The sequence below is a fragment of the Ictidomys tridecemlineatus genome, chromosome 6 (assembly GCF_052094955.1).
Source record: "Ictidomys tridecemlineatus isolate mIctTri1 chromosome 6, mIctTri1.hap1, whole genome shotgun sequence".
Classification (NCBI taxonomy): domain Eukaryota; kingdom Metazoa; phylum Chordata; class Mammalia; order Rodentia; family Sciuridae; genus Ictidomys; species Ictidomys tridecemlineatus.
In genome coordinates, this window is record NC_135482.1 from 63090227 (window position 1) to 63358514 (window position 268288).

Consider the following 268288-nt stretch of genomic DNA (forward strand, 5'->3'; position numbering starts at 1 on the left):
ATACCACAGTGAATTTCACCTTTACATATATTCATGATGCATTAATAAAAAAAATTTTAAAAAAAACACCTCTAAGTAAATAGAAGAAAGATCAGTAGAGAGGGGCAAGGGAACAGGGGGAAGGAGGAGGGAAGGGAAAGGGGAAGTCATGGGGACAGAATTGGAGCAAATTATATTCCATGCTTTTGTAATTATATCAAAATGAACCCTAATGTTATGTATAACTCTAATGAACTAATAAAAAGCATTAAGTAGAAAAAATAAAATAAAAAATAATCCCAGAGGAAGAGGCTGAGGGAGAGGGAAAATAAAAAGCTTCTACCCCTCAAGCCACCTCAGTAAAATGTGGTGAATGCACACTATGGGCCTCTACGCAGAAGTCAGATGGTATGTAGTAGATGATGTCAAACATCTCCCAATTCCCCTTCTTTCTAGTCACCTTTTAGTTAGGTGTGAACATGTAATACAATTTTGACCAATGAAATGCTAGCAGCTTTCTACTACCATGACAAAATACCTGCGAAAATCAACTTATAGGAAAAAAAATGATTTATTTGGCTCATGGCTTCAGAGATTTCAGTCCATTGTCAGTTGGCTCCATTGTTTCTGGGCCTGTGGTGAGGCCGGGCATAACGGTGGAGGGCCATGGTGGGGCAAAACCGATCACCTTAGCTGCTGGGGAGGAGGGGGCAGGGGCAGAGTAAGAGAGACTACTAATGTGTACAGGGCAAAATATGGTTTTGAAAAGTATGCCCACAAGGCCCGCTATCTTCAGCTAGGTCTTACCTCCTATAGTTTTCACCAATTCCCAATAACACCCCCATCTAAGGACCAAGCCTTCAATATGTGAGCCTACAGTTGGATTCCAGATCCAAACTGTAATAGTGGTGTTCCTAGGAAAATCTTTGCACCTTAGGCGGGGCATGATGCACACGCCTATAATCCCAATGCCTTGGGAGGCTGAGGCAGGAGAATTGCAAGTTCAAAGCCAGCTTCAGTGACTTAGCAGGACCCTGAGCAACTCAGTGAGATCCTATTTCTAAATAATATACAGAAAAGAGCTGGAGATGTGGCCCAGTGGTTAAGCACCCCTGAGTTCAATCCCTGTTACCCCCCCCAAAAAAAAGAAAATCTTTGTTCTCTTGATCTTTGTTTCTCTTCTTCTGCTGCATAGAATTCCATGGTTTGCATCCACCACATTTTATTTATCCATTCTTCCAGTGACGGACACCTAGGTTGCCTCCAACTTCCTACCACTACAAATAATGCTTCAGGACTTATCCTTGTACGTAGGTAGTTGTGGAACCAGGCAAGAACATCTCTGAGATTGCTGGGTCTTAGGGCCCCACATGCTTATTGACCACATACTGTCAGGATGCTCTGTTTTGCAGTGTGCCCCTAGCAGTGCATAAGTTCATCTACATCTTTGCTAACACTTGTCATTTATTCAGCCCTAGAAAACTTCAATTTTGACATGGTTAAATTTATAAAATTCTTCCTAGCCAAGCACAGTGGCTCATGCCTGTAATCCCAGTGTCTCATGAGGCTGAGACAGGAGGATCACAAGTTTGACAGCATCTAAACATCGGCTTCACAGTGTAATTGCTTAAGGACTTTTTAGAAATAGTGCTGCCTGGAATTAATATTGTTAAAATGGTCATCCTACCAAAAGCAATATACATATTCAATGGGATTCCCCTTAAAATATGACATTATTCAAGGAACTAGAAAAAACAGTCTTAAGATTGATTTGGAAGACCAAGAATACCCCAAGCAATATACGCCAAAAGAGCGATGCTGGAGGCATCTCAGTACCTGACTTCAAATCATTCTACAGCGCTACAGAAACAAAAACTGCACGGTACTGGCCTAAAAACCATAGACCAATGGTACAGAATAGAAGACACAGAGACAAAGCCACACATCTACATTCATCTGATCTTTGACAAAGGAGCCAAAAACATACAATGGAGAAGAGACAGCCTTTTTAACAAATGGTGCTGGGACAACTGGTTATCAATATGTAGAAGAATGAAACTAAACCTTTATCTCTCAGCCTGCACATCAATCAATTCAAAATGGATCAAAGACCTAGGAATTAGACCAGAAACTACGCAACTCCTAGAAGAAAACGTAAGGTCAACGCTCCAGCTTTTAGGAACGAGCAGGACTTTCTCACTGACACCTAAAGCTCAGGAAATAATGCCAAGAGTTAATAAATAGGACAGCCTCAAATTGAAAAACTTCTCAGCCAAGAAAACAATTAGGAATGTGAAGACAGAACCCACAGAATGGGAGAAAATCTTTTCTAGCCACTCTTTAGACATAGGATTAATATCTAGAATGTACAAAGAGCTCAAAAAACACCCCCCAAAATCAAATAACCCAATTAATAAATGGATACATTAATTAAACAGACACTTCTCAAAAGAAGAAATATAAATGGCCAACAAATACATGAAAAATGTTCAACATCACTAGCAATTAGGGAAATGAAAATCAGAACTATACTGAGATTTCATCTCACACCAGTCAGAATGGCAGTCACCAAGAATACAAACAAGGGGCTGGGAATACCGCTCAGTTGGTAAAGTGCTTGCTTTGCATGGGTTTTCCCAGCACCATTAAAAAAAAGAAGAAGAAGAAGAAAGAAAGAATACAAACAATAATAAAGGAGCTGGAGAGGATGTGGAGAAAAAGGAGTACTTCCACACTGTTGGTGGAACTGTAAATTAGTACAACCTCCATGGAAATCAGGGTGAAGGTTCCTCAAAACTCTAGTCATGCAACCACTGTATTACCCAGCTATACCACTTCTCAGTATTTACCCTGAAGAATTAAAGGCATCTTACTACAGTGATACCTGCATATCCATGTTTACAGCAGCACAATTCACAATAGCCAAACCATAGAACCAGCCTAGGTGTCCATCAATGGATGAATGGATAAAAAAAAATTGGCATGTATACACAATAGAGTTTTATCCAGCCATAAAGAAAAATGAAATTATGGCATTTGCAGGAAAACGAATGGAACTAGAGACCATCATGTTAAGTGAAATAAGTCAGACTCAGGTGGTCCAGGGTCCTTTTTTTCTCTCATATGTGGAAGCTAGAGAGGAAAAAGGAAAAACAAAGGTGGGGGTGGATCTCATGAAAATCAAAGAGAGATCAGTAGAGGAAAGGGACCAAGGGTTAAGAGGGAAGGAGGAGAAAAGTGCTGGGTAATGATTGGCCAAATTAGATGATTATATGATGTGTATGTATGAAAATGTAACAACAAATTCCATCATTATGTAAAAATATAAAAATATGAAAAAAATAGTGTGGAAAGAGAGAAAGAAAAGAAATGGAGCTGCCTGGAACCCATTCCAGAGATTTTGGGACACAACCTGGACAACAGAATTTTTAAAATCTCCCTGTGTGACTCCAAAGTACAAGGTTGAGAAACCTTCCCAAGATGATGCTCATTAAAATACAGTTAATTGTGGGTAACCGATGTGATTCTGCAATTTGTATTTGGGGTAAAAATGGGAGTTCATAACCCACTTGAGTCAAATATATGAAAGATGATATATCATGAGCTTTGTAATGTTTTGAACAACCAATAAAAAATAAATAAACAAATAACAACAACAAAAAGATACAGTTAATTTTTAAAGGTGGAGTAAGGCAATAAGCTGACACTCATCTGTAACCCTAACTGCTTTGGGAGATGAAGGAGAAGGATCACACGTTCCGGGCCAGCCTGGGCAACTTAGCAAGACCCTTTCTCAACATAAGAATTTTAAAAGAGGGGTGCTGGAGATGTAGCTTAGTGCTCCTGGGTTAAACCCTCAACATTAAAAAAAAGAGAAGAGGAAGAAGAGGAAGAGAAAGAAGAACAAAATGAGATCACTTGGTAACTAATGATAAAAAAGAAAAATCAGAAAGATCCCCCGGGCCTGCTTCTTCCTGTTCTCTTCAACCTCTCCTGTACACACAGTTCACCATTCCTTCCCGCTATCTTTAATCCATTCATTTTCTAACTTTTTAATTAATTAATTTATTTATTTTTTGGCGTTGGGAATGGAACCCAGGGCCTGCTAAGCATGTGCTCTCCCACTGAGCTATATACCCCTCCAGCCCATTCAATAACTATTAATTGGAAATTTGAACTCTGACAGGCATATATTTCGGTTCTTGTGAGTTTTCCACTGGTTATCTTTAACCTCATTCTTGGCTGTTATTCTCACCTTGGCACCTCTGTCTCCTGCATCCAGTTCAGTGTGTCTATTTGGTGAATGCGAGTTCCCTGACAGTCTTTCCTTGGCCTGAGAAGTCCCACAGCACCATGCAGGAATAATGGGATGAGGGATAGGGACATTTTAGCCTATGCTGACAGGCCTCAAAGACACCTAGCTAGATGAAAGGGGAGTTTACATCTTGTTTTTCCAATTCTTTCCCCCAAGCCTAGAGAAACTACTTCTGGTTCAGTGGAGAGCAATCCCCTGCCCTCACAAGGGTCCTGTTTCTGCAAGACCACTCTAAACCAGCAGGTGGCAGCCGTGGGTAGGAATTGGGAGACGTCCCCACCCACAGCCAGGCTACGGCAGAGGGTTCCAGGGTCAGAGACAGGGGCAAGGGCTTGTCAGGGCTTGGCTGAAAGTGCAAAGAATAGGAGAGTCACTTCTCTAGATCATCTTTAGCCAAACTGGCTGGATATCCAGGAAGTCTGTGATGTTTCTTTAAACTTCTGCCTCCCTCATGGATACCCTGTGCCAAGGTGCCTGTCCAGGCTTCCTTCCCCAGGAAAACTCCAGGGATGCCGCCCCAGCCCCTGCCTAGTCCCCAGGCTGAGGCCGGCCCTCCCTAAGTATGTATCTGCTGATGGAGGTAAAAGTGGTGCTGAATTGAGGTTGCCATTTAATGTGTAAAATGATGAATAAGATCCTGGGTGATACAGGTAAATATCGGTCAGGGCCTTCTGGGGTATCTCTACGGTAACTTTTTTTTTCTTTTGGTGGTGGTACTAGGGATTGAACCCAGGGGTGCTTTGCCACTGAGTTACAGCCCCAGACCTTTATATATATATTTTAATTTTTGAGACAGGGTCTCATTAAGCTGCAGAGGCTGTTCTCAAACTTGCAATCCTCCTGCCTCAGCCTCCTAAGTAGTTGGGATTATAGACAAGTGTATGCTGCTGTTTCTAGCTGTATGGTACCCTTAAGGATCAAAAATAAAGGAATATGGGGCTGGGATTGTGGCTCAGTAGTAGAGCACTCGCCTAGCATGTGTGGGGCTTTGGGTTCGATCCTCAGCACCACGTAAAAATAAATGAATGGAATAAAGATATTGTGTCCAACGATAACAAAAAAAAAATTTTAAAAAGTAAAATGGGTAATCCTCCTTTGGTTCTCTTAGCTGATGGGATCTGAGGGGAACTATCTTTGCTTGCTACTCCGATTTCTCTTCAACGACACTCTCCAAATGTCTTCTTTTGATACTCTTTGACTTTGAAAGTCTTTGACTTTCCTCCAACTCCTAACCTTTCTCACTGACTGGCTCTTCCCATCTCTATTCCTCCAATTCTCCCTCTTAAGCCCTGATAACATATATTGTCTGGAGGGAGGCTTGACTCTCATCTTGACTTGTGGAATTCAGTCAGGAGGGAATCAGAAGGGAAAGGGCTGTTTGGGGAGAGTATAGTGACAAATCCACAGAGAAGGAACTCAGGAAACAGGATAGTCTGATTTGAACATGAACCAGTTATCTTTGGGGAGCCAATATCTCATCCTCTTCCTTTCTTCTGGGCTCTTTCTTCATGAGAAGCCCTACTTCCATCTTACAGGCTTGGGGGCAGGTACTGCCAGAGACATGGCCAGACCCAGCATAAAGGCAAAGACTAGGCACAGGACGGGACTTTAGCTTAGCCGGATGGGGCAGGGAATGGAGGAGGTGGCCTCTGATCCCAGCTCAGCCCCTTCTGGGGGTCCTGTGTGACCTGCCACAGGTCATGCCCTCTACTCCCCAACCCTGATCTACATCACAAAGCCGGCAGCTCGTAACTCAGGGCCAGCCAGGAAAGTCTGGGATTGATTTAGGGCCTGCTCTGACCAGCTCACTGGACGATGGCCCCTTGGATGTGGGCAGGGACAAGGGTCATGGGTGAAGTTCAGGAAGGAGGGTTCTGACCACCACTACATCGTACCTGTAGCAGATCCTTCTGCAATCCTAATGAATTGTGTTGTGTGGGGATGGGGTGGGGTGGGGGTGGGGTAGGAGGTTGCAGTTTCCAGGCAAAGGAGTTCAAAGCTCTCTCTGACCAGCCCATTCTCTCTGGCTCAGCTGGGGCCATGCTAAGAAAGTTGTATTCATGGCCCAGAGGGCATTCAGAGACCACATCCTCAGGATACAGGCTCAAGGAATCCTACAAAGGAAAGAGAGTTTCACTGCCCACCAAGGACAGTTGGCAAATTCCTCAGTCAGGCCCTTCTATCCATCACCACCAACCTCAGTTACAAAGAGCTGCTCACAACCTGGTCTCCCTGGCCTGGGCGGCCACAGTCCAGTGCTCTTTTCATTTAGCCTGCTACATTTCACGATGATACTTTCCATCTATCCACCATTGTGTCCTGGAGCTGTCACTGAAGAATTTCCTCTAATCTGTTTCAAACTTTTTTGATCATCAACCAGAGAAACATTTATATCAATCAGGACCCAGGAAACGTGGAAATATGTTTGACTAAAAACAAAGTTTTATAAAATTTTGTGATATACTGTGGTGTTCTCTATTTTTTCGTAAAAAGGAGAAGTTTTAAAAATAATCTTATGAGCGGGGGTGGTGGTGCACACCTGTAATCCCAGTGGCTCTGAAGGCTGAGGCAGGAGAATTGCAAGTTCAAAGCCAGCTTCAGCAACTTAGCGAGGCCCTAAGCAATTCAGCAAGACCCTGTCTCAAAATAAAAAATAAAAAGGGCTGGGGATGTGTCTGAGTGGTAAAGTGGCCCTGGGTTCAATTCCTGGTACCAAAATAATAGTAGTAGTAGTAGTAGTAATAATAAAGAACAATCCTGTGCTGGCCTGTGCAGTTTATAAAAAGTAACCTCTTACATTTTTACACCTTCACAAGTTTTAAAGACCAATTTACAAATACAAATATCCACATTATCTTCATGAAGCCAGTGAGAACGGGAAGATAGGTTTTTTCATAGCTCCATTTTATAGATGAGGAAACAAAGGTTCAGTGGTTGAGAGACTTGCTTGAGAACACCTGGCCAGGAAGTGGCCGGGATGGAATCCAAGTCAGGCCCACCTGTGCTTGTTCAGGGTCCCCTATCCCCTGTAGCTTCTATTTCTGTCTTCTCTGCAGTCCTCTTACTGGAGTTCATTGTCATTTCCCAGTAGGAAGGGCACCTCCTCCCATGGGAAAGATGGAGGGACAAGCAGCACAGTAATTCTGTTTTTCTGTTAACACTGCACCATCTGTCAGTCCTAGCCTCAGCCTCCACCCTCTACTCAAGAGGCCAGAGATGGGAAAGGAGGCCATTTTCCAGGGAGTCTGGGCCTGGAGGACCCCCTCCCCCACCCAGGGTCTCAGCACACCCACAGAAAGCTGTGAACTAGAATTATTGGGGACTCAGGGGAGCAAGATGGGAGGAAGAACCTGCTGAGGCAGAGGGGTAACAGGAGGGGAGCCACCCCTCCCCCCATCCCCCACCTCCGGGAGGCACCAGAGCCAGCGGCGGGCAGGGCGAGCTGGTGGCAGCACCGGGAGCCCCCCCAAGCCACTACGGGTGAGGACAAGTCAGTCCATCTCACAGGGGCCGGGGCAGATTTATGGGGCCGCGGGTGTGGCTGGCTGTTACTCAGCCTCTGACTTTTTAATTCCCCAGTCTCCTCACCCACCCCGCCCCCTCCCCAAGAAGGCCTTTGTGCAGGACAATGAGGAATCTATAAATTCCGGGGGACAGGGGTGTGGGGGAGGGGAACACCGGCTCCTTCAGCGCCCCCTACCTGCCCTGGAGGCCCTGCTTAAATAACTAGAGGTGGCTTCCACGACCTGTCCCACCTCCGCTGATCCACCCTGGAGCCAGAAAGGTGGCTAAATCTCACCACCATCTTTTACAGATGAAGAAGCCTGGGCTCAGAGGCTAACCTCCCTGTCTCTAATCCCTGCTGCAGTCGCTGGGCTTTCACTCCTTTTTTCTCGTCCTCTTGCTGGTCCTCTGGTCGGCTCCTCAGTCAGGCATTCACTCAACAAACACCTAGGGAGTTCCAGCTCTTCTTGCAAGGCCAAAAACTTGCTAAGGGTGAGACTCAGGCCCTTGCACTGAGCACCACACTGCACTGACCTGTGGATCCAGCGGCGCCAAAGAGTAGCTGTAAGCCAGCTTTCCCCTTAGTGGCCTGTACCAGTGCCCTTATTCTTTCATGGGCAAGGCCTCTGTGGCTGATGAAGCACCCTCCTGAGCATTTTTATTTTTTATTTTTTTATTTTTAAAATTTTTTAGTTGTAGTTGGACACAATACCTTTATTTTATTTATTTTATGTGGTGCTGAGGATCAGACTCAGTGCTTCGCATGTGCTAGGCGAGCGCTCTACCAGTGAACCACAACCCCAATGGGGATTGAACTCAGGGGCACTGGATCACTGAGCCACATCCCCAGCCCTATTCTGTATTTTACTCAGATACGGGGTCTCACTGAGTTGCTTAGCACCTCACTGTTGCTGAAGCTGGCTTTGAACTCTCAGTTCTCCTGCGCAGGACCCTCTGGAGGGTGGCAGAACGGAACTAGGAACTAGACCCTTTCTTCCACACCACTGTGGATGTTATGGGCACCCAGAGTAAGGGCATAGCTGTGACTAAACTGCCCCCTGCCCCCTTGACCAAACTAGCCCCACGCCAGCCCCTACTGTGCTGACCCTTCCCACATGTTCTGTTGGACTTCTGTTTGTTTCCACCTCCCTGTAATAGTAATGACTCCCCCTTCTCTCCTTTATATTTATTTATCACACCTATATGTATATTATATAGTAAAAATTAAGCATCATCAATGCTTATGATGCACATTCATGTTTGTTGAATGACTATGCACTTTTTCTTTTTTTTTTTTTTTGGCAATACTAGGACTGAACCTAGGGGTACTTTAACACTGAATTACACCCCCCTGCCCTATTTTTCCATTTTTATTTTGAAGGAGGGTCTTGCTAAGTTGCCCATGCTGGCCTCCAACATATTTTTAAAGTTTTTTATTTAAAATTTTTTTTAGTTATTGATGAATACGTTTATTTTATTTGTTTATTTATTTACTTTTATGTGGTGCTGAGGATTAAACCTAGTGCCTCACATGTGCTAGACAAGTGCTCTAACACTGAGCTACAACCCCAGTCCCTGTCCCCAAGTGTTTGATCCTCCTGCCTCAGCCTTCCAATCACTGGAATCCTAGGCATGTGACATTGATCCTGGCATGACCAAACACTCTTCTGTGAATTCTGTTGTAGAGCTGTTGTGCATGCTGTATCTGCTTGTTACTGAGGGGGTGAGTATCTACTTCACAGAGGAGTTGTTGTAAAATTAAACTAGGTGAGCCATGTGAAGTGCTTAGAATAATGCCCAGCACATAGTGAGCACTCTGGACCACCAAGATTATTGTCCTCATAAACTACAACCCCACCTGTGTGTGCAAGGCATCTGGGTGAACATAGGTGCATACAGGTGTTTGCAGTTGGCTTCTCCTAGGTGACTGAATGGACCAGTGTTCCGTTTCAGGAGCTCCTTCATTCTGTAAATGTGTGCGGTACATATTGCGTACCTCCAAGGTTTGTTTCAGGCATTGCACTAGCAGAGAGCCTGAAAGACAAGGTCCCAAGCTCATGAAGCTGACATTCTGGCAAATAAAGCCAACCACAAACCAGTTGAATAAGGAAGAGAAATACAGCATGTGGTGAGTCCTGCAAAGAAATACATAAGGTTAAGTTTCAGAGTGGGTAGGGCAGAAGAGGTTGCTTTGGTGTTGTGGTCGTGATGGTAGGAAGAAACCTGTGAAGGAGCCGCGTAGAGCCATCTAAGCAAAGGGACCAGCAAGGCCAAGCCAGAGGTTGAGAAAGCCTGCCAAGCTCAAGGATCAGAAAGGCAATGGGTGTGAACAGAGTTAGGTAGAGGAGAGAGTGGGAAGAGGAGAGATCAGCACAGGCCAGGGAGGAAAGTTGGGAAACCTTGGCTGTTTGTGAAGCTGGGAGTGATGTGCTGTATGGTTTTGTTTTTCTGATTGGTATTTTTAAAGGTATCTCAGGCTGCCTGTGAATTGACTGTTGGAAAGCAAACAGGAGCCTCTGTTTGTGCAAGGAAATGATAGGGGCTTAGTGAGGGTGGGGGTTTTGCTGACTTAAGATCCTAGAGAAACACCGACAAAATTCAGGGTTGGAACAGGAGAGAAATTTGGGGAGGAAGAAAGGACTAGGGAGCCAAACTGGCCCAGTTGTTTCTATTCCAGGTCGGGAGAATCCTCTTGCCCCTAACCCACAGAAGCCAACCTTAACCATGTGCTTCTCCTTCTCTCTACAGTCAACACCCCTAAATCAGAGCATTCCAGGCTGGCTCTTGATGGTCCTTTGTGCCCTCTGCTTTCCTCTATAATGAGTCAGCACCTGCCAAGGCCCACTGCTTAGATGTCTAACCCTCACCCTATCCATCCTGAGGTCACTTAGGTGCACTACATACATCTCCCCTCTCCCCACCCTGGGCCACTCAACCTGGAAATAAATCTTCAGGCCTGGAGCAGGATGGGGCACTGGCCTCAAACAACTCTAGGGGTAGGGGAGATGGTGGCCTTTCCCAAGGGACTCTCTGGCCCAGTCCCTGAAAAAGGAAGTGTCCCCACCTGACACTCAAGCCCTTTTCCCTGGAAGCCTGGACGTCCATGCGATGGCCACCGGAGTGTTCCTCGCCGCCCCGCCGGGTTTGAGGACTGGGGACACCGCCCCTCGGCCAGCGCAAGCCAGAGGCTGACCTTCCGGCCTCGGACTGCGGGCGGGGGAGGGTCGGAGCGTAATTGCTGCCATCTGCTCCCTTCTCCCTCCCCTTCCCCCACGGCCAGGACGCGGGCCGAGGCGCAAGCCAGCGGGGCCCCGCGGGCCGGGAACCGGGACGATCGGAGAATCCCTGCAATCTCCCGCGGTGGCGGCGGGCTGGGGCTGGAGTTGCGCGGCGACATTCAGGCTCTACCCCTCGGGAGGCGGCCCTGGGGAGGACCCGGGGCTTACCCTCGGCAGCTCCCAGCGCTGGCGCGCCGGGCTGGGCAGTTAGCCCTTGCCTTGGGATGTGGACGCATCGATCTGGGAACCCTACGGATGTGGGGGGGGGGGGCGAGGGCGAGGGGCGGCGGAAGCCGAGGCCGGAGCCCCCAGCGCACGGAGAGGAGGCAGAAGTTGGCTCTGGAGGCGGAACAAACTGGCAGAAAGGTCACGCAGCACCTACTTTTTTGGGTACGCCCTGGGATTTGATCTCAGAGTCTGAGAAGCCATAACCTGCTGTGGGCAAGTTGCAAGTCCGGCTGGTCTCAGGCGTCTCCATAGCCTTGCTGTAGTCTTGGGAAGCCCCACCCACCCCGTCCCTGGGCAGGGGAGAATTGGTGACAGGGTTAAGTTACTGTGATAGAGCTGGGAACCCTGAGGAAATAGGGACTCGCTGGGGAAGAGGGAGTGTGGGCTACAAGGTAGTGTCAAGGCCATCTCCTGAGTTCTCTGCACCCTCAGCTGCAGGGTTAAAGGTGGGTCTTACTACAGCTCCGGGGCACGTCAGTGAATGTTTGGGAGTTGCTTTTAGTGTCTTCATGGCTTTAAATAATCTGCCTTATTTTTCTCCTAAGAAAGAACACTCTGCCCAGCACTCTGAGTCTTGATTGATCTTGGCTTTTCTCCACCCTCCTTTTTTCTTTGAGTTGCTGGTAATAGAACCTGGGACCTTGCACAGGCTGGTAAGCCCTCTACTACATACAACATTTTTTTTTTTTTTAATTCTATTCACTGGAATACTCACAGGGCAGAGGAAGTCCAGGAAGCCACTCACCCAGGTCACCTGGACACACAGTTGTCCTTCCTGCCCAGGACCCAGTACCTCATTTGGCAGCACAGAATGCCTGCAGACTTTCCCTTCTGTTAGACAAAGCTGCCTGATTCCTTAGCACAGTGAGTCTTGGAGATGTCAAGCAGGCCTCTGGTCAGCCCTGATGGCCCTTTCCCTACAAGGAGAGGAAGCACTGTGAGATGTTCTGGAATCACAGAGACCAATGACAACCTGAGGGTACTTGTCTTCTGCTGAGGCATCTGGAGCTGGGGTTGGAAGGAGTGGATGTTGTAGCTGCAAAAGAGAAAAGGTATCCCAGGCAGAAGAAACAGCGTGTGCAAAGATTCAGGAGTTTGAAAGCAGATCTGTGCTGGGAAAGAGTGAGAGCTTGATGAGTCTGGGGCAAATGCTGGAGAAGAGGCATGGACTGTGGTAAGGAGGAAACAGGTGTGTAACAGGCAACCAAGTGGACATATACACCAGGACAAGGGAGTTAGACTTGAGTTTGCTGTAGCAAATTGAATATCCTCACTGGAGTGAAGCTCACAGGAAGTGAGATAAAAAGGTCAGGGCTAGCCCTGTGATAAAAGGCCATTCAAGGAAAGGGCTGTAGCTCAGTGGTAGGGCACTTGCTTAGAACCTCTGAGGCCCAGCACCACACACACACACACACATACACACACACACACACACACACACACACAGAGTCTATTCACTCATCTGGGCTACAGACCTGGGAGATGGCAGGTACTGGTGGGGGACTTTAGAGCATGAGGAAGCCCCAAGGATTCCTTCTGAGGGCCGCAGTTGTCAGGAGGCTTAGCCATTTATTGCCATATGGGAATGCAAGCCTAAGTGTTGCCAGATGTTTTCCAGAAAATTAGAAATGGGGCTGGGGATGTGGCTCAAGCGGTATCGCGCTCCCCTGGCATGCGTGCGGCCCGGGTTCAAGCCTCAGCACCACAAACAAAGATGTTGTGTCCGCCGAAAACTGAAAAATAAATATTAAAAAAATCTCTCTCTCTCTCTAAAAAAAAAAAAAAGAAAAATTAGAAATGTAGACTTTCATGTGTTGCCTACTGGTTTTTAAGTGCTGATGACTATTTTTTAAGACTAGCACTCAAAATACCATGACACAAACATATCTGGGGACCAAGTTGGACCCACTGGCATCACTCTTCTGCAGTTGCAGAGTTGTTGGAAAGTTGTGAGAAGTCTTGTGAGGAGGGAAAAGACCTGAGTGGCAGGCCGAGGTCTCAGGGTGCCCTCTTGGGCAGTGTGGCGAATGGCCTGGAAGCTGGTCACTAGAGGCAGTTTTAGTTACCCATGCTTGACTGTAGCCTGAATAAAAGCAGCTGACCAAGAGAGGAGGGAGGACTACCCAGGCACAGTGTAGGGGTCCTCAGGGATTAGCTTTCCTGGACTGTTAAAGATTTAAAGACTGCTATCCCTTTATCCCCTTTAAGGGACTGAAAAAGAAAAAAAAAAGTCATCTAGTGGGTAGAGAGGCCTATTTTGAGATGGATGCCTCTGAAAATTTCCAAGGTTGGGTGGCCACCCATGGAGCTGGATAAAATATTCCAGAAAGCTTGACGAAGTGGGGCCATGCTGGGGGAAGGGCTCAGGAATCTGTCCTGGCCTTCAGGAAGACCCCAGCTAGCCCTAATGGGAACCACACGTGGGGTGAGCTTGGAATTCTGGATTGCCTGTGACGTTTGGCTTTGGAATCAGACCCTTGGCTGGGGTCACTCCTGACCCACTGAAGTCTGAGGCCTCCCAGGCCTGCTCCCTTTGTAATGGCTGCCAGACATATTCTGCCCCGCACCAGCCCTGAGGCCTGCCTGGTTCCTAAAGAAGGGACCCATTTTCTGCTTGGAGAGCACCTAATCCTTGGGGGAGTAGGGATTCTCAGATCAGAATCCTAGACTTTCTGCTGGGCCAAGGGTAGATGCCATCAGAGATAGAAGTTCCTTCCAGTGTCTGCTAAAGCAGAGTTTCCTGAACTTTAGCAGCCCTTCTGGATCCCTAAGCTGTGTCTGGACTTGTAGAGGCTGGTATCCTCAACCTCCCTCCTCCATCTTGGGCTCTGTGGCTCTGGCAGTCAGGCCCCTGCCATGGCCCATAGGGTTAATTTCTTGCCCAACTTCAGGCCCCAGGAGCAGGGAGTAGTCAAGGTAGAACCCTGAGAGCAGGTGTTTTGCTCCCAAAACTTGACTGTAAAAACTGGGAGGTGTGGTGGCACATGCCTGTAAACCCAGTGGTTCAGGAGGCTGAGGCCGGAGGATCTTGAGTTCAAGGTCAGCCCTAGCAACTTAGGCCCTGAGCAATTCAGTGAGATCCCCATCTCTAGACAAAATATAATAAAGGGCTGGGGATTTGGCTCAGTGGTTAAATGTCCCTGGGTTCAAAAACAAAAAACAAAAACAAAAGCAACAACAACAACAACACACACACACACACACAAAAAAAAAAAAAAAAAAAAAACAGGGGAGGGGAATGGGTCTCTCCTTGCATACTTTCTTCTCCCCTAACTCCCAAACCTTCTGGTCAAGGGACTGCAGCTGTGTGAAAAGGAGTCTAGCAGAGGGCTAGAAAAACTTCTGGTCTTCGAGTGGCTCACCCAGGGTTTAGGCACTGTCATCACATCCTCTAAACCCTCTTCATCACCCTCTGCCTGTAGGGTGTCTATGTGGATGGATGCACTTTCTGCTTCAATGCCTGACACTTCCAGTGCCCACCTCTGGCCCAGCCTCCTCCCCCTTGGTACCCCTCATGAGAACTTCCAGGCAGCCTGCTCAGCATCAGGCCAGGGGCCCAGGAGCTGGGACAGGCTGCATTCCTGGGGGAAGGGGAGAGGAGAGAAAGACTGCAGTGCTCTCTCCTCCCTTCCAGCACAGATATATGCTGCCAGACTGGTGCTCTCTAGCTATGGTGAAGATGGCCAGCCGCTGGCAAAGGCAGCAGAGCCAGGGACCTATGGGCCTCTCCTGACCTCTGCTCAGGAGGAAGTCTTCTGTGCCTGCAGCTGTTCCACTCCTGGTGGAACCCAAGGCTGAGGCCCACAGAAGTCACTAGGTAGTGGTCCAGAGTTTAAGTGATCAGGCATGCACCCAAGACAGGGCAGGCAATTAGGGCCTCCCCTTGACAGGACTTATCACACAGTCCTGTTGCAGGGTAGCCTAGTCTCCCAGTGGTCTTCAAAGAGGAAGTTCAGAGGCTTCCAGAGAGAAACAGGGCCCAGCAGAACGGAAATCCAGTCGCAGTTGTAAGCGATGAGAGAGCGCTGGGCCTAAGAGCTGGGGACACGGGTAGTCCCTCCAACCCCATCCCCCAGCGCGGTTTCGGGAAGCGTTCCCAATGAATATTTAATAGCTCAGCGCTGGGCCTGATTGAATTTTAATGTGGGTGACTCCAGCCCTGGAGCCCGAGTCCAGGCAATTAGTCAGGAGCCATTAACGCTGACGGAGTTGATTTATGGGCGGGGCCCGGCTCCGGCTGGGGGGAGCCCAGGCTGTCCGCCGCACGTGATTGGGCAGCAAAGTCTCCATGCCAGCCAATCCCCCCGGCTGTCTTCCGCCTGCTTTGCGTCTCATTTGCATAGCACTGCCTGTGGGCAAACTTGGGCGGTGTGTGCAGAGACCCCGATAGGTGGAGGAGGGCGGAGGACTGGGAGCTGGACCGGCTTGGTTCTGCTGTGGGGTCTGGCTAGCGTTTAAAGCGATGCCAGGAAAACCTCTCCGTTTTGCTTGGGGGATTCCATCCACAATCCCGCCACTTCAGGAGCCTCCCGGTTCTAGGGTAAAATTCCAAAGGAGAAGAAGAAGTAGTGTCCAGGGCCCATCTGGAAAATGGACTTGAGTTTTTGGCCTCGAGACCAAACAAAATGCTCAGCTATTACTGACAGGAACCTTACTGAGCTATTACTGTATTCCTTTGCCCTGCGCTGCGCTAGCCAGTCCACCTAGCTGCTCGGCCTCCTTGCTGTCTTGCCCCCCACCTCCAGCTTCTGCACAGATCAGGATGGGATTGTGGGTTTTGGGGGTTCTGAGTTATGCTGCAGAGGACCAGGGTTGAGAGCAAGGGGCTGTTGGAGGGGACGGCCCTCCTCCACTCCAGTCCTTCATCCCCCTGACCTGTGTGAATGAGCTGGGACTCAAGCCTGGAGTGCTCTATTGAACTATGCCCGACCCCTTAAATCATAGGTCAAGGATTTAGCTGGCCTGTCTGCTGCCACTCTGGCAGGTGGCCTCCTTCTCACCCCCGCCCCCCTTTTCCCAGCCTTCATCCAGCAGACTGTGGGGAAGTGGCCAGGGCAGGCATCCTCCCCTTAACCAGGCAGGCATCCCTGTGTCTGAACTTAATCAACGCTGGAATGGAGAAAGCCTGTGGTCTGTATTGGAGGCATGGGTAATGGAGGCAGGTTGAATAGAGGCCCAAGCTGGAAGGTTAGACCCTACTGGGAGGCCATAGAGAACTTGGCAGAATGGGGAGACATTAGTCAAGGAAGACTTCCTGGAAGGTGGGGCAGAATAGAGAGGGGAAGGAAGGGAGGGACAGAGTCAAAGAAAAGGATAAGGAGTGGAAATCCTCTGTAGGGGAACATCCTGTTTGAGGCACTAGAGAGTAAGTGAACACTCAAAGGGTCCCACATGTCAGCTGTGGTTAGTACTCTGGTGGCAGTAGCTGGGCATGCATATCACTTCATAATGAGTAATCTAAAGAGCTGTGGATTCTTTTGGAATTCCCATTTTATAGCTTGGCATGGTGGTAGCTTTCCTGAAGAACATGGCAGCCTGGTGTCCCCAGCAAGATCAAGGTTTTGTTAGCAAGTAACGAGGGCAATGGTCGCTAGTAAATTATCTATAGCTGTTGTTTTATGCCTGCTTCTTCCTCATTTCTAGAATTTAGATTTTGTGCAAGGATCCCACCTCGATCCCACATCAATGAATGAAACCTATGTGCAACTCAGGAATAGATCATGATACATTGATACAGTCTTAGTACTCCTACCCTCTAACCAGGGATTGGTTTAAGCATGAAAACAACGAAAGACACTACCTGTGGCCACCTAACATGTATTCTCCTCTCTTCTTCCTTAAAGAACCAGATTTTATTTAAGGTGGCCAAATGCCTAGCTAAAAAATATTTCTGTCATCTCTTACAGCTAGGTCTGGCCATGTGATCAAGTTCTGATCAATGAGATATAAACAGATATGTTCTGTGGGACATATGAGGTGGTCATTTAAGGAAGCTGATTCTGCTGAGGACCAACATTTGTCCTTCCTTTTTTTTTTTTTTAAGAGAGAGAGAGAATTTTAATATTTATTTTTTTAGTTTTTGGTGGACACATCTTTGTTTGTATATGGTGCTGAGGATCGAACCTGGGCCGCACGCATGCCAAGCGAGCGAGCTACGGCTTGAGCCACATCCCTAGCCCCTGTCCTTCCTCTTTTGCTCACTTTGGTCTCCAACATAGATCTGGTGGCTGGAACTCCAGCAGCCATTTCTGGAGTGAGAGATGAATTTGAGAATGAAATGATGTGAAATGGGTAGCATCTGGGTCCTTGGTGGTACTGACATTATGGAGCCCCTACACTAGCACTGCCTGCCTTTTAAAAGTCACATGTGACTTTTATGTGAGAAAAAACATTCTTCAGTCTTATGTAAATCACACTGAGTTTAGCTAACATATGTAACTAAACTTAATTCTAATTAGAAGAGGCAGAGTATGGTTTCTGGTCAACTATACAGGAGGGAAAAATCTGGATGTATCTGGGCAAGATTTTGTTGCTCTTCAAAGAAGGCACCTGGGAGGAATTGTTGGATGCACACAAACTGCTTTGAACCTCATCAAGCATTTTGTAAGCATGAGGGAAACCATCCAGGGACACAGAAAATGTGCTGAGGGTGTTAGGATATAGAGACAGAAGGAACCTGGGTCCTTAGAGATGGAATTGAGTCTCTGAATTAGCTCAGAAACCACCACTTCTTAGGATTTCTTATGTGACATCCTGTTTAGTCCATTCTAAGAAGCATATTTAACATTTTTGAAATCAGTAAACATCATAGAATCAACAGCATCTTAGTCTCTGTCAGCTAAATAGCCTCTGTGACTTGGCTGTCCTTGAATGTGAGAATCTGATGGTATTCCCGGTATCATGACAGGATGATGTCTGTGTGGCTCCAAAGGAAATCCTGGAAATAGTAGTGGTAGTGGTGGGCAGCTTGCAAAATGGCCCCAGATGATCCTCACCTCTGCTCTTTATTATAGCTTTGTGCAGCCTTCTCCCACATTATTCTGGAGTTGGACTGTCTGATACCATAAGGCAGAAATCATGATGCGTCACTTAGGTTATCAAAAGGCTGTGGTTTCTGTCTTGAATGCTCATTCATACTCTTGGATTATTTTGCTGTGTAGGAGGTCAGCTGTCATGTTGTGAAGATAGTCAGGAGGTATACAGAGAGGCCCTCATAGTGTGGACCTGAAGTATCCAGCCAATGACCAACTAGGAACTGAGGTCTGCCAACAGCCATGTCAGTGAACTTAGGAGTGGATTCTCCATGCCCATGGTACACAGCTTGAGTACAACCTCCTAAGAGACCATGATAAGCTAGAACCATGCTGCTAAGACATTCCCAGATTCCTGACTCTTACAGAGTAAAGAGAAATAATGCTTTGTGGCTTAAAACTGCCAATATTTGTGATAGTTTTTTTTTTTTAATGCAGCAATAGATAATAAATTCAACAGAGCATTCTTAAGCAATGTTCTCTCAGGCTGGGGTTGTGGCTCAGTGGTAGAACACTTGCCTGGCGTGTGTGAGGCACTGGTTCAATTCTCAGCACTGTGTACCAATAAAGAAAAGTCTATCAACAACTAAAAAATAAAAATAAATAAATAAAATAAAGTTATTGTGTCCATCTAAACAATTAAAAAAAAGAGTTCTATCACCAATACTGATGATATTCCAGATGATGATTGTGTGGAAAAACAGACATTGATGGTTGAGAATTGAAAGGTGATTCCAAGGGCTGGGGATGTGGCTCAAGTGGTAGCATGCTTGCCTGGCATGCGTGTGGCAGGGTTCGATCCTCAGCACCACATACAAACAAAGATGTTGTGTCCACTGAAAAACAAATATTAAAAATTCTCTCTCTCTCTCTCACTCTGTCTTTAAAAAAAAAAAGAAAAAAAAAAAGGTGATTCCAAGAATTAGACGCTGACAGTTTTAAGAACACCTTAAGTGATTTATTTCACCTATATTTTCTTTGTTAAATATGTACAAGAATAATTTATGTTAAAAATTTCCATGTAAGTCTAAGAGCTTTTTCAGCAAATATAAAATAAAAAAAATTTAAGTGATAAAAAACCATTATCAGTTTAACCAGCAGTGTTTTTTCTTTCTCATGGTACATAAAGCAGCAGTGCTTATTGACATTGGTGGCACCTAATGGGAAGAAATATGGTATTCTTATTGTACAAGCTATTGTGAGGTGAATTTAATAGTACTTTCAGCAAATGCTGGCTGCCTTAGAAATGCTTGGTTTCCCAAATAAAAAACAGGAACATGTGACCTGACATGGGTTTCCTACCTTTCAACTTTTATTTGACACCCAAATTCTTTATGGGTTTATCCATTCACAACTTCATGGCTAATAGGAGGGGTTATGGAACCTGCAGAGGGATGGTCTTCTTAGCTTCCATTGGTGTGGCCAATGGTTGGGCAAATGCCCAGGGGCCAAAATCTGCACTGGGCTTGAGAAAGGACTGGGGATGGTGTCCAGCTGGGTTTTGGACCGAGTTAATCACTGGTCCCCATTCATAGATTTTGACAGATTAGCCTCTGGTTGGCCAATGAGAAGGTGCTGGTATATATCAACCCAGTTTTAGGGGGAAAGCTGGTGCCCAGGGCACTGAATTCACAGGTAAATTAGGGCAGATGCGGATTTCAACCTGGTCACTCTGGCCCCAAAGCCTGTTCACGTTTGTTACGTGTTTGTGATCCGTGGGGGATTCAGCAGCCACTGACCCCAAGCCCCCCATTTTACATTCGGAGAGTAGCCGCCCGAGAGGCAGCAGGGCCTGCCAAGGACCGGGCGCTGGGGATGGGCGTGGGGAGCAGGGCGCAGGGCTGCAGGCCTGGAGCGCGCACGCATAGATGCGGGGTGGAGGGGAGTGGGTTTGGGAGGCCCGGGCCTCCTCATTCCGGGGATTCCCGAGGCAGCCGTTGTCAGGAGGAATGTCCGCGGGAGGGCGGGGCGGCTTCCGGTGGCTTGGCCTCGTGGTGGCTTTGTGCTCTTCCCAGGCCCCGGGCGGTGTGGTGCGGCCTTCAGGGCAGTTTCCTGGGCTTCAGGGCAGGTCTGAGAGATGAAAGTACTGGGTCCTGGAAGAGCCACCTGGAGGCTCCTGGCAGCTAAGGACAGGCACCCATAACGTCCCCAGGAATGACTGTAAGCAGCAATCTCACAGGTGCGCACACAGGTGGCCTCACAAGTTTATTCATCAAACTTTATCTTGGGGGAAAATGAAAAATGAAGGAAACCTGTTAATCACACGCGAAAAGTGGAATATTAAACTGTCATTAACAATTATGTGGAATAGCCCGTGTGGAGGCCCACGCCTGTAATCCAAGCGGCTGGAGGCAGGAGCATTTGAGGCCAGCCTCAGTGATTTAGCGAGACCCTGTCTGAAAATAAAAAAGGGCTGGGGATTTGGCTCTGTGGTTAAGCACCCCTCGGTTCCATCTAGGGTACCCCCCCAAAAAAAAGTGGCAGGGGGACCTGCCTTTAATCCCAGCTACTCAGGCTGAGGCGAGAGGATGGCAAATTGGAAGCCAACCCCATCTATTTAGGGATGCCTTGGGCTGGGGTTGTGGTTCAGTGATAGAGTACTCGCCTAGCACATGCGAGGCCCTGGGTTCAAGGCCATGGGTTCGATCCTAAGCACCACTAAAAAATAAATAAATAAAATAAAGATAAAAAAAATTGGGGAGGCCCTAAGAAATTTGGTGTGACTCTGTATCAAAACAAACAAACAGAAAGGGCTGGGGATATAGCATATTGGTAAAGAACCCCTGGGTTCAATTCTGGGGGCTGGGATATTTAAAAAAAAAAAAAAAGGCTGACTCAGTGGTCTGGTCCTGGGAGCAATCCATCCTCAGTACTTAGTGTAAGTACCTACCATGTGTGCGTGGGAGCTCCTCCAGGTGAGGCTGCCCAGGAATAGCCAGGTGTAGTGGCACAGCCCTGTAATCCCAGGTACTGGGGAGGCTGAGAGAGAAGGATTGTAAATTCCAGGTCAGCCTGATAATTTAGTGAGACCCTGTCTCAAAATAAAAATAGAAAAAGGGCTCAGTGGTAGAGCACCCCAGGGTTCATACCCCCTGCCCCCATTATACAGTGTTTTCCAGATAGGATGTACACACACACACACACACACACACACACACACACACACACACAATATTTGTCTACTGAGAAAAGCAGATTGCAAAATGCTGTGCAGATCTTTCTCTTTTTCTGCATATCTGTATCTATATTTGGCAGATTCCAAGAATTTACCAATGGTTACTTCTGGTTAGTGGGATAAAGGTTTTTTTTTTTTTTCTTGTAGTTGGAGATGGACAGAATGCCTTTTTTGTTTGTTTGTTTTTATGTGGTGCTGAGGATAGAACCCAGTGCCTCACACATTCTAGGCAAGCACTCTACCACTGAGCCACAGCCCAGCCTCTAAAGGTGTCTAATTTTTTATTTTTAAAAAACATATCTACTGGTGTACCTTATTTTATTTATTTATACAGGGGTATAAATTGCTGAGGCTGGCCTTAAACTGAACTCAAGTGATCCTCCTGCCTCAGCTTCCAGAGTAGGTGAGACTACAGGCACATGCCACCATGCCAGGCATATTTTCTGATTTTTTTTAAAGGTATTTTATCACTTGTATAAGCAAAGTGTGTGTGTGTGTGTTTGTGTGTGTATGTGTGTGTGTACATCCTAGTTGCCTGCTGTCCTGGACTAGGCCTCCTTCACTGAAGTTTCTCTTCGGCTCTGAGGGTAAGCACAGGTAGCTGTTGAAGCATTACACGAGTGAGCACCAGTCAGGCAACATCTGAGCTAATGATGACAATAGCAACAACTCCCTTAGCACTTGAGAAAGTGCTTCCACACACATTATCTTATTTGAATCCCACCACAATGCTGTGAGGTCACACTATCCCCTTTTCCAGGTGGGGAGACAGGCTTCAGGAGGTTTAAGTGGTTCCCCCCAGGGACAGCAGCAGGAAAGTGATGGAGCCCATACTCAGCTCTACCCCTCAACCACTGCACCCTGCCCCTGACTCAAGCCCCTCACATACCTTGTGTCTGTTCATCCCCCTGCTCCTCTCACTGCCTGCCCCCGACTCCCTGATTTCTCTAGGAAGTATTGGAGTCTTATTAATCAAGTCTTTCGTGTGTGTGTGTGTGTGTGTGTGTGTGTGTGTGTGTGTGTGTGTGTTACTGGGGATTGAACTAGGGCCTTGTGCATGCAAGACAAGCAATCTACCAACTGAGCTGTATCCCCAGCCCATTGTTAATCAAGTCTTTATTCCTATAACTTACTACTCATAGACATCAGTACATGCTATGGAATTAAAGACTAAACATTTGAATATGGAGCCCTGGTGGGGCCAGTCATGGTACTATTTGTGTGTGTGTGTGTGTGTGTGTGTGTGTGTATGTGTGTGTGTACTGGGGATTGAACTCAAGGTGCTTAACCACTGACCCACACACCCACTCCCCCAGCCCTTTTTTGTATTTTATTTAGAGACAGCCTCACTAAGTTGCTGAGGCTTTGGACTCTTGATCCTCCTGCCTTAGCCTTCCAAGCTGCTAGATTACAGGCCTGTGCCACTATACTCAGCTAGCCTTGTCTTTTTGTACTTAATGTATTATCTGCATTTATTACCCCTCCCCACCTCCTTTCTTTTCTTTTCTTTCTTTTTTTTTTTTTTTTTTTACTATGTTGTCCATGGTGACCACGAAGCACAAATTCCTGGGCTGAAGGAATCTCTTGGGTGCTGTGGCTAGAGGTGTGTACACCACCATGTCAGGCTCTTCCCCTTTCATAATATTTTATAAGACTTTTGGACAATGACTGGCAGCAGGATCTGCTGGCTGTCTATCTGAACCAAGGCACTGAAGGAACGAATTCCCTCCCTGCTACACCACCAGTTGCTGAGGGCAACCACCCTAGGGATTAAGGGAATAGAGGGGAGGAACTTGGTTGGCTCCCCTCCCTGTCTGGAGGGATGGTTTCTATACAGGATCAGTGCTTAGACAGGATGGGGGCCCACACACCAAGCCTTGCTGAGCATGCACCCTCTAGACCCTCAACCCAGAGAGAGAGTCAAGGGTGTAGGTACAGAGGCTAGGCCAGTCAGGGAAGGCCTCCTGGAGGAGAGAGCTGGCAGGCTGGGCTAGGAAGGGGAGGAGTAAAGGGCAGGAGGGAGAGAAGCTGGAACCTGCCCAGGCTGCCCAGGCAGCCCAGTCCAGTGCTGGATGATTTAAGTACAACCAGATGTGCTGGGAATCTTCGGTCAGGACCAGCTCCTGTGAGGGCAGAGTGGGGGTGGGGAGCTTCTGGGCTACTTGGATTTCCAGTTTCCCATTCTGCCTTAAATCTGTAAGGTTGAGAGAGGGGAGAATCCCAGTGGGGTTCCAGAGGGGCTGGCAAGTTAGGGGACAAGTCATACAGGATTTGGTGGCGTATTCTGCCTTTGGGGTTGGGGTGGGACAGTGGGTTCTAGGTAGCAGGATTCTGGGACCAACCCATGAACTCTGGGGAACAGGTAGGATTAGGCTCTGAGGTGGTGCTACTAGCTTTGCAGGGGATGGGGGACAGGCAGGGGCTTCACAGAGGAGGGCACATCTAATTGGGTTCTGAAGGATGAATAGATGTTCACTGGGTAGAGTAGGGAAATGAAATTCCAGGCACAGAGACTCAGTTATTAAAATGGGGTGAGTATTTAGTGAGAGGTTCTGTGGGACTATAAGGAATACACATTAAACATTAGGGGCCCGCGTGGGGTAAGGACTTTGGAAGTGTGATATCATGGTCCCCAAGTGTTGGGTTGCCAGAGGTGAAGTGGGGGCTGATGGCCAGTCCCAGCTCCTCCTCCAAGTCTTGAGTGGCCTTGCACAGAAGTGGATCTGTGCAGAGGAAGGAGCACTCTTCCTGATTCTCACAGTGGTTCCTAGTGGTCCCTCAGCTGGCTGTGGGGTGGGGACTGGACCCAGACACAACCTGTGACCCAGGGGAAAACAAAGCTGGAATCAGTTCATAAACAGGAAGAGTTGGGTGGGATTGAGCAGGGTTGGAGAGGCCCTGGGAATTGGGTCTTGAAGCCCAAACAGCCAGGAGAAGGGCTAGAGCTTCCATTTGCAGGGAGAGCAGCCTGGGCCCTGGCGAACATGCAGGGGGTAGCAGCCAGCTGGGTGTGGTGTCCTCTGGGCACACACACCAGTTCCCCGCCAAGACACATTTCCTTCCTTTCCTGCCTATAATGACTTCTGAATGGCCAGCTAGAGGGCCACAAAGAGAGGTCTCCCCGCCCTTTCCTCTTCCTTTCCTCCATTTCTTTCTTCCTTTCCTTTCCTCTCCCTACCCCTATCCTCTCTCAGAGGCCATTTTATTTCCTTCCTCCTCGCTCCACCTGTTCCTCCCTCCCTTACTTACTCTCCTCTGGCTTCTACTGCCTCCCTCTTTCTCCTCCCTCCCTCCAAAACACTTCATATGGATTCTCCCTGAGCCAGCGAGGATGTTTTTCTGAATGTTTTGGAAAGTGCCTGTTGCTGGTCTCTGGTCCAGGAAGGTTCGACACTCACACATGCTCCTACCCAAATACTTATGCCCCTACCTATGCATGGGATGGCACTTGGCTGCACATCCAAGCACAGCCCCTGCCGCCTGGGGCAGGGTGAGAGTGGGATTCTCTTATTTTTGATGTGATACAAGCAAAAGGGCTGGGAATGAATGGAGGGGCCTCCATAGAAGTCAGGCATTATGCCATCATTACCACTATTATTATCCAATCCATTGCTGGGCACTTGACCTGCCCTGGGATGATCACAATGACCTCAGCAAGGGGCTCTCAAGGCACAGATCCCTTGCCTTGAGAAGAAGGGTTAGCCAGTATCCTCAGAGATTAGACTCCCAGGACCTGGCCCAGAGGACAGGAGGTAGAGATCCGGTGCAGGGCCATTTGCCAGGACTGAGTATTTGTCAGCTTAGGAAGGATGATGTATTAACAGGATTTTAATGAGCTCAGGGAGGAAGAGGCACACTTCACTGCCTGAGTGCTGATGCAGGATGGGGGTGGAGGGGTGAAGTGACCAATCTCACCCCCACCTGCTAACTAAACCCCTTTAATGAAATCCATGGCAAAAAGAACAACTTAGTATTGCCAAGATGCTGACCTTACCTGATGGAGTCCCAAAGAGGCCTTCTCTAGTATACTGACCTGTCCTACCATGGTATGAGCAAGGCCTTCCTTATCTTTAACCTTGGCCTTCATACATGCACAGGGAGGTTCTCTTTCCAGAAGGTTAAGTAAAACAGAACTCCAGGGTGCACATCAGCAAGTCCTTCAAGCCAGGCCCTTCAGTCCAACCCCACTCCTATCACAACCCCTGCCCTTGAGCCTGGTGGCATATGCCCCCAGACACTCCCATTGCAATGCTAGGCTTGGTGTCCCAGCAGGAAGGCACTAATCCTGAGGGCTGAGGGCTTCTATCTTAACTCCTGTCTCTGGCCCCTGAGGAGGTTGACAAGTGGGATAGAAAGTATATAGTGGATTCTAGGTCCAACTCTGTTGTATAAGCTCAGATGTGTCACTTCTCTCTGGGCCTCAGATGCACCATAAATAAAATATTGGATCCCAGGTGCTCTTTCCTGTTGTTATCATGGGATTATCCCTCCTGCTTGGGGGTTCTGTTCAGCCAGGATGGTGGCTGAGCCTCCTTCCTTTCTGATTCTGAAGTTGGGCCCCAGCACTCTGAACCTCAGCACATTCCTCCTCTATGCAGTGGTGCAGTCTTGAGAATTTGGAGAAGAGAGAATTCTGGAGGTGGTAAAGTGAGTTCTAGAGCCTTCCTGGATGCTGGTCTTGCTTCCCATATGTGGTCTGGAAAAAAAAAAAATGAGCTATTGAGGGTCTTCCCCTTCTGTGAATGGCACTTACCTGGGTGCCCCAGGTCTGTCAGAGCCGAGCCTCCTTCTCATTAGAAGGGAGAAGGTAGGGTTTAGAGTTCTGCTAAATGAAGGACAGAGCCTGTTGGGAGTCGGGGAGTCAGGGGTGGTGAGGGCCACAAGGTCAGTCTTGCTCTACTGACAGGCTGAGCTGCTGTCCAAAAGGAAAAAATAAAAATACTTCAGAAAAGAGGGCACTTGAGCACTGCCCATGGGTGGAAAGATTGATGTCCCTGGGACCCTTCTGGATGCTCAGTGTCTCTCCAGAATCTTATCTGGACCTTTCATCATAAGTATAGCCCTTGCTCCCACGGCCTTCTGGGGCAAAGGGAGGTCCTGGATTTTTTTCCCCAGTGATGCAAAGTTTTGTGCCTGCAGGACTCTAGGACTCTTTGACTAGGAGTATCACCTGGGCAGGGCAGTGCCTTTGGATTCTCTTAGGTATCCCTAGAGCTAGCCCAATGCTTGGCGCAAAGTAGAAGCTCAACATGCATCTGCTGAATGAACTCAGCAATCACTGAATGCTTTTGGATGCCAATAAGCCGACTAGAGGATTCAGACGCATCCTTCACATTCTCTCCCGCTTCCCACAGTGTGAATGCCGCCTCCTAGGGGAAGCCCTCTAGTGAAGCCCGCGGTTTAAAAGTCACACCCCAGGCCGCTGCCTACGTCCAGGGCTTGCGCCTCTTCCTTCACCCTCCCGCAGTCGGGTGGCATTGGTGCGGAGGTGTGGACTTGCCTGGCTTTGCGTCCTGCCCTCTGCGTCCCGGCTGGCGGCGCAGTAGAGTCCGGCACGCAGTAGGTGCTCAGCTCACCTGGGGCGGAGGAAGTAAGCGTGGGTCTACACGGCTTTGGCAAAGGGGCCCTGGTGACAGAGGGGGTCCTGGGCAGCTCGCGGACGGAGCGGACCCGGGTCAGTCGACTTCCCTTTTGCCCTTCGACCCAGGAAGCCGCTCACACCCAGCGGACGCTCTCGGCGAGCCGGGCGGCACAACCCCGGCCTCCCGGCCTCCCCGCCTCCCCAGGCCGCTCAACCACCCCTACTTGCCCGCCGGGCCTCCACCCCGCCTCCACCCCCATCCCAACTTCCCGCTCCGACGGCCCGGGGAAGGCGGGGGCGGGCAGGCGGGCCTGAGAGTGGCGCAAGGACACTCTCCACACCGAGGGTCATTTGCTCTTTTTCCCCTCTGTGGCTAATTTATTTTAGAGCTAGGGGAGGCGAGGGGCGGGGCCGGCGGGGAGGGCGGCTCCGAGGGGCCGGGTGAGCCCAGGGGAGGTGGGGGCGGGGCGGGAAGGAGCGGGGTGGAGAGGGCCGGAGTAGGGGCGGGAGTTGGGGGAGGGAGGGACACTCCGGAGGGGAGGAGCAGGGGAAGGGGAGGGGAGCGAGGGCCTGAGAGGGAGGGCGCTGGGGGCGGGAGAGGGGAGGCAGGGGTGGGGGTCCTGCCTGCGGGGGGAGCCGGGGCCGCCCCTTGTCCGGCCACCCCCACTGCCCAGTCCCGCTCCCGGCCGCGGTGGCCGCAGCAGCTGCAGCAGCAGTGGTTCCAGGATGGTGAGCGCCGCTGCCCCCCAGCCCCGGCCAGTCGCCCCCGGCCCGCTTCCCTGCCCCGGTCCCCGAGCCGGACGCCCCCCCAGGCCGCGCACACTCACCTAGGACCCGGCCGGGATGCCGAGGTACGCGTCGCGGGCCCGGGCGGGGGCAGGCAAGGGAGCGCGCGGGCGGGCCGGGGTCAGGGGGTGGTGACTGTTCGGTCAGGGTGTCCGGAGCTTTGTCCGCGGGCGCAGGGCCGTGCGAGGGCCAGCGAGGGCGGGGGCTGCGGGTCGCGGGGTTCAACTAAGCGGAGGTCGGAGGGCAAGGCCGGCAAGAGACCCGAGCGGGTGCGTGGGAGCCCAGGGTCACTTCCCGGGGGGGAGGGGGCGGGCACCGTAGGGGCTAGCCGCTGGGGCAGCGGACGGGCACCCGTTTGGCCGTCCTCTCTGGTGTCGAGGCTGCAGGGATAGAAAGCAGCCTGCTCTGGGAAGGTTGCAGGGTAGGGGGCCGAAAGCCAAGATTTGTGGGTTCGGGTCCCAGAGGATCCTGCGGCCGGAGCCCGAGGGCTGGCCCGCAGGCCCCTCCCACTCCGTCAGGTCTTTGTCCAGCGGCCCCTGAGTGTGTGGGAGGGGGTGGGGGCTGGGTTACTGGCCCGGAGATTCCCCAGCATGGTGACGGGGCAGTGACAGGAGACTGAGGCTACTTCGGATCCCCGCGCTCCTAATGCCCAGGCTCTTCATTTCTTCTCTGTGGTCCGGGAGAGCAGAGCCCCATCTCAGGGTCAGGGTGTTACACGAAGCTGCCCTTACAGTCACGTAGGGCTCCTGGCTACAAGGGAGACCCCAACTTTCTCTAGAGTCCCTTAAACTTCCCCACTTTGAGCCCTCTCCTGGTCTACACAGATTCCCATGCTAGAAGCCTCTAATACTGAGGGTCCTCCGCAGAGTATTGGACACCCCACTAGGCGCTCCGAAATGCTGATCCCTTGCCGGACCGCTCCGGTTCGGTGTCCCTTCTGACTGAGGGCCTGCGAAGGGGTCTGCGCGGGGTAGAGTGCTGGCAGCCTGCAGCCTGCACCCCGCGGCGGCCTGGAGCGCAGGGGTGGGTGGACGGGTGGGTGGGCTGTTAAAGGGACCGTCACTAAATCAGGATTAGGCAGTGGGGCTGTCAGGCTGCCGGCCTTGTCTCCATGGCTACCTAATTTGGAGGAGAATAGAGGACGGAAGAATGTTTGTGTTGTTGTCCGTCCGCACGGGCTGCGGCGGCGGAGCGAGCTTCTGCCCTCGGCCCTCAGCGAGGAGTGGGGACCCGGTTCCAGTCCCACTCAGGGCTTAACGGCATTGGGGTCTATTCAGTTACTGTGTCTTTCTTAGAGTTGCCCAGTCATTAGAATGGGCCGGGAGATGCCGCAGTCCCAAGACCTATGACCCCGCAAAGGGAGTCCCGAATCCTCCCAGAGACAAATCCGAACCCCCTGAGCATCCTTCTGGAATCGGTCTTTTCCCCGAGCCTCCTAAGCCAGGAGCAAACGCCATTCTTTGCTATGCCTCAGCCCCCAAGGACCCTATTCTGACCGCTCTGACCGCTCGCGCTGCGGGGCTGTGGCGACCCAACAGCTGGGTGCGGGTACCCTGCTGCAGGAGAGCTGCTGGGGGCAGGGGGCGGGGCGGGACTTCCTGGGGTGGGCGAGAAAAGGGGCGGAGCTTGCCGGGTGGCTGTGCTCGATGGTGTGACAGGTCTCATAAATCCCCCCTTTCCCATATTTAACACCATTTCATTTATTTCCACTTGATTCCATTGGTGTCCGCAGCAGCCAGAAAGTGACCCTATACCCTTGCTGTGATATCTCCTGGGGGAAGTCCTTGTGGGCCATGTAGCCTAGGGAGTTGCTCCTGGTGAGACCCAGATTTCACCAGTCCTCAGGAGTCCTCCATCTCCCCAGGAGAAGAGGGTGCTGAAGGACACAAGGATAAGTTGAGCCTACAATTCTCTGACTGATATGGTGGTGGGCTGGGGTGAGGATCCCGATTGGACAATTCCAGTACACAACCCCAGGGAGGTAGGGGAGCCAGCGCAGTGTCCCACAGCCCTTTCCTGTGTTCCTCCTGGTCATACATGGCCAAGCTTTTTATGGATCAAGAATCCCCTCCCCTCCCCTGACTGGGCTGCAGCTTTATTGCTGAGATCCCAGACTCTCCACGCAATTTCACGCCTCTCTGCCTTTGCTCCTGCTGTTCCCTCAGCCAAATGTCTTCCCCATTGTCCTTGTCTTGCCACAACCTCCTCATTCTTCAAGGCCCAGATCGGATGCCACACTTCCTCATGTCTAATCTCTCCAGAACCTCCAGCTCCCCTCACTTTTGCCTCCCTTGTGGTCCCCTAGCCCTGCACCTGTGCTCCCCTTCTGCTTTTGTGTCTGAATTGCCTTGGGAAGGACAGAGGTGGATCATGTATTCCCTTTGCCCCCTGCCCCCACAGGGCTTGGTACCCTGTGAATGCTCCATAAATATCTGTTGGCTGAGTAAAAGGAGTTTCCTAAGGGCATGTAGCCAGGCAGCTTACAAAGCATGGAATCTGACCACTTTCAGGTAAATAGCTTTGCCCCCTTGGGTGGGTCTCCTCCTTCTCTTCCCCCTCCTGCTCCTGCTCCTTTTCTTCCCCCTCTTCCTCCTTCTTGATGGCCCTCCCCACCCCCCAAGTCTGGGGAGGACTTTGCCCCTTCTCTTCCCCACAGACCAGCATTCTTTCCCTGCCATTATCATCCTGTTAAACAGAGAGGCCAGTCAGGATCCATATGGATCACATTAACAATTGCTTATTATCTGGACCAAGACTCCCCCACTCTCCACCCCCAGCTCCTCCTGCTGCTGTTGTTGGACCCTTAGGAGCCCAGCCTCCCCTCCCCCTCCCCCAGTCAGCTGAGGAGGGCAAGGGACAGGCTGGTCTCCCTCACCCTCCCTAAGCCTTCCAGCAGAACTTTGCCTCTTCTTCATTTGGCAGTTAATGACTCCTTTACTCTATTTAATGAAAACCAGTTTCCTCACAGGAGCATGGCTCAGTGATGTTCCAAGGGCTGCATGCAGAAGAAGTGGATTCAAGGCCCTGATGCACCTGTGGTCCGTTGCATTGAGTCTCTGCCTGCTATGAGACAGAGGCCATTGGGGGGAGGGGGGCATGAGACACATATTTGGGGGTATACTTGAATCTTATGAAATTCTAGCCTTAGGATAGACCTGCTCTCTTTTGTGGGCTGGAGGCCTAATCAAGGAAATCAGGGCAGAGAGACCCCTGCAAGACTGTGTGGCATTGGATACCAGGCTTTCCTGTAATCAAAGATGTAAGAAATGGGGCTAGGGTGTAGCTCAGTGGTAGACAGGGTACTGCTAAGCCCTGGGTTTAATCTCCAGCACCAACAAAACAGAACAAAACAAACAGTCTGGAATCTCATAACTTTTTTTTTTTTTTTAAATTTACAGAGCCCTCGGAGAGACAATAAAATCCATCCCCAGAAAGATGCACTGCCATTAATCTATACCAGGCTTTGCATTCTCCTTTAGAGGGTTCTTGAACCCTCTGAAGCTCAGAGGGACCCTATATTCAGGAACCCTTCCCATAGTCCAAACCAATCTGAGGTGCTGAAGGCAGAGTCTGGCTTGTAACCCGGGTCTTCTGACCTCTACACTCAGTGCTTGCTCCATACCTTTGATAACTGGCAGGGGTACAGCATGAGCCACAGAGGCACAGGCAGGTGATGGAGATGTTGGGCCAGACTTCAAGGGTTCTCACTGCCTGGATCAAGGTCTAGGCTGGTCATCTCATTTCTGACTGTGTGGTCTGGAAAGAGGCTGTCCTGGGATTGTTTTGGTTTTGGGTCCAATTGTCCCCAGGAATAAGGATGAGTGGCAAGAAAGCCTAGCTCTTCTTGGAGCATTTCCATAAGGATCTTGGCAACTTAATTAACACTTTTATAGCACTTATTAAACAATCTCTGTCCTCTTTGTGAAGTGAGACTAAGAATGGTGTCATAAGCCTCATAGAAGATTAAATGAGACAGGTGCTGGGAGACAGTTCAGATCTTGAATGACCAGGTCATTTGAGAAAGAGCCTTACATGATGTTGAGATGGGCCCCAGTTTCAGTTTGCTCCTTGTCTCTGCAGCATACCCTCAACCTCTAATGATTTGCTCAGTGACACAGAGCACAGAGATTCCAGAGAGCCAACTTCCATTGCAAGAGTAAGGAGAAATAGAAGAGGGTGTGTGCATAGGTTCTGACCTGCAGCAGGGCCTGCCCACACAACCCTTGAAATTCCCTCCAAAGTAGAGTCAGAGCAGAGATGGGAGTTCCGGAGATAGAAGAGAGGAGAGTCAGCTTGGCTCCCTGGAGGAATCTGGGGGGTGGAAATAGAACTTCCTCTGTGCTCTCTCACTGCCTAAACAGTCTCAGGCCATCTGGTCCCCACCCCAGTGCTGGGATTAGTCAGGGATATGATGAAGAGGCTGCATTTTACTCTCAATTAACCTGTGCTGCCTACTGTGTCCCAGCCTGTACAAGGTGCTCAGTGTACCTCATTCAGGCTCTAGATGATGCCCATCCAGGGTTGGGATTCTTGGGCTCCTGGCATTCCCCAGTACTCAGTGGGCACCTATGTACCAGGCCCTAAATTGGGGCTTTCACACCTGGGGTCTCAATTAACAAGCCTCAGTCTCCTACATGGTCTGGGAATGCTGGCGGATACCCCCAGCCCTTGTGTTGCTCTGTCAAGTGCACTTAGCATGATTTGTGGCTTCTAGGCCCTGGATATTTTAAACAAGTAGCCACTTATCCAACAAATAGTGTTATTATTATTATTTTAAAATGTTTTTTAGGGGGCTGGGGCTATAGCTCAGTGGTAAAGTGCTTGTCTGGCATGTATGAGGCACTGGGTTCGATCCTCAGCACCACATAAAAAAAAATAAAGATACTGTGTGTTCATCTACAAATAAATAAATATTTTAAAAAATTTTTAGTGGTAGATGGACATAATACCTTTATTTATTTATCTTTATGTGGTGCCTCAAATATTCTAGGCAAGTGTTCTACCACTGAGCCACAACCCCAGCCCCACATTATTATTTTTTAAAAATATTTTTCTTAGTTGTAGATGGACACAACATTATTATTTATTTATTTTTATATGGTGCTGAGGCTCAAACCCAGTATCTTACGTGTGCAAGGCAAGTGCCCTACCACTGAGCCACAACCCCAGCCCCCCCATTATTTTTTCAACATACTGCTTTCAAGATGTTGGGAGCCAAAGGTACAGGCTACATATTTTGGACCACTGTCCCTATGTGTCCTGAGAAGAAGGGTGCCACTGAGGGCATGTGAGCTGGGTGTGACACTCAGAGGTGGGGAAAGTGTATGGGATAGTTGAAGAGACAAGCTGTGAGGGGGGAGGCCAGCTACTTGAGGAGGAGTCTTGAAGAGATCATTTTCCCTGGGAGGCAATGTTGACAGGAATTACCAGGAAACTGGGACAAGGGCCACCCACCGCTTAGGAAGAGTTCACCTGCAGCTGATTGTCCTATTTGAATCTTGGATAGTCAAGAGTCTGTGGGGCTAGGAGTGGGAGGTGTTCCTTCCAGGTTAGTAGGGAAAGAAAATTGATAGATTTAGGTTATACTGTCCCCTTCCTACCCAGACCCTGCACCATGGGACTCCATCCCCACCCAGCCTGTGTGTCTGCTTTTGCTGGGGCAGTAACTCTGACCACCAGGAGAAATTGCCCCTCAAAGAGATAGTGGTTCATGAGTGGCAGGACATCTTAGTCCATTTTCTGCTACTATAACAGATATCACAAACTGTGGTAATTCATAAAAAAATAAATAAATAAAACAGAAGTTTATTTGACTCATGGTTCTGAAGGATGTGAAATCCAGAAGCATGGTGCTAGCATCTGGTGAGGGCTTTGTGCTGTGTCATAACATGGTGGAAAGGTAAAGGGTGTGTACTGAGACAGAGAGGAAATATTACCGAACTCACCCTTTGTGTGTGTGTGTGTGTGTTCGTGTAGTACTGGGATTGAACCTAGCGGTGCTCTGAGCTACATTTTTATTTTCATTTATTTTTTTTGAGCCCTTTTTTTAAAAAAATTTTTAAAAATATTTATATTTTAGTTTTCGGTGGACACAACATCTTTATTTTTTATTTTTATTTGGTGCTTAGGATCGAACCCAGATCCCACCCATGCGAGGTGAGTGCTCTATCGCTGAGCCACAATCCCAGCCCCTTGAGCCCTTTTATTTTAATTATTTTTTTAAATTTTGAGACATGGTCTTGCTAAACTGCTGAGGCTGGCCTTGAATTTGTGATCCTGTCTCAGACTCACAAAGTGGCTGGGATTACAGGCATGCATCAATCACATGCCTGGCTCAAACTTACACTTTTACCAGTGGCTCACTTCACTGATAACTAACCCACTCCTGCCAAAACAGCATTAATCCATTCTTGAGGACAGAACCCTCATGACTTAATTACTTCTCAAAGGTCCCATGTCTTAATTTTGTCACAATGGCAATTAAATTTCAGCATGAATTTTGGAGGGGCCACTCACACCATAGAACTGGACCTTCATTTTTCTAGGAAGGGGCTTCTTTTCAAGGCAGACCATATCCTGTGGGGGAAGGACACTCTTTCATCGCCATCTTCCATACTGTAGTTCTCTTCAGGCCTGAGTTTTGGGGTCTGAGCCTCTCATGGAGAAAGCTGGAACTGCCTTAATAGGGTGGAGAAAGCAGTGGGGAGTGGGGGTACGGAGGTCAAGTGTTCTATTTGGGACTTGTTGCAGTATCCATTAGGCATCCACATGGGGATGACCCCTGAAAACTTCAGAGAGGAAGAGCCCTGCCTGGGAGAGCCCTCCCAGTAAAGACAGCCTCTGATGCTGAATGCTCCTTCAGATGGTGAGCTTAGCACTTGTAGAGACAACCCACAGGTCCAGACAGAACCAAGTCCTTCTGTGAAGCCAAAAGTCTTTCATGGGGGTTTGCATCTATTGAGGAAGCTGAGGAGAAGGAGTGTGTGTGTGTGTGTGTGTGTGTGTGTGTGTGTGTGTGTGGTGGCGGGGCTGCACTGCCTCTACCTGACAGTGCTTTGACTTTCTCTTCTTGGGAACATCTCTCCCAATTTCTGGGCCTCTGGCTGCCCTGTCTCTGATTGATCAATTTTCCTTTGAATGTGGTGATGACTCTAGCCAGTCTTTTTTTTTTTTTTTTTCAGTTATAGGTGGACACGATGTCTTTATTTTACTTTATGTGATGCTGAGGATCAAACCCAGTTCCTCACACATGCTAGGTGAGTGCTCTACCCCTGAGCCGCAACCCCAGCCCAGAGTCTGGGGTTTTAACCTGGAGGCCAGAGCCCCTCAAACCTGGGCAATGACTTACTTTCCCATGAGAACAACTTGAATGTGCTAAGCTCTGGGGTTTGAGATTAAAAATGGAAGAGGAATCAATGGAAGAAAGCTAAAGGGAGTCAGGAGAGGTTGATGAGAAGGATGGAAAACAACAGATACCCCCATTTTTATAGCTGTTAAATAAGAACAATATCATCTGCTTTTCATGTGGAAGGCAGAGAAGCCACTGGAGCTAGACTCTCCAGGCAGGTAGCACTTTGTCCTAGCTTGGTGATGTAGACAAATGTTTCCTCTTCTCTCACATGCCAGTAATGTCCCTGGGTTCTTTTTTTAAAATATTTATTTTTGAGATATAGGTGGACACAGTATCTTTACTTTATGTGGTGCTGAGGTTTGAACCCAGTGCCTCACACATGCTAGGCCAAAGCTCTACCCCTGAGTCACAACCCCAGCCCCCTCCCCCTTGGTTCTCTTAAAGATTAAATGACTGTTGTGTGTGATGCAGGACATGTGTCTGGTACCCTCCCTGCTTCTCCTTTCTCTATCCCTGTGGCTCTGCAGGTGTGGGGGCCACCCCCTTGAGGACAGCCCTGTGCACTCACACCCAGGTAGACTGGCCAAGCTACATAACTGAGTGACTCAGTTCATCACTTCCAGGTCTGGGAAGTGGACAGGAGGGGCTGAGGTAGCTGCTGAGGTAGCTGCTGAGGCAGCCCCTGAGGATGCCTGGGTGAGCTGCCTGCACCTGTCTCCCCTGCTTTGGTCAGGCTGGCCTTGTGAGACGTGTCTTTCACCCATTCCATGCACAGGGATGGGGGCACATTTGAGACCATAAAAGTCAGTCACCCAAACATTAAACTTTTGGAGGCCACATGCCACCCAAATGGACACAAGGTGACCTGGGTTCTGGCTGGGTGGAGGGCAATGTGGGGCCTTAGAGAAGACCCTAGTCTTTGGAGCTGAGACCTGAGGTCCATTACTGCTGAGAAGTTCACGGTTAGAACTATAGTCCAATGTTCCTCATTCCCTTTTTAGGTGCACATGTTTTTATTTTATACACTAGGAAAGTATTTTTGAAAACAAGCCACACGTTTCCCAACTGTGAAGGGGGCTTATGCCTTATATCTGGCGAAGAGCTCTGACCTTGTTGTCCAACTTGAGCTCATATAGGATTAAGTCCTAGGGGAAGATGAGTCACAGGTGCAGACTCATGAGGGGTCCTGTAAGACTCTTCTTGCTCAGTCCCAGATAGCAATGATGCTTCAGCTAGTAGAACAATAGGCATCAGCCTCCTTTAATGGGCACCTGTGTCCACCCCATACATTAGCTCTTTTGAGTCCCCCAACATCCTGGCTCATGGCTGTGCTACTTTCTTCATGAGAGAGTGAGGAACTGAGAGCTGGAGGGGAGCTGACTTAAGATGTGGTAGAGCACAGGCCTTAACTGCAAGTCCTTGACCACAGTGAAGCAGCACTAGTATTATAGGAGTGTGAAGCTCAGTAGTAGATCATGTGCTTAGTATGCTAGAGGCCTTGGATTCAATCCCCAGCCCCACCCTCACAGGTCAATTCAGAGGATTGGTTTATTGGATACCAAAATCCAAGGATGCTCAAGTCCCTTATATAAAATAGAGTAATATTGGGCTGGGGATATAACTCAGTTGGTAGAGAGCTTGCCTTACACGCACAAGGTCCTGGGTTCGATCTCCAGCACCACAAAAGTAAAATAAAATGGGGTAATATTTGCATAGAACCTACCCACATCTTCCTCTATACTTTATACCATCTCTATAGATTTTTTACAATACCTAATACAAAGTAAGTACTATGCAAATAGTTACAATGTATTGTTTATGGACTATGACAAGAAAAAAGTCTGCACATGTTCAAAACAGATGCAAATATTTTTCCTTGAAAATTATCAACTTGTAGTTGGTTGAATCTGAGGATGAAGAACCAGCAGATCCAGAGGGCCAACTAAACTGAAGCCAGTTATTACTGTTATAGAACAGTAAATATCAGCCTCACTCCAGCCCTGCTCTTCCTAGCTCTCTGTATCAGGGAGGTTAGTGTGGGAGGGAAAGGAGAACAGAAAGGGGTGCTGGGCTGGAGACCTGTTTATACAGAGGTGCAGAGGCAGGGGTGGCCATCAGGCAAGGGAAATTAAAGTTCAGTTTAACAAGTAATATCACTCTCAATAAGTGACAGGATAGAGGTGCTAAGGACTTGCTCTGGTCACTAAAAAGGGAGCCAGCAACAACCTCTGAGTCAAAGTGACATGAACCCCCTGAGAAACTCCCAGCTGAAGAATGGAGGAGAAGGCATTCTGGGCAGAGAGACCAGATAGAGTAAAGTCCTGGCAGCAGGAACACGTATGGCCCAGAGTATGGAGTGATGTGGCTGGGGGTATAGGATTGGCAGGGCCTGAGGCAGGAAAGGTGAACACACTGACTACATCTGGGGCCACATTAAGGGGTTAGCCTCCCCTCTGCTGGTGGTGGGAGGTTGGTTCTGTGTTTGGATGGGTAAGTGGACCTCCCTAGCAGCTAGGCATAAGGGTTGGAAAGAGAGAGCAGAGGCAGGGAGTTCAGATGTGGAGCAACTGTGATGGGTCATTTCAGAGAGAATGTCAAAGGAACTGGGAGACCAGCTGGATGGGTAGTGGCTGCAGGTGGAGATGTTGGGGGTTCAGAGTTTCCAACTTAGGTAGACAGATGGACTCCGGTGGGAGAAGGCAGAGATGTTTCCTGGGCATGTTGAGTCTGAGGTCTCTGTGGACAAATTCTCACCTAGATTCCTAAATCTCCTCTTAAGACTCCCAGGGACAAAGAAAAATGGGGCTCAGGATGAAGATGAGGGTATCAGGGGCTCTCAAAAGGACCTGAATTAGGGGCACGTGACCTTGCATGGGCAGTTTCTAAGTGACAGAAGTAGAGGTGTGGAAGGGCCCTGGGGCTCCTCCTTCTATTGGCAGAGAAACTGGTGAGAAATGATGTCCAAGGACACAAGTCAGAGAGGCCAGGGATAAGGGTAGGATGTCCTGGGAAGCTGTGATTTGGGACTCAGACTCAGTAATAGTCAGCTGGTCAGGGCAAGGGAGGGAGCACTCCAGGGTAGTTCTCTTCTTCTGGGACCTAGCAAGGAGCTTGGAAGAAATCTCCTTGGAGTTGTTTTTCAAAACGGTTCAATCCTCTGGCGTAGGAAAGTACCCCACCTGCAGGGCTTTCCTAGGCTGAAGCACCTAGCCATCTATCCAGGAACCCACCATGCCCCAGGTCCTGTCCTGCTGTCCTGTCCCAGCCCTGGCCTACTCCAGCTAGTCTTGGAAGTACTCTCAGGTCAGCCTGTGAGGGGGTTGCTGCCCTCCTTTCCATTTCACACTGGAGGAAACAGAGATGCTTGTCCCACACCTCAGGGGTTGATTCCATGGTCAGTGCTCCTTCTTGAAACAACTAATCAGGAGCTTTGGGAGGAAGGAACAGGCCTGTGACCTTCAGATGGTCCCTGGGTTTTCTAGTGGGCTCAAAGACCCTGTAGCCTTGGATTGGTCTTTTTTTTTTTTTTTTTTTGGCGGGGGGGGGGTGGTGGTACCAATGCACTTGGCCACTGAACCACATCCCCAGCCCTATTTTGTATTTTATTTAGAGACAGGGTCTCACTGAGTTGCTTAGTTCCTTGCTTTTGCTGAGGCTGGCTTTGAATTCGAGATTCTCCTGTCTCAGCCTCCTGGAGGAGCCGCTGGGATTACCACCAGCCCAGCTCTGGGTCAGTCTTTCTAATTGGCCCTCAGGCACCTGCCTTACTCTAGTCCACAGTGGATCCAGGCAGTACTGGGATGCTGAGAGCAGCTAGTTAAGGGAAGGAGAGGGAGAGGGAGAAGAGTGTGTTCCACTGTGGAATGGGCTCACATGATAATCCCCCTCCCATAGTGGAGAACAAACTCCAGTCCAGTGCTCAATGGCCTTAGGAAAATAGCCCATGCCTGCCCTTCCAGCTCACAGGAAGCCCAGAGATAGTTATACTTAGTCCTTTTTTGCCCTTTCCCCAGCGCCCAGGGGTCATTCTCTCCCTAACCTGCTGCAACAGTAGCTCAAGTAGAGTGAGAAGAGGGGTGTGGCAGGGTAGGGTGGACTGTGCTGCCCTAGAAACAGTCCTCAGCCCCAGACTCATTTTACCTGGTGGCATGGGTGAAAACTTCTGAGCTTTTGGCTGCTCTGGCACCCCATCTCCAGCAGTCATGAGGAAGAAGGCAAATCGATCCAGCTAATCCTCCCTGAGTACAATGGCTGGCTGATTGCCCCAGTGGACTCTGTCCCATCCTGAGACACACACACACACACACACACACACACACACACACACACACACTATTTGCTTTAAAAGAGAATGCTTAGCTTGGGGTGATGGTATACCCCTGTAATCCCAAAAGACCAAGGTAGGAGGATCGAAAGTTTGAGGTCAACCTGGGCAATTTAATGAAACTCTGTCTCAAAAAAATAAAACAAAAAGAGCGGTGGGGATGTCGCTCAGTGGTAGAGTGCCCTGGGATTCAATCCCCAGTATTGGGGTGGGGGAGAGAGAGAGAGAGAGAGATGAACGAGTACTATGCTTGTTAAACAGAATGGCTTTCTCTTGTGTGAACGTGGACAGGGTATAGACAAATTTGTTTTTTTTTGGGAGAAAGGGCAGAGGTAATAACTAGGCTGTTCTCCCTACTTGGCTTTTACAGGGAGATGGTTGGGGCTAGGAGACCTGTCTTCCACCTCCCTGTGTTCCTGGGCATTGGCTAGCCTTCTCTAGGCAGATTGTGTCTGGGGAGGAAAGGATTTAGAGCATCCCTCTGCAGCTCAGCAGGGACTGCACTAGGAGGAGGGTCAAGGGAGAATAGGGCTGGCCATTGGGAAAAGGGGGCGGGGAGGAGAGTAGGCTTCAGAGCTGGAAAAGTGATTAGCAGCTCTGGCTGGGCAAGCTTGAGAGGAAAAGGAAAAAAAAAGGAAGGAAGTAAGAAAGAAAGAAAGAAAAAAGAGCTGTGAAGCTGTGATTCACCAGGGTGGACCAGGGTGGCTGCCAGGTTGGATGGAGCATCTCCCTAGAGCAGCCAGATCACAGCGGGCACAGGCAGATCTCTAAACCCTTGGGGTAAGATGGAGTCTGTGTGAACTGTTGGGAAACCTGTGTCCTGTGTCTAGTTCTCAGCTCCCTAAGACCTTCTATAAGAGTGGGGGAGGTCTGGGAGCCATCCGTAACCTCCTGGGGTAGTAGATAGTCTGTTTGATCAGTGAGTGTGCAAATCAGGATTTTATGGATCGCTTATTCACTGCTGGAGCTGGGGCCCCAAAATTCCTCTGTGCCCCAGAATGTTTAATCTAGTTCTCAGCTTCTCCCTGGGAGGCCTGGAGAAGTACAGCTCTCCATCCCTCCTGCTGAGGCTCTTCCCAAGGCCCCAGGCTTTGTCAGTCGCAGGTTGAGCGATTCAAATGTGCTAATACACTCCCTGGGGGCCACTGGACTGTAGGCCTTGCCCTTCAGAGCTGTGATTGGCCAGAGAGATCATGGGAGGGGGCTCATGGTAGCAGCTGGGAGTGTGTGTGTGTGTGTGTGTGTGTGTGTGTGTATGCACACATGCTTGCATGCACAAGAGCCTATTTGAGGGGAGGGGTTTAGAGGGTGTCCACCTTCCTCAGACCACTGGGCAGAGACAAAGGCTCTTCATCTAACCTGGAACAAGGATTAAAGGCAGAATGAGCTGTGTCCCTACCTGGTCAAGCTGGTTAGGGAGCCCACCTGTCCATTTTTACATCTTGACATGGTGGGGCTTAGACAACGTGTATTGAATGGATGGATGGATGAGTGACCACACATTTTTAACTGGGATATTTTTAAGCTGGAATAATCCAGCTCCAACATATTCCTAAATCACCTCCAAAGATTCCTCAGTATCTCCCTCCCCTCACTGAGATTTGCTTTAGCCCAGGCCTAGTCAGACATCAAGACAGGACATGAGGGACTGTCCAGGCCTCAGGGGACACAGCTGTGACCCCTGGAATCTGTTACCCTTGAGATTGCTTTCACTGTGGTCACATTTCGCCCTCTGCCAGCCCCCATCTGTCCTTGGGATTTGATGAGGATGAGGATGGTAGGCAGGATGGGGGAGGGGTGCTGAGCAGCTGATGGGGGAGGGAAGCACAGCCTGGAGGGCCAGATGACAAACTGCCATGTCCTACCTTCCTCTCCCTGCCTGCCCCTCTCCTCCCCAGGCAGGCCAGACAGGCTGGACTGGTGGGGAGAGGGTTGGCCCAGCAAGGCCACCCTCCCTGCCCTGGATCTTGGGGAAGCTGGAGTGCAGTGTAGCTGTAAACTATCAGGGGAGCTGAAGGAATACAGTCTAAATCGTGAAGAAGTCCAGCTGAGGCCCAAGACTGCAGTGCAGCTCCAGAGAGAGGAGTTGTAGTAGGACATCAGAGTGTACTAGGTTAGGTGTCAGAAAATACCCTGGCTGCAAAGTGGAGCCCTAGTTGGGAATATATTGAGCAGCACCCTCCAGAAGAACTTACTGCAGTGATGGAAATGTTCCATGTTGCCACGGCTGCACTTGACTATTGAGCATGTGGAATGTGGCTACCATTACTGATAAATTGAATTTTAATTTTACTAAGTTTTAATGAATCAAAATGTAACTATTCACTTGTGACTAGTGGCTGCCATTTGGACAGTACAGGATTAGAAGGTGTGTTGACGGGTTTAAGCAAAACCCTTGGATGAAGTGCCACCCCTGCCCCTTTCTGGCTAGGTGGCCTTGGGCAGGACCCTTCCCACCACATTATATTCCTTCCTCTCTGTGTTGGGCTGCCCCAAATGGAACTGCTGTGTGTTCATAGCAGGTAAGGGATTAGCTGTTCCTTAGTGGCTGAGCTCCTCTTAAGAGGCCCTAGGCAACAGGGACATGAGCAGCCCACAGTGGGGGAGAGGTAGCTGTATGCCCCTAGAATTTGAGGCATTTTAGGAAATGTCCTTCAGGATGCCAGTCCAAGAAGGTTCCTGGAAGAGGGGTTGGGTGGAACCAGGCAGAGTTGGAGCTGAGCAGTAGGGGATGAGTAGGTGGCTATGCCTAGCCCCAAGGACCTGCTTATTCTGAGCTTGAATAAGAATACCTCGGTCAAGGTGGAGTGGGGAGAGGCTGACAGAATGGCTGAGTCCCACTTCCCTCTTACCAGCTGTTACGGACTTGGAAGAATCACTCCACCTCCCTGAGCCTCCATTTCCTCTTCTGTAAAATGGGGGAGAGAATGCCTATCTAGCAGAGAAGAGTTGAATGATAATTATCAAAGTTCTTTGTAGATGCTAGAAGGCTGGGAGGGTGTGGGGTCCCTGGCCTGGCCTCTCAAAATGACAACAGATGGTCATAGGTTGGCTGTGGCCCTGACCGCGGACCCAGGCAGGGATTTCTTTGCTGTCCCCTCCCCCAGCATGTGCGAGTGTGTACACACACAGCCCAGATGGGGGCCTTGGCCAGCTTGCTTGGGCTGACCTCCTGCTGTTTGGCATTTGACATATGAGGAGGCTAGGGCCAATGTGCCCCCCACACCCCCATCCCAGAGAGGAGCCGAGCTGGCGGGAGGCCTTACTACCTCCAGGAAGCAGGATCCCAAGGGCCCTGATCTCTTTACCATGTGTACCAGGCTTTTGATGGGAATTCCATTGCCCCTTTTGTCTTCTCCACAGAGGCCTGAGGGAGTGAGGAACAGAAGGAGGGAGATGATAATAATAATAATTTTAAAAGGAGGCCAGGTGGGGTCCTGGGGAGCTGGGACAGGTTCATTTGGGCTCCAGCCAGGACAGGGCTGAGCAGTTTGATCTGTTGTTCATATCACAAACTTCCCTTCCCGGCACCTCTCTTTGTCCATTCCTGAGGTAATTCCCTCACTGTTACCCTCACTGTTACCCTCACTGTCACATGTGGGCTTAACTTGAGTCACTCTGAATGTTTTCTTGATTTGGACACAGAGGCAGTTTCATGCCTTTTTGCTCCATCCATCCATCGTCCATCCATCTATCCAACAGTCTGCCATGTACTGTTCTGTGTGCTTGGAGTTTAACAGTGAACAAAATAATATTCCTGCTCTTGTGGAACTTTCTAGGGGGTACATAGATAAGAAAGCATCAAATAGGTCAGATTAGGGGCTGGGGATATATTTCAGTTGGTAGAGTGCTTGCCTTGCATGCACTAGGCCCTGGGTTCAATCCCCAGCAATACAAAAAAACAAAAATAAATAGGTCAGATTAGGGTGAGTGTTACAGAAACAGTGTCTTGAGGTGACAGCTGAGCAGAGACCTGAGATAAGTGAGCTCTGGGAATGTTAGAGGCACAGTGCAGCAAGGGCGAGCACCCTGGGGTTGGAGTGAACATGGTATGGTAGAAGATACAGGGAGGCCAGTGTGGCTGAAAGGAACAAAAGAGTCAGGGAGAATAATGGCAAGTGAGGCCAGAGGGGTCTTTAACTTGAGTGAGGTGGAAGCCACCAAAATTTTTGAGTGGAAGAATCACATGGTCAGACATGTTTTCAAGGGGTACCTACCTGGCTACTGTGTTAAGAACAGAAAGTAGGAAACAATGTAGAAATGGGGAGGTATGCTGGGCATAGTGGCACACACCTGTAATCCCAGTGGTTTGGGAGGCTGAGGCAGGAGGATCAAGAGTTCAAAGCCAGCCTCAGCAAAAGTGAGGTGCTAAGCAACTCAGTGAGACCCTGTCTCTAAATAAAATAGATGGGGATGTGGCTCAGTGATTGAGTGTCCCTGAGTTCAATCCCTAGTACCCCTCAAAAATAAAAAGAAGTGGGGAGGCACAATTGGAGGCCTCTGTGATTACCCAGGTGAGAGAGGGCCCTGAGGTGGTGAGGTTTCATTCTGCATAAACATTTGGAATCTGGGGCCTACTGGATTTGTTAGTCTGAAGTGTGAAAGAGAAATTAAGGATGACCCCAAAGTTTCTGTATGAGTAACTAGATAGGATGAAGCTGCCATTTCCTATGATAGGGAAGACTGAGGAGGGTTAGGTTGTGGGCGTGGTGAAGCCAGATATTTGATTTTTGGATATGTAAAATATGCCAATTAAGTGTTGGAGTGGAGATGTCAAGAAAAAAGTTGGGTAGACAGTGTGGAGTGCAGGGAAGAAATCTAGGCTGCAGAACCACATCTAGGAAATGTCAACACCCAGGTGATGGTCAAAGCTGAAAGACTGGATGAGATCATCCAAGGAACTGCCTGGAGAGGGAATGGAGGACTGCAGGAGCTAGCCTGGGCTTGGGGGTCTGGAGGACTTAAGAGCAGAGAGAGGGGCAGGAGCTTGGGCAGCCAAACAGGCCGAGGAGTAGGAAAAAGGCAGTAGGGAGAGCAGGTGGTCCTGGTGTCCCTAAGGGGGAGTGGCTGTCTGAGGAAGATGAGTCAGAACAATGAGGGCTATGAAGAGGTGTAGGTGGGTGGAGTTCTGGATGCAAATGCCCAGTTGATTTCAGGGGAAATAAAAGAAGAGGGATTGTAAATAATATAGGCAACTATTACACTTTTTTTTGCAGGGGGGGTTAGTGGTGATAGGTAAGGTAAAAAGCAGGCAGAGAATGTAGTTGGAGGGAGACTAAGAATATTGCAGGCTTTTTTACTCCCTCAAAGTGGAAAAATAACAGCATACTTGTGGGCTGATGAGGGCTCAGTAGAGGGGGAAATTGACCTTGCTGGACAGAGGAAATTTGAGGGGATACTGTCCCTGAGTGTTGAAAGCAGAGGGGATCAGGGTGCAAGAGGAAGCACATAGACAGTTCATCCATCCTGTGTTCTTGCTGACAAGAGGGACTTTCACCAGCTTCCCCAAGAAGGTGAGGGGTCAGTTAGAGCTGGAGTGGCCAGGAACAGTACACGAAGATGGACTTGCTGTAGGCTTTGAAGGATGGAAAAGACTTAGTTGGCAGAGGAAGGGGACATCAGGTGGGCAGCACTGAGTGAGCAAAGCATGTTGTAAGCCATAAATATATACAATTTTTGGTTGTTAATTTAAAATTAAAACTTTAAAACAAAATGCATGTATTGCCCTGGAAAATAGATAACTGTTGATTTCTAGGCAATAAGGAATCACAGTAATAGAACTGACAGATTGTTTTTCAAGTTCACATAGCTAGAAAAAGAAAGAAAGAATTCTGGAAGTTCTGAGATGGTTGAGGCCCTAAATGAGCAGGGCAATTTTTCATGCTTTTTTGGGATCTGTATGCATTCCCTTAGGTCCTCATGGGGAGGAAAGCTGGCTTGCACTGCTTTTTTTTTTTTAAGAGAGAGAGAATTTTTTAATATTTATTTTTTAGTTTTTCGGTGGATACAACATCTTTTTTTTTTTTTTGAAATTTTTTTAGATGCCAGTCCAGCCAGCATGCTTTTTTTTTTTTTAAATATTTATTTATTTTTTTTAGTTATCGGTGGAACAACATCTTTGTTTGTATGTGGTGCTGAGGTTCGAACCCGGGCTGCACGCATGCCAGGCGAGCGTGCTACTGCTTGAGCCACATCCCCAGCCCCGCCTGCACTGTTTTGTTGGGCTGGTCCCCCTCAACAAAGGATCAGAAAGGCCTGTGATGTTCTCAGCCAGTAAACACAGAACAAGCACCTTGCCCAAACACATGTGGAGAATCATTCCAGCAATTTCCACCTGTCCTGACCATTCCCACTCCTCAGCTTATGGCTTGTATCCCCTATCCTCTTCTTTCCATGCCCCTTCTGCAGCGCTTCTTCATCATTTCTCTAGCCATGGAGTAAGGTTAAGAACTGGGAAGGAGAGTGTCAGATCTTATGCCCCCTCAGGGGTCTGCTCTTCAGTTGGCATGTGTGCCTGGCCACAGCCTGTGTAGGTGGGAAAATTATGGCGTAGGGGGAAGAGATCCCTGTTCTGAGTCAAGCTTTGCCTCCCGAGAGGTGAGTGATCTTGGGCTAGCCACATCTCACTATTATCATCTGCACTTAGGTGGAGGGTGGTGGGGACTTAATGAGAGAACTGACTTGGGTGCCAGGCTTCCTATCAGCTCTGCTCCTTGTACTCTCCAAGCTGGGACTTCAAGTCCATACACATATTGCTTCCCTCTTCCCAGATCTATTTCAGGTGTTTCCCTGATTCCCCAGCCCCAAGTAGCCTGAACTTCCAGAATTCTTTCTTTTTCTTTTCTAACTATATAAACTTAAAAAAACAATTTATCAATTCTATTACTGTGATGCCTCATTAGCTGAAAATCAGCAGTTGTCTATTTTTCAAGGGTAATACACTGCATTTTGTTTTAAAATTTTATTTTAAAATTGGCAACTAACATTGTATATATTTATGGTGTACAACATGCTTTGCTATGCTTTATTATTTGTGTACACTGCTGTATGACTAAGTGACTAAATCAAACTTGTTAACATATGCATTACCTCAAATACTTATTGTTTGTGGTGAAAACATTTAAGATCTACTCTCTTAGCAATTTTCAAGTATACATTATTAGCTATAGTCACCATGAAGGACAATAGAACTCTTGAACTTATTTCTCCTAACTCAAACTTTTGGCCTACGTCTCCCCAACCTTCCTTTCTCCTTTAAGACCTTCCTTTCTTTGTTTCCTCCCCTCTCTTCCTACCTCTCTCTCCCCTTCCTTTCTTATGGACCACATCTACTTTATCTGACCTGTTAGCTGATCAGGTTCATGAACATGGGTTGCAGTTTGATCCAGTCTCTGCCTAACAGCTGGCACACAGTGGCTAGCATCTGAAGGTACACAAAAGTGTTGGAGGCTGCAAGACAGTGCACCTGCAGAAAATGGGCTGCAGTCCTGGAGCCACAGTTTTGTGGCTCGCTCTCTAGCATCCTTTGCTCATTCCTAGACATGCACTGAGCCCCATCCATGTGAAGCCCTATGCCAGGCCCCAGAACATTCCCCAGACGGGGTTCTGTGCGGGAGGGCTGTTCTCTGGCCTAGGACTGGTGGGAAGAGGTTCCTGTGTGGTGGGTGCAAGGGCTGTGGCAGGTGACCAGTCCTCCAGAGTCTTGTCACCCTCTGTCTCCTCTCATAGTATGGGGGGGGGAGGAGGGGGCGGGGGTTGGCATGAGAGGCAAAGTCCAGAGGAGGGGCACAGCCCTGTTCAAGCTTTGCCAGGGGCTGGAGACCCCCCAGGGCATCAGTTGTAAGCAGTGGACCAAAAAAAAAAAAACCCCTGTGACAAAAGGCCTGTGGGAGCCTCTGTGAATAGATTAATGAGATCTCCATACGGAGGCCCCACAATGGGATTCTCCACTCCAGCCCCTTTGTCCCAGGCTGAGATAATGGAAGCTTGCCCAGAAGGGCAGCATCGGCCCCTTCTCCACACAGGCATGGAGCCGCCATCCAGCTGCCCCTCCTCTACCCTGCCCCCACATCCTGTTTGCCCCCACATCAGTCCTCTTACTTCCCTGTGGGTAATGGAATCCAGAATCAAAGAATTTCTGAAGCTCCAGATGGGGTCTTAAAGGGTTGGAGGGAGGTGTAGACATTGTGTTGTGGGAGCCCTTTCCCACCCCATCCTGTATAAAATTTATTTAAATTTTTAAGAACATTTTAGGGTTCTAGTGAAAAAGTGTGAGGTCTACCATCTAAACCACTGGTCTTAGCTGACTTGATGAAGAAAGTGAAGCTTAATGAGGTTAGGTGTCTTGCTTGTGGTCACAGTGGATAGCTCAGTGTCTGCAGCCACAGGATGTCAGAGTGGGGCGGGGGTGGAGTGTCTCTAGCCTATGTCAGGCCTGATGCCCTGGAGCATCATAGGGATAAGAGGGGCACTCACAGGATCTGTGGGCAGTGAGACCTCAGGGATGCAGTAGAGGGTGTATGCGAATCAGTGCAGAAGGGTTTGGGTAGGTTGTGAAGGCTGAGTCACTGCTCAGCAATCCTGGAAGACTTCCTAAGAATTAGAGGGGTTTTAGGCATCATTTTACTCTTACATTCAGTAATTCTACAACTATTTATTAACTGCCTGAAAGTTTGAAGGGCTGCCCTCCGTGGGTATAGCAAAGTGAGGCTCCCAGACTGGGTAGTCATGGAAAGAGCATTTTCTTCTCAGAGTCCCAGCTACCATTAGGAAAGGCCACAAAACCCAAGTAAGGAGTGGTGTGCCTGGGCCAGGGCTATGTGTGGTCATCTGATGGCAAATTCACAGGGAAAGGGGCCATAATATGTGGGCTCTTTGGCCAGAAAAAGACACATATTCTCCTGCCTAGTTCGAAGGATAAATATCCAGTGCTAGGCTGCTTCTCAGACCCCAATGTCATAGTGAGTATTGCTATGTGCTGTCATGGCCTCATGCTTTTCTCTGGTTGCAGAAGCAAAGGGCTGGATGGACTAAGTGTTAGGGTTCTGGCCTCTGACTCCTGTCTCTAACTGTGGAAAAGTTGTGTGACACAGAAAATGTATTAGTCTCTCTATACCTCAGCCTTCTTATCTGTTGAATGGGGATTATAAAACACCTGTCTCAGGACTAATAAGACAGGTAAAGCATAGAAAAGAGGCTGTTCCATCTCTGGTGTGTGGATGCTGGGAAAATGGCATGAGAATGGGCCTGACATCAGAGCCGGAAGGAACCTACCTCACAGAACCTTTCAGCTCCACTTCCTCCAAGGGGAAGTGACTTGTTCAGTCACTCAGCAAAGTTGGGGCACTGCTTGGGCTCTGTATACTACATACCCTACACTGGACTGCATCCTTTGCACCCATTATCTGTTTAAAGCTCATAGCCATTCTGCCTGGCAGTGCTTATACCCTTTAACAGAGGGGTCTAGTGAGATCAGGGAACCTGCCCATATAGTGTCTGGGACTGGCTTCATTCAAATAAAACTTCCTGATTCAAAGCCCATCCCCAAGTCCCAGGGCCTTGCCTCACCTCCAGTCAACTGATCTAGAGTTATGCAGTGAGGTCTGTGAGCCTAGAAGGGAGGCTGGGGGTCCCTCTCCTGGGAAGACCCCCTCTTAGAGGGCACAGGAGGCAAAGTACCAGGTAATTGAGGACTGGGGAGGTCTGTGAGAAGCAAGAGGGCTGTAAAATGCAGGGCAGGGGACAGCATTCTCCAAGCCAGGCTGGCACACAGGAGGAAGGCAACGCTATGGTGTGCCTGGGTCTGTTAGGAAGCACCTGAGACTGTACTACACTTCTGCACACTGGTGTGTATGAACTCAGCAAGCCAGTGCTCTCAGCCTGTATACAGCTGAGGCAGCCTTGCTTTTTTCCCTTTGGTTGGACCTGGCCCTTGGATAGTTGAATTCTGACCAGCTCTTTGTTCTTTCAGGGAAATGCAGGGGGCTCTGGAACTAAGTAGCAGAAGTTAGATAACTGAAAGGACGTGTAGCAAATGCCATATTGCTACTTGTAGATAATGGTGCACCAAAGAATGAGGAAGAGGGAAAGAGAAAGGCTGGTAGCTAGTGGGGAACTCACAGTCACGAAAAGTTATTTTGAAGATGGGAAAGAATTACATTACCATGGGGAGGAAGCAGGGTGGAGGAATAACTGATGGGGCAAGGTCCCAGCCTAGGCAGGAGAAAATCAAGGGCTGGGGTGGGTGGATCATCAGGCCTTCTGGTCTACACAAAGTGGACAGATGTAGATAAAGATGAAAAAGGAGGGGGGCTAGTGATCCCTCCTCCCCCCGGGCTAAAATGGGAAGAAAATGATCCTGAGAAGTATCTGAGAAGAATCAGGGTAGTGAACAAATGGTGTGGTTGAAATGTCAGTGACCAGGTCCCCTCTGGAGAGGGGCTGAGTCCTGGAGAAAAGAGAGGCCTGAAGCTGGGAGGGCAGGTGTGGAGGACTGGAGGTAGGTTCCTGGGGTCCCATTTCTGAAATGGAGTGATTCCCAGTGATGACCAGGATGAGTGCTTGGTGGTGGGGGTGGGGATTTGAGTGAAGTCTGCTAGAGGCCAGGGCAGATGCTGGTGAAAGGGAGCTGGCCCAAGTCTTTGGGGAACCAGGGGATGGAGGACACCACATGGCACCAAGAAAGGGGAAGAGAGGGTCTGGTAGGTGGGAGAGGAAATGGGTGTGAGTAGAACTAGGTCCAGGGCCTTTGTAACTGTGTCTGTGTCTTCTAGGAAGGGGTCTCTTTTCCCTAGCTTCGGGTAAATGCTATTGTCAAAGGTAAATCTCACTGAATCATATTTATAATTAAGGAGCCAAGGCACAGATAGCAGTAAAGCGGGGAGGGGAATACCACAAAAACCAAAAATTAGGTTTGGACTTGATGTTATTTAATAACAGTACTTGCAATTTTTTTTTTTTTTTTTTTTTTTGGTACCAGGGCACTTAACCACTGAGCCACATCCCTGCCCTTTTATTTATTTTTAAAATATTTTAAATTGTAGATGGACACAGTACCTTTATTTTATTTTTTAATTTTTTAAATGTGGTGCTGGGGATCAAACCCAGTGCCTCATGCATGCTAGGCAAGCGCTCTACCATTGAACCACAACCGCAGACCCCAACCCTTTTTGAGACAGGGTTTTACTTTGTTGCTTAGAGCCTTGCTAAGCTGCTGAGGATGGCCTTGAACTTATGATCCTCCAGCTTTAGCCTCCCAGTTGCTAGGATTACAAGGGTACACCACTGTGTCTGGCTGGTTCTTGCATTTTTATATGACTTTTATGTTACCTTACATGACCCTACAACCAGAACCACTTGTGATTTTTTTTTTTTTTTTTGGTGGTATTAGGGATAGAGCCCAGAGGTGCTCTACCATGGAGCTACATCCTCCATCCTTTCCATTTATTTATTTATGGTATCCAGGATTGAACTCAGGGGCACTCAACTACTGAGCCATATCCCAGCCCTACTTTGTATTTTATTTAGAGACAGGGTCTCACTAAGTTGCTTAGCGCCTAGCCATTGCCGAGGGCTGGTTCTGAACTCTCAATCCTATAGCTTCAGCCTCTCGAGCTGCTTGGGTTACAGGCATTCACCACCATTCCTAGCTCATTTATTTATTAGATAGGGTGTCACTAAGTTGCTTAAGATGGCTTCAAATTTGTGATCCTCCTGTTTCAGCCTCCAGACTTATTGGGATTACAGGCCGTGCCAGGCCATTTGATTTTTGATGTTCTAGGAAGTTGCCCATTTGACACCAGATAACAGCTCTGATCTTTGGAGACCCCTTCTCAGCAAGAGCTGGGAAAATGTACACTGTCCACTGCCACACACACACACACACACACACACACACACTCAGCTCTGTCAGTCTCTGTTCTTCCCTCCTGCCTTTGGTGGCCAATATTACTCCTCAAACGGGAACAAAGCAACCTCTAGAACTTAAATTTACCTTCCCTTTAAAGCTTTAGTATCTATTGCTCACGCTTTCCCTAGGGTACTAGCTATGATAGTAAAATCATTTTATTTTCAAAGACTGTCTTCTGCAATTGATGTCAGTTCATAGCCACAGTAGTAAGAATTAACAGTTAGTGGTGCTATCAACCAGCTGCTGCAAGTTGGGCCAAATGTGCAGAACCTGAGACTTGACTATTTTCAGCCTCTTCTACCATTCCCCCACATTCAAGCCTCTGGTGACTTAACCACTTTTTGGTGCTCTCTTTAGGCTCACAGTGTACGGGCGGAGGTTGTGCATTGCATAGGAGCCTTTCTTCTTCTTTTTTTTTCTTTTGAGTGCTGGGGATTGAACCCCAGGGCCCTGTGCATGCAAGGCAAGCACTCTACCAACTGAGCTATATCCCCAGCCTGGGAGCCTTTCTTTTAAGAGGGCACAATTCACACCACACACATAGTAGATCTGTAGATTTACTATGATCAGTGAAAGCCTTGAGGAATGGATTAGGACACATGAGGTAGCTGAGTCCTGAATTTCTCGTTCTTTTGAAATGGGGTCTCTCTAGGTTACCCAGGCTGGTCTTGAACTCCTGGGCTCAGGCACTCCCCCTGCCTCTGCCTCTCAGTGTTGGGACTAGAGGTGAGTGCTACTGCACCCACCCAGCCCTAGTTTTCTAAATGGATACACCTTTGAAGGTGTTGGTTCTCTAATTTGGGATGCACCACTCTCTCCAGCCTGTCTGATCAACTGGTCTCTTACCCTTCTAAGTACAGTAAAGACACCAACTCCTTGGTGAAGCCTTTTCAATTAGGTGTGATATGCTGTCCTGGCCCTAAAGCCCCTAGCACACACTTTTTCTCACTTCCAGAGGATACTGCCTGATTTTCCACCTGGCGGAACCATGCTACTCATTTTTCAGTCTTGCCCCATGCCTAGAAAAACACTTAACATTTGCTCAATAAAATCTGCTGAAGGAGTAGCTCAGAGCACCTGTCTAGCATGCATGAGCCCTGGGTGCATTCAGTCTTTGAAAGCTTATCCTAGGATCAGGTTGACTCATTGGAGCCAAGTGCCTGGACAATGCTGTTCCTCGGGGATTGGATTCTTCTACCAGTGTTTGGTTTGTGCCTTTACTTGTATTATAAGACAGTATGTGTAACAGCCTTGGAACTTGTCTGCTCTGTTATGGCACAGATGTCAAGAAGGACCTTGTTTATTACATCTCAGATCTGCTTCTCTAGGTCCACAAATAAAAGTTCCAGGGTCCCTATGCCAGCAACACTTTTACTTTTTTTGAGGAATGGTGTTTTTATTTTGCAAAGTCAGTCTATTCACATCTCTCTTTATTTGGTGACTGAGAAGCTAAAAGACAAATTTGTGATCCACTTTCTATGATGTGCACTGCTGTGTACTCAGCTTCCCCATCTTCTCCAGAGTATTTATATTCTAAATAATAGTTCTGTTGTGGTGAGACATTTTGGGCAAGAGGTAGGTGGCAGCACCTGAGCTGGGTCCACAGCCATTATATACAATCAGATCTGGAAGTTAGGTGCTATGACTTCAACAGGCAGAAGCTGAAAGAAAGCAAGTGGCAAGGAATTGAACACTCCTGGGCCAGCCAGTTGGGTTCCCAGGGACAACCATGAAGCACTGTCACATCCTCTGACCTCAGGTCTAAAGGGAGCCTTGAAATCCCAGGGAAGGAAGGCTGAGGCAAGGAGAGCATTTAGGAATTAAACTGCTGGGTCAGTAGGCCAGGAACCCTGGGCAGGTCTCATTCATCTTTACATAATTCTAGTGCATCTGCAGCAGTCAGCACATAGTGGGTGAGCAGTAAGCACCTGTTAACTGAGCTCCACCTGGGTTTGACACTTCCCAGTTCCCAATGCTTCACTTCATGAGGTCTGAAAGTATGGACCATGTGTCCTACTGAAGGCATGGCTGGTGTAACCAGGTCAAAATAGTATCCATTGCCTACAGAGGGAAGCAGGGACCAACCAAGTTGTTTCCAGATCCCTCTTGGCTCTGAGAAAAACAGTCTCAGATAATCCTGGGTCAGAAGGGTATTTGGTGCCTGAAGGAAGGATTCCCAGCACATTGTAGGTGAGAGGGTAGATGCTGGGAGTCTAGCCTGTTCCATAAGTAGTAGTAGTTGAGTCCTCCTAGGCCCTGGAGGACCTCACCCGCTGCTCTTCTCCCACTTGTCTGCAGCTCTGTCGAAGATGCACTGGACACCGGAACACGCCCAGCCCCTCAACCAGTGGCCAGAGCAGCATCTGGATGTCTCCTCCACCACCCCATCACCAGCCCACAAGTTGGAGTTGCCCCCGGGGGGTCGACAACGCTGCCACTATGCTTGGGCACACGACGACATTTCTGCCCTCACTGCTTCCAATCTCCTCAAGCGGTATGCAGAGAAGTACTCGGGGGTCCTGGACTCACCGTACGAGCGCCCTTCCCTGGGCGGCTACGGGGACACCGCCTTCCTCAATGGTGCCAAGGGAGAGCCCGAGCCCTGGCCCGGGCCAGACCCACCCTATCCCTTGGCCTCACTCCACGAAGGCCTCCCGGGAACCAAGTCCGGAGGTGGGGGCGGTTCCGGGGGCCTTGGGGGCTCCCCAGTTCTAGCAGGGAACCTATCTGAACCCCTATATGCTGGCAACGCGTGCGGAGGCCCGTCGGCGGCGCCCGAGTACGCTGCGGGCTACGGCGGAGGTTACCTGGCGCCAGGCTACTGCGCTCAGACCGGAGGCGCTCTGCCCCCGCCGCCCCCGGCCGCACTCCTGCAGCCCCCGCCCCCGCCCGGATACGGCCCCTCGGCGCCTCTGTACAACTACTCCGCGGGGGGCTACGCGGCGCAGCCGGGCTACGGCGCTCTCCCGCCACCCCCGGCCCCGCCCCCCGCCCCCTACTTGCCTTCGGGCCTGGCTGCCCCCACGCCCCTGCCCGCGCCCGCGCCGCCCCGGCCCACGCCCACCTCCTACGGCTTCCAGGCGGCTACTCCCGGCGCGGACGCCGGCGTGTCACTGAAGCGAAAGGCGGCCGACGAGGGCGCAGAGGGTCGGTACCGCAAGTACGTTTATGAGCCCGCCAAGGCCCCAGCGGTTGACAACGCCTCCTATCCCGCCGCGGACAACGGCGAGTGTCGGGGCAACGGGTTCCGGACGAAGCCGCCGGGAGCCGCGGAAGAGGCGTCGGGCAAGTACGGTGGCGGTGTCCCTCTCAAGGTCCTGGGCTCCCCAGTCTACGGCCCGCAAGTTGAGCCCTTTGAAAAGTTCCCGGAGCGGGCCCCGGCGTCGGTTCCCCATGGGGGCTTCGCGGTGCCTCCCGTGGAGCCCTCCAAGGGTGTGGACCAGGGTACGCTGGAGCTGGTTACCAGCAAGATGGTGGACTGCGGACCCCCGGTGCAGTGGGCGGACGTGGCTGGCCAGGGCGCGCTCAAAGCGGCTTTGGAGGAGGAGCTGGTGTGGCCGCTACTGAGGCCGCCCGTCTATCCCGGCAGCCCGCGCCCGCCGCGGACAGTGCTGCTCTTCGGTCCGCGGGGTGCCGGCAAAGCGCTGCTAGGTCGCTGCCTTGCCACACAGCTAGGCGCCACGCTGCTGCGCGTGCGCGGTGCGAGTCTTGCCGCGCCGGGCGCCTCCGAGGGCGCGCGCCTCCTCCAGGCCGCCTTCGCGGCTGCGCGCTGCCGTCCTCCGGCTGTGCTCCTCATCAGTGAACTGGATGCGCTGCTCCCCGCCCGAGACGACGGTGCCGCGGGTGCGCTGCAGGCGCCGCTCTTGGCCTGCCTGGACAGTGGCTGCGGCGCGAGGGCAGATGGCGTGCTAGTTGTGGGCACTACTTCTCGGCCTGCGGCTCTGGACGAAGCGACCCGCCGGCGCTTCGCTCTCCGTTTCTACGTGGCGCTGCCCGACAGTCCGGCCCGCGGGCAGATCCTGCAGCGGGCTCTGGCCCAGCAGGGCTGCGCGCTGAACGATCGGGAGCTCGCGGCCCTAGTCCAGGGCACCCAGGGCTTCTCAGGGGGCGAGCTGGGGCAGCTGTGCCAGCAGGCAGCGGCTGGGGCAGGCCTCCCGGGGCTGCAGCGCCCCCTCTCTTACAAGGACTTGGAGGCGGCGCTGGCCAAGGTGGGCCCAAGGGCCTCCCCCAAGGAGCTGGACTCGTTCGTGGAGTGGGACAAAATGTATGGCTCCGGACACTGATGGCGCGCGGGGGAGGCCTGGAAGCCATCGGCCCTCCTTCCCCGCCTCCTCAGTTTGGCGGGGAATGTCCTTGGCCAAACTCGACTGGGAGGGAGTCCGGGTGGTGAATGTGGGTGGGGGACAAGAGGGCTCTGCTGGTGGATTTGTTTTCCGTGGGAAGGAAAATGCTTCTGCCTGCAGATCGATGCCATATGCGCCGTGTACTCAGGTTTTTCCTATTTATTGTGGATGGGATCTCTCTCCGTTTCAGTTCGGTGGACCGGGCACACCCTGCGTGGGCTGGCACCTGGGCCCTAAGGAACTCCTGCTCTCTCACCACAATCCTTTGGTTTCCTCAGAATGGCACCCTCCTCCTCCCCCACTCCCTCTTCCGTGCATTCGCTCAGTTTTTTTCTCCTGTCACTTTGTCACTGACCTCCCTGTGCTGCCCCTGTACCTCTTCTGCTTCTTCCTTCTGTTCCCACCTTTCCGTCTTTCACTCTCTGTGTCCCTTGCACTCCAGCATCCCTGTGTCTCTTGGTTTCTGTGCTTTAACGCTCCTCCCTGCCTTTTGTCCCTCTCATTCACACTGTAGTGACCATTTGCAGGAGATCTGGAGGCCCAGGTGGAGAGGAGGACATAGTACGGAGTCCCCCTGTATCCTCTTACCCCTTACCCCGCTGAAACATTGGGTCTGGGGGCTGAGGGGCAAGTGAAAAAAAAAAAGAAAAGAAAAAAAAAAAGCCACCCAAAGAAGGGTTTTTTACTTGGTTTGTTTTTGAGGGGAAGTCCCAGAAATGTAGCTTGTTTAATATTTTAGGCTTTTTATTTTTGTAAGATGTTGTAGAATTTGATGTTTTTCTTTTTATTTTGACAACTCAGGAAGAAACTGACCTCAGAAAGAATGTTAGACTTTGGCTGCTCTCCTGTGTGTCCCTCCACCCCAGGAGAGCAAACTTCTAGAAGAGTCAAATCTAGAGAGGCTTGTGGGAGGGCAGAGAAAGACCCAGTGCTCACTCACATCCCTGGCTGTTCCTGGGACAGAAGCAGAATGTATTTCTAAGGGCTTCCTCCCCGGGACCCAGCCAGTAGGCACCGTGTGTGGGAAGGGGATGTGGGATTTGAAGTGGGTAGGTTTTGCTCCCTTCCTGTTGCTCTCCCCTCTGGGCCCCACCCCTTAGTTTCAGGTTTTCTGTGCAGGGTTTATCCAGAGTTGGGGTACCCTTGCCCATTTCCTGCCCTAGAAGGAGAGCCCAGATGGGAAGATGACCCAGGCAGAAAGTCCCCAGAGAGGTCACTTGGCCCTTGCTTTGGCAGAAATCCTCTATGACTTGGGCAAAGAGGATTCCCTGGAGAGGGAAGTCCTTTGGCCACAAATGTGGTTAGGCATAAAATTGACTACTAGCCCTCAGCCACCGCCTTTGCTGTGAGCTCTGAGGAGGGGCAAGCATCCCTCACCAGAGAAAGCTGTGTAAGGAAGTGCGCCTCCCTGCTCTCCTAGACTCCTATGCCTGACACTTCAGGGCCTGGAATGGAAGAGTGTTTTTCCCTGAGGGGGGTTAGTTTTCATGCCCCCAGAAATTTGCCAGCAGGCTTGGAGCTCTTCTTTGAGAACCATATTCCTCTCCTTCTTTGATGGGGCTTTAGCAGTTTGCTCCCCTCCCAGCTTTCACAATTCTGTGGTTTTGGTTCAAAGGGGGAACACCCCCCACCTCCTTCTCTCTCTCCCACCCCAGCCTCCCCTGCCTTTGCTGCTTGCCCTACAGCTCCTATAGCTGTCACCCTATTCTCTTGGCAGGGAGTGTGTCTGTGTGGGACACTTCAGAGCCAGAGCATTGAGGGCCCCTGCTGCCTAGGAGTGCTAATAGGAGGGCTGCTGTGTGTTCCCCCTCTTCACCCTGGATCTTTCTGACCCTCTCTCCTTGAAGCCAGCCTATCGATTCGCAGAACATTGGTGCCTCAGAAGCTGTGGCTGCAAGGTTTTGCTCGGAAAGAACCTTAAAGGGAGAATGGAGTGAGGGGATTCGTTCTCAGGTGTGTGTGGGGTGGGGTGGGGAGTGGAGGGTGGAGGGTGGCGGGAAGTGGGGTTGGGATCCCAGCCTTCCCTTCAAGGCAGGCAGCCCTGGAGGTGGGTAGGAGCTTGTTGACTAAGACCCAGGGTCCCCGTTGCTTCCTCTGCTGGGCCCTTTCTGACCTCCCGGGCTTGGGGAGCATTGCACAAGAAGACAGCCCCCAGTCTACTGGCACCTACCTCATAGGCATAGGGCAGGAAGGGCAGGGCAGCTCCAGCCCTGGCAACATTGGGGGGGGGGCATACCAAAGAATCCAAGGGCAGGGTGTGGGGGAGGGCAAACTGGCCCTCTGCTTCCTCTTCCCAGATTGGGGTTGGGATCCTCTCCTCCAGCTGTAACCATTTCTACCTCATTTTGCTGCGTGTTGTACATGGACGTATTTATCTCCTGTCTGATGATGCTCTGCAGTTGTGGTCTGTCTACCTCAGAAGAGACTGTATTTTAAAAGAAAGAATTACACAGTATTAAAGTGATGACATATGGTTTCCAGAGGATTTCTTGGGGCGATGGGATGTGGGGAGTCCTCTGAGAATGCTTGGGCCCTCAGGTCTGCCAGTATCCTTGCTGTGGCTCTGTGGATATTTCTGTCCCTTCAGCAAAAGTTATTTGGGGGACTTTGTCATTCATTCTATATAGAGAATGCTCGCCAGGCATTCAGCCTCTCACATGCTAGGCAAGTACTCTACCACTGAGTTACTCCTCCAGCCCCCATGCCAATCTTTATATTCTCACATTTGATACAACTATTTAGTGCATAGCAGACACTGTTGAAAAAAGAGTTTGTTGAATAAATTCTCTAATTTCCAGATCAGCGTCCTGATGAATGATGCACAGGTTATCTCAAGAATGCCCAGAAAAGATTCCAACCAGTGGTGGTGATAGAGTTTCAGGGATCTTCCTAGATAGGATGGCCCAGAAAAGCATGGAGGCTAGAAATGGTATCATCAGCATCTTTTGTGTGGGACTATGCAGCAGAGTGATTTTGTTTGTTTGTTTGTTTTAAATCCAAGAATATGAAGTAAGAAATAGGCGCCGGAGGGGTAGGTAAGTGAGATTGGAGAAGTCAGCTGGGACTTTACCAGTAGAATCTCCAAATTCCCTGTTAAGAACTGGGGCTTAAGCCCAATGAGGTGCCATATGCCTGTAATCCCAGCTACTTGGAAGGCCTGAGGCAGGCCAGCCTGGGCAATTTAGTGAGATTCTGTCTCAAATAATAAAAAGGACTGGGGAATGTGGCTTATTTTATACATTGATTCAACAAATCTAAACCCCTCTTACCTGTTGGTTTCGATGGGGACAGTGGATATACATCACAGTCTAGTGGCTGGATCTAGGGTGATGTCATCAGCATCCTTTGGGGGTGTGGTCAGCATTAGCTAGTCCAGTGGGTGAAACAGTAGAAAGGTAGAGCTACAGGGTGCTGGGGCAGGGGCAAGCAGAGGGGTGCTTATGTAGTCTGGGCTAAGCAGTGTGTGTTTGCCAGTCAGGGAGCAAGCAAGGGGAGTTGTACTTTTTAGGCAGCCTAAAAGTACAAACCAAGAGCCAAAGGAAAGCCAGAGCCAAGCTTTCTTGGGGGGAAATAAAACAAGTTTAGGGAAATGGAGCCCCAGTGTGAGTGTAGGATGGGCGACCAGAGGAGGTGCTTATCTAATTAGGATGGAGGCAGAGCAGTTGTGCAAGAATGAGAAAGGACAAGGTCATCCCCAAGAGAATTTAGGACTTGACTGGGTATTGGGGATGATGGAGAGCAGGGGTGTCTAGGGTTTCTTGGTGGAGGGCAAGGGTGTGATAAGTGAACTAGAAAAGGAATTGGCCAAATTTGAGGATTAGTGAGAATAAGGAGGTGGCCTAGATCAAGCCCTTCAATATAAGGGCCCAGAATCCTAGCCTTCTGGGGGCCCATCTCACCCAACCCGTGGCTATCGCAGATCCTTTCATTGCAGTTCCTGGGCTTAGTGAGTGTTCCTTTCCAACCGGTCCTAGTGTTGGAAGCCCTTCTCCTCATCCTGGTGGTTGGGGCCTCTAGCCCATAGTCCCCGAGTGTTAAAATCTATCCCCACTCCCTGTGGCTCGGAGACCCTTCCCGCACTTGCGTTCCTGAGGGTTCGGAGCCCCCGCCCTCCCACAATCCTTGGGAGTGAGGACCCCAGCCTCTGCCGGCATTCGGAGCCCCTCCCAGCAAAGGCTGAGGTCCTGGACTGGACCCTGCGATGGGCGCTCTGGCTCTGGTGCTGGCGCTCTGGGGCTGGGCGCTGGGTCCGGCGAGGGCCCTGGACGCCTTGGGCCCTCACGCGGCCGTCCGTCTGGCCGAGCTGCTGACTCCGGAGGAGTGTGGCCATTTCCGGTCACTCTTGGAGGCGTCAGAGCCCGACGTGGAGGCCGAGCTGGCCCGGCTTTCCGAGAATCGTCTGGCGAAGCCCAAGCCGCTAACACTCAAGTCGGGGTCGCCAGGCCAGCTGTGGCGGCGGCGGCGGGAGGCGACCGAGGTCCCGACGAGCCAGGTGACCGAGCCCAAGAAAGTTTCCGACGATTGCCGGGAAGCCCTGGCGTCCTGGCTGGCTGCCAAAGCCCTGTCCCTGTCTTGGGACCGTGTGGCCCGGGCCCTGCGGCGTACTGGTCGCCCCGATGTGGCCCGGGAGCTCGGCAAGAACCTCCACCAGCAGGCGACGCTGCAGCTGCGCAAGTTCGGGCAGCACTACCTGCCACCTCCGGGAGTCACCGCCCACGTCCCCGCCGCGGCGCCGCGGCCCCGGCGCACCTTGGATCATGCGCCCAACTGGGACGAGCTAGAGCTGATCGTGGAGCGCCTGCCGCAGCCCCCGTACGAGCGGAGCCCCGCGGGCTGGGCCGGGCCGCTGGCGCTCGGCCTCCTTACAGGCTTCCTGGGAGCGTTGGGCTCCGGGGCTCTGCTTATCCTGCTCACGCTGTGGATCACCGGCCGCGATGGCGACCGGGCGCGGCCCGGAGGCCGTGACCCACCCACCGTGCCCCGGCCCAGGCCAGCCGAGGCGCACCGCCGGTGGGAAACAGAGCCGCTCCTGACTAGAGAGCCGCTCGCGTCCCCAGCCCACCGGGCCCGGGTTGCAGCTGAGCCAGATTGCCCCTCGCCGCCATACCCTCCGTGGTGAAACGGGAGCACCATGCTGCCTTGGACGTTTGATAAAAATGTTACAAAATGCCCAGCGGAGGGAGCAGTCGGTTGTCAGTTGGGAATGCCCGGCCTAGCCCAGCCCATGGACTGCAGATGGAACACGAGGGGCGCTGGTGCCAGTCTCGCAGGGTGGGGGCGGACCTCTCACTTCTTAACAGCCTTAGTTTTGCCTTATCTTGCAGTTTTTCTCCCACTAAGAGCCACCACTTATTGAACACAGTCTGTGTGCAGGGCTGGTGCAAAGAAGTTCTGTACATTATTTGATATTCTCCTCCAAACCCAAGAAGGAAGGTATTTCTGTTAGACATCAGGAAACCCTGCTCACAGTTCCTTAGTGCCATAGTCAGGCTTTGAACTCAGAACCACTGACCTGAAAATTTGAGTCCCAGAGAAATGGTATGTGCCGGATGAGGGAGCTTGAGACACACGTGGGACCAAAACAATATGTACAGCTAGCTGCCCTGGGTTTGCTCTGAAGTGCTGCTGGAGTGTGCAGGGGCAGTGCAGGGAGAGGGGCGCCCACTTGCAGAGGCTGCTGCCTACCAGTTGCCCCACTCAGGCAAGGCTTCCTGAAGTTCTAGCTGGAGCCCAGGACCTTTCCCACCCACTTCTGAGTCCAGGGCTTGGGAGTGAGAGCCATGACAGAATGACAGGCCAATCCAAGAGGAGAATTGAAAACAAGATTGACGTAACCCTTTATTGCAAATTCTAAAGTAAAAAGATGTACAGTACAAAGTAAAATTGAAATTTCAGACTATAAACCAATCCACTTATACATTCTCATTGCTTAGCATTTCTGCCATTTCCGCATAAACAGAACAGGGAACAAGTTGAGGGGATGAGGGAAGGAGGTACAGCAAGGGGGAAAAAATGTGGAGAATAATCAGAAACCCCAGAAGCAAGTGAAAGGAGAGACATTTCTCGACCTGCTGTTCTGGTGATGAGAAGCGGGGGTGGTTGGAGCAGTGCAGTTTAAAATGGCTCTCAGAATAGCAGCATTTATGGTACCATTTCATCTTCCTTAAGTCCAAATAATACTTTGCCCTTCCCTAGTGCCTTTGCCTCTGTATCTCAAAACGCTTTACAAAACATTTAGTTAAAGCCTCACAACACCCCTGTGAGGTAGGTCAGTATTATTATCCCCATTTTACAGATGGGGAAACTGAGGCACAGAGAGGTTAAGTGACTTGCCCAAGGCCACACAGCGAGCCAGTGGTCAAGCTAGGAATAGAACCTAGGAGTTCTGTCCCTTTTCTGGAACCACTGGACCACGCTCCCCTTTACCTATATACACTCTTCACACACACACACACACCACATGTGCACACCCGCCCACCCCACCCCACTTAGCCTCTATGTACAGCAAACAGCAGTGGGGGGCAGGGGCAGGGAGTGCCTCAGGAGTATTTTTATAAAGGAAATCTTGGTAAACTTGAAAAGGGAATCCAAGAAAGCACAGAGCAGAGCCACAATGAAGACTCTGGTGCAAATCTTGGGCACCCCCCCCAACCAGATTTCCTCTTCTCTCCTGATGTCCCCCTGGTTGACTAGTTGCAGCTGATTCTTTAGGGGGTACCTGAAAATGAATGAAGCTTTTTGCAAAACTTTGGGCAACATCTGAGAAAAGAAAAGAGGCATCAGTACAAAAGATGCCCAGGACTCCATAACGCATGGCAATCTCACAGCCACAGCAGCCTGGAGGCTGGGGCCCCAGGGGCCGGGAATGGGAACGGACCTACGGGCCACATCTCCAGAGTGGAGCTACTGGAGCGAGCTAGAGTGGGCACTTCAAGATCCTCCTGAGTGTTCCTAGACCAGGAGACACAGCCTAGAGGGGGGTGTCCCTAAGGAGGGGTGCCCCTCTGCACAAATATGGACAGAACTAGTCTGCTGGTCTACCTGTGGGGGTGATGGAGGGCAGGGCCCAGCACAAGCTAGCAGAGCAGAGGCTGTTGGGCATTTTGTGCTTGCTCTAGCTTTGGAGCATGGGGGGTATTTTTTTTTTTTTTTTTTTAATAAACACACTGATGGAAAAGGCAGAGGTGAGGCCAGTCCAGTTGGGTTGGCTGAAGTCATAGCTGAGGGCTCTGCCAGGTGGATTAGGTGAGAAGGGAGTTTTTAAGGGCCTCTAAGCACCAGCCTGGGGTGTGGGTACCACATGCAATGGTTCAGTGGGGATCTGGGAAGGTGAAGACCTGGCTTTTCTCTCCAATCTCAGTTTAGCCAGAAATGCGAGACCCTCTGGTGTCTCTCTCTCCCGTTTCCCTTCTTTCCCCAAATATGCTAAGGTCCCAGTTCCCAGACCCCTCCCGGACTCAAGAATTGGGACGGTCAAGCAACAAATGCACACCAAGACAGGCTTCCCTTGTACAGTAAAAAGGGTCATTTTTATTTTGTTTCCTTTTGGCTTATAGTAGTGATGTATTTTTTTTTTTTAAAATCACGTCTCATTTAGGGCAGCGTTGGCCTCCATGCATTCACTAATACACTATTGGTCTTTTACAGTTTACATTGGTTGTGGCGAAAAAGAAAAGAACCCCCCGGGCACTGTGGCTCCAGGGGCTTTGACGGGCATTTCTGTTTCTCTGCCCCAGCAACTTCTGATGCCCAAAGCAGCTCACTGAGGAAGGAGCAAGAGAAGGTTGTGTTGACTTGGAAGTTTATTCTTTTCTCACCCTCTGCTTTAAATTATGGACTCTCCTTATCCTAAGCAATAAGGAGGTTAAGGACAGAAGAGGGGATTGGAAAGTGTTTTCACGCACAAACCAGCAACCATGGCAGCTGCTGCTCAGTGGCTTTGGCTCTGCATTTTAAATTAACAGCATCACACATCTTTTTGCTTTTTGTCCTTTTTTTTAAAGGTGGATTGTGGAGTATAAATACTGCACCAAGGACCCGGCTACAAAAAATAAATATTTATATTATATTTATATATCTATATATATATATGTGCAGTGATACTGTGGCTGCTGCTGCTTTTTGATTGGCTTTGTTAATATTTGGCAAAGCGTTGCCACTCACTCAGTGAGGGCGTGCAGAACGCCATCGCTGATTCTTTCAGTTCAATGCCTGTTAACTGCGGGTGTAAACTGCTGGTGATGGTGTCATTTACTACCAAAGAGGTGTGGAGCAGGATGGGTGAGTGAGAGAGTAAATGAGTGGGTGGAGGGATAGTGGGCGAGGGATAAGAGGTGGGAAAAGTTAAAAAAGAAAAGAAAACCACAAAACTTCAGATACAGCGGAGGTGGCTTCTTTCCTATGAAGTTGGCTGATGGGTGTCAGATACCAAGGCCCATGTGTTACTAAGGAGGTGGCCCGATGGGCTGGGATCAGGAGTGGAGGGGAGGAAAAAGGTCAGATTTCAGAAAAATCTCATTAGTAGGCTCTAGTAGCTTAATGACATCACTAGCATGAGCGCTTGTTGTACCTAGTGGGACTGGATAGCTCTGTTGTCCATCTAAAGACCTAAGAACAATTAAGTTTAGCCAAATCTTGCATAGAAGTGGTTAGAATTTATTGCACATTGGAACAAAAATATATACTTTTTGTTGTTTTGGAAAAGACCAGTAGCAATAAAAAATTTTTTGTCTGTCTGTCTGGTTTGGGGATGTACATTGGCTGACAGCATCTAAATTCTAAGAAGAAAAAAAAGTATAAAAAATAAAAATAAACATGACAATGGCATAAGCCAGAAGCCATTTCCTATTTAATAAGTTAATTTGTATTTACAAAAAGGCATGCCAATAAAATAAAATTATATATTACAGTATTTATAATTCTCTTAAAAATAACCACACATGTCAGCTTCTGTTTTGTGCTGTTTACAATGCAGCCTGTACATGGTACTCTACATTCATCCTAGCAGTCAGCAGGAACACTGAAAGAGATGCCTTCCCAACCTGGTATCAGGTGTAATACAAAACTCTATGGATGGCCGCAGAAGCAGGCTTAAGAGAGCTGGACAGTTTCTAATGGTCCAACAAGAAAGTTCTGCTTACTGACTTGCTGTGGTTTGTTCTATGCAAAACAAGTCAAGTGGACTGTGAAACTACATCCAAAGTACATCTACTGCAAGGCAGATTGGTATGTCTGATTATGGGTTGGGTTTTTTTTCCCCCTCTATTGTATGATTCAGGAAGAATTTATTTTGATTTGATTCCCATGCTAAAGTCTTTCCTCACTCTTCAAACAGACTTCCTGAAACATTCAACTGCAGCATGTCGGCTTTGAAACCTAGTCACCAGATGAGATACCCCCGGATTAGCACTGTCATCCATAGGGTAGGAGATGGAATGAAGATGACACTCCCCCAGAAGCCACCCTCCAACGACAATGGGCAGGTCTTTAAGCAGAGAGCAAAACTGGCTGAGAGGGAATGTGCTGGGGGAAGCTGGAACACCCTACAGAATTAATATTAAGTCACTTTCTCATGAAAATCAGTGCAGTAAAGAAACCAAGTGGGCTTGGTTCAGAGGTGGTTTCATCTACACCTCAGGTCCCAGCAGTGACTGTTGCTCTAGTAACAGTCAAATGAAACCACAGCCATACCCAGTGCTGCAGCCCTCACCCAGCCCTATGAGGGTGGAAAGGGAAGCCCTGCTCAGTGGGGAAATGTGATGGAGGCAGGAGGACAGTTTCTAATACTCCAACAAGAAAGTTGTGTGCAGGTGTGAGCTTGTGACAACCCCTCTGGACAGTTCAGAAGATCTGAACCCTTCTCCATATTGACCCAAGCCCACAGAAAGTCACAATGCAGAAGGGCATGAAACTAGGTGAAGTGAGCACCCCATGACCCCCAAACAAAATGTCATTTTAAGTTCTCCAAAATACCCCCTAGAGATAACATGCTACCCTGAACAGCACTTTTATCTCTACCCCATTTAAGTGTCAGTTCTCCAGTATGAAGGCTAAACAATCATCATAAATATTGCAAAATACAAATGAACTTTTTTTTAGCCCTAGGATTTGGTTTTACAGTGACATTAATAGTACAAGCCATTCGGGATCAAAATCTCCCCATGTACTAGACACAGAGCAGCATTAAATAGTTCATCTTGCAAAATGTGCAACAATGGCTGTATGTTAGAGATGTCTGTTAAACAAATACACGCAACGGATCCATCTGCTTGTTGGACTGGGATTGTTTTTTGTTTTTGGTGGTGGTCAATTGATTGACTATGTTTCCCTACCAGAAGGTGTATGAAAGACTTATAGGAACTCATATAAAGAATTGCAGCCGGTATGGAACTCTTACCATTTTCTCCAAATACAGTGAACGGTGCAGGGCTGGGTCCTGTCCAAAGGCTGACCCAATGCAGGGGACAGGATTAGTAGTGTCCTGTGGTGTATGGATCTCATGCATGACTTCTGATCACGGCATGCCATCATGCAAATCATTTCTACGCATTGAACGAGCACAATGTTTGGAATTGGCCTGAGCAAGTCCTCCTCAGCCTGAAAAAACCTGATTGTTTTCCCCCACCCATCTCCAAACCACGTGAAGCCCATGTGGAGAAGATGTGGTTTATGTCAAAGAAACTGACAATTAAATGACATGGGCTAAATGTGAGTGTGTGTGTGTTTTCTTTTTGCTGCTTAGCTTAACTAATGTAAGAATGCAAATATAGTTTGCATGAACAAACAAATTTTTAGAGTGATGCTTTCTGCTTCTGAGAATCAACAAAATGAAAAAATAAAATCCATTTGGCTGCAACGGAAATATGCTGGTCCCGGCAGCCTCTCCTGTTTTTGTATCCTGTTAGTTTTGTCCTAAGTTGCATTGACTGAATGTGGAACATGCAGTAACCACCTGCCCAAGCAATAGAAAAATCTGTGAGTCCAGGGAGCAGGGTCCTTTGCCCTTGGCAGGTCACTGCTCAAGATGCAACTGTGTCACATGGTAAGCAGACTACATTTGGTATAGTTCTTCAGGTTACAGTGTCTCCACAGCTGTTCTGCATTGATAATATTCAGGAAGTTTGTAAACAATCTTTCACTTGCAAGTTTTAAACTGATATAACATTTCATTTTTGCTCTCCTCTAACATTTGGATTCTCTGACCTCTTTTTGTCTTTTGGCTCTTTCCCTTCTTCCTTCCTCTGCCCGCTGCTGTTTCTCTTTGTCAGGTTTAGTTACACTGTCATAGGATGGGAGGGAGGCTGTGGAGGGGGTGCTCTCCTTTTTCTCCCGGTGCGTACCTCCATTTTCAAGCTTATTGGAAGTCATCTTTTTGCAGATGAAGCCCCGCCTTGCCAAATGTCCCCGGTAGGCGCGCTGAAGGACCACTGCAGACACCTCCTCCTGCTTTCGCCGCAGTGTGGTAGTGATTGGCTCGTAAGACACTTTGGAAGGATTGGATGCCACGAACCTCTCCTCCATCTGCTGTCGCAGTATGTCCAACTCCCCGCTATCTCCTAGGACCCGCTTGGTGAAGGCAAAAAGGATGTCCAAACAGTGAATGCGATCCCCGCTCACCATTGGCAGATCCATGGCAATGAGCTCAATGGTGTTGGGCTTGGGCACTCGGAGAGGATGCTCCAAGGCATCTGCAAAGTCTGCCAGCTTACAGTACTCGATGAATTGGGTGGCATCGGGATCAAACTTCTCCCAGATCTCATAGAAGGTCTCAAAGTCATCCTCACTCAGAGGGTCTGCACTTTCTTCTGTGGCTACGCTGAAGTTCTCTAAGATTATAGCAATGTACATGTTCACAACAATGAGAAAGGAGATGATGATGTAGCTTACAAAGAAGAAGATGCCCACTGAGGGGTTCCCGCAGTCACCCTTAAAGCCACTCCCTGGATGTTCCTTGTCTAGACTACAGTCAGGGGGCCGGTTTAAGATGGGCAGCAGCAGGCCATCCCAACCAGCTGAGGTTGTGATCTGAAACAGGCAGATCATGCTGTTGCCAAATGTCTCAAAGTTGAACATGTCATCAATACCAGCCTCGTGCTTCACATATGCAAAATTGGACATCCCAAAGATGGAGAAGATGAACATGACCAGGAAGAGCAGAAGGCCAATGTTGAACAGGGCAGGCAAGGACATCATTAAGGCAAAGAGCAGGGTACGAATCCCTTTGGCGCCTTTGATTAGACGCAAAATACGCCCAATACGGGCCAATCGGATGACTCGGAACAGGGTTGGGGAAACAAAGTATTTCTCAATGATATCAGCCAGGAACATTCCTAAGAGAGGAACAGAAGAAGTTATTTTTCTGGGATTAGAGATGTCCATTTTCTTCTTTTTGGTAGCCAGGGATTGAACTCCGGGGCACTTTACCCTTGAGCCCTATCCCCAGCCCTGTTTTTATATTTTATTTAGAGACAGGGTCTCACTGAGTTGCTTTGGGCCTCGCTAAGTCACTGAGGCTAGCTTTGAACTCACAATCCTCCTCCTCAGCCTCCTGAGCCACTGGGATTATAGGCATGTGCCACTGCATCTAGAGAGCCCTTTTCTTTTTTTTTTTACCTAACTGTGGAACTTTTAAGTTCAAAGTACTTGTAGAATGAGTTCCTTATTACAGAATGTAAATTCTCAAAATAAGAAGACATTACATGTTTCAAACATCCAGAAAAGTAAGTTGGGCAGAGTGATGTAACAGTAATCCCAGCTACTCATAAGGCTAAGGCAGGAGGATTGCAAGTTGGAAGCCAGCCTATACAAACTTAGTGAGGCCTTGTCTTAAAATAAAATAAAGGATGAGGGTGTAGCTCAGTGGCAGAGTACTTGTCTAGCAAGCACCAGGCCCTGGGTTCAACTTCAGCTCTGCAAAACAATGACAACAACCAAAAACATAGAAAAGTAGAGAAAACTGATATAGACAACCATGTGCATGACAAACAGATTAGCATTTTACAAAATTTGCTCATTCTCTCTTCATTCTCAGAAGTATTCATAATATTTAAGTATCATTTTACTGTATAGTTTTACTATGCATAAACCCATAAATATTACACAGCATTCTACAATGTTTAAGAAATTATACTGAATCTTTTTAGAGCTCCAGCTTGTTTTTTTTTTTTTTTTTTTTTTTGTGGGGATTTAATCCAGGGTGCTTTACCACTGAGCCACATCCCAGTCCTTTTCATTTTTTATTTTGAGACAGGGTCTTGCTGAGTTGCTGACGCTATCTTTGAACTTGTGATCTCCCTGCCTTAGCCTACCAAGTTGCTGGGATTACAGGTGTGTGCCATCACACAGCACTTGTTTTAATTTGTGAGATTGATCCCTTGTGTTAAAATAATTTTAGATTATTCACTTTAACAATTGAATGGTATTCACTTTTATAAGTAGGTCCTAATTTATCTGTTTTTCTATTCAAGGACAATGAGTTTTTTACCACATATATGCACATAAAGTTTCCAGAGTGCTATAGATTGCTCTTCACAATGCCATCAAATATCCATTGCAAGCATGGTGGTGCATGTCTGCAATCCCAACCACTCCAGAGGCTAACACAGGAGGATTGCAAGTTCAAGGCCAGCCTCAGCGACTTAGCAAGACCCTAAAGCAACTTAGCGAGACCTGTCTCAAAAAATAAAAAGAGGGCTGGGGATGTGGCTCAATGGTAAAGGACTCCTGGGTTTAATCCCCAGTACCAAAAACACCCCCACAAAAACCCATATCTACAAACAATGAATGTGAGGTCTCAGTTTCCCACCATACCATGCTACCCTTTGACTTTGATGTCTTAGAAATTCTGCTAATGCCACTGATTTTCAAAGTATCTTTATATTGGTTCTGAAAAAACAAAACAAAACATCTTTCTTTGCCCATCCCTCTATCTCCTACTCCATCAAAATAGCCTAAAAAACTAAAGTGATAGCTCAGGAATGGCTTTCAACTCAGCTTTGAGATTTTGAGCTGCAACCCATAAACCAGAAACCAATTTTGGCAGGTAAAAATGCCATTGCTTTAAAGAGGATACACAAGTAGAGGTAAAATGCATATGTCAGAGGGCCTTTTCTACTTACACTTACCCACAGGCCCACCTCAACCAGACCACTTTGTTCTTAAAACTAAAGAACAATATGGGGAGGCCAACGAGGGACCACAGAAAGAGATCAAAAGGCTTGGAAAGAGAACCGAAGGGAAACGTGGACTATTCTTGTCTTCCAGTGCCGCCTCTTGCCATCCAGGCCCAATGAAACAACATGAGTTTCCATGGACAGGGCATGTTTAATTTAATGAAGGAAGTATCTTTTAACCATAAGATTTCATAAATATTGGGGCAGTTATCTGCAGAGGCTATAGAACCTCTTCTTTGAAGGTTTTAGGCTATGAAGGGTCAGAGAATAGGATTTTTCTTCAGGAGCTTGGATTCCATAGTGTTTGCACTTTCCAGAAAATCTCTACCTCATCCAGGACCAAAGACAATTTCTCAGTTGTCTTCTTTTTACTTGTCAATTAAGTAAAAAACCAGTAATCATAAGAAGTTAGGCAGTGTAACATCTATTGTAGTTGATACTGCATCCTGTACATGGTGGGCAAGCAAGGCTTTAGAGAGTCAGCGATGCCTAAGTGGTTTTTTTTTGGTACTGGGGATTGAACTCAGGGGCATTTGACCATGGAGCCACATCCCCAGTCCTATTTTCTATTTTATTTAGAAATAGGATCTTGTTGAGTTGCTTAGCATCTTACCATTGTTGAGGCTGGCTTTGAATTTGCTATCTTCCTGCCTCAGCCTTCAGAGCTGCTGGGATTACAGTGTGTGCCACTGCGCCCGGCTCTGAGTAAGAATGAAAGGATGAACCTATATCTATCCCCACAGAAAGGAGACAGAAATGGGACAGTCAGCAATCCAGGCAGTGGGTACTTTAAGAGATACTTCAAGGGGTACTTCAGGTGGTTATAGAGCTAGTTTACACAATTCCTCTTTTTTGGGGGGTGGCATGTGGGAACTGGGGTTTGAACTCAGGGGTACTCAACTATAGAGCCACATCCCCAGCCCTATTTTGTATTTTAGTTACAGACAAGATCTCATTGAGTTGCTTAGTGCCTCACTTTTGCTGAGGCTGGTTTTGAACTTGTGATCCTTTTACCTCAGCTTCCCAAGATGTAGGATTTCAGGGGTGCACCACTGCGCTGGGCTCAATTCCTCTTAAGAAAGAGTTTCTCTACTTGTTTCTGAATACATTCATATGTAGAAAAAATCCCCATCATTAAAACATTACTACTCTCTCTCTTATTTTGGAGGGCCATCTGAGCACAGGTGGTCTGACTTCATCTATGGATTTTCTATTCCACTCAATAGTGGGTGGGTAGAAAATCGGACAACACCTACATTGTCCAGTGTGTTTTGTGGGAAGTTAGGCATGGACTTCCAGTGGGGGGCTGGGATTGAACCCCTACTTGATCCCTACCTGCCCGTCTCGGGTCCTTGTCTAGACCTCAGTTCCTCATGCTACTTAGAGGCTTGTTTGAGGGCTATATGGTAGCACACTCGAAAGGCACATGGAATGCTGACCAGCTGAAGTACATTCCATTGAAACATGAGCTATTATTACTTGAATGATGGGTGCCATGGTCCAATGAAGGTGGATGGTGTGATAAGCAGAATTGTTTCCTGTAGGGACTTCCTAGAGAATTCAGTAGGCTAACGTGTGTGGTGACTTTCCAAAAAGAAATTTCATGTATAGTGTTGCCTGAAGTAATTCCATTGTGGGATTCTCTGATTGGTGAGAAACGTATGGGTTGTATGTGTCAACACACTTTTGGACATGCTGCTCTGGAGGACAGAATCAGAGGCACAGGCTAAGGAGGCCAGCTGCCTCCTGGTAAACCCTGGAGCTCTGGGGCTGGTTTCTGTGAATCTCCTGCATTCGGTCTCTGTTGGGACAGGTCAGTCATGCCTATCTGGAATCAAAGCAGAGTTTCACATGGTTCAGGATGCCTTTCAGGAAGGTGGGGAAATGTTTTGGGAGGGTAATCAACAGGGTAGCATTTCTTTCAGCCCACCTACAGAGACATCATCCCTTCTATTCTTTTAGGTTGAAGCAAAACATAAACTTTGGGACCAGCCTGAGTTCTGCCTCTGGTCGCCTTAGTGGAGGGACCTGTATATCTATTTTGCAAAGATGACAAAACAGCCTGGCTCCTGGGCTATCATCAGATCCAATGAGACATGTGGCTAATTCTCAAGCTGTACCTGGCCCACAGAAAAATCTTAGTAGCAACAGCACTACCAAGACCCATCACCACGAGAAAATTTTCCTAGACAATTTCATTAATACCCATCTTAACTACCTCTGGCCATTCCATTTCTCATTTCATACCTTTCTGGGGGGTGCTCAGGGTTGAACCCAAGGCTTCAAACATGGTAGGAAGTATTCTACCACTGAGTTACAGCCTCAGTCCTTTTATTTGTATTTTTTACTTGGCAATCCTCCTGCCTCAGCCTCCCAAGTTACTGGGATTACAGGTGTATGCCACTGTGCCTGGCTCCCATAGATGTATTTTTAAAAACATTTAACCTTCCCTTGCTTAAATTTTTTGAAAGCAAGAACCAAATCATATCTTTCTCTTCCCCAGAGTCACAGCATTTACAACAAAGTAGGAACTCACTGACTACATAATCTGCTAGGGAGACCCATGAGATATCTTAGGGGTATGGGCTTAAGCTAAGAGGACCACCTACCTGCCTGCACCTCAGACCTATGTAACTCACTGCTACCCCAAGAATCTCATCCTCAAAGCCAGTCAGGCCCTTTCCATTTCCCTTGTTGCCCTGCCCCACTCACCCACAATGGACAGGATGACCACCACGAAGTCGAAGATGTTCCAGCCAATGGTGAAGTAATAGTGCCTCAAGGCAAACATTTTGAGCACACACTCACAGGTGAAGAAGATGACGAAGACCAGATTAATCCAGTAGAGAATGTTCTCCATCTGTTTGCTCTGAGTATCTGTCTCCACCATCATTGTCACCATATTAAGGCAGATGAGCATCATGATAACAATGTCAAAGGCTTGTTGAGTGACAAAATCAAAGACGATACCTTGGATTTTGTTCTGGGGAAGAGGGGGAGATACAATAGGATTCATGAAAGACTTCCCATGCAGACCTGGGGAAGCCACTGCCCTATTCAAGGAAGCAGTCTCTACCATCTTCTCTGTCATACTGGCCAGCTCCCTCCTGCGGCTCTATGGGGAGCATGACAGAGACTGACATCAAGATTGCCTCAGCTAGAGTTTGCTCGAGTTGCCATTCTTCCCTCTTGAACCTATGGTGTCAAACACTTTTGAGATCTTCCTACTTCCCTGGCTGCCCTGTAGTCTCATCTGTTGGCCATCTCTCAATCTCTTTTCTTTCTTGACTGGAGAGCCCACTTATTCCTACTGTTTATACCTATCTACTACTTGAGCTTCTCAGTCTCTCTCCCTGATGATTCGTAAACGTCTTAAACTTACCAGGTCCAGAGCACAGCTGAGTCCTTTCCCTTTCCCCTCATGTGGCTTGTTCTGCTTCTCTCAATTATTCATCTGTCTCTCAAGCCAGAAATCTAGAGTCCCCTGTTTTTGTCTTCTCTCTCATACCCCAATGCCCTGAGAGTCACTGACTCTTCCTTTAAAGAACTCGGTTGAGCCTGCTTCATTGCCTTTCCAGTGGCTAAGGTTGGAGGACTAGCCTTAGCCACATCATCACCTGTACTTCTCTAAAAGTCTCTTAGCTGGTCTCCCTGCTTCCTTTGTTGCCCTCATCCAAAGCAGTCTCCACACACTGGTGAGTGGGACTGTTTAAAAACATAAATGAATCACATCATTCTCCCTCTTAAAACCTTTCAATAGCTTCTCACCCGCTTGCCACAAAGGTCCTATTGTTAACTTGGCGGAGAGATGCCTTCACAGTCAGATGTGACTTGTGGCCTGTTACTAGCATTTCCAGGAATCACTTTCCCCACCAGAGAACACCTTCCTTGATGAGGCTTTCTCTGACTACTCATGTAGAAATAGATCTGTCCCCACAACCCTCCATTTATCTCTGTTATGGTTCTCCAGTTATTTCTTTCTTCAATGTTTGCCTGCATTTTATTATAGCTGCCTGCTTTTTTTTTTTTTTGTATCCAGAGGTGATTTATCACTGAGTTATATCCCTAGCCTTTTTAATTTAAGACAGAATCTCACTTAATTACTGAGGCTGGCTTTGAACTTGTGATCCTCCTGCCTTAGCCACCACCCAAGTTGCTGGGATTTCAGATGTGTGCCACCATGCCCAGCATACCTACTAACTTTTATAGTTTAATGTGGAAGAAAATATACCTAGGTTCCCAAATGTAAACTTGAGAAATGTTAATCCTTTAATATTCCCTTTAGTTCAATTTCTATCACTAACTGGAAAGTCTTAACATCATGGAAATAAAAAAATTAATAAAAAAATTATTATCTTTTTAAAGATTCCCCTGATATTTTATATTTAAAAGCACCAAGGCACTTGGGCTACCACTTATTTTCAGGATTACTTTAACTTGGTGGTTTCCAAAATGCTCTGCAAACCCCTGGGCTTCTTTTCCCTCAGTGGCTATGGAGGAGTATGCCAGAAACAACTGTGGGGTCAGGGAAAAGCAGGCCGGGAAAGCCAGCTGCTGGTTTAAACAAAGGAGTTCTACTTTTATTAGTCAAATTAGACTTCCACCTAAGCTTTGACTTTAAGTGTTCTGCTGCCTTTTTTTTTTTTAAAGTTACTTTTTTTTTTAAAGAGAGAGAGAGAATTTTTTAATATTTGTTTTTTAATTTTGGGGGGACACAACATCTTTGTTTGCACGTGGTGCTGAGGATCGAACCCAGGCCGCCCGCATGCCAGGCGAGCGCGCTACTGCTTGAGCCACATCCCCAGCCCTTTTTTTTTTTAATTACTTTAAATGAAAGTTAGAGAAGAAGAAGAAGAAACCTTGAGGCTTTTGGGGATTATGACCCACTCAGCTTGTTTCTCTGAAACAAGAGAACAACAACCCATGAAGGGTGAGGCTGAATTTCAGCCCCAATTCTGTTGGAGAGAGGAAATCCAGGTCACGGGACTCTCCTACTTTCGCTCTTTCTGCTCTGACAGCCAGAAGCATTGTTTTAGCTCCCAGACATCCTGCCCACATGTCTGTTGGGCACAGAGGCTGAGAAAACGATGACCAAATCTTGAAGTCTTGAAGTGGTAGGAAAGGAATCAGCTTTTGTTCATTTTTGGTTGTCTATTAAAAGATCTCTCGGCTGGGGTTGTGGCTCAGCAGTAGAGTGCTCGCCTAGCACGTGCGAGGCCCTGGGTTCGATCCTTAGCACCACATAAAAATAAATAAATAAAGGTATTAAAAAAAAGATCTCATTACCTGGGCCAGAGTCAATGTGGTAAGCATGCCAGTTCTCTGCTGCTTCCCAAGGAGGGAAGAGGAGGGGCTGAGAGGAGAAGTCAAGCATGATGTAGAAGTCATGCCACACTGAAAACCCTGTTCTGCTGCCACCTTACTCTGATCTTTTGGATGGGGCAGCTTGGAGAAGATCAGTGGATACCAGGCAATCACTTTTTGCCTTCCTTTGCAGTAACCCTAGCAGTGTCTTCCCAGATAGGTTCTCACTATGTTCTTGGTCTGCACAATGTACTCACCAAGGGGCGGGGAATGGGTTTCTGTGGTTTCTTTGAGCCCAGCTTTTTCATGGCATTGTAGTACTTCTTCTGTTCCTCAGTCATGAAGATATCCTGACCTCCAAAGTAAAGGAGGGAAAAGAGAAAAGCAATTACTACTGGTGCTCATAGGTCTGGTTCTGGACCAGGTTCTGGATCAACACTGAGAACTGACGGAGACATATCCCTTTCCTTTCCAGAGGTCAGGTTAGTGGCTGCCTGTCCCAGAGTGAGATAGATCTAGAATGATTATTCTAATTCAAAGAGATAGCTACCTTTCAGCTCAGGATTTCTGAGATTTGCCAAGCTAGGTAGGAAGGAAATGGACTATCTGGTTACAGACCCTCAGGGAAGGGTAAACCTCAGAGCAAAGGTTTACATCTCACATCTCACAGTCTCATAATAACATATTTTTGGCCTGATTTCCTGATAAGCTTCTAGGAAAAAAATTCTATTTTTATTTTTTGGTATGTGAGGATTGAGCCCAGGGGTACTTTACCGCTGAGCCACATTCCCAGCCTTTTTAAATTTTGAGACAGGGTCTTGTTAAGTTGCTTAGGGCTTTGTTAAGTTGCTGACTCATGGCCCACTTATTTTAGATGACATTCAAAATTTGTAAACTCTAGTGCAAGAAGGCAGTTTAGAGAGAGTTTTCTGAAGTTTTTTGGGCACAGTTGACTTACAAAATGAATAAAAAGGGTAATCTTTTCAATTTTTTTGGGGGGGGTACTGGGGATTAAACTCGCCGAGCCACATTCCCAGCCCTTTTTAATATTTTATTTGTAGACAGGGTCTTGCTGAGTTGCTAAGTGCCTCACTAAGTTGCCACGACTAGCTTTGAACTCTTTGAACTCGTGATCCTCCTGCCCTAGCCTCCCAAGCCACTGGGATTACAGACATATGCCACCACACCCAGCTTCAGTTTGTTTTGAAAAAAACTGTTAATCATCTGAGATAAGTAAGGAAGTGAACTTTCCAGGGTGGCCTTTCAGATCCCAATTACCAGAGATTAACATGGATGATGACAAGTCTGGGCAATTTCTGCTTCACTGCACTACTCATCTGATTCTTTCTGGAGCGGAGGCTGTCTCTGCCCCTAACTCCCTCTGGTGGAGTCAAGACCAGTAGTAGGCCTTGTGAGTACAAGACTGCTACTAAATTCAGTAAATCACATGTTGCAAAAGCCAGCCCTGAGAGGAAGAGTTGGTTGGGGTTAATGTACAGTGGAGCCAGTGTCACATTGAGGTGACAATTTGGATTTTAGAGAAAATAAAGAGGGGTCTTTTCTCTGTAGTGACAGGGACAGAGGGCCTCTCATCTGAGTTGACCACTGGCAGTGAGGGGAGGAGACCTATCTTTTTCTTTTGTTGATTGAAGTTATCAATGATGACACCAATGAACAGATTCAGGGTGAAGAAGGAGCCGAAGATGATGAAGATGACAAAGTAGATGTACATGTAGATGTTGTCCTCATACTTAGGCTGTTCATCAGGCTGTCAAAGGACAGGAGAAAAGGATGAGTGAGAGTCAGCTTGCAGCCTGGCGATCAGGTGGGTGACTCCCACATGCCAAAGCCATCAGCTGTGACTTGCTGTCTGGGCTACTGAACAAACGGGATGGGAGAGACCTAGCTTCTTTCAGCCCGCCTCCTTCTCCACACTGGCAGCTCAGAGGACCCTGACAGCATCACTGCTGTGACTTACTGGGAGAATATGCAAATCATGAGGTAAGGGGCAGGGGAGGGGTGCCTGTTAGGAGCCACACTTTTATTTCAAGACAGGACTGAAGAGTAGACAGCTCTGTTGGGGCCGAGTAAAAATCAACTGTCTAATCATCTGCAGCCAATGTGAGAGAGCAAGAACTTACTGAGAGGAAGAAAATGATCTATAATCAATAAAACAAGCAATTAACATTCCAAACAGAAATTTCGGTGTCTCCATTTCTCCCATCCTTTCTCTTTGATGATTCCACCATGCTGCCTGCTTTCTAACCAACAAGGTTCTGTTCCACCATGTACATTCTTACCTTTCGGGAATCTACAGCTGCATACATGATGTCCATCCAGCCTTTGAAGGTTGCCTGGCAAACAGAGTCAGTCATTAGATTGTGCCTGTGAGGGAGTGGGAAGAGTCTAGGCAGGAGTCCCAAAGGCCAATAGTAGGGACACAGGACAAGGAGTTTGGGTAAGTCCCATATGGACATAGGGTTTCCTTTTGTTCGTACAGGGCCCAACGGGGCTTTGAGTAAGTCCCTGAAAATAACATTAGAGTTTGGCAACAAAACATGTTGACGATGGTAAGTGATTGATGACTTTCACATAAGGGTCTTAAGATGTGTTTGAAAAGACTGCCTAAATCCAGGGCAAATGCAGATTTATAAACAAGTGGCAAGAATCTACTCAAGGTGCTTATTAGACTTTAGCCTTCCACTGAGGAGCTGTTTTTTCAAAAAGTGTTTATAAAGCAATGGGGGGGCGTTGTCTGAAAAATTCAGTTTCACTAAAAAAAAAAAAAAAGACAACAAGGTCAGAACTTATCTCTTACTAATAAATACAAGTAGCTTGCAGTATGGCAATCCTGGTGGCATCCTTGATGCCAATTCCAATTAATACCCCTTTCCAATTCTCTGTCTCCTATATCTAGCATGACTTTTGGAAACAAAGATGGATAATCAATTTAATATCTTCATGTTTAATTTGTTCAGCCAGATTCTAAGCTTTTTCAGGGCACAGGACAGTGTCTTTATTTACCTGATGGTCCTATTGCCAAGCACAATGTCTTGTACTTATGGTGGGGACTCTGAATACCGTGTCTGACTAATATTTTCTGGAGCTGCTCCAGTTCAGATTCAATTTGTGGGTTCCATTTCTTGAACTGGGGTAGAACAGCAAAAGAGTTTTGTGGTAGGATATGATACAGCTCATTCCCCTAACTTTTGCCTCCTCTTCCTAACAGTGAGTGCTTACTGTGTTAGGTTAGGGTGAAAGCTTCATTTGCAATTTCACATTTAGTATTCACAACAAGTGAATGATGTGGGTATTATAATCATAGTAATGAAAACACATAATAGCCATTATCATAATTAAGCTCTGCTATGTGCTGAACATTGTGCTAAGATATTTTTCAAGTATCATGAATTCTCTCTCTCTCTCTTTTTTTTTTTTTTTGGTACCAGTGATTGACCCCAGGGCGACTTTACCACTGACCTACATCCCTAGTCTTTTCATTTTTTATTCAGAGACAGGAACTTGCTAAGTTGCTTAGGGCCTTGCTAAGTTGCTGAGGCAGGTCTTGAACTTGTGATCCTCCTGCCTCAGCCTCCAGAGTTGCACAGGTTGCACCACTGTGCCTGGCTCATGAATTCACTTAACAACCATGTAGAGTATTATAATCTACATTTAATTGATGAACAAACTGAGGAATAATTTGTACCAAATTGAATATCCAATAAATATCAGATTACATCTGTCTGATTCCAAAGATTATGAGCTTTCAATGCATCAACTGTCTTGTCAAATATTCCAAAAAATTGGCGACAGAAGAAAACTAGGCATGATGGAATGAAGTTAGGCAAGACAGACTTATCTACATCATTAAAACACATTTCTCCATATTATCCACATTAGCCCTTTTTCTGGGGTTGAGCTGTCAGAGCAGCAGAATCACAGCACAGCCGCCTTTAGCATAGCTATTATGTAGGATTCTTCTTCATCAAAATTGCCCTTTTTATTTGTTTTCTTGACTTCTTTAACTACAATTCAGAGCTGGGGAGAAGTGAGCTACCACTTTATTATGTTGCAGCAAGTTTTAGTTGTTGCTGAGTAGGTCCAGTTCTGAGCACAAAGAGAGAGGTTCCTTTTGAATGAGATCTTGTGGAAGTCAGAATATACAGGAAAGATGTCTCCCTGAAACTGGTCTGGGAAATGATATTGCTCCCTGTTTCAGAGTAATTCCGATTCTGAAAGTAGGGTTGAGAAGGAACCAAATGAAATTTCTGCTAGCTGCTTGAATTTCCCAAGATTGAACAAATAATAATACTTACTACTTGAAGAAGGGCCAGATATCCTGCCCCCACGTTGTCAAAATTGATCTTCACGTTCTTCCACCTGATCTCTGTGTTGTTCCCCTCCATGAGCTTTTCACATTCAGTTTTATTGTTGACATCTTCGATTTCAAATCGGATTTCAGAAGTCTCATTAAAGCAGTAGTGGTATTTCCCCGCAAACAGGTTAACTCCCATGATGCTGAAAATCAGCCAGAAGATGAGACACACCAGCAGCACATTCATGATGGAGGGGATGGCGCCCACCAAGGCATTCACCACCACCTGCATTGGAAGGGGAGGTTGCTGAGTGTTGGCAGGAAGTGAGGGAAGCACATTCTTTTGATTTCCAGGAGGGGAATGACATTTGTGTGGCTTTTCTGCTATGGAAATGTGTTTTCTTTGCACTTAACTGTTTTCTTTGCAATAACTGGACAGATCCACAAATAGGACCAAAAATTTCTAAGTTTGTGAACAACATTTTGGGGAATTTTAATAAATTGCATGTTGATTTCAACTAAAACAAACTCCCCTGCCCAAGTTGACCCTGATCATCTCTTCTAGGCACCAACCTGGGACAAAAAAAAAAAAAAAAAGAAAAAAAGAAAAAAATAGAGAAAAAAAAAAAGAAAAAAGATTTCTTAGTCCAGTCTCCCTCCTCTTCAACTTGTAAAATAAACCCCCATGGAAAAAATCTGAGCAATTGCAAGCTTGCTAGTTGCCTTTCAACACATTCCCCCTCTGAAAAACAAGGCATGATTGTTCAAAACCACAGAGAGCTGCCCTTTGGGTTAGCAGTGAATCACTCAACAGTACATAACGTCTCTTTTATGACTATGCAAGGCCAGTTATCTTTCAGGCAATAGCTGAGCATGCATATTTTGCAGGCTCAAGAAAAAAAAAGCTATATTCCCTCTACCAAACAGTATAAAATAAAATCTGAACAAATGTGCTTTCTACTGAAGGTTTATTCTTCAGCCTTTTTTTTTTTTTTTTTTTTTCTGACTGTGTAGGCTTCTAAATCTACAAGCTGCCCAGTGTGGCTAGTGTTGATACCTGTCTGCTTAGTCCAGGGCTTGACTGTTCTTCACAATGTATTAGAGATCAACATGACTTTTTTTTTTTTTTAATAGTTTTGGGTTAGATCACTGCTCTTGAAACTAAAAAAATGACATGTTGTTAAAAAAATCACTGACTACAGTCTCAAGAATTTTTTTTTTTTAAAAAGGGCAAAGGAAAAAAAAAACCCTTAGGAATAGATGTTTCTGGGTTGTTTTAAACATGGACTTTGCTTTATACTAGAGGTGACAGTAGTCAGACAACAACTCTACTGTTGCAGCAGTTTTCACTAGTAGAGTTCGAGTGCTTACAAAGGTAACATTTCTAGTGATGGAACAGGAAACAAGGCTAGTTTCACCTCTGCCAACTTTCACTAGTGATGTCTTAAGCAGGGTTGCTAAGGCTCAGAAGACTGTTTCTTCCTTTTTCTAGTACTGAAGAGGATTATGGAGTAGAAAACAAAGACATTGGATATAAATGAATTGTGTTTTCTCTGATGTTTTGTTTGGAGGAGGTGACACGTGTTTCCAAGTTCCTGCATCTGTTTTTTGGTACAGGTAAGAGATGACAGGCTGCCAACTAGCTACAGCATGGGACAGACAGGGAGGTCATGCTGTATGAGGAACGCCAGGGGGCAGCCCTGGGCTCTAACTTGAATCCTACTGGGTTTTGTCTTGTTTTTGTCTTAGACTGCACTGTCATTCATCAGAACACATGGCTGAGAAGAACTACCTGTTCTGTCCTATATCAAAAGGCAACAATAGTCTGCTAGGACTCACTCTGTCTTTGATATTAAAATACTCATCTTGTGATTCTCCAATTCACATATGAAGGCCTTTAGAATGAGAGGCAGTTATTTCTTAATTCTTAGACCAAGAAATCTCTTCAAGATCTTATAACTCTGGCATTAGTATAAAATATTTATTACTGTGAGCAAGGAAAGCTAGAATATCTGAAATCCAGAAAATCTTTAATGTTATTTTGGAGAATGCTATTTACTTTTATGAATTTATGGTATCAAATTTGTCGGATAATCAGATTTAAATTTTACCTTCTCATTCTACAGTTGTTCACCCTTTGGTTAGGGCACCAAAAAGCAATGGAATGTGCAAAAGAACAAGCAAAAGGCAAATGATCCACAAATGGAATAATCATTTCTCAAACAATAAGAGTAGATCATGTAAAGATTCAAAAGCTCAAGTCTATGTGACGGCATTTTGCAGCAGTTTAGGTGAGAGATCATGATGTTCTATTAGACAACTACCAGCATAAAGTTGGGAAGTAAGCCCTAAAAATGGAAACCTGAAAATATTGTTTTTTTTCCCCTCAATTCAGAACCTTCAGGAATTCTCACTGTACAGTCTAATCTGTTTTTTTTTTTTTGGTACAAGGGACTGAACCCAGGGGTGCTTAACCACTAAGCCACAATCCCAGCCCTTTTTAAAAATATTTAAGACAGGGTCTTGCTAAGCTGCTTTGAACTTGCAATCCTCCTGCCTTAGCCTCCGAGATGATAGGATTACAGGCATGCACCACGGTGCCTGGCTATACAGAGAATCTTAAACTTCTATTTGAACCCAGTCTAACCCATCCTACATGGTATCTTAAGTCTTACTGTTAAATATGGATAATATTTTCAGCAGGGAAGAATAATCAACTAAGTGATTTCTGAACTTTAACATCATAGATCTGATCAAAGGACTCAAAACACAAAAATATTGCTGAGGATTTGCTGATGACATAAAAATCCTGTAAATCTGATACTTTTTTTGTGTATGTGTGCACATACATTCACTCATGGTACTGGGGACTGAACTGAGGGACACTCTACCACTGAACTATATCTTTAGTTCTTTTTATTTATTTTTTTTGAGACAGAATCTTACTAAGTTGCTTAGGCTGGCATAGAACTTGTGATCCTCCTGCCTAAGCCTCCTGAGCTGCTGGGATTACAGGCGTGCAATACTGTACCCAGTAATCCAATGTATTTGTAATGTGCAAATATATATTTATCAATCACAACCAAAGAAAATCTCCTCATCTTAGATTTATAAACAAAACAGTAAATAGTTGATGGAATTAATAGTTCTTCCCTGCTGTGAACATTAGCTGATAAGCTACAAAATATTACACAGAAATTATTTAACTGTGCCCCATATAGAAATGTCATTATGCCATTATTCTCAGTAACTAAAGGGAAGAAACCAGGCTTATTATTTTAAACTTTTACACTAAAGATATATTATAAAAGACAATTCAAATTTTCACTGATACTCACTTAATAATTGGATTTCTTTTGCTCTTGCTACTCTCTAGTTATTTGACATTGTCCTTCATGATAATGAAACCCATTTTTGTTAAAAACTAGATACAGTATAGAAATATTACTCAAAGTTAGGTTCTAGCAATCTATAAAGTTTTTTTCAAAGGAAATTTGTACTTAGTGTTGGACATAAATCTTACCTAAGATTTCTTGACATGTTGTTAAAAAATCACTGACTACAGTCTCAAGAATTAAAAAAAAAAAGGGAGAAAATTCCAATGGATACTAATTCTTACAGTATTTTTATCTTTTCTATAATGCCTAGGACATTTTTGTTAATTAAACACTATAAAATCCATCAAATAGCTTTTAATATCTGGCAGAGGGAACATGGCTTTAATGGACAACTATGTACTGACAATCAACAAAAAATGCATGCATGTTTCATAGCATTACTATTGTATACTTTCAAAAATTTAATAGCACAGCAATATCTTTAAATAAAGATTACTATGGAGGAGAGAAAAGCAAAGAACTACATTAAGTATTCCTTTGCCAACAGCAGGAGTGTTTCAATTTTTCTGATCTTTGGTTTGAGGAAGGAGAGAGGAGACTGAACGAGTATCCCAGGACAGGCCGGGGTCATATGCTCCCTCTCAAGTGAAGGTCTGAGTCTATAATTGGAGCAGCACAGTGACAGTTGAGCCCATCTGCACGGATGGTATTCAGTTCATGAAGGTTTCTTACTGAAGATTTTCTAATGGTAATCTTGCAAGTGTTGGCATACAGAAGAACCCAAGCTAAAGAATGAAAAACACATTCCTCTGTAGAAAAACAAAATTTATGTGAAACATATATACTTAGTTCTATTTGTCACTGGGAAACTTAAGCTGGGTCAAATGCAATCTCTTCTGCGGTTACTCTTCCACAGAAGGGCTGGGAAACTGCAGGGCAGGAATAGATCCTGACCTCTCTCTACCTGCCCAACCAGCCCTGGTCAGTAATGTTGACTGACTGGCAACAACCCAATAAGGTGGCACCTCTACACCAAAGTTTCCCTCACTGAATGTTACTGTTTTAAATTGCAGCTTTGGGTTCAAACTTGTTTTTGCCCATATTATCTTATTTGAAAAAAGCTTGAGGTAGACGATTTTCATTAAAAGTTTCTACTGTTTTGATTATCCATTCTGAATGATCTGGATCCATTTCTAAGCTTTTTGAAAGTTGATAAGTTTCCCAGGGAATGAAAACTGAGAGTTCAGGGAAGGTGGGGAAAAGAGGAACTAAAGGGAAAAGGTGAGGCTACTAAAAGGGCTCCTGCATCAGGTTATTTAACTCATTTCCTCATAAGCAAACTGGCGCTCAGTGGGGACTACTTTCTGCCACAGGGACAGCAGTGAGCAACCAGATGGAGAAAGTTAGTAACAAGTGTTGGTTGGGCGTTTTGGGGCAAGGAGTAGAGGCTTTAGGATCCCTTTTAGGAGATCCAGGATCACTGCTGAGACTGTGGGGGCATTACAGGCTACTGAGCTCAGGCACAATGTTGAATAAGCATCATCTCTAAAGGCATTTATTTAGTTGCATCTTGTCCACAATTTTTCAATCACTAAAGTGAATTATTAACTCTATAACAACACTATTATAATTTATTTAAAAATTTATTCCTTATGAAAAACATGGGAAAGCCAGGAAATAGGGATGAGCATTTTAATTCTATTTTCAACCATGACTATTAAAATCACCGAGTCTTGTCTCTCTCTCTACATTTAGTCTGATCCTAATAATGTCCTCATTGCACACATTCTGAAGCTCTCTTCTCTGTGGGACACTTAGCATCCCCAACTTTTTCTTTAATAATAAAAATAAATTTATGCTGCTGTTGGAACTGCCCTTCCTGCAGATGGTTTTTAGGACTACAGAAAAAGCTCACGTTTAGTAAACCAAACTGTGACTGTGCTACAGAAGAAACACCAGTTTATTGCAAAAAGCATTTGTCTGAATACACTAAAATAGTAAGATAAAATTCCCATGTCCCAGTGAAATTTTCACCTTCCTGTGCAACTGTGAGTGGCTTCATGGAATAGCAGCCAGAGATCACAGATGAGGAATAAATGGAGCAGCACTGTCCTGGTATCTAGTTTCTCCAATCAGTCTTGCTTCATGTGAACTATTGCAACAGTTCAGTTTTATTCCTACATTCTGATATTTGCACACTTAAGAACTGATCCTCTGGTTTGCTCTCCTGCATGTATTCAACTTCTGAATTGAAATGAGTTTTCTTGGTCTCGTTAAGTATAACAGACCTCTCTTGTTACAACTATGATCACCAAAACCAGCTGTCCACTTGATTTTAGGAAATTGACTTTTTAGTGTGAGTGTGTGCACACATGTGCACACACGCACAATTATCAAAACCATAAAAGAAAAAGGCACCAGAAGAGGGAGCCTTATTCTGAGTTGGCAAGGTGACAGCCCCTGTACTGTATATATTTGGGTGGAGTATCGCCAAAGTAGGAATAGGAGGACTTGAGAAATTTCAGGAGAACTAATTGGTATTCAGTCCTCTAGCATCATCCCTGTTTGTTGTTTTGACAGTATTAGGATAGTGGACCATATAGCATGGGCAGAGGGGTGGGGGTGAGGAGGAAAGCTTTGCTATCAGACAGTGGCTGCCAGTCCTTATGGGACTGGGCTGAGAACAACAAGGTGCAAAAAGAGGAATCAGAATAGAAAGAAAAGCATTTCTTCTCCCAGGGCCATGCCAAATTCTGCTCCATCCCCAATTCCAAGCCTGCCATGTGTCTTCAAACCCCCTCTCTGCTGTTTTCTCAGTGACTCCAAGGCCACAGTCCCCACCTGGCTAATGCCCCTACACAGCACTCTTCCTGCCTGCAACCTATGCTTTTCAGTGGGTCTGTGGGTTATAATTCCCCTTCTTTGCACCTGGTGATTCTCCCTATTAAATCAACAGCCCAGAAAGCCGCCCCAAGTGCTACAGTTAAGCCAGGCCAAATGAGAATAGCCAATGTTAACATGTTCTGCGATGGCATGTTGTTGGGAGTGGGGCCAATATTAATGTGATGAGGCAGCTTAATGCAACTCCCCTGCGCACGGGGCTGGTGCGGGGGATAAAGAGTGGAGGATCAAATCGGCAGCTGCATCACAGAATCCGTGTTTGAATGATCTTTCCACCATGTGATCAGTTCTAGCATGCTTAAACAGTTTCCATTGGCATGCAGAAGGATCAGCTGCTCTTAGTATCTTACCCTCATCCCTTCAAATCGTGATAAGGCTCTTAAGGGTCTCAAAGCTCTTAGGGTCCTAAGGGACTTTATGGCACCTAGTTCCGAGTAGCCCAGGGCATTAGCTATAAGGCTGACTAAAGAGACCTACACGGAAACAGAAGAGAAAAACAAAAACAAAAAAGGAAACAAAAAGAAAAAAAAAAAGAAAAAAGAAAACAGAGGTTCCAGAGTGTTAGAATAAAGCCCCTAGCACTGAATTACACAGATTGGGCCCCCCAGGTGGAGCAAGTGGGTAACACCAGCTGCCTATTTCAACTTGACTCAAACGACCTGGAAGGAAAGGTGGTTGAGAGAGGCAGAAGAAAAAACACAAAGGGAAGAATAAATTGAGAGAAGGCGGTAAAACATACACACAAGTTGGAAAGGGAAGAGGCTGAAGGGAGAGGGAGAGAATGAGGAAGTTCCATTGGAAGGAGAGGAGCCTGAAGAGATGACAAGAACCTTACCCTCGCCCTTTACAGTCTCTGCAGGTCCCAGAAGTTCCCATTAAATTAAGCCAGACAAATTTAATGGTACCTATGGAAAAGAATACAGATAAATACACATACTCCACACAAGCCGCCCCCTCCTCTGCTCATTCACCATGGGATTTCCAACAGGGACAAGCTCTCTTACTCCTGGTTGACAAGAAACCATTTGTTTAAGAATTTGATAAGCCACTACATCAACAGAGGAAATATATTCCATAAGTACCGCAGGTGACTTTGCAGTTCCCAAAAAAGAACCAAATAAGGAAACTCCTTGACAGAATTTTGACCCCATGACCATTCAAGTGATTTTCTTTCTCACTTTTAATAAAGAATCCTTCCAATTTATAAGCATAACTATGACTCCTTCATGGCCATAAGAACTTAGGTAGGTCTCAATAACTAAATCTATACATTTTCTTATAATTTCCATTCTTTCCTCCAGAACATCCCCCAAATGAATTGGCCTCAAGTTTGTCACTTTCAGAACAATTTTCTATAACTTTCACCATTAAAATAGTAGCTGGCAAAATTCTTGGGAGAAAAAATTCAAACTTTCCATTTTATACAGATGAAGAAACTTTTACCATCATACACAAAAACCTGCCTACTGTCAGTGGCAATTCTGGAGCCAGGATGAGATGCCCATACTGCTGACCCTTGGGCCAGTGTCCTTTCTTCCAAAAACACATTGTGGAAGATCCATCTGAAGCAGACAGGTTGCATGACAATATTCCAATAGGATCACCAGTGTCAGAATAATCCAGAGCTAATCTATTGACATACTAGAGAAAGTAGTCTGCAGGTCTCCAGGTCTACACTTGGGTGAAATGCTTTCTTGCTCTTCTAGAGGCAAACTTACCTTGTTCTAACAGAGCTCTAGGGGAGTTACATAATGACATCTTAACACTGGCTACTAAACACACCTCAGGCTGCTTGGGCCTGATCCTAGGGGGCATCAGATCTGAACATACCTTTAGCTGGTCAAATCCTACAGTGTCTGGGTATAGGGTTTTTTTTCTCTTTTTTTTTTTGATAACAGGGATTGAACTCAGGGGTACCTTTCCACTGAGCCACATCCCCAGCCCTATATATTTTTATTTAGAGACAGGGTCTCAATGAATTGCTTAGGGCCTTGCTAAGTTGCCAAGGCTAGCTCTGAACTCATAATCCTCTTGCCTCAGCTTCCTGAGCTGCTAGAATTATGGGCGTGCGTCACGCACCTAGTTGGGCATAGGGTTTTTTAGAGTAGCATTGTGCTTATATTGTACCACAGATTCTGGGGTAGGTTAAGATATTTCCACCTCATATTACTTAGTTTAATTGATGATATTTTAAATTAGAAAAGAAAAAACCCTACAATTTAGTTTCATTTGCTGCTTTTAGGGCTTTAGTTCATTGATTCCATATCTCTGAACTGTGTACACATGCATACACTTTTAGAAATGAGGAAATTTATAATTAAGTATCAGGATGGGCATGGGGTAGAAGTGAAAGGTCAATGACTTCTCAAGGATCAGGGATGAGAAGGCTTAAAGGTTTCAATTTTAAAATGGGCCATGCACTTTTGATTTATACATGTATTCATAATTCATCAGCTTAGGTGACTTCTCTGGAGTCCCAGGCAATATCCAAAGTAAACCTGGAACTAAACATTGCCCTTTTTGGCTATCCACATTCTTTGAGAGTAAGATGATCAAGGGCTAATCCTTGCCTAAAATAAGGGCTTCAAAAGCCGTATCTGGAACATAGCAGCACTGACCAGTCATTTCTACTCCATCTATAATTATCAATGAAAATTTATATTGAGGTAACTTTTCTCAAGTTCGGCCAACTCTTAACCCTAAATAATCTAAAATCGACAGACTCTTATTGAAGCTATAAAATCTGAAGGTAAGCTATCCCATTTCAACTCATTATCTGAGTTCAAAAGTCCCCTAGGTCAGCTTCATCCTGTGAACTCTGTCAGGTAAAGATTGTAAAAAACGAAGCTTTGACTGGCTACTGGCCCCACACAATACAAGAGGACCCCACCTCTTCAGGGTGGGTGACTTATCTGTTAATGATCAGGTCTACAGTGGGGAGAGGGGTGAAGAAGGTACAGAGGCCAATTCAGCACTGGCTCGAAAATGCTGCTGAGAGATAAACTGCTCAGCTAATTGATTGAGGGAAGATCTCCCAAGACAGAATCAATAAGGGTCTTTTCTGGGTTATTCCTTAGCAGCTGAGGGCTCACATAATCCTCTGAGTCTCCATGTTAAACCTTCACTGGAGATAATCAGAACATTACTTAAAGTGCAATTTAAAGAACGAATCAAACCTAAAGAGAAAAAAGGAACTGAGGAATCAAAATCCAGGGTATCTATGGCTGCAGGCATGGAAAAAAACACACTAGGTGACATTTTCAAAATAAGTAAATACATTCAAACAGAAAATGTTTCCAGTAGTGAGCTCTGGATGAGAAGCATGGTCTCTGAAAGCTCCCATCCTTAGAATGGATATGTTGGCTAACTGCTGCAAATGATGGAGAAAATTTCCCTAGAGAAAAGATGCTAACATTCTTTCACAGGACACAATACCTGTGGCAGTAAATGACCTGATCAAAACAAAATGACCCTGTTTGGAACTTAAATGACTTATTAATAAAAAGAATTTATCTTAGAAGTTGTTTGGGTTATCCACAGGTATCTAAAAAAAAAAAATCAGCAGCTTGATGAAGCAACAAGGAAAAATGAACATCCATCAGGGATACAAATGTGGAAATGAATGACAGATGCAGGTATCAAGTCACCAGATGATCAACTAGGAGGAAGAGTCTCTCAGAGATGGTGGTAAATTAGGTTCTACAATTTATACTTGCTGGTTGTTCTAAAATACAAAGGGAACCATATATTTTACCCAGCAAAAGCTCTGATGCCAGTCCAAGCTATATTGTCCATCCACAACTCATTGATGACAAACTGTACAACCAATGTGATAGACTGGGGTATTTTCACTTAGCATGCTAGGCTTCAAGCTGGTGGTTCTTTGTGTATGAATATTGTCTTTTCAGACCTTTATGGAGAAGTTCCAATGCCTAACTCTCGCTATATTCCCCACAGCACCTGGAAGGCAAGAGGCTTTGCATATTGTAGGTGCTCAATAAGCATTTGATAAGTGAAGAATAAATAAACTGTTCTGTTAGAGGAAAGAACTCAATAAAAGGGAGGTTTCTAGGAGAGATCCATTCCCAAAATGCTGGGTTACCATATACTTATAATCAGATCAGAGTTGCCTAATAGATAACATAAGCTCCCCAGAGGTTTAGACCATGCCTGCCTGTCTCCCTGTGACTCCCTATGGCTCTGGGACAATTCTACACAGCATGGTAGAAACCAGTACAGAAACATTCTCTGGAACCAGTGTTAGGCCCCAAAGCAATATAATAATACAGCAACACCCAAAAGCTAGAGGAACTGATGGGTTGCTATCAACTGGCCATATGCCTGTATTATTATTATTTTTAAATCCCTTTCTACATAGTATATAATAAATATATTTGTTTAAAAAAAGGTGATGTGTAGGATTGTTATGTATTTAGTAGGCTACTTGGGTACTAGAGGCATGTGAAATATCTGACCAACATACCAAAATCCTGGGGTAGATCACTCCAGAGAAAGAGGAAGAGAGTGGAGTAGACGGTGGAGGGAAAGGTCATAGTGGGAGGCTTTGTTTCAAATTACAGCATCCCTAGGGTAGCTGGAGTATGGTAGCAGATGCGTATGTCTGAGTCCTCACAAGGTCCAAAAGATGAGCTCCCATAGGTGCCTTACCTGACTCTGGGCAGTCCAGAGGAGTGACTGTGAAATGGAACTTCCCTTCCTCTAGAAAGAGAGCTGGTCCAGTCTGATTTCAGGTCTCTAGGCCTTATTCTACACTCTGCCTAAGTCTCAGCACTGCAGCTTTCTGTCTGAAAGAAGGAGAGGTCCCTCACAGATGGCATTGATGGTTGCTTAAGGGAGTGCAGAGATCTCTTATTGCCAAGGACTGTGGCAATTATCTTTTTGGTTTATCTTAAGAGGACAGGGTGGCCTCCTCATCTCATTCTGAAATCTTACCAAAGGCTGGCTTTTTGAAATGGAAGAAAATGGAGACACAGTGATAGCTCCTAAAGACGTTATTAACCACAGGAATTCAAACTGTTAGGAAAGGAATGCATTTATGGAACAGAAATCATTACTGGTGAAGAGTGCTGGGCTCCTGTAGAGAGAGATTTCCATATCACCGTATCCTACATTCCAGAAGTACTCTATGGATGGTTCACCATTATCAATGAACCTTCTCTTCTAAACATACCAACCTAGACCCAACCACCCCATTTTTGTGTTCCTTCTCAGCCCCTGGTAGGATGTGAATTCTCCATGGGCCCTGGTCCAGCAATTCCCATGTACTCTTTCTTTAAATGCTGATTTGTCTAGGGAAAAAAAAAGCTTTAGTTATTATACAAAACAAGAAAACAATCACTATTTTTAGTAAAGCCAACAAGAAGCAAATTCTTGTAGGGTGAGAAATAGTTACAGATGATGCAGCTTCTAACCTGAAAAATAATACAAGTAGTCACAGCCATCAAGTCTTGGAGAGGTCTTGGAACCTGGAAGGAAAAAGGATTTCTCACTTGGTGATCACTGTAGAAATGGCAATGCAAGAACCCTCCCTGATAAACTGATTTGCTCAGGTAAGTATGGGAATGGCCAGGAGAGTTGCACAGACCCTACTATTACTTCACCCCAACAGTCCCACTTCAACCCCTCACCCCTTTCTCCTGGCAAAAGAGGTCATCCTGCTGGTGGGGAGCAAGAATCTTCCAGTTCCCAGGCTAAAAACAAAAACTTTGAGACCAACGATTCCATTTTCACTCCTAATCTCTGAATATAAATTAAGCCAAGGCCAACAGTAAAGAGTTGGCTGGTGTGTCCCTGGAGCAAATGCAGACTTCAGAGTTCCCATTCCTACAGTTAAGATTTGAGCACTGAAAGGAACTTCACTGGAGCCTACACCCATAGGTTGATCTATACCTAGCCCCAGGCAGCTTCAGCCACTAAAGGGAGATACCCCTTTGTTTTCCTGCTAGAAGGGTTGGGCAACAGAAAGCAGGACACGTACAGCCACGATGAGGAAGTCCAGCCAGCACCAGGCATTGGTGAAGAACTTCACGAAGCCATAGGCTGTCCACTTGAGCAACATCTCCAGGATGAAGATGTAGGTGAAGACTTTGTCAGCGTATTCCAGGATGGTTCGGATGGTCTTCCTCTGCTCAATATAGATGTCCTCAAAGGCCTGAAAGAGAGGCAACAGTTGCCTACTACAGTGCTGAAAGGTAAACAGGCTCTTGGGAAGCTGGCCTTTCATCAGCTTCCTGCCTCTTCCACTTTACTTCCCTGCTACATGTTTTATTTATATATCTTTGCAGTGTTGAGTATTGAATCCAGGGCCTTGCTCATGCTAGGCATGTGCTTTACCACTGAGCTACATCCCCAACCCAGGGTTTTATTTTATTTTTTTTTATCAGCGTTATTGAAGAATACTTCATATACCATATAATCCAGCCATTTAAATGTAGAAATTCAACGGCTCTTAGTACATTTGGAATTATGCATCCATCATAATTTTAGATCATTAACTCAAACGAACTCCCATACCCTTTAGTTATCACCCCGCAGTCTCTTCCTACTCCCCTGATCCTAGGCAACCACTAACCTACTTTCTATAGATTTACCTATTCTGGACATTTCATATAAATGGGATCATATATCATGTGGTCCTTCATGACTTATTTCTTAACTAAACATAAAGCTTTCAAAGTTCTTCCATGTTGTCATGTGTATCAGTACTTCACTCCTTTTTGTGGTATAATAATATTCCAAGATGTGGTTATGTCACATTTTGTTTAACCTTCATCAGTTGATGAAGATTTGTGTTGTTTCATTTTTTTTGGTTATTATGAATAATGCTGCTATGAATGCTTGTATGTAAGTTTTTATGTGAACATATGCTTTTATTTTTCATATGCCCGGAACAGAACTGCTGTTAATTCTATGCTTAATTTTTTGAGGAACTGTCCAACTGTTTTCCAAAGTGGTTACACCATTTCATATTCCTACCAGCAGTATATGAATGTTCCAATTTCTCTATATCTTCACCAATATTACACATATGACAATATATTTTGTTTCAAGTCCCTTGATACCACAGATATGGGTGGAGGGCCATAGGGGTGGGAGATACTTAGGGGTAGAAAATTGTAGTATGGCTTTCTTCTCTGATATCCATGAATGAGATAATTCTTTGATATGAAGGTATGAGCATTCCCATTTGCAGAGTGCAGGGTGATGTTAAGAGAAGGGACACTTATATAACATGGGGAAAAAAAAAAAAACTGTGGAAGTAGAAAAAAGTCCCCTGAGAGGTGCCTTCTCTGAACTGTTTCAGAAGGAAACCTGGAGTCCGACTGTCTGCAACCTCATCTTCCAAAATGGAGGCATGTGAACAACAGGTGCTCCAGTTTCATCAGTGGTCAGTAGACACAGAAGTCATGGGATCCACAATCCTTCTCATGGACTTAGTACAATAAATACTCTCTGATCAATTAAAAAAGCAGCAGCTTCTATGTCAGAAATTCATTCTAAGGATCCCCTATCTCTGAGATCGCACTACAACTTTGCTCTAGTAGCTTCAGTCCCTTCACTATTCTTAAGTCTCATGCCTATTATGGCACAAGGTCTTCCTGTCCTGAGTTAAGGTATCCACTGTTTGCTCATCCATGACAAATAAAAATTGTCAAAGGTGATCAGTAAAGAAAGTTCAAAACTTTTGCTCTCCTGCTGCTTTATTCTTTTTATGGAGTCAGGGAAGAAAAGCAGCAAGGGATGGGGTGTTCTGTTTTTTTGTGTTTTTGTTTACTTACTAGATTTAAAGAATAATGATGTTGACAATGATCAAATACCCTTCTCTAGTCACTCGCCCTAGTCTGATCCTTCTGCTCCTCAGGGGGCAGAGACCATGCTGCTGTCACTGTGCCAGGAAGCATGGCACGAATGCTCAGTAATGCAAAAAGTGATCTGGGGCAGGTGAGACAGTCTGGCTGCCCCTCACTCAGACCATGGTTCTCATCCCATCTTCTGGGCCTCTTGCTGTAGTCCTGATGCCTGCCTGCATAATCCTCCCCACTCCTCACATCCTAGTCAGAAAGTCATCCCCTTTGTCCTTGGGCTCTTTATTACTATACACTACGCCTCTGTCAGCTTCTCCTGGTCTTTTACCTTCTAAGCCAGTGAAACTTCTTGAGTTACTGTCTTTAACACCAAATTTGAGTTTTCTCCCTTTTTGTTATTATTATTTTTGCTTTTAGATGTAGCTTGATTTCTTACTTACATGAATGTATCCACTTTCTTTAAAAACATCTCAAAATTCTATACTCTTCACCTTTCCTTTAATGAAAGGAAGAAAATGTGTGCTGCCTTTAGTCCCTCTGTCCTCAATCTCCTCAGTCACAGATGACTCCCTCATACCAGACCCTGTCCAGTTGTCTCAGTGATAATCAGGCTAAAAATGAGAGCAAATGCCAAGACCATTAGTCATCACAGGGGAGGTACTGTGTATTCAGCACCCTGTACACCTCACTAACGAATGATGAGCACCTAGGGCAACATGAATATAAATAACCTCTGCACCAGAGATCTGACTCTCTAAATGTTTGCTAATGTGGGTTCTCCAAAACCAGTAGGATGTGAAGGGAGAGGGAGGAGGAACACCACCTCCCTCATCTTGAGCTACTGAAACGTATAGAATGAGAAATTTGGGGTGTTAGGTGAGAGAGGGAAGTTCATCTGAGGAAGCTGCTTAGGCTGGGGTGAAGGGGGTACTGAGGACACGCGGTAATTTGTGTGCTCATCCTGACGAAAAGGTGGTCTTAGGCATCAGAAGATCAGGATGTGGGTAAGTGTGGATTTTAATGCCCAAAGCTCAAAACACCAGCCTGAAGTACTTTAACAGATGATTATTCTCAGGGCCACAGCTCATCTGTACTTTAAAATCACCAGGCTTGGGCCCCATCCAGCCTCCTCCCACTGGTTTCTCTTTACCCTTCCCCAGCCAGAGCCTCATCATATTTTCCCCTGGACCTCACCAGGGCACCACTGCTGAGCAGAATCATGAAGATGATGAAGGTCTCAAACCAATTGTGCTCCACGATGAGGAAGCAGGTTTTCCGCAGGATCCACCAAGACTTGCCTAGCCCTTCCTCAATGTTGACCTGGCAGCACTTGAACCGCTGGACACAACCTGGAACCAGTGTGAGAGGAAGTCAGACTGTGGAAACTCGTCCTACTCAGACCCGCCCTCTCCTCCATCTCCCAGGCCCCACCACAAAGCAGGAAGGACAGTGGCTAAATCAGTATATCTGATTCAAGAATGGAGCCAGTGGCAGGGCTGAGGCTGTACTATAAAGGTTAACGGGGCAAGGCCTTCTGGAGTCAGGAGACAGGCACAGCCACAACAGGAGAGGACGTTTTCATGGCTGAGTTTGGGCTGATGCCCAAAGCAGAAAGACAAAAGAGAAGCTGGAGAAGAGAAACTTACATGTCAGAACTGAGTAGGGGAAACGGTACATCTTTCTTCAAAATTGGGGGTTGGGAACAAAGTTCTTGAAGATAGCCACCAAACACCCCCCACCTGGCACAGACACATCCATGAGCCGTGCACATGCTCACTTCTCTCCTTGCCCCTTGTACCTTCGGTGAAGCAGGCATCTGGATCCAAGTATTCCTCAGGCTGTTCCACAGGGACTTCTTCTACTTCTGGCTTGATATCAATGGTGCTTCCTTCTGAGGAGCTAGTATCATCCAGTTTCTAGATATGCAAGGAAAAGAGAGGTGAAGCAACTCTGCAGAAACACATCCACTGGACATGGATGACTACTCTGCTAGGAGGGACAGGCCAGATGTAACTCTTCTCTATAATTCTTATTATAATTCATCACCATCCAACTCATGATCATGAGATCAAGACCACAGGCCCTCAATAATTCTGTCAGGATGGGATATAACAATAAAACCCACATAAAGAAGATAGCGGCCCAGCCTAAGCTAAATGTGACCCTTGGTTGGTCTCAGGCAGATTAATGGTAGGGAAGAACTCAGTGGTTTACTCCAGTCTCTAACCAGATGCTTCAGAAGCAATGGAGCCAACCTAGAGTTGGTTTTCAAAGTGAACTGGCTTTTGAAGAATCTACCAAACCCAGAACTGAACCAATCCCTGGGGTTGACAGAGTCCTGTTTGCTATTTCACATAAGATCAAGGCAGGTTTCTGGGCTGGGACCTTACATCTTTGCTGCCTTCAGGATCTGACTCGCTGCTAACATCTTCTGTGTTGAGGTTCTCAAAGTCAGACTCGCCTACAGCAATAGGCACCCGTACAGTCAAGTTGGGGTTGTTGATGAAGGACATGTGGTCCTCATCAATGATATACTTCTCCACGCTGCTGCCAATGCCACTGGTTGTACCATTGCCATTCTTTTGGAAGTCACCATTCCGGTGGATGTCTGCACCCGTATGGTTGGCAATGCAGTTGGCCTTCTTTTCATATAACTCATCCAGTGGTTTCACTTCATCTGCCTCACGCTGCTTAAAATGAGCCTGCATGAAGGCATGCACTTTTATTTTGGTCCAAGCCACACCCTTCTTGATACGAATTACTGAGATCTGTAGGTTATTCATTTCTCCATCATCATCTGTGGCTGCCAGGTTGTCTGCACTGAAGGAACTCAGAAGCAGGGCCAGAAAGAGGTTCAGCACCTATACCAGTAGCATTCGAAAAAGACATGATTATAGAATGGTCTTAGGAACAATCACCTTGCTGCACTAGGGGCTGCAAATTAGAAGCCAACAGAATTTATGTAATAGATTCAAGAATTCCTTTTTCTTTTTCTTTTGGTACTGGGGATTGAGCCCAGAGGCACTTAACTACTGAGTCACATCCCCGCCATTTTTTAGTATTTTATTTAGAAACAGGGTCTCACTAAGTTGCTTAGGGCCTTGCTAAGGTGCTGAAGTTGGCTGTGAACTCACTATCCTCCTGCCTTAGCCTCCTGAGCTGCTGGGATTATAGGCATGTGCCATCAGACTGGGATAGATTCAAGAAATTCTGTTGTGTTTCTTTGGCCTGTATAGTATTTTAAATGCTCATGTCACCAGGTAGATTTTTTTTTTGTTTTAATTTTAATACAAGTAGCCTAGCACCTCTTTTCTTGGCTATTTTACAGTTGTACATATGGACTCCAAAATATACTATTTCTCTTACAACCAGAAAAAATAAAGATTGTATTCATTTTGATTAGAAAAATCTCTGAAAATAAAAATAGGTGGATATAGATTTTGGGGAAAGGTCAAAGAATACATAGATGCCATGTATTTACAAAGAGTAGCCATGCTAGAAAAAAACAAAAAACTAGGCTTGGTGAACCATACTTCCATACAACAAATAAAGAAGGAAGAATTCAAATATATTTCATATCATTTTATTTTAAGAATAAATTTTGAGGAGTTGGGGTTGTAGCTCAGTGGTAGAGTGCTTGCCTAGCATGTGTGAAAAACTGGGTTCAATTCTCAGAATCACATATAAATAAATAAAAATAAAGGTCCATCAACAACTTTAAAAAAAAAAAAGAATGAATTTTGAGGCTGTGAGTGTAGCTCAGTATGTATGAGGGCTTGTCTTTGATTCCCAGTACCACAAAAAAAAAAAAAAAAAAAAAAAAAAAAGAATGACTTTTCTTTGCTTTCCTAACATTTGTAAAAATAAAAGAACTACCAGTCATGGTAGTGTGTGCCTGTAGTGCTGGTTACTTGGGAGGCTGAGGCAGGTGGGTAGCTTACGTGCAGGAATTTGAGGCCAGCTTGGGCAGTATATTGAGACCTCATTTCAACAAAACAAAATTAAATAAAAAAATTAGGGCTGAGGATGTGGCTCAAGCGGTAGCATGCTCGCCTGGCATGCGTGTGGCCCAGGTTCGATCCTCAGCACCACATACAAAGATGTTGTGTCCACCGAAAACTAAAAAATAAATATTAAAATTCTCTCTCTCTCTCTCTCCTCTCTCTTTAAAAAAAAAATAAACTATAAAAAAATTATAATAGGGCTGGGGATGTGGCTCAAGTGGTAGCGCGCTTGCCTAGCATGCGTGAGGCACTGGGTTCGATTCTCAGCACCACATAAAAACAAAATAAAGATATTGTGTCCACCTAAAAAAAAATTATAATAAAAACTTTGGCAAGACAGTGATGTCGTCTTCTGTGTTCATAGCCAAGTGTCAGGCCACCAGATACAACTTTATTTGTTTTTGTTTTAATTTCTTGTTTTACTACAATGGACATTAAGATTAATTTATTTAGCTAGATGTAGTAGCAGATGCCTGTAATCCCAGCAACTCATGAGCCTGAGGCAGGAGGATTGCAAGTTCAAGACCAGCCATAGCAATTTAGCCAGATCCTATCTCAAAAAAAAAAAAAAAAAAAAAGACTGGGGATGTAGCTCAGTGATAAACTGCTACTGGGTTTAATCCCTAGATCCCTAGTACCCTCCACCAACAATTAATTTATTTTTATTAAGTCCAACTTTGAAAAGAGGGAGATTTAATTTGTTCTTTACTTTGTCTTACTTTGGAAGAAGAGTAGGGCATATGTTTTAGGTAGAGATAATAGTGTATGTTGAGAAAGAGAGTAGAAATAATAAATAAACTATAAGTATTTGGATCATCTGGGCTATTTGTAGAGTTAAAAAGAAACTGACAATGGGTTGAGGTTGTAGCTCAGTGACTGAGCGCTTACTTAGCATGCACGAGGCACTGGTTTTGATCCCAGCACCACATAAAAAAACGAAATAAACAAAATAAAGGCATTGTGTCCATCTACAACTAAAAATATTTTAAAAAAAGAAGAAGAAGAAATTGACAAGCCAGGTGTGGTGGCACATGCCTGTAATCCCAGCGGCTTGGGTGGCTAAGGCAGGAGGATCGTGAGTTCAAAGCCAACCTCAGCAATGGCTAGGCACTAAGCAACTCAGTGAGATCCAGTCTCTAAATAAAATACAAAATAGGGCTGGGGATGTGGCTCAGTGGTTGAGTGCCCCTAAGTTCAATCTATAGTATAGGGAGGGGGGAAGGAAAGAAATTGACAAAATGGAATAGGAGAGGGCTTGGAAGGCCAAGCTGAGGGATGTAAATTGTATTTAATTGGATCTACCATTGTTTTTGTGCTACTGGGGATTGAACCTAGGACAAGGGTACTTGCTAGGCAAGTGTTCTACTAAGGAACTACCTCCTCAGCTTCCCCTCCTCTTTTTAAATTTTATTTTGAGATGGGATCTTGCTAAGCTGCCTAGGCTGGCTTTAACCTTGAAATCCTCTGCCTCTCTCTTCTAAGTAGCATGATCACAGGTGTGTGCCACTATGCTCAGGTCCACTATTTGTTCTGAATAAAGGAGACACAGAGGATGACAGATTTAAGAAAGTCATTCCTATTTGCTACATATAGAGGAAGTTTGAAGCTAGAAAGCTGTTGCAGGCATGAGCTGATGAAGTTTGGATCAAGCTATCATGGTCCCAATCATTAGCATTTATCAGTCTCTAGGAGGAAGCAGACCCTTGTTAAAACACAATTTCCTTACCCTACGTTGAAAAGACCCTGATTCAGGAGATCTGGTGTAGGATCTGCGACTGGGTTTTATTAATGAATGAGTCTTTGGTGATTATGATGCAGGTGGTCTTCAGACCACACTTTTAGAAATACTGCATGGATTATAGAAATGCAAAGGAAGGGGTAAATCATAGAAATATGATGGAGAAAGATGAAAAAAGACCTGTGAAGTAAGATGTAGTTAAGAAAGATATACTTTAAGATGGATTAGTGCTTGCTGGTAGCAGAAAGAAAAAGAGAAAAGGCTCCAAAGTTATAGGATCCTAGAGACTAGGTAGGCAGGGCTAAACTAGAGGGAACCTGGAAAAGTGTCATGGGAGGCAGAGATGACTTCAGCCCTGTGCTCAGGTGCCTGGAGGCAGACATGGGGAGATGTCTGGGGACAACAGAGAGGGTGGTGAGGTAACGGGGCAGGAAATGTTGATACATTACATGACAGGAAGTAGGAGCGTACTCTCTAAAGGAGTGAAAACATTTAGAGGCACTGGAGCAGAGGGAAAGGTGCAGGAATGGAAAATAATATTAATTAGAGAAGTATCACGGTAGCTACTTTTACAGGTCAAATGAAAACATAGGATAGCTATGTCTGGTTCAGAGGCTGGTGAGTAGGATCCCTTGGCTGGCATATTTCTTTTTTTCTGGTACCAGGGATTAAACCCAGGGATGCTTAACCCCTGAGCCACATCCCCAGACATTTTTATATTTTATTTAGAGACAAGGTCTTGCTGAGTTGCTTAGAGCCTTGCTAAGTTGCTGAGGCTGGCTTTGAACTCATGATCCTCCTGCCTCAGCCTCCTGAACTGCTGGGATTACAGGTGTGCACCACCACGCCTAGGTGGCATATTTCTTTATGGCAGAAAACAGAAAGGAAATAATATGGATGAGTTCATAAGGGATCATTTGAGCTTGCCATCTTCCAGTCCTTCATGCTCTGTACTTGCAAGTAGGATCTGGAGACTTGATCCATAAATTGTGATTTCTCAAATTGCGGTGTGCAAATAAATCACATGGAGATCTTGTTATAAATAAAGATTCTGATTTAATAGGTTTGGGGAGGGGTCTAAGATTCTACATTTCTAGCATACTCCCATGTGATCTCATATTGCTGCAGTCCTTAGATTATGTGTTGAGAAACAAGTTATTAAAATCTCTGCTGGTGATTCTTCCATACATAGAGGCAAAAGACAGGCAGGTGGAGGAGCAGAGTAAAGCAAAAAAAAAAAAAAAAGATTTCCCATTTATATAGATAAAGTCAAACTCTAAGATGATTTAGATCAGTGGTTTTTCCATGTAGAGTAATTTTGCATTCCAGTGGACATTTGGCAATGTCTGCAGTCTTTTTTGGTTATCTCAATTTGGGAGATGCTACTGGCAGCTTGTGGGCTAGGGATGCTGTTCAGTTCTACAAGGCACAGGACAGTCTCACAGAGAATCATGATGTTCACAATGCCACGGTGAAGAAATCCTAGTTCAGAAAAAGGATTTTTTTTTTTCTTTTGGTAGTTGAAAGAGCACAGCGTTGTAGTCTAGGTTCAAATAGAAGCCTTGATATTTAATAGCTGTGTGATCTTGGGAAAATCACTTAAGTTTGTTGAGTTTTGTTTTTTTAACTATGAAAAAGGTTGTGTTGTGTTATGACTTAATAGGTACTTTTTTTTTTAATTTGAAGATGGATACAATATCTTTGTTTATTTTTATGGTACTGAAGATCAAACCCAGTGCCTCACACATGTGAGGCAAGCACTCTACTGATGAGCCTCAACCCCAGCCCCTTAATAGGTACTCTTTTAAAAAAATACCAGTCTCTCCCTCATCTGTATCTTAGGGTTCCTGGTCCAAGAAAGAACTAATATTTCAACAGACATGGAAGGTGAGAGAGGGACTATGTAGACTGGGCTTCTGGGCCAAGGGTAGGATGTTCAGGGAAAAGAACAAAATTTTGTTATAAATTATACTAACCACCAAGTTGCCAATAACCATGACCATCATAAAAACAATGAGGCACATGGCCTGGCCTGCCACCTCCATGCAGTCCCACATGGTCTCAATCCATTCCCCGCATAACACTCGAAAGACAATGAGGAAGGAATGGAAAAAGTCATGCATGTGCCAGCGAGGGAGTTCACAGTCCTGGTTGATCTTGCAGACACATTCTTTGTAGCTTTTCCCAAAGAGCTGCATTCCCACCACGGCAAAGATGAAGACAATAATGGCCAGCACCAGGGTCAGGTTGCCCAAGGCACCCACTGAATTTCCAATAATCTTGATCAGCATGTTCAGGGTGGGCCAGGATTTGGCCAATTTGAAGACTCGGAGCTAAAGAGAAAATAAATCAACAAAAACTAAATGATACTCAATCCATTGTCTTATCATGTGACTAAAATAAAAACATATGAAATTCATAAGATCAGCTTAAATTTATTTAACTCCCTTGAGAAATTCCCAGTACTTTCTTAGGGTCTTAGACTAACAGGGGAGAAACTGAGGTATAGATAAGGGAAAACTAATTAATTTCAGAGTAAGTGAAAATTTAGAGCTAGGATCTAAGAATGCTGCCTCTAGTACTTTGTATTAGATCCCGAATCCATCTGCTTTTTAAAAACTCACACATGAACATATCTTTTTCTATTTATTTCCCATTGATGTCTCAAGGTACATGTCAAAGAAAACATGATTTGTTGGAAACTAAAAGATCAGTATGGCAAGGACAATGAGAAGAAGTCATCTATCACCTTAAAAAGGCAAGCATTTAAAAATTCTAAGTATTAGCTGGACATGGTGGTGCACACCTGTAATCTCAGCAGCTTGGGAGACTGAGGCAGGAAGATTGCAAGTTCAAAGCCAGCTTCAGCAATTTAGTGAGGCTCTAAGCAACTCAGCAAGACCCTGTCTAAAAATAAAAAATAAGAAGAGGGCTAAGAGCTAGGGATGGCTCAGTATTTAAGTGCCTCTGGGTTCAATCCCAGGTTAAAAAAAAAAATCTCTTTTGCTTGCCAATAAATAATCAATGGCTGCTATGCAATTTTGTGATATGCTCAGAATAACTTGGAGAAAAAGTACAACTCCCAAGTAGAGACAGTTCTACAAATATCATGAAAAGAGCCTATACTGTTATTAATTCAGAGGACAAAACTTTTTGATTTGAACATTTGTTTTTAATTTAAAACTTGAGTCTCATCTGAGATGGGTTGCCTTATGTGTGTATCTGGGCCACTTATAATTTTTTCCCCTTCCTGGCTTCTAATTTATTCAGGTTATTAATTTTCTGGTTTCTCTTTCTTTCTTTTTTTTAAAATTTTTTTAGTTGTAAGTCGACACAATGCCTTTATTTTTTATTTATTTTTATGTGGTGCTGAGGATCGAACCCAGTGCCTCACCCATGCTAGGTGAATACTCTACCGCTGAGCCATAACCCTGGCCCCTGGTTTCTATCTTTCATTCCTTCCACTTATAATTGATATAATAAGAACTATTCTCAAAAAGTCAACTGTGGGATGGATCTAAACCAGTTACTATTAAGCAGAGGTTTCAGAAACTTGACAGATGTTATTTTTGACTTACACCAAGTGAGAGCTCTGTTTTACAAATAGTTTTATTCCATTCCATTTCTCTTTCTTTGATTTGCTGAATATCCTGGTGAAAAAAATCTTAAATCCTTTCAGTTGCAAGTGCTTAGGCATCTTCCTGATTGGGAGAGAAAACCCTAAACTGTTCTGATGCCAATGAGGCAGCAATGAGCTTGGAGTGAGATACCCTCAGTGTAATTCAGTTTCTCCAGGGACTTACTCAAGAAATAACATATGCCTCTATTTACAGGTAGCTCCTTCGAGGATTTATTAACTGTTCTTTCAGGGTCGTTTTAATAAATTACACATTACTTCAAATATCTTAATAAAAAATTCTTCTGAGCTAATAATGTGGAAAACCCAATGTTCAACAACTAATTTCAATATAATTAAAAAAATTTATTTTATTCCAAATTTCTAAAAGGGGTCACTATGATAAAAGAAACAAGGAAAGCCATCTTTGAAAATGGAGAGATTCTTTCCATTTCAGGGGATGCTCAGATAAAGAAACAGTTCCCCGGTAAACCAAATTAGACCTCAGAAAAGCCCTTAAGAGGCTTTTGTCTTTTAGGTTAGCATTATTTTCTGATGAAATTCCCCAAATTCATTTCTGTTTGCTTATTGACTTAAAAAACCGACTTCTACATTGTGCATCTAATGGGAAAGTTTTCAAGCTTTTAGAAGCTAAGTCAACTAAATGACCAACTGGAATTGGGAGTAGAATATAGCTAAGGCTTTTTTTTTTTTTTTTTTAAACACAATTAAATTTACTTATACAAAACTCTTTCTAGTGGTTGCAAGACAGGAAATTAAAAGAAATTGGAGAAATATGGAATACCAATCGGAAAGATCGCAGCACCGAAAGCCCCTCCACGTCTGCTAGACCCAGTTCCATTAAACTGAGGGAGACAATAAATCCGTCAAAAATGTTCCAACCTTCTTGGAAATAATAGTAGGGATCCATGGCTATGAGCTTCAGGAACATTTCTGCTGTGAAAATTCCAGTGAAAACCTAAAGAGGGGAAGGTAGGAGGTAAGGAAAATAAATAATAGAGAACGCCTTCATCACCATCATTGGATACAGTATGTCCATGAGACCTCAAGAGGCAGGCTTGGTTTCTGCATCCACAGACATCAATACCTGGATGTCCCACAAGCACCCCATATGATGCAGGAAAATCTCCCTATTTTCCCCTTTAATAAAGACTTCAGCCCCAATGTCCCCATCTTTGTTATCAATTAAAGGCAATTAAAAAAAAACCAACCTAAGTAATGTTAATTGCACACAAGGTGACTCCTTTTGACAAGGGTCAGCAGTCTCTTTGAATGTATATGCTGGGGATATTTGTTTTAAAAAACCAATGGTGGTCCCTGCCTATAGTCCCAGTGACTGAGGCGGCTGAGGCAGGAGGATCCTAAGTTTGAGGCCAGCCTAGGCAACTTGGTGAGATGCTGTCTCAAAATAAAAATATAAAGGGCCCGGTGGTGAAGCTCAGTGGTAGAGCACTTGCCTAGCATGTACGAGGCTCTGGTTTTAGTCCCCAGTATGGCAAAACATCAATAATAACAATACAAGAAAATAGACATTATTATTGCTATGGGTATATACGTGACTGCATGACCAATGTAATTCTGCAAACTGCACACTCAGAAAAATGAGAAATTATATCCCATCTGATTCAAATGTATGATATGTCAAGATCATTGTACTGTCACGTGTAACTAATTAAAACAAATAAAAAAAGAAAAAGATATTTGAAAATTAAAAAAAAAAAAACACCACAAGAAATCATCTCATAGAAGTAGATAGTAGTTACCAGAGGCTGGGGAGGGCAGGGAAGAGAGGGAAGGAGAGAGGTTGGTCAATGGAACTGTTACAGTTAGATAGGAGGAACAAATTCTGGAACAAGCAGGATGCCCACAGTTAGCAAAAATGTATCTTGTATTTCAAAATAGCCAGAGAGGACTTTGTTCTCATCACAAAAAAATTCTAGTGGAGGTAATAGGTATGCTAATTGACCTGAATGTATCATTACACAACATATACATGAATTGAAACATTATACTGTACCTCATAAACATGTACAATTATGTGGCAATTAAAATATAAAAACAAAACTTGTAAAAAAAAAAAAAGATCATTGATTGTTATTAGCCCTCACTTGATAGTATAAAAATATAGTAAAAAATACCCATAATCTCATTACTTTGCATATCATTATTATTCTTATGCATTCTCTTACTTTTTCATATACATTCTGACAGTATTAAAAATCACAGAACATATAATATCTTAGGTCTTATTTATTATCCATCTATGCTGCGTTTTTCTAATTTCTGCTTTTATTGCTATATAAAAGACTACTGGTGGTTGGGTGCAGTGGCACATGCTTGTAAGTCTCAGTTACTTGGGAGGCCGAGGCAGGAGGACTCCCAAGTAACTGGGCCTCAATAATTTAATGAGACCCTGTTTTAAAATAAAACAATTTTAAAAATGGCTGGTGGTATCTCTCAGTGGTAGAGCACCCCTGGATTAAATCCCTAATAACACACACACACACACAACACACACACACACACACACACACACACACACTTCTACTGGTGCCTACCACACATGAGGCCCTGGATTTAATCCCTAGCACTGTAAAGAAAAAGAGAATGTGTGTGTGTGGGGGGGCGGGGCGGGGGGATAGATTCTACTAGGTGGCTATACCTTCAAGAATTTTTCTTATTGTTAGAGACTTTGGTGCTTCCTTCTTGATTTTTTTCAATATGATAATGATGTGAGAAGTGTTAGGTTTGCAGATTATTGTGCACAAGAATGACTTATTCCCTAGGTCGCCTCCTCCCACTCTTTTACCTGACAGAGCACCTTGTGTTTCCAAGGCCTTCTTATCCTGTAGTCTTCTTAAGGTAATATGCAGGTGTCCCCTATGAAAAGACCAATACCCTCTGGCCACATAACAGACTTTTACTGAAAACTATGTTTTTAGAGGGGAGAGTTTTTCATGCAATAGGTTTACAACCATCATAATAATTAGTACTTATAATAACTACCTGATCACCAAGTTTACATGTAAAGAAGTTTTTTTTTTTAGAGCGAGAGAATTTTTTTTAATATTTATTTTTTAGTTTTCGGCAGACACAACATCTTTGTTTGTATGTGTGAGGATTGAACCTGGGCCCCACGCATGCAGGTGAGCACACTACCGCTTGAACCACAACCCCAGCCCACATGTAAAGAAGTTTAAGAGGGCTGAGGTTGTGGCTCAGTGGTAGAGCACTTGCCTAGCATGGGTGAGGCACTGGGTTCGAGTCTCAACCACACATATTAATTAATTAATAAATAAATAAAGGTCCATCAACAACTAAAAAGAAAATAATAAAAAAAAGAAGTTTAAGAAAAGTTTTGAAGGGGCTGGGGATGTGGCTCAAGCGGTAGCGCGCTCGCCTAGCATGCGTGCGGCCCGGGTTCGATCCTCAGCAGCACCACATACCAACAAAGATGTTGTGTCCGCCGAGAACTAAGAAAAAATAAATAAATGTTAAAACTCTCTCTCTCTCTCTCTCTCTCTGTTCCCCTCTCTCACTCTCTCTAAAAATAAAAAAATAAATAAATAAAAAAATAAATAAATAAAAGTCCAAAAAAAAAAAAAAGAAAAGTTTTGAAGACACAGTCTGAGAATTAAAAATAGTAAAAAATGCTTACATTATAGATGCTGTTTAGAAATATGTTAAATTAATATATAGCAGTCACAAAATAGAAGGACTTGATAGAAACACATGAAAATGGATAAATGGGCTCTTCATTTTTCTATTTGAAGATGCAGTATTGTAAAATGGGAAAAAATTCCTAAAGAGATTTAATTTTGCAAAATCAAAGCTCCTAGTGCAAGCTAAGCATCTGCAGATGGAAGAATCCCTATCCCCCAGGTTAAGGCCATGTAGGAACGGCTAAGCAAATGTTGACATATATTTCAACCTTTGTGTAAATCCAGCATAGTTTTCTACATCTAGAAATGTTAGCCTGTTTAACAAATACTAAGCAGAAGCTTGATCTATTATCCCATGGTCTCATGGTGAATATATAGGAAGTGCTCAGTAATAAGCACTAGCTGACTGACCATAACAGCTGCACCAGAAAAACGCTAGTTCTAACAGGGATCTCAACAATTGCAGTTAACGTGGTGCTGCCTGTAACTAGAATGAATGATTCTGGATGCCCAGTAGGAACTGTTCACAACGGAGGCCAGCTGCTACATTGCTTTGGCACATGGTATGCTATTAGTTGGGTTGTATGTCAAAATGCATCTGGAACTATTAGTTGTGTGACAGAATTATTTTTTTTTAAAGACTGAGACAAGTGCTGGGTGCAGTGGTGCACACCTATAATCCCAATGACATGGAAGGCTGAGACTGAAGGACTGCAAGTTCAAGGCCAGCCTCAGAAAGTTTGAGGCCAGCCTGGGCAATTTATCCTGACCCAAATTAAAATATAAAAAGGGTTGGGGATATAGCTCAGTGGTAGAATACCCCTGGGTTCTGTTCCTCGTATTGTGGGGGGTGGGGGGGAGAGAGAGAGAATGGATTTAAAGTTATCCCTACAGTAACACTCTTACTAGCACTGTGTTGATTCTAGGGGAGAAAAAGGGACTTATAAGCAGCACATCAGCAACTGCACATAAGTGTCAATCTTGTGATCATCATCAGATATTCACCGAAAAATTTATGTTCTAATACCATCATTCTAGAAGTATAGGAGAGGATCCTTGGGGTCTCTAAGATCCTTTTAAGGTACATGAAGTCCTCCTTTTCTAACTACATGTATTGGAGCCCAAGTGGGATGGCAGGGGTTCAGCTCAGGATGGGGAGACAGTCCTTGAGGAGGCGAGATGTCCATGTAGGGGACAAGCCTGGCATGTGCTATCAGAGCCAGGGAGAGGTGTCCACTTTGGGAGACAGTCCAGTGAGGGCTATCAGAGGTAGGACAAGGAGGGTGATACCATAGGATGTAGCCCAGGATGACTACACCACACAGATAGAGGCCCAAGTAACAATACTAACTCAGACCTCTGTAGCATAGAATGGGAGGGTGTCCACACTGGAGGGAGGTAGGAGAGCTCGCAGAGAGTGAGAGCTTAAGTATGGTGCAGATGGTGTCTCCGGGGTAGGACACATGAGTAGAGTGAGGAGGAGCTCCTCATAAGGGAAGACCCAACCTGGATATCAGCCCATAGAGGGATGAGGACGGTGTTCACATAGGGAGGTAGCCCACTGCAGGATGTGAGAGCCCAGCTAGGTGAGAGGGATGTGTTCAGCCACTGAGCCAGGTGGAAGGACAGCCTAGGGAACAAGTGTGGGGATGTGGAGTGAGGGGAGTGTCCATGCAGACAGGTGTCATCCACTGTCCATGGAGACAGGTGGTAGCCTTAGCAAGCTAAAGAGAGGCAGCCTGGTATGGGGAGCAAGATCTAGCAGGATAAAGAGAGCACCGTACACCTAATGCTCTCTCCTGTGTGGTGAGAGGCTGTCCGTATGCAGAAGGTCCCCTGGGAGGCATCAGAGTCAAGTGGGATAGGGGAAACAATGATGGCTTGCATGGGCTGTCAGAGCTTGCAAAGTGTGGTGGGGGCATCCGTCCACTTGGAAGATACTGGCAAGGATGCTGGGGGTGGAGGCATCAACCTCTGTGCATGCTGAGGATGCCCAGAATGGAGAGTCAGTGCCTGAATATAATGGGGAGGGTAGCCACACTGTAAGAGGTAACGGTGGCTTTCTGACCAAGTAAGTGTATCAAAGAGAGTAGCAATGAATTTCTTTCTGAGCAAACTAGAAAGCACCCAGTGGGTCCTGGACTAGAACTGGAAGTAACAGTATCCTCTCATGGTTGTCAACACATATAGCAAGCTTGCTCTAAATGGCTCATCCTTTACCATGAGGGCTGTATGTTGCTCTAAGCAATAAGCACACCCAGATCAGTTTCAAATATTATTTCCATTAAAAGATCAAGTCTTTTTGAGAAATGGCTGATTGCATTTCCAAAATGCAAAATCAGCCTGCCCAGAAAGCAAGGACATATCAAAAAACAAGGATATATAAAAGCAAGGATATATCAAAGGACACACAAGTTAATCTACAGGGCCTTCCAATGGTCAAATCGGGGGCAGCTTAAATGTGAAAGTAGATAACATTATTGGATTATAACTCATTGAATAGAACTGAAAACCATGAGTTCATACTGACATAAAAAAGGGAATAACTCAAAAGTTGAGTGAACAGGAAATTTAGATAGTTTCAAAATGTTTGCCTCACAAATACTTATTAATTACAAATGTGAAAAGAGTAACTCTATAGGGAGAACCCTAGCAGACACTACCTTAATCAAATGATCAAATGAATATTATCAGTAACAGAATAAAGGGAATTTTGTGACACCTAGTAGATACAATGAGAGGAAGGCAACCTAACTTGTATGATATCCCTACTCAAAGGCAAAACTTACATCTAATCAAGTGGAAGCATCAGACAAATGCATATTGAGAGAATTCTACAAAATAAGCGGCCATGTAATCTTCAAAGTGTCAAGGCCATAAAACCAATAAAAGCCTGTGGAACTCTTCTGGGATAGAGAAGATTAAATAGATATGACAATTAAATGCAAAGGGTAATTTGGGACCTGCATCCTTTTGTTATAAAGATCATCAATGGAATCTCTGGCAAAACCTGAAAAGGACCTGAGAATTAGAGTTTGTAATGTAGTAAGATTAATCTCATGATTTTGACGTTATATGATGGTCATGTAGGAGAATGAATTTGTTTATTAAAAAAAGTCACACACACATTAAAGTATTTGGGTTGATAAGGCTATGTTGGTAAGTTACTCTTAAAAGTTTTTTATACTGTACTTGAAACTTTTCTGTAAGATTTTCTGTAAACTTTTCTGTTACTATAATGCACTAATAACAATTTTAAAAATACTCAGATTGTTTAAAAGCAACCTTATAAACTTACTGTTGTATTCATTTGGTTCAAAACAGGCAAGAAAATAATCATTACATTTACCTACCATATAATACAAAATCTGTATAAGTCACATAGCTTTTATATATATAGTCACATAGCCTCCCTGGACTTCAATTTCCTTTATAAAATATGGGAATTGAATGGAATTATTTCTAAGATTCTTCCTATGATTAGCATTTTCTCTTTCAGGGAGTTGGTGGAAGAGGCAGAAAACTTCAATTTGCAGAAGACTATTCTCATCTTCCTTCAAAAAACATCTACGTGACTGTCTAGGGATCAATAGAATTTAACTCACTGTCCAGGTGCTGGGAAAAGTCTCCTCTTTCCACCCTAAGACAAGCCTGTACCTTGCTTCAACCAAGCTAGTCAACCTCACTTTTTTCCATCCTCTTACTCTTAGATCAAAGATTCTATCCAAATCTCAAAATCTTTGAAAATTCTCCTACTGAATTATATTAATGCAGTTCCTAATATTTACAGGGTACTTTTAACTACCCCAAATATTTTTGAATAGGTTCTCATTTTATCCTCCCAACCACGGGGGAGATGGCATTATCCTCATTTCACAGGTGCAGACCGTTACTCCACAGAAATCAATGTCTGATTTAAGGTTAAGCAATCTCTAACAGGAACCAACACCCGAATCTTCTGGCTTCTAATTCTGTGTTGTTTTCACCAATTCAGCACTTATTTTTTCCTTTTTTGTGGTGCTTGGGATGGAACCCAAGGGCCTCACACATGCTAGGCAAGCACTCTACCACTGAGCCACCACCCCAGCCTCAACACTCATGTTGATTGGCAGCCAATATGTCTTTTGAGTTTCTGCTACCATCCAGAAAACACTCAAATGTACGTTTCCTTGAGGTCCAGCAAATACCCAACTTCCTTATCTGACATCTCCACTCAGTGGACAGACACCTCTCAACCAGTACGTACAAACAGAACTCTAGATTTTAAACTCCAAAGATGTTTCTTCTTCAGTAAGCCCCATTTTTCCATCAGTTACTAAACTCTGAATCTAGGCATCACTTATTTTTTCCCTCACTCTCATACCCAGCCCACAGTCTGCAGAACCATTCACTACTCTATCCGTACTGTTAACTGTTCAGTCACTGTCCCTTGAACTCTTGCCTTCTTGTTTTAGAACTGGGTTCTGAGTTGGCTTGTCGTGAGAGTCCCTGAGTATTAGCTGTAGACATCTTTTTCTTCACTGACAGCTGTCGGCAAAGTCCTCTGAATGCTCACACCTCTAATTTAGGTGTCATCTTAAGCCTTAGTAGACTTTTAAGGAAGGAAAATATAAAGTTATTTGCTAGCCCAGTGTAGAGGCAATAATACTGGTAGTAGGTGAAAAGGCCTCTCAAAATCCCTTTGGTATCAAGGACCGATTCTGCCAAAAGCAAGGAAAAGCTCAGACATGGAGGAAAATGCAATGCTACAGAGAAAACACTACTATCACCACCATCAACAATGAGCATCATCAGATCATGTCTCTTGTTACTAACTCTTGGCTATCTCTGATTGCTGACTGGCTTAAGATGCTGTTTGATGACCAAGTCTTCTAGTCAGTCACACAATGTCCACCACAGGGTCAGTCAGCAGGATTCCAGCACAGTCCCAAGACTGTGTTGTTTCCAAAACTATAGTTTCACTGGGCTGCCCTTAAGAAGCCTGAGCAGTCACTAACCCCAGATATGGAGACTGGCAAGACCACAGAACTCTCTGGGGTGTGTAGCAGGAAACACTACAGGCTAAAGGTAAAAGATCTTTTTGCCATATGTTTTCAGAATGGGAACTAAAAATGATATTATAGAATATCTAATAAATGGTAGGTATTGGGGGCTGAGGCTGTAGCTCAGTGGTAAAGCGCTTGCTTTGCATGCGTGAGGCACTGAGTTCGATCCTCAGCACTACATAAAAATAAAGATAATGTGTGTTCATCTACAACTAGAAAATATATATATAAAAAATATTAAAAAATAAATAAATGGTAGGTATTATAATTAAGGTGGAAGCTCTGTAAGAGAGAACAAAAAAGATGAAACGAATGAATAGGACACTCTTAAGAAGAGATCATGTTCCAGTTAAAAATTGGGAGCTAGATATAAACATACCCATGAGCAACCCCAAAGGAATAATAAGGCCCAGATGACCTAGAGGATTCTTTCTAACTCTTTACTGTCCATTGGAACTCAATCAACTCCTGATTTTTGTACCAAGGAAGTAAAACAAATCATCTCTAAATAACAAGTACTTGATTCAGAATACACTGTGTAATCTATTTTTAAAAACTGCAGCTTACTGCATTTGGGAAGCCAAAGTAGGAGGATTGCAAGTTGTAGGCCAACCTCAGCAACTTAGCAAGACCCTGTCTTGAAATATAAAATAAAAAGGGCTGGGGATGTAATTCCATGGTAAAATCCCCTGGGTTCAATCCCTAGTACCAAAATAAATAAATAAATCTGCATTCTTATGAATAATATAATAAATTAAATGTGACTTAAGCTAACATTAAAATAAATTTGGCACAGATCAATTAATAGCAGAAACTGGATGATGGCCCAGAAGTTGGATGGAAAGGGGAACCAGCATAGGATAAAAAAATTCCCATAAATAATCTCCACATGGATAAGTAAGATCTGACAGTGCAGTAAATTTCAGTGCTTAATGCACTAAAGAGCTGCCCTATTTTGTGATGGTTGTTACTTGAGGTGAAAGGGGAAGTTATTTGCTAGAACAATGCAATGCAGGAATCAATGTGAGAAATGGAATGAGGAAAAAAAAAAAAAAACCCACAGAAGTTCTTGGCTCAGGCTGCTGAAACCAACCCACTGTCCCATTCTGTCACCATGGTTGGTTTCCTGCCAATAGCTCCTAAATGACGTCTTCAAAGTTCTGTAGAAAGAGGAAACAGCTGAGGGATCACAACAGTGAGCAGAAGTGCTGGTGTCATGGCATATGTGGAAGCATTTGTCTTCCAATTAACTATTACTTTCTTGTCAACTTGTCAACTCCAGTACCAGAAAAAGATGTTCTATAGACAAAACATGCTCAAATCATCATATCAGGACACAGCACTCCACCTTACCAGATTTCCTACAGCCAAGACGTGCTCAAACTGTGGCGTCATAGGATGGTGCTCCATTGCCATAAAGAGCGTATTTAGAACAATGCAGATGGTGATGGCTAAGTCCACAAAAGGGTCCATAACAATCAAGTTCACAATCTCTTTGAGTTTTATCCAGTAGGGGTGGCACTCCCAGATGAGAAAAGTATTGGCAAATTTATACCAGCATGGTGGACACTTTCTCTGAGACTCTTCCAGCTCTGCAGTAAGAAAAAAAAAAAAAAAAAAAGGCACCTTAATCAGAGTGAGAAAGCAAAGGGACAATATGATCTTTGAGGTTAGGTCGTTATTGTTATTATTATGAGAATAAATAATATTTAAGTGTTGATATTCCTAACTATTTCCCTCCATTCTTTCCCTTAAAGTAGAGAGGAGGCATGATCCATGCAAGTCACTTCCCTATCAACAATGATCCAGTTATAATTTATATAAGACCAACATTCTAGTTACGGTGTAGACCACAGTAATTAGGAGCTTAGCCTCTGGGGTCTGAGTTCTTGGTTCAACTTGCTTTGACACAAGTTGTGTGAACTCAGGCAAGGTAATTGATTTCTCTAGGCCTCAGTTGCCTTGTCTGTAAAACTGAGCATACACTTTTTTTAGATTCTGGGACTAAATGAGTTGTGTAACTCATTTCAAGAGGTTATATGAGTAGGATTAAGGGTTAAAGGAGATGATGCATCTACAGCAGACAGCACAGTGCCTGGCACAAGGCAGGTCCTCATTAAATGGTAGGGATTATATTATACATTGTAACAATAAGTTCTTATCAGAGAAGCACAGACTCTAAAGCCAGACACACCAAGCTTTAATACTAGCTTAGACATCTGCTAAATGTAGGACCTTGAGCATGTTGCTTCAATTTGTTGTGAGAATTAAAGGAGTTAAGATATCCACAAAGTGCCTAAGAACACATAGCACAGAGTAAGTTCGATGGAAGCCTTTGCTCTTATTATTATCTTCATCAGCAGGATCAGCATTGTCAGCTAGCCACCATGTGGAATATATCTATTATGTTCTCAAAGAAGCACATACAAGTCACTGCTCCTACCTTCAGTGAGTTTGTAATTCACAGCTGAGTTAGAAATATAATTCATATCCTTAATCCCTTCTTTCCTTTTTCTTTCTCCTCCTCTCTTGCCCTTTCCTACTCTCATCTTTTCCTTCTGTCGTAGTTTTTCTCTTCTGCTCGTCTCTTCTTTCCTTTTTATCTCTCTCCTTTTGTCTCACCCTCTCTTTCTTTTAAAAGAAGAACCCCCCCCCCTTTTTTTCCCAAATAAGATCTCATAAGCCAAGAACTGCTGGAGTTATAGCAGGACAGGAGCCTGGAGCCCAGTACAGTTGACTTCTTCCTTTCCTGAGACACCTCCCCAGAATCCTAGGTTCTCCTCATACAGATGGAGAAGCTGCTGGACTAGATGGTCTCCAGGGTTACTTATGAAGCAAATATTAAAAAGAACAAAGGTAGAGAGTCACTCATTTGGTAGTCACACAGCATAGGTATGAAGACCTAGGTAATAAAGTTCTCCATGAATTAAGTATGAACTGTGTAATACTTGGATTACAAAACCCCAAGGTCCTTGACCTAAGAGGATGCTTTTTAAAAGAGAAAACCTATTAGAATGATAATTCTTAGAAAGAAGGTATTGTTTCTAAAGGATTGGCTATAACAGCTTCCTTCACCCTGCCTAATCCTACTGACAAAATAAAACTCATTGTGGTAATTAAAAAAGAACGCTCTAACATTGCCCCCCTAAATAAGATGGCTGCCATAAATCAGTCTCCTTTCCCTTTCTCCAACCAGCTGGATGGTGCCCATGGTGATGGCTTTATTTTAGATGGGGTGGTTTTGGTTGGGTGTCTGATTGGCTCCCTGGTTGCTAAGAAAATGGTTGCCTTGGTTTTTCAGATTTAGGGGCCACAGTAAGCGCCACGTGGGAGTTTGCGTGGGAAAGGAAGTCTGTGAAGAAAATTTGCTTTGGCTTCTTCCTCATAGAACTCCCTCCCTTCCCAAGGTAAATTTAGTTTTCTTCCCCAAAAAAGAAAATGAAAAGGTTTTCTTATTTCCATAAATTCTTATAGTACATATTTGGAAATTTGGTTCCGTTCCTTTTTAAATCTCCTCCTTCTTCAAATGTCTGTAGCCCGCCAGCACCTGGAGGTTGAAGCCTGACTGTTCACATTTCTGACAGATGACACAGTTGCCACGTTTTACAAGGTATTAGGCCAAAAGTCCTTTGAGATAGCAAGAGGGTTTTCCTACCCTACCGGGCACCAAGAAGATCCCTATCGGGATATTAAAAATCTCTTATCCACATTAACTGAGAAGAGGAAATCTTCAGGATAATCTTTTATCCCACAGAAACAATGTGGGGTTTAGGAGCTAGAAAAGATCACTAGGTGAATAGGGAGGTTTATAAAATGACCTACAACTTTGCAAATTGTTATTGGCTCCATCTGTCTGGATGGTGAACTATCTGGAAGAATGGGTTAATAGAAGGGAGTGAGGTGTCCAAAGGTCTGTGGGTTTCCCCTATTTTTTTTTTTTTAATATTTTTTCCCTTAGTTGTTGATAGATCTTTTTTTTTTTAAATATTTACTTTTTAGCTTTAGGTGGACACAATATCTTTATTTTATTTCTATGTGGTGCTGTGAATCGAACCCAGTGCCTCACACATGCAAGGCAAGTGTGCTACTGCTGAGCCACAGTCCCAGCTCTCTACTTTGTTTTTTGACATTTTCAGAGAGTTTACTGCAGGTCTTAGCCTGAGGGTACTGGGAATGGTTTTCTGAGAGAGCCTAAGTCCACAAAGACTAAGAGGTTTCTGAAGACAGGGTTTCTCTTAATTCAACAACTTTTTTTTGATATTGAGGGTTGAACCTAGGTGTGGTTTACCACTGAGCTACATCCCCAGCCCTTTTAATTTACTTTTTTTTTTTTTTTTTAATTTGAGATAGGATCTTACCAAGTAGTTTAGGGTCTTGCTAAATTGCTAAAGCTAGTCTTGAACTTGCAATCCTCCTGACTCATCCTCCTGAGTCACTGGGATTATAGGCATATGCCACTATGCCTGGCTCAATTCAATAACTCTTAAGCACTTGCAATGTGCTCTGCACTAGGGGTATAGTGATGGAAAGTCCCACCCTCACAGAGCTTTCAGACCTGCAGAAAAGTCAGATATCAAACAAGTAACTGCACTGACCCTCAGTGCTTATCAGATGAGTTAAAGAATGAGTAAATAAACAATGGCAGCAACAGTTACAGCCAGTCACTCCTAGGAAGTGTCTGAAACAGTTTACCTGAGAGTAATGCCAAGTCCCATCATTAATTCCTCATTCTTACTTCCCTAGCTACCTTCCACAGCTTTGCTGCTTTGAGAAGTCAGACTACACTATTCTTTGTTTATATCCCACTCCCAGCCTTCTGAAATATCCCCCTCTGAAATTTATGGCTCTGCTAGTTATGAATCCTGCTGAGTTTACTTGATCCTAGGGAGTATGTCTGCAATAGGATGGGCTGAGATAGGCAGAGTTTTCTAACTGATTACAGGATTCTAGAATTCTTCACTGTAGTTTCTAGGTAGGTAGGAACCTACTTTTTTGGTTTCAAAAAAATAATTATTTTAGGGCTGAGGCTGTGGCTCAGTGGTAGTGCACCTGCCTAGCATGTGTGAGGTACTGGGTTTGATCCTCAGCAGCACCACATATAAATAAATAAAATAAAGGTCCATCAACAACTAAAAAAATATATAAGAATAATTATTTTAATCTTTGTATTAAAATAACATCAGTTTCCTAACTGAAAATCTGGGAAGCAAGAATAATTATTCATTCATTGCTGGCTGTTAATGTAGCAACCATTAAATATGGAGGATTGGGCTGGGGATGTGGCTCAAGCAGTAGTGCGCTCGCCTGGCATGCATGCGGCCTTGGTTCAATCCTCAGCACCACATACAAATAAAGATGTTGTGTCTGCCAAAAACTAAAAAAATAAATATTAAAAAAATCTCTCTCTCTTTAAAAAAAATATGGAGGATTTATCAGAATGGTTAAATAGTAATAGATCCTTTTCTTTTTCACCCATCTTGCTATTTTGCCCAGGCTAGTCTCAAACTTGGGACTGAGCGATCCTCCTGCTTCCAAGTAGCTGGGACCACTCCAGAATAGTCTGAACATATAATGAGTCAAATGAAGATATAGGCAGAATCAATAGGAATATTGCAAAGAAAAACCCAGTCACCGACTTTACCTCTAACAGGAGCCTGGAATGTACACCAGGCCTGGAGAAAGGGCTGATACTTGCCAGGGGCTGCTGGGGGCCATTACCAAGTAGGAAAGATGCATCGAAATTTCCTTGCCAAGCGTACCCCATGCTGCTTAGAGGACATTCGATGGGACATTGCATGCATGCTTTAATAAGGTGACCTTGCTCAAGGACCAAGGCGGATCCGGGTTTAGAGCTGATCAGGTTTGAGGAAGTAACCGGCTCCTTGAGTTTAAGGTGTTGCCAGTTTAAGACAATGGGTTTTAGGGAAGTTGGAGGTTGAAGATTATTGCTGGGATTAGGATGTTCCTGCTGCTTGTTCCCGTTGAGTTCTCCTGAGATTAAAATGGGATTTGGAGATAGCCTTGTGGGTAGGTGAATTGTGCGGGCAGACGGCAGAACGTGATTGCCCCTGGACCGGTGTGGAGGCAGTGTGAGAGCAGGAATAAAGAATTGCTGTTTGAACCTACAAAGCTGTGTGGTGGCTCGTGATTCTGGTGCCAAGCCGAGACCTTGGCAAGGGGCCCCATGGTCTAAGGGAAAATCCTCAGCTAATCCTCAATCTGTCATGTGTCTGGAGATAACCACCTCAAATAGAGAGTTTGGCACTGACAACAACATCGCTGCAGATGTGCTATGATTCAATAGTGGCTGCTCTTTCCCTGTGGCACAGAGTGCCTAAAGTAGAAGGGGTTCAACTTACCTAGTCACACGTCAAATGTATTTATGGATATGTGGGGGTGTTTGAAGAGAGGCAAAATTAGGTGCAATCAAAATGCAGAGTACATTCTTCCCTCAAGAAAACCCAAAAGGGATCTAAGTAATTAAAAGGAAGAGAAAAAGGTGTAGTTTGGGGTAGAGGCCATGAAGGGGATTCCATCATGTATCTTTTCAATGCTTGACCCACATTCCCTGATGTCTCACAACACCCCACAGGCTCCTCATGATGCTGATTACTGAGGCTTCCTGGGATTTTCTGGTTCATTCTCTGTTGCTCCTTCAGCCTTTTTACCTGTCTATATACAATGTTGACAGATTTGAAGTACTTGTTTGATTCTCTTCACATCAATTTGTGAAGAGAATTTGTGATACTGTTTTCTACAACCAGTAAGATCTATTCCTAAAACTTGGAGATAGTTTTTGAAAAACTCAGATCAAGGGACAGGGATTATATTTATCATGCACACTACATACTTATATCTCAGCAGCATCACAGGGCACATACCTTCTACTAGTGTATTTGTAACAACACTCATTATACTGTTGATTCTGTCCTTCCGTCCATAGGAGGCCAGTTGGTCCATGGACACTAAAAGAGATCCAGGGCCTTTCTTCTTAATTTCCACCTCAGTTGTTGCCTATAAAAAGATAGCAATAGGGTAAGAAAGAACTGATAAATGTAAGGCTGGGCCTTATTGGATGGATGGTCCAGAGTATGAACAAGAACATATAATCTTCATTACTTCTTAAATTTATTTTCTAACACCAATTCAGCAATCTAGTCACTTCAAGAATGAAATAAGTTGGCTACAGTTCATCCTTAGTTGTCTAGATAAGACCAAGTCACTTAAGTTATGCAAATCTACAATGAACCCAAGAATCTGGCTGGGACCCAAATGCCTCACTTGGTTAATTCCAACCACAGAGTAGAAAGACCAAAACCCCCAGGGAACTAACTGCCACTAGGAGTGGACCCTGAGTTTTCTTGTCTAATCTTACATCCATGGCATTTGGCTAGAACTGGTTCACATGATAAAATAAGTCAAATTCACTTTTACCTGAAATTTCACTGAGGATAAGTTCCTGATCACACTGAAAATTATGAATATTGTTTCTTCCCTGGGTAGGAGCACCATTACTCTTAACAAATCACCCCTTTCAGAGACCAAATAAGCATTAGCCTAACTAAACATTAGCAAATTGAAGTTATACTTCAAATCTCCTCTGAGCCACTGTAAGAAAAAAACATATATATATATATATATATATATATATATATATGTATATATGTGCGTTGTGTGTGTGTGTGCATGTGTGTATGTGTATGTGTGTATTTTTTTCCTCTTTTTTCCAATTTTGAGACAGGGACTTGCTAAGTTGCTCAGGCTGACCTCAAATTTGTGGTCCTCCTGTCTCAGCCTCCTAAGTAGATGAGATTACTTACAGGCACATCCACTATGCTTGGCCTTATTATAATGTTTACTTTGCCACATTACAATTTTATTTTATGAGTTAACCTGCAATGTTCAAATTCCAAACCAAATAAAAGGGAAATAAAAATCATCAAATTGTTATAAAAATATTTGTTAGATGTTTTACCTTGGGCAATAATGGTATGATGGATTATAGGAAAGTTTTTCTTTCTTTTGGATACCAGGGGATTGAACCCAGGGGCACTTAACACTGAGCTATATCCCCATCCCTTTTTATTTTTCATTTTGAGACAGGGTATTGCTAAGTTGTTCAGAGCCTCGCCAAGTTGCTGAGGCTGGCCTTGAACTTGCAATCCTCCTGCCTCAGCCTTCAGAGCCACTGGGATTATAGGTGTGTACCACTGTGCCCAGCCAGAAAGGGTTTCTTATTGTCCCTTACTTATGCTTTTGTGAATATTTTACACCAGATTAGCTTAACACTTAGCTGTCTAGTGACAGCTGTACCATGTCACCTATATGAAATTGTCTGCTCCTTCCACTGTGAAGGTAAGAGGTCAATAAGAGGACAGAGATAGCCACCAGGGGAGAGACATGTTTGTTGAGGCCTCAGAAGTATATGCCTGATCAACCCCAGAATTATCCTAGCTGTTTTGAAAATAAAATAATTCTGGTGAGCTACATTAAAAAGTCCTTCTGTCCCTTATACATATTTAGATTTTAAGGACTGCAACAAAAAAAAAAAAGTTCCTAGTAGATGACAAGATTTATCTTATTGAAGTGCTTCGTTACACTGTTTTACTGATCCAGACATCTGGTTCCCTCAGGGCCTTGTCTGTTTGGCAGAGCTATAGGAGAAATGGAAAGAAAAAATAACTGATTTCCTTGGGAATTCCCAGCTTCTTCTTATACAAACATCTGTATATGTAAGAATGACTTTGTTGGCCCGGTGCGGTGGTGCCCGTCTGTAATCCCAGTGGCTCAGGAGGCTGAGGCAGGAGGATCGAAAGTTCAAAATCAGCCTCAGTAAAAGTGAGGGGCTAAGCAACTCAGTGAGACCCTGTCTCTAAATACAAAACATGGCTGGGGATGTGGCTCAGTGGTCGAGTGCCCCTGAGCTCAATCATGGTACCAAAAAAAAAAAAAAAAAAAAAGGACTTTGTTAATCATTGTCTCAAATCATAAGATAAACAACTTTTTTTCCTTTATTTTTTTGTGATGTTGGGGATGGAACCCAGGGCCTCGCCTTGCACATTCAGTAAGCTAGTACTCTACCACTGAGCTATACATCCTGCCCCAGAAGATACATTTCCTAGAGAAGCCACTTTTGAAAGAAATTTCAGCCTGATATTCAAGACATTTAATAAATCGAATTTAATTACTACATTTAAAAAATAATAGTCATCTAAAAATGAACACAGAAAGGCTCTAAACAATAGACATTATTTTTTTTTCTGGCATTGTACTGATTCTAGATTTTTACTGAACTACCCTTTTGTAAATCTGTTACATGGTAGATAATTTTCACAATGCTGACCTCCACAGTGCTATAAGATCTGCCAAAACAGTTGACTCATCAAGGAATATAAAAGTTGCTTTTATATGGTTTTTGTACTAAGCATATCTTACTGTTTTCTGGGCTGGCTAGCTGGCTATAACAAGATATAAATTCTTAGGATTTATTATCATCAACCTTAAAAAACAAAATTCATGAAAACAGAGTCTGAAAGACCTATTTAAACATTAGGTTATCATTTAATAGTCCTTACTGGAAAGCTAAAATAATCCTTAAGCTTAAGGATGGAACAACTATTATGTATATCTTTTGATGTTAAATGAAAATAAACTATAGCAGGGATACATGGAGATAATGTCTGCAACATTAAAATTTGCTTTGTAACTCCCTTATAGAATACATTTTAATTTTCAAAAAAGAAATAAGTAAAAGACACCAAGAAAAAAAATGTTCAAAACTCATGCTTGGGTAATTTTATGGGTAAAAAATTCATATGTTCTCTTTCTATAAAACAAGAGCATTTGGAATAGATTCAAATAACTGGTTCATCAAAGTCTTCTGGGAACAATAAGATATTTAGAAAAAGTCCCACAACAGATTTCTTAAAAATCCATGTTGCAAAGAAGAAATCACAAGGGAAATTAGAAAATATTTAAAAATCAATGATAATGAAAACATTAAAATTTATGGGATGCAGCTAAAGTAAAGGCTAGAGGAAATTTTATCACTTTAAATACTCACATTTGAAAATAAAAAAGGCATAAGAATCAATGCTCTAAACTTCTATTTTAAGAAAGCAGAAAAAAATAAATTAAATCTTAGTAAATAGATAAAAGGAAATAATGAAAACAGAAAATGAAATAATAAATTGATAAATAATAGATAATAAAAAGTAAAATATTGTTTTTTTGAAAAGATTAATAAAATCATAATTCCTATAGCAAGACTGGCCAATAAAAACAGAAAGAAACACACATTATCATTTTCAGAAAGGAAGAAAGGATATCACTATAAATCCTACCTTTGTGCCACTTCATCTTAAGTGAAATGGTCAAACTAGTCAAAATATAACTATCAAAACTGATACAAGAAGAAATAGAAAATCTTCATAGCCCATTAATAATTTAAAAACCTTACTACAAAGAAAACTCCAGCCCTAGAGGGTTCTACAAGTGATTTCTATGAAACATTTGTAAGAAATAATACTAATCTTACACAAATTCATTCAGAAAACAGAGGATAAGGATATTCACTTGCTTAATAAAGTGAACATAATCCTGATATCAAACCTGACAAAAACAGCACAAGAAACTGTTCTCATAAACAGAGGTTTAAAATCCTCAGCAAAATATGAGTAAACAAAATCCAGCAATATACACAAAGGATAATACATGATAATCACAAACAGTTTATCCCAGGAAAGCAAGGTTAGTTTAGAGCCAGAAAAAAGGTCAATGTCATGCATCACAATGACAGAATAAAGAAGAAAATGAATTTGATCACCTCATAAATGCAAATGAACAGCACTGAACAAAATTAAATACCTCTGCATAAAATTTCTCAGCAAGCCACAAATAGCACATAGTAGTTTCAATCTGATAAAAGATATCTATGAAAACCTATAGCCAACCAATAGCCAATGCTCATGGTAAAACATTAAATCCCTTCCCCTTAATATTGGAAATAAAGAAGATGTCTGCTTTCATCAATTGTATTCAATTTTGTATCTAACATCACAATGAATGCAATAAAGCAAAAACAAATAAAAACAATTATTTAAGTTGTTATGCACAGAAAATATTACTGTGTATATAGAAAACTATGTAGAATTTTCCTAAAATAAAAAACCTCTGAATTTAATAAGACCAAATGTTATAATTTACCAAGGTCACATGATGCAAGATCAATATATAAAAATCAACTGTATTTCTATATTGTGGCAACAAACACTTGAAAAATCAAGTTTTTAAATTATACCTTTTGTGAAACAAGGAATAAATCCAATGAAAGATGTGCAAAACCCCCCATTATGAAACTCTGATTTTGTTGCGAGAACCTTGAGGACACCTAAATAAATGAAGAAATACACCACCATTCATAGATTTTTAGGACATTAGAATTAAGATGCCCACTCTCCCCAAATTGATCTACAAAATTCTAAGTTTTTTGCTAGAAATTAAAATTCTAAAATGTATAAGCAACACTCCAAGGCTCTACAATAGAAAAATAATCTTTAAAAATGATCTAGAAGAGCAAAATTATTTCTTTTTTAAAATATTTATTATTTTTTTAGTTGTAGTTGGACACAATACCTTTATTTCACTTATTTATTTTTATGTGGTTCTGAGGATAGAACCCAGTGCCCCACACATGCCAGTCGAGCGCACCACCACTTGAGCCACATCCCCAGCCCGCAAAATTATTTCTTAAAAATTTTTATCCTTTAAATATCTTTAAAAACTGCCTCAATTTTAGACTCATTACAAGATAAACATGTATGGGCATAAGAATAGACACATAGATTAAGGGAACATGTATACACCAATTGATTTTCAGGTGAGCACTCTACCGCTTGAGCCACATCCCAAGCCCTCAATTGATTTTCAAGCAAGGCACCGATTCAACTTCAGTAACTCTGGGTGAGGATTACTCAGTGTACTGTAGCAATCTGATCACACAGTGACCTTTAATAAAGAATACGGTTGGCAGAGTATGTGAATATTTATGAAATTTTATATATATATTGAGATAAACAAAGATCAACCAATTAAGAAAAAATGAAGCTATTTATTTAGAGCTTTCTACAGCAAGGGTATCAGTCACTATTGCTTGCATTCTGGCAGAGATTCAAAGGCAGGGAGAGTGGGAAATCTTTGTAGGGGAAAAAGGGAAGGTTTCAGATATTCCTTAGTTTTCAGAGAAAGCTGTTGGCATGGGGAAACTGGAGGTGGACTAACTAGAAGCAGATATCCTGGGTGATTGATTAGGAGAGCAGAGCTGGCTTTCTCTGGTCCTAAGTTGCAAACGAGAACAAAAATTAGGAGACCTATCAGTTATTACTCCAGTCCTGGTCATTTGGGGCTGGTTGTTATTGTTCAGCTTCCTGGGTTGTCACTAGAGAGAGCAATCTGACCTACTGGAAGCCAAACTTTTTCTTAAGAGAAATTTAAGTAGACCTAGAAAAATGAAGAAAAATACCACATTCATAGATTATAAGATATTAGAATTAATATGCCTGTTCTCCCCAATTTATCTATCAAGACTTTAAGTTTTTCAGAAGAAACTAATAAAATGATTTTAAAATTTATAAGGAATGTACAAATGCTTTACAGTAGGAAAATAATCTTTTAAAAATAATCTAGAATAGCATTTATTCTAGTAAATAAAATAGTATTTATTCATCCTTGATGCTTAAATACTTCTTTCTTTTTATGGCTGAATAATGTTCCACAATAAGGATGTAACACATTTTGTTCAGATGATTATCAGCTGACGAGCACTTTTTTTGACTATTGTGAATAATGATTTTGAGTATTCATGTACAATTTTTTTGTGAGAACATATTTTCAATTCTATTGGGAATATATCTAGTAGTAGAACTGTTGTGTCATATGTTTAATATATATATATATATTATACACACACACACACACACACACATACACATTTTAGTTGTAGATGGACACAACATCTTTATTCATTTGTATGTGGTCTGAGGATTGAATCCAATGCCTCACACATGCGAGGTAAGTGCTCTACCACTAAGCTACAACCCCAGCCCCTATGTTTAATTTTTTGAGGAACTGTCAGACTATTTTCCAAAGTGGCTGTACAATTTTACATTCTTATTGGCAATGCTGACTTTGCATATTCCAGCAGACCACTGAGTCAACAGAAGGGAAGAAACCTGGAGTAGACTCTCCCAAGTAAAGCAGTTGTGCAGTAGACCTCTGCTGGGGATTTTGGGAGATGTACCTCTGCTATGAGCTCAGCTACCCATTCTTATCATCTGGGAGAGAGCTATTGGAGAGGATGGAGAAGATTTAAAAACCAGTTAAAGCCAGGAGCTGTCTTTTCTTAATTCATCCTATAAGAAGCCTTGGAGTAAAACTATCAGTAACAGTGGAAGTAACTAAGAACCTTAATTAAGTTCTTTAAAAGCTAAAACCAGGTGCAGTGGTGCCCATCTGCACTTCCATCGACTTAGGAGGCCAAGGCAGGAGGATTGCAAGTTTGAAGCCAACTTGGACAACTTGGCAAGACTTTGTCTCAAAATAAAAAATGTAAAATGTAGCTCAGTGGTAGAGTCCCTCTGTGTTCAATTCCCAGCACCAATAAACAAACAAACAAATTAGTCAGTTTCTCTTAATCTAAATTCAAAGTTTATCAGAGCATTTGGCTACTGGCTTCCAGCTTCCTAAACTACAGCAGTCCAGACAGCAGATTCTACCCACTTTTCCATAGATCTGCCCAAGGAAGCTCAACTTATTAATTCTAAATTGCTATCACATGGAAATACATAACTAGAAATTTATCAATCATTTTTCTTGGAACTAAAATCGACAGGATTTTAGACATGTCCTTAGAATCTAGCCATTAATCCCTTTCAAGCCTTTCTAAAATCTTTATAGCATTCTGCTTTTCAATAATTATACAACAATTTCTTTCTCAAAGGATCTTTAGAATACTAGAAGAAGCTCTACTCTCTCCAAGTCAAGCAATTCTATAGAAATTTCACCCTCAAATTCTCAGGACAAAAAAGTCCAAAAGTATAATAAAAGTATAAAGAAACGAAAGGCTACAAGAATGGGCTACAAAATACACTTCACATATTTGTATATTCTATTTAGACTTCACAACAGTTCTACAGCAAATGTCCTTTGATCCCTCCCCCACTTTTTTTTTTAACAGAAAAGAAAATGGATTTAGAGATATCATTTTCCAAGGAACATATGAACAAATGGAACAAAAGAAGAAACTGGGCTTTAGAGTTAGTACTGTGTAATAGTTAATGGTTAAATCTCTGGTTAGAATGCCTGGATTCAAATTCTAACTTTATTGCTCACTGTGCAATCTTGGATAAGTTACTTTTTCCCTCTAAGCCTAGGATACCTTCTCAAAAGTGCAGACAATAGCAGTACCTGTCTCACAGAAGGTGGGGCTGTGAGCATTGTACTAGCACATCTGCCTCAATAAGATATCTGAGTTATGTGTGGTTTCTGGATTGCTGACAGAACCTGCTCTCTTTATGAGTCCTATTTTCTCAAACCAAAGATTGAGAAACAGGAGAAAGTTCCCTTATTTGCTGCTTTAGCAGAAAGCAAAAGTAAACATTCCCAAATTCTGAAAAAATCATCACTATTCAATCATAGTCACATAATTAATAAAGACCTGAAAGCTTTTTTGTTTGTTTTTGGTAGTGGGGACTGAATCCAGAGGTACTTCACCACTGATCTATAATTAAAATTTACAATATTAACATAAAAGTGTTAATATAGTATATCCTTCTAAGAAAATGACTATTTACCCTACTTTTCAAAGGAGCTAATATTTAAGCTGTCAGAAAGATCTTTTTGCCATTAGAAAAACCTTGGTTCAAATAAAAACTAAAGTTACTAAATCTCTGAGGAGGACATTTATTACTGAGTAAGGTGGTTATATGAGTTAAATAAAATCATATATACAAAGTGCTTAGCACACTGTAGTAAGAACTCAGCATGGGATAGCTATAGTTATTAAGCCCACTGTAGAAAACTGGAAAAAAAAGCATAAGAAAGAAAAAGGTTACTAGTAATTTTTCCTTTCAAGGGCAACTACTGCTAATTTTTAGTCATTTTTTTCTATGTATTTTGTCTTTATATGGATTTGATCTCATACTACATAGACTAGGTATCCTCTTTTGCTTGTTTTGTTCTTTTTGGGCCATTAGCATAAAAGACATTTCCCTACATTTATGACTAGCCATAACAGCTTCTTTATGACTTCTAATAAAAGAGTTTTTCTTAGTTATGAAACTCTTGAGAATGATATGTTCTTGCCTACTACACCTTTCTGCCACTTTGAGGTCTCGCTTCCTGGTCCTGGACCAGTTCTGTCACCATCGTCACTTGGGACCACTGCAGAAAATCTCCTAAGTGCATATGGGGTGCAGAGTATGTACGCGTCCCACAAACGAAAAGGCATAGTTCTGAAGGCCACAGTGTAGGGTGGTACAGAAAGTCTTATATTCCATAGCCACCAGTGTGACAGAAGTCACAAAACAAAAACAAAAACCCCAAACCTGATCACCTGACTTTGAAGATCCTTTCTAGATACCTTCTCTCATCTCTTCATCAAAAAAAAAAAAAAGAACAGATTTATTTGGAGATTTGTTTATTTAAGATCAACAACAATGGAATTAGCAGTAGTAGTGACTGCAGAGTTCCCCCTAAAACCAGAGAGTTGGCAAAAACAAATGTTATAGATGATTATGTGTTATAGATGATTATATTTACATTTATTTTTATTTAATTTTCACTAACTCTGTATCTAGTTGTATAAGTTGTATTATTTGGGCTAAAATGTTAGATTAAAACTGCTAGGACATTAAAGTCAAATTTAGCTCTAAATATTTGAACTATCTCCACTGTACTGTCATGCCGAACTACCCCTCCTCACTCTCCAATGATGTCAGCTCTTGCTTTTTTCAGAGAATAGAATTATCTTTATAATTGTGGAGCCCAAAATATTCAACTAGATACAGAATTAGTGAAAATCAAATAAAAATTAAATGTAAATATAATCATCTATAACAGTTATTTTTGCCAACACTCTGGTTTTAGGGAGAACTCTGCAGTCACTACTACTACTGCTATTCCCATTGTAGTTGATCTTAAATAAACAAATCTCCAGAAGAGTGACAGCCAGTGACTATACAGAGAAGACATTAAAATTAATTGGGAAACAGCAGATTGGGGTTTCTAAAGGGTCTAAGATTTTGGATCTATCACTGATGAGTTGTATAACCTAAAGGAACACAAATTCTCTGAACCTGTTTCTCACTTTAAAAATAGTAATCTAGGGCTGGGGATGTGGCTCAAGCGGTAGCGCGCTTGCCTGGCATGCGTGCGGCCCAGGTTCGATCCTCAGTACTACATACAAACAAAGATGTTGTGTCTGCGGAAAACTAACAACAACAAAAAAGGAATCTTAATCTCTTTCAGTCTTATAGATTTTTTTTTTTTTTTTTTTTTTTTGCACCAGGGATTGAACTCAGGGGCACTTGGTCACTGAGCTACAATCCTCAGTCCATTTTGTATTTTATTTAGAGACAGGGTCTCACTGAGTTGCTTAGTGCCTTGCTTTTGCTGAGGCTGACTTTGAACTCACGAACCTCTTGCCTCAACCTCTGGAGCTGCTGGGATTATAGGCATGCATCACCGTGCCCAGCTTAGTCTTACAGAATTTTTGCTTAGAAGAAATTATAATGCATGTAAAAGTAATTTGTAGCTTTTTAAAAAGTATAAATATAAGGGGGAAATATTCTGCTTTTAAGATAACAGGGCAGGGGGAGATGAGTGAATCTCAAACACATCCAAACTGCCTTTTGAATTTTTATGTACAGTCAATAACTGCTCTAATATGCTAAAAAGACAAATCACTCTGAAAGATTTCATCTATGATTATCCAGTTTTCCTCCATACATGCATCATGCTGATTAAAGGGCTAGCTATCTTCATGCTGTGTTAGAGGACACTGAAGTTAGAACAATATAGAAGCTTATATCAAGAGCTTATACCAGCTAAGAAAGCATCAAGGAAAGTTAAGGAATTAGAGGTAGAAAGGATAAGGATCACCAAGGTCATAATTTCAACTAAAAAAAAAAAATAAAAGGTATAAACAGCTTAGAATTTAAAGTAAGGTTAATAGATGGATTTTCCAAAGAGGGGGTCACTATTGGAACCCCACAGGCAAGTGACTTTGTGTAGCTATTACATGCAACTTCTCCAGAGCCTGACATTTGATTACATTTAAAATTTATCTTTTGATTCCCTTCTCCTTCCTCCCCCCATACACTGTGTGTTCTCGCCCCAACCCCCCACTTTTTCCTCCTTTGACTTATTTCCATTTCAATTTCTTCTAAGAGTCTAGGTCCTACTGGTCTTAACCTCTCCTTGCCTGGCTTTTCTCCTTGTATACACCTCTGGCCCCAGCATCCCACATGAACATGCCTCTTTGGAAAAAATCACATCTCAGGAGATAAAACATTATTCAAAACTATATTACTTTTTTTTTCTTAAACAGAAAGAATAAGATTTTTAAATTTCAAGCTGTTTCCCTAGGAGGACAGAGGAAGTTGGAGTGCGGGAGAAGCAATGGTGGTTCCAAACCGGCTCAGACTTGTCAGACTTGGTCATTGGTGGTGGCACTCTGGCATTCTCATTCCATTGGGCAGTCAGTTAATGCAGGTAGGGGGAGGGGAACAGATGGGCAGACAGACTTGCAAAAATGGAGAGAAACAAATAAGATAAAAGGATGGTAAAGGGAGTCAGAAACAAAGAAGAAAGTTGGAGGGCAGATGGAGAAAAAAATAAAGGAAAGGAGAAAACAGGGTAACAGAGGCAGGACTGAAGAGAGAGAACTAGGAGGGAGAGAACAAAAAACAGCGGGTATTAATAAGGGTGGGATTGAGAGACCCGTGCCAAGGGCAGGGCGGGAAGAGGGGAAGGGAGCGAGAGACTGCCATGCCTAGCCTCATCTACTGTGGGTACTTCCTTACACTGTCATCGGTAGCTGCCTTATCTATTTTCACCTCTGGCAGTAGCCGCCCGCCGATGTGGGAGCCCGGCCCGCCGATGAGCGACACCACGCCATTGCAGTCCACCGTGCTGTTGCGCTTCACGCTGCGCCGCAGACTGGGGAAGATGCGCGAGGAGCGGCTGCCCTGGCTGTAGCCGCTGTAGCCGCTGTAGCTGCTGCGACGTTCCCGGGCCCGGATGGGGATGAACAGCGAGTCCCTGCGGCCTTCGCTCTCCTCCACCGTGCTGTGCTCGTCATCTGCAAACTCATTCTCGGAACCTGGGTCTCGGAACCGCCCAGGGCCCCGGAAGCTGAAGATGCTACTTTTGCTGTTGTAGCGGGAGAGGAAGGGTGAGCCTGGGATGCTGAGCAGTGACTGAAGGGGGAAGAAAAAAGAAAGAGAAGCATGAGTTGGGCTGGGACCCCTTACAGGATAAGCCAAGACAGTGGTGCTGCCCGCCCAAGCCCCACCCTGGCAGCTCTCTTATCAGAATGCAATGTTCCCTAGAGTAATGTTGGATGTTGTATTTCCACAACTCCATCACCCACTGTTACTTCCCCTCTTCCATACCCTCTGAGACACTCTGTCTGACCAGCTAACCATCTAGAAACTCTACTCGCTGTTCACTAATGTATGGCTATGAGGCTTGTTATCTCACATTTTAGGTGGCTGATCCATTGGGAAGCACATCACTGTGTGTACTTCTTAGTTCACTAAGGTTCACGAGGGTGAGTGTGCCCTTCCGCTTACTCAAGTTAAACTCTAATGCCACACAGAACTTGAAAAGTGCCCATACCACTTACTGTTCCCTCCGTGAGTACTACTCTACAGTGGTCTTCAGGGTCTTTTAGTTTAGTTGAATATTATGCATGCCCTCGCTTGCCTCATTTTAAAGTCAATATAACATTTTTTAATCAGAAATTTAAATAGTTATAAATTATATAATTCCCAGGTTAAACAATTGTAAATTACATAATTTTCCACATTTGCATTTTTCAAGTAAAACCATCACTTAAAATTCTTGTGACCCTTAAAATCTTTAAAAATAACATTTCCTGCATTGTTATTATAATTCTCATGAATATAATTGATCAAGCTACACAAATATATTACATATTTTATAATAAATTAGCTTAAACAGAAAATTTCATTAAAATGTATCTCTTAATGAGATAGATGAATTTATTCATTTTTAAAATTTTTATTGTTTATTCTTATTTTTTGGAATTGGAGATTGATTAAAGGGGTGCTTTACCACTGAGCTACATCCCCAGCCCTTTTTACTTATTTATTATTATTTTGAGACAGGGTTTCACTAAGTTGTTTACGGCCTCACTAAATTGCTGAGTCTGGCTTTGTGGATTTTCATAAAACTGGGGCTTCACTATTTTTGTTTTAATACTTACTATTAGAATGACTCATGGCTCACCATCAATTCCCCCTCTTTTCTAGTAATAGATTTTAAATCCTGAGAAATCTTATTCATACAAATATTATCTTGGAAAGGAAGAATTTTGTTATAGTAATATCACTTAATTCTTAAACTCTTTCAAAGTTATATGCAAAAATTAATGTAGCAAACTATCAGCAAATTTCATCATAATGATCTATCACTTAACAAATCATGTCTTCTTTTAATTTTGTTGAAAGCAAAAAACTGAAAACCAAACTTGCCAAAGGATTTTTTTACCTAATTGTTAGAAGTATTCCAAAAAGGATTTATTATTTACTAATAATTACATGAGTTACTCTTTTCCTTAAAGACACCTTTTTAACCCACTTGAAAGTTTCGAATAATTAAAACACTGTTAATTTCTTTATGTCATTTGCCACATTTTGCAATAAAATGATTCTATCTTATCACATGCTTTAAATATAAATTTTATCAAAACTTTAGAGTGAAAGATTTAGCTCATTTCATTTATGAGAGTGTTTACCACATGATTTAATTGATAAAGCTAGCCCTCAATGTCAAAGTAATAGGCTAGATTAGACTTATTTTCATTTTGAAAAAGCATGATCTCATTTTTACATTTTAAATAAATGAATCCCAGTGATAGTCATCCTATCCTGAATTTACAACAGCCTGACACCCTTGATTATAACTGCTTTATTTATTTTTTTAAATATTTATTTTTTTAGTTGTAGTTGGACACAGTACCTTTATTTTTATTTTTATGAGGTTGAGGATCAAACCCAGGGCCCTGCACATGCTAGGGGAGTGCTCTATCGCTGAGCCACAATCCTAGCCCATAACTGCTTTATTTTTAACAAAAATATAAGATACAGATAAATTCAGACAGCCTTATGGTGAATTTAAGGTCCCTAAAGAAAAATTCATAGACAGTAATATTTTTAATTGTCCTTTTACTTGGCATCCCAAAGACTTCTATACCTCAGAGAAATGAACCACATAAAATTTGGGATGAATAAGGAGGAGAGTACTTCTGAAAAGGGAAGTGGGAAAAGAGAACCAGTGTGATTTTGAACCACAGAGTTGATCTCAGGTAGTTGTGTGCTAAAGGTCTGGAAATTGGGTTCCTTAAAATTGTGCTTGGAAAGTCTTCAAGTGCCCCAAGAGGATATAAGCCCATTTTGAAGACCACTGCCCAAAGAGAAAGAAACTTGAAAAATGACTGCTATTAGACAATTCTCCTTGCTACCCTGAGATACTTAGTTTTGTCCAATTAGGACTTTGAAGGAGTTTCACAACAGCTTAAAACTATGTAGGATTTTAAGAGTTTTTAGGCCTTAACTGCCCTCGCTGGGTGTGTGGTGGCACACCTGTAATCCCAATGACTCAGGAGGCTAAGGCAGGAGAGTTTCAAAAGTCCAACTCCAGTCTCAGCAACTTATTGAGACCCTTGGTAATTTAAAGACCCTGTCTCAAAACAAAAAAATATATAAATAAATAAAAAGGGCTGGGGATGTAACTCAGTAGAAAAGTACCCCAGGGTTCAATTACCAGTGGGGAGAAAAAAAAAAAAAAGACTGCATTGTAGAAGTTAAGGGCATGCACTGTGCCAATATAGTGCATATATTGTAAGTGCTTAAAGAAACCTTTTTTGATAATACTCTTGATAGTAACATTGGAAAGGCTGTGGGACCCTTTTTAGCATTTCTGTCCTTGTCTTTGTGTTGTACAGAACTCAATTTCTAGTTCTACACTCAAAAGGCTTTCAGTTTCTACCTCTTCCTATAACGTACTAAGTCCCCATCCCCAGATCAGTACATTTTCTTTGGAGAATTCTACTTTTATCATGGCTCCATTCTCTCACCTGTGTTTATTTATTTATTTATTTTTTCATTTATTATGTAGTATTTTCCTGCCTAGGCTCTAAATCATTATTGTTAGGTCATTTACTGTTAAACACATGCCATAGGCTATACAAAGGCCTCTAGGAAAGAGGCTGCAGGTAAGAACATCTCTCATCACCCTGATTTATTTTGTTCTGTAGCATCTTGGCTTCAGAGAGGAGGAGGTACACTAGTAGATTCCAGAATGGTGGCTGGGTCTTGTTATGAGTAAAGCCTGATTCGCTGTCACAAGGGCATGTGCCTGGCCAATCTTATGCTTTCTCCTATGTTGTTGGATTGGTAAAGAGATGGGGGCCTCCTCTGCCTTACTACTCCTCTCTTGTTTGGGCATCCCCATTGAGTCATTGAGTCATTCCCCTGAACCAGTTCTATTCAAAGTGTGATTCACAGATCAATGCTAGTATAAGACTTGTTACTGGTTTGCAAAGAGACAAGCAAAGAAACTGAGAGAAACGTTTAGAAATTTTTACAGCAATTAACATAGTCATAACATTTAAGAATGTGATGACTTTTCCAGAAATTCATTGTTATTATATTTTATAATGGTATCAGTTTATGAAGAATAGGGAAAAAATAGAAATTAGTCCTTCACCACAGTTTGGGACACACTCACTGCTCTAAAGCTGGAGATGGTATCTTAAGATGCACAGGTACAGAGGAAGAGTTTATTTCTCAACTCCCAAGAAAGGTGGCCATGCCACACCATGGAGGACCATGTGTAAAGTGTCAGGGATGGCTAGGAGGCAGGATTGAGTGGGAAAGCATAGCCCAGAGCCTTTATTGTAGTTTGATTCTCCAGGAATGAGTGAAGCAGAACAGATAGCTTTAGGACTGGACAGTCAATAATTTTAGAGGGGTTTGGACTATAGAAGTGATACTTGGTATCTAGTACCTGACCCTGGGTGGTTTGGGGCAAGAGAAATACTGGCTTGTTTTTTGAGTTAGACAGGAGATGTCTTGGGGTATGAGCTCTGGATTTGTTGATCTACATATGAAAGGCATGCTCAAAAGCAAATGTGAGGTTCTAGTGGTGACATGTCTATAATCCCAGTGGCTTGAGAGGCTGAGACAGAAAGATTGTAAATTCAAGGCTAGTCTCAGCAATTTAGTAAGATCCTGTCTTAAAAAAAATAAAATTAAATTAAAAAAAAAAAAAGACAGTGTGACATAGAACACTCAGGGTATAGGTCTGGATGTTAACAGATTAGGAACTTATATTACCCCGAGGGCCTCACTGGAGAGAAAAATTACTAGGGGAAAAAAAGGACTCAGACATTTTGGGATGTCTTTGTTAAATTCCACAATCATCCTTAACACCATCACTCCATGTCCTAAGAAGTGAAATCAAGACCCTTCCAACTCTGATTCCAATTTACTTATTACATTTTTTCTTTCACTATTTCCCCTCACACACCCAGCCATACAGTCACCCTGCCTTCAGGACTTTATTTTCTCCATTTCCAGTGCACACTCCATTTTCAACTATGGAAGAGCATACTGCCTGATCATCTTTATATCTCGTGGGCTATTTTGCATATGAGATACAACATTTAGCTTAATTAACAAGTATTTCAATTATACACTGCAAGTAAGTCACCTGGATTGAACCCATATTTTATATTCCGCGAATATGGGTGCTGACACTACCCAATACATTAGTCCCCACTCAAGGAAAAGAGGTTTCATTTGTTTGAAGATAAAATTAAATTTTGTTTAATGAAATACTAATTATGTCTGAGGACTTGTCACTCTATTAATTCCTGGAATCGAGTTAGATTTATGAGATGATTAGATCTTACTTCTTGTTTTCAAAATCTTTCCTGCCAACCAACTAGATCCTTCTGGTCCTTTTCAGATGGTCACAACACAGCTAATTAAAAATATCACCTTAGGTCTATGTACTTCTTAGGAGAATGGCTTTGAGGTGTTCAGGATTTGAGGGAGCAGATCTCACAGAAAAATCGACTGTCGGGATTTCAGGGCACCCACAGGTCTACAACAACTTGGATATTTAGAATCTGACAAATTGGTGATTTTCAATGTTCTATTTCCATGCCATATTTCATTTTTAATTCACATTTCTTTCCAATATAATATAACAGAGAATTAGAAGCTGCTTTTGCTAAAAGTATTGCTTCTTCATTTGGACCTGCAAATGCCCAAGGAATAACTAAAAAGTAGGATAAAAATTGACATCCCTGTCTTCATTTTGCATCTGTCTTCAGATTTCTGCTCAGCTCTGCATAAAGGCATCTTTATCATTTACAGAGTTTTCATTTTGAAACATAATAACAAGGCTTATTAGCCCTAAATTAACCTAATCTATCTTGTCCCTCTTCAAGACTGAGTACACCAGGATAAGAATAACTAAGATATTTTGAAGATTTGTAGGGGCATTCAACTGCCAGCTTTTATAATGCCTTGTTCCACACTTCTGGAGTGATATCTAGAAGTCTCTAGTCATTGCCCTACAGCTTCTAGGAACAACAGAACCTTTCAGGTAGATCACCCCAGGATAAAACTGCCCCCCTAAGCAGGAGCAATTATCTCATGGGAATTAAATTGCCTCCCTCCAGGATCACAGGTCTGATAGATAAATACCCTGAGCAGCAAATGGAGATTGTCCCCTTAAGCAATAAGGATCAAAGCTGCCTCACAAAACCAGAACTAAAATAATGAACAACCAGATCAGTTTGACTAAGACTATTAAATTATGCATATCTTCTACTCCCCCATCCCAATTCTTCCTCTATTTAATCCTAAAGCTCATGTCAGCACTCAGAAGACAGGGCTGAGACTCCTGATCTCACTCTGCTACCCAATGTGGCCACACTGGTTAACGTTCCTTTCCTGTTTTTAATTTTTTGTAGTTATAGTTGGACACAATAACTTTATTTTGTTTACTTATTTTTATGTGGTGCTGAGGATCAAACCCGGGGCCTTGCATGTACAAGGCGAGCGCTCTACTGCTGAGCCATAACGCCAGCTCCCCTTTCCTGGTTTTTACAATTACTTTTTCTCTTTATTTTTTGGCCAGACCTAATTTCTTGGGAGTCCCAGAGTTGGGCATTTGGTCTAGAATTCTAGTAATAATAGCACTGATTCCTAAGTGTGGTCTGGGGACTTCTGGTGGTCCCTGAGACCCTTTTAGGGGGGCCAATGAGGTCAAAGCCATTTCATGATAATGCTGAGATAATATCTGCCTCTATGGCTTTCATTTTCTCACAAGCATATAGTGAACACAGTAGGCCTGAAAGCTTCACAATACTTAAAGACTTTTCTTTTGCAAAAAGCAGTGATAATAATGAATATGATTTTTAATATTGTATATCAGTATTTGGAAGATTTGAATGATTCAGTGAACCAAAATTTCCCAGTTGATCAATCAATGCATGATGCTACAGATCATTCACAGGTTAAAGATTTATGGTGCTAAACAAAGCAAAGGATTTTAATAGAGCAGAGTATGAAGTCACTATGTAGTTTCAAATTTTACACTGCAACTATTGAAAAAATTGCCATTGTTAAGTTTGGGAACAGAACTGAGAAGGAACATTCATGACCTGAAAAGGCTATTATAACATCCCTCCCTTTTCCAACTACATATTTTTATGAAATTGAATTTCCTTTAAATACTTTAACAAAAAATGTATCTATAGCAACAGATTAAATGCGTGCAGAAGCAGGTATGATATTCTAGCTGTTTTCTATTAAACATCAGATTAAAGAGAACAGCAGAAATATAAATGAACCACTTTTCCCATTTTTTTTTATTGTTTTGGAACAGTTCATTTTTAGAAAAAAATATATAATTTAAATTAACTATTAATGGATTTAATCCCTATATTTTAAATTTTTTGTTTGTTCTTTTTAGTTATATTCGACAGTAGAGTGTATTTTGACATATTATATATACATGGAATGTAACTTCCCATTCCTGTGGTTGTACATGATATGGAATTACACTGGTCGTGTATTCACATGTGAACATAGGAAAGTTATGTCCAGTTCACTCTACTATCTTTCCTATTCTCATTCCCTCTCCCATTCCTTCATTCCCCTTTGTCTAATCCAATGAACTTCTATTCTTCCCACCCTATCCCTTTATTGTGTATTAGTACCTGCATATCAGAGAGAACATTCAGCCTTTTTAATCCCTATTTTTAAATAAATTAGTACATATTTTAAAAATTTCTTAGTTATAATTTCTAATAAGACAAATTAAAGGTACATTTCAAAAAAGCTCCTATGGTCCTCAGTTTTTAGAGATATAAAAGGGTGGTCCAAAAAAAATAGGTATAGAAATATAAAGGAGTCCTCAGACCAAAAAATTTGAGAACTACTGCCAACAGAATAAATTAATTTGGCAATATAAACTCATCCTAATACTTAGAAACTGTTCTGCATCTTAAAAATATAGAGAAATAGGTAAGAGATGAATGGGCAGTAGACAATCTCAGAATATGAGGATGTAAAGGAAAGTGACATACATTTGAACTGCTGTGGGAAACCAACACCAAATTCATTTGTAAGAGATAGATGATCATATATGTGGTTATAGGTGAGGGAAGAGGTAGTCAGAAGCACAAATTCTGGAGTAGATGGGCCTGGATTCAAATCTTGGCTCTAAAACCTACTAACTATACAACATTGGATAAGTAACTAAATCTCTAGGCCTCAGTTTCCTCATTCTTTCAAATAAAATCAGACAAACTGCAGTGGAATCATGGGGAAAAAGAATATTACTTTTTTTAAAAAATATTTTTAATTCTCAATGAACCTTTATTTTATTTATTGATACGTGGTGCTGAGAATCGAACCTAGTGCCTCACACATGCTAGGTAAGCACTCTGCCATTGAGCCACAACCCCAACCCCTGGAAAAAGAATATTGCTACCCTGTGGGATATCTAAGCAAGTCTTGTCAGTCTGATATGGCCTCTAGGAATCTATATATATTCTTTTTTTCAAAGAGGGGGATTAGAAGAAGTGAACATTTTCATGTAAAGCAGGATATCTCAGAATCCCAGTTTGATTTTTTGAGCCAGGGAGTAATCACTGCAGCTCTGTGCTAAAGCCTATAGATTAATCAGAGACTATTCAATAGTCAAGTGCTACCAGCGCTAAGGTATTCATTAACTAGCTCAGTGATGGCTCTTAAGACAAGGCTAGGATTACAACAAAGCTCCCTAAGAGAGGCCAAACTAGGAGAAATGTGCTATGAAGGTGAGGCAGTTGGCTCCCAGCCATAAAGAAGTCTCAGAAGGGGTTAAACCAAAATTTTAAAGTCCTACAGTCATTTGTCAAACAATATTTGAATGCTAGCTATCTGTAAATAAGGACAGCTTGACTGCAGGACTTTGAAAAGAAGATATGAACATAAATAAATATGTATACAGAGTACACATACAGTAAAAAATCAACAAGCAGAGAGGGACATATAAAACATGATGAAAAGATGAAATGAAAATTTCCCTTAGGGAATGAGGAGGTCAGGGAAGGTTTCTTGAGAAAAGAGGTAAAAGATAATTATGATGTGGAATTCAGAGATGGAAAAATAATGGGACATCTTAGAGTGGACCTTTTTAGAGTAAACCATAGAGGGTAGAAAACAAACATTACGCATCAGGAGTACTGGGTAGTTCATTTTGGGTTAAATACTAGAAGCTTGATGGGGCACACTGACTGGAACCTTAAAAGATAAACTGTGTTCCTAATAAAGGGAGAGGAATGCTCTGAACTCCATGCTAAAGAGTTGGAACTTTATTAGCAAACAGAATGAATCTGATTAAGGGAATACCCTCTCCCACTCTTCTTAATAACTATTTGGAACTGTTGATATTTTCTTTAGCCCACAACTCAACTTCTCATTTCCTTCAATACATTTTAAATTATCTTCATTATGGAAAAATTAGAGGGATCATTTTTTTCAACTTCTTATACACTGTCCACAAACTTATGTACCTCAACATTCTCTATTTTCCTGAGGTTTCAGAGGATGAGATGCACCTTTTCTGTTAAAGACATATCTATTTGCCTATCTTTCAAGATTGTACTTCATTTCTACTCTATTCTACTCCATTTTCTAATCCTACCTTTCCATCTTCTGTTTTTTCCCCTCACAGATGATAAAAGTGCTATTTTCATCTAAATCCTTCAAAGAAGTTTACATAAGAAGTCTATGCTCGGGCTGGGGATGTGGCTCAAGCAGTAGTGCGCTCGCCTGCATGTGTGCGGCCTGGGTTTGATCCTCAGCACCACATACAAACAAAGATGTTGTGTCCACCAATAACTAAAAAATAAATGTTAAAATTCTCTCTCTTTAAAAAAAAAAAGGTAGTCTATGCTCATTGTCTTCCCATTCAGACTGGCACTCATTCTGACTGAAATATGTTTTTAAAAATCCTCAGTGATTTTTATATTATCAAATCCATTGGACTCTTCCCATTCTAATCTCACTCTGCATCTTTGTTAAATTTCAACCCCCTGGATCACTGCCCTGCCCTCTCCAACTCTTCTACTTTTAGTTTCATTAACTCCTGGCTCTCTTGGCACCTCTAAGCAGTCATCATCTGTTTTCTTTCATGAGCTCCATCTCCTACTTCCATTAACACCAATGGTCATGTTTTTGGTCTACCTGACACATTCAGTTAGTGAGATCTCATCAAGTTTCATGGTTCCAATCACCACTTCTCTCTCAGGACCTCTTCCCTGAGCCATCATTTGACTATACACGTATCTAAAAGACCATTCTACTTTGTTATCCAACAAATAATCCAAACTTAGGGTATACAAATTAAAATTACCCCCAGTATATCTCAATTATGGAATGATACTGTCCAACTATTACATAAATAATTCTTTAGTGTAACTGGCTGTCCCACTGTCCTGTAAACTCCTTAGGGTAGAGATGCCGTTTAAACCATCTCTTAGTCTCTGGGATCCTTGATATGTGGTAGAAACTCCATAAGTGCTTGCTTCTTGAATAACAACAGTTGCATTTTAGGAAGTGGTCTGCTGATAGCCATACCATAAGGAGAGGGAGAAAGACTAAAGGGAAAACCAAAATCTGAACTAAGATAAGATTAAATAGAGGGGGCTGGGGATATAGCTCAGTGAATGCTTGCCTTGCATGCACAGGCCCTGGGTTCAGTCCCCAGCAACACACACATACACACACACACAAAAACAAACAAACAAACAAACAAACAACAACAACAACAAAAAAACAGATTAATAGGAATAGAAAGAAGGGGATGGTGGGAGATTTGCTGTGTTAAAATGAACAAGACTGGCCAAAGACTGAATGGAAAGTGAGAGACACCAAGAAGTAGCTAAATGAACCATCTCTGGAGTGGGGCAGGGAGAGACACTGGAGACATTGCAATGTACAGTAAATGTAATCTATTCTGTAGCTTTAAACTTTCTAGCATTTCTTTAAGATGGGGAAATTTTAATTCTTAATGCCCTAAGTGGTGATGTTTAAAACCCAAAGGTATTTATCATGATGATATTTATAGTAGTAGAATGATCAACAATTATATATCCTCTTTCCTTTCTTTTAGTTTCCTCATTAATCCAAGTTGTGTAAAACTGGAGGCTTTTGACATACTATTGGCTAACTTATCAGCACAACACTATATGTCTAGAATATCTAGGATAGTTCATTACTATAACTTGTCAAGCTGAAATAAGGTATGCTAAAGAGTTTCCCACTATTTTTATTATTATTACCTACAATTATATGCAATTCTTAAACAAAGATGTCTGAAGCTCAACTGCTAAGAAAAGTTCCTCCTAATATTTTTAGAACTTGATGCTTGCTGGTGGGACATTCATTTTACTGTGAAGCAAGGCCACCAGAGGTGATGGTTACATCAGGGAAGGCAGGGCAGGACTAGAGAACAGCCATCCCCAATGCTGGTAATACTTCCTCCTAGGGGAGGGCAATGTGGAGCATAGGAGGAGGGGGGACTGAAGATGCAGGGATTGGTTTGAAAGTCGGGAAGCCAGAGAGGAAATAAAATCAAGCAGGATTAGCAAAAAAACAGAATTTCTAGACTTATCTGATCTAGTACAAAGAGTTTACCTGGTTCATAATGGAGAATTTCCTCCCTATTCGAATGCCCCTCTTCTTCATACCATCTTCTGACTCTGACTTAAATACCTTCTCAGGATCCCCTTTCTCTTCTCCCTCAGAGAGTTCCTTTTGCTTCCTCTTCTTTCTCCTATTACGTCTTTCCTTGGCGCTCTTTGAACTGAGTTTAGAAATTTCGGATGAACTCCGAGGAGAGCCAACCCCATCTTCACCTTCTTCCTCAATGGCATCTTCTGAAACAGTGCCTGCAGAAGTGGCCATTGCGGCAGCCTAGAAAGGGAACACAGTGACAGATAGGTTCAGAAGCATTACTTAGGGTCACCTGAGCCAGCCAGTGTGTGGAGCAAATTTCCATTCCATAGCTAGAGAAGAGAGGTGGCCATGGCTGGGTCTAGCTGGCTCTGTTATCTAGGCAAATCTGTCATCTAGTACACAGCCTTAAGTGATCGGATCAGAACCCAATGGGGACAACTTTGGGTTTTATTCTTTTTTTGGCAGGGCGGGGGTACCAGGGACTGAACTCAGGGGTATTCAACTACTGAGCCAAATCCCCGCTCCTATCCCCAGCCCGATTTTGTAGAGACAGGGTCCCACTGAGTTGCTTAGTGCCTCACTGTTGCTGAGGCCGGCTTTGAACTAGTGATCCTCCTTTCTCAGCCTCCTGAGTCACTGGGATTGCTGGAGTGTGCCACTGTGCCTAGCATGTGTGTATATAAATTGTTAGGGTAACAGGTCACTTTCAAGTTTTACTTTTAATATTTGGCCTATTTCTCCTTTTTTTTTTTTTTTTTTGGTGTGGTGCTGGGGATTGAACCCAGGGTCTGGTCCATGAAAAGCAAGCACTCTACCAACTGAGGTATATCCCCGGCCCCTGTTTCTCCTTTTAAATTGGAAACAATACTCTATGACCATAGAGTATCTCTGAAGGGGATCTGAGGGTGCAGCTTTGTGGTAGAGATCATATTTAGTATATGGAGGACCCTGGGGTGAATCCCAAACATTAAAAAAAAAAAAAAGAGGCTATGCTTATATGAAGAACTATTTGAACTGTTCTGGTTACTTTTTTTTTTTTTCCCCCAGTCAACAAACGAGTTGAACACTGAAGAGATGAGATCTTCAACAAAAGATCATATTAACACATACTAATAGCTAGGCATGGTGATGCATGCTATAGTCTTAGGTACTTGGGAAGTTGAGGCAGGAGGACTGCTTGACCCCAGGAATTCAAGTCAGCCTGGATAATAGAGCGAGACCCCTGTCTCAAAAAAAAAAAAAAAAGAAAAAAATAGAAAAAGATCATATTAACATATCAACAAACGATTTGGCCATTAAGACAAAAAAGAATAATTGGATTAACCATCTGCAGTTGTTACTTGGGTTATTTTAATTAGATCAATGACCTCTATTTGATAATGTACTTAGGAAAGATCAATTGCAGTGGCAATCAGATGGAGCCTTAATCTCTGTGATTTGGCAGGAAGGTCTGCTTCAAAAAATTAATCACCTACCTGTGCCTCTTCCTGTTGCTTCTTAAGTTGCTCCAACATTGCTTTGAACTCAGCCTCTTTTTGTTCTGCCTCCTCCAATGTTGCCTGATTCTGCTCTTCATAAGCCATGGCCACCACAGCCAAGATCAAGTTCACCAGATAGAACGAGCCCACAAAGATGACCAAGACAAAGAAGATCATGTATGTTTTTCCAGCTGCTCGTAAGGTCTGCAAAGATAAAACCATTTTTTTGAGTCACTTGCATCAAATGAAGTAGGCTGAAAACACCTTGTGAGCCTGGTTCCTCTGTAGGGGCACCATCTGCAATTTGAATAGGACAGTCCTTTCTTGTGTGGTACTCTTTCTTACTGAAGAGAAACACATCTTCAGTGGCCAAATGGATTTCCTTATGCTTAACTCACACTAAGTGGCAGTAGTTCCTCCTATCCATTTTGTGTATGGGGGATCTTTCTCCATTCCCAAATACTTCCTATAAACTCCTTTCATATAACAATGCTTTATTCATTTGTTTAAGGAAAACACATCCTAAATTAAGAATTATATTTTACTTCATCAGTTAGTTCTAAAACAATATGACATGAAGAACTGGAGAGGTAAAGAGAAAAAGGGAAGAGGATTGATCCTAGACCTATTCCTTTCACTAACAGTGAGCAAATGAACATCAAAGAACAATTGGGTTTTAGGTTATGTAAATGAAACCCACTATTCCTGAGTTTTCATCTTCATCCTTTCAATCCCCAAAACTTAAAGGAACTTATTGTAATCATAAATGTTTCATGAGAAAGAGTCAAACCTGAGGGAACTGTCCAACAGAAAAATAAGAACTGATTTGGGGATTTGAACTAGATGCTTCCCTGAAAGAGGATCCTTCATGCATGAGGAGGGCATGTTTTTTATTCTTAAACAAACTGGCATTGAAAGGGTAAAGTTTCTAAGCTGCAAAGCCCGAGTTAAAATGTAAAGGACCAGGCATTGTAAACCTGCTTCTAAACTGCAAAGCCTGGGTTAAATTCCTGTAGCTGTTAGGACAATACCTGAACTGCCCAGTAAATATTCCTCCTGATCCTCTGGCTGTTTAATAACTAAGGGCTCTGAGTAGCCCGGCACGTAGGTATTCAGGCCCCAAAACCAATCAGTTTGAATGTGTACCCCGCTTAGAAGTGACCAATCACCCCTGCCCAGCCTGTTCCCGCCAATGAATGTACTAATCAAGTCTAAGAATTGTTGTTCAATTTTCCCGCGACTCATGATGATTTGTTCTGATGTATGTAAAGCCCCCCGCCCTCTCCAAAAAGTGTACTTAAGCATTGTTCAACCCCTGCTCTGGGCTGCTCTCCTTTCTTGAGTGGGCACGGAGCCCCAGCATGCTGGTTCAATAAATCCCCTTCTGCCAATTGCATGAGTGGTCTCTTGGTGGTCTCTTTCTCCGACGCTTTGCTGGACCCTTACAGCATCACCAAATGCCAGAGTCAAAAAGAAAACAATGTACTGTTGTGGAATTTCTAAGCCGAAAGACCCTTAGCATAAATCTACCCTACAACTAGCAAAATTAAACAATGTGTTTAGTCATCAATATGGCCTGATGGAATGAGACTGACCTTATCTCTACCATTACAACCTGTTTGAACAAGTCCAAGTATATTATAAATCTCAAAAATGCTGACATATTTAAACTCCAAAGCCCTTTTGGATAAAAATGTCATCTTACACAAACAGGTATTTAGAATTTCTTAAACAGAAGTCCTAAGCCCTGAAACCCAAAAGGAGATACACTGCAAGTGGTAAAACAATAGGAATTAAGTATAGACAGCAGATTCCCAAGCCAGGCAAAAGCTAACAGTGCTACAAGCTTCTACAACTATACATGACTAAGTATTTGAGAAACAGGGATGAGAACTGGGAGAATTCCCAGTTCTAAATATTATAAAGCAATGGACGATGGGCAATGCCATCCTCAGATCCTGTTTAATGTCTTCACTAAAGGTCACTCACACAGAATGTCCCCCAAGCCCACGCTGCCCCATGTAGACTCTACTGCCAAAGAAAAAGAAGTATTATTTACCAACTGATACAAGTTTTCCCAGTAGTCCTGGGTCATAAGGCGAAACAATGCCAAGAAGGCCCAGCTAAAAGTGTCAAAGCTTGTATAACCATAGTTAGGGTTCCTTCCTGCCTTCATACACTGGTATCCTTCTGGGCATTGCCTGAAGAAAGAAAGGGAAATTCAGGACTTTTCAACATAATTCCACAAGCCATAATCTTAAAGATATTAAATAACATAATTTTATTTACTCCATGGCCTTATAGGTAGGAAGTAACTATTTACAAAGCCAAGCCAACAAACTGGAAGAAGAAAAATAAAATGAGAGAGAGAACATAAGTAGCTAATCAATTTCAGAGCAGAGCCTACATCAGAATCACATAGTATGTCCCTTAAAAATGCAGATTTCTATGCTTACCCCAAAGCTAAGAGCTGAAAGCTTTGGAAATGGGATCTAGGAACCTGCACTTTTGAGATATGCCAGGTAACTTTTTTCTTTCCCCCAATATTGGTGATTGAACCAGGAAATGTCAGACAAGTGTTATCATTAAGTTACATCCCTAGCCCCGGGTAATTTTTTTTTTTTTTTTTTGTACCAGGGATAAAACCCAGGGACTCTCAATCACTGAGCTACATCCCCAGCCCTTTTTAATATTTTATATAGAGATAGGGTCTCACTAGTTCATTAGGGCCTCACTAAATTGCTGAAGCTAGCTTTGAACTCATAATTCTCCTGTCTCAGCCTCCCGAGCTGCTGAGATTACAGGCATGGGCTACTACACTCAGCTCCCAGGTAATCCTTATTCATGACAAAATATGAAAACCACTGTCCCAGATTCATATCAATCTGTAATTCAATAAAATTCAATTTAGCTATTCTCCCAAGTGACAAATGCCTATAAGTTCATTTTAGTTGTCTATGTTCTTTTAACACTTGCTGTGTTGACCTAAGTCATAATGGAGATTTTTGGTAACCTCAGTTATACTATTCTTCTGTTTTTGGATGCACCTGTTTTGTTTTCAATGAAATCTTTAATATCTACTTCAATATAAAAATTAAATGGATTTCTTGTTGTCATGGTCATATTAAAGCACCAAAGGGACCAATATACTCTGAATAATAACACTACTCCTGTACATTTGAATAGCTCTCTGTTTACAAAGCATTTTTCACGTATGTTATCCAATTGGCTCCTTATAGTAAACTCATGAGGAAGACAGAACATGACCTATTAAATCTATCTTATGTTTACTGAAATTAAGGCTCAGATAAGTTAAGTGGCTTGGCAAAGGTCTAAAGCTAAGAGAAGCAGGACTCAAATACTATGTTGTTATCTGTTCTTTCCCCCATGTCGGGTCTAGACCATTTCTGGGTCATCCTTGGATGCTAAACTATCACTAAGATGGTGTCCTTATTTTACATTGTATTAACTGTGTTAAGATAGAACAAGGGAAATCTATAAGAAGTGGTAAGCTACCTGGTGTTACAGATTTTCTCTTTATCCTTTAACATCGTTAATTTTTAATTTGAGACTACAGGTACATTCACCTTGTGATGAAATGTCATCTTTGGATGGACAAATATAAAACAGTAGGAAATCTGAGTTAACTAATAGGTAAGGTCTGATTGTAGGGTTTATTTTATGAGTTCAAAGAAAAGTGGAAACATTGCCCGTTTACATAAAACTAAAAATAGGCATATTATTTTAAGGAAGGAGAATAAAATTAGGTGAGCTACTTACCCAGCATCTGAACTGTTCCCACAGAGTAAAGGTTCCAGCATGCCAGGAACTGTGTAAAAATTTGCTAGAAAAATTTGAAGAGGCAGGAAATGAAAAGGCAAATTGAAGTGAATGAGAGAATAAGGTTATACTGTTCCTGGCTAGCCCCAACAGAAATAGCTATTGATTTTTAGCTCATATAAATCTTTTCCACCAGCAGTTGAAAGCTGATGAGAAGTCCTTCCCATTAATGATTTTCCTATAGATATCTACAAATTTAAAGTGCTCCCCTGAAGCCCTTCATATAATACTCTTCTTATCACATATATATTAGGTTTTGGTACCTGAATAAAAGGGGTCTAAAGTAATTTTCTGAGTTCTTCACCCTTTAGACAATTTTAATATTGTACTGTTATGGTTTAGATATTAGGTGTTCCCCAAAAGCTCATGTATGAGACAATGCAAGGTGGTTTATGAGAGGCTTACCCCAATCAGGAATTAATCTCCTGACAGGGGTTAACTAAGTGGTAACTGCAGGCTGGTAGGGTGTGGCCGGAGGAGGTGGGTCATTGGTACTGTGCCTTTGGGGTATACATTTGGTGAGTTGAGCTTAGTTTCTCTCAGATTCCTGATGTGACATCCTGGGCAGCTTTCCTCTGCCACACTCTTCCACCATGATGTCCTGCCTCACCTTGAGCCCCAAGGAATGAAGCCTGCCACTCATTCTCAGTCCCTATGGATTGAGACCTCTGAAACTGTGAACCCCTAAATAAATTTTTCCTCCTCTAAAATTGTTTGGCAGGTCTTTCAGTCATAGCAGTGAAAAAGCTGGCTAAAACATCTTATGACTTATTTTTATCAAGATATTCTAGAATTCCTCACTAGTTGGTCACTAGTTACCATGCCCTATTTTAAACTAGAAGGCAAGTATTCCTGGAATCTCCTTTGCAACATTTTCTAATGGTTACTTAACTGACTTCAAATGGTGTCTTGTAGATTGCCTGACTCCCTAGACTAGGTCAATTACTAATGTCTTACTAATTAATATTAAAAAAGCCTGAGTTCTAATGCATAGGCATATCCTGGACTAAATATTTAACTACCTCAGGCAACCTAGCAAAGGAAGGAAGAATTTGGACCAAGTTTCTAAGCCTGAATTTTAGAGCAAAAGTTTGTGGGTACATGTGAAGATTGTATAAAGTTTCATTGGGTTTCAAGGGGTAGAAGAGAGAAAAAGGGAGAGAGTGCTGGCATTTGAGTTTCTGAACACAATCTGGCCTTAGGGAAAGGAAATGACCTCCTGAGGCTGCTTCTGGTAACACTGTTACTTTCTGAGCCCAACTATTTTTTTAAGCCCAGTGGTGGCTCTGACTGCACAGATGGGTTTTTCCCCTTGTAGGGGAGGAGCCACCTACTTTTATTGTTGATATACTCTTCCCAATCAAAGCCTTTGGTGCCATTTTCAAGATAGCTCTCATTGAAGTTTATGGGCCACACGACACACTTGTTTCGCAGGTTCCCCATGAACAGCTGTAGTCCAATCAGGGCGAAAACACTCAGGCAGAACACAGTCAGGATCATCACATCTGACAGCTTCTTCACAGACTGAATGAGGGCGCCAACAATTGTCTTCAGGCCTGAAGAGACAGTGCACCCAGAACCAGAGTCACCTCAGAGCCCCTCCCTCCCAGCCTCCCCCTTAGCCTGAGCTTCTACTCCTCCCCACAGCATCCTTGAAATATGCCCAGTGTGTCTTTATACCACGAGAATAACGATGTCAACAAAATGAGGGTTTTTCAGAAGTTATAATTCTTAAAAAGCTAAAGAAAGCTTCTTCTACCAACATGTGGCTCCTTTTTTTCTGAACGTACTTTCCTGTCTTGGACAACTTTTTAGTTCTCCAAATGAGCCAGGTCTTCAGTGCTTCCCTCAGGCTGACTGCTTCCTTTCAGCCCTTGTCTTACCTGACTATCTCCTTTCCTTCAGGTCTCAGCACAGAAATCACTTCCCTCAGAATCCATCCTTCCTTCCCAGCTCTTCTCCCTCCCCCACCACTGTTACTATCTTAATAGCACCTTACACTTTCCTCTGTGGTGTTTATCACAGCTATAATGCATTTCTTATGTCTGTATCATTCACAGCCAAATCTATAGCGCCTGGTCCACAGTAAATATTTGTTTAAGAAACAAATGGAAAAATCAGGAATTAAGGAGGCTTCCAGGTTGGAAAGGAAACAACTGGGAAATTTAAAAGCCAATAAGAAGCAAAAATGTATAATAATATTTTCCCATCAGTTCTGGAAATGCCAACATAATGAAAAGGTTAATTATTAATTCTTTATTTATAATTTGCCTTTACATTTAAAAGTATATATCTTGTCTATATCACATTTATAACCTGCTTGCTACAATGCCCCCCCACTTTTCTCTGGCCTAGATTAAAAATAAAAACCATTTATAATCTATTTAATTTTAATTTTATTATAATCTATTTTAATTTTTAAGTGCAAGCCACTGGTTCGAATTTAAACCTAAAGAAGGTAGATTTTTTAATTGCACAGGGAAAGATCAGTGATGGAAGATGGAAAAACATGGTTATAGATTCATGCTGTTTGGATTCAAATGAGTCTACATGTGGCTCTTCTTGGAATTCCCAACATTGTGCTAACACAGGACATGGCCAACAGAGCACTGATACTTCTGGTGGCCACCGTACCAAGATGAGCAGGAACCAGATACTGAGCCCTAACACCCAGGCCTCAGGAAGGATCTTGTTTCTGATCTACTTCTGAAGGCAAGAATATCAGAGGGTCATTTAAAGTAATCCTAATCTTGGCTTTGAAGTATACAGTTGGGCAAATCATTGCTAATTTTAATCAAAGGTATGTTATTTACTTCTGTGACCTGAGCACCTAACCTCTTGGATCCTCAGTTTTTTTCATCTTTAAAATGAACATAATTAAGGTTGGGGGTGTAGTTCAGTAGTAGTGTTTACCTATCATGTACAAGGCTGGGTTTGATCCTTAGCACCACCAAAAATGAATATAAATAAATAAGTGAATCTTTATTTATTTATTTTTAAATTATAGCTGAATATCACAGGTCTACTGTGAAGATTAAGCATACTTCATATAACCCATTTAACAAAGCACCTGATGCACAGTAAGTAATTCAAATGTTATTATCGTAATAATTTTCTGAACCTCATCTACATAAAGAGATTTACAATACTAATGCCATTGAGTTGCTGTAAGGTTTAAATAAGATAATGAATATAAGAAATATCTAGTTCAGTGCTTGGCACACAGCTGGTATGCAGGACTCATTAGCTACTGTTACTATACAGACATTTCCTTCCTCAAAGGGACATGCTTGGAAATGACACAATCATATGATGGTGGCATGGACTTGGGTCATCTCTTGCTGTATCCTGTAGTATCCACCTACAATTTTCAAAGTTAAGCCCAACAGAATTCTCTGCATAGCCATATATGCTGTGTTTAGCCTGGGACCTGGCACAAAGCAGGTACTTAAGGAATTTTTATTAAAAGAGTAAATGAGAAATTTCTCTCTTCTTATACAATATCTTGAAAGGGATCTAAGGGGAATTAAAGAGAGAAGCATTAAGAATTAGACCACAGTTCTGCTATGGATGCAGAAGCCTAGGCTTTCTTATAGAGTATCTTTCTTGAAAACTGTGGCCACCAAAAAGAATAGGAAGGGCTTGCCTGGGCTCCTAATCCGATTCCTTTCCTCCTCACATGGCTGTGCAGAAAAAGCACCAGATGGGGAATCAGAAAGCAGGAATTCTGTCCTGGCTCAGTCATTATTTATGACCCACCATGTTTCAAAATCAACTTAAGATCACCTCTCCAAGCCTCATTTTCTCATCTATAGAAAACAGTGCTACATGGCAGTGGGCAGCGAAGGAGAAGCTGAAGAATCTTCTCTGGAAGTCTTTAAAAATCATGTAGGTCTTCTGTTTACAAAGTCAAAAAGTGATTTAAAAGGGGATATTTGGATGGGTTACTGAACAATGTTTTTAAGATTTTGTTTCTTGATTTCTTCAAAAGGAACTTATGCAGCTGCCTTGCCCTGAACAGTTAAATTACTTATCTGAACACTTTTAGTCTTTTTTATTGCTGTTTTAAGTTTTTTGTTTGTTTTGGTACAGTACTAAAGATTGAACCCAGGGCCTCAAGCATGTTAGGCAATGGTTCTTCCCCAGAGGTACATCTCCAGCCATCTATTGCTTTTTTGACTGAACTGAAAAATATGTGTGAGTTGACATTTGTATTAAAAATAAGTTTAAAACTATGAAATAACCAAAGCAATCCATTTGCTATAACACATAATTTTTTTTTTAAAAAGCACACAATTTTAGCAAGAGTCTGATATAATTTCCTGAGAATTCTTTGGAAAGCTCTAGGCCTACAAAACAAGAAATTCCAGGCCATAAGCAGCAACTATCCCCTGTTCCCTAAGGATGGGCTCTCAGCACCTTGTTTGTACCTTCTCTGAGTAGTTACAGATGACAGGGTTGACATCTGATCTAAATCCAGATCCTTTCCTACAGGGATCTGGAATAGGACAAGAGACAGTTGAGCAGTCTTCATATAATGGTAATATATAAATATATGAGAATGGTAATATATAAATACTCTGTCATTATACTAAGATGTGTCTGAGAAGTAAAGGAATTTAGTGCACAAATGCACAAAGAGAGGGAAAGAAGAAATAGACACATATATGAGAGAGAGAGGGGGGGGAATTACTTCCTGGAAACAGGCTTTTGGGCTCTGCATTCTTGTTTCTATTCTGTCTTCCTGAGGTTCAAGACCATTCCAGTCTTGGGATTCTTTAAAGCACTCCTATATGCTTTTACTTGCCCAGAGATACTCAGCGAATACATCAACCATGCATGACACTCCTCATTTCCTAGAGATGGACAAGAATGTTCATAAGCTGCTGGTTTAACATTTTTTATCCAGAAACCAGATGTCATTACTGAGGAGATCTAGAAACATAAGTTCAGAAAGCTAAAAAAACAAAAGAACCAAAAAAAAAAAACCAACAAAATAATTTCCCCAAGTGTTTTGAAGCCTGAAACTTAGCTTGTCTTCTTGGTGACAGTTCATGTAGCTATCAAGTAGTTTAAAGTGTAAACTTGTTAGAAATCCTATTCAGGTGCTTGTGTTTCACTGGGGCTCAGAGAAATGAATTTTAATTGAGCAAGAAAAATTACTACATAACATTAACCACATAAAAGTTTACTCTCCAAGATTCTTGTCCAGGTCCAGCACAAAATTAGAAGCACAGGGAAAAAAGATAATGGGCTCAATACTTGCGGATGAAGCAAACAAATGTAAATAGTCACTGAATTATATACTGGTCTCAGCCAAGACTCTTCTTTCTTCCATTAGGGTTGATAATTTAGTGTGACCACATCTGCAGAGACATCCATGTCAATTTATGAAGATGACACCATCCATACATTTCTTAAGCTCAAGCTCTATAGTCCTGCCAGCGGTGGCTGCCCAACACAATAATATATCCAAGCAAAAGCACTCCTGCCACCATCAACATGGATCAGCAAAGCAAGAAGTTGCTAGTAGAATTCCTGACCCCACACAAGCAAGAATGAAGAGTGCTGCTGTTCTGGCTGTGAAGCGAAGCTGTGTCTTGCTTTTTCTATTGGCTCACAATACCACATGCTAGAACAAGCAAGATACTGACTGAAAACCGATTATCCAAAACAGCAGAATGCTCCTTCCAACGACTCCTACACAACAGAGTGTGCAACAGAAGCCATGTGGGGGCAAATTGGACAGCAAGAACTCTTGGAAGAGGCTAACATTAACTAGCATTGGTATGTGTCTGAGCAGAAGTTAATACATTTACTACAGACCACAAACAGACAGCTGGATCTAATGTACAGAAAAGTTAGCTACCAGAGAGGAAGTCAGGTATTTCAGGAATTTTGGGAAACAGGTGAAGCCAGGTCACTGATACAGGATTCTACTCTACTCTATGTCCAAAGGCACCTCGGATTTTCCTGCAACCTTCCATAATGCCCAACAATCCCATGAACAAACAAAGAAAGCCAGCTTATGTGCTATGTCCAGAGAAATCAGCTATGTATGTTGGGATCAAAATCTTCCCTTGTTATCATGACCAGATTATAAATAACTAAATTCTCATTCCTCAGTAACTCAGGCTGAGAAATTTAAGTGGTTTGAAGTAATGTGAGTTAATTCCCTCACAAAATTAATACTAGAATAAGCCTCAGTAGCAGTCACAAACAGTTCTCAGAGAAGGTGAAAGACCAGCTTCCCAGTTCCCAGAGCCTGGCTGGGACCAGGAATAAAAGAGAACCTCATCAATTTTCCTGTTGCAAATGCAATCTTCATAACAACAGTTCTTGAAGGTTTTTCACATCAACATAAAAATAGATAAATAAAGGTACTGTGTCCATCTACAACTAAAACATATATATATATGTTTATGTATATATGTATATATACATACATATATGTATGTATGGATGTAATTTGGGAGCGATTTGGGGCCTATAGATTTACTTATAAGACCAGATTCACATCACAAAGTATGATCCAAGCTAAACTGGCCCTCAAGGGTGGGTCAGTGGGATCTTGTGACTCTTCAGTGCTTTTCCACTTAGGAACACTATTAAATTTTAGTTATCTTTCCTAGGAAGCAATGTGGAAGGAGAAATATGAAACCATCAGGATGAATAACTGGAATATTTTAAAAGAAAAAATGATCTGGGTGTTATGGTACATGCCTGTAATCCCAGCTACTTGGGAGGCTGAGACAAGAGATCACAAGTTCAAGGCTAACTTTAGCAACTTAGCAAGACCCTGTCTCAAAATAAAAAAATAAAAAGGATGAGGAATGAAGCTCAGCACTAAAGTACCTTGGGTTCAATCCCCAGTACTAAAAGAGAAAAAGAAAGAGTCTGAATATAGTTTTGAACCACTTTTTGTATTCCCCTTTATTATGTAGCAGAAATTGCCACATTTACTGAACACACATTTAAACAAAGTACTTTCTTTGTGAATACTGGGATGGGAAGAAGAAGGGCTCATCATTTCCCCTGCTTCCTACCTGATACCACTGGATATAAGTAAAAGTAACAGAAACAAGAGCAGAGATGCAAAATATCCAAGAGAAAAGTAATTAAGAAACTACAACCCTAAGAGAGAGAGATGCTATAAAATCAGCACTGGTGAGCAGCAGGTAACTAGTGCTTTGGGGGAGCCATTTAAATGACTGAAATGAAAAGGAACTGACAAGTGTGGCTCTCCCAACTGGTTCTGTTTAGGTTATTAAGTGTTACCCTCCAAGAGAAGCCTGAGAATCCTCCACTGGGAATCTTACCCTATCTTAAGGTATGTTAGTCCTGAGGCATATGACCAAAGCATGCAGATGATAAAACTTCTGACAAAGTATAAGTTCATAAATACAAACTGAAAACAAAGTTTTAAGACATAAACTTTTAGGTAGAATATTTTGACGTCAAATTGAACCTGGAAAATTCCAGGCCAAAGCAAATTTGGAAAGGGTCTACTCTATCATTGACCTTTTAAGCATCCAGTGTGCTCACCCTGTTCTCTAAGCTGTTAACTCTGGGAAAAAAAAAAAAAAAAAGAAGAAACCATGAGAAATTTTTATCCAGGTCTTGAGCTGGTAAATAAAAGGGCTCAGAAAGTGGGGTTTAGGCTTTTCTAAGCTGCACAAAGTCTCTTAAAGTAAAACATTTCTTATACAAAACACCAAACCTAACTGATGTACTTTACTCTCTAATATTCTGGAGTCTTGGCAGCCCTGTTACATTCAAAATATCTACTAGATAACTCAGAGGAAGGTCAGTGTTGGCCCAGGTGAGATAGGGTGAGTGCTCTAGGAAAGGAAAAGTTCTCATGAAGGGAGCTGAGACTTGAACATCCTGCAGACTCTGTGTCAACTCTATGGTCACTCTCACTTCCATTCTGTTTTTGGCAGATCTGGCAAAGCCTAATCTAACTAGGAACAGGAGAAGGCAAGAAAAGCAGCAGTTCCACTGAAGTACCCACAAGAAAATTTGGGCAGGCAAATTTTGGTTTGTACTAAGGGGCACAGTGTCCTAGTTCTACAACAGTGGAATCAAAATGACTTAGATTTTCAAACATGAGATAGGCTCAGATCCACTGACTCACACTGGTGCCTGGCCTTGGAAGGAGACCTGTGTAACTGGAAGTTAGGGAAAGGACAACAGCACTCTGAGGAAGACAGAATGATAGAAAAGTTCAGAATTTTACACGGGATGAGAAAAGCCTCTCCGTAAGGGAGACGTCAACTCCTGGATTTCTCTTACTAACTCTAAAAGGTAGAATGGGGAGCAAAAGGATTGGAACTAAAAGTCACACTTTAATTCAAAAGCCCAATATACCTTTTACTGACAGTGATCTATTATTAGCTTTACTATCCTTAAAGTTATTCTCCATCCCAGTTAGCTTCCCAAAGCCAGCTCAACTGGGGATGCTTCTAGAAATAGGAACCTGGGAATCTATTTCAAACTGTGAGGCTGATGTCTAAATCTTGACACAAACCCTTTCTTTGGGCTTAGGTTTCTTTATGATAATAGTAGTAATGTAGTTACTACTACAACCATTTATGGAGCACTGCTATGGGCCAGGCACTGTATTATAGTCAACTGTATGTTTATGTATTTATATGTATTACTACGGTATTAAGTAACATGATCAAGAGTTACCTTGCAGAAATGCCCTGGTCAAAAGGTAACCATAGAGCAGAGACAAAGACAGAAGCAATGAGCTAGACTAGAGATAGCATCTGCTGCCCCAGTTAGTGAACAGAATGCAGCTTTCCAATTTAATTCTAGAAGAGAAGTTTTGGGATCACAAGAACATAAAGAGACAGATGCCTTGCAGAGTACGCTGGGGGAAATGAACAGAAAACAGAGGATCATATTTTAAAGGGGCCAGAGGAAGAGAGAGACCAAAGGAAAAATGAAAGTAAATGTGGCACTCCATCTCCCTCATAAGAGGGAGGCACTCCATCTCCCTCATAAGGCCTGCCTAAGGAATGTTCCTTGAGGTTCCTGGTAAATCACATTCTAAGTCTGCCCTCTCCAGGATTCTACCTTTATTCTTCCCCCTCTTGCTATCTGATAATGTTGAAACAGGGAAAAGAGAAATATTTCTGAGGCAGCCACAGGGGATGAGGCACGTGATCAGAATGGATTGTCCCTGTTCTCTGTACTCCTATTTCTACAAAACTACTGTGGAAAGATAGGAAAGGTAGCAGAATACAACAATTACTAATTGGGCATTATGTAAAATTGTAGATGTGTAACCGACGTGATTCTGCAATCTGCATTTGGGGTAAAATTGGGAGTTCATAACCCACTTCAATCTAATGTATGAAATATGATGTGTCAAGAGCTTTGTAATGTTGTGAACTACCAATAAAAAAAATAAAAAATTAAAAAAAAAAAACTACTGTGGAAAGCCTGGTCTCTGGGGAATCTTCTTTTAAAATCCTAAATACAACTAAAATCCAAAGAGCAACCACATTGTCTTAAGCTCTGGCAAGTTACTGCTAGTCTATCTTAGGCTCACAAGACTAACAAAGTACTAAACCAAGTACTTTTCCTTCCAATTTTAAGGCTAGTCTTTAGGAAGAGAAGTACTAGCCAGTTGCAATGATTTAAATTAAATTAAGGGATCTTAATCTGGGGTCCACAGATGGGCTTCGGGGGGGGGGAATCTGTCAACTTTCATCTGATTCTCAAAAGGATCCAAAACCTTCAAAAGGTTAAGAACCACTGGGCTAACTCAACCAGGACCAAAAAGAAAAAGGCAAAAATTTTAAAGAGATTGTCAACCAACTACCTCTCAAACCACCCTCAGGATTTCTTTTCCCTTCAAGTTTCTATACTTTTATTTGCCCATATCTTTAGTTGTATCTTATCTTACCTTTGAATTTTTTTAAAAATAGCACCTGTATAAGCTGTCATTGGGATTTAGGTTTGAGAATGATCCCTGAATATATGTATAGTAGATGCTACTGGTTCTCATTCTAGTGAAACAGACAGCAGTAGAACAGGATAAATGATGATTATTAAAGTTCAGTTCACTAACTCCAAGGCTCTTAAGTTTTTCTACAATTCTGGACTAGTTAACTGTGTAGGTCTCATCTGCGATTAAATAATTCCATTAGTACAGTAATAATAAAACATAATTCTTTGAATAACATTCCATCAGCAAACCATGCTATAGGAAGCCTAGAAATCACAAGCAATGGAATGATGGCACATGTTAAAATTACTGTAATTCCATGAGGCTGGGATTCAAATGATTTATATACAAAGAGACAGCTAGCTCTACGATGATTGTTTTCAGATATTGTAAGATCCAAGGGTTTCTTAAGCACGTGCTTTTTCAAAAGCATGGATGAAATGGGGGCTGCATGCCTGCAAGCACAGTCAAAAAAACCTGCCTAGGGACCAAAAGGCCATTCCAGAGAATGTCTCTCAGGAAAAGCATGCAGAATGCAGAGCATATCAACCGTGCTCACACCAGTTTAGAATGTGGTGAACAAAATGAATGAAGGGAAAAAAGAGATGCAGCAAGGTCAGTCTTGTGCACATTTTCTCACCTGGAATTACAGAGATAGTTTTCAAAGCTCGGAGAACCCTGAATGTTCTCAGCGCTGAGACATTGCCCAGGTCCACAAACTCTGTCACATATCTGTAGTAAGGGAGGTCACACACAGACACAAATGACAAACACAGACACAAACACAAACACCAAAGGAAAAAACAAAACCACAACAAAACAAAAAGTACAATACGTCACGTCAGGGCCCTAACCCAACACCTAACACCAACCCCAGGCCATCTTACCTGGAATTACCGAAATAGTTTTCAAAGCCCTCAGTACCCTGAAAGTGCGCAGAGCTGAAACATTGCCTAGGTTTACAAACTCTGTTATATACCTGCAGAATCAAACCAAAGTTAACTTGTAATGGTACCACTGGGTGAGGGTTTGAGAATGGGGGAAAGAAAGGGTCTTATATACAAGGTATGATTTCATTTTTTCCCTGAAAAAGAAAAATTTCAAAATATAAACATTTAAGTAACATGTCTTAAAAAAAAAATGGGCAAGGAGAATTCAAAAGTGTAACTGAAAGAATCACTCTAAGTTTCTAGGATTTACTCTCTTAATCAGCAGTGATGTGCAGATCCCAATCAGAATCATTTTACTGTTAGGTCAATTACATTTTTAGTAAAAAGGAAAGCCAGGAAGTAGCAGAGACAATTTCTTAAGAAAAGGAAACAAACTTCTGCAGCAGGAGCCCCACAAAAACAAATCTACATTAATGTAGCTCCCTAGTTAATGATAGCAAAAATGCCTAAATGGCTGTATATATGACTTATGCAAGAGTGGTATGCGTATGTTTCCAGTCATGTACACAGTTGAAATTGTTTCCTGTGACAGACAAAAACAGGGCTCAGGAAAATCCAGATCATGAACAAATACTGAGTTGAGAGCCCATTCTATCACCAGCTCTGTGCCTACAAAGACACTAAGATTTTAAATTATACCAATGTGTATTTCATAATGCTGGAGAGCTAGAAATTTCATTATATAACGGAAAGTCCAAGTTCCACTTTCAAATATTCAATGCATAACTCTCACTCACATTTTACAGGGGAAATACATCTTTCTATGCAATGCTCAGACCCATACATGTGCAACACACTCTTTCTCATACATCTGTGCACACACATAAAACCTAGGCACCATGCCCCATCACATCCCCAAAACACAAAGCACTTTCACACGCTGAAAATAAAAATACTAAAGCCTGCTATAACTTTTCTATCATCAAGTGAGTTTCCCAAGAGACATTTTATTGCTAAAGCAACACAAGTTACCAGGAGCTCCTAGCATACTTATGTGGAGTTCTACAGTCTCCAGTGACAGTTCAAAATTCTGGTTAGTAACTTCAGGAAGTGCCAATTTGGATACCGGGGCTCATGATTTGACTCTAAAGTGTGCTCTGAAGTCTGCAACACCTGGACAGCCTCATTAAATCACATGTGATAAGACGTGCCCAGAAAACACATTTTCACCTCTAAAAGATTCTGAATCTTCACAGAGGCCTCCTAGTGACAGGTGTGACAATCATGGTCAATATCATAAAAAGGAATAAAATATAAAAATAAAATATGAGTATCCATGGGTAATATATCCTACTTTCCCTCCCAGCTGTAAAGACTCTGCTCACCTTCTCCACATAAACTCACTGTGGCTGCTGTTGCCTGAAAAACAAAAGGTCCTCACAAGCAAGAACCATAAGCACAAGTTCCCATGTGTACTCATTGATTCCCCTTACCCCTGAGTCCACAAGCTCTCACTTGCAAACACCGTCATGCAAACATCCAGGAGAATCCTCTGCCACACACGTGATCACACCCACAACACCAATAAAGTAATCAGAGAACTTACGCCATCATGATGACACTGAAATCTAACCAGTTCCATGGGTCCCGTAAAAAGGTAAAGCCATCTATGCAGAAACCTCTTGCAATGATTTTCACTAGTGATTCAAATGTATAAATCCCTGTGAACGTGTACCTGTCAAAGAAATGGAGAACTTAAGGTAACTTCTGAACATACACAAACTTCAAATGAACCTTTCAAGATCACACCTGCCTGAAGTATGGCTTTGCAGAAGGGCAGAAAGGGCATTGCCAAAGTGGTAGGACAGAATGAGGAGGAGAAAGGAGCACTCTGAATGAAACTCACTGAAATGCCCACACCTAGAACTCTGGAATGCTGGGGGTCATATGTCTTTTTTTTCTTTTCTTTTTTTTTGGTACCAGGAATTAAACTCAGGGGCACTTGACCACTGAGCCACAACCCCAGCCCCATTTTTTTTTTTTTAAGAGACAGGGTCTTACTGAGTTGCTTAGCACCTCACTTTTGCCGAGTCTGGTTTTGAACTCTCCATCCTCCTGCCTCAGCCTCCCAGGCTGCTGGGACTACAGGCATGCACCACCTTGCCCAGCTTGAGTGATATTTCAAGGAAATAATAATGTACTGCCATCTAGTACATCATCATTTTGGGAGCAGGTGAGGAGTCCCTCAGAGCTACTTTTAACCTGGGAGGAGTCAAAAGAGAAAGAGAGTACCATCAGGAATTAAAGACACAATACAGTGACAGAGCCATGGGCAAACACTGGCTAGCACAAGAAGGGCAGACGTGGGAGCAGACTTTGCTCTTTTTAAGAGTTGACTTCTAGAACTATTTCCTAAATTCCTCACCCTTCTCCAAGAAATACTGTCAATAACTATTCTTCTTTTCCTTGATGGATAAACTGACAAAACACAAGATTCAATGACTTAAAAATCTTTAAAGCAAACAAGGAGACAAATAAATGGGCTACTTACTCCACATTCTTCGACCAGTCTGGAGGGTTACTAAAAGTCATGAATACACAGTTGGTCAAAATAGTGCACATAATGATCATGCTAAATACTGTAGAGAATAGTCAAGGGGGAATACACAAAATCTGGCTTTTTAAAAGAAATTTTTCTCAGGGAACAAACACATTTTGCATTGGATATCATAAGAGCTCAATCAATAGACAGAACAGAGACAAATCACAGAAGAGAAAAAGGCAAGTTGATAATGAAAATTGGCTACCATCACCAACAAAGAAAGCCACTGTGTATATCCCCACCAGAGAACTGTGGGTGGATGGTTCTTCTTTCCACAGGGTTGTTACTGTTCTACATCTTTTGGATAAAATATTTTCTCCTCTTACCACTTTCACTTCAACTATAGAATAATCCTCTAACTACCTTAACTTTGTGTACAGAAATTATCAGTCTACTATACTTAAAAATCATCAGGTGAAAAAATAAATCTTTACTACTCAGTATTCACTTATTATTAATTACCTTACATAAGTAATTATTTGAAAATCTACATATAATTAATGGTCCAGCCCCCTAGTCCTTCCAGAGGGCTGAACTGTCTTAGGATCAAGGTGCCAGCCAGTGTGCACTGCATATGCCCAACATGGAAATGCAATTGTGGCATATTAGGTACAGATTTCAAGGATATCTGTACTCCCATACTCCTGGGGCAAATCTAATCGATTGTTCTGAGAGTGCCCAGGAAAGTTTATGAATAGCAAACCATTTTGCTGCTGTTTCAGTTTCATCCACATCTTTCTTAGCTCTTTTTGTTCTCATTGAGGAAAATTCAACTGTTTCAGGTCAACATGAGATTCTCAAACTCAAACTGTCAGTTTAACAAGCATGCTCTAACTCATTTGCTAACCCATTCTCTTTTCTTAATGACATTCCCCATCTTTATTCTCCAAGTGGAGTTTTAAAAAGAGAAAGCTACTTCTTCTAGTTGGATTTTATTTTAGAGTACAATAACATACCCTTTGGAACCAGAAGAGAGTATAATAACATACTTTTTGGAACCAGAAGAGAAAAAAGCACTCCACCTCTGATCTAACAGAAAGGGAAAAAGTCCACTGTAAATTATTTATTTCCCATAAATCTTCTGATTTGTGAACTATGTTGCCTGTAAACCATGGATTTCAGAACCAGTTTGCTAAATTCCTGCAATGTGGCAGGGGCTTACTAAACTCATTGGCTAAGTTCATCTGCTAATTTCTTCATCCTCTTTGGAGGATACAATACTCTTTGACACATGATTAAAGTGCTGTTAAATTAAATACCAAGCATGCAAGTTTAAAGTCACTATGTAGGGTTGCTAAACCCATCACATAATTTTTTCAAGTGTCATATGGTTTTCTATATAACAGGATGTAAAAGCCAAGTCACTTGAATAAATCAACATTTTTTTTTTTTTTACTTAAGGAGAGTAAGAATCCCAGAAAATATTCATATCTATCCTGCAATCTGCATCTAAACCTCTGTAACGAGGAGGCTATTTCATCTGAGAATTATCATGGATACTTTCTAAACTAGCTGCTGAAGAAAAAAAAATATATATATATTCAAGGAATATCTCTAAAGCATTCATTCAACTATTTGTAACTTCAGAGTCAGCTTTCAAAAAAATTCTCATCTTGAATCTTAATATGTTAACAAGCTAAATAGTCTCCCGTAGGATGAAATTAAAAAGTCAAGATTTCAATTAAAGGGTTTGTCCCTCATGACACCACCAAAATTCCAGACTCCAGTGATATCATCCCAAGAAAAAAAAAAAATTGCTAATCTTCAGCTTGCGGTTAAGACCACACTCTTTTTTTTTTTTTTTTTTTTTTTTTTTTTTTTTTTTTTTTAAAGAGAGAGTGAGAGAGGAGGGAGGGAGAGAGAGAGAGAGAGAGAGAGAGAGAGAGAGAGAGAATTTTTAATATTTATTTTTTAGTTCTCGGCAGACACAACATCTTTGTTGGTATGTGGTGCTGAGGATCGAACCCGGGCCGCATGCATGCCAGGCGAGCGCGCTACCACTTGAGCCACATCCCCAGCCCCAAGACCACACTCTTAAACCTCTGACTGGTGGGACAGCCAACTCTACTATTGGCAAAAACAAAACCAAACCCTTAATATATAAATCAGTTGTCAAGCATCAGGACATACACAATCAGGCAGTTGCTGCATTCACTCCACATTCGTAGAAAAAGGATATGAATGTATCAAAATTTTAATAGCTATTCTTCTTATCAGGTTAAAAGGACTTAAAATGTACAAGGCAGGCGTGGCACTAAATCTGAAGAGAGTTTTTCCTCTGTTTAATACTACAAAGGTCTGTGGAGAAAGAAAAAGAGAGAAATGATTAAATCATGAGAATTAATCACCATACAAAACAACATTTTTCTAGTTATGGAATAAATAAACTCAAAGGTATTTACAATTTTTACATTTCTATTTGCTTTTGAAGGCAAGAAACCTTAAGACTATCTTTTTCCCCTCACCTCCCTTTTCCTGCCCTATCCCAGATTATTACAAATAGTTGGCATAATCTTGGCAGTTTTACAAAATATACTTGTCTCTTTTAGAAATAAGATTTTTGAACTATACCTAAGCTTCCCATGCCAGATCTGGATAAGATACTGAAGTTCATTAATTTAGGATTCATTCACTCAACTAATGATGACTGAACACTACTACTCGTCAGACGATACTGTCGGTACTTGGGAGTTATCAGTGAACAATGCAGTCCTGATCTGGAGAGAGTATTTTCCAATGGGGAGGACAGACAATAAATAAAACATAATGAATAAATAAATTATTTAGACTGTGATCAATAGAAGGTGATTGGTGCTATGGAAAAAAGAGGAAGACCAGGGAAAAGACAAGAATTCGAGGCAGAGGATGGATAGATGGAGAGGTGACTGTTTTAAAGAAGGTGGTCAGGGTAAGCCTACTGGGAAGAGAGTTGAGCAAAGACTGGAAGAAAGTAAGAAGAGCTCTTCATTCAATCACTATATCAATATTTATCTACCACGTCTGCTCTATCTGGCTTTTAAGAGCTTCCATTTTAGACCTTGCCAAAATTGTTCAAATGTATCCCCAGCATGAATCCTCCCATGTAGCCAAACTAGTCCATGTCCCCAGAACAGGTTACAATGACGCATGAATTCTGGCCTTCGTTCACTCTGCTCATCCTACCCTGAATGCTTTGTCTTGCGAATTCATTTTAATTCAATTATTTTTGAGCATCCATTCTGTGCCAAGCATTGTGCTAAGCTCCAGGGACACAAATTTGAACAGAATTGTACTTTTAGGGAAGATATATAAGTGAACTAGTAATTATGATGCAGGGTAAGTACAAAATTCAAAATAAAATATGTATATTGTATAAGAAGCTACAGGAGGGAGACCCCCACCCCTCCTTGGATGGGGGGGTTAAAAAGGACTATGAACAGGAAAGGGTTTACAAAGAGAGGTAAATCATATTTGGAAGGAGTTTTAAGGACAAATAGGAATTAAGAAAAATTGGGCAGGAAAGGGAACAGCATAACATGTACAAAGAAGCACAACAGTGTTAACTGTGGGCTGCTTTCAAGGAGTGGACAAGTAATTTTGTGTTGATGAGAATAAAACTGGGCAGGGGAACAGTAGCTCGTGATGCTGGAGAAACAGGGTCTATTAGACTGGCAGTCTCTAAGGAGATCAGATCAGAAATAAATACAGAGAGCAATGGCCAAAGGCAAGTCATTTTAAGTAGTTTTTGTTGTTTTAATTTAGAGCAATGCATGCTTACAATTAAAAACAAACAACCAAACAAAAAGGCAGGGCCTGATGGTATAGGTCTGTTATCCCAGCTACTCAAGAGGCTGAGGCAGGAGGATTGCAAATTTGAGGCCAGCCACATCAGTTTAGGCCCTGTCTCATAATAGAAAGAGGGATGGGGATGTAGCTCAGTGGAACAACACCCCTGGACTTAATTCCCAGTTCTGGGGGAGAGGGGGATGAATGACTAATATCATCCTTTTACTGAAGGATAACTTTGCAGCTACCTTTTTTTATGGCGGGGGGGGGGGAGTAATATACTTTCAGAAATGTTCTGTATAAATATAAACATACAGATAAGGTATATCCTTAAAAAGTCTCTCCCTCAAATGAGATTATACAATAATTAATCGTTTCTACCTTACATTAAAAAAAAATAAATGAACGCAAAGAAAAGCCCAGGACCAGATGGTTTCACTAATGAATTCTACCAATGTTTAAAGAATTAATACAAACTCTTCCAAAGAACAGAAGAGAAGGAAACATTTCGGCAAATCAGATATTCACATCACAAAAAAACTCTAGACTGATATCCTTCATGAATATGGACACAAAAAAGACTCAACAAAAATACCAGCAACCAAATCCAGCATTTAAAAGGGATTATGCACCATGACCAAGGGGAATTTATCCAAGAAATGAAAGATGGTTTAGCATATGAAAACCAACCAATGAAATAAATTTTAAAAATAAAGAAAAACCACATAACTATCACATAAGTGCAGACATTTAGCAAAATCCAACATCCTTTTATGATAAAAACACTCAAAAAACTAGAAATAAAAGCTTCCTTAACCTGATTAAGACTATTTATGAAACAAATCACAACTAACAGGGCTGGGATGTGGCTGAAGTGGTAGCGCGATCTCCTAGCATGCGTGCGGCCCAGGTTCGATCCTCAGCACCACATACAAACAAAGATGTTGTGTCCACCGATAACTAAAAAATAAATATTAAAATTCTCTCTCTCACTCTCTCAAAAAAAAAAGAATCACAACTAACATACCTTTTTTTTACCCCTATCCTTACAACTAGGCTTTAAGTTCTTTGAAGGCAGGAATCAATCTTAACACTTCCTCCCACAGTTCTAATATAATGTTTAGTTCATGTGTTCCAAATAAACTGTTGGTAGATTTTTCTTTAAGTTCCTTTTCTCTTCTATTTGTACCTTTCTTAGTCTGCCAATCACACTAATATCTTCGCAATGGGAAAGCTATATATATTCTGGAAACATCTACTGAATCATCCCATGTTCAATATTGCAGTGTAATAATGCACTTCCTGTACTAGTGTCCTGGTTCTGGAAGGATAGACTGATCCTAAAAGCGAAAAGAAATAGTAGATCTAAAGTTACCATGAAACAGATCTAAGGTACAGCTCTGACTTCCTTTTTGTTTGTTTGTTTGTTTTCCAAAAGAAACAAATAGGGCAGGACTTTCCTCAAACCCCCTCTCTGAAGTACTTGTAGCCCTCTGTGTTTCTATAGCAACCTTCTCTGTAAAAATGCCAGTCTTTCAAATAACTTCCTTATTCAACCTCATAATATTTCTGTGAAGTATGGGTGAAGGAGAGATTATTAGCACTCTGCATCTTACAAAAGCCCAGGAGGGGAAACCACCTATAAAGCTCAGGTAGCAAAGAGCAGTATATTATGTGGAGCTCAGAGCCTCTTTCAGCTTCTACTGTGCCAGACTGGGAGGCAATTTCATGGCTATATGGCAGAGAATGAAGCTGGAATGGGGGATGGATTCTCTGTGAATGGGAAATTTGAGTCCCTGGGATATATTACATAAAGTAGCAAAGCAACAGTGGAAGAACCACTGTCCCATGCCCCTACAAACCACCAGGCCAGGTCTTCACTAAATTGCCTACTGCTGTAGAAAATAAATAATAGCATTTTTAAAAGTGTCATGTTCTGTATCTACTACCTCTTGTCTCTTAATTTTATCACAATGGATCTAGCGGTACCATGGGGGGTATTTCCTATCACAAAATCAGTGCCTGGCATACAGCAAGCACTCAATCAATGTTTGTTTATTGGTTAATAAACAAATGTTTATGTTGTCCGAGATAATGGAAAAGTGGAAGAGAAAAAAGAAAAAAACGACATCAGGAAATTAAAACTATTATTCTCTGGATGAAGATAAACTAGGAGGCAGCTAGGATTCTGAATTAATAGAACAATGAATTGACAAGTGGGAGACTGAGGGAAACTAGGTAACTTTAGTGAATTAAATAACTATGGTTTTGTAAGTAGAAAGGCATTATTAGGGACATTTTACGAAGAATAAATTTCCGTAATTTGGTACTGAATGCTACACATAGAACAAAAATCACTTATCATTTCTCCTTTCTAAATATTTATATTCTATATCTTCATCATGTATTTAGAAAACCAGATATTTTCTCTAGTCAAAAAGAAACAAGCAGGTCTGGGGATGTGGCTCAAGCGGTAACAAGCTCGCCTGTTATGGGGGGGGGGGCGGCGGCCGGGTTCAATCCCATGTTGTGTCCACTGAAAACTGAAAAATGAATTAAAAAAAAAAAGAAACAAGCACATAGTCCACATTAAACCCCCTGAAATGAAAGCAAATCTTCCACACATGAAGTAGCAAGTTGCACTACAATAAAATATTAATACTGGTATTGGCAGTGCATATGTGACGGAGAGAACACACCCAATGTTGGTTAGTTTTAATTGTCAATGCACAGGTAGCAAATGTTGTAGGCTTCGTAGGCCACATGGTTTTGTAGTAAAAACTCAACTCTGCCACTGTGGTACACAAGTAGTCACAGACAATGTATAAAAAACAAGAGTGGCTATGTTCCAACAGAACTTCATGAACACAGAAATTTCATACAATTTTCACATGTCCAACTGTTGAAGAATATGAAAACCATACTGAACTTATGGGTCACATAAAAATAGATGACAGAGTTGACTTGGCCCATGGAATACACAAATACCAGTTTCTGACTAAGGTGAGACCAGCTGCATAAGAATAATCTGAGTAGATTCATATATCCCACCTGCAGAGGTTCTGGTTAAATGTGTCTGCAGAAGAATCAAAGAATCTGTGTCCACCAGGTTTTGGGAACCACCAGATCATCTCTCAGCTCATGTCTATTTTCGCCTACCTTTACATAGCTGTATGGCCTAGGCGAGCCATCACACCTCTCTGGATCTCATTTTCCTCATCTATAAAATGAGAGAAAGGGCTGGCTGAGGGGTGTGCTCAGGTTTTTCCAGGTCTGATACCTGTGATTCTCTGATTTGGAAATTTCACAGCATAGATGAAGTGCAGCAAAGCAGTAAACCATACTTTTGAAGAGAAAGCTTATTATTATTTATTCTTTCACATTACTTCTTGGTAGAGCTCTCCTAAGTTAGTTATTTTGCTCTCTCAAGTTACAATCCGTCAAGTCCAGGTGCAACAGTGCTTGATACTATCCTGACAACCATACTTGTGTCAGCAGGGGGCAGCAGGGAGCAGTCTCAGGGCAGTACTGTATGCATCAAATATTGCTTCTCTCTCCACTGCCTCTCCAGGGAACAGTGAATATGGGAGAGAGAATGAACAGTACAATTGGTGATGCACTGACCATACATATAATTGATTTTTAAAGCTATTTGCATGGGTGATTAAACCTCTGTCATCACTGTTTAACTGCTGGTGAGATCCAGAAAAAAAGTTTCATCCCTTGTTCAACTCTGTGCTCCAACACAAAAGCTTTTGAAGCCCAGAGTAGGAAGGACAACAAACTTTATACTTTTATGAGAATACGTTTTAAGCAACAATCACTTTGTGCCTATAAAGTCCTATAGTATTTCACCTAATCTGTCTTAAGTTAGATCTTTGTAAGTAAATGAGTAAAAGGGAAATTGAAATTGGACTGTGATTTACTGCCCAAGGGGAAATATCAGTTTATAACAACAGTCAGTCAATGAATTAGCGTACAAGGCCCATTAAGAGCTGTGGAACGGCTCTTAGCAAATTATGGCATGGAGTATTAATAAATGTGTCATGCTGGCATAAAATGAGCCTCTGAAAAGCACAGGCTTTTCATTTCTAATTAGCATTGTGGGGCCCAGAACATGTGATGAGGGAGCATTGCCACTGCTGCTAACTCAGGGTGAGATGTCTTCTTTTTGGGGAAGACATCTAATTAGGAAAAGGGACATTGCACACATTCATATACAAACCAAACAGATTCCAGCACACTGCATACATAATAAAACAGACAGTTATCACAGTACTGCTGTGCTGCCACTTATCACATGTCCTGACTCCCATCCCAAGACGAATGATTTTTTTAGCCATACAAAAAGTACACATTAAAACAACAAAGGGTATATAAATCTAAAAGGATGTTAGAGTATATCACAGAACAGAAAGCTTCTTAGGGAAATGTTTATGACCCAGCTCCTCGTTTGCTGTGGGACACATGACCCAGGAGAATGACTCTCCACTCAGCCAAGTTCTCCGCCTCATGATCTCAATTAGGGCAAAAGTAATCTGTATACACCTGATGACTTGTCTCTAATGAACACTTGGGGCTCAGAGGCTTACCTAATCTATAAGAAGGCAGCTGGGATCCAAGGCTCTTTTGTGCCTACCTGGCTATAACTGCTACTGGCACTGGCTCATGACTATCTCCCAGAACCTGGACCCTAGATCCTACCTGTTTTGATTTCCACAACTACCTGACCCTCTCATTTTAGCTGACTTCTCTGGCCTTAAATTCTTGCCTATCTGAACCCATTTATTATATATACTACATTCTCCCAGACCTAAGTACCTCTTTTGAACTGGGCAACTGGCCAGCTGTCCAACAATCAACAGCAATTTGGCATTCACTTCTGAGTAACTATGTATATGGCCAATATAGCAGGCAACAAATAAATGTCCTTTCAAAATTTTCTTGTTTTAATAAAGGAAAATATGAAGCAGAATCTAAATAAATTCTACGTCAGGCTATGAAGCTATTCAGAAATAAATGACTTGTCAAATGAAATTGACCCCACCATAGTGAAGTATCTTGATGTCATAATGCCTTATTAATCCCTCGAGTAAAATCATAATACAGGCTATATGGACGCAATGTGTCCCAGGAAGGCTCCAGCAAAGGCATAACTAGACTATATTTCTAGAGTACCTGTGTCCTAGTATGACCCAACTGTCCTTAGAAATACTGAATAAAGCAGGGCATAAGGGATTAGGCAAAACAAACTTTTTTTTTTTTTTACACTTGTACTTCTGTTTGAATATTTAGAACCCTCATCCCACAAGTCCCTATTTCAGTATACCAAGAACTGAGCAAAAGCGATGTCTAAATCTCATATTAACAAATAAAAAGTCCGGGACTGGGGCTGTGGCTCAGCGGTAGCGCGCTTGCCTGGTATGTGTGAGGCACTGGGTTCAATTCTCAGCACTGTATATAAATAAATAAAATAAAGGTCTATCAACAATATATATATATATATATATATATATCCAAAATCCTTTTGGCTACTGATAGTTTTACCAATGAATCTGAAGAAATAATAATATTTAAGGTTTATTAAGCACTTACTATGTGGCAGGTATCCTTCTAAGATGCTTTCTATAATAACTGTCTCACAGCAATCACTCTGTGAGGTAGATATAATTTTACAGATGATGAAATTAGGGCAGAAATGTTAAGTAACTTGCCTAAGACCCCAGGGCTAGTAACTGATGAAACCTAGCTGGGCATGGTGGTGTATGCCTGTAATCCTAGTAACTCAGGAGGCTGAGGCAGGAAGATCACAAGTTGAAGGCCAGCCTCAGCAAATTAATGAGACCCAGTTTCAAAAAATAAAAAGGTTGGATGTGGCTCAGTGACTAAGTACTCCTGGATTCAATCTCCAGTACACACATAAAAAAGAAAGCAATCTAAATTGAACCAGTACAGTCTAATTCCAAAGCCTATACTCTTACTTATCATGCCACGCTGAAATTTTAAAAAGCTTTAAGCCAGTGGTGCATGCCAATAGTCCTACCTACCCAAGAGACTAAGGCAAGGGGATCACTTGAACTCACAAGTTAGAGACCAGCCTGGGCAGCATGGAAAGACCCTGACTCAAAAACAAAACACACAACTTCAAAACTATTAATCAAATCTATCTCTTTATTATCAGACCAAAAATCTAGCTCTTCATTATCAGACCAAAAAAAACCCACAAACAAACAAAAAAACCAAACCTACAAAAAAACAAGCTAAGTGCTCTGCCTAAGCTATGGTCACAGAGCCGGGCAACAGGAATAGTAGAAAAAACTAGGGTCCAGATCTCCTGCTTCTAGACAGGAATTCTTTACCACGCTAGGTTATCTGAGCCAATCCAGATCAGTGAAGGAACCTTCTTGACCTAATCCCTTTGATATTCACAAAAAGAAAAGCCCCTGCATTTGCCTCAAAGAGTATAGCAATTACTTATTTATGGGTCTTTTCCCCAGGTTGGGCTGGATGAAGATAATGCTAGTACCACATCTGTCTATGGCTATACATTTTCCTGGTCCTTCTTCATACATCTCCTCATTTGGTTTGACCTTGTAACCCCATGCCTTCCAACTCACATTTGAAGCAGCTGACACTGTTCCTGCCTACATCCTGGTCACAGGAAGCCACAGCTGGCAGAACAGCAGCACTATGTCCCTGCTGAGCCAGCAGATGCTGCTCCCCAGGGCAGGGCAAGTCTAAACCTTTTCCATAGCCATTCTTTCCCACTACCCTTTGACATGAATTTGCTGGTAACTTCCTTCTCTTTATCATCTTAGGATATATAGACTTGCTGCTCTAGGATATGGCAAAATGCATGCTTATTATATAAAACAAATAAACCCCTTCTAAATTCATATTCTAGAATCTGTTCTCATTTTTTCTCAGAAAGCAACAGAACATAGTGATTGAGAGGCTTTGAGGCCAGACAGACCTGGATTCAAAACCCAGCTTTGATACTTATATCTATCATGACTTGAGGCAATTTAGTTTAGGTTGCTAAGGTTTTCTTATTGATAAAACAGGATAATAATTGATAGTACCTACTTTGTTGGGTTGTTGTGAGGGTTATATGAAAGGTCACCATAAGTCCTTAACACAGTGACTGGCACAGAATGTGACTATGCTGTTGTTGCTGTGTCACACTCAACTGCCACTTCTGCTCTTTGGCTCCAAACATTAAAAGCTCTAAGGGCTAGGATTCACATTAACTACTACTCACATACTGGGCACAAGTCTGTGGGAGGTGCACAAGCTGGAAGGGTGAAAAGACCTTTGGAGTCACAGGCAAGGCTTCACTAACTCAAAATGAGCCCCAGACGTTATTTCAGACCTGACAACACTCTAAATGGAAGAAACCACAATTGTTCAATATGCATAAGTTGGGATCCAACCTGCCTCTGGCACCTGACCTGCTCTTCCCACACCATACCCTATGCTCCAGTCACAACTAACTTCACTATTTTAAACAATTCACGTTTTTCATGTCTCTCAGCCTCTGTATGCCCTGTTCTTTACACCTCTTTCTCCTTCTTTTTTTTTTTACCATACTTTATTTTTTTAAATTGTTTCAGTTTTTATTTTTTAATTGCCAATGAATCTTTATTTTATTTTTTTATATGTGGTGCTGAGAATTGAACCGAAGTGACTCAAACATGCTAGGCAAGTGCTCTACCACTGAGCCACAACCCTAGCGCCTTTACCATACCTTAATGCTTCATTTTAATTTTTTAAGTCAACTTGTTGTCTTACTTATTTTTAAATGCATATATAAACCCTAAAATTAATGGGATTTAATAATGTATTAATGGGGTTAATCAACATTAATGGGGTTTAATACTTCAAAGTCTACCTCAAATACTATTTCCTCTCTGAAGGTAACTCTGTTCAGTTCTCTCAAACAGAATTATCCTTCCTTCCTGTATATCCCCACAACACTTGTCCTTACTTCTATGGCAGCAGCTAACACAGAATAGTCATTTTTTTTAAGTTGTAGATGGACACAATATCTTTATTTTATTTATTTATGTGATGCTGAGGATCGAACTCAATGCCCCACATATGCAAGGCAAGCATTCTACCACTGAGCCACAACCTCAGGCCCCAGAATACTCATTTTTATTTACATGGTCAGTGTCTCTCACTGGACTCCAGGATCAGTGAAGGCAGGGTCTATCTTCCATCTACTGGGATTTTTTCAGCTTCACAGAGTACGTAATACTTGTTAAAGTATGAATGGATCTTGGAGATATGAAGAAATAATACAGTTAAAACCAACTATCCTATAACTATTCAGGCTTTTGCTAAGTACCCACTGAAACTATATGGCCACCTTTTCTATCTTTTGCTCATCTACCTATAAGAATACTTAATTTTGGCTTAAAAGGTCCTCTTACCTTTTCTATGCCCCATACTATGCTGAACATAATACATAAAATGAATTATAAAAAGGCAAAACACCAACTTCCTATTGGGGAAATGCAAAATGATAGGAAATGCTCTAAAAATGATAATAGAAACACAAAACAAAATATTTTTCTGCAATATACTCTACAGAGACAACATAGCATGGTAGAAAGATCATGAGTATTAAATTCACAGATCCCTGAAGATGAAATCTGGCTCTATCATATACTTATTGAGGGAATTTGAACAAGTATGTTTCTGAACCATAAATTTTCCTACTTCTTTTAGACTGGAATCTCCATAATATTGGTTATCCTCAAGGAATGAAGAAAATTGAAGAGTCAAAAATGATATCTAGAATTTTGGAGGTGTCATCAACTAGGATAGCAGGTGAAAGAAGGTAAAAAGTCTGAGAGGAGAAAATGAGCTCCATTTTGAATGCACTGGGTCACCTGTGGGAAATTCAGATAGAGGTGACTGGGAAAGTGCTGAATACTGCAGAGCATTCCAGGCTGGAGATCTAGTCAGGAGGTCTGGTAAGAAGAGATGGGATGAGATCACCCAGGAAGAGTGCCAGATGAGAGGAACAAGGGCCAAGGACTGAACCCTGGGGCATTATCAACACTGATGAGAAAGAAGAAAGAAAGGAAAGAGGAAGAAAAGTAAGAGTCTGAGGCATAAGGGAAATTAGGCCAAGGAGGTAAAGAACTGGATGAATCAGAGAGTTATCAATGGTGCCAAGCACAGCACAGATGTTCAGAGAGATAAGATCTCAAAACTATCTTTAACTTAGTGATTTGATAGCTTACCTTCTTCAGAAGATCTTATCCTGAAAACCTTATGAGAAGGGTGAGGAAGTAGTCAGGCTGCAAGGATGGAGGAGGTGGATGGGTGGTGAGTAGAGGATCCTAAGAACTGTAAAAGTTCTCAATGGCTTGAGAAGAGATCATACTAGGTGGAACTATGAGGACCCATAAGTATGGGAGAGGCTTTGTGTGTTTATAGCCTGGGGGGAAGGAACCAATAGAAGAGGGAAAGATTGCAAGCGCAGAAGAGGAAGGAGGCGCCAAGAGTGTGAAGGCCCAGAAGCAGCAGGTAGAAAGGGATAGGGTCAAAGGCAGGAGAGAGACTGATCTTGAATAGGAGATGGGCACCTTCCCCTTTGAAATTGGAGGACTCTTATTCACACTTCATTCCACAGGCCAAATATTGCAGTCTCAATAAAGTACCTGAAATAGGAGTGCATCTTCAGAGCTTGTATCAAAAATTCTGTTAGAATTAGAGTTGGCAAAAACTGCCATACAGTGGGGGCAATTCTAATCTTAAAATTGTGTCAACGAGGGTTGTATATAAAGAACCACTTACAACTTCTATATAAATTTAGACACAATGAGTAAGAGAAGTATCCCTTTGTGTAAAGATGACAGTTTCACTCTCTTTGATTAAGAAAGGACTTAAAAGATGGCTATTTATTGTTAGAAAATTATCAATATCAATATAATCTTAAGATCTCCAACATTTAAATGGTTATTTTGAATAACTCCATTCAATAGGTCAATTTTTTTAATTATTAGGATTTCACAGCTCACATCCTATAGAAACTAGTTCCTAAAACTACCTACCAGTGGAATATTATGGCTGAAGTGATTAGGTAGTTACAAATATCATAGAGTTCAGGTAAAAGATGGCTCTTGATATGTGGCTCAGAACTTTGGAATCACAGCTGAGTGCTTGTAAAAGACCTCAGAACACCTGAAGATATTTTCTGGAGAGAATGCTAGGTTTATCTCTAGGCACTTCTATAGATTACATTGATGCTAAAATGTACTGAACTCCTGCCACATAAAAATGTAAGACAGCAAACTCTCAACAGAACAACAACACTGTTTTTTTTAAACAACACAGAATATCTGCATTACAGATCCTTTTGAAGATTAAAATTTGGTACTTGCTAGAAACCTATTTAAAACACTGAATATTTAGAGAGAATGGTTAACCTTCAATTCTTCTGGAACTTCCCAGTTTAGTCTCAGTTCAAGGTTAGTGCATCCCAAATCTCCAAAATACTTGGACCAAGGCTGGACCATATTATCTTCTTTAATCCATGTATCTTTACCCATAATCACCTTACTTTCTTATATGTCTATTACCTGTCTCCCTAACAAAACTTGAGTTCTAAGAATGCATGCAGCTTGTCTGTTTTGTTCTCAGGGCATGGGGCAGAGACTGGGCACATAAAAAACACTCTAACAATTTATCACATTATCAAATGAATGATGAAATATTTCCTTAACCCTCCACAATCAATCATAAAATCCTATCAATTCATCTTTACACCAACTCTTAAATTTATCCATCCCCCCTAATTTCTACTTCCACCACTTTAACTCAGATCCTTCATTAAAAAACTGCTCTCTCTGTTCCAGTTTTCTTTCCCTCAGGTCCATCCTAACTGCTGCAATATTCACCTTGCTGAACGAAGTTGGCTGTAATCACATTATCTCACTCCCTTCTAACACCCTCATAGCTCTCTACTGCTTATCAAATAACGACCAAACTCTGGGCCTAACATTCTCAGCCCTCCATGATATGGCTCTGTACCTCCCTTCCCAGACTTCTCTCCCACTGCTCCTCAGTCATTCCCCACATTCCAATCACTTTGGATGACCAGGGCCAGACATTCTACCATGTCCAATGCCATTGTCCTTGAGCCTCTGTTTATGTTGTTCTCTCTGCCTAGAATGTTTTAGTTCATCCCTCATTTCTAAAATCTAAGGTCTAATTCAAACATTACTCTTGTTATGAAATTTACCCAGGGTTCTCTTGTCAAAAGTGACACCAGTTACAACCTATTTTAGGGTAAAGAATGGACTTTGTGAATCTTTATTTACTCCAAGAGCACTGAATGCCTCACTGAAGAAGTACTTGTTGAACAAATCAATCACATTTTATATGAGGCCACCCAAGTTTCTCTGACTTCCTTAATAGTCAGTTAATAGAGTATGGGTAACAACTGACATAGCCAAGAAAACAGCAAAACATTTAGTGCAGATGGACACAACAGAAGATTTAGGTGATACACACTGGTGACCAATAAGTCAAGAAGCGATTTAAGCACTAGTAGAGGTTGTTGCCTAAGGCCTTTTATAAAGTTCTTTCTAATTCTAAGGCTTCACAAAAGAAACATAACCTGATGGCACTTCACAAATTATCCAGCCCTCTAAAAATATAGCCAAAACAACAGGAAATCCTCTCCCTGATTCCCTCTTTAGTTCCTAAATATAATCAATTCTTTGAGAAAGAAATACTGATAATTGGTCATTTTCCCCCTAGAGTTTAGTTCATTTCATATAGAAACATTTGTCATTAGGGAAATAAAAAAAGTCATGTTACCTTTTGTGTCCACAGCACTTAGAAAATCATATAGTGTTTTCACATGCATTATTTCATAAGATTAATTCATTCAACAAATATTGATCAAATGCTTACTATAGAGCAGGCACTGCTCCAGATGATAATATGAGAAAATGAACATTAAACAAATATACTATATGCCAAATGTTAAGTTTTATGAAGAAAAATGAAGCATTAATGGGCTATTTAATAGGCAATTTGGCTGATCTGTTTTATATAGGTTAGCCAAGAAATGATATTTAGAAAAATTCTGTAAAAGATGTGAGATATTATCTATTAGCATGATCTTAATTTTCTAGATTGGAGAAACTGAGACTCCGAATGGTTGTGATATGCCCCAAATCATCTAGAATAATTCTTGATCAACTACTAAAGTTAAAAAGAGGAATCAGACTTAGGAATGCTTAATTAAATTCCTTTCCCTCTACGTAACCTTATTTGGTGAACAAGAAATCCCATATATGCCCATCATTAATCCATCACCATGGGAATGGCCCACCTTTCAGCTCTAAAATATTTGCTTCAATTTGATTTGGTGAATAAAACAACTAAACTACCATTTTGTTTTCTTATATTATTGGGAAAAATTTTAACAGAATAAAGCAACAATTTAAAATATGTAGTTTTTATTTAAAATAGAAAGCAACATCTTTATAAACTTATTGTATAAAAACAAGCAATGGAACAACTCATTAGCAAAACTTCAAAATCATTCCGAATGAACATAAATCTTCCCTTAATAGCCTGTCTCTGTGCTGCATACCTGTTGAAAGTGTGTGAAAACAAATTTGGCAAGGATTTTCTGCCACGAACTTATGAGCCTGTGTGTACATGTGTAAGTGTTTTTCATTTGAGGAAACTGCTGGCACTAACATTAGTGAAGTAAGAAGAAAATTGTAAGGACTGTTGGGAACTGTTACCCTCCACACCTAAACTGAATGAAACTTAAAAATATCTTCTTTTCTAAGGTGGGGCTGAAGATCTGGGCATATTACTAAAATTCAGAGAGAAGGAGGAACCTGTTCTGTTGCACGAGAATCAAGTTGGGCCATAAGGAAGGAGATCTCTGAGCCAGGCCTGGACGAACAGGTAGAATACTAAAAAGTGAAGTGAAAAGAACTGAGTGCATTCCACCAGGAGGGGACAAGACCCGAAGGCGGAAAAACCCTAAAGGAACAAAATAGTCTGCAATCAAACACAAAGTGCAACAAATGTGAAATACAATTAAAGATGTATTTGTAGGTACAACTATTAGGTATATTTTGTAGATAAGGAAACTGAAGTCCAAAGAATTTAAGTGATTCACCTAAGGACAAACAAGGACAAACTGGAACTAAAGCCACGGCTTTACATTCCCACGTAGGTGCTCTTTCTGAAATAATATTCTGGCTTAGACTGGAGATGCATTATAGTGGGCGGGAGTGAATATTCCTTTGAAAAGTAACAATAAGTGAAGAGGTTGTTAATTGTCTGAAGATCACATGGCTGAATAACTGCAGTGGTGTTGATAAGAGCTGGGGTCTCTGGGAGAGCCTGTCTAGGGCCGCTGGCCCACCATCCTTCTCCCCCAGAGGCATAGCTCTTACCCATTTATATTTTAGGACTCAACTGACTAAGAAGAGTTATAAACCACAGGGGTTATTAGGAATGTAAATAAAAAGGAGTTCATTTTTCTTCTTCTTTATTTTGACTGCCTAACATCAGAAGAACTGAGCCAATTGAGGCTGAGGATCAAATAATATAAAATTTTATTTATTTTATTATATTTTTTTTATATTTATTTTTTAGTTATAGTTGGACGCAATACCTTTATTTCACTTATTTATTTTTACGTGGTACTGAGGATCAAACCGCTGAGCCACAACCCCAGCCCAATATAAAATTTTAAAAGTGGGAAACAGAAATACATTGTAATGAATGTAGAGTTGGGAGGCCTGAGTTCTAATACTGACTGGTTCTACTACTAAGAGTGGTGCTAGCTTTTGCAAAGTACTTCACCTCATAAAATTTATAAAATGAAGAGGCTGATCTAGCTGATGTCTAAGATTACCAAATTATAATTTTCTGTGATTTTCTGATTCCTTTGTGGACAAAGGAATAGAGGAAGAGTTGAAGGTAAAATGAAACTTTGGGAAGCCATATACAATTTCTGAATGCAACAGGAATGTGCCCTATTTAGAGACACATCAATCAATCCTGTAATTTGAATTTTTGTTTATAGAACTTTCTTATAACAGAGTACAATTAATAAATAAAAAGAACACACAAATTATCAGTTCTAAGAAATGGGAAAAAGGAATAGGAATCAACTAGGAAAGCTAGGAAGGCATTCTTTCAACTTAATCCATAAACTTTCTTGTTGCCTATTATTGTTATTAGGAATATATATGGGTATTTAAAATTCAGCAAGTATTATGATTCATTAGAGAGTATTTTCTGTAGTGAAGACAGAGGGACACTTTCAACAGTCCTTGACTTTATACACCCCCCAAAAAAATTGGGGGAGGAGGCAAATTAATTGAGAATTGAGAAGTAAGACTTCATAGTTTGAAAGAAGGGGAGCCAAAATTAAATGAGCCTAAGAAAATAGTCGGGGGGGGGCAAGAAAAAAGGAGAGTTCAAGTTCTTAAAAATATATATTTGCTTTGGCTTACATATATATAAAGAAACTCTGGCAGACACTGCTATGAGTGGTTGTCAGTACAGAAGACTAAGGGAGAAGGCATATGAGGGACAAGGATAAAAGGGAAACTTTTACCAAATAAATACCTTTGAATTTTTAACCAGTTAAACGTATTACCTATTTTAAATGGTAAACAAATAAAATTATTAAATGCCCCTTAAACTCAAATATTTGTAACAATTGAAAATTAAGAAATCCAAAGAAAGGAGGCATTAGAACAGAGTACCAACAGGGAAAGAAAATGTAAAGTTGTAGCACTGGGAGGTCTGAGGAATTCAAAGAGAGGAAGATCCAGGTTGTTGCAGTGACCAGCTGGAAAAGTCACTGTGGAACCCAAAAAGAACCTCAGAAGCTTGGGACAGGACAAACCAGCCCCCAACTGGAATAAAGAACAGCTTCCTGAAAATCTGATATACAATTTGCATGGCCCTGGGTGCCTCAGGAATGTGGAATCCAAAATGGGATGACACCAGAACTTAAAAATAATAGGGAACTGGTTCTCTCTTACCCCCAAAAAAGAAAGAGGGAAGGAACAAAAAAACAAGTTTCTGGGAGAAAATGAGACCTGAGAAAAAGATAAAGGATTCTGCATTTAGCACAGAAAAGAGATAATATTTTGCTAAGATTTATTTAAGGCAGCCCTTGAAATGCAAACAGAAAGGAATGTCCTCTTAAAGTCACTTCTACCTTCATGAATGTTTGATTTGTGGGTTAATTCCCAGTGTGCTTCCTTGTAGGAGAGGCCCTGCTAATTTAGCATAGTGCAAGGCCTAATTAGTAAGAAGTATTAGTAATACTAGTAAGATTTGCAAGTGAACTCGAGGAAGCACATTAATTTTAATCAACTGAAAAATTCCTCACTTAAAAGTACAATGTGGGGGCTGAGGGTCGTAGCTCAGCAGCAGAGCATTTGCCTAGCGTGCACAGGGCTCTGGGTTTGTTCTCTAGCACCATAAAAATAAATAGAAAAGTAAGTAAAAGTACAATAAATACTTCTGAAATGCTAGCAGAGCTTCCTTTCTCTTAATGCCTCCACAACTATAGGTGTTGTTTGTTTTATAATAATCATTAACTGAGTGTTTGTATTTTATAAACAGTTTTTTAAAGAGTACCCCCCGCCCCCCCCAAAAAAAAATTACAACTAAGGTTATCCTTTCCAGGGACAATTTACCTTTGTGACAAAGCCAAAGGCTCAAGTCAGACTTTCTATCATGAGCCAGTCCCATAATAGAGCTACATCAACAATTTGGCCTATCCAAAGAATAACACACATCAGGGCCGGAGACCTACTCTCTTTGAAGAGTTCTCACTTGCAATCCAGACCACTGAAAACTGAGGCATTGGAAGAGGAAAGAGAAAAACAGGGCAGGAACCAGAGGGTACAGAAGGGAAAATGGGTTCTGAGAACTAATATATTTATATATTTTTCAAATCTTAAGTCAGGTTCAAGAAAACAAAGTTTAGTTTGTATATGAGTTGGAAAAATAAATAGTTTAGACCCAGAGAGATAAAGTGACTTGCTAACAGTCATGAATTCTTTTGTGAAGTTTTTTTCCTTCACGTAAATTTTCCCATATAAATTATTTGTGGTATCTTGGACAATACATATTTTTAAAAAGTAAATAATAAATAGTGAATTATTATAGAGTCAAAATTCCTTACTTCCAGTCTACTGTTCTTTATATTTCTTAAACTGGAAAGATTTAGACCACTGGTTCCATTTTTTCTTACTATGTAACTACTCTACGCAGGAACAGAAGCACCTGGGTAAAGAGCCATTTTGTGTAGAGCTGTCTTAAACTCCTTTTGTCATCCCAAACTAAAAATGCCTCCATAGCTATAGCTAAATCTGTTACTTCTATTCCATCTTCAAGTCAAAAAAGCTTAACTTTCTTCTCAAATTGAAAGACAAAAATGCAATTTAGTTAAGGGCAGTATTGTTAACAGAGACAGTTTAGTTAAGTTTTATATTGTAAATATATAACTACACAAAGTCATTTCCCCCGTTATCTGGAAAAACCTATCAATCTAATTCTTTATAATTCTTTAAATGGCATCTGTTGGATAGCAGTCCCCTAAAATGTATTTGATGTTAGCCCTCAGGATTCAATGGCTAATTGGTTAGCTGGTGAAACATCTTGGAGGCTTTGCTTCTCTATCTGTTGCTTTGTTTCAGTAGTTAACTATGAGAAAGAAAACTAAGATTTAGTCAAGTATTTGGGAAGTCTGAAACCCTTGGCCAAAGGAAGACTGGTATTTCTTTCACCTGTATTTCCTACTACAGGAAGAACAGAATTGACTTTGCTGCAAGAATCCATCCAGACAACTATGTAACAAGACCAAAGACCTGGAGTCCTCCTCCTTGGCTCAGAGTGCTTTATTCTATTCCTGTCCCCAGCAGCAATGCTCTAATGTCACAAAAGGGACCGTACAAGAGAGCAAACTCATCCTCTCCACTATATTAACCACAGACTCTGCTGATTTGCAATAGTAACATCATCTTTATATTTAAAGATAGAATTTCAAATGTGTGTGTCTAAGAGCTTCCACAGGGCTATACTATATTATCTTCTTTTTCTTCTTTTTATTGACACTAATAAATATTCTTTTTCCTTCCTTTTGGTGCTGGCTATTGAACTCAGGGTCTTGTGCATGTGCTCTATCACTGAGCTACAATCCGTATGTCCTCTTTTTCTGATCTGACCTGAAGCCAATACCAGAAGTCCTATTAACAGAGTTGACAAGAAGATCCACAAATGATCCTTACCAGCAACTAAATGGTAAAACAACCCCTGAAAATCAGAACCAAAAAAAAGCTAACTACTTCTCTTCTCCCCACTCTGGCAAAATGCCACAGCTCTTTCTCCCCATCTCCCACAGCCTTTTAGGAAAGGGGCATCTGCGGCTGCACCTCCTCCAACTCACTTTCTGCGTCAAATAGTATGGGTCAAAGTCCTCCAGGGGAACCGCAACCAGGCCTTGGGGGATGTCCCCGTAGATAAAAGGCAAACTCTTCCCTGCTTCCAGGTCACTGTTTGGCTTGGGCTTGCTGTCTTCATCGTCTTCCCGATGGCTGCCATCGGCCTTTGGTGGTTTCTTGAGCTTGCTCTCAGCAATGCGCCTCTCAATGTTTGCCAGCGACTCAGGGGTGAAAGGCTTGAAACTATCAGGGCCTGGTGGTGCAAGCAGCCGCGCTGCCATCTTCTCATCCTGCAGCAGCTTCGTTAGTTATGCTGCGTCCAGGACAGGTCAGCTCTAGAAGAAACAGCAACACAGACAGCATTAATCAATCACTGTTCTAAAAAGAGGCCAGACTAAACCATCTCACTCTCAACCCTATTCACAACCTTTGCAACACATAGTCTCTTCCATGACTTCTTTTTTCTTCAGGAAATCTGTGGCATGAATGGACTAGGTAATGTTCATAACCACCCCTCACGGAATGATCAGCCTGGGAAATGGAAAGATAGGAGACTCCTCGGTTGCTAGCAATTGTTACATTTACTTAGATCCAACTTACTGTTAGAAACCATAGACAATAAAATGAAGTATTCCCTATCCTCAGGGAAGTTCTATTCTAAATTAATAAGGCATATTTAACATTCTGTTGGGCATATATTAACTCTCGTGTGGCCTTATATGCTCAGGTCACCTTCCTTTCCTGGATCTCCACTCCCCCCAAAAAAACAGTCCTCTTTAAGGGCAACACAAGGATAAGTTGCTCCTCTTCTCAAATTTCACTTGCTGAAAACAAAATTAGCCCTTAGAAACTTTGCGGGCACAAAATATGAATACAATAGCTTCCGTCTGCTTTAGTCCTTCCACTTCAAGTTATTTTTCAATTTACCAAGTTTTTAAAAATCTATCCACTATAAAAGTCCATAAGTATCTTCTTCTAAGACAAAGCTCCTGCCTGAGACAAACACTAAACATGGTTTTCTGTGGTGAGGGCAGATACTTCTCTATAAATACCTCCTGCTTGGCAATGAGAAAAAGCAAGTGCGAGTGGAATTCCAGAGAGCTTGTTCGTCCTGCCATGGTGGAGACCCCCAGAGGGGCTCAAGTCCAAAGTATGAGGCGTGAAAATGGAGAAACAACCCAAAATTCTTTTCTAAAATGAAAGACTGAATGCCATACAGGAGCTGGGGACTTGTAAGCCTGGTATTTGAAAAGCTGGGTTATCCATATACAAGCTTTAAATGGAGGAATTCTGGTGGCAAAAGCAACAGTGCTCAGTTCCTGCCAGAACACACAGAGTCTGGCAGCTCACCTGATGCTCAAAGTGCCACTTTCTTCCATTAGCTTTGTGGGCTCTAAAAGGACAACCTGGGAAAAAATTTAAAAGGTTAACAATTCTTTTCCCTCCTACTTAGCCCTCAGGGTCCATTTCAAGGCAAGAATCCATAAACTTGAAGTTCCTCAAGAGAATGGTAGTAGAATTAACTCTAAGTAATTTGGGAGTGCAATTTCTGAGAACTCCTTTCGTGAATCCACCTGCTCTGTAACCCCCATCCCTACCCCCATCCCACCCCCACCCCAGGCTCTGTCTATTGGTGGTGACTGCAGGGTGCTGCTGTGCAGCCTAGAGCATCTGTATGTGGGCTGGGCAGTTCACCTACTCCAGGGTTGATAAGGCCAGAACAACACACTTATCCCAGGTAGGTCCACATCGTTAGCCTCATGCTGCAGAGAAAAACATTCCACAGGCAGGAGATGGGGCCAGAAAAATAACTGCATGGACTTCAGAGCCGCAAGACATGTAGGTCCAGTCATTCCATTCTGTAGATGAGAAGGGATCTTAAGAGACGGCTTACCCAAAGTCCCAGGGCCAGGATTAAAAGTCACAGCCAAGAGCTCTGACATCTCATACTTCTTTTATTACAACAATAATCAGTTACCCACATCCTATCATATCTCCTATTAGTCCCCTAAAGCAATAGACTGGTACATTAAGGAAATCAAATAAAATGTTATGGCTCTACTGATCCTTTATTTACAAATATCCCCCCACATTGAATTCTTTTTCTCTCATTCCTTTCCTCCTGCCTATTAAATAAACCCCTCCTTCTCCACAAAGCCTTCCTATAAACTCCAGCCTTTGTTAATTCTTCCCTTTGTGCTCCTACAACGCTCCATCATGATCAGAGCTAACACTGATCATGGGCTGTTTCAAGCTCTTTGCTTTCATTAACTCACTTGTTTCCAAAACAACATATGAGGTAGGTATTATCACCATTTAACAAATGAAGAAACAGAGGCTTAGAGAACTAATACTCTTGTCTGAAGTCACACAGCTAGAAAATGACAAAGTCAGGACTCAAAACACCTAAAGTCACTTGTTTTGACACTTAAAACCACTGCCAAAACCAGAACCCACAATGGAACCCCAAAACTAGGACTCCCTGGCTTCTATATTCACATTCATCTTCAACCCTAGGTCACTCCTCTACTCAGAGGACAAAGAACACTTAGGATGCTGACAAATTCTAGTGATGTAACTACAGGCAGCTGGGCTCCTCATGGCAGTCCACAGCTAGGTCCTCTGCTCTTGCTCTGCTTCTGCTTCCTCTTGCCTTCTTCAGGACAGTGTCCTCTCAGTCATCTCTGCTTCCCAGCACATCTTCAACCTTCCTTTTTCCTTCCTCTATCTTTTTCCTGTACATCCTCATCTTCCAACTCACTCCTCATTCAGCCTCAGTAACACTATGTTATCTTGGTTCTAAACATAGCTGTAGTCTCCTCTCTCCCTCCTCCTCTAAGGGTTGGCCTTCTGAAATTTCTGTTACACTCTTTCTTTTAGGGATCTCAACTACTCAAAATAATCTGTATACAATGACTTTCAAATTTCTGTCAGCAGCCCTGACTGTTTTTCTGAGTCCCTCAGTTATCTCAAGGGGACTTGTCAACATTTCAAAATTCAAGCATTTAAAACTACTCTTACTTCCAAAGTGGATTCCTCCCAACTTTCTCATTTTTGTTACTAGGACCATGTTTTTTCCAATCATCTAACATGGAATCTCAGTCACCTCTACCCAGTTCTCCTTTGCTATCTACAACAAGTCAGTCACCAGTCTTCCCAATCCTTCCTGCAGAGCCTCCATTTTCAATTGCATCATCTACTGCAAAAGGTTCTACTGCAAAAGGTCCTATTGCAAAAGTCTCTCCCCTGGTAGATCATCTTCAATCTACCAGGTACATCTCCACAGATCTTTTTCACCAAAAATCCTGCTTTCTTTATGTTATTTCCCTCCTGCAAACCTACCAGAGTTCTAGAACTGATTCCAGACTCCTGTCATGTCACTACTACTCAAGGCCTTCAGTGACTTTACGCTTCTCAAGCATTCTCTTCCACTGGTTCCCTGCAAGAACATCTGCTCTGGTGACTGTTGTCTATTTTTTAATGTTTCTTTCTAAAGGTAAACATAATACAATATAGTAAATGAATCTGCAGTACACAACTTGATTATTCTGTACAAATGTGTACATCTGTGTAACCACCTCTAAGATCAAGACAGAGAAGATTTATTTCTCAGATGGCTCTCATAAGCTCTCTTATCAATAACCACCTCCAGTAAATGTTGTTCTGACATCTATCACTATAGATTAGTTTCACTGCTTCTTGAACTTCACCTAAGTAAAATATAAACAACTCCTGGATGTATGGCTTCTTTCCAACCTTATTTCTATGAATCCACCTTTGTTGTGAGTATGGCACACATTCTTTTGTTGCTGTGTAGTATTCCATGTACACATGCAGTACAATTTATTTCCTAATCTACTTTTACATGTAGATTATTTGTCATTTTAGGCTATTATGAATAAAAGCTACTAAGGACATTCCTGTTTATGTCTTTTGGTGGCCATATATATTCCCATTTTTTGGAATATAACAAGGGGAAGAATCTGGGTCAGAAGGCATATATTTAGCTTTAATGATATTCCTATCAACAACGTAAGAGAATTCCAGTTCCTCTACTTCCTCACCAACATTTGTAAATGACAGCCTTAATTTCACCCATCCTGGTGAGTGGACTATAGTATCACACAGTTTTGTTTAAAAAATTATTTATTGAGGTAAAACACATAAAATTAACTATTTTTAAAAAGAAAAACTCAGTAGCAATTTAGTTCCAAAACTTTCCCATCATTCCAAAGTAAAACCTCTTGTCCATTAAGCAGTTCAGTTTTTCCCCATCTCCCTACCGCCAGTCCCAGTTCCTTGTAACCATAAGTCTACATTTTCTCTCTACTGATCAATTCTGAATATTTTATATCAAAGAAATCATTCCATATGCATCTTTTTGTGTCTGGCTTCTTAGAATAAGAATATCAAGGTCCCTTCACATGTAGCATATAACAGTACTTTTTTTTCATTCCTTTCTATGAATGAATGATATTACATATGTATATATTACAATTTACATATACATTCACCCATTGATAGACATTTGGGTTCGTTCCACCTCTTGGTTATTATGAATAGTGTATACACATGTACTTGTCTTGGTTCCCATGTTCAATTTTTCAAAGCATGGACCTAGGAGTGCAATCGCAGAGCCACATGGTAATTCTTTGTTTAACGTTTCTGTAAAACTGCCAAACTATTTTCCACAGCAGCCTAACCATTTTTCATCCTCAATAGCAAAGTAAAAAGGTTACAATTTCTCCACTACCTTGTCAAACTTGTTATTTTCCCTTTTTCCTATCCCTTCCCTTCCCTTATTTCAAATTATGGCCATCCTAGTTATGAGGTAGTATCTCTTTTTCATATTTGCATTTTCCTAATGACACTGATTCATTTTTCATGTGTTTTTTTGGTTCACTACATGTTTTTTTTTTTTTTTTCCACTTTGGTAGTGAGGATTGAACCCAGGGGCACTTTGCCACTGAGCTACCTCCCTGGGACTTTTCTTTCTTTCTTTTTTTCTGAGACAGAGTCTTACTAAATTGCTTAGGACCCTACTAAATTGATAAAGTTGGCTTTAAATTTGTGATCCTCCTGACCCAGCCTCCTGAGTCACTGGGATTACAGGTGTGCACCACCATGCCTGGCTTCACTACAATTGTAATTATCAATGTTTGATGATATGGAGCATCTTTTCCTAGGTTTACTGGCTATTTAGACATCTGTTCTACAAAGTGCAGGTTTCAATCTTTACTCACTTTCTTCTATTGTGTTTACATTTTTCTAATTATTTTATGGCAGTTCTTTATCTATTCTCTATATAAGTCCAAGTATTTACCTCACCTTTATTTTCTTAGTGATATCGTCTGATAAGCATTAATTCTTTTTTTTTAAGAGAGAGACAGAGAGAAAGAGAGAGAGAGAGATATGAGAGAGAGAGAGAGAGAGAGAGAGAGAGAGAGAGAGAGAGAGAGAGAGAATTTCAATATTTATTTTTCAGTTTTTGGCAGACACAACATCTTTGTTTGTATATGCTGCTGAGGATCGAACCCAGGCCGCATGCATGCCAGGCGAGCGTGGTACCACTTGAGCCACATCCCCAGCCCAGCATTAATTCTTAATTTTACTAAAATCTAACCTATTAATCTTATCTTTCAAGTTGGTGCCTTTTAATTTTTTAAAGAAACCTGCCTCTCCCAAGATCACACAGGTATTCTATGTTTTCCTCTAAAAGCTTTATAGCTTTATCTTTCTCATTTAGATTCGTAATCCATTTGGAATAGAATTTTGTATATGATGAGAGGTAGAGGTTCCTTTTTCCCCCAATATTCAACTGACCCAGCATCACTTAATAAAATGTTACTTTCTCTTACTACAAAATATATGTCCATTTATTTTCTTGTCCTAAACCTCCTGAAGTCTTTCTTTCTTTCTTCCTTTTTTTACCTAAGTTATATTCATCCATCAAATCGACACTGTCTTGCAAAAAGTGAAAATAAACATTTCATATATAGAATGAACTTAGAGACCATCAAGTCCAGCTTTCCTTATCTGTAAATTAAGTAAGACAGGCTGGACTGCTTACTGCCAATTAGGATAGATGCAGAGCTAGAATCCAAGTTTCTTGCCTTCCAATATACAGTTGACCCTTGAATAATATAGCTTTTTTAAAAAATAAATTTCTGTTGTTTTATTTTACTTATTTTTTTTTTGAGAGGGAGAATTTATTTATTTTTTTTTAGTTTTCGGCAGACACAACATCTTTTGTTTGTATGTGGTGCTGAGGATCGAACCCGGGCCGCACGCATACCAGGCGAGTGCGCTATGTGGCTTGAGCCACATCCCCAGCCCTGAATAATATAGCTTTGAACTGCATAAGTCCACTTGTATGAAGATTTTTTTAAAAGATTTGTGACAATTTGAAAATACTCAGAGTAGGCAGAAATAGTGAAAAATTTAGAAAAAGGTGTGTCATGAAGGTACAAAATATACATAGATAATAGTCTATTTGATCATTTATTACCATAAAGTATGTAAAAATCCATCATAAAAAGTTAAAATCTATTAAATCATAACTGCATAAAATTAACTGTAGTACATATAGTATATAATTCTGTAATAATTTTGAAGCCACCCCTGGTTGCTACTACAGTGAGCTCCTGATGTGCTGCTAATCATCTCCATGTGAACAATTCTACCCTATAGCAAATTCTATACCTCAATAAAGTGATTTCTTGCAGCTCTTGTATATTTTCCCCTACATATATTCATAATATGCAAAATAAGTATTAACTGACCATTATTGGTAAGACTTCCATCAACAACAGGATATTAGTTTAAGTTTGGGGAGAGTCAAAAGCTAAATGTGAATTTGCGACTGCATGAGAGGGTGGGTATCCAATCTGTGTTGTTCAAGGGTCAACTGTAATGCTCTTTTCCCTGAACCACAGTCTCAGTCAATGCACCATATCCATCATACCACTACTCTCTCTGCTGCTCATCTTCCTGCAGTGCTAAAGGTAAAGACATGACCAAGCCCAGATTTGAAGCAACAAGAAAAGTGACTTTTGGCCCTCAGAGTCCCAAAAGAAAATAAACTTGACTCAAAGTTGAGGGCAATAAATGGCTAGGGCTTTCTTCTCTTGGTCATCCAGGAGGATTAAGACCTTAAAATGCCATTTGTAGCCTGGCAAATAATGAACAATTCAAATTAAAGATTATGGGGTGGAAAATAGAAAGAAAACTGATATTGAAGTGAGATTATAACAGGGATGAACGGTAGGGAAGTCATCCATGAGGAGTTGAGGAAGGAAACACTCTGTGCGAGGATGCACAAGAAAATATGCTGGGAGGGGCTGGGGCTGGGGCTGAGCGGTAGTGCACTTGCCTGGCATGTGTGAGGCACTGGTTTGATACTCAGCACTGCATATGAATAAATAAAAAATAAAGGTCTATCAACAACTACAAAAATATTTTTTTAAAAAAGAAGAAGAAAATATGCTGGGAAAAGGAACAAATAAAAAGTAGCAAGTAGTACTGAAATCATGTCTTGGGCTGGGGATGTAACTCAGTGGTGGAGCGCTTGCCTAGTATAACTGAGGTCCTCAGTTCAAGCCTCATCACTGCAAACAGAAGAAAACAAAACCAAAACCCAAAAACCCATAAAACCTTGTCACAGACTTGAAGAAAAAGAACAAAGGTGGAGGACTCACACTTCCTGATATCAAAACTTACTATGGTTATAGTAATTAAAAGTTTGGTATTGGCATAAAGACAGACATAGAAGACCAATGAAATGGATAAATCTTCACATATATGGTTAAGTGACTTTCTTTTCTTTTTTATAAATTATTATTATTTTTTTAATTGTAGATGGACACATACCTTTATTTTATTTTTTTAATGTGGTGCCCAGGATCAAACCCAGTGCCTCACGCATGCTAGGCAAGCACTCTATCACTGAGCCACAACCTCGGCCCGGTGAAGTGACTTTCAACAAGAGTACCAAGAGTATTCAATGTGAAAAGGACAATCATTTCAATAAATGGTACTGGGAAAACTGGATATCCATATGCAAAAGAATGAAACTGGACCGTTATTTTATACCATTTGCAAAAATGAACACAAAGTGGATTAAAAAGACCTAAATATAAAAGGCTGAAACTATAAAACTCTTAGCAAAACTCAGGAGGGAAAAGCTTCATAACATCAGACTTGACAGTGATTTCTTGGATATGATGCCAAAAGCACCGGAAAAGGAAAAAAGAAAGAAAGAAAGAAAGAAAAAACAGACAAAATGAACTTCATCAAAATTAAAAACTATTGTGCATCAAAGGATACTATCAAAAGAGTGAAAAGGCAACCCACAGAATGGGAGAAAATATTTGCAAATAATATACCTCAGGAATTAATACACAGAATATATAAAGAACTCCTACAGCTCAATAACAACCATAAAGTTTAAAAATTAAACAAAAGATTTAAATAGACATTTCTCCAAAGAAGACATAGAAATGGCCAATAAGCACATGCAAAGATGTTCAATATCACTGAGCATTAGGTAAATGTAAACCAGAATCAGAAAATATCATTTTGTACTCATTAGGATGGCAATTATATTTAAAAACAAGCAAATAAACAAGCAAAAAAGAAAATAATGAGTGTTGATAAGGATGTCAAGAAATTGGAATCCTAGCATACTATTGGTGGGAATAAAATGGTATAACTGTTACAGGAGAGTACAGCTGTTTTTCTAAAAATTAAGAATAGAATTACCATAAAACCCACCAATTTCACTTTTAAGTACTCCCAAAAAATTGAAAGAAGGGACTTGAATATATATTCTTAAAATTATTCAAAATTACCAAAAAGGTAGAATAGCCCAAATGTTCTTGAATGGATAAATAAAACATGGCATACACACACAAGGGAATATTGTGAACTCTTATAAAGGAAAGAAATTTTAACACATGCTAAAATATGGATGAACCTTGAAAACATCATGCTAAGTAAAATAAACCAGACACAAACGGACAAATATTATACGACTCCACTTATATGAAATACCTAGAATAGTCAAATACACAGAAAGTAGAATAGTGATTGCCCAGGGCTACGGGGAGTTGCAATGGAGAGGTATTGCTTAATTGGTACAGAGTGTGAGTCGGAGATGATGAAAAAACTCTGGAGAGGGATACTGGTGATGGTTGCATAACAATATGACTGTAACTTACTGAATTCTATACTTAAAAATGGTAAAACAGTAAATTTTATGTCATTTATATTTATTATGATTTGGATCTGGAATGTCCCTCAAAGGCTCATCTGTTGAATGCCTTTTCTCTGTTATGATCTGGATATGAGGTATCCCCCAAAGGATCCAGTTAATTCAGGAATATTCAAAAGTGAAATGATTGATTGAGACAGCTAATCAGTCCATCTGAGCTTGAATGAACTGACATGGTGGTAACTGTAGGCAGGTGAGGCCTGCCTGGAAGAGGTAGGTTACTGGGGCATGCCTTGGAAAGCTGTTCTTCCAGTGGCTTCCTGACCCTGCCATGAGCTGAGCAGTTTTCCTTTACAGAGCCCTTCCTCTATGATGATGCTGCCTCAGTTTGGGACCAAAGCAACAGAGTGGGTTGTCTAAGAACCGAGACCTCTGAAACCATGAAGGCCAAATAAACTTTTTCTCCTCTAAGTTGTTCTTGTTGGGTATTTTGGTCATAGAATGCAAAAACTGACTAAAAAGGTCTCCAATGCAGCAATGTTCAGAGATGAGGCTCTTGGGAAGAGAGTAAATCACTGAGGGCTCTGATCTCATCAATCATTTATGGATTAATAACATTGGGAGATGGTGGAAACTGTTGAAGGTAGGCCTTCTAGATGGAGAAGGGTCATTGCGAGCATGCCCTGGAGGGACATATCTTATCCCCAACCCCTTCCTCCCGCTCTCTTCTACCTGGTTGCCTTAATGTAAGCAGATCTGCACTGCCACACCTTTCTGCTTCATGACAGGCCCAGAAACAACAGAACCAGTTGACCACGGACTTAAACCTCTGAAGCCATGAGCCAAAACAAATCCTTCCTCCTCTAAGTTATTTTTCTTTTGTTCCAGTGATGAAGGGCTGATAATAAAATATTTTATCATTTTTTTAAAGAGAGGAAAGACCTCTTACTATGCCCCCTACTATAAGCCATAAGTTATACTCTGATTAATAAGATAGTTCCCTCCTGTCTTAAGGAAATTTGCAGTCTTCTAGGGGGGTAGTAGACAAATATATAGGCAAAGTACAACATGCTACATCCTCCAAAAACATACATTTACAGAAATATGCAAGCACGATACCTAATCTTGTTTGGAGAGACCTCAATAGTGTCAGCTTCCTTGAGAAACTGACACTATAGCTAGGTCTGGAGGACATAGGTGGAGTAGGAGAAGGCAAGAAAATAGGTAAGAGTTTTACAGGAAGAAAATATCATATTCTGCAGATAAGGGAAATCAAACCACATAAATACTGCAAATAGTTCAGTGTAAGTGGACTTCAGAAAATTAGCCAATAGGTAAGCAGATGCCACATCAGGAAGGCAGAGCCCTGTTATCATGAGGATGTTTGATTTTATCCTGAAGGCAATAAGGAGATATCAAAGGTTTTAAAATAAAGAATGACCATCTAAGTTACAATCTTTAGGAAGATTCCAGCTATTATGTTTAGAATGAGTGGGGAAAGGGGAGGGTGGGGGAAGAGCAAGATCAGTAGGAAGGCTCAGTGAAAACTGTGGTAGCAATTCAGTTGAGAGACAGTGACAGCCCAAACCAGGTCGCAGCATTAGGGATGACACACTGCATAGTCCTCTTGACTGAGGGTGGGAACTAAGCAAAAAGAAAATCCAAGGAAGATACTCAAATTTCTGTCATGGGAAATGAATGGAATTCGGTGAGACTGGGAATAAGATATAATGCACAGCTCTGGAGTTAAGATGACTTCATTTTTTAATATGTCTCAAATAGGTGCTTTGATGCATCCAAATGGGGACACCATTCAGGCAACAGGACATATGGTTCTGAAGCTCGAAAGAAAGGTTTATTGACAAGAACCAAAAGAAGATATTTAAAAAAACAAAAAACAAACAAATAACAACAACAAAAACATGATATACAACTATAGCCAGACTCTGAGGACTGCAAGCCAGCTCTTTGCATGTTGATATACAGCTCATTTGGAATTGGCCAGAGAAGCAGTTCTGCACTGCAGGAAGGTGGGTGGCTCTTATCATAGGAGAAGACAGAAATGCAGCCAGATGGATAGTTTACACTGTCCCCACTCCCAGGGCTCCTTCTTCCTTCAATGACTATATGATGGGATGCCAATTTCCTACTTTGTGTCTTACAGATTTCATTATGGAAAATCTATAACAGTTCTAGAAATTTAAATAAAACAATTTTGTCAAAGCTTAATTTTAATCATTTTAAACACACACTATTGTGGCATTAAGTCTCTCTGGTAACAGTAAATCCAACTCTCTCCCCCCCCTGGTCTGGTGGCCCATCCTCACCCTGATGTATGTCATTTGAGAGCTACCCCATGTATTCTTCTATCTTTCCACCTAGCAAGGCCACCTCTAAAATTCGTTCTTCTAAGCCACACACCCACATATTCTCCCAAAGCTGATCTATTTGCCTTTGATTCTCAATAAATGGTGTCTTCCTAATCCTCTTAAAACAAGTTCCTCTTGGGTGACTTAACATATATGTCTTCTTTATAAAAACCCTCTGAAGAGCCTGTTTATAGAATACTTTGAAAGAGGCTTAATACAAATATAATGTAAAATTAACTATGATAAATAACTATCAGGAGATACTAGTAAAGCACTCATACTTTGAGTACTTGGATATTTTGAGGTAAGAATTCATCCTATTCAAATGAAGTAAAAACCAATTCTTAGAATTAAATTATATAATTTTTATTTTTTATTTTATTTATTTGTTTGTTTGTTTGTTTGTTTTTGGAGAAAGGGTCTTGTTTTGTTGCCTAGGCTGGTCTCAAATATACAGGCTCAGCCTTCAGAGTAGCTGGGACTATAGGCATGCAACATCAGCCTAGTCATTAGAGTGATTTTAAATTGGATCTCAAAGTTTCTCTGAGCAGGTCCCATTAGCCCAAAATGAAGATAGGTTTCTACCTTCTCTATATCTCCTTATGCTATGTTGGATCTTTAGTACCTCCCAAAGGCTCATGTGTTAAAGGCTTTGTCCCTCAAGTATTGTTACTGAGAGGTGGTGAAATCTTCAAGAGGTGCAGCCTAGAGGGTGATCTTCAGGCCACTGAGGGCATGCTCCTGAGGGGATAGTAAGACCCTGGCCCCTTCCTCTCTTTCTTATTTGCTTTCCAACCACAAGGTAACTGGTTCTGCTCTGCCATAGTATACTAACTCACTACAGGCCCAAAGCAACAGAGCCAATAGGTTATGGACTGAACCTCCAAACTGTGAGCCAGCGTCAGAGCCAGCACAGTGGCACAATCCTGCAATCTCAGCTCCTTGCGAGTCTGAGACAGGAGGGCAGTGAGTTTGAGGCCAGCCTGGACAATATAGCAAGAGGCTAAAAAAAAGTTTATTTTCTCAGGTATTTTGCTAGAGTGACAGAAAGGTGACTAACACACCATAAAACTACTAAGCTACCTTTGTAACTGATTCCCAATATACAGCTCAATCAGGATATTTAGACTTCCATCTCTCTGGCCCTATAGGCAACATGAGTCAAAACTGTTCTTTGTTTTACCACTTAACCCGCCACCATCAGTTTTCTTTTCTTCAAGTTTAACTTGCTTTCCATGCTTATGTCTTCCATGAGGCACAGGAGTCGTTCCCCTTACACTATACACATTGAATCATTTGTAGACTCATTGTTGCTGCCACATCTTTCTCATTTTTTCACTGGTCACCTTGATTCAAATTAAGCAAACCATTTTACTGGTCTAGTGCTTTATAACTTAAAGGGTTCTATTTTCTTCCATAAAGTTTTCTCTTCTTGTGATAAAATATACATGGTACAAAATTACCATTTTAGCAATTTAAAAGTCTACAGTTCTGTGGCATGAAATAAATTCACATTGTACAACCATTAGCACCAGGGTGGCAGACCAGAACTTTTTTATGGTCCCACTGGACTTCTGTAAATCAAGTTTCACTGGAACATGGCTACATGTCTGTTTCTATGGCTGTTTTTGTGCTACACTGGTAGGTCAAGTAGTTTCAACAGAGATTATACGGCCCAAGCCCACACAGCTGAAATATTGACAATATGACCCTTTCCAGAAAAAGCCTGCCTACTCCTACCCTAGTCTCTTGTCACTTCTTGTAATGTTACCACAGCAACCATCTAACCAGACTCACTGCCTTCAGTTTCACTCCCTGTCAGTCCATCTGCTCCAAGAGTAATGTTTCTAGGATATAATTCTACTCATTAACTTCTTTCCGTTAGTGTCATCTCATAGACTAATACAGTATTCACTATGTGTTCTTGGGTACCAGTCCCAGAAAAATAACACTAGTGATTAAAGGCTCTGAAGAGTCCTTCAGAAAAAAACAAAACAAAAAACCTGCTAAACACTGATGAATCCAGCAGAAAAGGATTTCAGTTTTGTGATCAGTGGTTCACAACTTCTTTTTGCCTCAATTTTAAAATGCATGTTAGAGTTTACCCTCAATTTCCTATTCATTCCTTTCATAGTAATATTCAGACTTTCCTTTCCACCCATTCGGTCCCAGTCCTCTCATCCCCATGTAACAACAGCAGAGGTTTTCTTATTTCACACATCTCTGTTTCTATGTTTGTCAGAAAACTATTGGCCTGAATTTAATATCTAGAAAGAAATACCAAGTTAATAAGTGTCCATGCTCCTAAGAGGATCAAAACATTAAGGAGCTGTATTTTATCTCAAGTATCCAAAGACAGGTGTCTAGGTACTACTCTAGAACCTGATACTCTACAGCCTGAATGAAAAATTTTTACTTCACATGTTCTCCCATCAGCATTTACAGAGCTTGATGGGAATAAGAAAATTTCTCTTTAAGAAAGGTGAGGAATAAACAAGCACCTATCTGCACTAAAAATGATAAAATTCTTATTGTAATTGATGCAAAAAAATTCATACATCTCCCATTTCATGTTGCTCTTTGCCTTTACAACTGGATACAAGTAATCGGTTTAAGTCCACTAGGTATGTGATTTTTTTTTTTATTGTTGGTCGTTCAAAACATTACATCTTTCTTAATATATCATGTTTCACAATTTGATTCAGAAGGGTTATGAACTTCCATTTTTAGCCCGTATACAGATTGCTGAATCACATCGGTTACATCAGTTACATTTCCATTGATTTACACATTGCCATTCTAGTGTCTGATGAATTCTGCTCTCTAACCTATCCTCTACTATCCCCCCACCCCTCCCCTCCCCTCCCCTCTTCTCTCTCGACCACTAGGTATGTGATTTGTGTTAGAGATTTTCAGTACCTCTGGCCAAAATCCAAAAGTTTTGAGTTTTGTCTCCACTGTACAATGATCTACTTAAATGACAAGTATAGAACTTAATACAATGTCTAACATGTAGAAAGTGTACAGTAAATATTAAACCACTTCTACCTTCAGTTTAATTTTTCCATCCCCCTCAACCTTTATAAAACAAAGTTAAAATAAATTTCTTCAGATAATTGCATAAATCCTGTTGAACAAAGAAGAAAGCATTGTGGGAATAAATTTTTGATGGGTAACATTCATAGACACCTTCTATAAATGTTTTTTTTAGTTGATACAAAATATCCAAATGTGAGTATAATCGGTAGTTAAGGGGTATTGATATGTGTACAAATGATAAGCAGGCACATTGTGTATACTCTCTACTATAACTACATACAGCCATACTGCACACTTGCCAAGTTCAATGAAGGTATGAAGATTATTTCCTTCTAGAGAAAGAGAGAGAAACAGTGGAAAGGCTTGCTACATCTACAACTGAGGGTGAAGGCAAGAACTGTGATAAAACTGGAAACAGCACATGGCCATATACTTTTTGCATAGAAACTAGAATTCAAAGATTAAGTCACAAGATTTTGCAGTTGGCCTTAACTTTGCCATCCTCAAAAATGACACTTGACGATGAGGATTACAAGATTCCTGCCTTCTATGATTAGTAAGACCCTAGTCCACGTGCTCTATGAGGCTGGACAATTTTCAATAACAATAATAGCTTGGGATGGCTGACATCACTTTTGAGATATATAAATATGCATACACACACGCACACATTCATATATGTGTGTATGAGAGTATACATATATATATTTAAATTTAATACACCCCCTAAAAAAGGAACAATTCTAGGCCATGATTAAAAATGCAATATTAGAGCTCAGAGATTGTTATTAACCAGCTGTGTAGCCCTTCACAAATCAATTTACCTATCCAAACCTTGGTTTTGTTTGGGAGATGGGTGAAATGATTCATAGAGCCAGCTCTGCAATTTATCAGCTAGATAATCATGGGTAAATTACATAAATTTATGGAGCCTCCAGCTCTTCATATGAGGGTTAAATGAAATGATATATATGAAGTAGGTCTTACTAATGATAATACTTCCAACAATAGCAGTTAATATGGAGCACTAATCACATGCTAGACACCTTTTTAACAGCTTTATATAGAATTCTTTTGTTCCTTTCAACAATCCTTTAAGGTAGTTATTGTTAATATCCCATATTATTGATGAAAAAACTGAGACACAAAGAAATTAGGTAATTGCTCAAGGACACATAGTAGGATTTAAACCCAACCTTTTGGCTCCAGGATCTGTGTTCTCTTAACTACTTCACTATTCTTATTATCAAACTCTTTCCTTTCTTTTTTCTCTCTTATAAAATCCCCTTCAGCTCTAAGTCCACAAAACAAGAGGCTCTAATAGATTAAGCAAAATTAGTTTCTCTTGTTCAAAGCATAGAGGCTTAAATCCAAAAACAGGACATCCTAACACAAAACCTATTGTCAAATAATTATGTACTGAATAAAGTTACAAACATGCATATACAGAGGATAAAATACCAAGACCATTCAGTTGATTCTTATCATAACCATAAAATCTTAACATGAAATGAAAATAGAGACGTATATTTCTGCTCTAGTTGAAGCAGAGATGGAGCCTCAAGTCCACCTCACCCCTCTCAGGAAGCCCTGAATATACTCCTACAGAGTGTCAGGATACTCTAAACTATTATACAAATAGTTTAAAAATTGGGTCTCTCAACTCCCTTCTTCAATGGGCAACTCTTAGTCAATGGATCTAGAGCTGATTACTAATAACATTACCTTGAAATGGACATGCAAAAAACAAATGAAAGTGGTGAGGGGCCCTCTACAAAGCTGGTGTAATACCTGTGAAGTTTATGATAATATGTGTTATCAGGCACTTTATAAACATTATCTTTAATCCTCATAACCTAATTAAGTACTGGCATCTTCATTTTATAAGTGAGGGAAAGAAAAACTATGATTTCCCAAGGTCACAGTAGAAGCAGCCTCTCTCCAAAGCCCATGTTCTTCCTATACCCTGATGGCTCCTATGGTGACAAAGATCAAGTACTCATCTACTCTAAGGGAGCTCCAAAGGAGTTAAAGACTTAATGAAACTAAGAGAGCTGATCGGCTGCATAGAGTATAATATAGCTCTGCATTCCTAAGAAATCATAGCAGCAAGCAAACCAGTATGGTCAGCCATGATTAAAAACACAGTGGCTGTTTCATGAACAAGATTTTATTCTTGTTAAGATTTTAGGAGATTGAGCTGACAGAGTGACCAACTTGGCAAACAGTGGCTGAGGCTACACATTAATGCAACCTCATATTTGCAAGGTGCTCTAACATTTACAAAGCAATTTCTTATGCTTTATCTCATTTTATCCTCACTTGTGAGTTTAAACAAGCAAATATTACTAGATCCAAACTTCACAGAAAAGGTGTTTGGAGCTAAAGAGAAGAACTGATTTGCCTTGTATCAAACAGTCAGTGACACAAGGACAAAAGATTAAGTGGTCTCCTGTCCATTTTCTAAGGAGGGAGGATTTCTATCCTGTTGAGTCTAGCTGAAGAGAACAATGGGTAGGAAGAGAAAGTGGAAAACACTAATAATAACACTGATAATAAGAGAGATGATAAAGAGCCCAGCAAAGAAAAATTTAGGAATGCAACTGATAGCATGGCTTAGGAGATGGCTGGGAGGTTTGAGGGCAAGAAGGGAAGAAATGGTGTTGTTAAAATATACTCTTTAGGAAGGTTAGTATTTCGTGTTTAATGTATCCTCTCCAAGAATCCTAGTAAAGATCTGAATTATTTATTAAGATTTTTGGAAATGAAAAGAGAGAGGGAGAGAAAAAAGGAGAAAGAAAGAGAGAGAGAGAGAGAGAAAGGTTTCTACTATTGTTTTGTTTTTTTACAGTGCCTCCAGACAAAAGTAGTGTAACTTAAAAAGTCCAAGTTATATCCGAGTTACACCAAGTGGCAGGGTGTACGCTGGGATTTGGTGTTTCTTCTTTTCCCATTGCTTTTCTTTATCAAAACACTGCCTCTAAGCACTATGGACATGCTCTGGTCTTTTCAGAGGCATCATGAACATTGTCAGCAATGCCTATAAGAAACACCATGTCCAAATATCAACCCAAGCAACATACATCCCAATACTGCTAATAATGCTTTCATAGTTAGCTACCTTCCAACTGGAATTTCCTAACCATCGTGTGGCAGACTCAAGAGAGTATGTGACTTACTCGGGGTCACAAAGATGGTAAGTAGCAGAGCCAGGACTTAAACTCAGGATTTGACTCTGTTCTGTGTGCTTTTCTATACAGTATGCTGTCTCTCAATCAGGATTAAGTTAAAATGGTACAGGCACAGTGGTATTAAGAAACAGGGCTGGGGATGTGGCTCAAACGGTAGCGCACTCGCCTGGCATGCATGTGGCCCGAGTTCGATCCTCAGCACCACATACAAAGATATTGTGTCTGCCAAAAACTAAAAAATAAATATTAAAAAAAAATTTCCTCTCTTTAAAAAAAAAAGATGAGAAATAGATTTCTAATCTCATTTGTATGTATTAACAAAACTTAATCTTATACTTTTCCCTGAGATAGTCAAAGTTCTCTCTCTCATCTAACCACTTTACTGATGACAAATAAATTTTACTAATCTTCCAAGCTAGCACAACGCATGCAACCTTAGGGCCAGTACAGAAATCTCTACTGGTGATACAACTGGAAACCAGTATGAAACATAGGTTTCAGAGTCATGGCTCCCTTCTGCTCATTAGCTTTCAGATTCTCCATAGCTTGTTGAATAAAGTCTCAAATCCTTACCCAAGCACTCAGGGTCCTTTTCAGCCTATTAATAGACATTCTCTGCTTGTTTCTTATGCTTCACAAAACCATTCCCACTCGTACTGTACTTTTCCACTCCTACACTTCGGCTGTGCCATTCCTTTTGCCTAGAACACTCTTACCTATCCTTGCCTGGGATAGCTGTTCCAATTCCTCCCAGGCAGAAACTACCTTTCCCTTCCCTTCAATATTTTATATTACTTACAAAACATGATTTTAAACTACAATTCTGTGTTTGAAGTTTTTCATTTTCCATGCCCAATTATCAGCACCTGGAGGGCATAACTCATTAACCACTGCACCCTTCACAGTGCCTAGCTTTACACTGAGCTTGGCCCACAAAAATCATGGCATGTTTGTGGCATAGATTAAAGAATAATATCCAGCTATTCTCTTAAGAAAAACAAAGGCCACACTGGGGAAGCAAATTGACTCTAGTACCTCTTAAATAATATACCCAACAGTTTTGAGAGCTTCCATATCCAAGAAAGGCAGGGATAATTTCAACTACGTAAGTAAATTTCTGTTCTTCACATTCCCACACATTCATAGCCTAAAATCTCTATGACAAAAGCTAAATGATGATTTGGAGTATGTGACATTTGTTATCAATACGATGGAGCTCCTTGGGCTAAATTTGCCATGCCTTCACTTATATCACTAGGTGGAAGATGGTTACAACTGAATTGGGCCCAACAGGCTGACTTACTCCTGATATGAATAGGGGTATGATAAACTGAAGCATTCCATTAAAAATGGATTATTAAAAAACAGATACTCAGGATAGCAGTTACTTGTGGGTAAACAGTGATTACAGAGTAGAGGGGGAACCCTCTGGCTTGCCATTTACTAAAAATTCATTGAGCTATACTTCCATGATTTCTGTATTTTTCTGTCTGCATGTTAAAACCAATAGTGATAAAACTCATCCAATATTAAGAAATCAGAGGGGCACAGCACATGCTTATAGGATGCAAGAAACCCTGTGTTCAATCAAGAGGAGGAGGAGGATATACCATTTAAAGAAACACTTTTAAATAAATGAAGGAGAACCAACATCAACTTTTTAAAGTCCTAATCTCAATCTTGGGTGTACTTTCTTCCTTTCCCCATTTCCTCATTCATTATTTCTAGTAAGGCACTGGTGTTTAAAGCTCTGGCTTTTCATTTCTCACTTAAAGAGTTCCAAAGAGAATTACTCACAGCTTATTACTCAACCTAATTACCTTTCCTGTACATATGAGTGGAAAATCTAGTTTAAAGATCCCCATCAAATGACTCAAATGACTTAGTTTCCAGAATGCCCCCTTAAGTTGTGACCTTTACTTTCATTCATTCATTTAATAATTATGTACCAGAGTCTTCCGTGTGCCAGGCACTATGCTAGGTACTGCGAATTCATTCAATGATGAACAAAATGCTTGTATCCCATCCTTACGGAGCTTAAACTCCATCAATAGCAGATGGATTACCAGTCAATTACAAAACACACACAACAGCATCCAGGACCAGATATTAGGGATTCCCGTAACTCAGGATTAGGAGTGGGTGGTGGGGGGATACTTTCCTAAACTAAGAAGCAAAGTCTGTTCTATGATGTGAAATATGCAAAGTCCTAGGAATAAGATAAACCAAAAAGAATAATAAATCAAGTTTATTTCTCTGAAGTTTGATTCTATCCATGAGAATTTCTTCTTATCCAGAAGTGGTTAACTTGTTAACCATGCTGCCATCTTTGAAACTATTAGTCTTAAAAATGATTTTACATAATGCTAAATAATGTTCTTTGGTTTAAAAAGTCCTAGAAGTTTTTTTTCCCTCTAAGCCTAGTTTTTTAAAATCAAAAACAAAATAATAAAAATAATCATACATATTTCATTGCAGAAAACTTGAAAAATATGAAACCCATCTATAAGCCTAATACTTACAAGAACTAACATTGAATTCTTTCAGGGTCTTTCCTTTGTGTATGATTTTTAAAAGCTTGGATAGGAGCCAGGCATGGTGGTGCACATCTGGAGACCCAGCATCTTGTGGGGCCAAGGCAGGAGGATCAAAAGTTCAAGGCCAGCCTCAGCAACTTAGCAAGACCCTATCAAAAAATAAAAAGGCTGGGGATGTAGCTCAGTGTAAATCACCCCTGGGTTCAACCCCCAGCACCAAAAACAAAACAAAACAAAACAAAACCTGGGATTATATTCCACATACATTTTGAATCTTTTTATTACAGTTGACTTGTTTTATGAAATATTTTAAGTATAGAAAAGCAGATGGCAGCAGACCTTTACAGATAAAACTAAAGTTCCCTATTTATTATTTTCTTCTTTTTTTCCATATTTGTATTGGTGTATTATAATGGTATATAATGATGCAATTCATTATGCACACTATATAACAATATAAGATCAATATCATTCTCCAGTTGTTGGATTTTGTTATTGTTGTTCTTGGTCTATTCTTTCCCACACAGTTTCTCCCTACTCTCCTCAAGACTATCCTGAATCAGGTGTTTCTATATTTTATATCATTACCGCATAGTGAGTATATCTAAATACAGTGTAAAGATATGTTTTGAAACATATTTTTCTTTTTTTAAGAGACAGGGTCTGATTGTGTTACCCAGGCTGGTCTCAGACTCCTGGGTTCCCGTGATCTTCCTAGCTGAGCCTCCCAAGCTGCTGGGGAAATAGTCACATGCCACCATACCTGGCTAAAATTTTGTGTTCGTGCCAAATATTGATCATATGCTGAAACTTGGATTTTTCTGCTCCATATTATGTTTGACATTTCTTTTGACACATTTTCTTGCAATTCATACATTTTCACATCGTAGTAGCTATTTGATTCTACCATAATTTATCCTCTTTCTTGTTGATAAGACTTTGTTTCGGGCTGGGGATGTGGCTCAAGCGGTGGCGCGCTCGCCTGGCATGCGTGCGGCCCAGGTTCGATCCTCAGCACCACATACAAACAAAGATGTTGTGTCCGCCGAGAACTAAAAAATAAATATTAAAAATTCTCTCTCTCTCTCTCTCTCTCTCTCCTCTCTCACTCTCTCTTTAAAAAAAAAAAAAGACTTTGTTTCCAACAATTGTGTGCTATTATCAACAAAGCTACCACAAACATTCTTATTCAGGTTGTTATATGCCCACATGAATAAGTTTCTTTTAGGTATATACATAGTGCAAGTTTTGGATTCTAGAGTATAGTAAGCATCCTGAGTATAATGAGCATCTACACATTAAAAAAAAAATTTCTCTTGGATCTTAAAACATTTTAAATCATAAAAATGAACAGTTCTTAAATACAATTATACAAGGATAATCTTCCACAAAGTACCTCTAGTCTGGGCCACAATACTATAATTAAATAAAATGCAAATGATTAATAAATGTGGAATGCTAGGAGACAATGAACAGCAACCAGTATGTCTACAGAGAACCTACACGCAGAGGTAAGAAATGGTTGACAAAGGTTCTTTGCTTGGCCAAATTGTATTTGAATTTTTTTGAATTGTATTTTGTAAATTGTATTCTGAATTTTTTTTTGCATTGTGCACTTCCCTATGAAACCAATTTCAGCAAAAGAACCCTGCAAAATCAGTTTAAATACTCCCTGCTTCACTATCTTATTATCCTTGATGTGATCAAGTTCTTCAACCTCCACCATGCCCCAGTGATATCTGATCCCCCTGGCAAGAATCCCCATTACTCCTTTTCCACCCAGCAGTTTTCATCTACCAACTCCCACATTGCTCCTTGGCTATAGATCTGTACTTGTCTACACTGTATTCAGAGTTGAGCCCCATCTCTCTCCCCCACTGCAAGATGTCACTATAGAAGTACCTCTGCCTAGCACAATGGTCCTGAATAAAGTCTTCCTTAGCATATATGAACAAGTATCACTGAATAATTTTTTTCTTAACATGATCCAATAGTGATGATCGCTTGTCTCCAAGCTAATGTGCTGTAATTAAGTGCTAAGACACCCATATAAGCTTTCAGAGCAAGAGAACCCTCTTCAGACCCCATGCAGTAGGAGAGGCAGGAGAGAAAAAACATTCTGGTCTAAGAAAAATTCTGGCAGGAATTTTTCAAAGCATATTAATGAAAGAAAACCTTTTTAGCCAGAAAGTTGATGCAAAGATTCTTAATTTAAAGTCTGAGCTTTGAGCAAACAGACTAAGAAATTGATTTTTTTAAAATGGCTATCCCAGTGTAAATGACCATCTCCATGAGAGAGAGGTCAGAAAATAACACAGAATCTTGAAAATGAAAGAGGATCTCAATAAAGATGACTGTCCTTGGTCCCTACCTTCAAAGAATAGTATTTCTAATTGTTATGTGTGTAAGTGAGTATGTGCATATATGTGTTTACATAGACACCCACACACAACAGTGCAGACAAACATGTATCAGTTTGAGAAAGCCCCCAGGGATTCCTATCTACCACTTCCCTGGCAGTCCCTCTCGCTTCTCCCAAAGCCCGGAAAACACCACTGTAGGTTCTCTACATAGATGATGAACGTCTGTATAACACAGAATTTTATAACATACTTTGACATATATTACCTCATTTGATTCTCAAAATAACCCAAAGAAGGTAGGTGTTATTATTCTCATTTCACATATGAGAAATATAAAACTCAGAGAGGTAAAGCAATATGCTCAAGGTCATCGTGAGAGGTGAAAAGGGGGGGCTGTAAAAACACTTGTGGAAACAGAATAATGAGAACAGGTCATGGAAGGCAAACCTACAGGGAAGCTGAGTACTCTGCACTGAACCTTGGACAAAAAAAGGTTTGTCTAAAAGTTCTAGGGGAATATGGTGTCTTGGGGCTTCAAATCTACCTGCAATTACTTCTTTCTCAGAAAAAGAAAGCAAATATATTATTCTCTATGCTTTGTTTACGCTCAAAATATTTAGAGATGCCAACACATTGAGGTTCAGATGTCAGTGAAAAGAACTGTTCTGATATGAACCTTGGGCCTACACAGCACTTGGAGCCTAGGTAGAAAAGGTTTTACCTCCTTAAGGATCAGACAAAGTGAAAGGTGCAGTTATATCTAGTACAGATTAGACAGATGAATATACCAGCAAGGAAAGGCAGGGCTTTAAAAACACTAAAGCTAGAAGGCAACTAAGGAGGCCCAAAAACCCAGCAACAACTGAATGCTGGGTCAAGCAGGTTTCAGTAACCCAGTTACTGGACTAACTTACTCTGTAGACTGTTGTTCTGAACTGTTTCCCCCACTTTGCAGAAAAATCATTTGTGCTTTTACAAATAGGTAAGTACCCCAAGCACATGCAGTGAATACTACAGGAAAGAGGCATTACAGGTTTCAAAAAGAACAAAGCCCAAGAATGTCAGGTTTATCTTTAGAGGACAGCATCTTCTCTATTTTAATCAGTGGAGTCTATGGCAAGTCTAAAAGTCTGGGATGTCATTTTGAGCAAGTAGTGGCAACACAACCTGGCCAGTCAGGGAGACAAGAGATTTGAGAGCCTATTTCTTCAAAAATTCTCAGGGGAAACACATTGTAAAAAAAACCTCTTCTGTTCTTATCTGTCTTGTAGGTTGTACTTATTTCCCTGATCCTTCTATATTAGCATGGCAGGGCGGGGGGCGGGGGGCTGGGGGATCTTGCTGAAGGTGTATGGCTGGGCCAAGAATAGAACTCCAGCATCCTGTCTCTCAGCTCACTTCTGGACCATGCTACCTCAGGAAGGAACATTTGAAAATAGTAATTCTCTCCCACCTTGCCATCAAGCTGTGCACAAGCACATGATCAATGAATGAAGTTGGCTCAGTGACTCAGCAGTAGGCTGGCTCTCCTGTGAGTCAGGCCCAGAATCCTGAGTGGCTAGAAGCACAGTCAATTTAAATAATTTTGAAGCAGGATTGTTATCACTCAAGTTCATCAAAAGACTTCAGGGGTATTTTATTTTGTTTGAACAAAAGTCAAGATCATGGCCTCTAGTGTCTTAAGACATAAATCAGGTTTAGTAATTATATTATCCATAATTTTCATGGATGTTGTTTTTTTGTACCCTGTGGGCTGCTTCAGATAGTGGTCTCGGGGTCCAGTACCAGTTGTGGTACAGAGAGACAAAAACATGACAGTTGATAAGTGGCTGGACTAGAAAGATAAATGAACAATTTAGGATCTCATCTGCATCTTTTCCTCTTTAATACAAAACGCCCCCAGCTTTCTCTTTCCTCTGCAGGATAACAATATACATACAGCTTAGGGGGCACTTTGGTAAGCTGCCCCCAACTGACCTCATCAATAGCCATTGGTTTTGACCACCTGCTCCCAGCAGGGAAGAAGTCAGCCTCTGAGCAATGACCCCTGTGACAGATGGCACAGCACAGATAGAAAAGGGCCAGCCAAATATACGTCTTCCCACAGAGGGAGGGAGCTGGGGTGTTTAAAGGCAAGAGTCAAAGGAACAAAGCAAAAAAATTCACCAAGTGTATCTAAAACTTGCCCTCAGGATATCAATAGTCTTGTGAATGACAGAGGAATCAAAACCCTTGGTGATGAGACCTCAGGACTCTGGGCACAGCAAGCTGTCATTTGCAAGGTTTTAGAACAAATTATCTTAGGAAAAAGTGTGACAATGAGATTTAGTGAAGGACTCCTATAGCCATTAAAGAGAACTTGAACAAGTAAGGCAAGTTAGAAAAAACTCGGAATTTCCAGGGGGGCAGGTGGCGCATGCCTGTAATCCCAGTGGTTTAGGAGGCTGAAACAGGAGGGTCACAGGCTCAAAGCCAGCCTCAGCAATAGTGAGGCACTAAGCAACTCAGTGAGACCCTGCCTCTAAATAAAATACAAAATAGGGATGGGGATGTGGCTCAATGGTTGAGTGCCCCTGAGTTCAATCCCTGGTACCCAACCTCCCAAAAAAGAAAAAATCTCAAATTTTCAGAGAGATTGGTTAGTCTCAGAAATAACTAACAACAATGACTTGAAGGAAAAAATAATTACTTTGCCTCACAGATTGAGAGGTTTCAGTCCATGGTCCCTGGCTCCACTGCTTTGGGCCAGAGATGAGATAGACCATGGCAGGGTATAGTAAAAGAAAAGCTCCTCAGTTCTTGGCAGCAGGGAAGTAAAGAGGAGAAAGGAGGAGGGCGGAGGGAAAGGTAGGGGAGAAAAAGGCTGGGGACAGGATAAACCTCTCCAGGGCATAGCTCCAGTGACCTACTTCCCTCCAACTAGGTCCCACCTCCCAGTAGTCAGTCCATTTGAATTATTAATCCATCAAATGGATTAATTCACTGATGAGGTTACAACCCTCATGATCTAATTCTTTCTTCAAAGCTCCACCTGTGAAAAATGTTCATTGAGAACCACACCTTTAAGCACATGAGGCTTTGGGAGACAGTCCAGATCCAAAGCACAACAGAGGGTTAGATGAAAAAAGTTATGGCTAGGGCTGGGGATGTGGCTCAAGCGGTAGCGCGCTCGCCTGGCATGCGTGCGGCCCGGGTTCGATCCTCAGCACCACATACAAACAAAGATGTTGTGTCCGCCGAGAACTAAAAAATAAATATTAAAAATTCTCTCTCTCTCTCTCCTCTTTCACTCTCTCTTTAAAAAAAAAAAAAAGAAAAAAGTTATGGCTAAAAGTATAGTTAAAAAACTAAACACTGAATATACTTCCCATATCTTTGTGCTTTAGAATATCATTCCTGTAATTAGATTTGAATTGTACTGTACATTTCCCAGATCCTCATGTTTATATAAACTTTTATTCAACAACAAGAACAAAAAAAGAAATAACAAACAATTTGGAGAACATGATTGTAAAATGTCAGACCTGAAATGAACTTGAATTAGCAGGGGGAAAATAAAACATTAGTCCTTGCTTGGGTTTAATGACCCAAGTGTACTAGGAGGGAGATATAAAATAAGCAAGGTGCAAGAAACTGGCACAAAAAACGGTGAGAAGAGGAAGTGTCACTTATCCTGAGCCAGGGCCCAGCAATCTTCAAGCAACTGCCATAATTCTGTGAAAGAAGAATTATTTTTGTCATTTTACAATGAAACAAAGCAAAGCACCACAGTATTATTCATAATAGCCAATAGGTAGAAGCAATCCAAAGTGTCCATAACAAAATGTTGTTTATGTATAAAATAGATTACTGAGCTTAAAAAGGAAGGATGAACATGGATGAACCTTAAAGACATTATGTGAAGAAAAATAAACCAGCCACAAAAAGACAAATATTGTACAGCTCTTATATAGGGTTCCTAAAATAGTCAAATTTATAAGATAGCCAGGGTAGGGTGGGGAGACAGCGGGGAGAGGTGTTACTTCTTGGGTATAGAGTTTCAGACAGGGCTCAGGAAAAAGCTCCAGAGGTAGATGGTAGTGACTGTTGCATAACAACATGAAAATACTTAATGTCGCTCAACTGTACACTAAAAATGATTTAAATGATAAATTTTATATCATGTATATTTTACTACAAATTTTTAAAAATGAGAAAATAAATAAAACAAGGCAAAGTGAAATTAAGAAATTTGGCTAGGGTAAGACTTAGAGATGAAGAAGACACAATTCAAGCCATGATGCTAGTTCATGACTATAATCTCCCAGGATACTCCTTCCTCGTCCACCACAGAACTATATATGCTGAGGGAGAGAAGGACAGAGACAACTATCAGGAACAGATTCTTGATGCTCACCTGACCAAAGCCTGATCCAACTCTCTCTCTTCCCCCTTTACACTTGTCATTCTCATTCCAAGTATCTTTGCTCAAATCTTCTTTGATCTCACTCTCACCTCAGACCTCTTCCAAGAGTGGGTCATGGAGAATATCCTGTATGGTCTAAGCTTACCAACATTACTTGGAAAGATTGTAAAAACCTCAGTCCTAAAAGACCTCCCTGATTTAGAAGGTAACAGGACACTCACTAATTATGTAGGTCCTCTAATCCATCCTTGCTTGCTAATAAAATCTATGCTGCATAATGCACTCACAAAACAAAAATTATAAATTTCCAGAGTTCTGAGTTACCTTAATTTCATCTAGTCCAAAAGTTAAATAACTGAGCAATTTTGTCCTCCAGGGACTTTTGGCAATATCTAGATATATTTTTGAGTGTCACAACTTGGAGGGGGGATTACTGGCATCTGGTGGTGGAGCAAGAAATGCTGTTAAATATCTTAAAATGTGCCCCATAACACAGGATTACCATGTTTGAAATGTCAATAGTGCAGAGATTAACACCCTCTGAGAGCCCAACCACTTGTACCTGACACTTGCACAGGATGAATGTCCCTTTTCTGAAATGTGTAGGAGCATAAGTGTTTCAGAGTTTTTGAGATCTGGGAATATTTGCATAGGAATATATTTATTTATTATTTATTTATTGGCACCAGGGATTGAACCCACGGGCACTTAATCGATGAGCCATATCCCAGCATTTTTTTGTATTTTATTACAGACAGGTCTCACTGAGTTGCTTAGGGCCTTGCTAAGTAGCTAAGGCTGCCTTTGAAGTCACAATCCTCCTGCCTCAGCCTTCCAAATCGCTGGGATTACAGGTGTGCACAACTGCACCCAGCTGCACAGGAATTTATTGATCGAGCATCCATAATCCAAAATCTAAAATAAGAAATGCTCTGGAATCTGAAACTTGTTGAGCAATATGTCAGAACTTTCTGGAGCATTTCTGATTTTGGATTTTCAGATTATAGATGCTTAACCTGTACTTTCTTTGCAAATTGAAAAAAAAGAACCTCTGCTATAATAGCTATATGGACAGAAAATATTGACCTAAGGCAGCCCAGCACCGGGGGTGGGGGGGTGGGGAAACTGCTAGGAAAACAAAAAACAAAAAACCTCTGACAATCGACATAGATTATATTTTAGTGATATCAGCAGCCTAAGAGATTACTTCTGCAGAAGCAAGGAGCTTTACAAACTCGAAGTCTCAACCTTGAGGAGCTAATCTATACAACAATGACTCATTTCTAAACAAAATTTGCAGATCACCTGCTTGACTCTGATAAATGTATAACCACAGTAAATAACTGCAATTTAAAAATATTGCTTATGACCTCACCAACTTGACCTTTACTTCTGTCTCACTCATCTCTTCAGATACCAGTCTCATTCCTCCTCTAATCCTCCTGACATGTCATCCTCCTTCTGTTTCCCAAAGTAAACCTACAGTGCCTTCACAGTCTCTATCAACATTACCCTTAAACCTTCCATCAAGTCTTTTTTTACTAATTCCAATCAATGATGATCTCTCCCAATCTGTACAACAGTTTCTCATTCACCTGCATATATTCTTCTTTAGAATGTCTTTAAAATTTTATTTAGATACATTAAGGATTCAGCAAATGTCAAGCAATCAACAAAAAGTAAATAATTACCTATAATATATTTACGGTGATAATAAGTATGTTGATTCTTTAGTTTCTGCCTTTGAAGTGCCAAGATTAACTCATTCAAAACAACTACTAAATATAAGATAGTTCATAATTACTAATTTACATTTATAGATTAAAAATGCTAGAGAAGTTCAAAGAAGAAGATCAAGTTCTCTCAGTTCCCATTTTTTTGGAGTCAATATCAGAAACAAAGAAAAAAAGAGATATTTATTCATTCCCTCAATATTTTCTGAGGCTTTTATTTATAAAGCATTGAAACATACATTTATATTGCACTTTAAGTCTTAATTTAATCTCATTTCATCTTTAATAACAATGTGAGATAATTAGAGAAAGCTGCAATCATGAGCCCAATTATATAAACGAGGAAACTGAGGCTTTGGAGAGAGGAAGGAATCTACCCAAAATGTACATGTTAACAATAAAACCAGCATAAGAACAAGTCTCTTGGTCTCCTAGTCCCATCTGTCCTCACAACCTCCAATATTCCCAATAGCCCCTAATCTTGCCATTCTTCAGCCATTTCCCCAATTACACTTCTTGGTAGAGGCAATAGTGAAAAACATAGAACAGCTAACTAAATGAAAGTTTAAAAAAAAATCTGCCACAGATCCTTTCAAAATTCTGACCCTTTCAAAAGATCCTGTAATCCCAGTGACTTGGGAGGCTAAGGAAGGAGAATGGCAAATTAGAGAGGCCAGCTTCAGCAACTTAGTGAGGCCCTGGGATGCGGCTCAAGCGGTAGCGCGCTCACCTGGCATGCATGCGGTCTGGGTTCGATCCTCAGCACCACAAACCAACAAAGATGTTGTGTCCGCCGAAAACTAAAAAAATAAATATTTAAAAAATTTGTCTCTCTCTCTCTCTTTAAAAAAATAAAAAAGGCTGAGATGGGGCTGGGGTTGTGGCTCAGCGGTAGAGCACTTGCCTAGCACATGTGAGGCCCTGGGTTCGATCCTCAGCACCACATAAAAATAACTAAAATGAAGGTATTGTGTCCAACTACAATTAAAAAATAAATATTAAAAAAGGGGGGGCTGATGTGACTCAGCTGTAAAGTACCCTGAGTTCAATCCCCTTAATTTATAAACCATTTATAAATTAAGGCTCCAGCATAAATCATAAATTAAGATTCTGACATAAATTAAGGTTGGTGTTACCATTACCACCAGTACAAAATAGGGCTGGGGATATGGCCCAGTGGTTAAGTGCCCCTGAGTTAATCCCCAATGCCAAAAAAAAAAAAAGTGATTTTACAATATGACCCAGCAATCACACACATAAATATTTATTCAAGTGAACTGAAAACTCTGTTCACACAAAACCTGTACACAAGCATTTATAATGCTTAAAAGCATCAAAAACTGGAAGCAAACAAGATATCTCTCAACTGGTGAATGAATAAACAAACTGTGGTATACCCCAGAATGGAGTATTATTCAATGACAAAAAGGAATAATCAATTGATTCTTAGAACAAAATGAGTGAACCTCAAATGCATTATGCAAAGTGAAAGACTACACACACTGTATAATTATATTTATGTGACATTCTCAAAAAGGCAAAACTACAGGGATGAAAAAAATTTGTGGTTACCAGGGTTTGCAGTGGGAAGCAGCAAGAAGACTCAGGTAAATTTTAGGGTGATGGAAACATTCTAATGCTATTAGGGTGGTATACATACGACTCATTAGCTTTGTCTAAGCACATACAACTGTACCTTGCAACGAGTGAACTTAAATGTCCACAGAATTTTAAAAATTTTAAATTTAAAAATTTTAAAAATCAATCAGGATGTCAAGGGATTCCAGGATAAAATGCAGACTGTGACAAAAGAATCCAATATACTAGCTGGGCATGGTGGTTCATACCTGTAGTCCAAGACCAGCCTGTTAAACAGGCAGACTCTGTCTTAAAAAAAAAAAAAAAAAAAAAAAAAAGATTTTTAACATATTTAACATAAATCTAAGACATAAACCCACTGAAGAAGGTAGGGGGGGAAAAGGAGCCGACTTCAGTAACCTTAGAAACCAGTTCTGTGACCAGCAACCATAAGGCTACAGACAAAGGGATCTGTACATAAATGCTATACTCCAGCAGTAACTTTGTTGCTCATGGGTGGTTGTAAATTAGCAATTCAGAACCTGCTTTATATGTGCATGGGTTTTTAAAAAATAAGTAAAACCCCATCTACCATAGTGGATGTGAGAAAGAGGTTTCTCACTGTCAGAGTGAAATACAGATAAACAAGGGAGGGAGGCTAGAAAAAACTCTGTGATACTAGGTTAGAGTCAGTGGGAAGCATGCTTAGTTTAATACATATGCAAATCAACAGACATAAAAATAAATACATATGTATACAAGGGTTAGTATATACAGGTTGGGCATCCCTAATCTGAAAATCCAAACTACTACAAAATCTGAAACTTTCTAAGTGCTAACGTGATACTGCAAGTAGAAAATTCCACACCTGACCTCATGTGATGGATCACAGTCAAAACATAGGCACACCAAAAATACTATATGAAACTAATTTAGGCTATATGCAGAATATATATATAAAACATACATGAATTCTGTGTTCAGACTTGTGTCCTGTCCCCAAGTCACCTCATTATATATATATGCAAATATTCCAATATTCAAAAACACTTCTGGTCCTAGGCACTCTGGATGAGGGATATTCAACCTGTATATATTTACTGGCTCTATTCACTGAGCAGGCCTAGTAGCAATGCACACTCAATGATCAGATCTTGCTTTCTCCAATAAAAAGAACCAGGGGTCCTTAGGAAAAGAACTGATTTTAGAGCCGGAACAAGGAAAATTCAAAAGGAATCTAGAATATCTTCCAGTTAAAAAAAGAAAAAAAAAAAAGTAGGGAGGTGTTCAAATAGTAAAAGGATGAGGGCACATCAAAGGGACACAGAAAACCTGGAAGAGGCCACAACATAAGCTGGGCCAGCCTGAGCAATAAAATAAATAGCATAGCACTGTGCTATGATCCAAATAAATAAGTCTATACTGATAAAAGTTAATGATTTGATAAACACATGGGCAGGGGGTAAATATTCCTTTACAGAACAATTCCAAACAAAATACTACCTCCAACAGGAGTGAGAATTAATCTTCACTCCCTTCTTCCCCAAGTATAGGCTGGATTTAGTGACTTGTTTAGAAGATTACAGTATGAAGGGGGGAAAACAGCAACTCTACAGCAAAGAAACCTAGCAAACATTACCTTAAATGATAAAGGTTAACATCACCAGTGACAAATTATGTTAGTATATCCCACCTCAGTATGTGATAAGAAGGACATTTCACATGAGAAAAACATCCAACACACCTAAATTGAGGGGCATTCTACAGAATACCTCACCAGTACTCTTCGTACCTATGAAGGTCACAAAAAAAGGTCACAAGGGAAGACTGAGAAGCCATCAGAGACCAGAGAAGACTAAAGAAACACAGGACTAAATAGAACATGGTATCCCACACTGGATCCTGGAACAGAAAAAGAACACCAGTGTGAAAAATGGTAAAATCCAAATGACATTTGGAATTTAGTTAACAGTAATAGATCAATAGTGGGGCTGGGGTTATGGCTCAGTGGTAGAGTGCTTGCCTAGCATGTGTGAGGCCCTGGGTTCGATCCTTAGCACCACATATAAGTAAATAAAATAAAGGTTAATTGACAACTAAAAATAAAAATAAATAAATAAAAGTAATAGATCAATAGTGGCTTCCTAGTTTTCACAGATATACCATGGTAACCTGTTAACATTAAAGGAAACAGGGTGAGGCATATATAGGAATTCCGTATTATCTTTTCAAATGTGTCCATAAACCTAAAAATTTTTCAAAAAAAAAAATGCTGAAAACAACCAGCCCAAAACTTGGCTTTAAAAACCTAATGCTAGGGCTGGGATTGTGGCTCAGCAGTAGAGCGCTCACCTAGCATGCACAGGGCCCTGGGTTCCATCCTCAGCACCATTCATTTAAAAATAAATGAATGGAATAAAGGTATTGTATCCAACTACAACTTAAAAAAAAAAATCTAATGCTAGTTAAGGGTCAAGTTGATGAGAAAAATTAACCCTCCATATCTAATCAAAATTTATTTGTAACACTTTGTAGGGGGTGGTCCTGGGGATTAAACCCAGGGGCACTTTGCCACTGAGCTACATCATCAGCTCTTTTCATTCTTTATTTTGAGACAGGGTCTCACTAAGTTGTTTAGGGCCGCATATTTGCTGAAGCTGGCCTTGAACTTGTGATCCTCCTATCTCAGTCTCTTGACTCTCTGGGATTATAGGCATGCAGCATCACACCAGGCTATTGTACATGTATGTGCCACCACACCTATTTGCAACACTTCTTTGTGACAGAAGTATAGGATCATGTTACTGGGCACATCTTTTCATAAGAGCAAATAAAGTACAACTGCTATACCATCTTGTGAATTAAATCTATTGTAATGATACTTCTATTAATGATGAAAATGGATTTCCATGGCATATTCATGATTCAGATGCTTCTGAACCAGAAGGAAAAATAATAACCCAAATCACATTCTTTCTTTGATGAGGACTCGTTGCTTCCCTCCCATGCTTCCAGATGAGATAACCAGGTTTTTCCAGCCATTCTACTTATGTAACAGAATTCTGGTCTCTCATACATCTCTCACCTTGTCTGGTCTAAACTCTGGCCTACTTAAGCCTATAGCTATGGCTAAGACTTTGCCCCTTCTTTTATACTCCTGTTTATGACACAGAAGTAGAAATCTATGCTGCTTCAATCTCTCCATATGTTGATTAAATTTGGTATTGGGAGATTGAACCCAGGGGCACTTTACCACTGAGCTACATCCCCAGCCCCCTTTATTTTTTTTTATTTTGAGACAGAATCTGGTTAAGTTAGTTAGGGTGTAACACAGATAATATATCAGCAATGTTCTAGTCTGTAGCCAAATAACTGCAAAAGTTCCACATAACACATGACAGCTAATGGGTAAAAAACTGGACACTCCAGCCTATATTGTTTTTATCAGCTCATCATCTAAAGGATCATGAATCTGATATACTTTGTACTGCTAAGTAAAAATTAACAATACCTTTTTAAAAAAAATATTTAAAATTCTAAGAATTCTTTGGCCATTCACTGGGAAAGATATTCACTGACCACATAAACTCTGATCACTAAATTGAAATTCAGGAAATATCATTCAAAAGAGAATTTCTAGGCCCATAGTGACACAGTAAGTTTAAAGTTGCCAAAAACTACCACTAGTTTTATATACTAAGTAAAAAAGGACACAAATTTTATGAAGTTCAAAACTAAAAGAGCATCTATGGTATGAATACGGTTTGAGTGTGTCCCCCAACTGTTCATTTGTTAGAAGCTGGTCTCCAACGTGGCAGTATTGAAGTGGTGGAATCTTTAAAAGGTGGGGCCTACTGCAAGGCAATCAGGTCATGAGGACACTGCCCTTAAAAGGGATTGATTAATGCTGGTCTTATGGAGTTAGTTCCTGTAACCATTATGTGATGCTTAAAAAAAAAAGACTGTGCCAAAGCTGAACGCAGTGGCGCACTCCTGTAATCCAAATGGCTTGGGAAGCTGAGGCAGGAAAATCGTGAGTTCAAAGCCAGCCTCAGCAACTTAACCAGATCCTAAGCAACTCAATGAGACCTTGTTTCTAAAGAAAATACAAAAATGGGCTGGGGATGTACCTCAGTGGTTAAGTGCCACTGAGTTCAATCCTTGGTACCACAATAAATAAATAGTGCCAGTAATACATTAAAATCATCTATTACTAAATTGTATTTGGTGTCAGATTAGAATGCACAGAATACTCATGAATATACATTAAAACTGAACAGTCTAAATCACGTACAGGATTTGTTCATGACAATTTAGCAAATATTTTTTCTAGTCTGAAAAAAAAAAGTTAACTCATTAGTTGTTGTTGATTTGTGCATTACACTCTAAATATTACACTTGAGAAAATTTACTATATTGTCCTAAAATATGAACTTAAAAATTTAATTTCCAGTGTCCAAAGATTCTACGATTCTATGCTTTGTTATCTGATGTGCCATCCACAGTGCCATTCATAAAAGATGTATCCACCGTTAGTGCTGCAGCACTCTAAACAAACCATACAGGTCAGCTTTCAGAAATGTATTGACAATGTGCAAGTGCTACGAATTCTAGGTCCAGATTAACAATGCACCAGAAGATGAATGGGCATTCATATGATACTAGTAAATATACTGCTGCTCTAGTTACCCTTTAAGTGCTGTGAGAAACAGAATTATGCCACGTGATGATTATGTGATGAAAGGTTATAAACCAATTTTTTTTAAAGAGAGAGAAAGAGAGAGAGAGAGAGAGAGAGAGAGAGAGAGAGAGAGAATTTTCAATATTTATTTTCTAGTTCTCGGCGGTCACAACATCCTTGTTGGTATGTGGTGCTGAGGATCAAACCCGGGCTGCACGCATGCCAGGCGAGCGCGCTACCGCTTGAGCCACATCCCCAGCCCTATAAACCAATTTTTGAAAACTGAAAAAACAGGTTGCAACAATTATGTAGTGGTGACAATTATGTGGTCAATTATGTGGTGAAATACAGTACCCCTGAATCTCTCTGACTTCTCATGTGATCTCTTTTAGATGTGCTCTAACCACTGTGACGCCATCACCATAAGGCCCTACCAGGGCCAAACAAAAGCCAGTGCCATGCTCTTGGGCCTCCACAACTGTGAACTAAATAAACCTTTTCTTGCAAATCACACAGCCTCAGACATTTTGTTACAGCAACAGAAAATGGATAAATACAACATGTGAGCAATTAAAAATATCTTAATGTATTCCTTCACTGCATTACTCTACAAAGTCATTATCTGAGGAAAGATCAAGGACAAATACCTCTGTATATCTCCCAGTAAGCCCGCACCACTCAAGCCTTTGCAAGAACCACCATTTTCTTCTTCTTAGTATATTCCATAGTGGCATCTGATCCTACACAGCCTTTTCTTATTCTTTTTAATCAGACTTATATGGAACAGGTTCAGTAGGACACTCAAACAAGAAACTCCAAGTGTATTTCATGCAATAATTGCCTCTTTGTATTAAATGCACAGCCTTCTGAAACAGCTGGGATTTTTTTTTTCTTTCTTTTGTATTTTTATAGCATTGTATTTCTTTAGGCTCATTTCAGTTTTTCTCATTATACAGGATCTATAAAGAAAAAATTAAAACAAGATGATTATTTGAAGAGCTACCAAAACCAGTTTCATTACTTTATAGTCTAAGAAGGGCACTCTCTTGCAAAGAACACACCATCACTATAAAATACTTTTTTTTTTCTGTTCAGATTAATTATATAGCTAATTTTACTTAAGATTTACTAAAATTAACTGAAATAGATACATAATCATAACTAAGTAAATTTGGAAAACTTTAGGCACTTAATTGTTCTGACTTTCGATTCTAAGTATAGTGTTAAAAGGATTATTATCAGGAAAATGCCCCACTGTACTAAAAAAATCTGATCTTCTAAGATCTTCTAAGAAACCCTTGATTTCCAATAAACACAGCAAATCATCAAAATAATCCTGAATGACACTGCTTTAATATTCTGTCTCCATAATATTATTTTTTCAAGAAAGCTATTTGCACAAAACTTTTTTTAAAACAGACTTTATTTAAAGTAATACATATGCAGACCAAATAATTTTTAAATTGTATATTTCACGTTTAACCAACTTCATAAAAATACTATGAGGACAGATTTCAACTACATGATTCTTTGTTTCCCATTCTTCTCTCTTTTCTTTCCTGAATAACCTTTTTGAGAGAGAGTTCAAGATAGAATTTATCCTCCTCATATTTTTTCCATTGCTCTTTAGGAGTGATCTGATGCCTCATGGTCAGGTCCATTGCTTTTATTTATTTATTTATTTATTTAAAGAATTTAACCTTTGGGCTGGGGCTGTAGCTCAGTGGTAGAGTGTCCACCTAGCAAGTGTGAGGCACTGAGTTCGATCCTCAACACCACATAAAAATAAATAAAGATATTGTATCCATCTACAACTAAAAAAATATTTTTTTTAAAAAAAGAATTTCACCTTTGGGGCTGGGGTTGTGGCTCAGTGGTAGAGCATTCACCTTGCATGTGTGAAGCCCTAGGTTCGATCCTCAGTACCACGTAAAAATAATAAAATAAAGGTATTGTGTACATCTACAACTAAAATATATACATATATTTTAATATATATATATATATATACACACATATAGATACACACACACACACACACACATATATATATAAAAATAATTTAACTTTTGTTTTTATATAGTACTGAGAATCAAACCCAGGGCCTCACCCATGCTAGGCAAGTGCTTTACCACTGAACTACAACCCAGCCCCCAAGGCTATCTTAATGCCAAACATCCTGTCATTATAAAGGTTCTCAAGAAGACTTCTTATGGCTTCTTTTACATTTCATCCTCATATACTGTATCATCTCGCATTAACCCCAGCTCTTGAATCCTGCAGCATTATAATGCCATTCTTGAATATTATTTAACCTCTGGCTGGAGGCTTCAATGGCAGGCCTGCTTGCCATTTTGACCCTGTTCAAAACTTTTTTGTATTACATGTGCTGATCTAGAGATCAGAAGAAAAAATAAAATCATTACTTTTATAGGGCTTCTTTTTCTACCATCTTGCAATAAATGATTGCTTTCACTTGCTTCTCTACTTACATAGACATGGCTATGTAGCTAAGAACACATAATAGATAAAATGTTCCTCAGCAGAAAAGAACTCATTCAAACCAAATTTGAGGATTAGGAATTGAGCAATTCATCCAAATACTGTTGAATGTCATATCCTTCCCTTTTGGCTGTTTTCTAATTAGTCACTTAACATGTCTCTTGTGAGAATTTGAAGTGGGGAAGAAGGAAAATGTCAATTGATCCATTTAACTTTTCCCCAAATAATTTTGGTAAAAGACTTGGGAGAACCAGAGTTCAATGTCAACCCGAGTTAGAAAAAACATTTCAGATTACATGAAGGTTTCTATTACCTATTCTAAAATTCTTTACCCCATCAAGGTTTAAAAGCTGATGAATTATTAGCAGTCATATGAAATAAAACATCAATATGCTATTAGCAAATAAAATGAATATACATCTTTAGCTCAATGATTCCACTCCCAGGTATTTATTCTATAGACACAGTCTTACATATATGGGATGGGTATACAAAGAAATTCTATGCAATTTTCTGTAACAATAAAGGATTAAAATTAATAGAATAATTGCTCCTTATTTACTAAACAAATGTACATTTATTGATTAAAAAATGGACTTACAAAATAATAAATCCATTTAATGGGCATTTTGCACAGCTGATAAAAGAATTAGACCTTCTACAGACACTGACATGGAAAGCTTTCCAGGACAAATTAAGTGAAAAAGCAAGACATACAACAGTGTATGCAATGAGCCACCATTCTGTTGTGATATGCACACTTATCCATATTTTTTCTTTGTTAACATTGTAGAATGTTTTTGTAAGGAGACATGAGAAATTGATAAGTAGTTGCCTCCAGGGAATGTCACCACCTGTCGAGGAGACAGGTAAATGAGGAAGACTAACCTCTTCACTTTACATCTTTCAAATTTGGCACTAAGTACAGATATTATCTGAAATTTTCATTTAAAATATTAAAAATTTAAAAAAGAGGAGGTGAGGGCTGGGGATGTGGCTCAAGTAGTAGCACGTTTGCCTAGCATGCATGAGGCACTGGGTTCGATTCTCAGCACCACATAAAAATGAAATAAAGATATTGTGTCCACCTAAAAAAAATAAATATTAAAAAAAAAAAAGAGGAGGTGAGATCAAAAACACTGCAGTCCTTCCTGGGAGGATTCCCTCCACTGGGGATCCTGAGACTCATCAGGTTGGTCGCTTAATATCTTGGGGTTGATAATCTGGGTCCCAACCACCACCTTTCTCACTCTGTTCCTTTCTGAGTCAGCCTTGTTCCTTTCTGAGCAAGTGTTTAAACTGGTTTCAGAGGAGATGGACTCAGGCCATTCCACCCTGTATTTCCCAGTCAATCCAACTAAAATCCCTGAGTAGCTGATGATTCTATGAAGTTATAGATAGCAGGTAGAATGAGAAAAAAAAAATCTAAAACCCAAAGTATTATGAAACTGAGTTTCCCCTCTTTTTTTTTTTTTTTTTTGCTTTCTGGTATCTCCTGGCCTAGACTCTCAAAGGCAGTCCAAATCCAGAAATGTGTACTAGATACACAGAACAAACACCAAGAGAAGACCTCCATTTGTGGTCAAAGAAATGGGAAAGAGTCCCTAAACAGTCGAGGGGGTAGAGGAAATCCCAATTGTTTCTTCTGTTCTCTCCTGCCCTACCTTGAGGCAGCTATGGCAATGACAACAGTTGTAGTAGCCAGATGAGCAAAGTGATGTTTTATCAGACCAGGAGAACTGGGATCCCAAGAGCACAGGGAAGTCACCACTGCTGTCTCTCCCTATCCTCTCATTTAATTCCCAAAGTAGATCAAAGAAAGTGCAAAGCAGAGCAGAGAGGAACTAAAGACCTAGATTTCTAGACAAAGTGCAGGAAGGATAATCATTTGGATTTGGAAAGTTTGAGGAACAACTAGAAGAGGAAGGAGCTCATTAAAGCTATGCATGAACCATGGAGCCCATCCCCAAGTTGCACATGCATGTGTCTGATCCTAAACAACATATCAAAGAGTGTGTGTGTGTGTGTGTGTGTGTTTTACTAGAGATTGAACCCAAGGCCTCACACATGCATACTAGAAAATTATTCTACTATACTACTGATGTATACTCCCAGCCCTTCTTATTTTACTTTTTCTTTTGAGACAAAATCTTGCCCAGGCTAGCCTCCAACTTGCAGTCCTCCTGCCTCAGCCTGGGAGGAGATGGGATTACAGGCGCTCAACAAGATTTTGACAACTAATCTCAGGGTTATACATACAACTGCCTGATCTGAGACTAGCCACTGGTTAGTACATATGTGAGACAAACAGAAATAGCATAGTAAATATTTTGAAATTTGAACTGATGTCAGATTCCAGATCACAAAAGGCAGGAGGAATTTTAGCCTGAACCTAACTAGATGAGTTGTCTCCTAAAACAAACTAACAAACAGAAAAGAAACATTCTCTGTTTTATTTTAATAAAACTATTTACTCCTCTTGGAGTTCTTTAAAATATTAATGATGATTGAAAGCACAAAATTATAATACTGTTGAAGGGACTTTCAATGTATGCAGATAAAATACATGTGACAATTACACAGAAAAGAAAGTAAAGAGCCATCATGGCAAATGCCTATTATTCCAGTCACTCTGGAAGCTGAGGCAGGAGGACTGCAAGCTTGAGGCCAGCCTCAGCAATTTAGCAAGGCCCTAAACAACTTAGCAAGAACCCTCTCAAAACAAAAAGTTAAGAAGGCTGAGGATGTAACACAGTAATGAAGTGCCCCTAGGTTCAATCCCCAGTACTGGAAAAAAAAAAAAAAAGACAGTAAAGAGATCTATGTGGTACTCAGAATTTTGCAATCCACTGGAAGTGGTAAAATATTAATTCTAAGCAGATTGAACACTTATGTATATTAAAATCCCTAGTGCAATACTAAAATAACTATAAAAAGGGATAAAGTAAAAAAAAAAGAAAGGAAAGAAAAGAAAACTCCCATATAAAAATTTAAATAGAATGCAATGCACAATACCTATAATTCCAGCTACTAGGGAGGCTGAGGCAGGAGGATCATAAGTACTACGCCAATCTGGGCACCGCAGCAAGAACTGTCTCAAAATAAAAAAAATTTAAAAAGGCTGGGGATGTTGCTTAGAGGTTCAGTCTTGCCTGGCATTCGAATCCCTGGTTTAATTCCCAGAAAAGAGGGAGGGGGAAGGGATAAGGAGGAAGAGATTGTCAAAATGGATTACAAAAAACCAAAGAACATATTCCATGCTCTCTATCAGAAACCCACATTAAATACAATGATATATATAGGTTAAAAATAAAAGGGTTCAATATGGTATCCTGGCTTGGATCCTGGAATAGAAAAAGGACATTAGTAGAAAATCTAGTAAAATCCAAATAAAGTCTGTAGCTTACTTAATAGAATCAATGTAAATATCAATGTAAAATCTTTGTTTCAATACATTTAATCATGGTTATAAAAGATATTAACATTAGGGGAAGCTGGGTAAAGAGTATACAGGAACTCTGTACTATTTTTGTAACTTTTCTCACACCTGAAATTACTTCAAGATAAAAAGATTTTTTGAGTAAAAAAAAAAAAAAAAGGAAAAATAAATACACAAAAATATGAATCATCAGAAAGCCAGTGTGGCTTTATTAATATCATACAGTAGACTTCTTTTTTGTTACTAGGGATTGAACCTAGTGGTGCTTAACCACTAAACCACAACCCCCACCACTATTTATTTTTTATTTTGAGATAGGGTCTCACTAAGTTACTTAGGGCTTTGCTTAGTTACTGAGGCTGGCTTTAAAGTTGCGATTCTCCTGCCTCAGCCTCCTGTGTCACTGGGATTATAGCCATGCATCACCACCCTCAACAGAGAGTAGACCTCAAAGCAATGAAAATTTTCAGAGATAAATAGAGACACTAAATAACAATAAATGGTCAATTTATTAAAAAACGAAAACAATCCTAAATGTGTATGTATTCAAGAAAAGAATCTTACAATATGTGAAGCAAAAACTTATGAAACTAACACAATGAATGGACAAATCAAATTTCCTTTTTCAGTAATCATTAAAACACATAGACAAAAAAATGAACAAGGATACAAAGAAACTTTTAAAATACCATTAACCAACTTGCCGTAAAGGATATTTACAGGCAATTCCACTTAACAACAGAACATATGTTCTTTTCAAGAGCACTTGGAGGAGCTGGGGCTATAGGTCAGCGGTAGAGTGCTTGCCTCACACGTGTGAGGCACTGGGTTTGATCCTTAGTATGACATGTAAATAAGTAAAATAAAGGTCCATTGACAACTAAAAAAATGTTGTTGTTGTTGTTGTTTTTTAAAAGAGCACATGGAGCAGTCAACAAGGCAAACCATACCTCAGGTCATAAAACAAACCTTCACAAATTTTACACTATTGAAATCATAGAAAGTATATTTTCTAGTCATAACAGAACTAAATTAGACATCAATAAAACAAAGACACTTAAGAATCTCCCAATACCCCAAACAATGGGCTTTTAAATAATCCATCCTACAGGAAATAAAAATTAAACATATCAAAATTTGTAAAATGCACCCATAGCAGTGCTTAGAAAGAAATTTATACATAAAATGCTTACATTAAAAAGAATACATTCCCAGGTTGGGGTTGTGGCTCACCTAGCATGCGTGAAGCACTGGGTTCAATCCTCAGCACCACATAAAGTAAAATAAAGACATTATATCCATCTATAACTAAAAAATAAATATTTAAAAAAGAATAAACTCCTGTATCCCCCCTAAAACAGATAAAAGGTCTTGAATCAATAACCTAAGTTCCTACTTTAGAAAAACAGAAAGAATAAATTAACTCAAAGCTAGCAGAAGGAAGAAAATAAGGAGCTAAAATCAACTAAATTGAAAACTAAAAAACAATAGAGAAGGATCAATAATACCAAAAACTGGTTCTTTGAAAAGATAAACAGAGTTGATAAGTTTCCAGCCAAGCAAAGAAGGAAAAATTACATATTATCAATATCAGAAATCAAGAAGATATATTACTATAGACATTAAGGATAATAAGGGAATACTACAAACAAATCCATACACATAAATTGGACAATTTAGATTAAATGAACCAATCCCTGAAAGTCACAAATTACCAAAACTTACCTCAAAAGAAATAAATATCCTGAATTGTTATTAAAGAAATCTAATTTGTAGTTTAAAATCTTTGCTCAAGAAAATCCTAGACTCAGATGCTTTCACTGGAGAATTCTACCAAATATAAAATGCAAAATAAAAGGACACTTCCTTTATGATGAAGGCCAACATTATTCTAATACCAAAACTAGACAAAGTAGTACAAGAAAAAACAAAACTACCTTCTTGTAGATGCAAAACTCCTCCACAAAAATAGGAGTAAATTAACTCCAATGATATCAAAGAATGACATATCACAACCATGTGTCTTTTATCCCAGCAATGCAAAGCTGGTTCAACATTTGAAAATCAATCCAATCCATTATATTAACATACTAAAGAAGAAAAAAATCATATGATCATATCAATTTATATATACAAAAACACTTGACAAAATTCAACATCTATTCCTGACAAACTCGAAACAGAGGGGGAACTTAATCTGATGAAGAACATCTATAAAAACTGGCAGCTAACACCACACTCAAGGGCAAAAGACTGAATGTTTTTTTCCCTATGATCAGGAATAAGGCACAGATGTTCATTATCATCATCTACATTCAATATCTTACTAGAAGTATACAATAATGGAGAAGAAAAAAAGGCTTATAGATTAGAATGGAAGAAATCAAACTGTCACTTTTCAAAAACCATATAATTGTTCAGAGAAAAGCCCAAGAAATCTATAAGAAAGGTCCTTGGAACTAATAAGTGAGTTTAATAAGGTTGTAAAGGTATAAGTTCTCATACAAAAAATCCACTCTAATTCTATATACAAGAAATGAATCAAAAACTGAAACCTAAAGTAAAAACATTGGCATTAATACAAAAACAAACAAACAACCCACCCTTTAGGCATATCAGTTCTGCGAAAAAAGAAAACAAATTAAGTATAAATCTAAAAATATGTGCAGAGGGGCTGGGGTTACAGCTCTGCAGTAGAGTATTTCCCTCACAACTTATGAGGTACTGGGTTTGATTTTGGAAGGAAGGAAGGAAGGAAGGAAGGAAGGAAGGAAGGAAGGAGGGAGGGAGGGAGGGAGGGAGGGAGGGAAGGAAGGAAGATATTGTATCCATCTTTTTTTTAAAAATGTGCAGAATACTGATGAAAAAAACCAGCCATAGCCCATACATTTCTTTATAAAGAAATGTATCATGTTCTTTGATTAGAAGACTCAATATAATTAATACATCAATTCTCAAATTGATCTACAAATTTAATACAGTTCCAACCAAAATTCCAGAAGGAGTTTTTTGTGTAGTAGCTGATTGTGCATTTTTTAAAAAATATTTATTTTTTAGTTGTAGTTAGTTGGACACAATACCATTATTTATTTTTTGTGGTGCTGAGGATCAAACCCAGGGCCTCGAATGTGCTAGGCGAGTACTCTACCGTTGAGCCACCACCCCAGCCCTGATTGTGCAAAATATACAGAAAGGACAAGAACAGCCAGGACAACTTAAAAAAAAAAAAAAAAGCTGAAAAACTCATACGACACAACTTACTATAAAGCCATAGTAAAATCTTGCTAAAAAGCTATAGTAATCAAGATAGTATGATATTAGTGAAGGAACAGACACATAAATCAATGGAACAGAATAGAAAATCCAGATATAGACCTCTACAAAATACAGACAACTGACTTCCAAAAAACCCAAAATCAATGCAGTGGTGAAAGGATCACCTTTTCAACAATAATGGCACTGGAACAATCACATGTCCATGTGCAAAAACAAAAATGAAACTAAATATCACCCCTTATAAAAAATTAACTTGAACAAAACATAGATCTAAAAATGCAATGCCACAAAACTTTTAAAAGAACATCTTGAATTAAACAAATAGGTCTTATAAATGACAAAAAAAAAAAAAAACATGATCCACCAAAAAACAAATATTGACAAATTGGCCCAATCAAACTTTAGCATTACAAGAAACTGTTAAGAGAAGAAAAGCTACACAATAGGAGAAAATATGCTCAAGTAATTTATCCAATGAAATACTACCAAAAGTTGGTATTCAATTCCTACAGATAACAGTTCTTACTAGGTTGTGTGATTAAATCATGGAATTAAAAATTGGAATGGCCTGACAACTCAACATTTGAAAACAGAAGAGGCACCTATAAGGAGCTAATGGCTTAGGAATCCTGGCTAGAAAAGTGATATAGAATTCTGGGAATTCTTTCTTTCTTGAGATTTTGCAACAGTAGCACTAAGTAATGAATTCATCATTCATTAAAACAAAATCCCACCTTTCTCTGAGCACCTCCCTGGGTGAAGAGAGGGCGCCAGAGCAGAGGCCAAGCATGGCATATAAGTAATACTCCCATTCAATTGCTGTGCCTCACCAATGGAAACCAGCAAGGCAGCAGGCAAAGGACTTGGGGGTGAAAGACTTATCACTTCCTACAAGTTACAAGATAAACCAAAGACTTACTAATGACCAGGACACATGTGACTAGGAAAAAACACATCAGCCTCCAAGGGTCAAGTGAGATATAATTTAGTAAAAATTTAAGATGGAAAACACTCATATTTATTAATAGCAAGTCTCTGATATTCACTCAACACAAAAAGACAAAAATGTACTTACGTTCTTTGTCCTGTAATATGAATGCTTTTGAGAAATTTCTATTGCCATAAGTTTACCTTAAGATCTCAAAATTATTTATACAGCCAGAAGAATGAAAAGTTGTGCTCCATTCGTGTACAATATGTCAAAGTGCTTTCTGCTGGCATTATAACTAACTAGAACAAATTAAAAAAAAAATCAGGGACTTGGGATGTGGCTCAGCGGTAGAGCGCTCACCCAGCACGTGCGAGACTCTGGGTTTGATCCTCTGTACCACATAAATAAAGGTATTGGTTCAACTACAACTAAAAAATAAAATATTAAAAAAAAAAATCTTACCCCTTGGGTACTTATAGTCGAAGTTTCCTATATGAGTCAGGAGGGGAAAAAAGGCCTTGTAAGGCAAGTGAAATATGTACAAGATTATTTTATCCTGTTTCCCCATTATACTGTATCTTTCAATCTGTGCGTCCAGTAAAAGCCATCTTGGGCTTTACATAGCCCCTGACACCTTTTCTAGACACAAGGAAGAATTATAAAAACAAAGCTAAAAAGTAAAGACTATAGAGCTATTAAAATATTACTTGCACTAGAACATCTAGACTAATACAACAGATGACATCATTCAGTCAAATGGTCTTCATGAATTTTCCTCATCCCATGCTACCTTAAGAATGCCTTCCAAGAGCACTATTATTTAATGGCTATTAGCCTGAGATTCAAACTAGGAGGCAAGTACAAACAATGTGATGGCACAGAGAACCTCCTAATGAACTACTGTAAGGGTGCTCTACATCCCTAAATAGAGCTCTAAATTTATTAACATCTCGTAGGTGAACTCTGCTAGCTCTACTGGTTCCACAGCAAACCCTGGGGTCTTCTGCCAACTATCTGAGTACAAACTCTTTTAAATATGCTGGAATTTGCAAGAACTCAGTAACTCTACTGGTAAAAAAAAAATAATTTCAACAAATTGAGTTTTTAAAATTGCATTAAATTTGTGATGTTTTTTTTTCTCTAAGTGGGTTTTATTCTTTTGATTTTGTGTACATTCTTATGTTCTAATCGCCCTTTACATATTCTTATTCAAAGATTTTTGCTGACTAGTAAAGGTAAAAACAGAACCAAGCTCCCCAGGCTTGACCTTTCTGTAAATTACCATTGAAAGCTGAAGTTGTATGTTAAGGCCCACTGGCCTGTACTCCAGCTACAGCAAGGATATTATATTAATGCAAGTCAAGTCTGAGGCTTTCCATCCACAGCCCAAGATTAAGTACCTGAAATAGAAATCAACAGGACTGGCTAAATAAGACCTCTTCCTCTGGCTCTCTGCTTTTATCTGTTAGAATCCTTTCAGTTGCTACCTTTAATTCTGCCCACAATTTCAAATACTGTAGCTCTCATGAAGCATGAGGAATATAAGCAAAGATCAAAAGGAGAAATCCACAAAGTTTCAAAAGGCTACAATAGTTATCAGAAAATAACATGCATAATTCTTGTTTCTTTCTCCTCCAAATTGAAGGTTAACTGAGAATCTCAAAGAGAAGGACAATGAGTTAAGTGTCTTTAAATGGAGAGAAAGACTCCAAAGGTACAGATCCACAAAGAAAGATTAAATAATCTTTATCAGTGAGAAGATAGAATATAAAGAAATTCCGAAGACAGGTTTTCCTAAAAGAAACAACATTAGTAACCAATAGGGAAAAGTCCTCGGAAGAGAAATTATAAGAAAATTAGAAATAATGAGAACTTGAACACTTTTTTTTAACACTTTGAACTAGACTCCCAATACATATTACAGAACAAACGTCACAAGTTTTTCAAAATAGTTGGTTCTCTTTCTCTAAACCTTAAAACAGTGAAATAATCTTTACCCTCTCTCTCCTCCATGTGAAGTTATTCACTAAATTCTATTGAGTCTTCCTATAAACTCTTACATTAGAAAAGGTTACTTAAGCACATACATCCATGTGACACATATATTTAAATTGTGTCTACTATACTAGTCCAAATCTTCATCAATATGCAGCAAGGCCAAATGAAATAGCCAAATCAAATAACCAGATGTCCCATTCCTTGCTATATTCCATCCCATTAGGTACTACTGCCCATTCTTGCTAAATCATTACATCACAGTTTTGATCATGTCATTCTGTACCCCTTCAACAATCTTCTGTTGTTCTCTATTGTCATAAGTACAACTGCAGAAAGTCCTTAATATTTGGCTCTCTGCTAGTTTTGCAGATTTATTTGCCACTGGGAAATTCTACCCTAGCCCAAGTGGTTTGCTCACTATTCCCCCCAAAACACTTTGTACATTCTTACCCCTCACTTTGGCTCACACTGTTATTTCTAACCATTCCGTAAAGCCAAGTTCAACTCACACTTCTTCCATCAACCTCTCTGATCATACCAGCTTGATGCTCTCTTTTCTTAAAAAAATCAACTGTACCATTCAGTTGACAATTATTGCCTTTTCAATTATTTACCCATGAACATTACAAAAATCTTTCCTTACTTAACATTGTTTCTTATATATTTAACCAAATAAGTTCCTACAATAAAAGGTGTAACTTTTATAGCTCTCTCAGTCCTTATGATGCCACACCCATGGTACACTCACTAAATATTTGCTCCCTGGTGTGATCAGGACAAGTGATTTTCGGTTCACCACATAAAGCAATGGGCCAAGAGTTTTCAAGGCCATGACATCTTCTACACTATTATTGTTCATAAAAAATTTCTCTAATGGAACCTTAAAAAGCAATGTAGTTAGTAAAAAAGTGCTGCTTTGACCCAAACTAATTTTTTACATTAAATAGATCAAAAAACTAGAATATAAATTTCACTAGGAAAAATAAAACATAGAGGAGTTATGTATATCATAAGGAAATTTTTTAAAGGGTATGAGAGATTTTTAATGGTGCTATATTAAATAGATCTTTATTCTGTAGGATATTCCTTGTTTTTACTCCCCTCAGCTTTGCAGAGGTGTAACTGACAAATATTTCACTTGTTTGTAACATTCAGTGAACAATATACTATATTCCCTGCATACTTACTTTAGGATCCTGAAATCGGTTATTATATTTATAGACAGTTCATTTAAGATTTTAAAAAAATAACTGCCTCAGAATTGACTTTTACCAAGAATCTGAACAAAAAGACTGAGTGGATGCTGCTCTCCTGCAGTCTGGGTGAGCCAACTTTCCAAAGGTGGGTACCAACGAAGCTTTTCTACTCAATGGAACTCTGCCTCTGGGCAAGCCCAAAAGGACTCTTCTGGGCATGTCCTTCTCTAGTTTAGCAGAATGACAATGCAGTGGCATCTTCTCCAGGGGTTTCCCTTTCCTCCTTACTAGTTAATTCTTGTCCAGCAAAGTAATTATTTTGTTGCACTTTTGTTTTCATTATTGATCCTTCTTTGACATTCTTCATCTTCCACCTGTGGCTTTCATGTTGAACATAAGGGACTGGAGTTCTCGAAAGACATTCTTATTCCTTCTCTTCCTCTAGACCATATAGTCAATATTTTCCTTGTTCAAACCTTCACTGTTGGTGTTGAAGCCGGCCTTGAATTTGTGATCTTCCTTCTCAGCCTCCTGAGTCACTCACTGTCACGGGGTTACAGTCATGCACCACTATGCCTGGCTCTCTGTAGATTCTTTAGGATATTCAACATAGAAGATTGTGTTGTTTGTGAATAAGTTAAGTTTTACTTCTTACCACAAGAGATTTTAAATCTTGAAGATACAGATAAAACCACACACGAAGGCCTGGTGACTTATCTAGCTGGCAGTGCTTAGGGCTTTTTCCACAAGTCTAGGGTGCCCAAAACTGGGACAGCATTTGATTCTTCCAATTAGATCTAAGATATCTATAATGAGAATTCAAATCCATAAACTATTTTAACAGTCTTCCTTTAAGAGATAATTGGAAACAACTGGAGGGTGGGAGCAGCAGCTGCAGAGGGAGATAAAGTGTACATGTGCATATGTAGGTAGGAAAATTTACACAAGAAATTTGGTAATGAGTTGCCTTTTTGGAGTGCATACAAGATGACTGGGAGACAAAAAGAAAACTTCCAACCTTCTGATTTTTTAACCCTCTGCCCCTATGAACTATTCACCAAAATATTACATAAAAGATAAATTAGAATGAAAGAGATACCATCAACAGTGACTTTAAAAAAAAAACTGGGGGGAGGAAACCAGGGAGTTTTGCTAAATTGCTTAGGGCCTAAGCTGCTATGGCTGGCCTCAAATTACAGAGTCTCCTGCCTTGGCCTCCTAAATCACTGGGATTATAGAAATGTACCACTGCACTCAGCAGAGAAAAGACATATATTAAATAACTAAAAGTCCCTTTTTTAAAAGGGAGAAAATAAAAGAAACATTTAAGGATGTTACTAATTTTTTTGGTATAAAACAAGAAAATATTCTCTAGTTTTCCTAATGCAAAGATCATATAAAGAAAGCAACTTGTAGCAAAGTTCTAACAGAGATAAGAATAATATTTAAAAACAAAACAAACAAAAATCCCATCTTCCTAAGTTTCTGTGCCCTGTCCGAAAGATGAGGACTCTAGATGGACCACTCTAGATGGGACTCTTTGGAGAGGAATGAACACCTTCTCTTAAAATATAAATAATTCTCCATATTCACATCTAATTCCCTTGTCCATTTTCACCGCTGTAGTTTCCCTCACTCTCCCCTTCTGATGATTCCTCATACTCCCAACAGTTTCATCCTTATCACAATACAAATCTTTTAAAAATGTTTTGCTATCATCAAGGAATTGTCCCCTAGAAACCCAGCATAATATCTCTTTAGTCTACACCCAAATCTTAGGAAATCCAATTGATAATTCTATGTGAATGAGATTTCTGGGTCTTCTGAACTCTATTGGTCCCATTTGCAACTTGGTTAAGTCTTCTCTGCAATTTAATAATAATGTATCAATTTGTTTTCATTTAAAAGCATTTTATTCAGCTTCTTGCTAAGACAAAAAGACATTAATGAATGTGACACAAAAACCTGCTGCATTATGCTTAAATGAAAAAAGAATTCCTCCTAAAATAAGGAGTTAACCATATAATAAATTAAGCACTATTTGTTTACAGGGTTGTTGTTCAGCAAAATGAAGGAAAAATGCTATTACACTTTGGCTTACAATGGCTGTTAAGCTTTTGGAAGCTCAGCATTCACTTGTCTATACAATTAAAATAGGGAGGGAATAAGAACAGATCAAAAATCAATTACTTTTTCATTGATAAAGTAGTTGCAATCTCCTCCACTATCAATCATCTACAAATTAAAAGTAACATTTTAACTTTGACTTTTTCTCCCTTCCCTCCACTCTGGTAGAAATGTCAATAATCAGTTAAATATTCAAAATATAGGAAAATAAATGTATAATTCACAACTTATCTAATGTTCTTATTCTCTAGAAACTCAGAAGATTAAACAGCATAAAAACCACACTAATGAACTGAACATGAAAGGAGCCTGTTAATAGGACTTTTGAGGGATTTCAGTGTTTTCCATTTCCAGACTGGGACAAGCCCAATGAACACAAGAGGTCTCTCCAATAGTAACTATAAAAGTGTTCCCAACCTCTCCACCTGTTTAGTCATCCCAACCCAATCAACTCCTGCCAGGAGCAATGGAGCTACAGTCCCAAATCAAGAGTACCTCTTAGAACCTGAAGTTTCCAGCTTTTATTTTACTGCTTTTCTCTGTCGAAATATGTCTAAAGGAAAATCTTGATTATTATTCTTTTACCTTTGCTCTTCTAGCCCAAAGCCTTCACAGAACTACTTCTGCTCCAACTGGCTTACTCCTCCTAGCACTAATTCCCAGCATGCTTTGTTTTCTGAGACCTACGATAATTTAAGTCTTGCATAAGCAAAGATATCTGGGTGAAAAGGGGCCACAATTCTCTACAGTCCTGGTTATAACTAAGGTTGGCAATTTCTGAGTAACAAGGTGAGTATATTTATGTCAAGAGATATAGAGAAAGATGAGCAGATACTAAGACATGATGTCTATCTAAAAAGTAGCAACCAGGCATAATTGTACACACTGCAATCTCAGCTAGTGGGAAGATTGAGGAGGAAGATCACAAATTTGAGGACATCCTTCACAATTCAGTAAGACCCTATGTCAATTTTTTTTTTAATTAAGGTTTAGAGATGTAGTTAAGTGGTAGAGCACCAAAAGGGTTGAATCAATCAATCTCTCTCTCTCTCTCTCTCTCTCTCTCTCTCTCTCTCTCTCTCTCTCACACACACACACACACACACACACACACACACACAGTAGCTAAGATAGCTACCAAAGGAAAACAAGTGTATTACTTTGATGCCTCCCATTTTCACCCATATTCTACTAATTGATACATCTTCAGTTCATTTCCCTTCATCCTTCCTTTTCCAAAAGGAAAAGGTACTTTTGCCCTCCCTCTGCCTATCTCAGAATCTTTCATTATGCCCACTCACTAAGATATGTTTAGCTACCTAGGATAATGATAATTTCTTAAAATAAAACCAAAATTGTTCACATTACTTGGTTATATGAACATCAGAATATAACACCATTTAATGGGAAAAAAATTTTTTAAGCATGAGTCAACTAACTTGAATACCAGTCTCTACTCCACTAGTTAACTAGTCCTTAACCCTGGACCACTCAATCTTATGGACTGAATTTCAATTTCCTTAACTATACAACGGGTAACATAATATTCATCTTACTGAACTTCAACAATCAACTGATAGAAGCATTTTTAAGAGTTCTGATAACAAGATTAGAGATGTAGCTCAGTGGCAGAGCACTTACCTAGCATGCATGAGGCTCAGGGGTTCAATCCCCAGTACCACCAAAAAAGAAAAAAAGTTTTGAAAACAGACAAATATAAAGTAATAATTGCCAAAGGTCATCTGTGAGACCTAAATGTATGAAATTTATTCAAACAAAGAAGTTCAATGACTATACCATGGAAAACCTAAAATGATTGGGATAAAAGCAACTCCAAACTCATATAATCACTTAAACATGATTTTAAAAACCCAGTTCAGAACAAAATAAAAGCAGGCCCTAATTTCTGGGTTCATTCCACCTTCAGATTCCAGACTATGGTTAAAAACAGTTTAGTTGTCTGCCAGCTGGTGAGTACCAAAGCATTCCTTTTTGGTGGAGTCCTATTCTAGTGTAGTTGGGGAATGAGTAAGACTATTACTTTGATAATGCAGTAAAGGCCAACACAACAAATGTACAATAAAACTTTTCTCTTTGTAGACTAGTAATGTCCATTTAAGTTAAAGAACCTTCAGATTCAATCTGCTATGCCAGACTGAGGATAAAGTAACCAGCTGCTTTTCAATCTCCTAAAATTTACAACAATATACATACACTATATCAAATACAAATAAAAACACACACTAAGCTGCTCAATATCTAGAGAGTAAGGAACTAATATATACTGTGTCAGAAACCATAAGGAAACAGAGTTCATTTAATCCCCACAAACACCCTGAAATGTGAATATTATTATTGCTATTTTTATTGATGAGAACACTAAAGCCTAGACAGATTAAATAACTTGCCCAAGGTCACAAAGTAAATAAGCAGCAGAGTTGGTATATGAACCTAGTTTTGCCTGACACCAAAGCCCATACTATCCTGACTTTTATTCTCAATGGTGTAACTATGGCAACCTTCTTGGGCCTTCATTTCACCTTAATTCCTAACATAGTACTTAACTGTGTGTCTTGGATAAGTTTCTACAACTTCACAAATGGACATAAAAAAATTTCCAGAAGACTTCTCCTTTGTCTTTTTTTCCCCCCTCCCTTCATTTCCTTCCCATTTCTGTGCAAACTATTTCTTCTCTAGGTTAAATCACTGGGCTCAACCTAATAGGCTGCCATACATTTCAGCAATCAATAAACCTAAAGGGTGTAAGTTCTATTTCCTTCCTTAAACAACTAGTATTTGAGCATAGCATTTTCTTCTAATCTGGTTCCTAGTACAATTCCTTGAGCATAGTAGGTACGAGTAAGACTGTATGTTGAATCACTAACTTAAAAAAAAGTTTTACTCCTCTAGCTACTAAATTTAAGAGATGTCAAAGGAATCCAATTCTATAAGTAAATTCTTTCACAATAAAGATGGATTTTTCAAAAAGTTAAAAAGGGCCAAGAAAAAGATAAACTGAAATAAGACAATGTAGAGTTTAAGACCCTAATGACTGACTTGTAGATGATGAATTTAAAAGCTTGAAAAGCTTGATTTAAAAATATTGGCATTCAGAGTATTTTTCAAATACTTCCTGCAAAAAAAAAAAAAAAAGAAAGAAAAGACTGTAAAAACAAACACAGACAACTCTTACTCAGGATGTTAAGACTAATGACTCTTTTCCTGTTTTTACATATATTAACTTTTTCTGCAGTATTATTTTTTAAGTGTGGTAAGTGGTTTCTCTCGCTGGATAAAATGGTTATCTTTAACACTTTCCATACAGTGTGGATTTACTCTCCTTAGATATAATCCATAGAAATTAAGTATTCATTAATTCAAGCATGTGTCTTCTAGAACAACTTGTTACATAATACCAGCATATTAAAGATAATTATTTTTCTTTCCATTCATAGAATGTTTTTCTTGCTTTAAGTGGTCACGTCCCTTTGTATTCTTTTCATGTAGGTACAGGATTCTTGTATAAAGAATTTCATTAAGTCCCAATCTTTTCTTGGTAAGCACAAAAATGACATTTCCCCATAAACTAAACCTAATTTATATGTCTTTTGATTTGATTTATGTTAACTTTTCAGTGAGATTAAAGTACTTCAATCACACTGGAATCCATGTGGAATGGGCTATTTTTGTGTTAATAAGTTCCCTACCAATGAAAGTATTCGAAGAAGAAATCTCCTGTAAGAGGAATTCCTGGGTTAGGTGGAAAGGTGAACAAGCTTAATTTTATGGTCCTCTTCCCTTTCTATGAGTTTAAAATGAATTTTTTGATGAATAAACTTTGGTGATACAATGGATTACAGACCAGCTTATTGTGACCTGTCTCTTTTGCAGCTCATATTCAGATCAACCCAGGGAAGATGCCCTTCTGATCCTGATTAGCCTGGCAAGCTATCTAATTCTTTCTAGTGAAAACCAAATATCCATAATATTATCAGTGTCTTGCTATTTGAAATGACTGAAATGTACTGAATTAATGCAGTCAGCAGAGTGTCACTGTATGATTTACTTATGGATCTGTGGCAGCCTTTTAAACACTGTCTCCATGAGGGACAGCCAAAATGAGGAGTTATGTGGGAGTAAAAAAATATGATAACTAGGCCTTCAACCTCAAATACAAACCCAGCTGCGCATACACATGGACATCCACAGGAAAGCCTGCTAAACGAAAGATATAAAGCAAAGAAAAATCCAAATCCTGTCCAGCATGTGTGCTCTTCACAGCAAAACTGGTTGGGGAACTGTCCTTTCAGCACCACACCACCAAACCCTAGTACAAGCCTAAATAAAGGCAATCCGAAGCTGGAGCTCAAGAAAAATTTGTTAAGGGTCCTACAAGGAAGCAACTGTAGGGTTATGTGTGTTTAAGCAAGCTATATTTTCCTTAATTATTCTTTATCAGTTTAAAGCAAAATCTTCCAAATATTTTGATAAAAGCTGACAAAGCCCCAAATGAAAACCAAAAGCATATAAAGTCAGCCTCTCAAACTGAACCCAAGAAACCAATAAAACTAGCCTGTGCCATCAAGAATTGCTTTGCAATATCTGTGACCAACCCTACTAAGAAACACAACATATTTACATACACCCTGAATCAGATGTTCAGAGAACATAGAACATGCTTGCAGCCTTCTCCAGGGACAGCCTCAATTTCTAGGACAGAGAATGCTTGCTGAACAAGGAACCATCACTACCACCCCCACTCCCCAACAAGCAATCAAATCCTTTCAGGGAGAACTGAAGGCCTTATAGGTCATGAGTTCCAAAGGAAAAAAAAAAAAAAAAAACGCTGCAGTATTTCAAGAACCAGGTTACAGACAATGTGCTACAATGTAGCTTTTGTCATTTTAAATCTGAATTCCCCAAGATTCCTACCATCCTGGTACTAGGCTGTAATGTTGTCCAGCCATTTGCATTACACATCAAAAAAAATTTTAGGAAGGAAAAAAGGCCCCTCCCCCATATCTTCTAATGCACGTGGAGAAAAAGAAGTACAGAGAGACTGTGAGACAGTGAAAAACCTACCACACCCGATATCTCTCTTGGAAAGCTAAAACATCCCCCAGCCCTAACACACCACTAGCTCTCTAAAGGATCTCTCCAGGTTCAAACTTGAGAAAACAGTTATTTTTAAAAAGCACTCTCCCTTCTTTGTCCTCAAGGTCCTCACCCACACTTCCTGCTTCCATCCCTGCCTCTCTGGTGCCCACTGTGCATTTAAAGCGGCTTCTCTTGTGTAGCAGAGCTTGCTCCATGCTAATTATTACTCCCTCCCCCTGAATTCAGCCAGATGCAATGCAAAGTTTTTTCTACCCACCTCCCCCAAACAGATGACATTCATTTATCATGAACACTGATGTGAATCTTGGAATCTCCAGATATAAAATGTATTCCCCCATGCTTAAAAACTGCAGTGTAAGTGAGGAAAAGGGCATAGGGTGGAGTAGTTGGAAGCAATACATGGTTTAAAGAATCCTATTTATCAAGCTGAAAAATGATTCCCACTCCATGCCAACTCAAAGCTGGGTCCCCTGGAGGGGTCTAAGAACCCTGGCCTACTCCCCCTCCCCCTGAAAAGTTAGCTGCCAAGTCTCCACCGGTGGTTGCTGCTGGCAATGGAGAGGCAATGGAGAGGATGGAGCTGGGCTCCCAGGAGAAATGCAGAGGCTCTGCGGTCCCCCAAGGTACCAACAGAGAAGTAGAGAGGAAGGGTCCAAGCTGTGCAATTGGGCAAACAGTCCTGGACCCTATGCTAACAAGAAGCCCAGAGTGCTGCTGGCGGTGGTAAGGGTGGGGGGGAAGGGGAGCGAGGAGGAGAGGAACAAGCTCTGCATCGGGTGGCGTATGGATGGGGGAAGGGGGATATTCTGAAAGTGATGTACTCCCTAATGCAGGAATCCTAGCCTGCCGAGGAAGGTCCCGGGCGCCCCCAACACAGCCACAGAACACCCTGTTAGGAGGGGGACAGACACATCCGAGTAAAGGACAGGGGAAGTCCTAGCAACCCAAAGAACCCAGGCACACCTGGCTTCTGCAGTTGGTAGCAATCTGGAGCCTGATCAGGGACAAGGATGCAGTAAGACATGGGGGAGGGGGAAAGGCTGAGGGGCTGTGGTAGGAAGATCCCGACAGTGCTGCCCTTCCCAGAGCAAGCCCGCTAGCGACCCGACTCTACCCCGGCTGGGGGAGGGGGGTGCACCACGGAAGGGGCACCGAGGGCAACCCGTGTCCCCCAGTGTAGACTAGAGAGACGAGGAGAGGAAGGTATCCGGGCGTGGGGCCGGTGGTCCTAGATTCTCCTAGGGGCCCCCAGTAAACACGGTAGAAGGAAGCAAGACTTCTAAAACACCTGTCCGAAACAGGGAGGTCAGAAACTCGGCTCCACAGCCCCGCGAGCCCCGCCGCGCACTCTGCGGCAAAGCCCCTGACTGGAGAGGGGCGAGCCCGCTCAAGGGTCCCGAGGCGGGAAGGGGAGCCCGGGGCGAAGAGCAGCGCCAGGGCGGGGGCTCCGGGGCGACTTACGGCGGCAGCGACGGCGAGCGAGGCAGCGGTGGCCCTAGCGCGGGGCCCGGGAGGCGCGGCCGGACTGCAGAGGCGCCGAGGCTGCGGCGGGCGGGACTGCGGTGGGCGCCATCTTGGAGCGCTCCCCGCGCCCGCCCCCCGCGCCGCCCGAGTACTTGCATAATTGATGACTCGCGCCCGCCCGCCCGCCGCGCGCCTTAGCGCGCGCACCCGCCCATCGGCCCCTCGCCCGACCCCTCCGCGCACTCCCCCCGCCCGACTGCCCCCGCCCGCACCTCGTGCCCTGCGGCCCACCTACCCCTGCAGGGCGCGCCCGCTCGCCCACTGCGCCCGCCCGCCCGCTAGCTGGCTTGCAGGCCGGCGTCCCTGCGCCGCCGGGACCGGATCCGGGCGAAGGAGAACAGGGCGCCGGCAGGGGGCGCCGCGCCGGAGCGCCAGCGAGCGTCCCCGGGCCCGCCTCCACGACGCCCCCGCCGAGTCGCGGGAGGGGCCGCGCAGAAGGCCGTACCGGCCGCGGAACCGCTTCCCACAGACACCGGAGTGGAAACCCGAAAGGTGTGGTGTTGCCTCGCGCTCCGCGGCCCCTGTCAATGTCAAGTCGTACCTTTCTCTGGAATTTGTCTGGTAATAGTACAGCGCTCAGTTGTTGAAGTTTCTGATCTGTAAACCCAAGGACTCGATTTACTTCATCTTTGGCCAACTGGTGAGACTCGAGGTCTAGGTCTATCCACAGCACGTGGAGGCTTGTGTTTCCGCAGCCAGGGGCCTGGTATAAGTAGTGGGAAGACACAGCGCCCAAGTCTGAAACTGTGTCCAAGTCATCATTCTTGCTGAACCTCAGTGTGTCCCTCTGTGAAGTAGGCATGAGCATTTGAACTGCTTTCTCCCCATTTCTGAGGATCTACATAATGAATGCGAGAACTTTTAGCACTTTATTTTGCCTCTTTACTGCAAAATAGATCTTTCTACCCCAAATTCACAGTTGAGAGTGAAAAAGCATGCTCAGACTGCCACTTACTAACTGGGATGCCTCTAAACAACTTCTCTAAACCTCAGTGTTCTCCAACTGTGAAAGGGAACAATCAGTCTCAGTACTAATCTCAGATTTATTGTAAGGACAAAATGGGAAGAATGCATTTGGCACACTTCTAACAAACTGGCACACAGTATGCCTACCGCCTAGTGTGCCTCACTATATGCATTTTAAAGTAATTTTATTGCTTAATAAAGCAATAAACTGCATGTTTAGAGTATACATTTTGACGTATGTATACATGCATGAAATTATCACCACCAAGGTAATGAACACGTACATCACCTTCCAAATTTTCCTGTGCTTCTTTGTAATGCTTCCCTGCATCTCCCGCCCCCATACACCCTCTCTAAGCAACCACCGATCTTCTTTCTATTACTGTACATTAGTTTGCATTTTCTGGAATTTTAAAGAAATGGAATCATACAGTATGAACTCTTTTTTATATGGCATCTTCCACTCAGCATAATTATTTTGAGATTAATCTGTTGTTGCCTATCAAAAGCTCATTCCCTCTAATTGCTGAAGAGGAACTATTATGCAAATACATCACAATTATTTATCCAGTCACCTATTGGTGACATTTAGTTTCTTTTTGCTTATTACAAGGAAAAAAAAGGCTGCTAAGAGCATTTATGTGCAAGTCTTTAGATGGACAAATACTTTGATTTCTCTTGAGTATAAACACCTAAGAATAGAATGATTGACCCTATTGTAAGTGTATATTTAACATATTTCAGAAGGTCCAAACTGCTTTGCAGAGTGTTTTATACTCCTGTCAGAAGCGTGAGAGTTTCAGTTGCTCCACCTTCTAACCAACATTTGGTATGATTTGTCTTTTTTATTTTGGTCATTAATAGGTGTATAGTGCTAACTGTGATTTTGACTTCTGTTTTGCTAATAACTAAATATGTTGAATGTTCACAGCTTTTCTTTGCCTATTTTAGGCATGGTTTTCTTATTGAATTTTAAGGGTTATTTATATATTCTGGATACTAGTCTTCTATGAGATAAGAAATTGGCAAATACTATTATACAATTTCCCAGTATGAGCTTATCTTTCTTCCTTCCTTCTTTCTTTCTTCTTTCCTTCCTTTCATTCCTGCCCCCTCCCTCCAGTACTGGGGATTGAACCCAGGGGCACTCTACCCCTGAGCTATAGTCCTAGCCCTTTTATTTTTAACTTTGAGACAGATTCTTGTTAAGTTGCCCAGGCTGGCCTCAACCGTGTGATCCTCCTGCCTTGGCCTCCTGAGTTGCTGGGATTACAGGTGTATGCCACTGTGCCAGGCTTAGGTGTTTTGGTTTTTTTTAATTTTTTTTTTTTTTTTTAGTTGTAGATGGACACAATACATTTATTTATTTATTTATTTATTTATTTATTTGGTGGTGAGGATCGAACCCAGTGCCTCACACATGGTGGGTAAGTGCTCTACTACTGAGCTACAACCCCAAGCCAACTTAGCTGGTTTTTTTTTTTATTTTTTAATTTTGCAGTACTGGAGATGTTTGCCTAGCATGCATAAGACTTGGATTCAATCTCCAGCCCAACCCTTCCCAACCCACTCAGAAAAGCAGAAGTAGTTCTTCATTTCTGTAGTGTCAAATTTATTTATTTTTCTCCTTCCATGGATCATGTTTTAATCAGGTATGTAAGGTCTAGCTCTGGACACTTTATTCTGTTTCATTGATATATATGTCTCTCTTGACACTACGAATACTCTCTCTTGATTATTCTAGCCTTATAATAAATCTTGAAATCAGGTAGCTCACAAACTCTCACTTTGACCTTCCTTTTTTAAATATTGGTTTTGCAATTCTGGGTCCTTTGTATTTCCATATGAATTTTAGAATTAACTTATCAAATTCTACGTAAACAAAAAATTCACAGGGATTTTTATCAAGAGTACATTGAAGCTGAGTGCAATGGTGCATAAAATATAATCCCAGGGATTTGGAAAACTGAATCAGGAGAATTGCAAATTTGAGGCTGGCCTCAGCAACTTAAAGAGACCCTCAGGAACTTAACAAAATCTTGTCTAGAAATAAAAAGATAAAGGAGTTGGGATGTGGCTCAGTATAAAGCATCCCTGGGTTTAATTCCCAGTACTCCCCCCCAAAAAATTGAATATATAGATCAATTTGGAGAAAACTTATATTAGAATTATATCTTCAATTTCATAAACATTTCATTAATTTCAGTCTTCAAAAACATCTCTCAGTGTTTTGTAGTTTTCAGGAAAAAAGTCTTGCTGACCTCTTGAATTTATTCATAAATATTTTATATTCATAAATTTATATATATTATATTTATATTCATAAATATTTTATATTTATATTTAAAAGTATATTTTGATTTATGATTGATATTCTATATGAATACATTAATTTTTGTATGTTGAGCTTATATTTTATGTTATTAACTCTAGATTTTCTTTGTACAGTCTACCAATAAACATGTTATCAGTGAATAAAAAATTGTGGGGCTGGGCATGTGGCTCAAGCGAGAGCGCGCTCGCCTGGTATGCGTGCGGCCCGGGTTCGATCCTCCAGCACCACATACAAACAAAGATGTTGTGTCCGCCAATAACTAATAAATAAATAAATATTTTTAAAAAATTGTATTTCTTCCTTTCCAATTTGGATGTATTTGTTTTTCTTGCCTTATGATACTAGCTAGACCCACTAATACAATGTTGAATAGAGGTGATAAGAGCAGACATTTTTGTTTTGTACCACATCTTGGAAAAATTCAACCTTTCACCATTAAGTGTGATATTGACTATAGATTTTCCCTAGATACTCTTTATTATAATGAGGAAGTCTTAAGGAAGACTTCTATATCTACTCTGCTGAGGGTTTTTATCAGGAATGGATATTGAATTTTGTCAATGCATCTGCATTTTTTTTTCTTTTTAGTTTGTTAATATAGTGGATTATACTGATTTTCAAATTTAAACTAAACTTACCTTCCTGGGATAATGTATTGATCATGACATAGTATCCCTTTTACAAACTGTTGGTTTTGATTAGCTAACTTTTGTTAAGAATGCTTGCTTCTGTGTTCATGAAGTTAATCAGTTTGTAGTTTTCTTGCAATCCCTTGTCTATTTCTGGTATCACAGTAATGCTGCCCCATAGAATAGATTCCTTCCTCTTCTATTTTCTGGGAAAGTTTATATAAAATTTATATTATTTTTCCCCTAAATATTTGATAGAATTGCCAAGTAAAATCATCTGGACCTGGAGTTTTCTTTGAGGGAAAGTTTGTAAGTGCAAGTTTAATTTACTTAAAAAATATATGTGAGCAGGGTTATGGCTCAGTGGTAGAGCATTTGCCTAGTTATGTGTGAGGCACTGAATTCGATCCCTGGTACCACATACAAATTAACAAATAAAAATAAAGGTATTGTGTCCATCTACAACTAAAGAAATGTTTTTTAAAATATATAAGGATACTTGAGACTTTTATTTCTTATTGACTGAACTTTGGAAGCTGTGTCTCCCAAGGAGTTTGTCTATTTTATGTAAGTTGTTAAATTTATGTACATAAAGTTGTTTGTATCATCCATATCATTTTTTTAGTACCTATAGATAGTATAATCTTTGTAATACTCTCTCATTGCTGTTACTGATGATTGTTCATCCCCTTACCACCACCACCCTCCCAACCCCAGCTCCATCTGTCTTTTTCCTGGTAAACACTTTTCTGGTTTCATTGATTTTTTTTTTTTTGTATACTGGTTTTATGTTTTGTTTTATTAATTTTTATTTGCTTTCTTCTGCTCTTTTAGAGTTTCATTTGTCCCTCCAAACACAGTCCAGTTTCTTAAAGTAAAAGCTGAGGTAATTGATCCCAGACCTTTTTTCTTTTCCAAAATAAGCATTTAATGCTATAAATTTCTAAGTCCTGCTTGAGCTACACCCCAAACTTTTGATATGTTGAATTTTCAGTTTAATTCAGTTTAAAAATGCTTTCTAATTTTCTATTTGATTTCACCTTTGTATCATGGGTTATTTAGAAATAGATCATCTTGTATTCAAATATTCAGAGATTTTTTTCCAGACTACTTTCTGTTAATTAGTTTCTAATTTTATTGCATGTGATCGGTCAGTGATTTATATGACTTAAATGCCTTTAAATGTTTGACTTATTTCATGACTCAGAATATGATCTTAGTGTTCCATGTGCACTTGAGGAGAGTGTCCTCTGCTGTTATTGGATGGAGTGTCTATAAATAATAATCACGTTGGGGCTGCGGTTGGGGCTCAGTGGTAGAGTGCTTACTCAGCATGTGTGAAGCACTGAGTTCGATCCTCAGCACCACATAAAAATAAATAAATAGAGGTGTTGTGTTCATCTACAACTAAAAAATATTTTAAATAATGATAATCAGGTTGAAGTGATGGATACTGATGTTCAAATATTCCATATTCTTATGGATTTTCTTTCTATTTTTATTATTTATTGAGAAAGATATTTCTGCAAGTAATTGTGGCATAGTATTTTTTTTTCATTGTTTTAATTTTAGCCTGTTTTTGGTCTTTATATTTAAACTGGATTGATTAACAATCAACAGAATAAAGAAGAGACAACCCAAAGTAATGGGAGAAAATATTTGCAAACTATATATATCTGATAAGTGGTTAATATCCAAAATATATAAGGAATTCAGACAACTCAGTAGTAATGAAACAAATGATATGATTTAAAAATGGACAAAGACCTGAATAGACATCTTTTTTAAAAAAAGATATATAAATGGACAAGAAAGACGTGGAAAAATGCTTAACATCACAAATCATCAGGAAAATGCAAATTAAAACCATAATGAACTATCACATCATGCCTATTGGAATGGCCATTACAAAAACAAAAAGATGAAAAATAAGTGTTGCCAAGGATGGGGAGAAAAGGAAGGAATCCTTGAGGCTGGGGTTGTGGCTCATTGGTAGGGTGCTTGCCTAGCACACATGAGGCACTGGGTTCGATCCTCAGACCACATAGAAATGAAATAAAGATTGTGTGTCCATCTACAACTAAAAAATACAAATTTTTTTATAAAGGAAATCCTTGTATACTGTTGGTAGGAATATAAATTAGTATAGCCACTATGGAAAACAGTATAAAAGTTGCTCCAATTTTAAAAATATGATCCAACAAAACCAGTACTAGATATATATCCAAGGGAAATTAAATCAATATGCCAAAGAGATAGCTGTGATCCTATGCTCATTGCATTATTATTCACAATCACCAAGATATGGAATCAACCAAAACATTTAGCACTAGATGACTGGATAAAGAAAATGTGATATATATACCCAATAGAAAATTATCCAGTCTTAACACAAAAGGAAATTCTGTTACTGTGACAACATGGATGAACCTTAGGACACTGTGTTGAGTGAAATAAACCAGGCATACAAGAAAAATACCACATGGTCTCACTTATATGTAGATTCTGATAAAGTAGAAATCACAGAACCAGGGTAAAATGGTGATTCCAGAGGCTGGGGATGATGGGGAGATGTTAGTCAGAGGACACAAAATTTCAGTTAGATGGGAGGAATAAGTTCAAAAGATCTGTTGTACAGAATGGTGACTATAGTTAATAATGACACATTTTACACTTGAAAATTGTTAAGAGAGTTATGTTTTCACCACAACAAAAAGTGTGCATATGTTAATTGGCTATATTTAGCCATTCCACAATGTATATCACAATATCATGTTATTTGCCATAAACATATAGATTATAAAATTTATTTTTACTTATCAAGTATAAAAATTATCAATTATAAATTTTATTTTTATTTTATTTATTATTTGTCAATTATAAAATTTATCAATTATAAAATTTATTTTTATTTATCAATTTAAAAAAAGACCAAAAGTGAGTTTCTTTTAGTTAATATACAATTAGGTCTTGTTTTATTTTCCAATTTGACAAATCTGGTTTTATTTATTTATTTTTGTTTGTTTGTTTGGTGATATTGGGGATTGAACCCAGGGCCTTGCACATGCTAGGCAAGCACTCTACCAGTGAGTTACATCCTCAGCACTTTTTATTTTATTTTTTCTTCTGAGACAGAGCCTTGCTAAGTTGCCCAGGCTGTCTTGGATTTGCAATCATTCTTTCTCTCCTAAGTGACTGAAGTATCAGGCATCCACTACTGCACATGGTTTTAAATTGGGGTGGATAGACAAGTTATAGTCCATGTGATTATTAATATGATTGGGTTTAAATCTAAACTTGTATTGTTTTTTTATTTGTTCCCATGTGTTGTTTCCTCTTCTGTATACCTGCCTTATTTTAATTAATTGGAATATATTTTATGATTCCATTTTATTTGCATTGTTGGCTTATTAGCTAAACTCTGTTATTTTAGCAATACATAAATTTAAATATTTGCCTTAACTCTAACTAAACTAACCTGTAAGTTCCCTGACTCCTTGAACTAATTATTTTGTACATAGTAGGCTTTCAGTGCATACTCAGTGAATAGGCATTTGTTTATTCTCTTCATATCAGCAAACATTTTGTGATTACCTGCTAAGGGTTCTTCAATGAAGGAGATTGTAAACAGAAGTAAAGGAAGAGGAATCCAAAATGTGATTTAAATAGAATTACTAAAGGTTTTGTGTCATATAATTTATAAGAAAGCCAGTGTGTAAAGAAGTTAGAATGAGGAGTTTGAGATCACCAATTTATTTTATAAAAATTCAATACCAACAAAATGGAGGCCAAGGTGTAGCTCAGTGTAGTGCTTGCATGAAGCTCTAGTTTCAATCCCTAGCACTTGTAAAAAAGAAAGCCCACCATTTTTTTATATAGAGAAAGTCTTTCTTTTTAATAGACTTGTCTTTGTAAATAGCTTTTATTTTGCATTTTATGAAACTCTATGGTTGTAACTATCAGAATGTACGTCTTTATTCATAAAGAAAATCAGATCCTTTGGAGCTATCATTCAGCATTATTTGCCAAACAGTGAGTGAGGAAAGAGTTCTGTGTCCTCTCTCTAATATTTTAACAAACATGGAAATTCTCCTCCATGAGATTATATGGGGTTCAAGTAATAGAATCTGTTACATTTAAGTTCCAGGTAGCTGAATTTAAAAACTTTTCAAAAAATGAGAACATTTGCTGACTACATGAGGATCTTTGAAAGCATCAAAAATATCAAGGATTTCCTTTAAAAAACTATTATATTGGGAGGGGCGGGATTCAATGCACTGAGAAATGAGTTTCTGTTTAGAAAGATAAAAGAGGGATTAGATTTACCCAGTGTTGCTCCAGAATGCACAGCCAGGAGCAGGGATGGGAGTTCTGAGAGGACGGATGCCAGCTCAGTTTGAGGAAAGATGCTCTAACAATGCAGTGACAAAATGGGCTGCTTCCAAGGGAAAGCACCTGAAGTGTTTGTCCAGGGAAAAACAGTAAAATCAGCTGTTCTGAACATTTTTAGGATCAAGCACCCTTTGGGAAATCTGATCAAAATCATGGTTCTTTCTTCTTGCCAGAATAATGATCAGATCCATTCACATACACCTCCATGTAAACACACACACACACACACACACACACACACACACACACACACACCACAATTTTGCATTCAACTGTGAAACTTATTCTTGAAGCCCAGGTTAACAATGCCTGGCATATACAGATGTTTTAAGGATAAAGTAGGACCCTGCACTTTCCTCCTCTGAGAGCATATGACCCTCTAGGATTCATTCCCATCTTCAATTCTACTTTTAGAGGTCATCTAAGGTTTCCTAAAAATCCAGCAGAGGTACTTTCCTTCTTTGAATGTTCTGCCTCACTTCTTTCTGTCTTTTTACCCAGCAATAATTTACTTAATCTTCTCTCTCTCATTCCAGACATTATTGCTTCCTCTAAATTTACTGTTCCCTTCAATGGAGACCGATTTTAATCCCTTAGTTTTGGGTGATGCCAGCAGACTCCAGTCTGAAGAGTTTATCTCTGAGATTACCTCTAATCTCCTCCCACAACTGCAGGCCCTGCAGAAATACTGGTAATGTAGAAGATACTCAAGCCTTCCCTTCCACTGCAACCAGTGTGAAATCCCCTCTGACAATATGCTTCATGTTAGCCTGTGGGGTTTTCTTGTCACATCCTATTTTAGAACTGCTGTTGCTTTGCAAATAATTTACCAATCTGGGCAAACTACATCTATAAGAGCATACCTTATGCCTCTAGGTCAGCATCCACCTCATTAATGACACTGCTAGACATCCTATGTGGTAAGTATACTCTTCCATAGGTATAATTTAGAGATAGTGTTCATAACTTTGGAGCTATCATTCAGCATTATTTGCTAAACAGTGAGTGAGGAAAGAGTTCTGTGTCCTCTCTCTAATATTTTAACAAACATGGAAATCAGCTGTCGTGTGGCCTGCAGAGCCAGACATCATGGATTCAAATCCACCCTTTACCTTGTATTAGGCATTTAATCTTAGTCTGTCACATAACTATTGAGATAGGTTTTCCTTGTCTGTAATATAGAGATAATATTAGTTCCTATTTCATCGGGTTGTTTGACAGTACAAAAACACTTAGTATGGTGCCTTACACCTACTATGCACCTTGTAAACATTAGTTTATTATTCATATGTTCAAGGTAGAGACCTCACTTATATTGTAAATATTAGTTTATTATTCATATGTTCAAGGTAGAGAACTCATATTGGACTTATATTGGACCTTAAGTCCTGGGAGTCCTGGTCTTTAATACCTTTGATTCTATATCCTCTCTTCCAACTGTTATGTCCTATTTCTCTTTGTGACTACTACAGTGGCTGGAGTATTGTTAATTCTTTTTTCCTTCCTCTTATAGCATCCTGGAGTAGGCAGAACATATTTTCCTGCCTTGGTGACTTTGGATTTAGCTCCGTGACTTGCTTAGTTCAATAGAAAGTTAACAGTCATGATACGAACAGAAGCTTTACAGGCGCCTTTGCACTATTTGGCTTAATCTCTTGTACCAAGATCAACTGTGAGAACAGCATGCCCCCAGCTATTCCCTGGTCCAAAACTAATGTGCAGACACATGGAACAAACCTGGACCCACCCTGAAGCCTGGAGCCTGGATCAGCCTCCACTAGCTGAATTGCAGCCAACCTACAGGCTCATGAGTGAGAAATGCTTGAGTAAGAAACACTCTGGGAGTGGTTTGATATGCAGTATTAATGCAGTGATAGCTGACTAATGCAACCATCTTTCTTGCTAGCTTCCCTACCTCTCATCTCTCCCCATTCCAGTCTATCTTTGTGCTGCCAGATTTGTGTTTCTGAAACATAAAACTAATCAAATCAGTCACCTCTTAGAAACCTTTGACAGCTCCTTATACTTCTCAGAATAAAATCTGAATTCCACAGCACTGCATTCAAAGATATTCACAGTTAGTTTCTAGATTGCCTTTCCATTCTTATGTCCTGTGATTTTAATTCATTGGCTATACCAGCCCTGTGCAGTTCACAGATATATCATGCAATATCACATCTGTGCATTTGCTCAAGCAGTTTTTTCTGTCCCCTCCCCCCCCTCAATTGTTCTTTGTTCTTCAAGGATCAACCTGTATATATTGTGCTTTATGAAGCTAAACTTTCTCTAATTTCCTCCCAAGTAAAAATTATTTTTTATATATATTTGTTAGAAGAATAATTGCAATGTGTTGCACATATGTGTGCACATATGTATATGCATGTGTAGTTATCTAGCTGGCTAGATATTGTATCTATCTCCTCCTAGCTATAATGTGCTTTTCCAGAGACTAAGATGATGCATTCCTGGTGCTCTATTGGTCTGGATAAAACTTAACCTGGCAGACAATATCTTGTGCACATTGCCCCCTAATAGTTTAGCTTTCTCTATTTTCATTCTTTCTTATACATAAATACTATCTCCTTGCATCATAATGCTTTTAGTCCAAATAAATGTCCAAGTCCTGCAGATCTGAACTATGCACCAAGGCACTCCAGGATACCTAACTCCCATGGCCTTTGGAAGATATTTTAACTTTTCAAGGGAAATACACTGATACTCAACATCTGTCAGACATTACACAAACTTTAACTTGAGGTAGTTCACAATTGCAACATTAGATAGCAAGAATTCCTTTAAATGACATTATCTCTTTGCAAAGTTGGATTTTTAAGGTTTCTAGAATAAAAAGCAATAGTATATGAAAATCATTGTGGAAAAGGAAATTAGCATGGGGGTGTGCAATATGATCCTCATATCAGAGAATCTTTGTAGTGCCCAACAGATACACATATCCTATTAGTATATTATTGTTGTTATTTAAGAATAAATTTTAAATGTTGTTTTATTTAAATTTAAAGCAGTTACTTAACAGCTTATTAAATTTTTTGGACCTAGTCAATCAATAATGGGATGGTAAGACATTACTTTTGGCCTAGGGATGCCATGAAAAAGTCATAGAGAAACTGCGAGTTTGGGAATGTTTGCCCCATACCATTTCACCCATCTAGACCTTTACCCATGCAGTGCCATGCTTGAAATGCCTAGGGCTCATCTGGCAAACTCACATCTGTCCTTCAAAATGACCAGTTTGGATTCAGTCTCCCTGAAGAAGTCTTTGACTCTTACAAATGGAAGTGGTGAATGGTGCATGAGCTTGGCTCAGCACCTGCTTCACAGTGAAGTTCCTGTTCTGTTTGTCAGCATTCTGTGCATAGTAATGCTCATCAAATAATAAAAACTAAGCTCTTTTATGGATAATGTTTTTAAGAAGAAACCAGGGAGTCATATTTGACTGCTGTTTTTTCCTCAAACCTCACAACCTATCTGTCAGCAAATCCAGAATCAACTCTGGCATGCCCCCCCCCCCAACACACACACACTGTCATTCAAGTCATTATTATCTTTCAACTGACTTGTTTGAAGAGTCTCTTGGTTGATATATTTCATATGCTGGCCCCTCTCCAGTCTTTTCTCAACTCAACATTCAGAGGGCTCCTTATTGGGATCCTTATTGGGGATGACAGGTGCGTTAACTCGACTTCATTGCACTTCTCACACTGCGCATGCTCCTGGCCCGCTGCACCCATTCCTCACGCATCCGAGATAGTCCAGCCTCCTGGATTTTACACTTGCAAAGCTTCTTCATAGAGATCTTTTTCTCCTGTGAGCCATGTGGTGCTTGCTCAGTTGTTATCTTCAGATATTATCACTAGAATCTCCTTCTCAACAGGGCTTTTCCCAGCTATCCTTTCCAAAATTTCAGCCCCACCTCCAGCACTACTTATTCCACTTCCCTTTCTTTTTCTCCTTAGCAAGTATCATTATCTAACATCTAGGTATTTTAGATCTTTAACTTGATTGTTGTCTGACTCGCCTATTAGAACATAAACTCCAGGAGGGCAGAGATTTGTGCTTGCTTTATCGACAGCTTCATCCTCCATACTTACAATGATGTCTATTAGGCAACCAAAATAAATGTGTTGAATGACGAAAAGAACACTGAAATGGGAAATAGCATGATTTCGGCACAGAGTTAGGCAAACAGGCCAATGGAATAGGATGGAAATATCAGAAGTAGACTCCCACGTGTATAAATCCTTGATGTGTGATGTCACGTGACATTGCAGATCAGTAGGGAAATGACAGATTTTTTCAGTAAAAGTGCTGGGGAAAGTGGGTAACCACATGAAAAACAATGAGATGAGAACCCTAGTTCTAGGCAAAATAAAGATCTAAATGTGAAAATCAGAACTATACAATTTTATACTATAATACTGGAAAATAACTTCATAACCTCAGGAAAAAGAATTTCTTAAATAAAACACAAAAAGCACTGTTTATAAAGAAAAAGGTAAATTCAAACCAGATAAAATTAAGAGTGTCTGTTTTCCAAAAGATACCATAAAGAGAGTAAAAAGACAAGGTATAAAGTAGGGAACACACATAGTGGGGTAGGGAGAGGGAGCATGGGAGGAATAGATGAGTTTTAGATAGAGAAGAGGGGTGGGAGGGGAAGGGAGGAGGCAGGGGATTAGCAAGGATGGTGGAATGTGATTGACATCACTATCCAAAGTACAGGTATGAAGACACGAATTAATGTTAACATACTTTATATATAAACAGAGGTATGAAAAATTGTGGTATATATGTGTAATAAGAATTGGAATGCATTCCACTGTCATTTTTTAAAAATCAATTAAAAATTTTTCTTGGAGAGAAAAAAAAAAGTAGGGAGCATGTTTAAAAAGCATAGATCAGGCCCAGGTCTAGGATTAAGACTCCTGCAATCATAATTAAAACAAATATTAAAAATGGGCAAAGAAGTGCTAATAAATGGGATAGTATCACATTAAAAAGCTTCTGTACAGCAAAGGAAACAATTAGGAATGTAAAGAGATAACCTATAGAATGGGAGAAAATCTTTGCTAGCTACTCCTCTGACAAAGAATTAGCATCTAGAAGATTTAGACAACTAAAAAAACTTTACACCAAAAAGTCAAATGACCCAATTAATAAATGGGCAAATGAATTAAACAGACACTTCTCAAAAGAAGGAATACAAATGGCCAAAAAATACATGAAAAAATGTTCAATATCAGTATCAATTAAGGAAATGCAAATCAAAACTACACTGAGTAATGTTGTGAACAACCAATAAAAAAAAGAAAAGAAAATAGAAAAAAAAACAAAACAAACAAACAAAAAAAAAAAACAAAAAAAAAACTACACTGAGATTTCATCTCACACTAGTCATAATGACAGTCATCAAGAATACAAATATTAATAAATTCTGGAAAGGGTATGGAGAAAAAAGAACATTTTACACTGTTGAGGGGATTGTCAATTAAACAAACACTATGGGAATCAGTATGGAGGTTCCTCCAAAGACTAGGCATGGAACCACCATTTGACCCAGCCATACCACTCCTGGGTATTTATCCTAAGAATTAGTGATATATGCATATTATTAGAATTATTAGTGATATATGCATGCCCATGTTTGTAGCAGCACAATTCACAATAGTGAACTTATGAAACCAGCTTAGGTGTCCATCAATGGATGAATGGATAAATAAAATGTGGTATATATACACAATGAAATTTTATTCAGCCATAAAGAAAAATGAAATTATGTTGTTTTCAGGAAAATGAAAGGAAGTAGAGACCCATTATGTTAAATGAAATAACTCAAGCTCAGTAGATTAAGAGTTATATGTTTGTTCTCATATACAGAAGCTAGGAAGAAGGAAAAGAAAGGTGGGGCAGGTCTCATGAAAACCAAAGAGAGATCAGTAGAGGAAAGGGACCAAGGACTGGGAAACCAGGATGAAGGGGGAAGTGCTGGGAAGACATTGGCCAAATTATATTGTTATATTGTATGTATGTACTAATATGTAACAACAAAGCCCATCATTATATACACCTATAATGCACCAATAAAAATGTGGGGAAAATACTTAAATAGGCACCACACAGAAAAGTAAATCCAATAGTTAATAAACTTATAAAGAGATATTCAACTTTAATAATCATAAAAAATGTCAAAGCAATAACATAGTGAAATGCCTACCAGGTTGACACAAAAACTTCAAGTCCAACAACACCAAATGTTGGTATAGATGAAGAACAAGGGGAACTTTCATCTACCACTGGTGGGCACACAGAGAGGCACAACCATTTGTAAAACACTATTGCATTATCTGGCAAAAGCAAAGATAGGAATATTCCACATCCTAATGCATGTGCCACAACATGGGGATAAATGAGGAAAAGGGGTCATAAAAAGCAATGATCATGGCAGGGGTGCTGGGGTTGTGGCTCAGTGGTAGAGCACTTGCCTTGCATGTGTGAGGTACTGGGTTTGATCCTCAGCACCACATAGAAATAAAGGTATTGTGCCATCTACAGCATATATATATATATATATATATATATATATATATATATATATATATATATTTTAAAAAGTGATGTTCACAATAAACAAATGCCCTTCAACAGCAGAATGCATAAGTGAAATGGAGTATAGTCACAGAAAGAATAAACACTATGAAAATATACCAAAGCTACACAAAGCAACGTGAATGAGTCTCATGAACATGTTGAACACAGAAACTAGACATAAAATAAATAAAGTCGATTACACCCTTCACATAAAGTTCCAAAACAGATGCACTACATTATATAACTTATGGATCATACATTGGTAGTAAAAATTATAACTAAAAGCAAGAAAATCATTATCACAAAAGGTCAGGATATGGCTACCTCTGTGGAGGAAGGAAAGAAATTGTAACTGGGAAGGGACAACTTAAGGGCTTCTTGGGGGCTGGATAATGTTCTGTTTCTTGACTTGTGCAGTGATTACCAAGTCTATTTTGCACTTTTTCTTGAAAACTCTATTCTCTGTTTTGTGCACTCTTCTATATGTATTATGCATCTCATAATAAAATAAAATTTTACAAAGAAGAGAGAAGAGGAAAGCTGGCAGCTGTTAACACTAGAGACAGAAGTTAAAAGGTCTAAGAAAATACAGTTCTTGCAATAAAATAGAAACTTTGGATCACTTGCACAGTGAGATATCACATATGCTTGTGGCAGAGCTTTGTGTTTTGAATGATCATAATACCATAGCATTAGGTGAAAATATAAAAAAGCAATTTGTAAAACTCTTCCAGTGGGTGCTCCAGCCAGTACAAAAAAAATGGTTATCAAAGGAGATAAATTATTAAAGAGTCTGAAGGAATCAACATTTTACCCTGAGAGAATTGTATACTGGAATGGTGCATCAACAAAGGCAACACCATCTGCAATAGCTGTGACCCACTGGCTAAACGCAATAGAATTCCATTTCCCATAAGAGGCCCACTGGGCAATAGCAGGGAGAGGGTGGAAGGAGCTTCACTCCCCAGTCATTCAGGAAAATTCTGGACATTGACATCCAGCCTGAAGAGGCAGGGGAAGAGGGAGCCCACGGACCCCCCCACCCCGGAGGTCTCTATTGTTGGGACTAGAAGTGGTTGCATCACTGCTGCCCACATTTCCTCTGCCAGAACTCAGTCATGTTGCCTGACATGTGAGGAAGGTTGGGAAACACGGTCCTTTGCTCAAAGCCATTTCCTGTACTCTACGCTTGAGAAGGGAGCAAGAGGTTTCCTTGAACAACGGGCAGACCTCTCTGCCACGGTGGTTGTTACCATTTCAGGGGAGTTGTGAAGGTTTTAGAATATCTATTTTTTCAAGAACAAAATCCATTGTTCATCAATTGTGCACTTACTATTGTATACTGCCTAGAATATAAACTTCATGATGATAAGGACTGGGTCTTTTTAAACAAGTAAAACACACACAAGGGGGTTAGGGTTTTGCTCAGTGGTAGAGCATTCTCTTTGCACATGTGAGACACTGGGTTTGATCCTCAGCACCACATAAAAATAATAATAATAAATTAATTGAATTAATAATTAATAAAAAATAAAAATATTGTGTCCACCTACAACTAAAAATGTTTTTTTATAAATGCCAAAATTCTAACCTTCCCTCATGTTTTACATAAAGGGTGGTATTGTATACAAAGTCCTGTGTGACTTAGTTTTGTTCATTTAACAGAGTATCTCAGAAATCTTCCCAGATCCCTACATGGCCTCCTCATTCTGTGTTCCAGGTGCGTAGATTCCACTATCTAAGTGTTTTATCATGTCTTTATCCAAGGCCTAGTCCTCTAACCTCAATGCTTATATGTACCTGATACATAGGGAAGACATTTTATAAATGTCTTCAAAGAGATGGTGCTATGTTAAAGCATATAAACACAGGCATGTTGATTCATAAAGGCTTACAAGAGCTGATAGTTAAAATTTCAGGAATTTTGTGAGCATTTGTTAAACAGCTGTTATGAAAAATTAAATAATATAAACTTATAATTAAACACACTAGATCAAGATAGGGCTGGAGTACAGCTAAGTGGGAAAGTGCTTGCCTAGCATGCATAAGGCCTGGGTTGCTCCCCAGCATGGCAAAAAAATAACTAATTAAAACAAGATAATAATTACTCAAGAGTCATCCCTTTCTAATTATTATTAATGCATCTTACTATCATCTATGCTTTTAAAGTTTTTTACCTCCCTTGTTTCTATGTGTACAATGAAAACACTGTACAATGCTGTGCTCCTGCTCATCTCTTCCCAACTCCAATTTGAAACTGGCCAAGATGGGAAGATTTACAACAAAGCAATTAGAACTTGCTACAATCAGGGCTTGATTTATCATTTTGTTGATTATCTAGAGTTAAGGAAGTGGTAGGAAATGTTAATAATATAGACTAAACTTAGAAATGTGTCATGTCTATAGCTGTTACATTTTCATAACACAAAAACACTGAGGAAATATTCCTCCCAGTATTAAAAAACCATTATCCACTACTGCAAAGCCACTTATGTCATTGACAGTGAATGAAGTTCCAACGTGTCTTTCCTAACTCACTTTGATCTTATTAATGAAAGTAAATAAATATATCAACCAACATTCACGTCAGAAATGTACTAGTTTCTCAGTTGCAACCCTAAGTTGGTTATGGATACAGAGTCCAGGAAAAATCAACAAAAGCATTCTGTGAGAATCATCAGGCTATAGATATATAGATATCTATATATAGAATATTATATATTTAAAACTGTTTATAAATGAGTGCCTGACATCTTTTGTATAAGTAAAATTTATAACAAATATATATTAAGCTAGTTCTTTGGGAAAAGTTCATAATAAACAAACAATCTGACTCCCTGGGGAAAAAAAAATGTAGCTCTGCATCTTTACTAAACATTTATCAGCACTGCACTGTTCTAAGATATCGATCATCTTGCCTCCAAGTGGAAAGTGAGGCTGGCCGTGCTTCTCTGTATCAGGTTAATGAACACCAACCTCAATAAGCATAGTATATTTATTTTAGGCATGGTATATGTTATTTTCATCTGACCTATTCCCTGATTTTTCTTCTAGGTCCTTCAAATACAGCACTGCTTATTTTCAGCCCAAATTATGCAAGTATGTAAGACTTCCTCTAACTCTGTAAATAGTAATTTTCTGACTTTGCTTTTCCCTTCAACATACTGATTCATCAATTCTAAGATGCATATTTTGTCTCATTTTAACATCTCTGAAATCAAGGAGCCTCTTCCAGCCACTGATGGCCAGGCAGCAGCTGTGTCACTGCCCTCACGAGCATGAGCTTGGCCAGAGCTGTTTTACTGGCGTCACTGTTGAGGAGTTTGATTGACATTTAAAATATCTTTTAAAAAAGATTGTTCATTGTAATGAAAGGTTACTGTGGTCACAGAAAGGCAGGAAAACGGAGCAGCAGGGGGAATCAAGAGTAATAAAGCAAACATTTCACTTTGGAGGAATTGCCAAAATTCTAAATGTTCTTCTAAAAAAAAAAAAAAAAAAAATCAACCAAGAGCTTTACAGGCCTAAGAAAGGAAGAGGCCCACAATGAGACGAAGCTGTACTCCATTTTGTTCCTGAAGTATATTCAAAAGCAGGTCTATCACAAGCCAAGTAAACAAGGCAACTGAAGACAGGAAAAACTGCCAAATCCCTTGGAATAAATCATAGAAACCAAAGGAACAAGAAGCTGATATGACCAATTCATGCATCACTTGGGACCATTGTTAAGGTATTATTTCATATCCAGTTGGCAGCAGTTGTTTCTCTCTTAATCATTTATAAAATAAAGTGCATTTTATGGCCAGAAATATTTGAGATTTGCTTAAAGCTTACTAGTCTTATTTTCCTCTTCTAGCAAATACACTACATTGCTTTGCATGTATATCAAATATCTCATATGTTTTGATGCTTCACTCAAGAAACCCAACAGATAATTTGAAACCAAATGATCCTCCACATTTGATCTGTCCTAACTTCATCATGCCTTTCTGCAATTTTACTTTCTTAAGAATACAACATAAGATCCAACTTTTAAAAATAATTTCAAGATTGATGTATGACATACGTACAAAAAATGCAAAACACTATAAATGTACACTCAGTGAATTATCACAAAGTGATTACCACTCACATTTAAAAAATAGAACATTAGTGGCACACACCACAGAAACCCTCTGCGGGATCCTCTCAGTCATTAATTTACTCTGCTCCCCAAAGGTGCCATCTTACTTTGGGCTTATTTCACTCAATAATATGTGGTGACGGGCTGGGGATGTGGCTCAAGTGGTAGCGCGCTTGCCTGGCATGTGTGCAGCCCGGGTTCAATCCTCAGCACCACATACCAACAAGGATGTTGTGTCCGCCGAGAACTAAAAAAAATAATAATAATAAATATTAAAAATTCTCTCTCTCTCTCTTTAAAAAAAATATGTGGGGAATTTTTTCAGTTTTTGTGTGTAACTTTAATCACTGTTTTTCAGTTTTTGTATTATTTGATTGCACAAATATTGTTTTAGTCAGCTTTTCATTACCATAACAAAATACCTGAGCTGATAAACTTAACAAAGAGGAAAGGTTTATTTTGGCGGAGAGTTCTGGAATCTTTGGTCTTTGACTGCTTGGCTCCATGTTTTGGGCCTATAGTAGCACAGTACCTCATGGAGGAGCGCATAGCAGAGGAAATCTTCATGGCTGAATGTGAAAGAAAGAAGAGGAGGAAGAGATGAGGGGTCCCCCAATTCCCTCATTTCCATCCTCAATGACTGAAAGATCTCCCACTAGGTCCGGAATTTTAGAATTTCCACCATTTCCCAATAGTACCAAGACTTTGGGAACAATCTAGATTCAACTTACAGCAAATATAACCCAATTCCTTTGTGTATTCTACGGTTTATAAATAGTTGAATCATTTCCATTTTAGAGCTAATTTAATAGCTGCTATAACCATTCTTGAACCTTTTTGTGCATATATAAATGCATTTCTGATAGGCATATATCTGGAAGTGGCATTAGTGAACCAGAGGGTATGAGTATGTTCAATTTTAATAGATATTGCCAAAGGCCTTTATCGTATGACAAAGGTACCATTGTACAGCAGTAGGAAAATAATTTTTGAAAACAACTGAAACTTTGTCCTTACCTCATATCATATATAAAAATCAATTCCAAGAGGATTTCAAATCTAAATGTGAAAAAAAAAATACTAAATCTTCTAAGAGATAACTTAGAGGAATGTACAGAAAACATTTGAGAAAGCACCCCCACTGGTTTGTATTGTCATTGCTGTTTCAGTGCAGGGATGGAACTTGGGACATTGCTTTCTGCAATCCCTCCACCTCTGTCTCACACCCAGCCCCACATGGCTTTTTTAAGGCACAGGAATGATTCCTCAGGCCTTCCAACCATTATTGCAACAAAGTGAGCCTGATTCAAACACCCCAAGAGTGAAGAGGGAGAATCAGTTCATTTCTCAAATTCCACTAACTCTACCCTTAACAGATGGGGTTTTTAATAATTTTTTTTCTAGTTGTAAATGGACCTTTATTTTATTTATTTATATGTGGTGCTGAGAATCTAATCCACTGCCTCACACATGCTAGGCAAGCGCTCTACCTGAGCTACAATCCCAGCCCCAGACTGGTTATGTTTATTGTTCTCTCCTCTTCTTCCTCAATGAGTAAAACTAGTGAGAACATTACCTTGTCTTGCACTTTTTCTAACATAAACTTTCCTTTCTTACATTAAGTTGGATTCCCTTCCCTATCGCTTCACAGCCTCAGCAGGACACCACTTCTTGCACGGAGGATCCAGACAGCACACCCTTCCCCAGCGCTGCTCCCCAGAGAAGAGGTTTACTCCTTGTTCTTATAGTGGTTTGGGTAGCAGTCCAGGGCTGGTATTGGTGGCTGTAAGGAGACGTCGGGAACCCAGCAGTTTCCTTCTATCTGTTGCTCTGTCATCTTCAGGGTGCTGCCTCGTGCCATGTTCCAAGATGGTGCACAACATCTGCTTTGTAAGCAGTAGGTCGGGCGAAGGGGAGGGAAGGGCCTGCCCACTCTCTTTAAAGATACAACCTGGGAATTGAACAAATGGCTTCTTCTCATAGCAGAACTGAGTCATATGGCCACACTAAAGTGGAAGGGAGAATAAAAAGAATCATCTTATTTCCAGAAGACCAATAATGTAAGCAACGAAGGAGGGAGAATAGGCTGGGTAGGTGGTACTCCCAAGCTGTGCAGGAGAATGAGGTGTGAGAATCACCTGATCCAGGAGTTCGAGACTCACCTGGGCCACACAGTTAGATCCCAAATGAAAAAAGGGGGGATTGTGGTGAGGACTAAACTGATGTTGGGGAACCACTCTGTCCTTCAAGGCACAGCTCAAGTGCTACCACCTTCAGGTGGAAGGACTGACTCCGAACCCAGCTCTGCCTCTTAGGAACGATGGCTTCTCTCATCCCGTCTGCCTACCTGTCTTAACTCCTACTAGATGGGAAGATCTGACTCAATTTATATTTTCCATGCTAAGGAACCAATGTTTGTTTTGAAAACGGGTTAAAAAAAAAAAAGATTCAAGCTTTTATCCTGTCTTGTCTATGGGAACCTGAATATGAATAACCAAATGGTAATGAGAAGTTTCTCTTTATGGAAATATGCCATCTAAGAAAGAAGGAATGATAGGTTTAAAATATACCATTTTGTATCCCCAAAAGAGTTAGTAATAGATTGAACATGCAGCTGACATCCTGAAAGGACAGACAACTATACATGTTTTGTCTGTCTGGAAGAGTCCTTACCCCCACCAAGTCAAATATGAACTGATAAGAAATACAAGGAATGGAGGAATATTATAAATACTAACACAGGTGCAATCAGCAAAATCCTAGTAGGACTAATGAACTGGTTTCCCCAATATACAAATTGTAGGGGAAAGAGAAAGACAGGAGAGAAGCTATAGGTTGAAAGAACTTTAGAGACATGTTAATCAATTGCAATATATGAAGTTTACTTGGATATTTTATTTGAACAAACTGTAAAAACAAACATGAAAACCTGAATTAAGTGAATAATTGATATTAAGCAACTATTGTTAATTTTTAAGATTTGAAAATGATATTATAATTATGTCATTTTTTTAGATTTATGCTATAATATTTACGGATAAAATCAAAAGGTAAGGGAGGCATGTGGCACAAAGATTAAAAAAATGAAAATGAGTAATTATTATGCTTGGGTCCATGGAGTTTCCGTTTATTTATTTATTTATTTACTTACTTACCTACTTACTCAGGTATATGTTTGAAATGTTCCCATAATGTTTTTCTTTATCTTTTCTTTCTAGGCTTGCTAGGCAAACTCTACCACTGAGCAACACTCCAGCACCATCATAAGTTTTTAATTTTAAAAAATGCTTCTTCCTTGGGACCTCTATCAGTACTTTACACATAGTAGGTATTCAACAGTATCTACTGAATGAAGACATTGACAGATAACAGCCTTAGTACAGCATCATTTCACTCAAACGCTATCAGACTGTTCAAGCCACACCCTCTTTTGAGAATTCCCTGAGCCATCAGTCCCCTACCAAGGGACAAGCCTAGACAGCTGATCAGAACTGAATGCGCCACCGCTGCGGGGACAGCAACTCATTTACAAACAGATAAGCCAATTGGATTTCTCTCCAAGAGAAAGAATAAGATTTGGTCAGATTGGAATGGACTCTACAAAGGAAAGTTTTCATATAGCCAGGGAAAGAGTTCGCATCACACCCTTTTACATGAAAAGATGTTCAACTTCACTCATTATAAGAGAAATGCACATGAAACTACACTGAGATATCATTGCTCACCCATAAGGTTAGCAAAAATGTGAAAGTTTAACAACATACGTATTTGGCGAGGTCATGGGGATACAAGTATTCATATACATTTTTGGTAAAAATACACCACTATAAAAATATTACAACACTTTAAAGAGGCTGTTGGCAATACCTAACAGAACTATGTATACATTTCCCGTTAGATCCAACAATCCCCCTGGCCAATCCCAAAAAACCAAATGCCGAATGTTTTCTCTGATATAAAGAGGCTGATTCATAGTGGGGTAGGGAGGGGGAGCATGGAAGGAATAGTCAAACTCTAGATAGGGCAGAGGGTGGGAGGGGAAAGGAGGGGGCATGAGGTTAGAAATGATGGTGGAATGTGATGGATATCACACTCCAATGTACATGTATGAAGACACGATTTGGTACAAATATACTTTGTATACAACCAGAGATATGAAAACTCTGTGCTCTATATGTGTAATATGAATTTTAATGCATTCCACTGTCATATATAAATTTAAAAAAAGAATTTAAATTCAATAGAAACCTCTGGCCATACAAAACTACCCAGGCACTAGTTATTTATTGCAGTATTACATGTAGTTGCAAGACACTAGAAAAAACTTAAATGCCCAAAAGGAGGAGATTGACTGAGCAACATATGGTATAGTCATACATCAGAATGCTCTGCAGCTATAGAGAATGGAGATGATGTCTATGATCAGGACTGCAAAGTTCAAAAGACCATAGATAATATGCCACCTTTTGTTTAAGAAGAGGAAATAAGACACATATATCTGCTTATTTTTACAATAAGATACAGGCAGAGCACTCTGAAACCAGTGAAATAAGTCCCCTGAAGGGATGGGAAGTAGATAAGGTAGAGGCAATGGTAGGTTGGGAAATCAGCTCTCTAAAAAGCCCAAAAAACTCTGCAAAAGCCCTGTTTTATAATATTTTTGCATTTCCTAGTTGTAAATGCTTCCACTGTGGTCAATTTCTAGCTCCCCACAAAAAATGCACAGATTTGGCTTTTGCAAGCAAGTGCAAGCTGGCTCCAGCACAACACCAGGTAGCATAGGGAAGGAGTGGCACTTCTTTGAGCATATCTTTTTTTTTTAAAAAATAGGTTTTCATTAACTTTATTAAAATGGTACATATACAGCAAACTGAACCCATTCCAAGTACACAGTTTGATGAGTTTTGTTGAACACCTGCACCTTTGTAATCACTGCCCCACAATCAAAATATAAAACATTTCATTACCCTGAAAGGTCTCCTTATGATGTTTCTTTCCAGTCAAGCCCACACCTACCAACAGCTCAGACAACCACTTATCTGCTTTTATCACCACAGGGTAGATTTGTTATCTTTGGAGTTTTATGCAAACGGAATCATATAGTAGATATTCTTCAATATCTGGCTTCTTCGATTCACATAATGCTTTTGAGATTCCTTGTTGTCTTGTGTATCAATTGCTCATTTCTGTTTATATCCTAGAGCAGCAGTTCATTGTCCGGATATACCACAATTTATTGATCTAGTCATCTATAAGTGGACATTTAAGTTATTTCCAGGCTGTTACTATTATGAATAAAGTAACTATGAATGTTCAAGTCTTTGTACAAACATAAATTTTCGTTTCTTAGACTATTTATATAAGGAATTAAATTTTCTTTCTCTTTCATTTTTGATACTGGGGCTTGAACCAGGGGCACTTTACCACTGAGTTATATCCCCAGTTCTTTTTCATGTTTTTTTTTTTTTTTTAATTTTGAGACAGGGACTCACTAAGTTGCTGAGGCTGGCCTTGAACTTGTGATCATCCTGCCTCAGCTGCCCAAATTCCTGGGATTACAGGGAATTTACAGGCTTGGACCACCATGCTAGGCTGGGATTAAAACTTCTGAGTCATATGATAAGTATAAAAATTTTTTAATTTTTTAAGTGTAACTTTATTTTTTTAAATTGCTATATGTACACACACATATAATTTATATATATATATATATATATATATACATGTATATATTATTATTTTTTTTTTGTAGTAGTGCTGGAAATTGAAGCATTCTACCAACCGAGATATATCTGCAGTCTGTAAATTGTTTTTTTTTTTTTTTTTTTGGTACCAGGGATTGAACTCAGAAGCACTCAACCACTGAGCCACATCCCCAGCCCTGTTTTGTATTTTATTTAGAGAAAGGGTCTCACTGAGTTGTTTAGCACCTCACTAAATTGCTGAGGCTGGCTTTGAATTTGTAATCCTCCTGCCTCAGACTCTCAAGCCGCTGGGCCCACCATGCCTGGCCCTAAATTGCTATTTTTTTAACAAAGTGGTTCCACAGCAGTGTAGACATTTTTGTCATCCATATTGTGTAGTCAACCTTTCAGCACTGTGACAAAATACCTGAGAAAAACAACTCAAAGGAAAAAAGATGAAACTTGTCTCATGATTTCAGGGCTTACAGTCCATGGTTAGCTGATTCCATTGCCCACAGCTTTGTTTAAACCATATGGCAAGGCAGAAACCTCATGGCAGAAAGGATGTGGTGGAGGAAAGCTGCTTACCTTATGGCAGCTGGAAAGCAGGGAGAGGAAAAGAGGGGGATAAGAAAAGTCCTTTTGGGGCGTGCCCTCAGGGACCTACTTCCTCCAACTAGACCCTACCTCCAACAGTTTTCACCACCTAGAATATGTTGTCAAATTAAGAATCTGCCAGGCACAGTCACACTTGCTTGTAATCCCAGCGGCTGGGGAGGCTGAGGCAGGAGGATCACAAGTTTAAGGCCAGCCTCAGCAACTTAGCAAGACCTTGTTTCTAAATTAAAAAAAAAAAAAGAAGAAGAAGAAGGGATGGGAAGGGTACTAAGTGGGTAAGCGTCTCTGTGGTAGTAAAAAAAAAAAGAAAGAAAAAGAAAGAAAGAAAGAAAAGAATCCATTCATGGATTGATCCATAGATGAGGTCAGAACATTTGTGATACGATATTTTTCCCCATGCCCCATCTCTGACCATTGCTGTATTGAGCATCAAGCCTTCAACACATGAGCCTTTGGTGGATGTTCCAGATCTAAACCTTGTCAATATGTCTTTGTCAATGTTTCTTAATTGTTATGCTAATGAGTGTATAGTGGTTGTGGTTTTAATATGAATTTCCTGATGATTCATGAAGTTAACATTTTTTATGTGCTTATTAGCCAAGAGTATATTTTTTGGTGAAACATGTTTTATTGAAAAATTACTTATTTCAGAGGATTGTTATGCCAGAGAGTAAGGAAGTAATTTAAAAATATGATGGGACTATGTAAAAGAAATGTGGGAATTAGTTTTATGGGATTTCCATTGGTAAAATTTGGGCCATGGAAATTTTGTTTGTTTGTTTAGAGATGGGGTCTCACTGTTTTGCTCAGGCTGGTCCTGAACTCCTGGATTCAAGTGATCCTCCCACTTCGTCCACCCAAGTAGCTGAGACTACAGGTACAAGCCACCACATCAAGTTCCTTGGAAAATTTATATATCAAAATAATTAAGGAGAATTATATATAACCTATTTGAATTAAACAAAAACCCATAGTAATAAAACAGATAGATAAATACTGGTTAATGAATATGAAAGTAATATATTACTGAGTTGCTTAGTGCCTCCCCATTGCTGAGGCTGGGTTTGAACTTGTGATTCTCCTGTCTCAGCCTCCTGAGTCGCTGGGATTACTGCCTAGTTCTTAAAGGCACCCTCCCAGGAGGCCTGGGCTTCTTCTGCTGTGCCTCTCTCCCCATGTTCCCACTGGGCCCAGTTTTTACTTCCCTGAGCACCTGGGCTGCAATAATGTTTTTCCATTTTTGTTGTTGTACTAGACACAAGGATCTGAGTCAACTGCTTTAGTTACCTTTTTTATTGTTACGACCAATATTCCTGACAAGAACAATGTAGAGGAGGAAAAGTTTATTTTGGCTCATGGCTTCAGAGGTTCAGTCCATAGATAGCCAACTCCATAGCTCTGTGCCTGAGGTGAGGCAACACATCATGGCAGAAGGGTGTCCTGGGAAAAGCAGGTCCAGGACATGACAACCAGGAAGCAGAGAGAACTCTGCTCACCAGGGACTAAACACAAGCCCCAAAGTCATACCCCCAGTGAGCTACTTCCTCCAACCACACCTGCATGCCTAGAGTTACCATCCAGTTAGTCCATATCAGTGGATTAAATCCACTGATTAGGTTACAACTCTCATAATCTAATTTCACCTCTAGACATTCTTGCATTATTTCACCAAAGAGTTTTTTTTTGGTGGATACTTCTATCTAAGCCATGACACCAAACATCTATGGATAGAATTTAGTGAGCTTATGAATGTGAATGGAAAAAGATCTTTATTTTTTTCTGATTGCTAATTTAAATTAGCGTTTTCTTCAATTATGGATACAGGCAAAAAACAACAACAACAACAAAAAAAACCTCCAGTAGAATTAGCAGTGCTTGTAACTTTGTTCTCAATAAAACCCACAAATATGTGCTATATCACATCACAACTACTTCAGGTATCATGATAGTCACATTCAAGGCCACTTGCACCCAAGGTGTCTGCACTTAGCAGCTCTGCAATGATCACCTGAGGGCAGACACTGTTTTCTCTCTGCATCTCCAGGGCGTGTTCCTTAACAGGTGCTCAGAGCCAACTGTTGGAATGAATTGATTTCTATAACTCTGTTAATGCCTCACTACCTTGGAATCCAAAGACCCAAAAAAGATATTTTTCAAAAAGCCTTGGAAATGGAAGTGATTCTGTTCCTTTCACAACTCCACGGAGAGGCTGCCACTTGGCCTCTTCCATCTGCCATTGTGCTTCCTTTGGCTTGCTACCTTCCTGCCTCCCAATACCAGGCAGTGAGGTACCAACCACTGAAGAGCACACTATTCTTTGGTGTCAGTTTCAGACAACCTGTTTTGCTAAGACAACTGTCATTTGAAACAGGGGTCTAGTTTCCTGGCTTGGATGACTTATTCCCAAGCTGGAGTGCATTCCCAGTAGTGGCTTGGCTGCTGGTACCAAGAGGTAGCTGGAGTCTCCCCTTTCATGGCAGGGGAACCTCAGCTGGGGACAGTCTGCAGATAAATATTTCACTTTTGCAAGAGGGAAAAACCCTTTGGAGTGAATTTGTGAAGCAAAAGCACTTGATGAAATCACTTCAGCTCACAGGCTGCTCCTGCTCAGGGGACACATCTCTTTCCTGGTGCACCTTCCTAGACCTGTTTCCAGAAGGTCACCAGCTGTGCACTCTCATTGGTGATGTCCACTCTCTGAGAGTGTTGTTTGTCAGTTTCTCCTGCCTGTTTGATGGTATTAAGAAGACGGTTAGAGCTAGAGAGCAGGTTGGGGGACTCCCTCTGTTCAGCAGCAAGAAGCACTACCAACTAAGAGTTTAGCCTCTTGCTGCTGCAGCTAATAGGAAATGGCTGCTATGGATCTCACCATCTACCAGCAGCAGGGAGGAAGGGAGAGATCTAGGGTGCTCATTCACATCAGTAGACTTTCCCAACCCCCTTGGCCCTGGGGATTGAACTCAGGGGCACTTTACCACTAAGCTACTTCCCCAGCTTTTCAAAACAAAAACAAACAAACAAAAATTTTTTTAAATGGAGTTTCACTAAGTTGCTTAGGATCTTGCTCAGTTGCTGAGGCTGGCCTTGAACTTGCCAAACTCCTTCCTCAGCCTACTGAGTAGCTAGAAGTATAGGCATGCACCACTGCACCCAGCTTGCTTAGTCTTTTTAAGAACAAGAACTTGGAATTCGTTTGTATTGTTTCTGCTTACAAACCATTGGCCTAAATTTCATTAGATACGTACAGCAGTAGATAGGCTAAGAAATGACTTCCTGCGACTTCCTCTCCAGATAAAATTTTATAATTTTAGAGGAAGGGGAGAGTACATATTAAAAGGCAATAGATATTGTAGAGACCTTCTTGTTTCACCCCTTCCTGCTCGAATCTAATATAACACTAAAAAAATGTACATTTTTGCTATGGAATAAAAGCAGTCACTGCAGGGCAAGATTTCAAACATAAAGATGAGGGCTGGGCATGTAGCTTAGTGGCAGAGCACTTGCCTAGCATGCCAGAGGGCCTGGGCTCTATGTCCAGCAATGCCAAAAATAAATAAATAAATAAATAAAATAAAGAGCAGAGACTTATGGTACCAAAGAGCAAGGAAGTGCTTAAAACAAAAACAAAAAAACCACTAAGGAATGCACTGTGGATTGGTTGTCGTTTGTCCCCACAAAGTCTCATTTGTTGAAGCTCAATCCTCAGGGAGGTGGTGAACCTCTAGGAGGAGGTGGGGCCTAGTGGGAGGTCCTTAGGTCAAGTGGGGAGCTGCCTTAGGATGGGTTAAGGCAGTCCTCATGTGACCCTGTGGGAGCTCTAACAGAAAGCAGGGTTAAAAGGCCTAAGCCTGGCCCCACCCTGACTTCCTAACTTGCTCCCACATATGCTCCTGCCACTACTATCTGCCATGAGGCCACACAGCCAAGGAGAGCCCTTTTCAGAGCCTGCAATATGCTGTTTGGACATTTACTCTCTGAATTTATATGCTAAATAAACTCCTTTTCCTTATAATCAGGTATTTGATTATAGCAATGGGAAATGGATTAATGTAGAATGTCAAAGAAATATAGAAACTGACTAAAAGAGCTCATAGTGGCCAAAGCTGGAATAATTTGAGCAACAAAATAGTGTGATATCAGACTACAACCCAGATAGTGAATATAAATAAATTTATATTGATATACATTAGTGATTCAATAGATAGATGGGAAAAAGGGACAAATCTTCCTTACAGATGAATTCCAAATAGTAGACCATCCCTCTGTGGGAAGTGGAGCTTAATTCTTGTCTCCCTTGTGTGTGGGCTAAACTCACATCCAAATCTTGTGTGGAAATGGGAGAGATAGTGACTGTCCAGAGGCGTCCCTTGGCAAACACCATCTAAACCAAACAATCAAGATTAACATCAGCAGTGGTGAGTCATGT

The 268288-nt window shown here is 41.2% G+C and overlaps 3 protein-coding genes and 1 long non-coding RNA gene across 16 annotated transcripts; 2 read left to right on the forward strand and 2 right to left on the reverse strand.

Annotated features, from left to right (window-relative positions):
• Window positions 1-19625: 19625 nt before the first annotated feature.
• Window positions 19626-27309, reverse strand: LOC110598120 (uncharacterized). 3 transcript variants are annotated; one of them, XR_002483937.3, is made up of 4 exons: window positions 27011-27309; window positions 25544-26206; window positions 21226-21314; window positions 19626-20558 (listed from the first exon to the last, which is right to left on the reverse strand). It is a non-coding gene; the product is annotated as an uncharacterized LOC110598120 (long non-coding RNA). The 3 variants fall into 3 exon arrangements; XR_005731823.2 differs by having other exon boundaries at window positions 21226-21366; XR_013422913.1 differs by lacking the exons at window positions 19626-20558; window positions 21226-21314 and having other exon boundaries at window positions 24025-26206.
• A 373-nt stretch (window positions 27310-27682) lies between these two features.
• Window positions 27683-58277, forward strand: Fignl2 (fidgetin like 2). 2 transcript variants are annotated; one of them, XM_078014674.1, is made up of 3 exons: window positions 27683-27942; window positions 53759-57756; window positions 58101-58277. In XM_078014674.1, the coding sequence occupies exon 2, from the start codon at window positions 53770-53772 to the stop codon at window positions 55741-55743; it is 1974 nt and encodes a 657-aa protein (XP_077870800.1). In that variant the 5' UTR covers window positions 27683-27942; window positions 53759-53769; the 3' UTR covers window positions 55744-57756; window positions 58101-58277. The 2 variants fall into 2 exon arrangements, with proteins under 2 accessions (XP_077870800.1, XP_077870801.1); XM_078014675.1 differs by having other exon boundaries at window positions 27683-27820.
• A 119-nt stretch (window positions 58278-58396) lies between these two features.
• Window positions 58397-66509, forward strand: Tmdd1 (transmembrane and death domain 1). The gene is made up of 2 exons (XM_040280624.2): window positions 58397-63586; window positions 65138-66509. The coding sequence occupies exon 1, from the start codon at window positions 60005-60007 to the stop codon at window positions 60920-60922; it is 918 nt and encodes a 305-aa protein (XP_040136558.2). The 5' UTR covers window positions 58397-60004; the 3' UTR covers window positions 60923-63586; window positions 65138-66509.
• On the reverse strand, window positions 61617-238854 carry Scn8a (sodium voltage-gated channel alpha subunit 8). 10 transcript variants are annotated; one of them, XM_078014665.1, is made up of 28 exons: window positions 238745-238854; window positions 181297-181626; window positions 162243-162362; window positions 160014-160102; window positions 159069-159197; window positions 157213-157304; window positions 147946-148167; window positions 146552-146615; window positions 144831-144972; window positions 142769-142975; window positions 141252-141530; window positions 129858-130220; window positions 118626-118758; window positions 113098-113336; window positions 103822-103995; window positions 102979-103050; window positions 101377-101733; window positions 96049-96519; window positions 95457-95574; window positions 94853-95007; window positions 91831-92004; window positions 86183-86305; window positions 79595-79879; window positions 77579-77632; window positions 76909-77046; window positions 75536-75640; window positions 72687-72957; window positions 61617-68132 (listed from the first exon to the last, which is right to left on the reverse strand). In XM_078014665.1, exons 2-28 carry the CDS (start codon window positions 181570-181572, stop codon window positions 66985-66987), a joined length of 6000 nt encoding a protein of 1999 aa, XP_077870791.1. In that variant the 5' UTR covers window positions 181573-181626; window positions 238745-238854; the 3' UTR covers window positions 61617-66984. The 10 variants fall into 10 exon arrangements, with proteins under 10 accessions (XP_077870791.1, XP_077870790.1, XP_077870792.1 ...); XM_078014664.1 differs by lacking the exon at window positions 238745-238854 and adding an exon at window positions 238447-238593; XM_078014666.1 differs by lacking the exons at window positions 157213-157304; window positions 238745-238854 and adding exons at window positions 157460-157551; window positions 238447-238593.
• Window positions 238855-268288: the final 29434 nt, after the last annotated feature.

Bases quoted from the DNA above. Each gene is read 5' to 3' on its own strand.
- Fignl2 (XM_078014674.1), top strand. From the start codon at position 53,770: ATGCACTGGACACCGGAACACGCCCAGCCCCTCAACCAGTGGCCAGAG.
- Tmdd1 (XM_040280624.2), top strand. From the start codon at position 60,005: ATGGGCGCTCTGGCTCTGGTGCTGGCGCTCTGGGGCTGGGCGCTGGGT.
- Scn8a (XM_078014665.1), bottom strand. From the start codon at position 181,572: ATGGCAGCGCGGCTGCTTGCACCACCAGGCCCTGATAGTTTCAAGCCT. The intron at 144,973-146,551 runs GTAAGTAGCTCA...TTCTTTCTTCAG, and splicing joins GGGAACAGTTCAGATGCTGG to GCAATGCCCAGAAGGATACC. The intron at 141,531-142,768 runs GTAGGTGATTAA...TTCCCTTTCTAG, and splicing joins AGCAACAGGAAGAGGCACAG to GCTGCCGCAATGGCCACTTC.